At 38.5% G+C, this 243,793-nt stretch overlaps 41 protein-coding genes, 2 long non-coding RNA genes and 5 pseudogenes across 53 annotated transcripts; 19 read left to right on the plus strand and 29 right to left on the minus strand.

The window, feature by feature from the left end:
* Window positions 1-79: 79 nt before the first annotated feature.
* On the plus strand, window positions 80-1,422 carry LOC141831517 (3-oxo-Delta(4,5)-steroid 5-beta-reductase-like). Its single transcript, XM_074718887.1, has one exon. The coding sequence runs from the start codon at window positions 129-131 to the stop codon at window positions 1,338-1,340; it is 1,212 nt and encodes a 403-aa protein (XP_074574988.1). The 5' UTR covers window positions 80-128; the 3' UTR covers window positions 1,341-1,422.
* A 208-nt stretch (window positions 1,423-1,630) lies between these two features.
* On the plus strand, window positions 1,631-11,048 carry LOC141831518 (signal peptide peptidase 2-like). 3 transcript variants are annotated; one of them, XM_074718889.1, is made up of 13 exons: window positions 1,631-1,793; window positions 2,319-2,345; window positions 2,420-2,501; window positions 3,325-3,440; window positions 3,547-3,698; window positions 3,798-3,883; window positions 5,355-5,482; window positions 6,578-6,628; window positions 7,551-7,637; window positions 7,720-7,789; window positions 9,519-9,655; window positions 9,740-9,817; window positions 10,835-11,048. In XM_074718889.1, the coding sequence occupies exons 3-13, from the start codon at window positions 2,462-2,464 to the stop codon at window positions 10,931-10,933; spliced, it is 1,044 nt and encodes a 347-aa protein (XP_074574990.1). In that variant the 5' UTR covers window positions 1,631-1,793; window positions 2,319-2,345; window positions 2,420-2,461; the 3' UTR covers window positions 10,934-11,048. The 3 variants fall into 3 exon arrangements, with proteins under 3 accessions (XP_074574990.1, XP_074574991.1, XP_074574989.1); XM_074718890.1 differs by lacking the exon at window positions 2,319-2,345; XM_074718888.1 differs by having other exon boundaries at window positions 1,632-1,793; window positions 2,319-2,501.
* Window positions 11,049-12,948: 1,900 nt separating this feature from the next.
* Window positions 12,949-16,254, minus strand: LOC141832230 (uncharacterized). The gene is made up of 5 exons (XM_074719723.1): window positions 16,131-16,254; window positions 15,902-16,022; window positions 15,673-15,776; window positions 13,232-13,363; window positions 12,949-13,144 (listed from the first exon to the last, which is right to left on the minus strand). Exons 1-5 carry the CDS (start codon window positions 16,134-16,136, stop codon window positions 13,118-13,120), a joined length of 390 nt encoding a protein of 129 aa, XP_074575824.1. The 5' UTR covers window positions 16,137-16,254; the 3' UTR covers window positions 12,949-13,117.
* Window positions 16,255-19,714: 3,460 nt separating this feature from the next.
* On the minus strand, window positions 19,715-21,325 carry LOC141831588 (cytochrome P450 78A5-like). Its single transcript, XM_074718978.1, has 2 exons — window positions 20,390-21,325; window positions 19,715-20,317 (listed from the first exon to the last, which is right to left on the minus strand). Exons 1-2 carry the CDS (start codon window positions 21,323-21,325, stop codon window positions 19,715-19,717), a joined length of 1,539 nt encoding a protein of 512 aa, XP_074575079.1.
* Window positions 21,326-28,762: 7,437 nt separating this feature from the next.
* On the plus strand, window positions 28,763-34,780 carry LOC141831589 (pantoate--beta-alanine ligase). Its single transcript, XM_074718979.1, has 4 exons — window positions 28,763-29,338; window positions 30,643-30,756; window positions 31,398-31,529; window positions 34,373-34,780. The coding sequence occupies exons 1-4, from the start codon at window positions 28,769-28,771 to the stop codon at window positions 34,487-34,489; spliced, it is 933 nt and encodes a 310-aa protein (XP_074575080.1). The 5' UTR covers window positions 28,763-28,768; the 3' UTR covers window positions 34,490-34,780.
* A 1,793-nt stretch (window positions 34,781-36,573) lies between these two features.
* LOC141831434 (uncharacterized) lies at window positions 36,574-36,999 on the minus strand. Its single transcript, XM_074718788.1, has one exon. It carries the CDS (start codon window positions 36,997-36,999, stop codon window positions 36,574-36,576), a length of 426 nt encoding a protein of 141 aa, XP_074574889.1.
* Window positions 37,000-38,342: 1,343 nt separating this feature from the next.
* Window positions 38,343-44,069, plus strand: LOC141831919 (BTB/POZ and MATH domain-containing protein 4-like). 3 transcript variants are annotated; one of them, XR_012602090.1, is made up of 5 exons: window positions 38,343-38,884; window positions 40,673-41,018; window positions 41,110-41,386; window positions 42,400-42,719; window positions 42,818-44,069. XR_012602090.1 is itself a non-coding variant. In XM_074719341.1 (4 exons), exons 1-4 carry the CDS (start codon window positions 38,484-38,486, stop codon window positions 42,582-42,584), a joined length of 1,209 nt encoding a protein of 402 aa, XP_074575442.1. In that variant the 5' UTR covers window positions 38,343-38,483; the 3' UTR covers window positions 42,585-42,811. The 3 variants fall into 3 exon arrangements, 1 of the variants encoding a protein (XP_074575442.1); XR_012602091.1 differs by having other exon boundaries at window positions 42,823-42,841; XM_074719341.1 differs by lacking the exon at window positions 42,818-44,069 and having other exon boundaries at window positions 42,400-42,811.
* Window positions 42,833-46,741, minus strand: LOC141831918 (subtilisin-like protease SBT3.18). The gene is made up of 7 exons (XM_074719340.1): window positions 46,223-46,741; window positions 45,382-46,055; window positions 44,470-44,537; window positions 44,050-44,295; window positions 43,869-43,983; window positions 43,549-43,765; window positions 42,833-43,470 (listed from the first exon to the last, which is right to left on the minus strand). The coding sequence occupies exons 1-7, from the start codon at window positions 46,662-46,664 to the stop codon at window positions 42,881-42,883; spliced, it is 2,352 nt and encodes a 783-aa protein (XP_074575441.1). The 5' UTR covers window positions 46,665-46,741; the 3' UTR covers window positions 42,833-42,880.
* A 3,089-nt stretch (window positions 46,742-49,830) lies between these two features.
* Window positions 49,831-51,310, minus strand: LOC141831921 (calmodulin-like protein 11). Its single transcript, XM_074719343.1, has 4 exons — window positions 50,800-51,310; window positions 50,542-50,699; window positions 50,344-50,424; window positions 49,831-50,147 (listed from the first exon to the last, which is right to left on the minus strand). The coding sequence occupies exons 1-4, from the start codon at window positions 50,870-50,872 to the stop codon at window positions 50,013-50,015; spliced, it is 447 nt and encodes a 148-aa protein (XP_074575444.1). The 5' UTR covers window positions 50,873-51,310; the 3' UTR covers window positions 49,831-50,012.
* Window positions 51,311-57,065: 5,755 nt separating this feature from the next.
* LOC141831842 (3-ketoacyl-CoA synthase 4-like) lies at window positions 57,066-58,557 on the minus strand. Its single transcript, XM_074719248.1, has 2 exons — window positions 58,069-58,557; window positions 57,066-58,006 (listed from the first exon to the last, which is right to left on the minus strand). Exons 1-2 carry the CDS (start codon window positions 58,552-58,554, stop codon window positions 57,221-57,223), a joined length of 1,272 nt encoding a protein of 423 aa, XP_074575349.1. The 5' UTR covers window positions 58,555-58,557; the 3' UTR covers window positions 57,066-57,220.
* A 1,079-nt stretch (window positions 58,558-59,636) lies between these two features.
* Window positions 59,637-61,137, minus strand: LOC141831920 (uncharacterized; annotated as a pseudogene).
* A 4,186-nt stretch (window positions 61,138-65,323) lies between these two features.
* LOC141832501 (fasciclin-like arabinogalactan protein 6) lies at window positions 65,324-66,082 on the minus strand. The gene has a single exon (XM_074720004.1). The coding sequence runs from the start codon at window positions 66,080-66,082 to the stop codon at window positions 65,324-65,326; it is 759 nt and encodes a 252-aa protein (XP_074576105.1).
* A 2,988-nt stretch (window positions 66,083-69,070) lies between these two features.
* On the minus strand, window positions 69,071-71,388 carry LOC141831827 (trihelix transcription factor ENAP1-like). Its single transcript, XM_074719229.1, has 2 exons — window positions 70,356-71,388; window positions 69,071-69,392 (listed from the first exon to the last, which is right to left on the minus strand). The coding sequence occupies exons 1-2, from the start codon at window positions 71,230-71,232 to the stop codon at window positions 69,379-69,381; spliced, it is 891 nt and encodes a 296-aa protein (XP_074575330.1). The 5' UTR covers window positions 71,233-71,388; the 3' UTR covers window positions 69,071-69,378.
* A 2,265-nt stretch (window positions 71,389-73,653) lies between these two features.
* Window positions 73,654-74,078, plus strand: LOC141831887 (uncharacterized). Its single transcript, XM_074719303.1, has 2 exons — window positions 73,654-73,794; window positions 73,865-74,078. The coding sequence occupies exons 1-2, from the start codon at window positions 73,686-73,688 to the stop codon at window positions 73,987-73,989; spliced, it is 234 nt and encodes a 77-aa protein (XP_074575404.1). The 5' UTR covers window positions 73,654-73,685; the 3' UTR covers window positions 73,990-74,078.
* On the minus strand, window positions 74,017-77,181 carry LOC141831886 (uncharacterized). The gene is made up of 13 exons (XM_074719302.1): window positions 76,935-77,181; window positions 76,698-76,774; window positions 76,535-76,615; window positions 75,920-76,048; window positions 75,754-75,840; window positions 75,598-75,651; window positions 75,328-75,418; window positions 75,174-75,244; window positions 75,005-75,074; window positions 74,801-74,853; window positions 74,492-74,585; window positions 74,323-74,420; window positions 74,017-74,248 (listed from the first exon to the last, which is right to left on the minus strand). The coding sequence occupies exons 1-13, from the start codon at window positions 77,134-77,136 to the stop codon at window positions 74,162-74,164; spliced, it is 1,194 nt and encodes a 397-aa protein (XP_074575403.1). The 5' UTR covers window positions 77,137-77,181; the 3' UTR covers window positions 74,017-74,161.
* A 444-nt stretch (window positions 77,182-77,625) lies between these two features.
* LOC141832154 (golgin candidate 5-like) lies at window positions 77,626-90,487 on the plus strand (annotated as a pseudogene).
* A 4,177-nt stretch (window positions 90,488-94,664) lies between these two features.
* LOC141832669 (uncharacterized) lies at window positions 94,665-97,416 on the minus strand. The gene has a single exon (XM_074720128.1). The coding sequence runs from the start codon at window positions 97,169-97,171 to the stop codon at window positions 94,820-94,822; it is 2,352 nt and encodes a 783-aa protein (XP_074576229.1). The 5' UTR covers window positions 97,172-97,416; the 3' UTR covers window positions 94,665-94,819.
* A 5,053-nt stretch (window positions 97,417-102,469) lies between these two features.
* On the minus strand, window positions 102,470-105,006 carry LOC141832082 (uncharacterized). The gene is made up of 3 exons (XM_074719562.1): window positions 104,938-105,006; window positions 104,580-104,764; window positions 102,470-102,852 (listed from the first exon to the last, which is right to left on the minus strand). Exons 2-3 carry the CDS (start codon window positions 104,759-104,761, stop codon window positions 102,666-102,668), a joined length of 369 nt encoding a protein of 122 aa, XP_074575663.1. The 5' UTR covers window positions 104,762-104,764; window positions 104,938-105,006; the 3' UTR covers window positions 102,470-102,665.
* Window positions 105,007-106,674: 1,668 nt separating this feature from the next.
* LOC141831613 (inactive protein kinase SELMODRAFT_444075-like) lies at window positions 106,675-111,158 on the plus strand. Its single transcript, XM_074719005.1, has 9 exons — window positions 106,675-106,904; window positions 107,628-107,782; window positions 107,860-107,954; window positions 108,112-109,133; window positions 109,700-109,860; window positions 110,106-110,182; window positions 110,253-110,400; window positions 110,528-110,677; window positions 110,773-111,158. Exons 1-9 carry the CDS (start codon window positions 106,718-106,720, stop codon window positions 110,953-110,955), a joined length of 2,178 nt encoding a protein of 725 aa, XP_074575106.1. The 5' UTR covers window positions 106,675-106,717; the 3' UTR covers window positions 110,956-111,158.
* Window positions 111,159-114,354: 3,196 nt separating this feature from the next.
* LOC141832287 (transcription factor MYBS3-like) lies at window positions 114,355-115,490 on the plus strand (annotated as a pseudogene).
* Window positions 115,491-121,362: 5,872 nt separating this feature from the next.
* LOC141831952 (transcription factor RAX2-like) lies at window positions 121,363-122,435 on the plus strand. The gene is made up of 3 exons (XM_074719395.1): window positions 121,363-121,557; window positions 121,631-121,760; window positions 121,827-122,435. The coding sequence occupies exons 1-3, from the start codon at window positions 121,422-121,424 to the stop codon at window positions 122,269-122,271; spliced, it is 711 nt and encodes a 236-aa protein (XP_074575496.1). The 5' UTR covers window positions 121,363-121,421; the 3' UTR covers window positions 122,272-122,435.
* A 7,630-nt stretch (window positions 122,436-130,065) lies between these two features.
* Window positions 130,066-136,602, plus strand: LOC141832077 (clathrin interactor EPSIN 1-like). Of its 2 annotated transcripts, XR_012602092.1 has the most exons (13): window positions 130,066-130,150; window positions 130,238-130,316; window positions 130,427-130,478; window positions 130,941-131,020; window positions 131,112-131,190; window positions 131,265-131,348; window positions 131,426-131,571; window positions 131,653-131,898; window positions 132,563-132,705; window positions 133,442-133,635; window positions 134,994-135,453; window positions 136,074-136,450; window positions 136,509-136,602. XR_012602092.1 is itself a non-coding variant. In XM_074719555.1 (12 exons), exons 2-12 carry the CDS (start codon window positions 130,276-130,278, stop codon window positions 136,295-136,297), a joined length of 1,749 nt encoding a protein of 582 aa, XP_074575656.1. In that variant the 5' UTR covers window positions 130,066-130,150; window positions 130,238-130,275; the 3' UTR covers window positions 136,298-136,540. The 2 variants fall into 2 exon arrangements, 1 of the variants encoding a protein (XP_074575656.1); XM_074719555.1 differs by having other exon boundaries at window positions 136,074-136,540.
* A 433-nt stretch (window positions 136,603-137,035) lies between these two features.
* Window positions 137,036-137,604, minus strand: LOC141832078 (uncharacterized). Its single transcript, XM_074719556.1, has 2 exons — window positions 137,442-137,604; window positions 137,036-137,357 (listed from the first exon to the last, which is right to left on the minus strand). Exons 1-2 carry the CDS (start codon window positions 137,549-137,551, stop codon window positions 137,162-137,164), a joined length of 306 nt encoding a protein of 101 aa, XP_074575657.1. The 5' UTR covers window positions 137,552-137,604; the 3' UTR covers window positions 137,036-137,161.
* A 1,312-nt stretch (window positions 137,605-138,916) lies between these two features.
* LOC141831838 (profilin-like) lies at window positions 138,917-139,532 on the plus strand. The gene is made up of 3 exons (XM_074719241.1): window positions 138,917-139,039; window positions 139,161-139,298; window positions 139,398-139,532. Exons 1-3 carry the CDS (start codon window positions 138,917-138,919, stop codon window positions 139,530-139,532), a joined length of 396 nt encoding a protein of 131 aa, XP_074575342.1.
* A 1,070-nt stretch (window positions 139,533-140,602) lies between these two features.
* Window positions 140,603-142,479, minus strand: LOC141831983 (mannan endo-1,4-beta-mannosidase 2-like). The gene is made up of 5 exons (XM_074719436.1): window positions 142,029-142,479; window positions 141,772-141,969; window positions 141,578-141,700; window positions 141,299-141,513; window positions 140,603-141,209 (listed from the first exon to the last, which is right to left on the minus strand). The coding sequence occupies exons 1-5, from the start codon at window positions 142,404-142,406 to the stop codon at window positions 140,831-140,833; spliced, it is 1,293 nt and encodes a 430-aa protein (XP_074575537.1). The 5' UTR covers window positions 142,407-142,479; the 3' UTR covers window positions 140,603-140,830.
* A 1,785-nt stretch (window positions 142,480-144,264) lies between these two features.
* On the minus strand, window positions 144,265-144,755 carry LOC141832437 (rapid alkalinization factor-like). The gene has a single exon (XM_074719940.1). The coding sequence runs from the start codon at window positions 144,753-144,755 to the stop codon at window positions 144,366-144,368; it is 390 nt and encodes a 129-aa protein (XP_074576041.1). The 3' UTR covers window positions 144,265-144,365.
* A 2,511-nt stretch (window positions 144,756-147,266) lies between these two features.
* LOC141832138 (BURP domain-containing protein 6) lies at window positions 147,267-148,892 on the plus strand. Its single transcript, XM_074719626.1, has 3 exons — window positions 147,267-147,393; window positions 147,464-147,572; window positions 147,661-148,892. Exons 1-3 carry the CDS (start codon window positions 147,349-147,351, stop codon window positions 148,713-148,715), a joined length of 1,209 nt encoding a protein of 402 aa, XP_074575727.1. The 5' UTR covers window positions 147,267-147,348; the 3' UTR covers window positions 148,716-148,892.
* Window positions 148,893-149,782: 890 nt separating this feature from the next.
* Window positions 149,783-153,311, minus strand: LOC141832201 (F-box protein At5g52880). The gene is made up of 6 exons (XM_074719688.1): window positions 153,074-153,311; window positions 152,410-152,561; window positions 152,112-152,199; window positions 151,838-152,028; window positions 150,559-150,710; window positions 149,783-150,251 (listed from the first exon to the last, which is right to left on the minus strand). Exons 1-6 carry the CDS (start codon window positions 153,262-153,264, stop codon window positions 150,126-150,128), a joined length of 900 nt encoding a protein of 299 aa, XP_074575789.1. The 5' UTR covers window positions 153,265-153,311; the 3' UTR covers window positions 149,783-150,125.
* An 820-nt stretch (window positions 153,312-154,131) lies between these two features.
* On the minus strand, window positions 154,132-160,299 carry LOC141832137 (calcium-dependent protein kinase 1-like). The gene is made up of 8 exons (XM_074719625.1): window positions 159,690-160,299; window positions 158,704-158,847; window positions 158,459-158,611; window positions 156,862-156,977; window positions 156,598-156,774; window positions 156,023-156,150; window positions 155,841-155,940; window positions 154,132-154,323 (listed from the first exon to the last, which is right to left on the minus strand). Exons 1-8 carry the CDS (start codon window positions 160,297-160,299, stop codon window positions 154,276-154,278), a joined length of 1,476 nt encoding a protein of 491 aa, XP_074575726.1. The 3' UTR covers window positions 154,132-154,275.
* A 1,149-nt stretch (window positions 160,300-161,448) lies between these two features.
* LOC141832139 (uncharacterized) lies at window positions 161,449-162,044 on the minus strand. The gene is made up of 2 exons (XR_012602095.1): window positions 161,832-162,044; window positions 161,449-161,750 (listed from the first exon to the last, which is right to left on the minus strand). It is a non-coding gene; the product is annotated as an uncharacterized LOC141832139 (long non-coding RNA).
* A 1,580-nt stretch (window positions 162,045-163,624) lies between these two features.
* Window positions 163,625-164,233, plus strand: LOC141831459 (transcription factor UDT1-like). Its single transcript, XM_074718815.1, has 3 exons — window positions 163,625-163,831; window positions 163,900-164,076; window positions 164,147-164,233. The coding sequence occupies exons 1-3, from the start codon at window positions 163,625-163,627 to the stop codon at window positions 164,207-164,209; spliced, it is 447 nt and encodes a 148-aa protein (XP_074574916.1). The 3' UTR covers window positions 164,210-164,233.
* A 793-nt stretch (window positions 164,234-165,026) lies between these two features.
* Window positions 165,027-167,787, plus strand: LOC141832282 (signal recognition particle 19 kDa protein-like). Its single transcript, XM_074719775.1, has 5 exons — window positions 165,027-165,044; window positions 165,151-165,186; window positions 166,086-166,281; window positions 166,386-166,485; window positions 167,466-167,787. The coding sequence occupies exons 3-5, from the start codon at window positions 166,105-166,107 to the stop codon at window positions 167,600-167,602; spliced, it is 414 nt and encodes a 137-aa protein (XP_074575876.1). The 5' UTR covers window positions 165,027-165,044; window positions 165,151-165,186; window positions 166,086-166,104; the 3' UTR covers window positions 167,603-167,787.
* A 6,946-nt stretch (window positions 167,788-174,733) lies between these two features.
* LOC141832377 (ethylene-responsive transcription factor ERF061-like) lies at window positions 174,734-175,817 on the plus strand. The gene has a single exon (XM_074719878.1). It carries the CDS (start codon window positions 174,939-174,941, stop codon window positions 175,743-175,745), a length of 807 nt encoding a protein of 268 aa, XP_074575979.1. The 5' UTR covers window positions 174,734-174,938; the 3' UTR covers window positions 175,746-175,817.
* Window positions 175,818-177,358: 1,541 nt separating this feature from the next.
* Window positions 177,359-179,620, minus strand: LOC141831347 (uncharacterized). 2 transcript variants are annotated; one of them, XR_012602046.1, is made up of 3 exons: window positions 179,440-179,620; window positions 177,697-177,920; window positions 177,359-177,604 (listed from the first exon to the last, which is right to left on the minus strand). It is a non-coding gene; the product is annotated as an uncharacterized LOC141831347 (long non-coding RNA). The 2 variants fall into 2 exon arrangements; XR_012602045.1 differs by lacking the exon at window positions 177,359-177,604 and having other exon boundaries at window positions 177,610-177,920.
* A 237-nt stretch (window positions 179,621-179,857) lies between these two features.
* Window positions 179,858-181,289, minus strand: LOC141832398 (1-aminocyclopropane-1-carboxylate oxidase 1). Its single transcript, XM_074719904.1, has 4 exons — window positions 181,196-181,289; window positions 180,922-181,075; window positions 180,605-180,828; window positions 179,858-180,510 (listed from the first exon to the last, which is right to left on the minus strand). The coding sequence occupies exons 2-4, from the start codon at window positions 181,024-181,026 to the stop codon at window positions 179,946-179,948; spliced, it is 894 nt and encodes a 297-aa protein (XP_074576005.1). The 5' UTR covers window positions 181,027-181,075; window positions 181,196-181,289; the 3' UTR covers window positions 179,858-179,945.
* A 1,314-nt stretch (window positions 181,290-182,603) lies between these two features.
* On the minus strand, window positions 182,604-190,370 carry LOC141831569 (uncharacterized). Its single transcript, XM_074718953.1, is given in 12 exon segments — window positions 182,604-182,998; window positions 183,158-183,277; window positions 183,361-183,480; window positions 184,092-184,649; window positions 184,735-184,794; window positions 186,426-186,491; window positions 186,580-186,690; window positions 186,912-187,002; window positions 187,114-187,214; window positions 187,309-187,416; window positions 187,528-190,045; window positions 190,047-190,370. Coding segments are annotated over 12 exon segments (4,089 nt in total). The 5' UTR covers window positions 190,217-190,370; the 3' UTR covers window positions 182,604-182,932.
* Window positions 190,371-195,018: 4,648 nt separating this feature from the next.
* LOC141832279 (potassium channel KAT4-like) lies at window positions 195,019-197,687 on the plus strand. Its single transcript, XM_074719772.1, has 11 exons — window positions 195,019-195,200; window positions 195,269-195,646; window positions 195,719-196,094; window positions 196,162-196,401; window positions 196,479-196,577; window positions 196,643-196,675; window positions 196,746-196,931; window positions 197,013-197,090; window positions 197,157-197,226; window positions 197,301-197,417; window positions 197,491-197,687. Exons 1-11 carry the CDS (start codon window positions 195,019-195,021, stop codon window positions 197,595-197,597), a joined length of 1,866 nt encoding a protein of 621 aa, XP_074575873.1. The 3' UTR covers window positions 197,598-197,687.
* A 1,726-nt stretch (window positions 197,688-199,413) lies between these two features.
* On the minus strand, window positions 199,414-200,258 carry LOC141832456 (ethylene-responsive transcription factor ERF112-like). The gene has a single exon (XM_074719963.1). It carries the CDS (start codon window positions 200,199-200,201, stop codon window positions 199,620-199,622), a length of 582 nt encoding a protein of 193 aa, XP_074576064.1. The 5' UTR covers window positions 200,202-200,258; the 3' UTR covers window positions 199,414-199,619.
* Window positions 200,259-201,282: 1,024 nt separating this feature from the next.
* On the minus strand, window positions 201,283-202,817 carry LOC141832502 (protein SAR DEFICIENT 1-like). The gene is made up of 6 exons (XM_074720005.1): window positions 202,683-202,817; window positions 202,555-202,610; window positions 201,984-202,486; window positions 201,753-201,913; window positions 201,478-201,678; window positions 201,283-201,411 (listed from the first exon to the last, which is right to left on the minus strand). Exons 1-6 carry the CDS (start codon window positions 202,815-202,817, stop codon window positions 201,283-201,285), a joined length of 1,185 nt encoding a protein of 394 aa, XP_074576106.1.
* A 1,827-nt stretch (window positions 202,818-204,644) lies between these two features.
* LOC141832263 (uncharacterized) lies at window positions 204,645-208,225 on the minus strand (annotated as a pseudogene).
* A 1,680-nt stretch (window positions 208,226-209,905) lies between these two features.
* LOC141832227 (anaphase-promoting complex subunit 11) lies at window positions 209,906-211,893 on the plus strand. Of its 2 annotated transcripts, XM_074719719.1 has the most exons (3): window positions 209,906-209,999; window positions 210,149-210,335; window positions 211,378-211,893. In XM_074719719.1, exon 3 carries the CDS (start codon window positions 211,381-211,383, stop codon window positions 211,633-211,635), a length of 255 nt encoding a protein of 84 aa, XP_074575820.1. In that variant the 5' UTR covers window positions 209,906-209,999; window positions 210,149-210,335; window positions 211,378-211,380; the 3' UTR covers window positions 211,636-211,893. The 2 variants fall into 2 exon arrangements, with proteins under 2 accessions (XP_074575820.1, XP_074575819.1); XM_074719718.1 differs by lacking the exon at window positions 210,149-210,335 and having other exon boundaries at window positions 209,910-209,999.
* Window positions 211,894-213,418: 1,525 nt separating this feature from the next.
* LOC141831835 (V-type proton ATPase subunit G 1-like) lies at window positions 213,419-217,630 on the plus strand. 3 transcript variants are annotated; one of them, XM_074719236.1, is made up of 4 exons: window positions 213,419-213,487; window positions 215,767-215,864; window positions 217,051-217,151; window positions 217,231-217,630. In XM_074719236.1, exons 2-4 carry the CDS (start codon window positions 215,777-215,779, stop codon window positions 217,372-217,374), a joined length of 333 nt encoding a protein of 110 aa, XP_074575337.1. In that variant the 5' UTR covers window positions 213,419-213,487; window positions 215,767-215,776; the 3' UTR covers window positions 217,375-217,630. The 3 variants fall into 3 exon arrangements, with proteins under 3 accessions (XP_074575337.1, XP_074575338.1, XP_074575339.1); XM_074719237.1 differs by having other exon boundaries at window positions 213,423-213,487; window positions 215,770-215,864; XM_074719238.1 differs by lacking the exon at window positions 213,419-213,487 and adding an exon at window positions 213,575-213,728 and having other exon boundaries at window positions 215,770-215,864.
* Window positions 217,631-218,384: 754 nt separating this feature from the next.
* Window positions 218,385-221,421, plus strand: LOC141831999 (small ribosomal subunit protein RACK1-like). The gene is made up of 2 exons (XM_074719454.1): window positions 218,385-219,330; window positions 221,120-221,421. The coding sequence occupies exons 1-2, from the start codon at window positions 218,455-218,457 to the stop codon at window positions 221,216-221,218; spliced, it is 975 nt and encodes a 324-aa protein (XP_074575555.1). The 5' UTR covers window positions 218,385-218,454; the 3' UTR covers window positions 221,219-221,421.
* An 844-nt stretch (window positions 221,422-222,265) lies between these two features.
* LOC141832283 (protein MIZU-KUSSEI 1-like) lies at window positions 222,266-223,122 on the minus strand. The gene has a single exon (XM_074719776.1). The coding sequence runs from the start codon at window positions 223,120-223,122 to the stop codon at window positions 222,313-222,315; it is 810 nt and encodes a 269-aa protein (XP_074575877.1). The 3' UTR covers window positions 222,266-222,312.
* Window positions 223,123-223,869: 747 nt separating this feature from the next.
* On the minus strand, window positions 223,870-226,266 carry LOC141831943 (CBS domain-containing protein CBSX3, mitochondrial-like). Of its 2 annotated transcripts, XM_074719379.1 has the most exons (6): window positions 226,158-226,266; window positions 225,157-225,428; window positions 224,970-225,051; window positions 224,466-224,539; window positions 224,264-224,324; window positions 223,870-224,181 (listed from the first exon to the last, which is right to left on the minus strand). In XM_074719379.1, exons 2-6 carry the CDS (start codon window positions 225,421-225,423, stop codon window positions 224,039-224,041), a joined length of 627 nt encoding a protein of 208 aa, XP_074575480.1. In that variant the 5' UTR covers window positions 225,424-225,428; window positions 226,158-226,266; the 3' UTR covers window positions 223,870-224,038. The 2 variants fall into 2 exon arrangements, with proteins under 2 accessions (XP_074575480.1, XP_074575478.1); XM_074719377.1 differs by lacking the exon at window positions 226,158-226,266 and having other exon boundaries at window positions 225,157-225,435.
* Window positions 226,267-227,665: 1,399 nt separating this feature from the next.
* Window positions 227,666-237,047, minus strand: LOC141832503 (putative inactive shikimate kinase like 2, chloroplastic). Its single transcript, XM_074720006.1, has 9 exons — window positions 237,032-237,047; window positions 234,253-234,761; window positions 231,768-231,958; window positions 231,484-231,678; window positions 230,397-230,458; window positions 229,822-229,888; window positions 229,619-229,737; window positions 228,842-229,018; window positions 227,666-228,421 (listed from the first exon to the last, which is right to left on the minus strand). Exons 1-9 carry the CDS (start codon window positions 237,045-237,047, stop codon window positions 228,321-228,323), a joined length of 1,437 nt encoding a protein of 478 aa, XP_074576107.1. The 3' UTR covers window positions 227,666-228,320.
* Window positions 237,048-238,410: 1,363 nt separating this feature from the next.
* Window positions 238,411-239,844, minus strand: LOC141831410 (1,4-alpha-glucan-branching enzyme 2-2, chloroplastic/amyloplastic-like). The gene is made up of 4 exons (XM_074718766.1): window positions 239,773-239,844; window positions 239,027-239,182; window positions 238,758-238,832; window positions 238,411-238,680 (listed from the first exon to the last, which is right to left on the minus strand). Exons 1-4 carry the CDS (start codon window positions 239,818-239,820, stop codon window positions 238,573-238,575), a joined length of 387 nt encoding a protein of 128 aa, XP_074574867.1. The 5' UTR covers window positions 239,821-239,844; the 3' UTR covers window positions 238,411-238,572.
* A 527-nt stretch (window positions 239,845-240,371) lies between these two features.
* Window positions 240,372-243,570, minus strand: LOC141831917 (receptor-like protein EIX2; annotated as a pseudogene).
* Window positions 243,571-243,793: the final 223 nt, after the last annotated feature.

Raw genomic sequence — 243,793 nt, forward strand, 5'->3', positions numbered from 1 at the left:
AAAACTGCTTTCACTGTGTTAATGTTGAATTATACTCATTTAAATTATTATTTAAATGAGTATAATTCAACCAATTCCCATTTCATTTCGCTACTGTCTTCTTCAGTTGAACGAGAAACTCCGTCGGCATGAGTTGGTGGTGGGCGGGCGCCATCGGCGCGGCGAGGAAGAAGCTGGACGACGACTCCGCCGCCTCCCTCGGCGTCAAGTACGAGAGCGTCGCCCTCGTCATCGGCGCCACCGGAATCGTCGGTTCGTCCCTCGTCGACATCCTCCCGCTCTCCGACACCCCTGGCGGCCCTTGGAAGGTCTACGCTGTCTCCCGCCGCCCGCCCAACCCTACTCTCCTCCCAGCCTCCGACGCCGACGATGCCGCCCTGCCCGTCCACTACGTCCAGTGCGATGTCCTCGACCCCGAAGACGCCTCCGCTAAGCTCTCCCCGCTCGCCGATGTGACTCACATCTTCTACGTCGCCTGGGCCAATCGCACCGTCGAGGCCGAGAACCGCGCCGTCAACGCGGCGATGCTCCGTAACGTCCTCGCCGCCGTTGTCCCCTCCGCCCCCAACCTCCGTCACGTCTGCCTGCAGACGGGGCGCAAGCACTACTTCGGCCCCTTCGAAGCCCAAGGCAAAGTCCCGGTTCATGAGCCGCCCTTCAGCGAGGACCTCCCTCGTCTCCCCGTCCCCAACTTCTACTACGACCAGGAAGACATCCTGTTCGACGAATTGTCCAAGAAGGAGGGCGGCGTGACCTGGTCGATCCACCGCCCCACCACCATCTTCGGCTTCTCCCCCACCAGCCTCATGAACCTAATCGGCACGCTGTGCGTCTACGCGGCGATCTGCCGGAAGGAAGGGGCGCCGCTCCGGTGGCCGGGAAGCCAGATCACATGGGACGGGTTCAGCGACGCGTCGGACGCGGATCTGATCGCGGAGCAGCAGATCTGGGCGGCCGTCGACCCCTACGCGAGGAACGAGGCGTTCAACTGCAGCAACGGGGACGTGTTCAAGTGGAAGCATCTGTGGGCGGCGCTGGCGGAGCAGTTCGGGGTGGAGGCGGTGGGGTACCAGGAGGACGCGGAGCGGTTCACGCTGGCGGAGGCGATGAGGGGCAAAGAAGCAGTGTGGGCGGACATCGTGGCGGAGCACGATCTGGTGCCGACGAAGCTGGACGAGGTGGGTACCTGGTGGTTCGCCGACGCGATGCTGGGCGCCCCGATTCAGCACCTCGACAGCATGAACAAGAGCAAGGAGCACGGCTTCTTAGGGTTCCGCAACACCGTAACTTCCTTCAATTCTTGGATCGAGAAGATGAGGGCCTTCAAGATCGTCCCCTGATTTCCTTTCCTTTTCCGATCTCGATCATCTTCCTGGCGTTGGTGTTCCTGTTTTATCAAATAAATCTCGTTCAAATTCGAAATCCTTGCTGTTCTTGGTCGATCATCGCCAATTTGGGCAAAGCGAAGGATTGATTTCCTTGCTTGTGTGTAAAAAGGCCGGATCTAGAAACTTCGGGTCCAGTCATTTTCCTCAAAATAAAAAACATAAAACTAAATTAAACCAATTATAGACGCACTATTAAAATATTAAAAAATGCTTTTTATTTATATTTAAATAATAAAAGGATTTGACTCGACCCGCTCGGTGCTAACGTTTCGAGACGCGCCGTCGCCGCTCGCAGGTTGCTAAGGAACGCTCGGAAGCGCGGAGAGGAGTTGCGAGAAATTGCAAGCAACTGATCTAGGGTTTCTTTCCAGGAGGCCTTCCGACCTCCCTTGGTTGCAGGAAGAGGTAGAGTGTCTGTACTCTTTGATACCTTACGATTGTCGCCATCGGCCTCTTTCCGCTCTTGTTTGTATCTCCAGAATTGTTTTTCCCCCTTTGCTCGTGTATTAGTGTCATAGTTAGATTAGGGCTGTGTTGGAATCTCCGACTTGTTTTTGTTTGTTTGGTAGTGGACATCGGAGGTGATCACGATGGATCCGCTCACTATCTTTGGATTATCTCTGTTGAATTCTGAGTTTTATGCATTTTGGAGGTTTTTGTTTGTTTGTTCATTCTTGAATGCTAGTTCTTCTTTTTAACTGTTCAGTAAGTAGGTGTTGACTGATACATCTCTCTATCTTTCGTGGAACTAGGTTTTTATGTTGTGGGCTTTGTTGCTAAAGATCTTTCCTTTTCCTGTGTGGAAATTGTAGAATCCTTCAATCTGATTGGGCGTTGGTTGTTGGCCACCTTCAAGTTATTGCCACTGTGAATTTGACTTGTGTGAGATGAAAGTGATTTTTTTTTATGTTTATTTCTTTCCTCATGCAGGTCACAATTTGTGGGAGGATCATAACTGTACTCTGTTGCTTAATTTATTGCTGAATTGTTAACGTTTAGCATTTACAAAAAGATCATATCTTCCTTGCCAGTTTGTATAATCGTCTCTTGCAAGAGAGTTTGAGTTTGCAACAATGAGAAGAAATGAACGACTTGCAAACTTTGCTCTTTTAGGTACGCTGCCTTTGGTTTATTTAGTTTTATTTATTTGTTTATCTTTTTACATAACATGCAATTCAGATAATTTTATTTCTATTTTGTGGATGTAATTTGTATGCTTTCATGTGCTTGGTTTTGTTTTTCTTGGATATGCTGATCATCACAAGCCTTTTCCATGACTTGTGCGGGTACAAGGTTTCAATATCAATCCATTAGCACCATAAGTTGCAAGAGCCCTCATAGACATAAACCAATCCAATATGTTGATTTATGAATCATCTGAGACTAATTGGAAAAAAGAAAAAGACATAGGAAACATGAGGCAAGCAGTTTATATCATCTTTGATGTATTGGATCAGATTGAGGATTTGAGCAATTACACAGAGACGGAAGATATCTTCTTCTCCATCCCTATTGCCCTTCAGTCAAGCAATCATGAATTGCAACTATTTGATGTCCAATTGAACATTTTGAGCGCAAATGGATTTTCCAATAACATTTCCCCCTCATTTTGGGATGGAAAATTCGTAAAGACCCTCCACAAATGTACATAGGTCATTTTTAAAAGCCCATTGCCTTTGAGGGACCCTCCCATTGAAGGATGATCCTATCTTGCTTATGTGCTTATAAAATATTAAAATCTTTGTTTGTGTGTGTGTGTGTGTGTGTTTTGCTCGGTTTAAGCCTTTACATTGAAGCTTGCTACATTTTCATAGTATTTGCAACATTTTACAATTAAGATGTGCTGCAATAGTTTTTTTTAAAACAGTATGTTGTATTTGTAGGCCTCCAATTTCATATTTATGTCATAGTTTTTGTGTTTGTTTTTTGCTTGCAGGGTTGACCTTAGCTCCACTTGTTGTGAAAGTAAATTCCAATGTGAATGTAATTTTGACAGCATGCCTGACTGTTTATGTTGGTTGTTATCGATCAGTCAAGCCAACACCACCCTCAGTGAGTATTTTTTACTCTTCTTTTGAGGCAAGAGTCTGTTGTTGCTTGACATGCTGTTGGTTTAGATTAATATTTGTTACAAAGTTACAACGTGAAATATGTGCAGGAGACAATGTCAAGCGAACATGCCATGCGGTTTCCTTTGGTTGGGAGTGCAATGCTGTTATCACTGTTTCTTCTTTTCAAGTATTTCTCTAAAGATCTGGTCAATGCTGTATTGACATCTTACTTCTTTATTCTGGGAATTGTGGCTTTCTCGTAAGTAATTTTGTTTTATTTGGGAATGAGATGTGTTATTGATGATATCTACTAGAATTATTGATGTAATGCCTCTTTTTACCTATCATTGATACACAGGGCAACACTATTACCATCAATCAAGCATTTTCTCCCAAAACACTGGAATGACAACCTGATCGTTTTGCGTGCTCCTTATTTTCACTGTATGCCATTGTATTTTAAAAAGAATTTTATTTATTTATTTAGTATCAAGTTGAATTAGTGGGTGCATAATTTTTTGGGTGATTAGCATCATAAATCTTGAAAAAATTGACTTTCCTTTTTTTTTTTACTTGAAATTTTGTATCGCTATTGCTTCTTGTAGCCTGTATATCCACAATCTATGGTAACACTACCAGCTAACAAGGTAAACTCTACCATAAACTAATTGTGTTCTTGACATTCAAATAGTCAAATGTTTGTGGTGGCTTTTAAGATACTTCAAATAAATCATTATGATAGAGTTATGTATACCAGAAAATATGCTTCATCAAAATATAAATTTTACGTTTCCATTCTAGTAGTATGTGAGATAGACATGTAGTATCCCTTGGCTGGTAGTTTGGTTGCCGTAAGTAGGGATAGTTTTATGATGGAACAGTATTTTTGAGTCAATAAGGGTAAGCTCAGTAGACTGTGCAAAGTGGGCACACAGTAGTTTAGTTTAGATGGAAAGGATTGAGCCAGTCTAGTGAACTTCATTCAAACATACTTTTACTTTATATTTCCAATGGAAAAACTTAGAAAATAAAAATCCATATTAATAACTTATGCTTGGCTATTGACTTGTCTATGTTCTGTCCCTGTTGAATGCCAGTTATAATGTTAGTTCTTTTGTGCTGGTTAATTGCATTTAGTTTATGGTCAATCTTTCTCATGTCATTAAATTCAGGAGCTTTTGTTACTTAGCTGTCACTTAACAAGCTGTGTGGCAACTGGCAAGCTCTAACTTTTGAAGAACAATGTAGATTTTTTTTAAGACAGTTTCAAAAAACAGTTCAGGTGGTACTTAAGCTGCTACATATGTATTATCCCGAAGGGGGCTAAATGGCTATCTAAACCATATACTCCTGCAAAGATTTACATCCTACCTAGAAGACATGAATTGCTTAGGTTGATCAAATATATTTCAAGACAATAAGGATTGCATAGGTTAAAAAATATGTTAATTACCTGTAAAAATATACATTTTGTGTTAATTGTAGATTGCATAGGTTAATTAATACTCATTGTAGTTCACTTATTTAGTTTTATCAATATAAGTTATTTTGAATGTTTTAATGTGGACCATATATCAAGCAACATACTGCTTATGCATTAGGTTGTGAGTTAACTGCATACTGATTATATACATTGTTTGAAGTACAACTTTGTTCACATTAATTTGCAGAAGTCAGCCGCTGATCGTATATCATAAACTTGTTGAGATTCAAGTTTATGTGATTGTTCCTCTCTAATCATTTACCAGTTTCTTATTACTACTGAATTATTTACATTTTTATTCATTTGCACACACTTTTTTGGCTTTTCGTACCCAACCAGCTTGTGGCAAACTTCTCTGAAGAATCCTATGCTATATGCCCTATTGCTTTTATCTTCTGAGGTAATTTATTTTCTCAACGTTCCTTGTTGCAGCTGCTTCTCTGGAATTCACTAGATCTCAGGTTGTTGCATCAATACCAGGAACTCTTTTCTGTGTTTGGTATGCTCTTAAAAAGCATTGGCTGGCAAACAATATCTTGGGCATTGCATTCTGCATTCAGGTTAGTTCTCTTCCTAAACAACATGGTTATTTCTTTGACTTTTGTGTTACTTGTATGATGTAGTTGGTTGATATGCTTAGTTTCCTGTCCATTTTGTTCGTTGTCTATATCTTTTGCAAAATTAGATTATAGCTTCTACCTGGGAAATAAAGTTCTTGTTATTTCCCTTTTAGTTTTGTATGTTACTTTTTAGCTTGTATTAATAGTGTGATTGTGGGAAGACTTTCATCTTTCCTTGTACCAATTCTGATTCAATTACCAGTTTGTTGTCTTTGTTAATGATCTGATATTTTTGCACACTTCTTCATTCTGGTAAAATTTAGATTTTGTACAAAGCCATTGCATAAAAATATCGATCTCAGAACAGCAAAAGAATTATAATTTTATTTTAAGCATGTAATTCTATCTTAGTACACTTCTTTACTTGCTCCTAGCTGCTGTTTGATACCATCACTTGTGATGTTAAACAACTGCTAATTTGTTGTCTTTTTCCTCTTGTTTTTTGCCTAATCTGTCTGCGTAGCAAAAGAGTCAAGATGTGCAAAAGCATCATAAATATTTATAATAGTTATCAGCAGATACTGTAATAATAACATATTAGAGTTTATAATAGTGTTTTGAGGTATTACAGATTATACTCGTGCTGAGACAAGGGAACTAGCATTACTTGCAGAATTTGGTTTGTTACTAGGAACTTTTTGCTATACCTCAGATAATACTTATAGAGATTGTACAAAAATGCATGTCGTGGACATGCACACACTCAAATAGAGGTTTCTGTGAACTTATTGCCAAAGTACCATAATAAATCTAATTCGATCTTGTGTATCAACAGTTTGACATGTTACTTACTAAACAGAGGTTATTATGAACTCACTAACATAATACTATAATAAGTCTTTTTTATTTTGCCTACAAACAGTGTAACATGTTATTTATCTATTAGTCTCCTCCGTAGTATTTATTTGGTATTTAATTTTGTACTTAAATATCGGAGGGATGTATTTCAAAAATAGGGTATCAACGTGGAACAATTCAACATTTTTGTTTACCATTTTCCCCAGAATGTATTTCAAGCTCTTCTTCTTTGTGCAGGGAATCGAGATGTTGTCATTGGGTTCATTTAAAACTGGTGCAATTCTTTTGGTAAGATCGGATCATTCTTTCTTCTTCCAGTACTAAAATACAACATATCTCTTTTCTGAATTATTTCTTGTTATTTGGTTCTGGTTTAAATGTGGTTCTATGCATTTTCTTACCTGCATACAATATTGCAAAGGTGGCGATGTTATTATATGGAGATGCTCCTAGATAAAGGACTAGGGAAAATATGTCCACATGGATACTTTGAGGCAGATTCCTTAGAAGTTGACTGCATGATATAAACTTTTCACAAGTTTGACAGATTTGTCAAGAAAAATGTGGTCCTATGCATTTTCCTCAAAGCTACACTAGTTTGATATTTCCTGTCATTGGAAATTTTCAACACATCAGGTTATAATTGTAGATCATGTCTTTGATATCATGTATCTCTTCATGCTTTTTTTGAACTTTCAGATTGTCTTCCCATATCAATATAAGATAAAGCAGAAGAAAATTAACATAAAATATTGTGCATAATGTTGGGGAAGAAGTTACTAATAGAGGCTATTATATCACTCATATAAGCTACTTGAGCAGCTTTATTCACTATTATAACAGGATCCATCGTGCGATTATGAAAATAAGATATGCTTTTGGAAAACTTTACTTCCTAGGGAGCCCTACCCAACTTCATGCAGTATACTTGCTCAAAACCCCCAAATTGTGTAGATACTATGCTTGCACCCTAAGCTTTGTAACAGCATTGCTTGCGGTGTTCTGCATTTCATAGGTTGCTGCTTCATTCTATGTTATTGTGATTATGATATCCATATGTATATATGCCATGATTTTATGGTTGTCTTATCAAGGATTTTTTTAGATCTTTGAACCTTATAAGCCCTTAACTCCAGACATATATATATTTTTAAAAAATATTTTTAGCAGCTAATTTTGTGTTTTTTGACTCTCCATATCTTAAATTAAGGTTGGACTGTTTTTCTATGATATATTTTGGGTCTTCTTCACGCCAGTGATGGTTAGTGTTGCTAAGTCTTTTGATGCTCCAATAAAGGTTAGTTATTTGGTGTATTTGGCCGTTTGCTTATAATACTTTTTGTTGCTTTCGTTAATGCAATCTTTTATCTTACCAACAGCTTCTATTTCCAACTTCTGATGCCGAACGACCATTTTCGATGCTTGGTCTTGGGGATATTGTTATTCCTGGTAACTTATCCAACTTTAAGACTCGTAACATTAGGGTATGCAATGAGAAATATGTTAATAATTTTGCTGGTGTTATGAAGTCTGTGAAGCTATTTGACAGTAATTTGACCTTAGTTCCACAAGGGAAAACTTTGTTTTACTGTCACTCACAAATGGGCTAAGTTGACAATTTCTCATAGACTGCAAACAAACTAAATGCTCAATTGCTCATGAACTTGTATAGTACTTGGATTGACAAAAGCTTACTTTTTTTATCTTCATTCAAAATTTTAAGCTAACAATAAAACAAAGTTTAAAGTTTGTTCTGAGCTTGGATATGGATGTGGCCAAAACTAGACATCCTGCTGGTGGACTGATTATTCCATCCTTGTGCTGAACCCTAATAGGAATAGTGGCAAGAACAAGTGACGGGCTTGTGCCTAGTCATAATGTCATTAAAAGAGGAGTAGGAGGAACACATACTGGAGGAGGAAGAAGCCACTTGCCTCATCAGAACCCTCACGGCCTCACCTGCAACTAACCCTCATCTAGACATGAAACCAAATTGTAAATTTTTTATTTTTTTAAAAAATAGTTATATCATGCCTTAATCTCTTTAAAACTCTTCCAAAGTTTTATGGTGACTCATCAACTCTATACCTGTATTATTCTTAGGGCATTTTCTTAATTATCAAAATTATAATGAACAAGCTTATGCAAATTTTGGAACTCATTTTTTTCCAATAAACATCTTCGAATTGAAAATATTTGAACTTGGTTCAGCTTGACTTGTCCACAGGCCTAACTTTTGAGCAGCTAGGTTTCTGATTTTCTATATCAATTTGTCGTGTATCCTTGTTTGCATCAATGCAATTGTTTTTTTTTTTTTTGTGCTACCATGAAGCATACTAAGGTCCTCGGCATTCTGTTTGTTTTACCTTGGTTGAGATTATCTATGTTTTTCATGTTTGGTTTGCTTCAACTATTTTATGAAATTGTCCTGAAGATTGAGTTAAACATGATCTTGCATGTTAGCTTCACCAACTGGATTACGTAATAATGCAATAACTAATTGATATTTTTCTATTGTCAAGTTGAGCTTGTTCTTGTCTAATGAGACCATAGAATGTTTTACCTATATAGCCTTTCTTGATTTTCCCAAGACTAATTCATATCAAGATCTCATGGAGTTCGTAAAAGAGTGAACCATCCGTATATGTGCTTTTAGGGTGTCCCATGTTGTAGAAATTATGCTGTTGCCAACAGAGCTTTTGAAGGATATCTTTCTTGGTTCAGCTTGCTAGTATTCTTGTGTTAAAATAAATAGGTTGGGTTATTTTTGCCTCGTTACATATTATAGATGACTGAGAAAATTGGAAGTATAGACAGGGATAGTGTGGTAGTATTCTGGCGAAATGAAAAGAACTCATTCTTCTTTGTAGAGGATTCTAAAGACTTGCTGTAGGCAGAAATTAGATGCTATAAAGCAATCTGTCTGGGATACAAATGATGACAAAACTTAAAGCGTAACTTTTCTGCTTCTAATTCTTATCTGCTTCCTCATGGATATGATTTTGTTTTCCATGTTTTTACTCATTTATTTTTGTTTATTTATTTATTTATTATTATTATTTTGATTCTGATGCAGTGAGATTTTTCAAAATATCTCCAAGCTTCAGTTTGCATCAGAAAGCTTTATCATAGTTTTCTTTATTGTTTTCTCAAGCCTTGACATGCTTGCTCTGCCCAGGAATTTTTGTTGCATTGGCATTGCGCTTTGATGTGTCAAGGGGAAAGCAAATACACTACTTCAATAGTGCTTTTTTTGGATATACAGTTGGTCTGATCCTTACAATCATAATCATGAATTGGTTCCAAGCTGCACAGGTGAACAACTGAAGCTGTATGGTACTATTATATGTTCAACACTTCTGTCTTCACATTGAAATCTCATGCTTTGGCCACATGCAGCCTGCTCTGCTTTATATAGTACCCGGCGTTATTGGTTTTTTAGCAGCCCATTGCCTATGGAATGGGGAAGTAAAACAGGTTGGTGCCAAACTCATGCATTTATAGCATATTGCTTAATTTCCTATTCCATTAACAAATTTAAATAGCACTGAACTATAACTCCTTCTCAGGGATTTCATTCTATGTTTAATGTGTGATTCAACTGAGTAGAATTGGAATATTTAATTTGACAGGATCTATGAAAGAAAATTTATTGAATCAAAATCTTCTTCAAGGATTTTTTTGAAGATTGATAGGGATTATTATGGTTTTATCCTTTTGAGTTATGTCGAGGAGGATAAGCCTTGAGGTTTTACTTCAATATCATAGAGTTCATGAACATAAGATTTAGGTTTTTTTTGAGCACTGAATTAGGGTTGCTGTTGTTCATGATGAGTTTCATATAAGATAGTAGGAATTGGAACATTAATAACTTGAAGTGCTAGCTTTAGTTGATCGCTAGAGTTGAACTTTGTACTTCCTGGATTTTGAGAAGCAGGAGCGCTGTAAAAGCATTAAAAGGAATGAGAGAAGCACAAATAGGAAATTATTGGAAGAGGAAAAAAATCTGTTCCACACAATAGTTAAGAAATCTTGATGGTATCAACATAATACCTTAGCATGATGCTATGTCCATCTATGCTGATCTTGAATCATACAAAAGGAATGCAGTAGGAATGGGAATGACTTGTGTTAGATATTGATCCTATCGGTCGATGCCGCTTTTTCAAATATTTATCACATAAGCCTCTATGCAATTAGAAATTGAATTTCATGTGGCCCCAATAATCTGTCGAGGTCATTGGGTGATTAAGAGTTGGCATACACTAAAACTAGGCCACCTTCTATCAGTGATAAACAATCTCTAGCTGGTTAATGTAAGTGCATGAGTAGCAAATAAATGACAATATACTGTGATTGTTGACATTGGTTTCCTTTTCGCAATGTTTATAATTGTTGCTATTGTTTTCATAGTTGGAGTTGTGAGTTCGGTTTTATTAAACATGTGTTTGATCATTGGTTCAAAATCTGATATCGACTCTGAAATGTTTACAGCTGTTGGAGTTTGATGAATCAAAATCGTCCACCGAGCAGAGCAGCGACACTTTGGAGCAAGAGGAAGACGACACTAAAACTGATAGAAAAAAGGATTAGTTGCTCATGTTGTGGTTCTCAAAACAATTCTAAGATTTTGTTGTGAATGGCGACGACTAATTTTTCAAGGGCTTTGCTGCCACTTAACTTATGCAATGGACTGGACTTACTCATATATGGTTTGCTATTTATAGATTGTCGAATGTTTTTCCCAGAGGAGATTCCAGTTTGGAGAAAGATGTGATCATAAACATCTCAAGGCAAGGAGTTCCCCTCTCACCGGCGATGTTGCCTTTCAAACAGAGCTCTTGCTTGTCTGTCTCTTTGCTGAATCTGTAACCTAATCATTTTCAATCGTTTTCCTGATCAAACTAGAGGTTACCGAGGAATCGTGCATAACACTTAAGAATGTTGTGTTCAATGCTTTCTTGATTAATAGAATAGATCAAGAAAACAGTTGCTGCTACAACAGGAGCAGCTCAACATGACTATCTAACTTATAGAAGATATCTTCAGCTAAATGATTTGTAAATGAAGTGAATTTTAAAAAAAAATCTTTATTTTTATATCAAAATCTTGTTTACTGGTAACATTTATGAAATCGTATCTCACCCTGTCAACTCTTCTTAGAATGGGAAAAAACACAGAGGATCATTTGTGAAGAACAAGAAGGGTGAATCAAAATAGAGAAAGATTCATCAATCTTTTATTGTTAATCCGTGTCCCATGGTCCCATGCATAACGTACAGAGAACATCTCTCAGCTACGTATGGTCATATCCTCTTTTCACCCCCATCCCTCCTTAATCAAGAAACAACACGCCCTCAACAACTCTCTCACTCCATTTCCATCTCTTGTCAAGCGAAAGGAGCTTTGCCGTGTGGTAGTGGCACTGCTCAGCAGCAGCAGCCACCACCCACCACCACCAGCAGCACCACCCTACTGCCACCCCAACTACAAGTAAGCTAAGTCACCAGCTGTTATCGCAGGCCTCACTTTGAAATTGAGACCCTTTTTTCCTCCAACTGCTGCTGTCCTTTCCCTTTCATCTGGCTCTGCAGTCTGCGTGACTGATTGCCTAGCAAAGCAGGATTTTATGGTTATCAATGCATTCATTTAGCTGCCCAAATAGTACACCTTTGCAGGCTGCCCATCTGCACCAGATGCCACTGCCAATCATCTCTCCAATCTCCTCCTCCTCCTTTTGCTTTGCTCTCTTCTCTTCCAATCTCCTCTGAGAGCAACTATATATATATACACACAATCATATGCATGGACCAGATGTAGGCAATAATGTCTTTCTTCGGCGGCAGCATCAGCACTGCAAGGCATGCTGCTCGTCTCCTCTCCCTGCTCCTCCTCTTCGCCTCCGTCCATTCTGTGCTACGAACACAAGGCAGAGCCCTGCGTGAGCCTCAGGCGGTTGCCAAGGTACGACTTTTGCCGCTGTCGCTTGCTTCCTGCTGTGTCGACTGTGATGGACGACGCTGTGTTTGATCAGGGACAGGGAGAAGAGGGCGGCGGCGGCGGCGTCGCAGCGGCTATGATCGGGTCGAGGCCGCCGCGGTGCGAAGGGAGGTGCCTCAGCTGCGGCCAGTGCGAGGCGGTTCAGGTGCCGGCGATCCCACAGGAGAGGACTCCGGCCAAGCATTTCTCGGCCGCCGCCGCGGTGAGCTTCAGCGGCGACGACAGCAACTCCATCTACAAGCCTCTGAGCTGGAAGTGCAAGTGCGGAGGCATGATCTTAAATCCATGAGCTACCTTCAATTGTTTCAATCTCTTGGTGTATAGATACTCAAGTGAAACTGTGGGAGTTCATGTTTTGCCCTTTCTCAACTGTTGAAAAACTTTGTCCTACTTCGATGCAACTGTTGCACCAAAGTGGAGGACCACAGAATGAGAGGAAACTTGAACAAGCTTTGCATCTGCATGAAAGGTCATGTCCGAGTGATTTGATACGATGGAAGAAGAAAACAAAAGCTACAAGGCAGTAATGATGCATCCACAGCACTCTGTCCAAAACATAGATCTACTAAAAGTAGAATAAGGACAAAAAAAACAAATTTTGGAAACATGATCACAAAAAACCTGAATTTCATTCTGCAACCTTGTTCGAGTTACAATATCTTTCAGCACAAGAGAGTTCAATGTCTTTCAGCAAAACATATAAAAGATGGGGATATGATATATCATCACTCAAGACTTCAGGAAGCCCATCATGCCGAAAGCAAAGCTTATTATTATCTAGATGAGAAGCTTTTCGATTGCATCCTGGAGTAACATCATCAGATGGATAAAAATCAAGGAAATTTCATACAGATAACAGAGAAAATTGAAATATATAGATTAAAAGTTCACCTTGAGCTGCTGGATTTGGGATTTCAACTGGCTGCCTTCGTTGCTGGTCACTGAACAAGCGATCACAGGTCTGGTGACTCCGCAAGCCCGGCCAAGAGCTTGTTTGGAAGGAATAAAGACATATGGCACATTCTACAATCACAAAACTGAATGATTAATCAAAGATGACAGATTAAAAGTGATTGCATGTGCATTGCATCTTAAAATATAACCACGAAAGCAAGGGTCAATTACAGTTGAATAAATCAATGCAACATATTTGGACAGAATTGAGATGATATACTACTGGTTTAATTCTGGATAACTCGGCTAATGCACAGTTTTATTGGTAGAGAATCGATAACTTCTAAGTTTTGACTCATTTCTTTAGTAACTTCTGATATTACTAATATTATCAGCCGGCCTCTATACCAATCACTAAATGGCAACTTAAATCGAAATGATGCAATATCAGTTCTAAGCATTAACACTTTTGCTATCTGTGGCTTCTTAACGAGTCATGGACATGTAAACCAATCAGAAAAAGGCAATGTTCCTTAAGCCAATTGCGACTCAAATGTACTCCAGCACAGAGAATTAATTGTGAACGAACTATAATGATATTTGTTGCAAATCTACCATTTGAGTACCAACTCGACTATATCCGTGAAAACTCCTATAATGATCGTTGCAACAATACATGATCATCGAAGAAAAGAGACTAGTCTGCAGAAAACTGGGAGTAGGATTAACCAAGTAGGCATGAAATAGTGATTTTTTAAATAATAATAATAATAATAATAATAATAATAATAATAAATCCAGGTAAATATCCTCTCAAAGTACAGTAGAACCCTGGATAAGAGTTTTATTTTCTTTTTTTATGGCAAAAGATGAGGATGCAAGTAGATATAAAGGCATGAAAAGGATATTGTACCCGCCTTGTTTATGCAGACTATTTCTAAATAGCCAAAACCTGAAGCAGAAAAAATTGACTCTGCATATGCTTGCTTAAACAAACCTGTTCGTGATTTCAAATATCTTTTGCAATTGTTATGATAAAGTTAAAATGCCTGTTTCAACTAGAACATTTTTGGACATATTACTGCCATCTGATACCACCAAACTTCTATATAGATTTGCAAATAAGCTCTAAAAGATGCATAGCAAAGTTCATTTTATAAACTTTTAATCTTCTACCCAATGGTCAGAAAAAATTTTCAAGATAGAACACAAGTGGATTCATCTTATAAGGTTAACTCTGAATATCATTGACAGTATTTAACCTTTATAAAGTTCTCTAAAAATGTTTTAGTTTTTGTTGTCTGACTAAAACATGGTTTAAAGAAGACTTCTCAAGCAATGTAGGAAAATTGCAGAGAAGGAACACCAAATGATACCCAGAAACACCATAAGACATTGCATGAGAAATAAATTCACTCATCGAAATTGCATATTCACATATATTGTTTGATCCAAAAACAAATCCTCAAACATTTACGTTGGAATTTTCTTTTGATCTACTAAATAACGTTTCTAAAAAATAGCATCTCAATATAATACCAAAATATTGGCAGTAACAAACTAGCAAGCCAATCAAAACATATGTTTGTTAAGCCAAAACACAATAAATCATAACTCATACAAAGGTATCCATGTATTTCTCTAAGATGCTCTAACTCAAATATGTTAAACTAAACTCAATGGTGGCACCTATTTGCCACATCCCTACAAACCTAGAAAGGATCACATAGTAAAACACGAGGAATGCAATAATCATTAATATAAGGCAAATGCAATGCTTTTTTGGACAAAACCCTATACCTCCCCAATAGATATGCTATTAACAAGCATAACTACTCTGAGTACAGATGCATTAATGCAAACACTTACACTATTATACGCTATCCCAACAAAAGGGATATAATATCATAAATCTCTACACGGTACCAAAATTACACTTAAGTTATCTGTATGAATCTCTATGTAGAACGTGGATGAATAAACAAATGAACCCAATAAATGCTCCTTACTTCAAAGGAATGAGCTCAGAAAAACTGTTCCATGAACACTCCTATTATATGAAAAGTAGACAAAACTGAATGACCAGAAAATGTAAGCTTTCAAATATAGGATATATCTTTACAAATCGAGCATAATCATAATGCAGTTCAGAACAAATGGCCAACGTCATTTATTCATCTAAATATTTACAATCTCACCAAAATAGTGAAAAGGTCACAATCAGAAAACAACATTGTTAAGAGTATCTTCCTGCCAATTCTCAAATGGGTCAAAAATATTAGCAATTACTAATTAAAGAATCAAACATACTAGAGATACCAAAGCAAGACAACCACTCACACAATGTTACAGACGGTTTAAATTCAATACCACCAATTCAAAAAGGGGGAGGGGAATAAACTAGCAATGGCATATTGTGTCAAACTGAGAAGGCACACCTTGTCCTCCGCGAGCAAAGGTAGATGGAGAAGGATCTCGAGCGGCTCTGTGTCCGCGGCCATCACGACGAACTCAGATATCCCCCTATTCAACGTCTTGGTGGCTGGAACAAGAAACCCCAGAGTAAAAATTTAACATGTGTAGGGCACGAAAGCCAACAAGACGGCTAGTAGAATAAACAAACAAGAAACAGGAGGGATCTTGAGAGAAACCCAACAAAAAAAAGACCTTCATTTGCGCCTTTCTTGAGTTGCTTGTAGTTGGCGGCCTGTTGGATGAGATCGAGGATGGTGATGGTCAGCTGCGCGTCGGCCAAGGGGTACGCCTTGGGATTCACGGCGACAGAGTCCTGATCGCATTCAAGACAAGCAAGCACAAACCAAACCAATCAGGCGACAGAAAGCATTCCTTCCAAAGGAACAATTCCAAAAAGAGCGAGGGAGGAAAAGCTAACAACCGCCATGTTTCAAGGCAAGAACTGCTCCTGGTCCTAGAGACGATGCACGCGAAACCGAAGCAAGGGGAGACGACGACGAAGCAGCGCCCTTCCTCTAGGCTTAAACCCTAATTCGGCTCCCTGTTGCTTGCTCGGGGTTTATAAGGTTGTTCGCAGATTGCTGGGCCTTTGGTTATGCATATATTTATTTTAATTGGGCTTCGACAATTAATTGGGCTTTGGCCCTGTATGTATATATATATATATATATAATTTATTTTACTAATTCATATAAAAAAATTAGATAGCTTATTTTTAGAATTTAAAGAATTTTTTTAAGGACATGTAATAAAATTTGAATTTCCTTTTACTAATTACATCCATCAAATTTCTCAAAGAAGATTCTAAAATTGAAATTAAATACTACAAACTTTTCATGTATTTTTTTAATAAATGTATTTAAAATTTTTATAATCTTATTAATTCTGAAGATGATCGATTAAGCACTAAAATAATTTCTATTGATTATAAAAGTAAATTAGAAATATGTAGATGAGTAACCTAATTTTTTTTAACTTTCTATGCACCTTTGAAAACTTTGATATTATATTCAATCAAGACATCATCCAAGCGTGGCTAATTGCTATCGGATAAATTAGTAAGTTAAGTTTCATGTTGTTTAAGGTTATTTGATAAAGTTACCACAAGTCAAGTTATATTAAATTTAAAATTAACTAAATAGTCAAAAAGGTTATTCGAGTTTGATTTGATTTTTTTATAATTTTAAATTTGGTTTAAATTTAGTTGATTTATTTAAATATTACTTTATTTTTAATTTAAATGTATTTGATAATTTAAAATTTTTACTTTTTTATTTATTTAATAGATTATTGAATTTGTTTGTTGTGTTAATCATCTCGGTCTTTGACTCGGTCAAAAGAGGGTCTGGAAGGCATGATTCAGACTGGTCAACATAGACCCTTCATGGTGTGTCAATTTCGACTAGCCACACTAAGTCAATCCAACTATGTCGGCCACCTCAACTAGCCACCTACCTCTTTTGAGGAGTTGTTTTTAACAAAGGTCTATCCCCGAGGAATCTTTCCAACAAAGGTCTATATCTCCAAAAGCTTTCCCAACAAAGGTCTACCTTTCCGAGAAATCTTTCTAACAACACGATCAACCTTCCCCGAGGAGTCTTTCCAACAAAGGCCTACCTCCCTCGAGGAGTCTTCCTAACAAAGGCCTCCCTCCCTTGAGAAGTCTTCCCAACAATGACTAACCTCCCCGAGGAGTCTTCCTAACAAAGGTCTACCTCCCTTGAGAATCTTCCCAATAAAATCTACCTATCGAAAACTCTTCTCAATAAAAGCCTACCTCCTCTGTGGAGTCTTACCAACAAAGGCCTTCCTTCCCCGAAGAGTCTTCCCAACAAAGCCTATCTTCCGAGAAGTCATCATAACAAAGACCTACCTCCCGAGGAGCCTTCCCAAAAAAGGTTGACCTCTCCTAAGAAGCCTTCCCAAGAAAGGCCTACCTCCCCCAAGGAATTTTCCCAACAAAGATTGATCTCTCCCGAAGAGTTTTTCCAATAAAGGCTTACCTCCCTTGAGGAGTCTTCTTAACAAAGATCTAGAGGCATACCTCTCCGAGTCAAGGAAAGCCTACCTCAAAGAGTTTTCCCAACAAAGGTCTACTTCCTCAAGAAGTTTTTCCAATAAAGGCTTATCTCTTTTGAAGAGTCTTCCCAATAGAGGCATAGTTTCCAAGTAATTTTCCCAACAAAGGTCTACTTCCTTGACAAAATCTTCCTAACAAAGGACGACCTCTTTGACCCCATTTCTGCTCAATTCTGCCAACCCTTTCAACTTTTTATGTTTGGCTCCGTCGACCTTCTTAGCTCCACAATTTTGCTCATCTCTATCGACCTCATCAACTCTGTTCAACTCTACCGATCTGCTCAACCCTTCAGCTCACTATTTGAGCTCTTCAATTCAACCCTATAAAATTAAATAAAACATCGACACAAATTAATAAGATATTTTAAAAATATCAAATGCATAGAATAAGTTTTTTGGAAGCTGAGATCGACTATGAAATTTTTATAAAATATATTAGCAAGATGAAGTATACAGTGGCAAATAATTGTAAAAATTAAATAAAGATATGACTTAATATAGATATATTATTATAATTTCTATATTTGATGTACTATCTAATATGTAATTTACTTTTTAATTATTAATATCATCTAATATTAATAATTATATAAATTTAATAAATTAGTCATTAAAAAGTAACAGTTACAAATAGCCATTATAAAATAATCATTACAAAAGAATTTATTACTTAATATTGTAATCATTCATTTTTAATTTTATAAAATTTTAATTATATAAACAATATAAAATATAAATATAAAATTAGAAGTTGTTGAGAGATATTTTTGATAATGAAAAAATAAATAATTTTTTTGTTTTGTTTTTGAAGATGCTCTAAGCATCAAGCTCCGTTACGAAAGGATCATGATCTTTTGATCAAAGTAAATGGAGAAATTAATCACACCATTTCATTCTTTGCAACAACATTCTAATATATTCTTTTCTTCTATAAAAAAATAAAATCCACTACCCAACAGTTCTTTTCAACTTCACAACTATTTATGAAGAAGTAAAAAAAATTATAATTAACCACAACAAAAAAAAATTGCTTGACTTGATGAAAATTTAAAATTTTTTTTTTCGTAATTAATTCATTTTAATCTGTTCTTTTCTTCTGTAAAAGGTGAAATCCGACACCTTAACGGTCCCACACGGTCGATCCTACGACCATTTACGAGGAAGTAAATTGAAAAATTATAATTAATAGAGGATATTATCTAATTTCACTAGGATTTAAATTTTTATACTATTTTATAATTTTACTCTGTTGTAATTAATTCAGGTATGTCACGGAGGCCATTTTAACTTCTTGCACTTATGGTTCTTTCACAGTTTAAATTTGATCAGTTCTTCCAGAAAACTCACATAAGTAGCAATAGCCTGAAGGGCATGCAAACTGTACTGACAAATTAATGGACCGGTCAAAACGACACTGTTCGCTTTCCACCGCTGTATGCTCTGCCAGTCTTCCGCCTCCACCAGGACGCCTCCTTTTACCTTTCCAAACCTGCACAGCGATCGAAAGGAGGACAAAGATTGTCCCAGATCTCCACTCGATCTTTGTTCCTGCACAGAAATGACATGATCCACCACCTGCTGTCCTGCATTTGGAAGTATTCTTGTTGTAGCTATCACTATGAACGAACCAGTGACCAGTCCATGGGGGCCTGAACACGTAGAACATGTAGATATATATATATATGTATTTGACTGAGTACGTACACAGGGAGAAAGTATACATGAAGCAGCAGAGATCACCAAAACAGCTTCAACTGAAGCCACTGCTATTTACACTTCACCCATCACACTCGCTAATTAATCAAAACATAATTAAGAGCAAGCACAGCCTAATTATACATGCATCGTCATGTCGCCGTCGCAGGTGCCCTGGAGATATGGACAGCAAAATGTTCTCCGGGCAGGCGGGCACTGAACTTGCATGATTCAGGTCCTGGAGACGGCCGCACAGACGAGCGGCTTCTCCATCTCCAGGGACATCTTCAGGCGTTCGGAGAGATCCACGGCGTGGTCGGCTGAGGGGACGAACTCGAAGTTTTGCAGGAGCAGCGCGAGCCAGAGGTGGACGGAGGCTAGTCCCATGGCCTTGCCGGGGCAGACCCTCCGGCCGGCGCCGAACGGCGCCAGCCGGAGGTCGGAGCCCAGCACGCTCACGTCCTCCTCCGCGAACCGCTCCGGCCGGAACTCGTGAGGGTCCGCCCATATTGACTCGTCGTGCGCGATCGCCCACATGTTTACCATCGCGGTGGTGCCGGCGGGGACGAGGTGCGGCCCGACTCGGACGTCGTGGGTGGCGAGGCGCGCCCAGGAGAGCAGGGGGCCTGGAGGGTGCATTCTGAGGGATTCTTTTATGATGGATTGGAGGTAAGGAAGGCGAGCGATGTCGGCGTCGCCGACGGGGCGGGATTTTCCGACGACGGAGTCTATTTCTCGGTGCGCCTTGGATTGGATGTCGGGATGCAGCACCATTCTGGCCAGTATCCATTCCAAGAGGATGGCCACTGTATCCGTCCCCCTAAAGATCATTTCCTGGTACATATGTCGCCGAAGTGATGATTCCGACAGAATAAGATTTAAGATCAAATCTAATGAACTGCTTACCCAGAGAACAGCAACCATGTCGGCATCGGAAAGCTTCTCCTCTGCTTCTAAACTGAGCAGAACATCGACAAAGTCTCCTGCATCGTCCATCGCTTTCCCGTTAGTTCTGTTGTTTCTGTGCTGCTCTATGAGTTGACCCACGAAGGCATCCACCCTCTTCACCAGACGCCGGCACCTCTTCCTCACACCTTGCAGGTCGAGCCAGCGCAGCAAAGGGAAGTAGTCGGACCAATTGAACACGCTGAGGAGAGCGTAGCCTTCCTTCACCAGCCACTCCAGCTCGAATCCCCCGCCCTCGCTGAAGTCGTCGTAGCTCTTGCCGAACACGCTCATCATCACGTTGTTCAGCGACCCAAAGTGCAGGACTTGCCGCATCTCCACCTCGCCGTGTTTTTTCATGCGGACGTGGATGTCCGCCACCATTTTCTTCCCGATTGCTCTTCTCTGCTCGCCGGAAGAGGCGATCCGCCGAGGGCTGAATAGGTAGGTAGACGAAATGCGGCGGAGGGTCCTCCAGTAGTCGCCGAAGGGGGCGAAGCCCATCGCGCGGTGGAAGAGGAGTTCGTAGGCGGACTCCTTTATGGGGCGGTCGGCGAAGGCGGAGCTGCAGAGGATGTCCTTCGCCGTGTCGGGGTGACTCGACACGACGAAACGAGTGAACCCGACGGAGAAGGCCATCAAGTCGACGGCTTTGAGGGAGCGAGCGAGGGACCGGAGCTCCCTGTGGGCGCACGGGCCGCAGAAAGCGGAGGCGACGACTCCGGGCGGACCGGGGATGGCAGAGCGGCCGTGGGGCCTGGCGAAGGCCCAGGCGAGGCCACCGGGAAACATCAGGAGAACAGAGAATGCAATGAGAGCGACGGCAAGGATGGGAGGGAGGGCGGTCGGGGTGAGGAAGAGGAAGACGGAGGCGGCGTCCATTCCAGGGCTCGTCATCGCGTTCGCACCGGCGAACTGCTTCGATGGGGAAGGAAGGGGCGATGGACAAATGGCGTGAGGGCGGGCAACAATATAAGCGCCAAATGTGTAAATTTCATTTCAGCCCTTGTAGTTTACCATAATTGCAGAAAATCTCTCTCTCTCTCATAACCGCTGGAACTGTCTTTTCGCTGGAAGGTACGGACCGTTAACGATCGACGAAACGGACGCCGTCGCACGCAGACAAACTGTGGCGGTCGTCGTTCGCATAAAAGGTCTTAAGCGATCGACCTTTCGAGACGCCGTTACTGTCGCGTAGGGACGGCGACGATGTACGAGCGCATATAAACCGGAGGGTAGGGACGTACGGCGCGGAGGCGAGCGGGGCTCACCGGGTGAAAGGCTGAAAGCACATGATCGTCGGCGAGGCTCTCATCTCCCAGGAGAGAGCACGTGGCGCATCGGGAGCATGAAGCTGAAGACGGTGATGCCGAATGCATGTGCCGGGGAGCAGGCGGCGGGGCCCGGCCGCCGCAGTGGGGTGCAGTGGTCAAGCGGGCAGGTGTACGGCGCCGCCTGCTGTCAGCTGTGCTGTCCCGACCGACGAGGACGGCGGCGCCCACCTGGACTAGACAGAACGGAGGCGACGGGGAGCGCTGGATCGCATTAGGCTTTAGGTTCGATATACAGTTTGAGAGATATACAGTTTCAAAAATGCCCCCTTAATTTTAATCGCGTAGTTATGATTCACAAATAGTAAGTTATAGTTCACGACGATTTACAATTATTAATTTTAATTTTAAAATCTATTAATTTCTATAATATATATATATAATTATCAAATCTAACTAATAATTCTTTTAATTTATTATCAAAATATTTAAATAAATTTAAATCAATATCTTTGTTAGTTGCTAAAAATTTGAACAAGTACATTTCATCCGGTGTTTTATTTTCAATGATAAATCCCAGTCGGATCCGGCTTCTTCCTCGCCAACGCCGCCGCCTGGGGCTCCGCCATCAACAATCGCTGTCCTGGGATGGCTATACCATCTCCGGTCGTTCGACCACGATCGCGAAAATTTCCCACCGGCCACGCGGTAGGGTAAATCAGGACCGCGCAGTAGATGGAGAAGCGCACGCAATAGGCGGCCAAACGCGGAGGACGGGAAGAGGAATGCCCAGCATCATTTGATTACGTTCCCTATTTGGAGGAAAATTTCTGCAAATACGTTGTAGCTAAAAAACAGAAAATGAAAACGGATCCATACCAAACGCCCCCTTAGCCTTTGTTATTGAGTCATAACCTAGATGTCCTATCGTTGTACCGTTGCCCTGGAGGGACTTGTTCTAATGTATTACTTCAATGATCTATAATTGTCATCTAATTGGAATTTATTGAAGGTTTGTAATACTTATATTTTGTATGTAATTTTTCAAATGGAAAATAAATTTTTTAAAAAATAATAATAAAAATAGATGATTTTAAACATTGAAGTATTCTAAACATTAGAAGTAAATTGAACTACATTCGGAGTAACTATTTTCTTCCCTTCTAAAACCAAGATAAACCTTCATTAGTTAATAAAAATTTGGACAATTAAGTTTGAAAACATTCAACTTTAAATTTCATCATCTGCTTCGTTTCAACATATTACTTCAATTACTCATAATTGTCATCTAATTGAAATTTATAAGAGGTTTTGTAATTCTTACATTTTGCATATAATTTTTCAGATGAAAAAATAATTTTTAAAAAAAACATTAATAAAAATAGATGCTTTTAAAGGTAAAGTATTCTTAAACATTAGAAGTTTGATACTTCCTTCTGTTTTGGCCGTCAAAGTTGTCTTCATTCATCGTCAATAAATTGAACCACATTCGGAGTAACTATTTCATTCCCTTCTAAAATCAAGATGAATCTCCTTTTATTAGAATTGAAGAATTAAAGTTGAAAATTTCTGAATTCAAATATAAGAATAGAGAAAATAGTGTAAAAGTATTATAGGATTTGAAGAATAACGATTAATAAGCCATAGCCATTGATAAAAAATAATCAAATAATCTCAATCGTTAAAAAAAAACTTTCCAACGATCGGAACCATTAGCCAACAGACAATGGAAACAATTGAATTGGCGGCTTGAAATGCATATTCACGATTAATTTTTGGCTTGAACCATAATCTGCTCCCTAGATGGGGTAGTTACGATTCTGGCTCAATTTACCTAGTTAATGACCTACTTGTTGACATAGACATGGATCTGATTCGAACCCCGCTCATGGTTGAGTCTAGATCTCATGAGTGGATACGGAGCATGTTGGCCAACCCAAGGCGATCACTTGATGGTGGTTGAGACTAAATAGGTAGTGCACGTCATTGGGCCCATAGCCCATTCAGTCTGAATTTTCTTTATGATGTATAGGGATGATAATTTTCTCCAAATTTGATCAAAGATTCGATACTTTGACTCAAATAGAGGAGCTATAGCGTTGGATTCAATTGATGTTGGATTTTGAAATCCAACATCGCAGTTGGTGTTGATATTTGAAAATCAGCAACAATTGTGATGCTAGATTTCAAAATCCCATATCACAATGGTATAGTTGACACTCAAAGTTGGTTATCAAATGAGTTGATGAATACGTGGATGGTAATATATATTCGCATCCTTTGATGGGAATAGGGATAAAAGTTGAATATTTAATGGAGGATGAAGATGATGATAGAGATGAATATATAATAAATGGGACAGATGAAGGATATATGCAATTTGATCCAAACTCGACCCATTGTCATCCTTAATATTGCTCTCAGTACCGCTCCAAGTAGATGGTTCTACCTAGCGAGTCGAGTCCCACCGCTCTAAAATATTTAATTAAAAAATGAATAATAACAATATTTTAAAATGGAACAATATAAATTTTGGTTAATTAAAAGATGAAACGAAATTTTTAAGTAATAAGGGTTTAAATATCACCAAAATCATATTACATTTAAGGAGTTTGAAAAACTTACGACGCTGAGCCATCCATCATGACCCATATGCGCTTCTCAATTTATCCTAATGATCGATAGAAAATTTTTATGAGGTCAAACTGCACACCTTCAAAATTAATCGGATTATAAAAATTAGATATATACCAATATACATTACTATAATGATAATAATAATAATAATAATTAAACTACTCCTTAAGTTTTTAACCTAGAGACCTCCCAACTAACTCGAAGACCGATCGACCTAGAGACCTCCCGATTGACTCGAAAACCGACTAATTAACCTAGAGACCTCCCGATTGACTCGAAGACCGAATGACCCAAAGGCCGATCGACCCAAACTGACTTGATCACCCTCCTTGAGACTGGATCCCCGATGGTTCTACCACCTCACCCCAATGCCTGTCCCCTTAGTGAGCACCCTTTGACTTCGGCATGAGTAGGGGCGGCACGTGAGTTCGCATGTTAGGCAGGAGACATATGATATATAGTTCGACATGACGGGGTATTACGATATGCGATTAATACGGTATGACGCTTCACAATGTGGAGGAGGGGACGTTTCTTTTACTCCAGATGCGACATGCCCCACTATCGCACTATATAAGGGGAATCCACTCTCGTAGGTAGAGATACGTGCACACACCATTTTTACATCTACCTATGCTCATCCCCTGTTCTTCTTCTTAACATCCTTCGTCCGACAATCTAACTTGGACATCGGAATGGTTGAGTTAGAGCATCACTAACCTCCATTCTAACTCTCTTTTTTTCTTAAGCTTCACAGGCTCTCCAATCGATCTAGCTATCCCTAAGTCTTCAACAATTTCATCAACATAGAGACCAACTATCCAGAGACTCATCCTTGCGGCAATCGTAGGCAAGAACATTGTTTATACGAAAGAGACCACAAAGATCAATGAGAGGAAGGGAATTTAAAATCTAGTCACCCTCACAGAGTCTTCTTCTCAAAGAAAACTTAATTTTTAATTCTCCAAAAGGCTCTAGCCAGTGATGAAGTTCATTTTCTAATTTTAAGTATCTAGAGAATCTAAAAGTAAGTTCATTCAATCCATTCACCAAATATTATATATGTTTGTTTCGAACTTTGCTATTATATATATATATATGCCTGATTGCCTGAAGCATATATATCTGCAGGATGGTGATCTGACAATCTGAAGAACTGAAGCTGCAGCATGCTCATTTTCACCTAGAATCTCTAGGACTGTTGAAGTGTTAGAGATTTGCCACATGTTTCTTCTCCACTCGAACCATTAAGCTCCCCACAGTCCGAGCTCTGATAATGGTGGCCAGCTCTTTAAAGTGGCCAATGTTGAACAACAGTCTCAGGTCTGGTCAAAGAAAGATAAACTCTCTCCCCTCCATGTTCCTACCATGCACGTACGCCTAGTACTCCTTGCTCGGACTGTTGTGTTGAACAAGTGAATGAAAAATAAATAAAAAATAGATTCCAATGTAAATATATACGAGTTTAGTCTCGTATTAATAGTTAGTTTGTGGTATTAAGGTTGATTTATATTAAATTATAACTTTTGATGTGTTAAAATATTTTACGAGTGCATCGATCTACCCAGAGCTGTAGATTCAAGACTAATTCAATTGACTTGAATACGAGTGTGATCTACGAGAATATCGAATATTGGATTAGTCAGACTAAAAATTATCACATGAATTATTTTTTTTACATGCATAAGTGTGTAAGAAATAGTCAAATGTTAATGGTTGATAATACATAATGATCGACCAATGATGCATGGTGTGTTTTGAGCCTATCAATCAAGGAAAATAATGACTATTAAAAGATATATAAGTATTTGGGTACATGTTCAATTCGTCACGTACTAATATTTGATTGAACATGGATAATGGATAGGATAACAGTCCCAGGTCTTGTCAAAGAAAGCAACTTTCATTAGATAAGCTCTCTCTGTCTTCATATTCGTACGAAAAATAAATAAAATAGATTTCAATGCAAATATGAGTTTAATCTCGTATTAATAGTTTGTGGTACATAGGTTAATTTATATTAAATTATAACTTTTGCTGTGGTAAAATATGTATGAATAAGAGATTTCACCCCGAGGTATATAAGTTGAGTTTGTTATTACACAACAAATTTATAGAAGAAAAAGAATAAAAGATTCTGGACATTTAGCTTTAGCGTTTTTTTCAACGCAGTTCAGATCAGCTCAGCTTTTCGTTTATAATTTTATATTTGATCTCCGGCCATGATCTTAAAAGTAAGATACCCTCCAACAGCTTCTTCCTGTGCTTGCCAATGCAGCCATGCCAACGCACCTCTCCCTCCCTCCTTCCCTCTCTCCCTCGCGTCTTATCTGCCAGTCATGCACGTGGTACGTCCGTCGAGAGCTCCATCAATGAGCAGCGGCAGGCCATCAATGGAAAGCTAGCTAATCGTGCCTCAGCAGTGAATTAAGCATGCGTTCGGCGCAGGCGGTGGCAGAGCGAGGCCGGCGCCATTACTGCACAGACAGAGCAGGCTCGAGAACAGGTGGCGCCGCACATGGTGTGGCTGCAGGGGGCGACGTCGTGCCGTAATGCGGAGCGAAGTGGAGGGAGGGTAGGGTAATTGTGTCTGTCGGTCTGTCTGTCCCTCGGGCGGCCTTCGCGTCGACGGGTGCGCCGTGTGCGTCCTCGTGGCCGCTGTGTGCGTCGCACGAATGATTTGATGGAAGAGAAAGCCACCGCCACGCCTATGCATGACGTTTTTCACATTCAATTCGTGGCGCAGGTGTCGTTCGCTTTCTCGCGATTAATCGATTACATCGGGGCCCTGTTCGCCATTAATAAAACTGACAGGTTTGAAGAAGAGTACGTTGGATATTTAATTTTGACGCAGTCAGAGTGCCCTTTTCTTCTGTTAAAAATAAAATCCATCATTTTAATTATCTCAATTTTATAATCATCTATAAAAAAAAATAAATAAAAAAATATTACTCGACTTTGTTTAGATTTAAATTTTTATCATAACCAACTCAATTATATTCCAGAAGCAGAATAAATAAGTCCGTTCGAGAGTTAGGATGACAATTGATTTATTCACTTCAATAAAAAGATCTTACATGATCGATCTTATAATTAGATAAATTAAAAAATTATAATTAATCACTACGACAGTCGATATAGAAAATATTGTCTCAGTTTCATCGAGATTCGACCTTTGTCAACTTTAATAAATCTGTTTCATAATAATCAATTCAATCATACCTCGACGACGATAGTTACTTTATTTGCGTTCTTCCTATCATAATTTTTAATAGTATGGTTTCATTTGATTTTACTTTTCAATTTGATTGGAAGAGGATTCAATTCTTAAATATTTTACATTTTGAGCACTTTGTTGGTCATATTGGATTGCCGAACACTTTACATCTCGATCACTCCTTTGATCAGACTTGATTCTATATAACTTTACATCCCTCAAGCAATCCATTAGTCATATTTACTTCTAGAACACTTTACGTCCCCGAGCACTTCACCGATTAAACTTCAAATTCTTAAGCACTAATTGACATCTATCTAAGGAACTATCCCGAGTATCAGAAGTTGCCATAGAGCGATTTAAAAAGGATATTCCTAAACACTAGAGGATGGTGTTCTTATACGCCAACTACTGGGAGTTCCTTAGCACCTTTAGACATAAGTGGATAGTTTGTCCTTTTTTTTCAATAAAAAAAAAATTTATCATTTCAATGATCCTACATGTCGATCCTACACTATTTGTGAGGAGATAAATCGGAGAAACTGCAATTGACATTATAGAGCAGAACATTATCTCAACTTCATCGAAATTTGAACCCTTGTCTCTTTGCAACTCTGCTATCGTAATTAACTAGTAATCAAGGGCAGACCATCTTGACGAGTTTATCCTTCTCATTTTATACCACGTTATATCCCAATTAATTCTATCATACACATTTTTACTCCAACAAGATCCAATACCTTTTTCTTAAATAATATTTTTAGATTTTTAAATTAAATTATTTATATTTTAGTTTGATTTTATTAATAGTTAAACTTTAGGTTTAATATTTGATTAATCTTTGTATTTTTAAAAAAAATTAAATACAACTGTATTCGGTGGCGACTACGACACTCTGGCTGGTCCGCCGCCGCCGCCGCCGCCGCCGCCGCCGCCCCGCCACCGCCGCCCACGCCCACGCCCAAAGCACTGCCGATGATGCGATGGATAGACGATGGACCTTATTAAAAAAATATTAAATTATTTCAAAAAATACTTTAAGTAATTAGGGATTTTAAATGGTCATTTGTTGAAGGAGGAACGCAATTATGAAAACAGAAGGGGTCTAATCATTAAAAGCAATGGCCGAAAATGAAATTTTCACAAACTTTTGGAGCGGAATGAACTCAGAGGGCAGCGTAAAAGATGGATGACGAAAGAGGAGAGCGGAGAGAGATGGGCAGCGCACCGGAGGTGATAAGGGATAAGGCGGCGATGCGGTCTTGGTCGCGGTCGCGTCGATCGCAGGGCAAGACGGTGGCTCTCGTGCCTACGATGGGCTTCCTTCATGACGGGCACCTCGCCCTCATCCGCGCCGCCCACCCCCTCGCCGACCTCACCGTCGTATCCATCTACGTCAACCCTGGCCAGTTCGCCCCCTCTGAGGACTTTTCCACCTACCCTTCCGACCTCACTGGCGACCTGAAAAAGCTCGCCGACCTTGGAATCGTCCACGTCGTCTTCTGTCCCTCCAACCTCTACGATTACGAGGGGGGATCTTCGGCGATGCCCACCGCCGATCGTGTCAGCTCTCCCGTTTCGTGCATCGAAGTGGAAGGTGATGGGTCAGGGCACGAGACCTGGATCAGGGTGGAGAAGCTAGAACGGGGATTGTGCGGGAAGAGCAGGCCGGTCTTCTTTCGAGGAGTGGCGACCGTAGTGGCGAAGCTGTTCAACATAGTGGAGCCTGACGTCGCGATCTTTGGCAAGAAGGATTATCAGCAATGGCGCATCATATGTCGAATGGTATGCCTGAGATGTTAATCTCCTGCTCAAGATGTTTCCTTTATTTCTTCTTCTTCTTCTTTTCAATACAACGGATTACCAGAGACCGAAAAACATTAACATCAAATTCGGTAACCCTCTGTGGATCACTGATTAGATATACTGACATTTTCCCTCAGGATTAGATGTGAAATTGATACTTCAATATGACATTTGAGAATCACAGTTGAGATGAATTAATTACTTTGCTTTTGGAGGAAAACTTTTTTGAGGTGAGTAATTAAAGACAAACTCAAAAACAATCTTTTGAATGTTTCAAGAAGTTGAAATCAGTCTCTGACAAGCGTATGTTGTAAGAAATAAATTCTTAAATTAGTTTTCTGGACCTTAATAGAAAGTTAGTAAATTCTTTCATTTCCCATGGAAGAAAAATTGTTTCTCCTGGGTGTTCATAATGACACAACGAGTAGGATTTAATCTTTTATGTACTAATTCCTCAAAGATTTAATTATATAAAAGTTCAAAAAAGTGAAAAACTATGTTTTAAAATGCTAACATACCTAAGATGGCTCTAATATCAGATTAATTGAGATTACATAACATATGTTTTTCTACATGGTCAAAGACCTTCCCTGTTAGGGACTGGGTTAGTCAAAATAAAGGACATTGGATTAATAGTCTTCTAGGTTTTCAATGTGGGATTGTGTAAAAGATTAGATGGTTGAACAAATCCTTTTCATGGCTGTCAACTGTCATATATTACTGTTATTAGTTTTGTTTTAGGCTAATATCGTGACAGTAGAATGCAATCTTTGTTTCTCTTAGTTTATGATTTACTCTCATGTGTCTAACTGAATATGCCATCGTCTTACCCTGGTCATAAAAAGCAAAATTGTATGGACAGATGATATAGTGCATTGAGTGGAATGATAATGATAGTGGGCTTAGTTTAGCATTTAGTTTGCCATAATTTGGTCAGACAAGAGCATTTTGATTCTTTATTTTAGATTCTTAGTTTGTGAAAAGCAGAGTTTGTTTTTCAAATATGTGCGAATGCAACACCTCATGTAGCTACGAGAAATGATCCAAGGAGGATTCTTTTTTATTATTAGTGTTTTTTATCTTTTCTATGTTGTTTGCACCTTTGCATTTGAAAGGTTAAATGAAGATGGATTTGTGCAATATATAGTACTCATGTGTTAGTTATGTTGTTTGCACCCTAATTTTGATGCTATATTTTCCCCTTTGGTTAGTTATGATCATCATTTGGCAACACAAACTGTGTTAGTGACTTTTGGGTGTTTATTGTTTGATGATCATTTTAGGTACGCGATCTTGACTATGCAGTTAAAATAGTTGGATCAGAGATTGTACGTGAATCTGATGGTCTTGCTATGAGCTCTCGCAATGTGCGCCTCTCTCCTGAAGAGCGAGTGAAGGTCATTTTGACAACTATGATCTACTTTATTATTCTTGTTATTATTATTTTGCATTTGTTTGATGGTATACTTAATTACTCCCCGGTACTGCTTTTGAAGTGTTTCAGTATCATACTATGAATGGAATACATATTTGATTCCTTTTTTTTTGTCTCTAATTATTTAGAAATATTTAAATTTTGTTGAAAGTATAAACATCTCTGGAAAACATCTCAATTGAGTGGTTTTGGTCAAATTTTTGGCACTAATGCTTGCACAAAAACATCTCTTTTACTCTTCTATATTACTGAAGTGCTAAAATGATTGCCAAGGACCTTTGGAAGTCTATCTGGGGGTTACCTTTTTACCTATTTATGTGATAATGATCCCTCTAGAGCTTTATTCTGAAGATTCACTGGAAGTTTGGCCATCAATGATTAGGGTAAATTTTTAGCTTTAGATCAATTTTCATTCAACTGTAGTAGTACCAAAATAGGGAGAAATCACTTGGATGGCTGGTAAATTACCTAGTTTTTCATGTGTATATAGTTGTGTATATTTGTGCCAATTTTTAGTGTCACAATCAAAAAATTTGATTGTGAAATAATATAATTTATATTAAAACAATTGAAAAATCTTCTTACATTCTTGTGCTTTAATAGGCCTTGTCCATCTACAACTCCATGTCAAAAGCTAAGTACACTGCATTGCATGAGCAAACCACCTGCCAAGAAATTAAAGATATTGTCATTCAGATGGTAGAAAAGGCTGGTGGAAGAATTGATTATGTTGAGGTAACATGACAAAACACTATCATTTCATTCTTTATGAATTCATATGTGATTTGTCATTGACAGAGCATGAAACTTCTCTACTTATTTTTAAGAAAGCAACTTCCTACTTTAGTGTATACTCAACAAGCCCTATATATGCCGTCTAAGCTTGTTAGAAATAAATTTCACTTTAAAAGGAGATCAACTATTTGATTACTGGAGCTGCTAACCAAGCTAGTAACTCTTTTTCCTAAATGGATTTTTTTTTCCAACAAAATGTTATCTTTATGATTGTAGGCCTCTAGCAATACACGGTATGTGAGAATAGAATCACCCAGGTCTTTGCTGTATAATTGTGTTTTAGTTTGGTTGATTTTTATTCATTCATACGAGATGCCATTTTTTAAGTTTCAAGTAGCCATTGCCATCTCTTTAGATACTTTTGTCACACCCTAAATGAGCCTTTCCCATGTCTAGGAACAGCGAGGCAATTTCAATGTGGATAAGTATAAAGGTGGTAATAAAATTGGGGGAAAAACCTCACAAGATATCAGAACAAAATGGTGGGAAAAAGCAAAATAAAAAAGGGAAATGCAGATGCACAAGAATATACCGAGTCTATTCATTACTATAAGCATGCAAGGTCCAACCCATCATCCATATCTCCATGTTCAATGCAAGCGATTCATCATCATTAGAGAAGGTTGAAACACCCATATCTTCCCAAGGGGGTTTCTCTAGCATAAGGATACCACTAAGGTAACGTGATCCCCCAGTTAAGCATTAGAAGGCTCAATTGTACATGTCTTCCATATTTATTTTTATCCCTAATGTCATATGACAACCCAGATAGGCATTTGTCACTTACTTCATTTAATGACCTACACTAAATGCTAAAACATAGGACTACAAGTCCAAAAGAATGCCATTAGTCCAAACCAACTTAACTTTGTTGTCAAACTATGAAAACCATCCGATGAGACTCAATCACAATGGAGGAACCAATATTCTCCAACAATATATTTTCTTTCTGCTCTTCCATTAATCAAATTACCACTCAAGAGCACATGTTACTGTTTTTTGCTTCAATATCTGATAACCTTGTGAGTGAACTTGATCTTCAGACGGTAGTTCTTTTCTAGGATATCCTTGAATATATATGAGGACATGTATAGTTGCTAAGTGTACATCCTGAGGACAGCACAGAAATTGCTGAACTACATACAGGAAATATGAAGTTTGTTCTAATAGTATGAGGTAGTTTAATATTTCAACTTACAAACTAGGAAAAGTATCAATGTGGATAAAAAATAAGCTACACTTTTTTTTATAGAAGTTGAGGATAGTATGGATCCTGTTGTGCACCATTTTGTACAGAATAGACTCCGTTGTAAAAATACCAGCTTGAGTTGGATTGCCTTCCCTTGCTAACCTGTCTATTAAAAGTTTCTAACACTTTTGTCGCTTATCAATCTTTCCGTGCAAGACTGCATCATCATTGTATGATACAGAATTGATCAGAGGAAGATGACACTTACTGTCCCTAGGCCGAAACCTCCTGCTTTCCAGATTTTTGTGCTCCCTTATTTTCTGATGTTTATTTTTCTGCAATTCTGTATCCCCTCTTATGATTTGTTTGCAGATTCTGGTAAATTTCCTCTTGAATTGTTTCTGGTGAGTGGTTTCAGTTTTCCAGATCAGATTTGATGCCCCTCCAGCATCAATTTTTTCCAGTTCTTCAGTGCAATTCTGCTCTTCTGCTTTTGCAAAGAACAGATCCCAGCACCTCTTTTTCAGTTCTTGGTTTTGTTCGAGCCCACTACGGTTCCACTGATTCTCCAGCATTTGCCCCTTCCAGCATCAGTTTCCCTATTTGGTTTTTTCTCTGATCACTATGAAATTGCAGTTTGAGCAGGAATAATATACTGTTCATTACAAAAATTAGAGTGACTCTTGAGAGATTCCAGTTCATCTGCAGCAGCAGATGCCAGCTTGTCAAGGTGCTTCTAGTTGAAGCCTTGAGAAGTGCTTACTTTATGGATGAGCAACCACTCCCTTTTTCCATTAATTTTCTCTTAAGCTAATTCATTATATTTCTTGATCTACCTATCTTTCTTACTCTTTTACTAGATTATTACATATCCCAATATTTCCTTCTCTATTGCTTCTTCCTCTTTATCTCCTGCAATCCTAATTCTTTTCACAAATTTCCACAACCTTCACTTCTCTCTCATCTCCTCTTTTTATTCTTTTCTTATATCTTCTTTCTCTCCATTTTTCCCCCTTTCTCTTCTTCTCCTTTCTTATTGTTTTCTTCTTCTTTCCTCTGTCTTTGCTTTTTCTTTCTTTTCACAGCATTCTTTTCTTCAAACCCAAACCCTTCTTCTTTTCACAGCACTAATACGCTAATATGACTATGAGAGATTAGCGTATCAGTGCAAAATTAAAGGTTTCGAGGTTTTATCAAGATGCTAAGCATGTCGGGATGGCAGTGTCTTGTCGTAGGTGACTATGTAAGACCAAAGAGCACGGAGGAATGAGAATAGCATTAATAATTCTTATCGGAACGATAATGTCCAACTACTACACACTTGATTACCTTGAATGTTTTGGCTTTAGGTTGGTACAATATGATAGTATGAATTTAAGACAAGATAGCATATGAAGAGTGCAAGAAACCTCCCACAAATTAGCATAAATAACTCTTATGGGAACGAAAATGACCGAGAACAAATAATCGATCATCATAGAGCTCAATGGAGTCAATGGAGTGCATATACATTCAGTCAGCTACATCACTGTTATCTCAATTCCAAGTTTGTATGTACAAGTGGAACTAGCTGTTTGTTGATCTTCAAATGCAGGTAGTTGAACAAGAAAGTCTGGTACCAGTGGAAGACATCCGCAGGCCTCTTGTGATTTGCATTGCAGCTTGGTTCGGCAAAGTCAGATTGATCGACAACATGGAAATCAACCGATGATGCATATAATGATGCAATTGTTGGACTTGAATCTGTGATCAGTAATAGCTTGCTAGTAGTTGTCGTTGTCCTTGAGGCTTCGACCCTCATAAACTGCAGCATCCAGAAGTTGTTGCACACCTTTGCTTTCGAATGCAAGTAGAAAAGATGCTTGTTATGATTGGTTATGTTCCTCGCGATACATGTTTGACATACAAGAGAGTTGGAAAAATCCAGGCCAGAAGTTGCCATTTCTTATATCTGTATAATCTTTTCCCTTCTGAATATCAATTTATTTGATTTTTTTTCTCACTTGAGGGTAGATTTCTATCTGAGGGAGATGATTTTATCGATTTGTTTCGTATGCTCTTGAGATTGATAGATTTTCATCTGAAAATGGAAACTCATCTATGTGCTGGACTACTGTGACTATTAGCAATGATGTTTTCGGAGTATGATTGAGTTGGTTACTACGGGACAGATGTGTTGAAATAGACAAAGATCGAATCTCGACGAAAGTCAAAGTAATGTTCTTTTCCGTAGTGATCAATTATAATTTTTCGAGTTACTTTCTTCACAGATGATGATGAGGCCAATCGTGTGAGACTGTTGGAATGATGATTTTATTTTATTTTTTGAAATTGACTACTAGCAATAACAAATGAATGGGTTTCAAGATAGTTAACTTTAGTGCATTTCTTAGCTTGTCCAATTTTCTAAGAGCATCGATAGATATTAATGTGTCAAGTCAAAATGATGTTATAATCATTGTGAGTGGGTGTTATATATATTTATATTGCTCCCGGGGTATAGTTGTGTTGGTTACGATGGAGCAGAGTTGTTGAAATGGGAAGGATTGAATTTATGAAGTCGAGGTAATATGTTCCTCTGTCATATTAATTATAGTTTCTTGATTTACCTTTTCAGATCATGGAAGTCAATCGTGTGAGAGCCGTTGAAGTAATGGATTTCATACCTTTTTGCTAAAGTAAGTGGATGTTATAATACTCAAATACATGTCAATATTCAATTCTTTGAATACAATTAATGAGTAAAATCTAAAAAAATTCTATTTGAATGTGTATCCCACTAATGATATATGACCTCGATTATATATATTCATTGTTAATTAAATTTTCTTCTGTCTCTCTCTATCAATATGTATACTTTCATATCTCAAATTGAAATATATATATTTATATCACCCATGCAAGATCATTAATTAATAGTATATCTCAAACCTTCACACAGTAGAATTGAATGATCCCATGCATCTTCACCTATCCACGATCGCACCTCACATAGCAACACCCGTAGCGGCCATGGTAAATCAATCAAAAAGGCAAACATTTTCCCTGAAGCACGACAAAAGGACTGCCCTGCCGAGCCTCATCCCTCCCTCTGCATGAACACTGCAGCGGCCTGGACCTCCCCTCCCGTTGCTTTCAGTAAACATGGCCACTGTCGAACGCTGCCAAACTCGTAAAGAATCTAAAAAAGCAAGTCCAGCTCGAGACGATCAATGGCCACTGGATCCACAACCCCCCACAGTGAAACGTACAATCAAACAGGAGCTGCAGCGAGCATCAGTTCCGCGTGCGACCAAATCCGATAAACAGACAACCAGAGCTTTAATTTGTTTGCCTGAAGAATCTCCTGACCGACCTCGACGCATCGCGCCGTGCATGCGAAGCTCTGCGCCACAGCGCACAACTGCAGTAATTGCTGATGATCGCAGTAATTTTTCTTTTTCAGTCAGTCAGGGAAAGTGAGCATATTAAGAACACGTACTGAATTTATGAGTGTGTGTGTTCTTCTTGCTATAGTATTTATTATTTCCTATAGTTCCATTGCTCGATCGCCTTGGATTCAGAAATTATCAGTAACAATGAGTCGCGAGAAGTTAAACTCTACTTTACTGTAAATTTTCCGATGATCAAATCGCTGAAACTGAATAGGAAGAACCATATATACAAGATCGATGTACACTGAACAGAAATCTCAAGTGGATGACAGGAATTCTCCATGAACTTACCAAAAGCTTGGGGAATCCCTTCCAGTTGCACCCTGCTAAATGGCCATGCAGACAGTGCTGAGAGCTCGATCTACTCCCTCTGGGAGAGGCTCCGCCAGAACCCGGCGCCGTAGAAGTTGTCCCGCATCACATTCTCTAACTCGTACATCGCCTCCGATGGAGACCTCGCAGGGAACGCCTCCGCCGGCTTGTCTTCCGACGCGCCGAGTTCCTTCCGCTCGGTCGCTTCTCTGTTCCACGAGCTCCGCGCCCGCGCCCTGCGGTGCCGCAGGGCGCACCGGACGAGCCCCGCGGGGAGCTTCACCGCCACGATCACGAGGAGCTTCGCCACGCAGCAGGGGAAGCAGCAACAGATCGCCGCGCACTCCGCCGCCGTCTCCCCAGCCGCCTCCGCCAGCCTCCGCGCCCGTCTCTCCTCCTCGCCGCGCCTCCTGACCGTCGAGGCAGAATCTGATTCCGGAGTCGCCCTCGTTCCCTTCCTCCCATCGTAGACCATGACAACGTGGAGTATTCTAAAGAAACTTTGAGCTTCTCCTAGCCGTTCCTGATCTCCGGCGGCGCAGAAAACAGCAGCGGAGGAGGAAGTTTTGTCGACGGAGAAAATAAGATGTTCCTCAGGAGCAACTTAGAACCACCTTAATCTCGGTTCCGCTCGCTACACGTGGACATTAATTTTCGTGCATAAAATGATGATTTCCGGAAAAGAAGGAAGAAAATAATAGGAACGTAGATTCTATTGGGTGAGCGAGCTGCCAGCATTTCAATTGGTGCGGCTTCTGGGCCCCGCAGGACGAGATGCGCTGTACACTCGACACGTCATCTCGATGTGACGGGCGCCACGGGCGGTTTTGTCGGGGGGTTACACGTCGTTAAACTTTTGGAAAATCGTGGCCCTTCAGAAAGAAAGTGTTGATTGCATCAATTATCACTTTTTATATATATTCTTAAAAAAGTATTAAATTAGTCTTATTTTTAAAAGTATTTAATGCATTATATTCTCACATTTTAAATTATTATTATTATTATTATGATTTTGATATTCTGCGCGACTGCCTCGTGCGTGCCCGTGCGCGACTCGCGATCCACCGTCCATCACATGATCACGAGCCAGATCTGACCGTCCAAATGTGGGAATGCACAGTGTTCCGTCCACCCGACTCCCGCCGCTTCCGGCTGCCCTCGCCTCGCCGTCCGATCATCGCCGGTAGTCGGACCGGGCCCGATTGACGTGCCACTCCCTGGCGCGTCGGATTCCTATCGGATTTTGATTGGAATCCGATGAAATTTCGCCAGAACGCGGCCGACAGTGGCACGTGATGTTTCCGTCCAAATCGTGATTGTTTCGGCCAAATTGCGGTCGGAGATCGACTGCATGCCGGTCCTTCCTCGGCCAGTCTTTGGTCACGATTTGGTCAGAAACGTCGCGTGCCACTGTCAATCGCGTTCCGACCAAATTTCGTCGAATTCCGACCACAATCCGGTCGGAATCCGACGCCGGCTGACACGCCGGCAAGTGGCTCGTCGATCGGACCCGGTCCGACGGCCAGTAGTGACCGAACGGCATGGTGAAGTCGGCTAGAAGCGACGGGGATCAACTGTGTTGCCCATAGAGTCACGCAGCGTGGATCGAGTAGAATATCAATTCTCATTATTATTAATATCATTTTTATTATTAAATTTGAGCTCCGCACCGAGACTTCCGGGCCCGTCGATATATGGTCCATGGGATGCCACGTCACATGAAAACTGATAGAGGAAGAGAGTAGGTTGGGCCCCACCATGTCATTTAACTAACAGTGTTCGAGCTTCCGTCTCCTAATAATCAACGTTTGGCTTCTCGGTCGTCCCCAATCGAAGCGAAATTGCGGGACAGCGAAACCCTAGATCCCCAATTCGACGACCGGCGAACCATCCGGATTTCCGATCGCATTCTCTTCCTGGATCTCCGATCGTTGCTCCGACGAGAAACCTCATCGACGGATGCCGGACGGCGTCGCCGTGAAGCAGGAGAAGGACCTTGCTTTGTCGCCGACGAGCTCCCGTTCGGTGACAGAGACTGTGAATGGGTCGCACAAATTCGTGATCCAGGGGTACTCCCTCGCCAAGGGCATGGGTGTCGGCAAGCACATCGCCAGCGAAACCTTCACCGTCGGGGGGTTCCAGTGGGCCATCTATTTCTACCCCGACGGGAAGAACCCGGAAGACAACTCCCTCTATGTGTCCGTGTTCATCGCCTTGGCCAGCGAGGGCACCGACGTGAGGGCTCTCTTCGAGCTTACCCTCCTCGATCAGAGCGGCAAAGGGAAGCACAAGGTTCATAGCCACTTCGACCGCTCGCTGGAGAGCGGTCCATATACGCTCAAATACCGTGGAAGCATGTGGTAATCGCAGCAATTTCTCATTGAATTTCCTTCCTATTGATTTGCAATACGTCGTCTACTTTTCGTTATAATTATTCTATTCTGTTCGAGGATGTTTTTACAGCCTAATCTAGTTTTTTTGGCTGAATAATGGCCATTTGATGAGAAATATTGTTGTCATAATCTTCTACAGTTCGATCTTCCTATTTCTCATGGTTTGATAATGTTTTTCAGCGGCAATCTTGTGCTGGATTCTGTGTGCACATGGAACTATTTTGCAACAATACGATGTGTATTGTCCTTTTTTGCAATAATATCATCATCTCAAGTTGTCTTAGTTCTATTTTCGGGTCCATTATATAGCAAGACTAGGTCTTTTTTGTTTACCTTAATTAATTTTTGTTTACAATAGCGAGAGTTTCACAATTATGTGGTTTACTTAAGAAGTTTTCCAGGGTAGCTTGACTCATTCATTGGCCAAGACTACAAATGTAAAGGATTTTATGCTGTTGACAGCTACAGTGAATCTTCCTACTATGGAGAATATTTCATTTCTTAGTTTTGAATTTTATTTATACATTTCTCATGTTGCTATGTTGGTGTCTTGACACCTAGACATTTTTTCTTCTTCTTATTTTGTATGTTGATCTTGTATTTATATATATATATATATATATATATATATATATATATATATATATATATATTTGCCTATGAAAATCATCTAATTCTGCAATCTCTTATTTTTCATGGTATCATAGCCTCCCCTACTCCTTGACACCACCTCACGTCGACCATTAACTAGATCCTCCTCCAACCCTTCCACTACATACCAACCTCTTTTGATGTCGATGCTCTCCATTCAACTTCTGAATGGCCTTATCTTCCTAAGTTCACAGTGGCAAACGACTTTAGCCCCAGACTCTAGATTCATTTGCACTGCTGCCTCCCCAGTCGTTGTCATAGCCACCCTTGCCTCTGCCACCTTCTGCGCTCTGCTTTCCTAGGTGGGTCACTTTGCATGAACTTTTGACCATCAAGTCGGCTCTGTGTATCCTTGATGCCTACGTCAAATAAACTTTACAGAATGCTAATTCCATTGCTGATGGTAGTTGATACCGTCCCAGATGAATGCTTACACAAGTTCCCAACCAATTGCACCAGATCTCAGACCTAGACCTCAGTCTAAACTGCCAGGTTCACCTGATGCTTATGGGGATCTTTGCCATAGTTGGCATCCACCCACAGAAGTCCTTGGTGTCCTCCTAATTTCAAAGCCTCCTAATGCATCGATCCATCTTCAGATTTATCCACAATAGTTGTCCAGATGATGATTGTCCATATGATATAACAAGGACTGAGCACATCTGACTTATTTTGTGTTTATCAATCTTGTGAATTGTCCCCCCTGAGTCACCCTCTTGTCTGCTGGACTCATCTAGCCATTTGTTGCACTCATTTTACTACTGTTGTTCTTCATTGGGTTTCTTAATAAGATATGGGTGTCTCGATATGTCTATCACAATGAGAAAGAGTTACATCATTGATCTCCTCCAACTAAAGGATCTTATTAGCAGTATCAAGTTCTTACTCAGCCAGACCTCCATATCAATCTAGATTGTCAAAATAAAGAAAAAGCAGCTACAGTTTGGAATGGTCCCTAGTTTTATGTGCATTGATCAAAATGAGTTTCAAGTTTCCTTACATGACGGTGTAGATGATTATCACATGTTGTGTACTTTCGAAGAATAGTAGCATGGTTTATCTTGATATCATTTTGTAATCCTTGGTTGTATGCACATTCCTTAGGGGCTATAAGCGCTTTTTCCGGCGAGTCGCTCTTGAAACATCAGACTACTTAAAGGACGACTGTTTGAAAATCAATTGCACTGTCGGTGTTGTGGTGTCTATAGTGGATGCACCACGATTACACTCCATACACGTACCAGATTCTGATATAGGAATTCATTTTGGCGCACTTCTTGATAATCAACAAGGTTCTGATGTTGTCTTTGATGTTTGTGGGGAAAAATTTCATGCACATAAACTGGTATTAGCTGCTCGGTCTCCAGTATTTCGTGCTCAGTTTTTCGATGATCCAGCTGGTCAGAGTGGTGATGTTGTTATTGCAGACATGGAACCTAGGGTTTTCGGGGTAAGGATCGTCAAACAATTTGTTTCACTGTAGCTGATGCCCAAAATTCAACTCCAGTACTCTTCTAATATCCTTCACCATTCATTGCCAGGCAATGCTACATTTTATCTACAGAGATATTTTGATACAGGATGATGCAATGACTACATCGAGTTCACCTGAATATTCTGCATCAAACACACTCTGTTCAAAGTTGATAGCTGCAGCAGATCAGTATGGCTTGGAGAGACTTCGACTATTGTGTGAAGCTCATCTATGCAAGGATATATCTGTGGATTCAGTTGCCAGCATACTGTCATTGGCTGATAGTTATCATGCCAAGGAACTTAAATCAGCTTGTCTTAAATTTGCTGCAGAAAATCTTGGAGGTACTTGATTCTACCATCAAAATTGGGCAACCATTCCTTAGAAAGATGCTGAGTTAATTACTTTTTGTAGGACATATCATTCTATTGCTATGCCTAAGAAATCTTCACATGACTTGCACGCATTCACACTCGTGCATGTATTTGACAACTAGTTCTTCTTCTGTTGAATTCTAGGACATATCATTCTATTGCTATGCCTAGGAAATCTTCACATGACTTGCACGCATTCACACTCGTGCATGTATTTGACAACTAGTTCTTCTTCTGTTGAATTCTCTGACATATCATTCTATTGCTATGCCTAGGAAATCTTCACATGACTTGCACGCATTCACACTTGTGCATGTATTTGACAACTAAATTCCTCACTGTTGAAAAAAAAGTAATGTGGTTCATAAATTCCTACCTAGAATGACCTAATGATACCACATGTGAATAATATGAGCCAAACCAAACAAGTTTTTCGCTTTTTATAATTTATAATCTGATTCATACCTGACTTATGTCTTTGAATTCTGTATTTTCTGTTCAAGAAACTTAGCCTTTGTTATTGTTTCCAGGCCAATATCCAATTTGCAGATTTCTTTGCTAAAACATATGAATAACTCTTTTAAAATTCACATTAGTTGTTTCGTATGCAAATAACATGGAGGTTGATCATTACTTGTTCTGATCATTGTGATTGAAGTGCAATTTTTGTTAATAATTGAAAATGATATAATCATTTTTTTTCCTGTATGGCTGTAATTTTTGAAAAAACATAGCAAGACGTTGATTTGTTTCCTGTACAATGGAGGCTTCCATATGAGAGTAACAACATTTGGTTGATTATAATCTGCTCCCAGAAATAGTATCTTAGAATGTTTTTCAAATTGAGAAGCACACTTCTCTGCTGATCTTGCAGGGATCATCTACCTTGATCAGTGGACCATATTATTCACCCATGCCAATTTGGACAATTGAATACGGTTACATATCATCTTTTAGCTCTTAATGTAGTTACATATGTGCAGCTGTGATGTGCTCAAGTGGATTCGAACATCTCAAAGAAAATTCCCCGTCATTGCAGTCGGAGCTCCTAAAGATGATCGCAGGCTGTGAAGAAGAATGCAGCGGCGGTGGAAAGAGCCGGAGTGTTTGGGCACAGCTCTCCGACGGCGGCGACTCCAATGGTCGGAGAGTCAGGCCTCGCCTATGACACTAGCAAAAACAATATCAAGCAGGCGAAAGATTTGTACAAAATGTAGTGTGACAAGTGCTTGAGAATTGATTTCTACAACCGTGTATCGTCGCAGGCATTCGCACTCTACTACATTTAGCTGCTTGTACAAAGGTAACTTGCCACCTCGAACGTTAGTAATGCTGTCGTTTTTAAGACCTCAATGACTTGCAACACTGTGATTTCGTACTAATATTTGATTTGTCTTCTAGTGAAGCTTTGGATGTTTTTCGTTAAGAACAATTATAGATAATGGCAGTGACTTGCTGTGGAGTTCACATGGAACGAGGGCCTCCGTCCATGGTGTTCGTGACCTGAACAGCCAGCGGCGTCCTCACGCGATGGTAACCGTCCGACCACACGATCTCCCCGAAGTCGTACCTGCCTTGCGATCTCTTCGCCGGCGACATCGTCACGTAGTACGACGCCTCCCTATTCTGCGCCGAGAAGACCAGCAGCGGCGGCCACACCGCCGTGCTGACCCCGTGGGGGCTGACGACGGCCGCGAAGTAGACCGCGTGCCTGTTCTGCCCCACGTTGCGCAGCGTCCGCTTCACCGTCACCGTCGCCCTCAGCTCCGACACGGTGATCGCCGGGTAGTTCAGCTCCAGGTCGGAGTGCCGCCCTCCGGCGGCGCAGCTCGCGTCGACGCTGGGCGACGGGAGAAGCATGCTCTTGATCTGGGCTTCCGAGTAGCCCAAGCTGCAGAGGTAGACGACGTAGTCTCTGGCCTGCATGTCGTAGACGAGACCCGGGTCTACTGCCCTCAGCGGATCCACATGGCCAGCGCCGACGTCGAAGGCGTCGGCAGGCTTCGCCGTTCCGCCGGACAATACTCTGTCGGCGCTCGTATCGCTCGTGTACGCTGCAAGAACAAAGATAGTTAAAACAGAGGAGCCTTCCATGCAAAAGAAGGCTGCTGCTAGTCCTACCCAGACGATACCTGTGGTCATAAGAGCAGACTTGATCATCGCCGGCGACCAGTCCGGGTGGACCGATCTGATGAGGGCCACAACGCCGGAGACGTGGGGGCACGCCATGGAGGTGCCGGAGTTGAAGTTCCAGTTCACAGACCGTCTGTCAAATGGAGCCAAGTACGTCGGGGTGGATTTAGGAGACCACGCTGCCAGTATGTTCACTCCGGGAGCAGCCACATCGGGCTATACGTTTCAGAAATCAAAGCAAAGCAAAGATTCAAACGGAGTTTATCAAAATTAATATTCCGCAGAAGTTCGCCGGCGATCAGCTGATGTTTAAGCAAACCTTGAGAATGTCCGGAGACACAGAGCTGGGCCCTCTCGATGAGAAGTACGCAACGGAAGGAGCCGGCGATCCGCCGATGGAGGTCCTGCTCGGCATGATTTGCACCGTCGGATTCCTGCAGTTGATTCGATAAATTAATCAGACGATGAATTGGGGTCGCGAGGAGCTTCATGGACGTCACCGTGAGGATCGGATGTAGTGGAGGATCTGAGTGCCCCGGCGGAGGTCGACGTGGACGGACGGGAGGAGGTCGTCGGTGGCGGTGGGGGTGCCAGTCGACTCGGCGAAAATGATGGCGGAGGCGTTGGCGGCGAGGAGGACCGACAGGCCGGCGAAGGCGCTGGAGGTGTCGCCGACGGCGGCGAAGCAGAGGACGACGGCCCCGGGGGCCCGCGTGCGCTGGTCCCACCGTTCGATGTTGCAGGACCTTCATGGACCGGAAGAATAACAACCATAAAAAGCGTAATTAAGCTTAAAATTAAGCACTTTAAACAAATCTAAGCCTTCTGTTTCAATTTGATTAGTGTGATATTAGGCAAAAAAACGAATGCATAAATTAATTTTAAGAGATTAAAGAAAGGATACGGGAAAGAGAAATCACCCATCAGTGAATAACTGGATGCTTGCTACTAGTTTTGCCTTTTTCTCCTTTCTAATAAATCCTTCACCCTATCAAAATTCAAGTATTTTGGATTAGTTTTATATGATAGTGAAAGCCCTTTTCATGTTGAATTTGTGCTTATTTATTAAGTGCAATTAAATATATATATATATATATATACACACAGAAATGCTATGCTGTGCGACACTCCCATCCGCGATCCGTGCGCGACACCCCCGACCCCCAGCCACTGTCGCCGCCATCGCCACATCGTCCGGCCACCGGAGACCGCCACCTCGGGCCCGATCGACGACCCACTCGCCGACGCACCATCCGGCACCGGATTTCGGCCGGATAGTGGTCGGAATCCGGCCGAATTCGGTCGGAAACCGTCAAATCGCAGACTCGGCCACTGTGGGCCAAATTGCGATCGGTTTCTGACCAAATCGTGGCCGAGGAAGGACCGCCGGTAATCGGCGTTCCTTCCTCGACCGATCTCCGATCGCGATTTGGCCCACAGTGGCCGGGTCTGCGATTCGGCAGTTTCCGGCCGAATTCGGTCGGATTCCGACCACTATCCGGTGCCGGTCGGTGCGCTGGTGAGTGGCGTGTCGATCGGGCCCGGTCCGGCGGTCGGCGGTCGGCGATGGCCGGACGGCGAGGCGGCAGTGGCAAGAACAGCGGCGGGTGGCGCGAGGGAGCACTGTGCATTCCCACTTTTGGACGGTCAGATCTTGCGATCATGCGTGATGGACGGTGATCTCGTTGTCATGTCGCGCAGCATAGCATTTCTGTGTATATATATATTTGGAAAGAACAATGATTAGAATGTATTTATGGAGATTTGACTTTGAGATACGAGATTAGATTTTCTTCCAAAAATGGAAAATGATCTAAGGGGCAATTTGTGACCGTGAATGAGAGATTGTTGCCGAGCACGATCCGCGTCGGAAAGGTTCGATCGATGGTGGCCGCCGCCACGCAGATGCTCCACGGCGACACGTTCTGCACCAGCGACGGGAGTCGGTCGTCGTTGTTTCCCGCCGAGAACACCACCGGCGTGCCCAGCTGCGCCGCGTGGAACGCCCCGATGTCCGTGCTCGTCCTGAACAGCTCCATCAGCGGCGGCGGCGAGCCCAGCGAGGCCGAGATCACCCCCACCCCGTCCCGCAGCGCCTCGTCGAACGCCGCCAGCACGTCCGCCTCGGTGCACACCCCGTCCAGCTCCCGGAACCAGCACACCTTGTACGCCGCGACGCGCGCCCGCGGCGCGCCGCCTCGGGCCGTGCCGGCGCCGAACCCGAAGTAGCTCGCGCCGGCCGCCGCGGATCCCGCGGCGGTCGACGCCGTGTGGCTGCCGTGCCCGATGCGGTCGCGCGGCGACCGGTACTCTGCCTCGCCGGTGGTGTTCAGGGGACCGTACTCCCGCTCGAACCCTGCGACGTAGTACTTGGCGCCGACGAGCTTGCGGTTGCAGGCCTTCTTGGGGTCGAAGCTCTCCCCTCGCACACATCCCCCGCGCCACGACGCCGGCACCGGCGGCATCAGCGGAGGCTCCTTGAAGCTGTCGGATTCCGGCCAAATGCCTCAAGACCGACAAACAACCGACAAGGTCAGCAATAATAAGCTCAATCATCATCCAAGGACAGGCATCGCCATGAATCATTTATATATATATAATAAAATCCTCAGTTCTATTTATAGTAATCATGCACGCATCCAATAACACGACACTGAGTTGAGAAAATCCAACCAGAATCCAAGACGCCGACAATTATGTCGCCTCCATGGTCCAACTGCAACGAGCTGCTGCTTCTTCTTCTTCCATGGCTCCCTAACCAGCCGAGTCCCATGAAATCCCAGCTCCGAGTCGTGTGCAGCTTCAGCGTCTTGCTCCTGAACACAGAGATCACCTCCTCAAGTCCTGCAAGTGCTTGCACCTGCGTCGAGTTGAGCACTGCTGCGAACCCCGAGAAGCCATGCGTGTAGCTGTACACCATGGCCTCCTCTGCTTCTTCCTGCCTGGAGAAGACATTGCAGAGGAGTCTGACTTGGCGTCTCGTGGTGAGAAGAGGATCTAATCCTCGGCCATGGCCCTGGCCCAGGTAAACTATGTGAACCTGTGAGTGAGCAAAGTGAAGGCCATGGATGAGGAGGAGCACTCCCCAGAGCAGGCGAGCAGTGGCGGCGGCCATGGCAGCTTCTTCTTCTCAGAGTGGCCGACGACTGGGGATTTTATACTTGGCGAAGGCCGGCCATGCAAAGTCTAATCATTCCCGGCCCTGTGCTTTGTTAGAGACTGCTTGAGTCGCAAGCTTCCAAAAAGACAGAATGCCCTGTGACATGCATGATGACTTCTCCCATTCCATGCACGCCCAAACTTCCCTCTCTGATCTTCCTGGTTTTAATGGTCTTAATTAGGGAGGGAATGCTTCATCATTAATCTTTAATGTACTATGAAAACTCTTGTTTAGGGTATTAAAATGGCAAAATTGTATGTGCATGATCTTGTTGAGGGTGGTGACTCTCATGACTGCCACTAGATCGAGTGATAGCCTACAGATGCTAAGCAAAACTTGTTTATTCACCATAACAATTGAGATATATAGCTTGGTGTGCATGATCACTATCTACTTGTTTATATACCTCTTGTAGATGTTCATTGACTACTTAGCAGGCCTGTAGGAGTCATTGAACAGCTCTAATCTTCAAGTTGGATGCCTGTGCCGAATCGTTTCTAACCTTCGGTGAAGCTTAGACGTCGAGTCAGTCGATCAGATTAGATAGACTAGTTGTGTTGAGTCGACCGATGTGAGTTGTAATTGAGTTAATTAGGTTTAAGCTAGTCAGGTTGGGTGCGCTAGTTAGGCCGGGTGCTCCAATCAAACCAATTGAGCAATTGGGTTGGGGGACTAGTTGAGTTAGTCGGGCGGATCAGATGTGCAAATCTTTCCATTTGGTCAAGTGAGCTAGACTAACTTTACAAACCGACAATTACGCTAGTTGGGGTTGGACAAACCTATTGAGTCTGTCAACATAGTTGGTTGGTTAAGCCAAACAAATTGTTTATATAGATACATATATTCTATTCTTCAGGGAAAATGTGTTATACTAAACTATATTATCTGAACCCACAAACATCAAAAACCTTATATCTGAATTCAGAAACACCATACAATCTGAGTTCATTTCCTCCTCTTCAGGCACAGTTCTTGGTGTAGATAATTAAGGACAAGAACAAAACTAAAACTTTGATAGAGTGAATGTGAAAGAGTGAGAGTGAGTACAACTACAAGGGGAGGTGTAGCTTTGCAAACACACTTCACTTTGTGGCATGAGTTCACATCATCATACTTGACTACTTGTTTGTTTGTTAAACCGTAGGATACCTATTAGCACGCTTACAGACATTTCACAATCTTCCTTGAAGCAACATTGTAAGCATGCATCATAATCTACTTGTCTCGTAGTGTATCAAGTGCTATACTTAGCTTGCTCAAAGAAAGTAGCTGCCTAGCATTCGTCTTCCTTGCGGTTTGAATGCGTGTCTCCTTCCCTTCATTACTTAGCCGACCGAATCATTTCAGTCGTCTTGTTCGAAAACATGTCGAACGCGAGAATGTTCCGAAGCATTTGCGTGCCTTGAAATGTTCATGGACTTTGCTATAGCAAGAACTAGTGGCATTGGTCTAAAACATGTTCTTCATTTGAGTGTGTCTAAAACTGTGTTGCTGTGATTTAAAGGCAACAAACACTTAGAATTTTGCATCTTTGGGTTGCTAAGTTAAATCATTTAGATAAACTAAATTAATAATTCTATAGATCAATCGACTGATCACATGGATTAAGGATAATCTAAATTAATCCGAGAATATCATATTTGTTTTATTTATACAACAACATGGCGAGTGAACAACCACCACATGGAAAGAAAGATAATCCACTGAAGCCTATTCAATTAGGCCAATTACTTAGTGTTAATTATGGTTGTTACCAACTAATCTTGAAATATAAGTTCAACCTTGTGAAATTCAAAAGTGTTTGAGCCTAAATAATTAGGTCACTGTGTATATTAGGGCTTAACATGGCATCGGAATAGTAACTTAGCTCGGTCGATCGAGTCAATCATCGATGAGGCCTTCTAAGATGCCTATATATTTTTCGTAGAGTTAAACATTACCGAGCTAGTGATGGAGTATCGAGAGAGCATCCTTACTCCTAATTAGTCTCACATGACAAAAATGAAGGGTATCCAAACCCTTTAAATCTACTTAATACTTCACATTTTTACTAACAAATTAGTTTGAAAGAGAAAGTAGAGAAGATTAAGGAGCAATTTAGTAGTAGCTTAGTAATAGTTTCGGTCGAAAGTGGTGTACAAACACCTAGTCAAGAAGACTAGTGCCTAGAACAGTGGTGGAGCCGGAACTTAATCATCCCCCGGCTGATGAAAACCCTAGGCTGATCGGAAAAAAACCCTCGGGTTAATCTCCTTTCCATCTACCTTCCTCTCTCTCTTTCACACATAAGTTCTTCATCCTCAATGTCGTCGGCCCACCGGACTAAAGCTCGGGTAGACTAACAAGTGGCTCCACCCTTGGCCTCTAAAACTTATTTACAGTTCAACACTAAAATATTAGTGTCTTCCTTTGCCCTCATGAAACCAACCCTTTTGCATTTATTCTTCCCCTCTTCTTCCTTCGGCCCATGGATTAGGAATTAAAAAAAGAAAGTCCGATGCACGAAGTAAAAAATTTCCTAAAAATAGAATCATTTTTTGTACATAAATCCGTAAAGACTAGGAACAATTTTAAATAGAAACTTATCATTGATATATATAGTAATTTAACAAAATGAAAACAACGAATAACTATAAATCAAATTTGAATTCAGAGTCATTGTCATTGTTTTGCTAGAACAATCTGAAGATCAAAATCAAACACCTTTGCGGAAGGATGATCTTCCAAAGAAGAGAGAGCAACAACTGTCGAAATCTTCTTTCCAATAGGGTGAGAAGAAATTCAATTACCTTAACCTTTTGGGGACCCAAATCCTTTCAAATGGAGAAATAAACATCAACACAAGTTCTCATAATTACGAGGTCTTGGAGAAGGATCTATTGCGACCACAAAATACCACCAAGATATGTATCCTTCTCCTACTGTGTAACTATAATGATCACAAAAGACCAATCCTGATGTTTGCAATTTCAGTGTTTGTGAGTTTCTGCCTCAATTGTTCATCTTTCATGAAACCAACAATTGTTTTTCTCTCTGTATATGATGATGCTTCTTAAAGCACCTTTACACCTTTTTAATCTAAAACCACAAGTCCTCAAGCTTATAAGAACCAACATAAATATAAACATGAAATATATATCAATTGATGTTTTCTGAGTAGATGATACAGAAGTATCTGATAAATATTTGGCAACTGATGTGTTGCAAGTATCAAAAAACTAACCAATATTCCAATAGAAGAGATAAGCAAGAAAGCAACATGAAGCTTTGCACTTGCATCAGGGCATAGAGTCTGGATGTTCTTCAGACAGCCATCATCATTCGCGAAAACTCCTCGAAATTCACTTGCCCATCGCCGTCGGTGTCTGCCTCCTTGATCATCTGAAGGACCTCTTCGTCTGTCATCTTCTCTCCCAGATTGATCATCACATTCCTCAGCTGTATACAGCATAGTTTATCATTGGAAAGGTCAATTACAGTCATCTAATTGAGAACATTTCATAACATGAATTATGAATGAATAGTGAGTCTATTGTACGCAATCTTATTTTGTTTCTGCAATTCGAATCCATGATCACAAGGTCACACAATAATAACTTTACCATTGCGCTAAGACTTTCAATTATAAACTTACCTCAGAGGCTGAGATGTATCCATTTTGATCTTTGTCAAAGACCTTAAAGGCTTCACGGAGTTCTTCCTCAGCATCTGTCTCCTTTTGATTGTAGGAGCAAAAACAAAGACAAAACAGGGAGTGTTCAGTTTAATAAGATTTGACATGATTTATAGCCAAACAAGAAACACTTTTGGAACTCAAATTTTGTGTGTTTACCTTCATCTTCCTTGCCATTAAGTTCAAGAACTCAGTGAATTCTATGGTGCCATTTCCATTGATGTCGACCTCCTTGATCATATCTCTTAGCTCTTCTTCAGAAGGGTCCTGACCCAATGACCGAATGACAGTGGCAAGTTCTTCCAGAGTAATACAGCCTATCACAACATCAACCAGAGAGAATCAAAATATATACAAACAAAATTTGCAAGAACACCAATTACTCGACCAGATTTCAAAGAGGGAAGGAGAACAAACCATCTCCATCTTTGTCAAAGAGGCAGAAGGCCTCTTGGAACTCAGAAATCTGCTCATCTGACAATCGCTCCATGCCTGAATGTTTACAGCCTTAAAAGCTAAGAAAGAAACAGCAAGGAAGAAGGACCAAAGAGCTAAGGAAGCAAGGAAGAAGGATCCTCTGGCAATGGCGTGGGGCAAACCCAAAGCCTCTTGTAGCTGCTGCAGCAGCCTTGAAAAAACCTAGTCAAATGTGCCTTTTACCAACAGAGACACCGAGAAGAATACTTCCTTCCTTGCTTCACAATCCAACTTTTGACTGTTTGCTTTTTCTTCTTTTTCTTTTTTTTTTCCTTTTTTCTTTTCACTTTTGCTTTGCTGATCATCTGCAGCGACCTAACAGCGATTTAAGAATCGATATTGGGCGTTATTAAATTCAGGCGTGATTCAGTAGCAGTTGCAGGGAGAGTTTTAAGTATCGATCAAATCTCCAGTTCTTTTCTTTTTCTGGAGATTTTCTGCACTCCAGCCAGGCAAACAGCTGGAGGTGGGATCTCCTAGTCGATGCGTGCATGGTGATGGTGCAGTGTGGTGTTGACTTCCAGATCGCCATGATCTGACCGTATCTCTGTTTCTGTGTTCTTCGCAATTGTTAGAGCATTTTTTATGCAAAATATGAAAGATCTGATCGATCTTACTCTCTGTTTTAGAGAATCTGACACGGTGCAGATTCATTTGGTACCGGTGTTTCTACTGGAAGCAGCCGAGTGGTCAGGTGGGGCCCGATCGACGCGACCTGCCCACGCGGTTTGACTTTGACTTTGACTTTTGCAAACCTTGACTCGTCGGTTTGCCCGCCTTTTACTTTTTTTATTCCTATCACGCGTTTTGGCGGGCAGTTTGACCGGGAATTTATAATCACACGCTTAAATTTTTTAAATATTTAAATCACGTACTGTACTTTTTAAATTATGCATGAATTTTTCAAAGAGCTATTATTTTGAAATATTGGCAATTTAAAGATAATATTATTTTTGGTTTGAGAATTTGAGCATATTTGGAGTCCATTATAAACTTATCGAAAACTATTAGATGGGCTTTCAAAATTCAAATTGAAAAAAAGAAGAAAATATATAAGAGCATAGAGTAACTCCAATACTCGTTCTTTATCGATAAGTCATTGATCGATCAGTAACTTGGTCGTGTCCGACCATAAGAAAGCCATTGTTTCTCGACAAAAATCACCCCAATAATCCAATTGCCCCCTCCTATGATATTGAATAGCTCCGATTATTCGACAATTTCCTTAAGATTGTGTTCTTGCTATCTTTGTCCGCTCTAATTGTTAGATCTTACGTGCTAATTAATATTGGTAACTTGAGCAAGGTGGACTCGTGTGATGAGTTCTCCATCCAAATTAAGACCAGAGCCATTCACAAATGATCGATCGATGGCACGTTTAGAAAGCTATTAGTCGTATCATTTAATCATAGCGTCAGTTATTCAGCTAATATCGACTAATTAGGATTAATTAAGATGATGAGGGACCGTCCTTTAGATCGTGACTGACTTGATAATTCATCGAAGTCGAGACAATATCTTTCTATGTCGTGGCTAATTGCAGTTTCTCGATTTATCTTCTTACATATAGTCGTGGGATCGACCGTGTAAGGCCCTTGATAATTGCTAGGGTCAACAGTTTGATCTAGATAAACGAGTGCAAGTTGACTTGGGATTTTGAATGCTACGAAGACCCCGAGTCATATGGAGAGACTTATGCTCTGTTTATTAGGAGACGTGGATTAAAAGAGAAAGGAATCCACTGTAGAAATATTTCCCCTGAGAAGGGAATGAAAATACGAAGAAAATAAAAGTAAACTCGAAGAAGAAAAAGGAAAGGAGGAATGTTGCAACTTCTGTTGGAAAAATAAAAGAGATTTGTGGAAGAAAGATTTGGAAGAGAAATAATAAAAAAATATTAAATTCCAAATTTTTTGATCTGCATCATTCATAAACAAGTAACATATTTATAGACTAATAACATAACCCATATATGTAAAACCACTAACTCTATTATTTTATTCCTCTACTCCCACTAATATCACATGACCACCACTACTCAGCCACCTCATCAATACACTAACTCCACATACTATATTATTTTAATATCATAAAATTAAATTTAATTTTCAACACCCCCTCTTAAATTTAATTTTGTGACTCCAAGCAAACTTTGCATTTTGATAAAGTCTTCAAATTTGAGTGGCTTGGTAAAGATATCAGCAACTTGATCTTGAGACTTTATGTATTCTACTTGCATTTTTTTTTCTTATGATGCACTCTCTGATATAGTGATAGCACATATCGATATGCTTACTTCTATCATGGAAGATTAGATTCTTTGCTAGTGCTATTGCAGACTTGTTATCAACTCGAATCTTGGTTGCCTCTTCTTGTGGTAAATTTAGCTCCTTTAATAAATTTCTGAGCCAAATAGTATGACAAACACATGAAGTCGCAGTCATGTACTCCGCTTCACAAGTAGAAAGTGTGACAATAGGTTGTTTCTTTGACATCCAAGTGAAATTGTATCTCCCATATAGAACACAAATTCGGTAGTACTTTTTCTATCATCCATATCTCCACCCCAATCACTATCGCTATATCCTTCAAGCTTAAAATTATTAGATGATGAATAAAGCAATCCAAAATTTATCGTACCTTTGATATAGCATAAAATTCTCTTAGCGATTTTAAAATGGGTGGTAGTTGGATCCTCCATATAGCGGCTAACAAGTCCAACGACATAAAGAATATCAGGCCTTGTGCATGTCAAGTATCGTAAGCTTCCAACCAAGCTCTTGAAAAATGTTGGGTCAACTCTTTCTCCTTCATCATGCTTTGATAGTTTGACTCCACATTCTATTGGGGTGTTTATGGGCTTGCTGTTATCCATCTTGAACTTCTTTAATATCTCTCTTGCATAACCTTCTTGTGAGATGAAGATTCCATCTTCCCTTTAATTTACTTCGATGCCCAAATAATATGCCATGAGCCTAATATCAGTCATCTCAAACTCCTTAGTCATTGTTTCTTTAAATTCTTCCAAACATACTTGGATTGCTTCCAGTGAAGATCAAGTCATCGACATATAAGCAGACGATCAGAATATCTTTATCTTTATTCTGAATGTAAAGTGCATGCTCATAAGGACATTTGATGAAGTCTTTCTCTTGCAAGTATTTGTCTATCCGACTATTCCATGCCCTTAGTGCTTGCTTTAGCCCGTAGAGAGTCTTCTTCAATTTTAGAACTTTGTCTTCTTGTCCTTTGACTTCATAACCTGATGGTTGTTGAATATAGATTTCTTCTTCTAGAATTCCATTTAAGAAAGTAGATTTTACATCCATTTGATGTATTCTCCACTTATTTTGAGCTGCTAAAGAGATGATTAGTCTGATAGTTTCTAATCGAGCAACGGGAGCAAATACCTCATTATAGTCAATGTCAACTTTTTGACTATAACCTTTTGCCACCAATCTTGCTTTGTATCTTTCAACTTCTCCTTTGACATTCTTCTTTATTTTGTACACCCACTTCACGTCAATTGTCTTGTGTCCTTCAGGAAGTGAAGTTATCTCTCATGTGTCATTCTTCTCAATCGCCTTGATTTCTTCATCCATTGCATCTTTCCACTTTTTGCTCTTTATAGCTTCTTGAAAATCCATAGGCTCGCAATCGACAAAGAGACAAAATAGAGTAAGATTATCTTGATTCTCAGTTACCTCATAAATGTCTCGTAAGCTCCTGAAGCGTTGTACTCTTTCACTTGAAGTTGATGTAGATGAATTTCCTTCAGTACTTGAAGTTGGTGTTACTGGTGGAGTAATATGCTCCTCTCTTGTTTGCTCCATCCTTGGTTGCTCTTTATCTTCTTCTTCAAAGTATGGGAAGAAGTTGTAGTCTTCATTTTGAGATTCCCAATTTCATTCTTCTTCTTCATCAAATATGACATCACGACTGATGATTGTCTTCCCAGTATCTAGATTGTATAGCTTATACCCTTTTGAGTTGGTGTTGTAGCCAATAAAGATGAACTTCTTGCTCTTATCATCTAACTTGCTTCTTGATTCATCAGGCACATGAACATGGGCTATACTCCCAAAAACTTTTAGATGAGAGATCCCAGGCTTTCCTTTCTGCTCCATGCTTCTTGTGGTGTCTTGCCCCACACACTCTTTGTTGGTGATCGGTTGGCTAAGTATACTGCACATGCAACCACTTCTATCCAAAATTCCTTTGGCAGCCTCTTGCTTTTAAGCATGCTCCTTGCTATGTCAAGGATGGTTCTATTCTTTCTTTCCGCCACTTCATTTTGTTGAGGGGATCTTGGAACTGTTAGAGGTCGTCGTATTCCATTTGCTTCACAGAATTCTTGAAATTCTGTTGAAGTAAATTCTCCTCCTCGATCAGATCGCACGACTTTGATCTCAAGGCCGCTCTCCTTTTCCACCATAGCCTTGAATTTCTTGAATATGTCGAAGACCTCCGATTTTTTGCTTCAAGAAATACACCCAAGTTTTTTGAGAAAAATCATCTATGAAGAGAAGGAAATAGTTACTCTTACCAAGTGAACTTGGCTTTATCGGGCCACAAACATCCGTGTGTATGAGCTCAAGCGGCTTTTGGGCTCTTGAACTTGACTCTTTTGGAAAGCTTTTTCTGAAATGCTTCCCAACTAGACATGCTTCACATAATTGATCAGGATGTTTGATGCAAGGTAGTCCTCTCACCATCTCCTTCTTTGAGAGCAATTCTAGTCCTCCGAAATTGAGATGCCCAAATCGAAGATGTCATAGCCAAGTAGTGTCTTTGTAGCAAGCATTTAGACACTTGGCAATATCATTTTGAATATTAAGCAAGAACATTCTATTTCTTGTCATGGGCACATTAGCAATCAAGCGACCAATATCATCTTTCAAGAAGAGCATGTTATCTTTTAGGTGAATATCATATCCTTTTTCCAAGAGTTGTTCTAAGCTCAAGATATTGCTCTTCATATTTGGCACAAAGTAAACATTCGAAATAAATTGATATTTTCCATTCTTCAAGCGGATGAGAATGTTACCTTTGCCTTTTATGTTGATCTTTGATTCATCTCCGAATGATACATTGCCACCAACTGATTCATCAAGCTCTACGAACATGCTTCTTTTTCCACACATATGATTGCTTGCACCAGTGTCGAGATACCACATTGTATCTTCGCCTCTTTCATTATCTTTGTATGCTAGCAATAGGGTGTCATCTTCTTCTTTTCTTTCTTCCATATAGTTTACTCTTTCATATACTTTCTTCTTAGATGATCTACACTCTCTAGCATAATGACCAAATTTGTCACAATTGTAGCACTTAACTTGAGATTTATCATACCTCGAGTTTGTATGACCTCTTCCACGTCCTCTTGTTGAATTTTCTCCTCTTTCATTGTTGTTATTGGAACCCCATTCTTGTTCACTAGCACACCCTCATCCATATCCACGACCTCTTTCACGTTGGCTTCTATTGTTAGAGAAATTTTCATCCTTCTTAGTTGGTTGAAGAGACGTCTTAAGGAGTTATTGAGTGATCTCTTTATTTATCTTCTTCTTTTCTTCATGAGCTTGTAATGAACCCAAGAGTTGCTCTATCGTCATGGCTTGTAGATCCTTGGTCTCTTCAATAATAGTTGTAATATTATCAAATCTTGAATCCAATGATCGAAGAATTTTCTCAATAATAGTTATTTCTTCTAATTGCTCACTATTTCTCTTTAGTTGATTGGAAATGGATAGAGACTCTAGAAAAATAATTAGATACCAACTCACGTTCCTTCATACGAAGAGCATCAAATTGACTTTTTAATGTCTGATGGCATACTTTTTTCACCTTTTCTTCTTCTTGATATGAGACTTGGAGCTTTTGTCATGCTTACTTGGCAGAAGTAGCATTTAAGATTTTCTTAAAACCATCATCATCTAAGGCTTGATAAACAAGAAAGAGAGCCTTTTTGTCTCTCATTTTTAAATCTTTTAAATTATCTTTTTGAGTTGAAGATAGTACTGACTTATCATTTGTTTTTATCGTAACCTTTCTCCATAACCTCCCAAACATCGTGAGCTGAATGCCTTCATCTACTAATTGTCGTAGTTACTCGTCTTGAGTACTGATTTTAGCTCGACGTTATCTCGTGATCTTACTGTAAAATTCCTGTAAAAGACCAATAGAAGTAGGAGGTTTAGGGTTTAGGCATCTCAGATTTAGAATTACACAGCCATACTCTGTTATTCAGCTGCTGGTGGAGCTTCTTATTAACTTATCATCGAGGAGATAATCGGCGAGCTTGGCCGGAATATTATGAAGAACAGTGTGCTCAGATTACTTTGACTATGTTTATCATCATCTACTGCTGCTGTGATTCTGGAGCGATTTGGTCGTCGAGCGTCGGCACCGGGTAGCGGTGGATGCAGTCCTGCCACGGCCCGTCGGGCGGCGGCGCCACGTCGCGCAGCGCCTGCCACACCGCGCTGTTGCACTTGAAGCCGCTGCCGAAGGCGATCTGCCACACGCGGTGGCCCCTGAGCACCCGCCCCTTCGCCTCGATGTACGCCAGTTCGTACCAGATGGAGCTCGACGAGGTGTTGCCGAACCGGTGCAGCGTCATCCGCGACGCCTCCACGTCGATGGGCCTCAGCCCCAGGCTGGCCTCCAGCTGGCGGATCACCGCCCGTCCGCCGGCGTGGATGCAGAAGTGCTCGAACGCCCTCTTGAAGTCCGGCACCCGCGCCGCCGCCTTCGCCCCTGCCCCCGCCGCCTTGTGCGCCAAGAACCTCAGCTGCTCGCTCAGCGGCAGCACCCGTCGGCCCAGCGCAGCGATGTTGTCGCGGAGCGCGCTGGCCGACACGGGCATCACCTCCTTCGACAGCGCCACGCCCATGTGCCCCTCCTCGTCCTCCTCCTGGAACACGCAGCGGTAGGCCCTGTCGTCGCCGCCGTGGTGCGTGCGCACCACGTGGGTCAACCGATATTTGGCGCGCCCTCTCTCCGCGCGTCGGTTCGACAGCAGTACGGCGGCGCCGCCCACCCGGAAGAGGCAGTTAGGGATCAGCATCGGGCGGCGGCGGCCGACGTACCAGTTCTGCGTGATGTTCTCGGTGCTGACCACCACCGCGTATGCCTCGCGGTATACCTGAATTTTCACATATAAATTCGTCTCTTTCCCAATCTTTTACCTATCAATTTTTAGCCCACCTGGAGGAGGTCGCGCGCGAGGTGGACGGCGATGAGGCTGGCGCTGCAGCCCATGCCGCCGAGGTTGAAGGTGCGGATGTCGGAGCGGAGGCGGTAGTGGTTGACGATCATGGACGAGATGGAGGGGGTGGGGTTGAAGAGGCTGCAATTGACGACGAGCACGTCGACGTCGCGGGGATCGAGGGCGGTGCGGGCGAAGAGGGAGTCGAGGGCGCCGAAGACGACCTGCTGCGTCTCGGCGCGGGCGGAGGCCATGGACGGGCGAGGGGGCACCTGGTGCAGAGCCGGCGGGATGTAGGCCTCGTCGCCCAGGCCGGAGCGCGCGAGAACCTTGAGCTGGAACGCGAGCGTCTCCTTGTCGTACTTCTCGCAGGAGAGCGACCGCTCCTCCAACTCCTTGAAGGAGATCTTGAGCTCCGGCGGAGGCAAGTGGCAGGCGAAGTCCACCAGGTAGACCGCGCGCGGCCACCGCATTGCGAGATGCATCAGCATCACGGAGAACGAGACGAGGAGCAACAGCAGGAAAAGACTGTGGTCGCGGTGAACTCTGTTGCCCCATCGGAAGCAGAGCTCAAGGAGCCACTCGAGCTTCGTCGCCGTCATCGCCACGGCGGCGAAGGAGAGGAGCATGGAGACGATGAAGTAGCCGTACGCCAGATTGGCGTACGACTTCAAGCTCGCCGCTTGCTTCCCCTCCATGGACGATTTGCTTCCACCTCTGTGTTAATCGCTGGAAATGGAATTGGTCGTTTTGACTCGATGATCGGAGAATCACACAGGTCGAATGAATGATTTATGGCGATTTATAGGCGAGGAGAAGAGGGACGAAGACGAATTTGGCAACGGGATCGAGGAACGCGCGCGGTGTGTTTTTGATTCGCAGGGAAAAAAAAAAAAGGGAAAGGAAGAAGCAGAGTCCCAACAGGAAAGGCCAGCATTTTGTTATTCGAGCGACAACAAGAGTGTGATCTTCTAGTGAGATGGCTCACAGACTTGCCTAGTTCGGGTCGAGCTCGGCCTGACCGAGAACGTGTTCGGGCTCGGGCTCGGTCTCGAGCATGAATTTAGTCGCATGATGGATGATCGATAAGATCCTTTCGTTGTCGTTAACCTTCGATTAGAGAAAGGATGAATTACATGAGAATCGAGATAACTTTCTCGGTTTACTGAACCTTTTAAGTAGGGTAGATCATTCTAAACCATCTCTCGCAAAACCTCTAGCGAACGCAAACTCTAAACCAACAAGAAGTAAACTCACACCGACGATAAGTTGCTCCCGTAGCTTGGTGAATTACAATCGCGAGCTTTAGCTTGGCCGCGAATCACGACTAAGTCTTATCTCTCTACTCGTTCCATCCTTAGTTCCCATGCTCACTTGGGGCATTATTTGACCTAAATCATAAATTTTATAAAATAGATCATAATCAAAGCCTTCAAATTTAACCAAAATTTTTAGGCATAATTGATACTAAACTATTTATGTAATATTAATCATTTTAACCATGGAATTTTGGCCTACAAATCATTAACATTTTAGCAACAAAATCTTTTCATCATCCAAACTTAACTGATAATTAATTAACCTCATATTCAACAATATCAAGTTACATATAGACAACAAGTTAGATCACTGTCTAGTATTCATGGAGGTGGTTTGGTGCCACTGGAGGCATTCTCCGGTTATCGAGGTAACCGGGGGCTGGAAATAGTGTCATCGCCGGTGGCATCCTCACGGTGCCGGTTCCGGCTCGGGAAGTAGGAGTAGGACTCGGGTGAGTGTGTCTGCCTTCGTAGGTCGTGATCACAATGGTCGGGTCTTGGTGCGACCTCTCCACCATTTTCTTCACCATGCACTTCTGAGAGGTGCACCGATAGTAGCTTCTGAAATCGAAAATGAAATATATTTTTAAATTTATATATTTTTTATTATTTTTAAAAAATATATAAATATGTACAAAGTGAGCTAAGCAAGCCAAACAAATTGATACCTAAAGTCAGACCAGTTCAACCAGTTAGACGTGCTTATTATATTGAACTCAACATCTCGAAACAAATAACAAAGTTGAGTAATTGAATTTAACGAGTGAGTTAGATGGATCCGAGTAGATCAAATGAATAATAACAATAACAATCAAGTCTTATTGCATAAGATCAATTTACTAGAACATAATGTCTGACCTTGGAAAGGGACTGTTTTTGACTGCTTTCTGGCCATACTTTCTCCATCTGTAGCCATCTTCCAGATGATCCACATCACTTCTGGTGATGAAGGCAACCCTAGCTGCCCTTGGTCTCTTCTCTCCTTTCTTCCTGTAATTAATTATATATTTGTATATATAAACTGTTGTAAATTGCAGTCATCATCGCATCTCTCATGATCAATCAATCCTGAAGCAGTGTTTATGACCAATTGATAGGGATATTGTGGAAACCCTAATCAACAAGTACTTGTTTGTTTTGTTAGGCAAAAGGTGAGGAACCCTAGCAGCAAATTTTCACACATGTACAGACTTGCAGAATCAATGGAAGTCGCAAAGTAGCACGCATGCACTTCCAAAAGTAGCTTCAATCGGACCTTTTTTTTGCTTTAAAAACGAACTTAAAGCTAAAGAAGATCTTACGCATGGATTAGATTTAGGTTAACTACTTACAGTACTACTTTCTTAGGTTTGTCGTCGTCGTCGTTGTTATCAAGATTTGCTGCTGCTTCACCAGCAGCTGCTTTACCCTCTTGTGGGTTCTCACCTGATTCTTTCTCTACCTCGAGGGAGGAAGAGGAAGCGGCTGGAAATTCCTCGACGGTGCCGGAGAGGATGGAGCTGCAACGTCAGCTGCTAACTCAGCGAAGCTGCTGCTCTGCGAACCAAGAGCTTCACAGAAGTAGGCATCGTCGAAGCTCATGAAGTGTGAAAGAGGATCTCTATCATCGCGAAGCCAGGAGTAGTCGCCGGCGTCGGCGCGTCGCCGGCGTCGGAGAAGAAGAGTTCTCTTCCGGATCCAGACATGGAAACTGAGCGCGAGAGAGATATGGTGCAAGTAGAGAGCTTAGCTTGGTGGTGAAGGAAAGAGAGGGAGAGGGGAAGAGTGTAGCTTTTAGGGTTCTTGATTAACACACTTATTTATACTCTAATATTTAGATAGTTTTATAGAATAATAGTTGAGTTTATAAAGGGTTTTTTATATATAAAAATATAATATTTTTAATCAAGTTAAATAAAAAATCAGTTTACTTGGGAGGACAGATTCAAAAATCGAGAAAAAATTTCTTCACGAAAATCTTTCTGTTGTTTATTTCACAAAAAAGGATGAATCATTTATCCTTTGTGTTGTTTACTTATCACAGATGAATCCATAAATTCGTCTGTCAATTACTTTCTAAATAAATTTTTATCTACCTAAAATCGGGCAGAATGATTTTCTTCTCGATTTTGTCTTCAATTACAAGAGTCGTGGGCAACCCTACCTAGTGCGAGCTGCACTGTGTTGTTGTTAACCTAGCTCGGGCGACACTAAGCGACTGCCCACCTGTCCAACCCCGCATGAGTGGTCATGCAGGGTCTCGTCTCGTGCTCATCGTGTCGTGGGTGGTTGTGCAGGGTCACCTCATGCTCGTTGTGAGCAGTGGGGGCGCGGCTTGTACAATCGCCTCACACTCACCAGCTTGAACAATGGGTAGCTTGCGCGGTAGCCTCGAGCTTGCCATGAGCCATGTGGGCGGTCTGCACGATCGCCTCGCATCCATTGGGAGCAACGAGCAACCTTGCACGACCACTAATGACTTCGTCAATTTTTCCTTCCTTTTTTCTATTATTTCACTTCCATATCCCTCTTCCTTTTCTTCCCTTCCCTTGAGATTATTTTATTGTTCGGGAACATTAGTTGGTTACGACAAAGTAGAGTTACTGAAATGGACAAGAGTCGAATCTCAACAAAGCCGAGGCAATGCCCTCCTTCGTCGTAACCAACTGTAATTTTTCAATTTACCTCATCACAGATGATCGTGTGGAACTGCTAGGGTGGCGGATTTCATCTTTTGTTGAAGAGATTTTTTTATTATTATTTTTCTTTTCTCTTCCTGTAGGGATTAAAATTTTTTTTCTTTGTTGATTCTTTCCTTCTTCAATCCACGCCTCCAAGTAAACAGCCGTCTAGTGCCCAGAGTGGAAGGGGAACTGACTTTGACTGGTCCTCCCGCTGACCCACCGCAGCCGCTAGGCTTGTCGGTTTACACGGCGCGTAGAAGGATGGAAGTCCCTGATGGCCGTCGGATCGTAATCAGACCGCAACCAACTCCCCCCCATACAGCTGGAAGACATGAAGCGAGCAGCGGATCGAACGTTGACTTTGACTTTGGCCCAGACCAAACGGCAAACTACGAAGAACATTAATTACAGCCCCGAATCCAAGTCTTTGCGTTGAAATCTTAGACAGAGTCAAACTTGAGAATATGAACAGTCGAAAGAGAAATTGTCGACTGGAATGGAGGAATGCGACTGTGCTAATTCTACAAATGGAGTGGGAACTGCATGTAGGGTTGTCAATTCACTAGAATTGGAAACTCTGTAGAAATTAAATTAAGTTTGTTATAGATGAACTGAGATAAGCATCAATTTTGAAATGATAAATGTATCATTTTCGTCTGTGTGAAACATGCTATTACCGAATACCGATGCAGGGACGGAGCTAAAGTGGAAGTTTAGATCGGATCCGTCGAGTTGATTCATTTTATCAAATAATTTAAACGGATTAAATTGAAATTTTATCAATTCATTTTAAAATTGATGTAGATGGCCGATCCGCCTAGGCTTGCGATCAATATGGGTGTTAAGATTTAGATAAGCGTTTATCCGATTTTTTTGTTTTGTCCGAGTCTTTTATTTTGTCCGAATCTTTTGCGTTGAATGATCACTTTGGATGATTGTGGAGTTGAAATGGTCTATTATAAAAGCCTATTTATATATTTATTTTTATTATTGCAAGGTGGTTTTTCATTTCAATAATAAAAAAATAAAAAACAAAAAATAAAATCAAAAAATTTGGACAAACGCTTATCTAAATCTTAACACTGAATTGGCTCATGATGAACTTGAGTTGAGTTGATTCGTGGATTAAGAAAATTTATTTTAAAAAATTAAATTAAATAGAAAATTCAATGAACTAGTGGATTTGATACATCTAAACGATAATCCAAATTTAAAATTTTCAACTTAATCTATTTAAATTGTAATTCAAATTTAAAATTTTTAATATTTTTTTTTATTTTTTTTTGATAGATTCATCGATTGAACCTAACATACAACCTATATTTGGTTGGGTCGAATTGAAAATTTTTTAATTTGCTAAGTTGATGGGCCAGCCCACTTCATTCTATCATGTGACGGATTGATAAACTCATAGATTGACCTATTAGATATCTCTAATAGAAATGAGAAGTGAATGAGAGAAGAATGCCGAACGTGCCCTTAATTTAAATGCATATTTTCGTTGAAGGAATGAAATTCTTGGATCCGTCGTCCTTGCGTCTTAATAATTTAAAGTAAAGGGAGTTTAAATTTTTTAGAAATTTAAATTGAGAAAAAATAAAAAGTTTTGAAATATGATTTTGTATAGTATCAAAGAAAATTCCTTTGCATGAAACTGTGCTAGAGAACTGCTGGGTGGAAAAATTGATGCTTCAAAGAGAAACTCATGGCTAATCCTTTCTTTTCGGTACATGTCTTTGTTTGGCTTGTTTAGGGGAAGGAAGTTCACGGAAAATGAACTCCAATTACTAAAGAAGTTTGAATATATATGGATGAGAGATTTTCTTTTATGCATGCGATCGCAAGGGTGCTGATCTGGAAGGGTTATTTAGTGCTTGCGTGGGCGTCGAGTATAATGAGGAATAACGAAAAAAAGAGTAAATATAAGTATCGGTTAATTGACAAGAGCCATTCCCTGAATCCTAAGTAAATCTCTGACCTCTTGTTCTGTTCTCGGTATGCTTTCTTAACTATACGCTGAGCTCCTATTTCAGTTTCGGCATGCTTCCTAAAGCATATGCCGATCTCCTGTCCCGGTCTCGACATGCTTCCTTAAATATACACCGACCTCCTGCTTTGGTCTCGGTATGCTTCCTTAAGCATATGCCGACCTCCTGCTCCAGTCTCAGCATGCTTCCTTAAACATATGCAGACCTTCTGCTTCGGTCTCGACATGCTTCCTTAAGCATATGTCGACCTTCTGCCCCGGTCTCGGCATGTTTCCTTAAGCATACGCCGACCTTCTACCCTAGTCTTGGCATGCTTCCTTAAGCATATGCCGACCTCCTGTCCAAGTCTCGGTATGCTTCTTTAAGCATACGCCGATCTCCTGCTCCGGTCTCGACATGCTTCCTTAAGCATATTCCGATCTCCTGCCTAGGTCTCGCTATGTTTTCTTAAGTATATATACGCCGACTTCCTGCTTCGATCTCGGTATGCTTCCTTAAGTATATATGCCGACCTCTTGACTTGGTCTCTGCGCGCCTCCCACACACCGTGTGCTGACCTCATAACTCGGTCTTGACATGCTTCCCGAGTTAACTTTCAATATATTTGAAGACATGGTCGTTCCGTTTAAATCAGGGGGCATAGAGCTGATTCTTCCATGGAAACAGGAACGCACTCCCAAAAATCTAGCAACAAACGGAATCTTTCCGTATTTTGAAGATCAATTGTTCTAAAAAGGTAGCCCACGTCCATGGGTGGAGATACACACACAAACCCTAACTTCCCCAAGCCCTTTAAACCCCTTTATTTTGTCGAATCCTAACTTGAGCGTCGAAGTTGACTTGCCGGGTATTCCATTCTCGGTACCATTCTAATCCTCTTTTGATTGTCTTATAGGCATCTTCTTCTCTTTTTGTAGTATCACAGGAGTGTGCACGTCGACAAAGCCTTGAATCAACGTTTGAGCCATCCATGATGTATCGATTGGAACAGATGCAGATCAAGAACTCGGATCATACTAAATTCAATCAACTCGTGTGCAAGCACACTCTTTCAATCGGATAGATTTGCTCGATAATATTTTGTTTATATTTTTGGTGATAGCATTTAGGTTAAGTTCTGTTCAGTTGCAAACATGATCGAGCCAGTTGTAGCATTTAATTTAGGTAAATTTATTTTAAGAAAATTATTTTTAACACAAATCTCAACATACTCGTTCGATCCAATGCCAGATGTAAAGTCAAACCGGCGCTTAATTATATATATATATATATATATATATATTCTCACAGCCAATTGGCAGCGGCAACAGCTGCCCAGATCCCAACTCCGGCGATCAAACTACTCCGTCCCTTCAAGGAGGAGCCGCCTCCGTGAGGCGGCGTTGGGGCCGACGCCGCCGGCGACGAGGAATTGGCTGAGTCGCCGCTCCCACTTTCTGAGGACGACGGCGGCGGCGCCGGCGACGACTTGGACGGGAAGAGCTCGTACGGGAGCAGCACCTTGTCGAGGGAGTAAACCACGAGCGGGGGCTCGTCGCGCAGCGCGTTCCCCACCTGCGTCTCCACGACGCCGGTGGAGATGTTGACCTGCTGGCTGTTGGCGACGGCGGTGACGTTGACCGTCCACTGCCCCGTGACGCCGGAGGCGTCGGTCAGAATCGGGTTGCTGGCGGTCTGGAACCCGGCGAGGGTGAAGAACTGCGGGACGACGTGGTAGAGGGCGAGCTCGATCTGCTGCTGCTGGGTGAGGCCGTTGAGGCTGCTGGCGGACCGGAAGGCGTTATCGGTGGGGGCGAAGACGGTCATGCCGGTGAAGGAGGTGTTGAGCTGCGCGTCGATCTGCTCGTCCACCCGCGTCGCGTGGAGGAGGTGGATGAAGGAGCTGTACTGCCCGCCTTTCACGAGGATGTCGGTGATGTTGATCGGCCCCGAGGAGCTCGGGGAAGGCGCTGCCGTCGGTTGCTGCGCCTCGGCGGTGGAGGCCGCGGCGGCGGCGGCGATAAGGACGGCGAGGACGAAGGAGGAGGCCGACCTGAGCGCCATCGAGCTAGACTGGAAACAGAGGAGCCATTTCTGTGTCTATATATATACCACGGGAAGGGTAAAATAAAAATAATCGATAAAATATGAGCCAAATTGAAAAGATTATAAAAAAAAGATCAAGTTTTATGTTATTTAAGATTATTTAATAAGGTAAGCAATTGAATTATCTCAAATTTAAAATTAATTAAATGGTTGAAATAGTTGTTCAAACTGTTTTAATTAAATTGATTTGCTTAGGTGAAACTTTTACATTCTAAATATTGCTAATATTACAAATTTATATATATATAAAACAAGTATAAATAAATTTTTACAAGTTTTGATTTGTTTACCACCTTACCTAATTTTTTTAAAAAAATTATCGCTTAAAATTCTAAAAAAATATCTTAATATTAATAAAAATAAAAATATTAAACTTTGAGGAATGTTAAAAATTACTCTTTTCTTATTTAACTGTATAAAGATAATATTAAAAAAATTAGAAATATTTGTGTAAACAAAGGGACAACTGGAGATATCTCTCTTATTATAAATTAGTGAGGACTAATGAGTTGTGTTTAAGTGAAGGTCCAACGAAGAGCTTAATTGGCCCCCACTAATCCATTAATTGTGTTTTTTTTGTTATTCTAATTGAATTAAATAAGTTGAATACTTCAACAAAAAGTCATCCAGCGGTCTCACACGATCGATCACGATCATCTGTAAGGAGGTAAATCGAGAAGTTGCAGTTGACTATAACGGGGAGGATATTGCCTCAGCTTCGTCAAAATTCGACTCTTGCCCACTTATGAGGCTATCCCTGAGGGTAATCGGTCTGGTCCTACGGAAGTTTCCTACCGATCACCAGGATAAATCAGGAAGTGCACACAGCGACCAACCCAGACGCCCAACATCCTTTGATTGCGCTCTCCATTTAGCCATCAGGATAAATCGGAGAGTGCATGCCGCGGCCAACCCAGACGCCCAACATCTTTGATTGCGCTTCCCATTTAGAGGAAAATTCCTACAAATACGTCGTAGTTGGAGATTGAACCGCATGCCTGATAAGATATTGAAAATATTAGATATGACACCATGCCCCAGGGACTATTTGTATTCTTTATAGATTTAAAAGTTAGTTGAGTTTTAAATAATTTTGTTGTTAAATTATTCTCAAATTTTGTTCACATTTAAGCTTGTTTATTACAAGTGTGTTGTGACATGGTAGCTAACCATGCTTGGCGTTGGCTACCAAATAGTCCATTGCAATGTAAAAAGGAAGGTTATAAATTGTATGATCGTAAGTAAAAAATTGATTAAATTTGAATTAATCCGAATTCTAAAGTTTGATTTAGTTAATTCAAAAACTTATTTTTTTATTTTAAAAATATTAATTTTTTTAATTTTAAATTTTACAAATCAAATAAATCAAAATATTATCATGACGACTATATTATAAACAATTGATTGATAGATACTTTGATTGATAAACTATATTATTTGAGAAGGATATAGGACTTTTTAAAATTTAATTAAATAATTAAGTAATTGAGTATAAGAATTTTTGAATTTGAATTAGAAGGTAAGCTTGATAGAATCTACTCATACATTATCAAATACATGATTAAATTATTATATATATTATACATATTTATTTATTTATATATTAAAAAAAATATAATTATGAGTGGTAATGAGATATTTAGGTAGGATAGAAATATCTAATCCTTTGAAGATGAAAATTGAATATAGATGGAGATGATGATAGATATAATAAATGAGAATTGATAGATACAATAAATGAGAATGAAGACTAAAAATATAAAATCCTATACATTATGAAGAACACTTATCAAGTGAAGACAATCTTGTTATTTATTTGTTTGTGACTTTTAGTGAGGCCTCTTGTTCAACCCTCCCCACCATAAGGAATGTCTTGCTTGGTCATGGGAACATGCCAAAACACATCGTTAGGAAAATTCACTAGAATTTTCGACAATATATACATTCTTTGTTATACATTATTATTGACATAAAATCCTTTACCATATAACACAAATGAAAAACCAAATGACCTATAAAATGAAGTATATATTGCTTAAAAATAGTGAAGACATTAGGTAGTCGATAAAGCTAAATAAACATCCATAAGTTGGAGGTTCATTTTCAATAAGTAAAGATTATACATCGTCTTTAGTATGAGAACATGTATGAAAACAATATCAATGGGGGTGTCAATACAATAAACAAATCAAATACAAATTATTAAAGTGCTCAATCAATAAGAATAAAAAGTATCACCTAACACAAGAATGAATTAATGTCAAAAGTATGCCAAAACTAAGAGTCAATGGATCGAAAAACTATTAACACAAAAGTGACTAAACAACTAGAATCTTAAGTAGGCTATAGAGATTGGTGGGTGGTTTTCTTTATATTTTAAGTGCATTTTATCATATCAATATTATATAATTTGAAATTTATATTAATCATATCATTTCTCGGCCAATCAATTTGACCAGTTTAATTAGTCACAACCATATTCATTAGCATTATCACTAGCTCAAGTTTCAAAACATTAGGTGAAGTGTACCTATTCTTAGTTGCCACAACTTGTTCATTTATCTTGAGTTCTGCATTTGTTAAGGCCATAAGATACCTTCACATTCAAGTTATAATAGATTTAATACATAATAAAAATTGCATCTTCAGTAACACAGATGGCAATAATACCAAATAAATCACAAGAAATAAACATGACATGATCCATTTGTGTCATGTCTGACCCAAGCATGAACAACCTAACACAGTGAAAACAAGATCAAGCTCAGATTGTAGTACCATTTATGTTGTGCTCGGCACAATTCATGATCGAAGCATCAACTCAACTAGTGATGGACCAGGCCAAGGCGTATCGATGCGAAAAGGCGTTTTTTCTTTGTGGTGTCACCCACAAACCTTCTGGGAGCTGCTAGTGTGCTCTTCACCTGAGCCATCACAAAGTGTCACTAAAAGGAAAAATAAGTCAAGGACTTCAATCCGGGGGTCGGCAATGCATAGTTTACACAGAAGACCAGTCTATCACTGGATAGGAAATGGAAGAGCAAATAAATGAAAGAAAAGCAAGTACCATCCTCAAATAAACACATATGAAGCAACCTAATCTGGACAGACAATACTGTTTTGCTACGTTCAGTGGAGAGCAAGTTGAGTTGTTCATCTCCTGCTGCTTACTAATGGAGCTAAAGGGCGTCGACAATGCATTAGGATGCCACCATGGTGCACCAACCTTTTATCCTCTTCTCCTCAGTGGAGGATTAAGAGTAACTGTCTGGAGAAAGAAGAATGAAACTAACTAATCAAAAGATTTGATTTGGCATGCATGCATAAATTCTTCAAATGATCTAACTAATGCTTTCCAAAAGCAACAGTTAGAAGCAGTTAACTATATAAATATATATAGGTTTTCGACATTAAAATTTCAGTCTGAGATGAACATACTAAGAATTGATCTGATCCATAAATGTCAAAGAAAGGGGTAAATACATTCATTCAAGGCATACGGAGCCTTAACACTTGAGATTAGAAAAACATTAATCCACCAAACTGTTGCAATTAACATACACTGGCTATTCCTTATGCTAAAGTACAGCAAGTTATAACAAACAGAACTTCTTGAATAAGCTGTTTGAATAACATCATTCATGAGCACCATTGTTTCCAGAAGATATAAAAGCATCTGGCACTGGTCACAATCCTAGACCAGAATGATAAGCTACCAATGCCAAATTGTATGAACTTGTGATCAATGCATTGAACTGTACATCAGTAACAATGGTTTACCCTCAAAAATTGAAGGTATCAAGGAAGAATGAAAAACTTTCTCATGCAAGAAATAATTAGATCGATCTCTTGATGAGACTTTGCAAACTGCTTTCAGCCGTTGTGCTACTGATATTGATCATTGATGGTTTAAAAATGAGGCAAGCTGTACATTTATGCTCCACTAATAGTTTATGAAAGGTTCAGAACAAAAGGTCCCAGAAGAATTCCAAAATGAAAATTGGAGTACCAATGAGACGAGCACAACAAATTGTAGTAATGGCGGTCCTAAAGAAAATAAAAAGAAAAACTTGGATGAGTTCATGACAAGAGTTTAGGATTGAACACCAATTCAGACAAGGAAAAAGATAATTTAGTGCTCCAACGTATGAGATGTTATGAGTATTGACTAAAAACAAAGGATTGGTACAAATGAACTATGGATTAATGGAAGAACAGAACAATCTCTTACCAGTGTCAGATCGCTTGGCACGCTTAATCTTGGCAAGCTGCACCTGCGAATCCACTACGATCTGCATCTTCTGGAACTCCAAGGCCTTAGCAAACTCCATCCGCTGCTTTTCCAATTCAATCATCTGTCTCTGCTTTGACTCCTCCACTCGCTCGTATATCTCCGCAAACTTCATGATTGCCTTAGCCAGTTCTCGAATCCCGCTGCCATCTTCCTCCCTCTCCCTTTTCAGACCTCTTCCAGACCTTGAGGATGACCTCGATAGCGAGCCAGATCGCTCCTGCTCCTCTTCTTCCTCGTCCTCGTCGACATCGTCATCGTCTTCCGTAGCCGCTGCAGCCGCAGCAGCAGCAGCAGCAGCGCGCCTGAAGAAAGGGTTGTCCACAGCAGAGGAGGCGACGGCGGTACGCCTTTTCTTCGTCTCCGCCGGTCGCACGGCGGAGGCGACGGGCAAGGCGGAAGCTTTCCGATGGAAAGGGAGAGCCACAGCAAGAGGCGGCGACACGGATTGCTTCTTCGAGGTCGGCGGCGGGGCAGATCCGACAAGGGCGTCGAGCCGGGAGAAGAACGGCCACTGGCTCTCGCCGCTGCCGGCGACCCGGGACTTCTCGACCTTGTATTTCTTCTTAAGCGTGTCGATCCGGTTCTTGCACTGGACGTCGGTTCGCGCCGGTCTCCGACCGGCTCCACGGCGGGAGTTGACGGCGTCGGCGACCTCCTGCCACTGCTTCTGGCGGAGGTTTCCGCGGTTGAGCTCGATGTAGCGGTCTCCCCAGGCGTCGACAAGCGAAGACGTCTCGCCCTCGCTCCAGCAGTCCTCTCGGTAAGGCATCGCCGGGTTCGGCGGCCTCGTCGCCGAAGCTTCCCTCTTCTCCATCTCCACGATCAGATCCTCCTCCTCCTCCTCCTCTCTCTCTCTCGATGTCGGCGGTGGAATCGAGATCTCTAGGGATTGAATTAAATGGCGGTCGGCGTTAGGGTTAGGTCGACGATGAATGGGAGACCGATAGAGAGGCGGTCGGAAGGCGCGGGCTCAGGGAGAGGGCGCGTGCGGGACACGTGTGGCCGATCGATTGAGATCATATGGCCGTCGGTTCTCCGACGTAAAGCGCGGCGGAGCGCTGGTGTCTGTATGTTAATTAAAATAATTCAAGGGCTTTTTTGCTTAATGAAAACTTATTGTTTTTATTTTCCTTATCTAACATATAAAAATAAAAATATAATAATAAATACAACAATAAAGTCTTTATGTATATTTATTAGTATTTATAAATTGCACAAGTTGCTAGGCATGTCGTTTTCATTAATTAAAGAGATTAATGATGGCAATTAAGAACACTAATGTTCCTATAGATTATTATTATTTTTGGTATTGATGATTTACCCTCACAATTAGTAATCTTAATCTTGCATTTTTGTTTTGATCCACCGTTTAAGTAAATTTGCAATTGTTCAAAAAAAAAAAGAAAAAAAACATAAATCAATGATGACATTTATCTTGTACGTTGAAGCTTCCATAAAAAAATAAACACGTGAGGTGGAAATTCTAAATTTTATTGGAGGAAAATAGTAGAGAATTAAATGAGCATTGAGCATCCACAATCTTCCAAAATAGGTAAATTTTCAATTTACCTCTCACATACCATAAATTTTTGGAAATGTCCTCTAAATTTTGAGAATTGTTAATATTGAAAATTTTAATTTGTTGTGGGTTTATTTAGCCTTAGCCATGTTGTTGTTGTTGTTAGTGACAATATTTTAAGTCTATGATATATTTGACATGATATGTGTTTATCTAATGTTTAATTTTACAAACCAAAGTTACTTCAATAGAAAGCCCTAGACTTTGGTCCATCATTTTAACCCATGATCTTTTCTATGTACTTTAGATGTGAGACTATGTTTGCACCCTTGCAACCCAACAATCTCCCTCTCAAACAAAGGACCATAGGCCCCCCAAGTTTTTGATGTCCGGATTATCAAACCCACAGGGACCCACGATTCGATCCCATTGCAACCCAACAATCCCCCCTCAAACAAAGCTACGATGTTGTTTTTATTTGTAAGAATTTTTTAGGACTTTCAAGCTGCATAGAAAATACTAGGACTTCTCACCTGATGTCTGGTCCTCTTGATTCAGACACGGGAGCACCCACTTCCTTTGTTTAAGGTTCAAATCACATGGTTAGATCTGGATCCGCTCATCCGACGATTAATCCGGTGAAGAGCAATCTCACTCTGATACCACTTGTTAGTACTGATGGAATCAAACTGTCTCTACAATAATATGATATTATCCACTTTGGACTTAAACTCTCATGACTTTGTTCTTGGGCTCTGACCAAAAGGCCCATACCAATGAAGATACTTTCCATCCTTTTAACTCCATGATCTTTTTCATGTACTTTAGATGTGGGACTATATTTGCACCATTGCAATCCAACAATATTTCCATGTGTTTATCTCATGTTTAATTTTACAAACCAAAGTTACTTCAATAGAAAGCTAGAGATTTTGAGGTGGTAAAAAAATATCGACATTCTAATTTGACAAAAATTATACCCAAAGCACATGGCTAACCAATCGCTCTATGATGCTAGCACAAACTCTGCAACAAATGATGGAATCCACCATCCAACGATCCCACAAGGCCATATTAGCACAAACTCTTCTGTAAGTCTGTTCCATCGTAACCAACTCAGTTATGATCCAGGAGTGATATTAGCATAAACTCTTCTGCAAAAAGGTGAATCCGCCACCTTAGCGGCCCCACACAATCGACCCCACGACCATCTATGAGAAGGTAAATCGAAAAACTGCAGTTGATCAAGACGCAGGAGGGTATTGCCTAACTTTGCCAGGATTCGAACCATTACCCTCTTTTGTAAGTCTGCTACGTCGTAACCAACTCAACTACGCCCCAGGGGTAGCATAAACTCACTTTAATACAAGGTTGTGTTGGATTGCAAGAGTGGATTGATCACTGATAAACTCACCTTAATGGTAAAAAAGGGAATGAGTTATTTCGTCAATTTCCCCTACCGACTTTCCTTCCCTGTTGATGTTTTTTTTAATAAAAAGTTAATGGAAAGTTAATGGATCTTTATGAAAAAAAAGAAGAGCTAAAATGGAAATTTCCCCTTAACAAAATAGAAGGTTCCCCTTTGACCGACCTGATAATCCCCTGCAGCCATTAGTCAAATCTCACCCACTTGGAAATCTTTGACCAACACATGGACAGCGATCCATCTCTCCACGCTCATCCCATCCCGAGCTATTAAATCACCGGCAACGCGCAGCCTCAATCCCCGGAGGTGGCGGCGCGCATCGATGTTGAAGGCCAGGAAGGAGGAGGCGGAGGTGCGGTCGGAGAGGGCTCACGGAGCCGCCATCCACGGCGTCTCCGCCGCCGTCGTCGCCGACTTCCTCTCCCGCTCTGGTACTATCCTCTGTTAATTAGTAGTTCAAAAAATACAAAGGCGATGGTGATTGCCTGCGGATCCATGCAGATGAGGCGGCGAGGAAGAGACTGAACCGGATGAGCGAGAAGCTGAAGCAGTTGGAGACGCAAATGGAAGCGCTGGAGGCGGAGGTGAGCAGAGCAGCAGCTAAAGACTTCTCCCAACCGGATTAACTGTAACACTTTCTTGCTCCATGTAAATAAATATAAGACAAAATAAGTGAGTTTAGGCCACTTGGATCATATATTCATATTCCTTCTAATTTCTATCACCCATCACTCAAGAACAAGATGAACAATTTAGGGTCATATTAGATTCAGACCGTAACTGTTACATAAAAAAGAATCATTTAAGGAACCTGTCGAACCAGAAGCTTGCTTCTTTTACCATTGACACGGTCATTTGGTGCCCAATTCCAGCTTCCGCAATGAACTGTTTAATGATGCAGAGAAAAACAAGATTATGGTTCCCAAATTGTTTGATTTCAGTATTTCAGTGTTCCAAACCTTAAATTTTTCTTGGCAGTTAACCTCTTCGTATGTCTCATTTGCCTTTGCAATAGGACCATCTATACCAGAAATAGGGCAGCGAGGATCTTCCATACCTATTTATTCAACATAATTGAGTCTTTGTTTGATCATATTTGAGTAGTGGTTGCTCATGTATGAGGCATACCGTTTAAGATCAGCAGGGGCCTGGGTGCAATAGCAGGAACTGTGTGAGGTGCGTCGAACTGCGAGGATAACCCTGGAGCAATTCTCTCCCACAGCTTCAAACAGAAAATAAACATAAAAATTTAGAAAGGAAAAAAAATGATTTAGTTTTGTCATTACTGGTTCTTTTGTTTTGCAAGAATCAAAAGGATCTACATATTTCTTTTGTTCCCCTAAAGAAGTCATGTTGGTGCCTAACTACCGATATCATGGAGGACATAACAGAGGATCCTTTATATATATGTGAAAAAAATGAATATAGATGACGCACCTTCTCCACGACTTCTTTATCAATTTCATCCTTTCCTAAATCCTTGCATGCCACTGTAAAATTGCACACATTTTTCTAGTCAAAATTTCATGGTATCATCCAACTTTTCGATAATAAGGAGTTTACAGCAATGTTTTCAGCTGGTAATTAAGTAATTCAATATCATTTACATCGGCTTAAGGTGATGTTAGGGGGGCAACTAACCTTCAAAGACATGTTTTATGCTATCAACTCGAGCATGCCACTTATCATTATCTAATGCCCATCTGAATCCCTATCAGAAGAAAAGCATCAGAAGTTAATTTAACATAATAAAGCATAAACAAGATACAGAGTAATCCACTTGTAACTGGAAGATATATAACATGAATACCTGAACCCCAATTATAGGGACAACCACGGAGTAGCGTGTATCAGCTGCTGCTGCAAACCAGGCATGCATTCCTGCACCAACAGCCAAATTGACATAAGCTCCAAAAGCCTAATTAATGCTTTCTTAATTAATATAGCTTGATCCACTAACCAACCTCCGAGTGATTCACCAGTGATTCCAATCCGAACAGGATCAACATCTTCCCTTTGTATCAAATAATCTGCCAGTTTTATCAAGTCCCAGACCTGCAATTTACAATGGTAAATATTGAGTTTGACTTAATGGTTTAAAGTTCTAGGATAATAAATCTAAACACAAAATTGGAACATGTTAATTAGACATGTTTAATTCTGGTTTGCTTTATGTTATTGGATTGGTCATTGAAAGACATATTGCATCAAAGATGACAGAGAAAAGAGCTTACTGTATCAAAGATGAAAGGCATTGTATCACCATTTTTCCACGCTGAAACCAGAGCCTAGTTAAAGGAAAAGAAAAAACAATGAATCCAATGCTTTGTCTGTATTTACTTAGCTTGAAGAAGTGCAAGATTAATGAATTAATAGATAGATTTAATTACATCTTTGTATGCTGTTGGGTTGCTAGCTCTTTCTCCATGATAGCGAGAATCAATGGCAATGGCTACATATCCTCTTGAAGCATAAGCCTGGACAAAACAAAACTCTGTTGTTAGTTAATCATATTCATGTCTTTGGATGTTGTTGTGTCATGAAGATCAATTTTACCTCAAGTAATGGCCGCAACCATTCCTTGCACTTGTAAGAGCTATGTAGAACTACAATAGCTGGCTTTCTTTGAGCTGTATTATCCTTCAAGCTCAGAATCAATATGGGAAGACGACCTTGCTCACCTTCCTGTAGAAGAAATCTTAACATTAAATGTTGATAATTTCACTATAAAACTCCTAACCCCCCAACATTGAACAAGTTTAACCATTACACTTATATTTATCCACAAACAACATCAACTTTCAATTTGACGACACAGTCAGTGTTATTTCCAGAAAGTAGAGACTACTAAATCAGATCATATCACATTTCAAATGAGCTTTAGGTTTTGTTTGGTTTGATTGATTATTGGTTGTCAGATAATCATGAATAATTATGAAATTTGAATCACCAATTTGCTGGATTTGATTTCCCAAACTGTTGGTTCGTGCCCAACATCACACCTAACTTATCATCCAATATTGTGCCAAAGTCAACCAACTTGAAGCACCGATGACCTCCGGTTGGCAAAGCATCACAAAACAATGGATAAACTAAAAAGATGTGGCTTGCACGCCATTGAACATGCTGCTTAACCATTAAAGAAAGACTTTAAAGTGTTTATAAAATTACCTCAACTGTTAGATAAATATTCTCCTCGATCACTCTATCCTTGAAACCCTCGAGATCGTCTCTCGGGCAAGCTTCCATTACCTGCAAGAAATTAAACTAATTAATGAGCTCCCAAAGTTAGTGAAATTAACTATATTAAAATCCCTTGTTTTGGCTTGCTCACCTCCCTAGAACCTGGAAATATCGGCGCCTGATGCACCGGCTCCGTCACCGGTCCCCCAAGCTCAACGGAGAGCGAAACTGAACGGAGATGATTCGGCAGAAAGGTAAACTAATCGTCAAACAGAAGATATTGCAGTATTGTGTACATGTTTCCCAACAATCAAAACCATGGAACAAATTCGCCAGAAATCAATCGAGTTAAATACGAGAAACCCTAGAGAGAGAAAAACACATTTACCATCGGGATTCAGCCTCCGGCTTCGCAGGACGTGGATGAACTCCGCTCGAAGCTGATCGGCAGCTGATGGGGCGGTGGCGGCGTCCATCGTCGTCCGGCAACGGAGGGAACTCCGCCCCCTCGCTCCACAGCGGTACTTATGGAGAGGGGAGGCGACCCGATCACGTGCGCCCACGGCGGGCGCAAGTAGGCGGAGCAGCATCGCCGTGGTGGGCGGCGGGGTCGCAGGAAGGCCGTCTGATCCGGTGCGGTGTGGTCGTCAACGGAGAATATGATTGATGATAGGTAAATAATTTAAAATTTTAATAAATTTATTGGATTATTTAAAATTTTTATATTTATATTGATAGTAAATTTAATATTATAGAATTATTTATTTGATTAGAGATTTTATTTATTTATTTATAAGTTTAATATTTTTTTTGATAAAAATAATGTTCATAAATTTTATTTAAAAATATTAACAAGCGAGACAGTACAAAATTGATAAAAAATAATCAAATAAATTGTTAGAATTTAAAATATGGGAAAATGACCGATTTGCCAAGCTCCGAGTGAATTGCACGAATGGGCCCGTTGCAAGCCTGGGCGCACCGCCTATGACCAATCGCCCCGTCGGTGGCCGTGGGCAGATCGGCGAATCTCAAATCCGGAGACTAGCGAAGGCCATTCTGTGTTTCCGCCGGGCCGACCGCTCCGCCGGATCCTGAGCTCTTCTCCAGATTGAGGTTTGCTTTCCTTCCGCCCCGACTCTTGCCCCTTGTTTGTCTGCTAGATGTTGCACTTTCTCGGTTCAATTGGATCTCGCTTCCTTCTTCCAGTGCATCGTGTATCGCGTGTCAGGATCTGGATCCTCGAGGCAACTTCTCTCACGGAGTCTGGGATCACAATAGGAGAAGGGACTTGGAATTGGATAGCGGAGGATGGCGTGGTTTGGAAATGTGTCTTTGGGTGGCTTCCCGGATTTGGCTGGGGCCGTGTCGAAACTGAGTGAAAGCGTGAAGAATATCGAGAAGAATTTTGATAGTGCTCTCGGATTGGAGGAGAAACATGATGCCAGCGACGATGGTATTAGATTTGTGTTTTACATCATCATCTCTCGTTCTTCATATTTTTTAGTGTGTGTGAATATGATGATTTCTTCATTGCCTGAGGCATATCGCCATATCGGTATCAGTAAAGACAATCTTTCTGCTGTTTTTGTTCCTATTGCCCTTCAACATTATTAGTGAACTTTCTCATTTATGTGCAACTCATAGGAGACGGAAGTGCTGGTATTCCCTAGCATTGTGGTAGGATCTGAATGATGTTTGTATATATATAATATAAAGAACCAAAACATAAGTGATGGGTACTTTCTGACCGTGCTTAATTTGAATTATTTTGTAAATATGCTTATGTCTCTTCCTCTTCTTTCTACTATATAGAAAGTGATTTTTCAAAGTTCCGTAGAGTATAGGCTTGTTTGAGCGATTAGGTGTCCTCAATTAATAAAGAACCTCCTGGCATATGTTGTTCCACAAACTACCTATCATGTACTTCTTCCTGTATAATTTATATTTTTATCCATTAGTTATGAGTTTTGTTTGTATTCGTTTTTCTCGTAATAAGATATTATTGAAGCATGACATATTTGCTTCTTACAAGGTTTTAATCATTTGTTTTGTCCATCAGGTTCTGGAAAATGGACATCAACATCAGGTAGGCAAGGCCTTTTTGAACCTATGATGTCCTTTATGGGGCAAAAAGAAGAGGAAAGTGCTTCTGAACAAACAGTACTTGCTGAATTTTCACAACACCCTTTAACAGCTGAAGATCATGAAATGGCCTCGAGTGTTCCATCATCTTTACCCATCAGTAAACCAACTATTTCTGACAAGGGACATGAAGATTCTATAACTAAAGATACTGACATCATTTCTACTAATGCCAACAAAATGATTGAAGAACCTCAAAGCTTTGATGTGAACAAAGGAGTTGAACCAAACGATTTGGAAGCTGGAACGGGGACTTCATTGCCTAGAAACAAGGAAGAGGAAGATTCATCATCTATTTTCCAACAGAAAACGGATGGTGACATCCAAGCTAGTAATTACTCAAGACCAGAAGATCCTTCACAACCAATTACTGACAGTGTAGAATTAACTGTCAGCAATGTACTCAAAAAACCTGAAGAGGCACATCATGTACTAGATTCACAGGGAACTGATGTCATACAGGAGACTAAAGTTGAGCAGCCTCTAGATAAAGAGTCTTCTGAACATTCTGAAGTACTTTTTGCCCCAGAAAATCTTGGCAAAGAATCCTCAGTTGCACTTCCTGTTAGTGTAGAGAAGTATGATCATGTCAATAAGCCATCATATAACAATGTTCTAGTTGCAATCCATACTGAGCAGGATCATGAAATGACATCTGACTCAGTATCTCATGATACCAATGCATCTCCCAAGTCATTAAAAAACTCCAGGGATACAGATGATGAACATGAGAATGCCAAGCCTTCATTTATTTCGTCAGATAATGCATTAGGTTCAGTGGATCAGCCAGGGGAAATAGAGAAGGTAAAACAGGAAATGCAAATGATGGAATCTGCATTAAAAGGAGCTGCTAAGCAAGCCCAGGTAACAAAAGTTTAGGTAATGCAATATAAGTAATGTGGGATTATGGAAATGCCAACTTATGCAGCATTACCTGCATATTGTCAAGAGGTCCTTTGTACCATGACACAAAGTTTGTCACCCTTGTACTTCCAATAGCAAAACTCTAAGTTTTTGGTCTATAACTGGAGCTTAGTTGGCTATGATCTGTGGCTTTCTGAAATAGTAACATCTTGGATTGTTGATGTTTTTTATAACTGTAACAATCTTCTTCTGGTATTGTAGTATGATATTAGTTTCTTACACCCATTAGTATTGCTTAACATTTTATCTGCATGATTTTGCAGGCTAAAGCTGATGAAATTGCGAAACTGATGAACGAGAATGAACAGTTGAAATCTGTTATTGGGGATCTAAAGGTAGCTAAGAAACTAGTATATGTTGTTTTTACTACTGAACATAGTAGATTTCACAAAGGTACCTTTGTAGTTGATATGGTTTGTTGGAGTTTGCAATATCTTAAAAATTATTATTAAAACAAATGCAATTATACATATGCATTCTTTTGCAATATATAAGATGTTGTGCCTTTGTTTTATTTGTCTCTTGAGCCTATGTTGTAGACTCTTCTTATTCATAGAGTTAATGCTTGCATGTAAATTTAGGAAAGGTCACCAAGAGGTTTCTGCTTTTCCTTTGTCGTTTAGAAATGTAATTAAATGTATGTAAGCTGGGATTTCAATGCTTTTAAATGAGTTGCATGGTAATGGGCTGTCAGTAAGAAACATCCATACTGATAAGCACTAAATGGCTTATCCATAAGTCTGCATGTTTTAAACTTTGAGATCTGTTGACATGGAGAATTCTGTTAGTTTCTGCATATACAGTTTTTTGTGTTTTTGACATGGTTGTTCTCTTCTTTATTTCTTTCTTACTGAGTGATTGTAACTTTGTTCCTTGTTTTGGTTAAAATGCCTTGTCATTTGATTCTAAGATTTTGTTATTTTCACAGAGGAAATCGAAAGAAGATGAAATAGATGCATTACGAGATGAATATCATCAAAAGGTGTCATCTCTTGAAAGAAAGGTGCAAATAACACATTACACTTCCTGCTTTTTTATGTTACTATGTCATCTCTCGGTATCTCACTGGAATATAAAATTCACATTGACTTGATCTGGGTATTTCTACTATTTGTTCCATCACTTGAATGTGTTGCCTCTATTGGTTCATGTAACATTTGGATAGAGGGATTTGGATTTTAACTTCTGTCCTGTGCCCTTATCTTTGGATTGATTACAATGTAAAACCAAAAACCATTTTTATTGTTCTCGTTGGATAAGAATGGCTGTTTGAAACAATTACAGGTTTAGACTGTCCTGTCTTATTGCATGATGTATAAGTCTGGATATAAATTATGGACCTAGGTATGGTGGTTATTGCTGCAATATGACATGTATAGCCATTCAAATATAAGATAGTATTGAGAAAGACAGTAATAAATAATGATGGCAGAAGAAAGCAAAAGGGTACATAGTTGGCAGTGGGAACAATTACTGGAGGATTCTGATCAGCTTAGAAAGCATGACCAATATTTTGAAAAAGATTGTTTTAGCTGATCACATTTACTGTTATGGCATACAATGTTAATTCAACTTGGATATGAGTACCCTTTACACGGGTGTGAATTTTCAGCATGGTTGTTTCCAAGGATTGAAATTTTGAGCCATTTCACTCGATACGCGCGAAATTTCTCGTTCCGCCAGCGGACCGCCACCGACGCTAGCGGTTCCGGCCGGGACTCAGGCGACGCCTCTGGAGATGCCCCGTGGGTTGCGCGTGCCCCAGTCGCGCGGAACAGTGAAGATCTCGGTTTTTTATACTTAAGTTTTAATAATAATTTAGGTTAATAATTTTAATCAACTCCTAACTGTAGTTGGGATAATTTAAATAAAATTAATTAAAGTCTCATAAAATTATCCTATTATTTTTTTAAAAAATATTTTATTTTTTATTTTTAAATATTTTTAGTTAATTAAATAAATACTGAAACTATATTGGCATGGTACTTGTAATAGGATAAGAGAAATATGGTATCAAAACTGTATTGTTCCAGTTCGGGATTGAAACCTCGGCACGGCTCGGTATTTTAAACCTTGATTGTTTCTAAAAATTCTTATATGTGATCAATAGGAGACAAAGATTTCACATGGAGTGTCAGTATCCGACACGGGTATGGAGTCTGTATTAACCATCTTAATGTCCATGAGATGGCTTTGTGGAAGATAGCAATGGCTTGTTCTTTCAGTTTCTGATTCACATATCTGTATTAACCACCTTACTGTCCATGATATGATCTTGTGGAAGGCAACAATGGCTTATTATTCCAGTTTCTGATTATCTTGATGCTATTTCACACCAAAACATATATTTTGACATTGTTAAAATTAGAAAGTGTTTTTCAATGTTTGGTATTACACATTTACAATATCTTCAAATTTTAATTGTATATTTTTTTCATAGAAAGATGACCTTTCCTTGGAAGAAATTTTTCTAGCTGCATCCAGGATAAGATTCTTATGTGTTTGTTCATTATCTTCAAAATTTTTGCTTCTCAGTAAATACCAAGTGTTGTGACTTGTTTAGTTGCCTTCGGGCAATTTACATTGCTTCTATTGGTAGAGATTCCATAATACCAAGCATCTACTTCTAAAAGTTCAGTTAAAAGGTTAATGTAGCAGCTGTGGATTTTGAAGTTACTAGAAAGGATAAACTAATAGAAATTAATATCTAAGAGCAATTAAGTGTGCCTCCAATAGATGATAAAAGGAGATAAAATAGGCTGAGATGGAGGGGACATGTTAAAAGACGACCAGTAGATTTATATTTAGAAGAGTTGAATCAATTTGAGTAGGTGTAAAGGTAAAAGGAGTCCAAGAAAATCTCCTCCGGGCTCTAGGTCTTATCTCTTTTATTACATATTAATGAATTATCTTGGTTCATGTATTCACATATTAATGAACTATCTTGGTTCATGTATTCACATATTAATGAACTAGCATGCTGTCTCTCTTGCCGCTGAAATAAAATAAATCTCCTGTGCACCATAACTTGTTCAATAATGCCAAATTTTTTCTGCAGGTTTATGCACTCACCAGAGAAAGGGATACATTAAGGAGAGAACAAAGCAAAAAAAATGATGCTGCTGCTCTTTTGAAGGAGAAAGATGAGATAATTAGTCAAGTTATGGCTGAAGGTATGTCGTAAATAACTTTTCTTGCTTTTCAGTGGAGTACTGCAATTTCAGTAGCCTTGCAGTTGGGGCTCTAAATGGATTTAGTAAATCATGCTTTCCCTTGCTCAAGCTCACTTGAAGGAATCCTGACAGAGCATGACTTCAACACAACTAAATTTAAGCCCATGCTCAACTTGCTTAACCTATGTTGAGCTTTACAGTTGTTTTGTTTCTGAACTAGCTTAGCTTCAGCTTGGCTTCTTTGTGTTGCAAAATGTGCTCAAGTATGCAAACTGTGCTTAAGTTCTTCTAAACTTAAAATCTCAGTTTTTTTTCCCAACACAATTCAATCATTGAGCAAAAGAAAAATATATCAATATGATTTCTTCTTTTTTGAGAAAATTTAGCCGAAGCTAAATCCATTTCAAAGAATTGAAATGGAACAAATTGTATAAGAGAAAGTTAAAACAAATGATAAAAGAGAAAACCTCTCTATCTATAATGTCTGTCAACTAGTTATAGGAACCACAATTCATTTCAAATGCATGATTTTTTTATTTAGAGGTGCAAATTTTCATTAACATAGCTTAGGTTTATTTATGAATTTGTATGTTTCAATAAAAAATCTTAGAAGGTTTATCTCTATCTATTTGGAAATTACAATTTCTGTTAAACTTATATTTGATCACTATATGTCAGAAATGCTTTTCTTCAGTATTTATTACTTAATGGTAATAATCACTTTATCAGTAAATTAAATGTTTTTTATTTCCTTATCTGAAGTAGAATATGACCATAGGACAGTTAGATTTGTGACCACTCCAAAGAAATAATTTAAGGCATTAACTTGACGAACGGTATGTGTTGGAGACTTCTTTAGTGGAGAAAAGCGATTATAATTGCCAAATTTCCTTGGGATTCTTGCTATCACACTTAGGGTATGGCTTCACAATAAATGATCTTTTCCACCTATGATAGCAGTTATATATATGTGTTTGTGTGTGTGCATTTATATGTTTACATTAGTTGTCCATCTTCTCTCCAAAATTCTAATACTATCTTTTTATTTTTATAGTTCCATTAATTGCAAGAAAATGGAAAATGGAAAATAGAAAACTAAATTCAGAGAATTTTAATTTATTGAATGGACACTTAGTCACCTTAAAAGCATCAAGCCATATATTTAGATCTCTTTTAATTTCGAGTAATATATTCTTTGATTATCCTGAGTGGATATGGTAATTTATGTCTTGGCGGAGAATGCCAAACTCAACTACCTGCCTGGCTGATTAAGAGATATTCTCAGTAGTATGCTTTCTAACTCAGCTAGCTGATTTTTCCAGCATTTGTAATGTGAACAAACCCATAAGTTATCTAGAAGGTTTTTAAACAAACCCATAGGTAAACAAATCCTCGAGACTCGTCATAGCTGATGTTTTGGGTTAACAAATATCATCTTTGCACCTGCAAATATCCACTAATTACTTCATTGCCATGGCTACCTTTTGTTATAGGTGAAGAGCTGTCAAAAAAGCAGGCTGCTCAAGAAGCAACTATAAGGAAACTAAGGGCGCAGGCTAGGACTATATGTTTTGATTATTTTATTCTGCTAATCATTGCTATTTTATCATCTTAAGATATGTTTTCTGTTTGGTGATTCTGTTTTGGTACCAGATTCGGGAGCTTGAAGAAGAAAAACAAAGACTCAATTCAAAGCTCCAGGTAATTTAGTATGGCTTCCCTGTTAACCTAAATTCAAACCAAAATATTCTTTTCTCACATGTTAATCATTTCTTTCTTTTTACTGGAATTTCTAAGTTTTCACACTCCAATATCTGATTGTGTAATCTTGCTATCTTTGACACCCTAGTTTAATTCTACTAAATCTGCACCAAGAGTTGTGGACTAGTAAAAGAGATTTATTGGCTTTGATGAGCTAACCATAGAATACTAAGCTGTGCCCCTGACACACCCAAAAAATATCGGCCGGTGTGAGATTGACACATGAAACTTGTTGGGATGGGGTAAATTATTCTATGTTTCTCTGTGGTTGGTTACTTGTGGTCTTAATCAACACCTGTGCTCTTGGACGGCATGAGACATGATAGAAAGAATCAAATTCAATTTCTTCTTTCAATCGCTATGGAGGGTTAAGGGGGATTACTAGGCAGCAGCAATGAGGGTAAGCAGAGGGCTACCAATAGCAATGTGGAGGCATCAGACATTGGAGCAGCAGTGAATCTGAGGCAGCGCATGGAAGAATTTGGTAAGGACTGGATAAGTCTCTCAGGAAAGAAGTATTCTGGTAGTATATTTGAGGATGTCAACTTAGTTTAACTTAAATGAGAGCTATGTTACTCATTTTAATCACTCAACTATTCTCCTTCAAGTCCTATACATATCACTGCTTAGTTAAGCGGATGAAGGATGAGGATGAAGGATTTTCCGTCTAAAATCACTACATATGGAAATGGGAACATTGCTTTCACAATCTTGGTCCACCCTCATTCTTGCAAAATTATCTAATTAACAAAGTTCCATTTAGTTGTCTAGAACAAGTTTCTGGAATTAATTGCCTGTTATTTTTCCATAAGCTTTCCATCAAGTTGCTGAATGCTGCCACTTATTTCCTTCATTATCTGAAATGTGTGTGTAAAAGCACATGCTATCTCCAAACTTTATTTCATTCCTGACTAATGCCTTCTCTAGGTTGACGAGACGAAAGTAGAAAGTATGAAGAGAGATAAGGCAGCTACTGAGAAGTTGTTGCAGGAAACCATAGAAAGAAATCAAGCAGAACTTGCTGCTCAGAAGGAATTTTATACAAACGCACTTAATGCAGCCAAAGAAGCTGAAGCCTTAGCAGAGGAACGAGCTAACAGTGAGGCCAAGGTCGAACTTGAAAATCGCCTGAAGGAAGCAAGTGAGCGTGAAGCTATGTTGATTCAAACGCTTGAGGAGTTGAGGCAGAGTCTGACTAGAACAGAGCAGCAGGTTATTGTTACCATTCAGCAGCTCGTGAAATCGTTGTATATTACTGTGCTGACCTTTTGATTTCTTTGCCTTTTCTTTTCTTTTCTTTATTTTATTTACTTAATTATTACAGGCAGCATTTAGAGAAGAAATGCTGAGAAGGGATATGGATGATCTTCAAAAACGCTACCATGTATGTCAGGCAATGTTAAATACTCCATGAATGGATTGTTGCCTCTTGCTAGTCAGTTCTATTTCTGAGAATTATTGATTTTATCTTGGTGTATCTCCAGGATAGTGAACTCCGCTACACTGAAATGATCACTCAAGTTCCTGAGTCAACACGACCACTTCTAAGGCAGATTGAAGCTATGCAGGTTTATTTCTATGGAATTCTCCTGCTTGTTTGTTTTTCTTCATGTTTTTCTCTACTACACAATGTGAATCTCTATAGTTGAATTTTTTTTAATGTTTATTAACTTCAACTTTAACAGGAGACAGCTGCTAGAAGAGCTGAAGCCTGGGCTGGTGTGGAAATGGCTCTAACCTCTCGCTTGCAGGTTAACCTCGAACATTTCTAATGCCTTGAACTCTACATGCTTTTTAAGGATCACCTACAATGGGATTGTACTAACAGAATCGGAGAGGATAAGAACATTACATTTTTTATCTGAAATATAAATTTTAAGAACTTTGCAAACATGTAGAAACTCATAAGTGATATTTGTTGGATATCTTACTAGGTCTTGTTTCTCCTTCTAGACATCAAAACCAATTGAAATAGTCAAACCTATATGCCGGTGCTTTTTAGATGCCTTTCAGATTTTTGAAGGGAGTGAAGGTTACTGAGATTATTTGCCTGATAGACTAATACAGCAGTGGAGTTTACTGAGGTTCCTGGTTATAATTCACAGGAGGCAGAAGCCAAAGCTGCTGCCGCAGAAGAAAAGGAACGAACCCTAAATGAACGTCTGTCTCAAAACTTATCTCGGATTACTGTTCTTGAGACTCAGGTTTGGCAACATTTTTATTTTATTATACCTTTTTTGACACTTCTATTCTTTCATTTTTTATCAATAAATAAATTCGAGCAGATTACTAATTATTATGCCAAATGTTCAGATTGCTTGTATCAGAACAGAGCAGACACAACTGAGTAGGTCACTTGAAAAGGAAAGGCAAAGGGCATCTGAAAGCAGACAAGAATATCTAGCAGCAATGGAAGAAGCTGCTACACAAGAGGGTCGTGCCAAGCAGTTTGAAGTAGAACTCAAGGAGATTAGAAGTAAACACAAAAGGGAGTTACAAGATGAGGTGGTTCACAGAGAACTTCTGGAAAAGGTAATTTGTATTGTGGTCTACTATCATAGTTTCCCTTCACTATGAATCAAGTTAGTTGGATGTCAAGATAGACAATTTTTTTAAATGATCATGTATCCAGTGTATTCTCATATGGCTATGCTTAAAATTTTACTGCTGATTTTTAAACACCATCATTGTGATGCCATGCCTCTTCTTTGTGGCTGGTTACATAAATCTTATCCCTCCATTCTATTGAACCCTGTTCCTTGATTTCCCAATAATATTCAAATCAATTAAAACATTTCATGCATTAATGTTATTTGATTTCCATCTACCCCTTGCACATTGCACTCTAACATATATCAACTCCTCTAATCATAGAATCTAGTGATCATCATTGATTATGTTTGTGCTATCTCAATCTATTTTCTCTCATTTTATCATCAAGGTTACTACTGTTTTTAAACAGTAACAAAAGATAATGACACTCTGAATGAACAAATGCAACTTTTTCAGTTGCTGCATTTTCTAACAATTATATAAATTGCCTCTATTTAGTTACATACCTTACATGTGAATGCCAACAATCTGCACAAAAAATTAATTTAGCAAAAATGAAAATGCTAAGATGGACACATAGTTGATTGGATTAGAGGGGAAGGTGGATAGGGTAAAGCGAGACTAGAGGAAGGTTTAAAGTCTTGTTCAAAGGTGGGGTAAAATGAGATCATGTTGGTGTATAGACACAGTGGAGGTAGAACCAAGGAGGAGGAACGAGGATAAGAAATACTGATGAAAAGAAGAGGATCTTATTGTCGTATGCATTCCACCTCGTGCTGGAGGCAGAAGGCACCTTTGCTCATTTTGGACGAACAGCACAAACAAAGAAGACAACTTGGTTCCCATTCTAGTGTCTCAATACATTCCACTGTTTGGTTGGTTGGTCAAATTGTGAGCCAAAGGCAACTTGATTTGAATATTAGCAGTGAAATAGTATTGCAGTAAGTTCAATTGAGGAATAACATCCACTTAACCTACCCCAAATTGTTGGGACTAAATGATGATGATGTGTGGATATGCCCATATATCTGATGGCTTTGATGCTTATATCCATGTGGAGTGGTTTGTGCTTAGTAACTACACTTCCATTGTCTTTTAACTCTTTCAAGTTTTAGCAGAGTTTGTTGAGATGCTCTTCACAGACGTCACCATATCATCTCAACCATATATTTATTTGTAACAGATTTTCCTTATTTGTAGCTTCTTTTTATTGTTATCATTCACCAATATTAAGATTCTATTATTGCTTTCAATTTAAATCATCCTATTTGTCATAGAATATTTTATAAAACTGATTGCCTAAACTTTGACTGGAAGTCTGCACTTGAAGAACAGGCCAGAGAGCTTTCTGGTAATGACTTACTGGTGATCACTTCACCTATATGTTTACTGATTAGCGTGCAGTTTTTTTTTCTGATATTTGGATTTTGACTATTTTTCAGGAGCTTGAAAGGGTAAGAGCTGCCAAAGATGAACTGGAAAGAACTATTTCTCGTGAATCTATTCCAGTTGCAAATCAAAATTCAACCAGTAAATCTACTATTGTCTTTTCTCAATTGTTTTAATTGTTCCCCTAATTAAAGCTTCTTATTTCAATATAACAATTGTTTAAGTCTATTTTATTCTTTTGGTACTTCATGCAGAAAACTTACAGATTAGGAAGCTTTCAACCACTGGTAGTTCCAATAGTATGGAAGAAAGCTTTCTCTTGCAAGCATCCTTGGACTCATCAGATAACCCTTTTTCAGAGAGGAGGCACTCTGGGGAAGCAACAGTTTCTCCATATTTCTGAAGAGCATGACACATAGTACTTATGAAGCATCATTACGTCACAAGGATGGGGAAATTGCATCATATATTTCACGCTTGGTATGACAATTCTCACACTGGTTGGTAAAAGTATACATTCCTTTTGTAAAGAGTTAATTTATATGCCTATTAAATTTTTACTTAAAAGATTTGCAATGTAGTTGCCCTCTGTACTACCTACATGTCTGTCAGCTAAAATATGAATTTCTTTGGCAACCACATTCATGTTATGTTGCTACTTGCTACTTATTGATGCTTAGTTAGATACATTTTTATAGGCTGACAGTGTGCTAGGACGTAAGATTGTGCCATTAGGAAATCATCATGATTATCTGCAATATCATTTAGAAACATAGATATTTGTATGGAACATTGAAACATCAATAATGCATTAAAATTGTATGTTTGAAAAACTCGTCCTAGATTTTAAATTCTCTTGCCTTGTATAGATTCTGCTTGCCTTGTTGTTTTTATCATATTTCTGTTTCCTGCTTTTCATGTTCAACATATCTAAGACTCAACTTCTCAATTCCTGCCTATGACTGACGAAACCCACATAATTCCTATGTGTATTTCTCTTCCTTTATGGACCTATTTAATCTGTCTCGGATCATATTTGTAGGCTTCTTTGGAAGCTATTCGCGATTCTCTTGCTGAAGAACTCGTCAAAATGACAGAGCAGGTTGTCTTTCACAGTACTATTATTTTTAGTCACACAATAACTTTTCTATTGCATGATTCCTGATAACAATTAATCTTGATCGCTGTCATGAGCAGTGTGAAAAGCTGAAAGCAGAAGCAGCAGCTTTACCTGGGTTAAGAGCAGAGTTAGAAGCCTTGCGACGAAGGCATTCGGCGGCACTGGAACTTATGGGTGAACGTGATGAAGAGGTATGAAGCCTCGATCACCTTTGATCAAAATTACAACTTTAAAATTTTCCTAGGTCAAATGGAAAGTGGACAACATTTTTAGTTTATTTACTTTAGCAAGAGTGAGAGTGTTCTATATTCCTTGTTTGGGAAGAACAAGCTTTCTCGAACCAGATAATTCGATTTCAGCATAAATGCTTTTGATCTTGTACCTTTTGCAGTTGGAGGAACTTCGAGCCGATATCATCGACCTGAAGGAGATGTACCGAGAACAAGTGGATTTGCTTGTGAACAGGGTAAATCTAGTTCAGTAGTCTCAATTCTTGCCTGAGAATAAATATTGCGCCATTAATTGTAATTGAACCTACCGTAACAGCTTCAGACAGTAACCTCATCAGCTGGTGTGAATTAGCGAATACGCTGCAAATACGTATTCGTTGCTGAACGTGATTGATCTGTTCGGTAATACAGAATTTTTGACTGCCTTTACAATTGCAATCAACTCTTGGTGGGCCCTTCTTTGTATTTGCAGAAGTGGTATACGATGTAACCAATTCAGAATCGAATGTTAAGTTGAATTGCCGTATATCAGTTCGTATTTTTTTTGTTTATTGTTAGCCAGGCGCTTTTTGTTTATAGCAAAAGAAACGTGAAATAATACTTTTTGTAGTTTTGTTGTTGATGAAACTGAAGAGCAATGTGAAGTTTCTGCAGTGTAAATTGCATGTTTATGGAAAATTCTCATATAAATAAATTTTAAAATGAAAATGATTTAGAATGTGATTGTTATCAAAATGCAAGTTTAAATGGAAATATCTATTCTAAGCGAAATTACTACTACCATTATAAAAATATTATTTCATCAGAAAATTAAATGGAAGTTTGATTTTAAAATTAGTTTATTAATTATTCAGTGTTTATTGCGTTTGATTTTTAATTCAATAGCCGATTTATTTTACTCTGCCCCACTCGACCGATGCCACTACCCCACAGAAGCGCCGGCATGCCGCTCCGCCGAGCACCTTCGCCTCCATTGCCGAGCTCTACTCGCAGGTAAACTTCCGTTCTTCGCCTTCCTACCACGAGCCTCCTATCTGTCCTTGTTCCAGCGGCACTGACGAGTACTAGTGATTCCCGAGGTCTCTTAAGCGCGGTGGAGAAGCGCAGGGCTGCGCCGCCAGGCGCGGTGTGAGCTGTCGTTTGCGAGGCGGTGTCCGAGAAGTAGAACTCTGCCGCCAAGAGGGCTCGTCTGGCTGAGAAGTGCCGCATCTACGACATGAAAAAGGTATTTTTTTCCCCCCTTTGATCTCAATGAAAGCTGAATCCTTTTAGTTTCTATCTTCTTCTGCGACTCTTGGATTATGTCATTCACTTTCTACGCTGTTTTCAACAAAATCCTATTCTCGACGAAAGAACTATGGAAATTAAATCAACTTAACACTTTTTTCATCATTTAGCTCGCATTCTTATGATTGTTTATGCTTAGGGTTTTGGAACACTCATGCATAGCTTATGCTATGCTTAGGCTGTTCTCCTTATATTGCCTTGTGTGGCTCAATAATATTTTGGTGTTACAATGCTGCCTGTTTTTTCAGAAACTAACCTTATTAGTCCCTATTGTGGGGGTTGGTCTACTCTAATTCTCTAGCATTATTTGTTGGTATTCGCACTACCAAATCACAGCCTGTAGGATTAATTCAAATAAGATAGATCCACCTTAATCCTCCCGCTGTTTATCGAAACTTATCCCCCCTAAAATAAGGAATCGCCTTGCTTATGAGCCAAGTAGTGTAATCTTTGTTTGTTGTGGTCCTCCAGCAATGCTAGATGACAAGTGCAAATACACACATAAAAAAGAGGAATTAATGGTGGTTTCACAGGGTGAATCTAAATCTATCTAATATGAGAACAGAGATAAATAGATGTTCCAAATTCGAACTTGCATTGAAAAATCTGGACAATCTTCTTTCCTAGGCTGGTACAAAAGTCATTGCAATCCTTTGTGAACTTCTTTCTTAACATTTGATGGAGAAAACAAGCAAAATTGTACCTCAAGCACCAGAAAGCTCTTCTTTAGAAGAAAATACTCCTCTCCTCATTTGATGCCTTAGTTTAGTGTCACATGGTGAGTTGTGGGCTACTAGAGAAGTATTAGAAATTTAGATAATCGAACCATTATTAGCTGGTGCTTAAATTTTTATGGCTAGTGGTTGTCTGACACCCTAATGGTCATTTCTCTCATCTAAGTAGATTGTGATATTTGTGTCAGAGTGGCCCTAATTGTAGGCATCTTGAGATGTTGGAAAGGGCTATCGTATGATGGTGCAGCCAGTTTGGATCTCACATGTTGCTGATTAGGATTTAGACTATGAGTTGAACTGTGTGTCTTGATAGGAACACCGAGACTTAAGTGGAGGAGATTATGGCACCCTGATTTAGTTTACATGGTGAATTGTGAGTTAATAAAACTTAAGTATTTTGAGCCAATGGTTGAATCTGCAAAGTATGGATTAATTCTTTGATCTAAATAAAGGTCATGACAAAGGTGCATTTCTGTCTCGCCCCAGGGGTATAATTTCGGTATCCCACTTAGTGACAATATATTAAAAGAGACCTAGACACTATATGCACAAGATAATGATGAAATTCATATACTTTATTTATTTATTTATCATTTTCTTTCTATACAACGAAAATTATACAGATAAAACCAACATATGAAACAAAACAAAAAATATAACGAAACAAGAGTAAAACCAAACCAAGAATCGACAGGTCAAGATCTCTGAGCAACTCTATGTACAAGCTGAAACCAACTATAATATTAAAATGATGCCTGTGCCTGCAAAACTAGAAGCCAAAGGAAACAAACAATAAGCCAAATAGCTAAGTGGGTAATCAGAATAAATGTGCATTAATTTAATCTTATTTTTGAGGTCAAGGAAGTATAATTTCTTATTACAATTTTGAGTTCTTCTTTAAGTTCTCAATTTATACATAAATGTATATTTATGATCATTTAGTATTTGTATGTTGGAATTAGAATTTATCTTAATATGTTATAATCACTTAAGATAAATTCTCCAATGTTACTATTTAATCATCAAGTATATAGGTCGTCCATAATATAATATCAACATAGATAAATGTCATAAAACATGTGTATCAACATGTATAAGTACCATTAATGGTCTAAATCAGATACATCAAGTAAAAAGTGAACCACTAGAGCCAATATCCTTAGAGTGTAATGTCGCTTATGTCATCTGACGTAAGAGTGAAAAAACCCTCACCGGTGGAAGACCTAATAAACACTGGCCGTGGACGACTGCGCTACCATAACAACATATGGGCGATCAAGTACTTTGGACCGTAGACGTCCACGCTACTACAACAATATGTGGGCGGCCCAGTACTCTAGTATAAAATTAGGCTTAAAGTTTTCATTTTTAGGATTCCATTTTATCCATTTGTCATAATTATTCGCTTTTCCATATTGAATGATCAATCCAAGTTAACATTTTCATATGACGTCTGTTAATTTATCATCATAGGGATAAAATGCTACAAGTATCAATTATCAACTAGCATAGAAGGTCATGTAAAGATTGCTATCAACGTAGAATAAATCAGAATATTCATTTTAATTTTTAAAACAATCTTTTTGATTTTAATTCCCATATGAACCCACATATGAACAGTAAATAATATCAATTATTTACCCTTCATTGGTTTAATTATTTTAAATCCTCATTTCACTATTTAAACATCATTTTAACTCTTTTTGAAAACATTTATATAAGCATATATAATCCATTTATCTAGTTATTCATGCATAAGGAAACGTAACGAGTCAAAGGTAGAATTTACTCACTTTTAGCTGCAGTAAAAAACGTCAAGTGTCGGCAAATCACCATGCTCCACTCGAACCTGAAGAAGGAGAAGAGGGAGGTTGCTGCGGCTGTTGTGGCTGCTGTGGTTGTGGAGAAAGGGAAGAAATAGAGAAGAGAGGATAATCAGCGAACGACGTGTGAATGTGCTCATGGCAAGGGCGAGCACAAACGGCGGAGAAAACCAAGGAAGGAGGGAGGATATAAGAAAAAAAAGGAAAAAGGGGAGAAGAAAAATCCAACACGTAACAATTTCTATCATAAGATACATCAGAGGAAAATCATTAGGCAATAAATATGCTAAGTGGAAACAATCTTGTCGGTTAGTTTATAACAATTGAGTTTAGTTGATCAATGATATACGTGTTCTGTCTCTAGCTCAATGGTGATGATTTGTTGCTCAAACAAGAAAAGGACAATTGCATGTCTTCTGGAGTAGTAGAATATTTTAAGCATCCTAAACTAGCAAGCAAAGTTATTTGCTTGAGAAGAACACTCACGAACTCATGAAACACAAGTTCAATCAACCATCATTTATTGTGATCATATGACTGCAACTACAATCACCATGAATCTTATATTCCACACAAGGTCTAAGCATATTGTGGTTTGACATCATTTTCCTCTGTGTAAAGAAGAAATCTTAATCAGGCAGAAAATTCAAGATTGTGATCATCAAAATGGGGCAAATGTTCAGAACTCTATTAAAGATTACAAGTTAATGAGTTGTAATATGCAATATTCTGTTTAGGTGGTTTACTCTTTTGCTCAAGCAAGTTTGTGAATCTTAACCTTTTGGATGAAGTTCTTTTGTTTTTCTATGATCTAATACATTTTCTAGAGATACCCCTCATTTGTATATATATGTATGCTTTGATATATATTTAGGATAAGAAAACTGGAATGCAATGTGTTAATCCTCTATTTTGTGACTTTTCAAATTATTTTCATTCCTGGTTCACTACACCTCTACTGCAGAGAAACTGTTACTTTTTTGACTAGTTTGGATTACGGCAAAAAGGCACCTTTTCTTTTACCAACATGCTTTTACAATAGTAGAACAAACAACCAAAGGATCAAGTAGTTGCGATTCTTTTATTATCATTGGTAAAGTATAGGATTGCATAAAGTAGCATTGGTTGGATTTGTTAAACATTGTCAGCGCTATTATGATGAGAACTATAAACACCATGGAGTTCCTCAGTGCCTCTGTCAGATTGATGAATCTTCAGACCCTGTATATCAGAGGAAAAAAATGTTTGTTCCTTCTCATGAACACGGGAGTAATATCCCGATACTTCGTGGATGCCTGCATGATGGAGCAAAGCCCAAATGTGTGTCAAGAACTCACCACCACTGTCCAAAAGTGAGGCATGCCCATTTTTATTTTCGCAAGGAGCCAAGTATATAATCATCTCAGCCCAGAATTCAGCCAACACCTTCCAACGAGTTGCTTCATCCTCTATCATTGTCATCAATGTCCAACCAAGCTTCGCGCCCAGCTTCAAGGTGTCTGTGACTTCCTCTTGGTCTTCCTTCTCCACGACATCCTTGGCCAAGTCCATCATCCTGTCATACATCGCCTGCTCAGAATTACAGCAACTCTCAAAGGTTTCCTGAGCCTGTTTGATTGTTTTCTCGAATATGAACCTCACAACTAAACGATGCTCACGCAGCAGCTGAGGGCTGAAGACAAGCAAGTATGCACAGTATTGTGACATGCTTGAAGCAACAACATAATTTGACTGCAGATCTTCATCAAGGTTCTTCCTGTCATCCTTCTGCACGGATCTGCTCGGTGAAGTGCCCATCCACTTTCTCATACAAATAAGGTATTCACGCATTCTACTAGAAGCCGCATCGACATTGTAACGCCTTAACAACTCCAGTTCACAAAGAGCAGTAGCTATGTGCCATACCAAGATGGTGTGCGCATCTGTTTTGAGCTTGCACGACCATGACAGCAGCTTCTCCACCTGATTACGCTGCAACGCAAGCACACCATTGCTCAACAGCTCACCGTTCCTGATCTTGTCTCTTTGAGCTTGGAGGGACACAAAGATGGCCATCTTGGCTTCCTCAGGCAATGTGATTTTGTGGCCCTCTTTTGCTCCACTCAGTTTCTCGTCCTTCAGACTCAGTCTCATACAATCCAGGAAGTCCATCGTCTTCGGCTCATAGTTAAATGATTTGAGAATGTGGTACTGGCCAATCTTGTTATGCCAATGCTTCACGAGTTTCCGACTGCACAAAAACCTCACCACCTTCTCTGTTGCAGGGCTCCTCTGCCATGAAGGGTACTGCACATACTTGCACAGCAGCAATAACTTGGCCCAGTCGGAGAATAGCAAGCTACTATTCCTGAAAACCTCCTTCACTATGACTATCGCAAAAAGGTAAATGGTAATGATATGGTAAACACAGTTCCTGTTATTCATGTCTCTAGTTATCGACGCAAGAAGCCAACAACATGTGCCAAAGGTGACGAACACGATAAGGCTGATGAAAAGTATGAATCTGGTGACCAAGATCACAGGGAACAAAGTGTGGAAGTAATCATTCAAGAATGCCAGTTCTACCTCGATCACCCGGAACACTCTGCTGTAGTCCTTGTCGGAGAGCAGCCCGTCGAGAACCAACCGATGGGCCTTTTCATGATCGGGCTCCGGCAGCGGGTGCAGGTCGTCAAACTTTCGCCGGATCAACTTGAAGAGCACAAAGGAGAGACACATATCTTTGAGCTTGCTGTCTGGATCGCCGGTCGTGAGCAGGCTTCCCCGGCACTGCCAAACCTTCTCCAGGGTGATCAGCTGCTTCTCATTAGCTACCCGTAGCTCGATCCGGTAGTCGGGCGGTGCAGGCTGCAGCTTGTTCTCCGGTTTGGCCTCGCCGTAGACCAAGTACTTGTAGCCTCTCATGGTGATCGGGTCTGGCTTCTCAGAGCTGCTCAGTTCGTGCTCGTAGCTCATGTAGTCAGCGACCAGTCGCGAGTTCTGGCCGTGCCGGTAAGACTGATCGGCCAGCTGAAACACCCACATCCTGAACAGGAGCTTCACCACGTGCAACAGCAGTATCGTCCAAATGGCCGGCAGAATCTGGCGGTCGCTGGTGGTGTAGAGAATGCCGGTGTAGACGGAGTCCATGATCTTGAGGAGCTCGTACTTCAACCTGGTCACCTTGTTCTGCTCGAAATCGGCATGGCAAACGCTGTCACTGAGGACGAGGAGGAGCACCACCCAGAGCCAGTTGAAATCCTTCTGCGCGAAGGTCATCTGCTGCATCGAGCCGATGGTGTAGGTGACCATGGAGCCGGAGATGGCGTCGAAGGTGTGGAGGGCGTACTTGAGGAAGCTACTCCGGTAGCTCCACCGGTACAGGTTCAGTATGTAGGCCACCAGCAGCAGCAGGGCGATGACGATCACCAGGCTCTCGATGGTCATCATCTCCCTTTCTCTGTGCTTTTGGGCCATGTGGAGCTCGTTCTCCTTCGGCAAATCCATCTCGATTCTCTGATCTCTGATCGGCAGCTCTGTCTTCTCGTCTTATTTAAAATCTGAGCTCCAGTTTCTCCGATCGATTGGCAGCATAAATTCATCGATTTGATGTGTTTGGGCATCGATTCCTCAAGGGACACACTCGCGACAAGGTATTTATGCTCGATCCACTAACAAGGCTATGTTTGTGGAATCATGATCATTGCACTCCGAGCATCTGTGTGTGTGTGTTTTATTTTTAGTCCTTTACCATTTTTAATTTGGGCGAAGCCAATCCGAATCTTTGCCCTGAGCGTTAAATTGTGTCGAAAATGGTATAAAAATTTGACCTTTTTTGTAATATATTTGTATAAGAATTGATATTTTAGATTTAAGTTTTTATTTTATTTAATAGAGATTAAGGGAAATTGACGGTTCACGTGTGAATTAGATAACGGCGTGGATCAACAGGGCACGCGAAGACCAGGGTCAACGTTCAAAGTCATCGGCTCCGCAGTCAGCACGATTCCTCTCTAGACAAAGGAAGAGACAGAAGACGTCACTCGTCATATGTCATTTAAAAAGATATATAAAATTTCTCTCTCTATTTTTTTATATTATATTTTTAATATTTCAAATTAATTAATTTTTGAAATAATCCGTTCGATTGTATAAAAAATTTTTACAATAAATTCTCAATGGGCATTTTTCTAAAAGATGCATCTAAATTTTATTTTCCCCTAAAAGCGTATCTGATTCCCATTTTATCCTTACAATCGATCTACTATCTCTCTATAGATCGATCCCTCCTTAATAGTCGATATTCAATAATAGTCGTAAATAACATCGAATTAATCGATCAGATAGTCGATCAAATAATCTATAATTACTATATAATTTAACTTGTACGTATCAATTTAACTTTTCTATGCAATTTATATTCAAAATTATGAAAAATCTACCTCTTATGGTGAAAATATGCCTATGATCTATAATCTTCCACTCCCTAGTGGTCGATCCCTTCATCCTTCAGCAGTCAGCAATAGTCATGAATGGCGTCAGATTAGTTGGTTAAATAATCATAAATTACGTACTAATTTATATTCAAAACATAGAAAGATCTGTTCCTTATGGTTGAAATACATATATCTATGGTCTATTATCTTCCTATAGGTCGATCCCTTCTTAATAGTCGACCCTCAACAACAGTCGGAAATAGCGTTGGATTAATCGATTAGATAGTTGATCAGGCAATCATAAGTTGCTATGTAATTTCACTCCTTTACTATGCAATTTATATTCAAAACGTAGAAAGATCTATCTCTTATGGTCGAAATATGCCCGTGATCTACTATCTTCCTATAGGTCGATTCCTCCTTAATAGTTGGCTCTCAGCAATAGTCATAAATGACGTCAGATTAATCGATCAAATAGTCGTTCGGATAGTCATAATTTTTTTACTTTCTCTTTTCTTTCTCATTTGAATGTAATATTTAATATCTTATCTTTCTTCTCTCCTTTATACGTAACAATATTCCTTTTTTCTCTTTCCTTTTAAATTAAATTTTAATTGGCATAGATAATCCTCTAAATTTATTTATTTTAATTTTAATTTTAAATTTTAATAATATCTAATTATAAAGAATAAAAAATAAAATTAATAAAATTGTTTTTATTAATAATAATAATAATATAAAATAAAATTACTTTGGTGCGGGTCTTCAGAAACTAATACTACAGCTTAAATACCAACATAACTGTGATATTGATTTTCGAAGATCAATATCATAGTGTTTTGAAAGTTTCAAATCGTTTTGAATATTATTGAGAGAATCTTAAAATAGCAAATGAGGGTTTATTTGGACTTAAATTCACCTAATAAATCTATAGAAGTTAGAATGAGTCCGATTGGAACTCTATAGGTCCATTAATGAATTTTGACCAAAATCCATTAATGAACCTAGACGACATGAAATTTTGATTTTTTACAATTAGATGAAAGAATGGAGGGTGTAGAAAGTAGATATGGTGAGAAATCTTAGTCATGAATCTCCTACATAAAGTTATAGATCCGTGCCAATTAGCACAAAATCTAAAACTTTCTAAACATTTTGAACAATGCTAAGAATTATTTATGATGATAATGGAGGACATCTTTGGACTCCAAGGCATTATAGAAACCTATAGGTGTTGGAATGAACTTGATCAGAGTTATCTAACTCTATCAATGGATTTTGACCGAAACTTATCGATGGACCTAGATGATTTGGATTTCTAAAATTTTACAATGAGATAAAAGAGGTAAGTGTGTAGAAGGTATATATGGTGTCCAATCTTGGTCTTAATATACTAAGGTGAAGTTATGATCGTATGTTAACTAACACAAACTGTGATGTTAGTCTTCATAAACCAACACAACAGTGTTGATTCTGATCACACATTGTGGTGTTAGTTTTCGAAGATCAACGCCATTGTGGTGCTGATCTTTGAAAATAACACCATATTATTGTGAAAGTTTTAAATTATTTTGAGTACTATTGGGAGAGCCTTAAAATAGTAAAAGAGGTTTATTTAAATTCAGGTTCACTTAATAAACTCACAGGAGTTGGAATGAATCCGATCAGAGCTCTCTAAATCTATCAATGAGTTTTGATCAAAACTCATTGATGGACCTAAACGATTTGGATTTCTAAAATTTTATAATGAGATGGAAGTGTAGAGTGTGTAAAAAGTAAATATGGTGAGAAATCTTGATCTTGAATCTCCTACACAGAGTTATAGACCTATGTCAATTACACAAAGTTTGAAACTTTTTAAACATTTTGAGCAATATTGAAAATCCTTTACGATGATAACAAAGGGTACTCTTGAATTTTCGGGCACTATAAAACCTACAGGAGTTGGAATTAATCCATTCAGAGCTTTTTAGGTTAATTAATGAGTTTTGATTGAAACACATTGATGGACCTAAGATATTTGAATTTCTAAAATTTTGTTATGAGATGGAAGATGCGAGTGTGTAGGAGGTATATATAGTATCCATATCTGGTTCTGACATTTCTACAATAAATTATGTGCATGTGTTAAATGTCTACTTCTGAAGACTATAACTTTGACTTGGATAACAAAATGGGACGTTTTACGTGCCAAATCGAAGCTCGTTCAAAGATTTACATTTGTTACGAAGGTGAAACCACCTGTAACGAACCATGTTTTGACTCTAAATAAAAATATCGTTTAAGACTTTTTCGGAGGTTCAAAAGAAATTTTATCTTTTTAAAATTAATTTTTATTCATAATTTATCGTAGGAATGTTAGAATCAATCATGAACACCATAAATACATTCACTGTATTACTCTATTCCATTTTATGATAAATTTTTAAAAATTTAAAACTCCTAGGTCCATTAATTAATTCTGGACAAAATCCATTATGGACCTAGAAAGTTCCAATCAGACTCATTTCAACTACTATGAGTTTATTAGGTAAACTTGAGTCCAAACAAGTTCTTGTTTATTGTTTTGAGACCATCATTCAAAATGATTTGAAACTTTTAAAATACTATGATGTTGAAAATTAACACCATAAGTTAGTATTTAAGTTGTGGTGTCTGAAGACCCGTACAAAAGTAATTTATTATTATTTTTATTAATTTATCAATTTTATTTTTTTTATTTTTTTATAATTAGATATTAAACATGTAAAAAGAGAGGAGTGAGTAAGCGTGCGAGAGATAAAACGAAAAACAGATGTATTTTTGAGAAAAATAAAATTTTAATACATTTTAAAGTATTTTTAAATTTAAAATATATTCTTTAAGAATTTATTAACTTTATTATCCATCATCAAAATAAATTTGTAAGACGGCAACGTAGTTAATTTTATGTTATGATTGAGCGTATACAAATGCTACCTCAAATCAAAGATGACTGATTTAGACGTCTGATATTTTTTTTAAAAAATGAGGGGAAATTTTCTGATATTTTTTTAAGAAAATGAGGGGTCTTTATTCTTAAAAATTATTTTAACAAAATGACAACAAAGGACCTTTACAAATAAATAAAGCTATAGTGGAAGTGCAGCTGGCCATTGGAATTATAATATCAAAAAGAAATGTTAGAAGAAAAAGCTCAATTGAGTTCTTGAGGTGTTTGATAGTGACTACTTTGGACATGGAAAACTATGGAACTGTTGTGACTAAATTTTGACCTGTTCTCTGTGAGCACCTCTTCTTTGCAGCAGTAAAATACTCGATAAATTGATAAAATATTACGGTTTGAAATTCAACTGAGATAAAGATAGATTTTATAATAGAGGGTAGGGAAGCAGTAGAGGAAGGAATAATCAAAAGGAAATAAAAGAATCAGATTTCTCTAAAAGTTAGGCTCTGCTAGTGAAATGAAAGAGATGTGGATTGACATTTAAATTATTCCTCTTACTTGAGTGACTATTGTTATTCTATAAATTTGAACCCCTAATTTTTGGCCGTCAAATTTAGAAGTTCTAGATTGAACAAAACATTGGAATTTATGCTGCATTTACATCAAATTTATGCTGCCCTCTTTATCCTGGTCTTCGGGCCAAACTTTGTCCATGAAATGAACTTTGAGGAAGAGAAGACAATGGCACTTAGATTCTCAGCCATAAGGAATCATGATTTTTGCACTTGTTGAAGGAGAAAGCTAGTGGGCATTGAGGCGCGACAGGGAGAGATTCCATACATCTGTTCTTCCTCCGCGCCAAGAACTGATATCATCTCCCTCTCTAGCAATCCTACTGACCATTTGTGCAACCCAAACAAGTATCATTATTTGCACAAGTAATTCATATACACCATCTTTCAATACGGGCAGACATAGTCATTTAGTTTTAACACTAGTATTCTTAATGCAACCACATATTAATGAAATCTAAGAAAAGTTACCAAGGACAAACATGAAATCTAAGAAAAGTTCCATAGAAACTGCAAGCCACCACAATGTCAATGATCTATTCAGTTTTTTTTCTATTTTGATGGAAACTCCACATTGTTGTCTTAATGAAGTCATAGCAAGAGAAGTTGTTTTTGCATCTACTAGCAAAGCAGCAAAAGAGTTGCACTGGAAGTCTGCATTCTCCATGCTTTAGTTGATTAACTTGCTGTTGTGCCTGTTTTATCACTCTCCAATCTTATAATGAATATGATAGTCATTTTTAGTTGCATTTATCAACTTGTTTAACTTCTAAGTACATGTATAGGGTATCACTGATGTCTCTTTATCTAATGTTTCATAGATGACTTTGTTGTTTCTCAGATTATTCAGTGAGATTTGAAGCACATAACGTTCGAGCAAAAAGTTAAATCACTGATTGACCAGAGCATGTCAACTGATTATTTGATGCAAGCAAACTATGCTTGTCTAGCTGATTGCCAGCTTAAAAATTCTATGGTGAACAAAATTTTGCAAGTAGAGAAAGGTGAGAAGATTGATCAAACCGGGAAGCATGGAAACTAAAGGAATTCAGATGGATGCCGACTCCTTAGACATAGTAGCCAGTGAAAGTCCATCCTCTTCCAACAATCTCGCCGACACAGAACCATGCATATAACTCCAGCCCAAACAGAGCAGCAATGCCAGCATCTTCGACCTTGAGCTCCTTCCTGTTTTGCCATATGTGCTTCACCCCATCAAGCTCTTTCCAAAAGGATTCACAACGACCGGGAATACTGTAGAAAGAAAGGCATCATTATTTTTATGACTGCAGTTTATGGAGTTATAATTAGATGCTTTTGAGACAAAGCCCTGCAAGACATGGTTATGCAAGAGTTCAAAAGCATAGCCTACGAGCCCTTAAGGAGGGAAGCATCTAAAGAAATGTAACTACTTGTTTGCAAAATCAAATACAATTTCTATATAGGGCCCTCCCCTAGACTTAAGATGTAATGTGATTTTGAAAGAAGGGCCCTGCATAGGAATCCCTATGGAGAGTGCCTCTTCAGCCGTTGGTCGTTTAATTAAAGATATAGAGGGCAGTGAATGTTTTGGGCTCGGTAGGACGATTGTATTCCATAGGAATTTTTATGGAGAGGCCCTGCATAGGAATCACGTTTTGCAAAAACAAGCAACCTTTAAAATCCCTATTGCACCTCATTGGTCTACAAGAATTAAGACATGAGAAGATGGTGAAAATGTGAAACATCAGGTGACAGACTAGACAAAAACATCGGGCACACTCCAATAAAGAATACATCAGCATCTAAGGATTAACAGCAGTCATGGTGACAAAGGAGTATCCAAACCCCTTTTGTTTAGTTCAATTATAGATTAACAGTGATCCTCTAGAGAAAACAAATCCACCTGTTTGGTCCTTTTCATAAGGTATCTAGATAGTTTTGACTTAAACCCAGGGACCAATATTCAACATAGGTATGGAGGTGATCAAAATCATTTTCTTGAAAATTTTCACATGGATATCGTTGTTCGACTAGGAGTACTGATACTAGTGTCAAGTGTCAAACATGAGTTGAGAGGGTATATGAAGTGTGTGAGTTCCAACTAACCAGAGGATCTGCTATTGGAGCAGTGCCCTCTTCCTCACGTCAAGGTTTCAAATTTGATTTTGGACAAAAATCATTCTATCAGGTATGATACATGGATCAACAACAGGCATATTTTAGATCATGCTCCTAAGAAACAAGTCTATTGAAGATTTTATATCCATTAAAAATCCAGATAAAAGTAAAACATCTTGAATTAAACTATTATTAAAGCAAAATAAGCCTGAATTTTAATTTGAAACAAAAATTTACCCTTTTTTTTTGGTCAAAATAATGGTTGTACAAGTTACCCATCACTTGTTTGCTATTTTAATAGAATCTACAAATTTGATAGCAAAAAGAAAGAAATAAGAGATGCTTCAGATCCTAGAGCAATCAGCAAACATACAAAATATTCATACTAGAAAAAACATTTATGGAAATTACATATCATGAGAATAATTTCCCTGCACACTGAGATCAGCATTCATGGATGGAGCACCAATTTCTTGAACCAATTTTGTACAAAACCAAAAGACAGAGAGAGAGAAAGAAGTTCCCATTTGGAATAAGAATATCTCTAGTTCTCTCCATTTCTCCCAGTTCTTTCCCTAGTTCTCACATATAGATGAGCAATTCAAATCAACCTCTCAAGAGTTTTCCCATCTTTTCACACAATTTTTTTACCACCCATAGTTTCAAGGAAATGCTTACCTCTTACATAAAGTAAACATTTTGAAATATTTATTCCTGGATGGAAACTTAAATTTTCACTTGAGTGCATGTTCAAACTCAATCTCTCAAGAACTCTCATATTAGCATGCAATCTCACAGGTCAAGGACCAAGTTTAACTAATACGCCCTCAAAATGTAGTGAAATACACAATATAGAACCAAAAGTAAGACTTCTATCTAACCTTGCAAGCCGAGTATAGAACAGCTTCTTCGACAGATCCTGACATGCCTCGATCGTGGGTGGCTGAACGATGTGCTGCTTGTTCTTCTCCAGCAGCTCCTTGTAGTAACCGCCCCCGTGCTTGGCGATGAACTCCGAAGCCTGCCCAGCCTTCGACCGAAGTTGGTGGAGCCTCGACGCCATCACCTGCGGGAAAAACAATCCATGACGTCTCCACCACCGATCAAATCCCACCGGATCAGAAACAATAGGCAGCCCCCGATCCCCGGAAACCCAAATCTTCAACCAATCGAACTCTCGGCGATGACCAAAAAATTCAAATGGATTCAAATTGCCGAAAGGATCTGGGAGAGAAGTACCTTCGGATCTTTCGAACCGACAAGAAAACCGACGATCGATCGGAAGCGCGGTGAAATTCCTGGAAGAGACGGAGAATCGGAAAGAAGATTGGGCGAACGCCCCCTTAATCTCACTCGGTTTCACCGTTTGCTAATTGGGCCGGCCCAAGAGTTTGCTACTTGGGCTTTTGATAGCCCAATTAAACTTATATATAAGCAACTGCATTATTGCAAGTACGACGAGCAGTTGCGACCGGCCATGGCAGAAAGCATTCATTGCTCCTCAGTAACTGATGGAATTCAATGCTCGATGCCCTTCCATGGCGAACTTCTGGCCCGCTCTTAAAACCCACAGCTGACCACTGAATTGGGCCAACAGTCTCGCCCAATCAAAGTTGTCCCCTCGAACTCAATCATGCATGAATGATTTATTGCATTGATGGCGCCTCAGTGCAGTGCAGTGCAGTGGATGCCGAGGCAGCTGTGCCTTTCTTCCACCCTTCTCATGCATCCTTCGCTGCAACTCAATGCTGAAGGAGTTTGTTTGTTCATGAATATTGCAGCTTCGTCTTTCACGTTAGCTGGGGATTGTGTCGTTTGAAAACAGCGAAGTGTTATAATGGTTCTCTGCCGCAGTATCGGCATCGTTTTGCGCGCTCGGTGGTAACGTGTCGGTCCCGCCGATGTCGGTTCCCGATACGTGACGCCGCTGCGGCGCCGTCGGATCCAGATCCTCAACGTGCCAGCGCCCGTCGGGTCCACGAGGAGGGAAGGGGACTATGGTAATTAAATAGGAAAGAGAGGGGTGGTTTGTTGAAACTGTCGGACGGTGGTCTGGTAGACGAACGCGGAGGAAAAGGAAACGTCGGCGGGAGACGATTTGGGAGGGAGCTTTATTGCGTGATCTTTTTACGAGATATTTCTCTTGATTCGGGGGCGGCGTCTCGGATTGAGGATTCAAAGTTCGCGCCTTTTCCTCATTCTTCTCGGATTTGCGTCTCACTTGCTTGGATTTGGGTGTTTTGTGCCTGTTCTATACTGCTCCTGAGCCTTTGGCGGAGAGGAAAGGGAATGTCGTGTTCGAATCTGATTCTTGCATTGCGTTAATGGAGTTCAATGTTGGATCTTTAAAGCTCTCGATGAGTGGAAAGAACAGTTCGAAGCAATTTTTATTTGTTTCTTTAGTTTCCTGCATACCATCGCTCACATGAATCGTCTGGACGGACGTGTGATTTGAAGGCTCGAAGAAGCTCGTCGAGTTTGTCTATCTGATGATTTGAAAGCTCGGGGAGCCTGCTACTGTGCGAGGTAACAGCACTCACTTGCGCACAGTGGTTTCCCTCTCTAGCTAAGCGTGCGCGTCGACAGCCAGCAGTGGTTTTGCAAACTCCTCTCCCTGTCCTAGAAAAGGTCCCATCTTTGAGCAAAAAGTCACGGCAGAGCAGAACTGGAGGCCAAAAGATGTTAAAAAGGGGATCCTGGTAGTCTGGTGCCGCTGAGGTAAAAGATAATGCACAGAGCGATGGATATAAAAAGGGCTAAAACGTTGTCTTTATCTAGCACATTACGGACACAGTGATTACGTTTATCTTGGGAGGTTATTAACGTCTGCCGTTGTTTGTTTGCTTGTGGATGTTTTTAATCTATGATGAAAGGGAAGGGTGGTTCAAATGCTTGTAATATTGGATATGGGAACCACTTGCCTGCCTTCTTGTCCTTCGCCTGTCTTCTTCTATAGTTTGAGCTGGGTTTGAAAGCCATGGTTTGGTTGTGAAGGCCTTTCTAATTCCTTCAGGCGGAGATGAGCACCAGCCAGCAGCCGAAGCGTGGGAAGACCGATGAGGCCCTTGATGATCCCACAAACATAGTCGTCGGCGTCAAGGCGTCGAAAGAAATCCAAAAGACAGCACTAGTGTGGGCTCTGAAGCATGTTGTTCAGCCTGGTGACTGCATCACGCTCATCGTTGTGGTTTCACCACACAATTCTGGTAACATTCTTCTCTCGACGTTTGATCTTCTCTGGTAGTTCTGGTTCCTACTGGTTTATCAAGTAAAGTGCTTATATCTTTGTCTCTAACCTAGAGAGCTGCTTTGTAGTTGGTTCCTTACTGCTCTGCTTAAGATTAGCTCTGAAGAAGGCATTCATTCCATTGGTATGGATGTTATCATCAAGATTAGTTTCATGTTCACTTGAAGAGGAGGAGAAAGAAAATAGTTTAGAGGGAAAAAAAGGGAAGGAATTACATTATCTTATTTGGACTAAAATCTAGAGGCTCAAATTTCCCTCCACTTCTGCCTGATCTATGTGAAGATAAATGAAGTATTTGTAAAGAGCTTAAATTTCTTTTATTTCTTCTCGTTCCGTTCAAGTATATGCAATATTGTTGTTCTTGTCGAGAATTTTCTTCTAAAGGAAGCTTTTTTGTCCAGTAAATTGCTTCACATTTATCTACAAGAAGCTGAGGCTGGGTGCCTTTGGGATGAGAAGATCAACAATGTAGTTAGGCATAGAAGACTATGCCTTTAACAAACTTTTATTCTATTTTCTCATTGATCTGGGTGCTTCTTTGAGTCTTGAAAAGTTCAATTTTCTTTATAAATTTCTGAGACAGAGATACCTTTACCAGACTCCCACTTCCCTGAGTTTCTATTGTAAATAGGAATTGAGGCATTTTCCTGGAGTTAGTTTAAATTCATTTTTCGTTCTTCAGGCAGAAGACTATGGGGGATTCCCAGATTTTCAGGGGATTGTGCTAGTAGTCACAGGAAGCCACAAGCTGGAGCTACGACAGAGCAAAAATGTGATATCACTGATTCTTGTTCTCAGATGATGCTTCAACTTCATGATGTTTATGATTCAAATAAGGTAATTTGCTAAAGCTGCAGCTGCCTCATTCTTCTCGCCTCTTTTCTTACTACAGTTTTGTTTGTTTTCTCTTGTAGATAAACATCAAGATAAAAATTGTCTCTGGATCACCTTGTGGTGCAGTTGCTGTCGAATCCAAGCAAATTCAGGCAAAGTGGGTCGTATTGGACAAGTAATGTTCTGACTTGTAGTTGATCTAAGTGTTAGTTAATACTGATTGTGTTTTCCCTAGCTGATTGGTAATTGTGGATTGGATCAAATCTATATCAATATATAGACATAAATTGTTGTTTTGGTGTTCATTGCCTTCTTTTATATGTATTGCACAGACAACTGAACCATGAAGAGAAACGATGCATGGAGGAACTACAATGTAACATTGTGGCCGTGAGGCATTCCCAACCAATATTTCTCCGATTGAATCTTTTTACATCTCCAAAGGAACAGCCTCAATTGCCTTTGCAAATGCTTGCTAGTGCGTCAGCTGAGAAAACTGCCACAGATACAAAAGATGCTGTCAATTCAGGTCTGGTTGTGACACCCACTAGCAGCCCTGAAATGGCGACATCGTTTACTACTACTGAACCTGGAACATCGTCGGCTTCAAGCTCTGATCCTGGAACTTCTCCTTTTCTTCTCCCCAAAAATTTTAGTAGTCTTGAGAAAGAGGAGATGAAACGAAAAGAAATGCCAAATTTCGATGTTTCAAGCTCCAGTTCGGATAATGAGATTGTGAGCCCTTCAAGGATAGACTTTCAGCTATGGTTGAAGGAGATCGTTGGCGTGAGACAACAGTCTTCTAGAGATATTGAGGAAGTAGCATTCAAGTTCAAAAAAGATGTCCATATAACCTCCAATAAGACATTGTTGAAGAGATTCCCCAAACATAGTAGGGGATCTGCAATTGGCTCATTTTCTGACAAAATGGAGTTTAGTTTCAGTGGCAATGTCAGAGATACCATGCTATTGCCTACTAATGCAGTTCAAGTGCCACCACCCCTGTGTTCAATATGTCAGAAGAAGGCCCCAGTTTTTGGAAAACCGCCAAGGTGGTTCAGTTACTCTGAGCTGGAACTTGCTACTGATGGGTTTTCACAAGCAAACTTCTTGGCAGAAGGTGGGTTCGGATCTGTGCACCGAGGGGTTTTACCTGATGGTCAAGCAATTGCTGTTAAGCAACACAAACCAGCTAGCTCTCAGGGAGATCAAGAATTCTGCTCGGAGGTGGAAGTTCTTAGCTGCGCACAGCATCGCAATGTGGTGATGCTGATTGGATTCTGTGTCGAAGATGGCAGAAGACTGCTTGTTTATGAATTCATCTGCAATGGCTCGTTGGATTCTCATCTTTATGGTAAAGTTTCACATTGCAATTAATGCCTAGGTTATGGTTTCTAATTTTAGTTGCTGTTACAACTATAGAAATGAAGAATTACATCTCATCAAGTCATTTCCTTGAAAAAAAATCCCAGTTAAATTGAACAACAAATCTTGTATGCAAGTAGATCGAACAAACATAATCGAAGTGAGCCTTTGTTTGTACACTGGGGCCTTGATTTGTGTTATTAACAATGACCTGTATAGATTGAAACAGAATTGGCTGAACATCCTAGACAAGGTAATCATAGGACTGCATGTTTTGCTTTTGTAGAAGAATCAGAAATTCTGTTTTATTTAAACATAGAAAGAATATAGTGGAAACTGAGAAATTCTTTGATAGTGAACCAGTATAGAATTGCTGATGGGTGCTCCAATGTTATCACTAGTGACTTTGTCCTTGTTAACTTAGTTTGTACGTAGAGCATATGTTGTTGGGGACAAAGGTTCATAAGTATATTGTCCTTTACAATGCAAATGACTGATTGCCTTATATTCAATCAATGTTGCAGCTACCTTACACTATTGTACTGATTCTTTCAGGTCGTAATAGAGAACCACTTGAATGGACTTCCAGGCAAAAGATTGCTGTCGGAGCTGCTCGTGGTTTAAGATACCTTCATGAAGAGTGCAGAGTTGGTTGCATAGTCCACCGCGACATGAGACCAAACAACATTCTTATTACTCATGAATTTGAACCACTGGTAAAAGAACCATGAACTCGATCTCCCAACCTTCCTTGCTTTAAGTCATGGATCTAACCAAAACTATATCCTAGATTTAATATGATATTGTTTGTCCACATTCAAATCAAGAAAAAGTTACCTCCATTAAATAACTATTCGGAAACATAACATATCACAAGTTAAACATGAAGAAGTCCTTTTGGCAAAACAATCCAAAAGGGTGAAATGTTGTCCATGATCATTTTCATATATTATTCTTGAAGGTTGGAGATTTTGGTTTAGCAAGATGGCAGCCAAATGGCGATCTTGGTGAGGAAACAAGAGTGCTGGGTACCTTTGGGTAAGACTTGTTATACATACCCTTGCTCTTCTAATCCACAACAGTTTGAATAATTTGGTGTTTGTTGCAGGTATTTAGCCCCAGAATATGCCCAGACCGGGCAAATCACAGAAAAAGCTGATGTATATTCTTTTGGAGTGGTGCTGATGGAGCTTGTGACAGGTCGCAAAGCAATCGATATTAACCGACCAAGGGGGCAGCAGTGCCTCATTGAATGGGTTAGTACCCAAGTGCATGTGCATTAAGTCAGTCACTTATTGGTTTGCCTATAGATTGATTTATAGCCAATCCGATGGCTCTATGATCTCGTTCTAGTATCAGTAATTTGCATCACTTTCTGAGCAGGCTCGTCCGCTACTAGCAGTTTGTGAAATGGATGAGCTTATCGATCCCCGCCTAGGTAAGCAATATTGTGAACATGAAGTCCATTCGATGTTGCGGGCAGCATCACTTTGCATTAGGTATGATCCTCGAGCCAGACCTCGCATGTCACAGGTATTCAATTCATTTAAGTAAAATTATTGCGACACAGCAGGATAGCCATGTATTCTTTTCTGATACTTTGACACTTCTCCAATATCATACAAAAGGTTCTTCGGATACTGGAAAGTGACATGGTTATGGAACCAAACTATGCATCATCGCCAGGATACGGTAATGGGAACAGCAGTGCTCGTATGCAATCTGCCCGGCCATGGCAAAAAGCTCCTAACTACGATAATTTAAGATCGTCTTGTGACACAGCAAGGGAGAACAGAATGAGAAGATTTTGACACACCAAACCTCCTGTTTTAGTGCCCTTCATGAGATAATGTAGGCTTCCAGTGTATAGTAGAAGATATCACTGGTATCTACCTATCTTTTTCTCTTTAGTGATCTTGTTGGGATATCAGAAAAGATTTTGTGTTTGGATTCTATGTTTAATTTACCAGATGATATCAGTTTGCCTTCAGTTTATGCATCGACCACATCACTGTTCTTCATTCCAAGTTTTTGGTTTCACTTGTCATTTTCATGTTAGCACATCAATGCACGCTTTCTTTTGTCATTGTCTGGTTGAAGCTGTTTAATTATTGGCATCCATTTCTACAGCATGGTTGACAGATGAACACAGCATTAACTGGAAGGAAGTATCAAAGATAAAGAAAACAAAGAATATGGGGACAAACCACACATCATCTGAGACATAATTACATGTAGCAGAAAAGACTGCAAGATAGTTAAAAATCAAAATGCATATATATAATATATATTTGGAGGGACCATTGCTAGCTCATAATTTGGCACTGGTGAGAAAACCACTAATTACAAGGAAACATAAGTTCATCATGACCTACACAGTACACTTCTGTGTATGGACCAGATGAGCAAAATGCCAGTGGTACAGGGCATCATCACAAGGCACAGACCTTGTCAAACATCAATGGGGCCACAGCAGAGGTAACAAAGGAGCAGCCATTCAATTTTTAATACTTGAGGAGAAAGGCAAAGGCAATGCATATCAGTTTTTTTCTTACTTCAAATCAAAATGATAGATTTACATCAGGTTAAACTTGTAGTTTGTAGATAATATTTTTTTTAAACAAACTCGAGGACTGGAGAAAAGCATTACAAGGAGTTTTTATCTACCTTTCTAAAGTGGATTCTAGCATTGTAGATATGCAAATGCCTCTATTCCAATCTCATCTCTTAGTTAAATCATTATGAAGAAGATACCATAAAACTTTAGGTCTAGAAAGAGTCTTACTATCAATCTTCATATGAGTATTCGTATGGAGATGCTAAAATAAGTTGATGGGGTTAGATATTGGCTAAGTTGATTTATGTGTTGCATTGGGCATGTTCTTATGACATAAACTAAGTTCAGGCCCAATCGACTTGCGCATGGACTTGGTCGTCATGCAGCAACAACAGCTCAATAGATTAGCACATTGAGCCATTGCTATTGTTCCCCCAAAAGAAAGGGATTCATCACTGACATCATTAAAGCAATCAGTTTGTAATGTGATTTATGATCACCTCTGCCTGCATTATTGCATGAATGTGGTCATGCAATGTTTCTGATATGCTCACCTTTTTAATTCAAGTGCTAAACATACTAATATTTTTAGCATAGTTTAGTAGAGCTTAAAAGATACCATGACAACATATTGGAGGCTGTAAAAGACTTGTAAGGAAGATTTTACAAGTGATGATAGAACAATCTCCACCCTAAATCCTCTTAGTACCAACAAAAAAGTTCCTTGTGATGCCTCCAAAATATGATAACTTTGCTTAATTATTAGTGGGGTTTGGCATGCAATTAGCAAAAACATTTCTGAAGACAGTGCATGTGAAAGGGATTGCCTATCCTACATTATCAAGATTGGATTCTCAAATGGGATTCTCAATTTATATCTTAAAGAATAAGCATATCCTTCTTTTCACAGATTGGTGATAGCAAATGGAGCATGATGCCATTTTGTTTGCTTAGTGGTGCAGATTCCTTTAATTGCCATTGACCAACACAATAGGATATGCATTTATTTCTTCTCACACAGTGTCATTGTTGTTCATTTTTATATCTTATCTTTTGTTTTCTGTATCCTTCACAATCAGATGATGCATGGCTATCAACAATGAATAGTTTCATTTTATTTTGTCTCCTGAAGCCAATTATTGCCCTTTTTAAAGATTCAGCCATTACTGATTGAAGCCTAAAGTTAGACTGATAAATAAAACAGACCATCCAAATTTGAAGCTTTTACTGTTTGCAATCATACTTATTTTGATTGCAAACTCACAACAACAACAACAACCTGGGGGAAACTTGTATAAGAGATAACAGCATAATGGTTTCTGATTAAGTGCTAATGGAAGCAATTAATCTGATGGAATAGAAGAATCCATTCAGATAATAAAGCACTTCAGAAAGCTGGTAGAAAAGAAAAGAAGAAGAAGAAAAAAGGCATAGTGTTATGTTTCAGATATAACTTCCTCAGTTGCATCCCAAAATTAAAGATTGAAATAAGATTTGGTTTGAGGAAATCTAAGAAATTATGTTGAAAGGAATGATAAAAAATTGAAAGGAAAAAAGTTCCAAAATTCTTTGGATTGACTGATGTAGGCAACAGTAGTGTCCACTGAGAGTTGAGGATTCTGTGTCAATTGCAAACTATCAGTTTTTATAATTATTAAAGATTTAATTATTTTTTTAAAAAAATGTAATTAAAGGCTTGTGGGTTAAGGAACTTGGTGCCCTGGATTAGGTAGAAGCTCTAGTTATATATCAATTCTAGTTAAAGTGCTTGGTTTTAGTGAATAATAATTTTTGAATTTGGTTTTAAAATAATTTTAAAATATCAATTCTTACCAAACTATTGTTCTCTTACCATACATCATTTTAAATAATCCTTGTTATCTAAGAATCATATTCGAAAGATAGGGCAAAAAAGTGAATTGAGAGGAAGTGATTAGACGAGATTGAGCCATCCAAACGAGATTTAGCCGAGTTTGCAAAACAAATTGATGACTTTGATGATCGTATGGTTTGATGCCTTTTATCGTATTCGAGTTAAATATCTTCGTTAGTGACAACCCAAAAACATTATTGTAGTACTTGTATTGTTTTTGTTGTATTCAGCCATGAAACAGCCATATGCATCACTATCCAAGAGTTGATAGGAAGCCCTGATCACTAAAGCCCCCATAAACAAATGCAACCAAACACATCAAATCCAACATCATGGTGTCTCTTCAACATCCAAAAGTACTTCCTCCTTTTTCAAAGTGTTTTACCTATCTGATATTCCACTTGAGGATGCTCTGTGTTTCTGTAAATTATTGCACAACTTGCTATTGAAAAAGAAAATGCTACTTGAGTCATGCTTGCAAGAATTCAGAACATGATTCATGGAAGAAATATTTTTTTTCATTGTTGAACTCTGAAGCAACTAATGACTGCATCCATCACTGAAGGCATAAGATACTCTTTAAGGGACACTACAAGATACTGGTACTCATGCATAGACGTGCAATTGTGTGTGTCCTTTATGGTGACATAACCCCATGCCAAACTTGTCCACGAAGGAGACCTGAACTTCAATTCCTCCCTCATTGATTGGCCTTTTCAGTCACTAGTATTTAGCTTGTGCTTGTTGTAGCCTTGTGAGTGACAAATCCTTGGACTGAGAAATGGCGAGGAAATGCTCTCATTGTGGTCACTATGGCCACAACTCCAGGACTTGTATCAGCACAAGAGGCATGGCTGGGGGAGTTGCAGTGAGGCTATTTGGGGTACAGCTCGAGAAGAGCTTTAGCATGGAGTGCCTCTCCTACAATTACTCTTGTGCTCCTTCAGCCTCCCCTTCAACGTCGTCGCTTGATGAAGCCTCTGAGAAGATGTCTAACTGCTATCTCTCCGATGGTCTCGGTGGCCACACACACGACAGGAAGAAGGGTGAGTCATTGCTTCATTGTCTTTCATTCAGCTATCTCAATTGCGATGTGATTGCATAAAAAACAAACCAAGCTACAAAAGTTGGAACAACAAAAAGTTGTACTGATCAGGAAGGACAATGTTTATGTGCTAACAATCTTTCCCTCTGTGGTGGGTAGGAGTTTCATGGACTGAGGTAGAACACAGACTATTTCTTGTGGGACTCGAGAAGCTCGGAAAAGGAGATTGGAGAGGCATCTCGAGGAACTTTGTTACCACAAGGACCCCCACACAAGTGGCTAGCCATGCTCAGAAATACTTTCTCAGGCAAAACAGCCTCAACAAAAAGAGGCGCAGATCGAGTCTTTTTGATGTGGTAATTCATACCTGTCTCATTTTCTCTGCTTGTGGTTTTCGATCGAGAATACACTATGTTTGACTCTCACTCATTTGCATTTCAGGTTGCAGCTTGTGAAAATACTTCCTTGCCGAGTGACAAAGCTTCTAAGGCTGCTGCAATAGATCTGAATTCATCAAGCAAAGAGCAAGAAACAATCCATCTGCCTTCATGTCTTCATCAGATATCCAATTCCTATGTCGATTCGATCGAAAATGCTCATGATCAACTTTCACATCTAGATTTGGAGCTCAGAATTTCTAGTTCAAGGTCGAATCTGAGTAACTCATCACCTAGAAATCTATGCATTGGAACCATAAGAGTTAGTTAATGCTACATCCACCAGTGTTGCCAAGGAATCATGTAAATAAAGCTTAACCAGTGTTATCGACAGAAGTTTTTCTTTTCTTCTCTGCCTCTTTCAGATTCATTCATCACTTCCAGATAAGGTGATGATTGTTTAACTTGGCATGCTGAAATTAGTACAGTTTGTGGGAGAAACTATTTACAAATGTATGAAAGTAATGTCTTTGTGCAAATTTAACTACCACAAACAATTTCACAATAATTTGAAACAATTTAACTACTACTTTATGCAAGAAATGATTCCGATGTTTTTTTTTCATTCAAACAAAAAAAGTGCTAATTTTACAAAATATAGCATTCACTGGCAATATGATAGATTTATTTTACAAAATTTATTTAATTGAAAAAAAGCATGGCATGAGATCAGCAAGACATGATTTTATACAATAGCATAATTATAATTTTACCAAAATTTGATCCTATTGCTTTATATATATAATATTCATCTAAAGTTAATATATATGATGAATTTTTATTGAGTAATTTTATCTGCTGCCAAAATTTACTGAAGAAGTCCGTGAAGAGACTTTTTCTGAAAAACAAATGAAAATTTTAATATGCCCATTAAGCTGATCAAGTTGATTTATCCAGTAAGTGAATCAGAGAAGGCCGTCTATTTCAAGAATAGTTGGACAAAGCCCAAACACCTAGATTATCATAAAAAAAATGATTCTCTCTCATCCTTGTCAAATGGGTTGTTGGTGCATGGGACATCCTTACATTCACTTTAATTGGTTGGATTCGCGTGCCTGCACTTGTACAACCATTACAGGCTCCTTACTGCTAGGTACAGGTTTTTGCTGAAACTCAACTATTGAATGACAGTCTAATATAGATCTCAAACTCACAGGCCTGGAAGATTCCTTTGATTTGTCTCCCTCTTAAGTATTTCTCTTGTAATTCGAGTTAATCATACTTCGCTAATATGATCGCCTAGTTATCCTACTTAGTACAACGCATGTCTGAAAGATAATCAGATAATCACTGTTGTCGGGAAAACATCAGAATTACACACCTAAAACAAAACTAGGCTAAAGTGGTTCTAACAATTAGACAGGTAAAACAAAACTAGGCCGCGGATATAAGGATATTGCAAGAGATTTATCAAGGCCACATAAGAAATTGGATGACTTTTTTTTTCCTTAACCATGAAGCAAAACATTTGTCAAGCTGAAAGGAATTCTTGCACACAGGAATTTGATTGGCAAACACTAGGTCAGCCCATCCATCGTGCACATTGTGGAGACCATGCTCCATATTTGCATTGACATTGACAATGACATCGCATCTGCAGTATTGACTTTCAGTTACAACCCAGCAATTCTTCCTATAGTGCCTTAACTGCATAAAATCAGCAACGAGTGAATGAAATCAAGATTTTGATTGTCTTCTTCAAAATCCAAATGGCGGCTATTGGGTGGGTGTGTGACACTGATATGTGAAGACTTTGTAGGATCAACTAGGATGAGTATTAGCAAAAAAAAAATTCAGTTACTTCAACAAAGAGTTATGTTTCATGAATTCATTGATGTGTATGCTCAATAACATGATAAACCATATGTATACCCTTTGATAATGTTGCACTAGAGATTGATCAAAAATCTAATTGGCAACAAAGCTATAAGAAAGAAACATGTACTCTAAATTGAACGCCTTGTGCAACACATTACATACAACTTGATGATGTGCGATATTGATATTGACTAGAAATATTCAATACAAAGAGAGCCCAAATGGTGGCACAGTTGACGAAATTGGCCGGACCTGGCACAATCATCAAAAGCTGATATAGTTTTGGTCAAGAAGACAAACATCTTCAGAAATTCCTCTGAGATACACTATAATAAGTTGTAAAACTAATGTAAAGGCCTTATATCAGGCAGGCAGACTGAAATTAAGTGAGAGACAAATGAATTGGCTGATTTCTTGGAAAAACGGCTAAAATCTCACTACAATCTTGCTCGGTTTGTTGATTCCAACTCAGAAATCATTCTCAACAATTATTTTACTCTCAGTAGAAGAAAATGGAAAAAGGGAAGAAGCCAAATATTAGAAAGCGGAAAAGGAATCAAATATTGATCAAAGATCTGAGTAGTGGAGCAGATGATGAACAATGTAGGAGCAGTATTTACATTTATGCAAGGAGAGACAAACGTTAAGGAGAAAGGCATGTGCTTGGGTTTGTTGCATGAGGCACAAGTGATGGAGGAGCAAGGAGGCAGTGATCTTGCCATATGTTACTTGGTGAGGATCTAAGTATGCAAGACAAGTAATTTAGGAAAAAAAAAATTAGGTGAATTAATAAGAGTATTGCACGCCATCAGAGTGTTGATGTTTAACTGTCGATATCTAACAGGATGACATATTGAACCTAAGCCTACTCAACTCAAACTAAATCCAATAAAGCACATATCAAGTTGTACTAAATCCAAATCTAAATTAACTCGAATCTAAATCTAAGTTAAGCCTAGACTCATGCCACCCACCTAGACTCAAAACAGATTGCCCCATCATGAAATTTTACTATTTTGATACACTCTTTATGTTCCTAGAGTCTCAAGGAAATTGAGTCATCGTAAAATTTCAAAATCTCCTATTTCGTTATTTTATTCATTGTGAAATTTGAAATCTCTAGTCTACCAAAGTTTTGATACATGTCCCCTATCGCACAGTATGTTTCCAAATGGTTGTCCTTTTTTTCATTTTTTTTTAAACGTCTTCAACGTACTGTTAAATGAGACAAGAGGCTTCCCATGTAACGATACTGATTTTGATCCCAAGTTCATTCGAGGGCAAATATTTATTCCAAGAAGTCAAAATCAGTTTTTCTTTCAAAAAAAAACACATTTTAATCTGATCTCACGATTTAAGATTCACAAATTGACCATAACGCATTCACAATACAAACTTCGATTTGATAACCCAGGAATCACCTAATATACCAGACTGAGCGCAGGCCACTAAATGATTACAACTGCAGTATTGTTTGCAGGCTTTCCTACCTCTTCCTATGAGAGGCCAAAAAAGTACCCAAAATGTTGTTTGACGGAAATGCAATCGAAAACACGAAATTTACCAAACGCAATGAATTCACAGAAGGAAAAAAAAAAGAATCAAAGAAATTAAAGGCGTCGGACCTTGTTGACGGACCTCCTCCAACAAATGCGCCTTCGTACGCCGGACATTGACATTCAAAGCTACAACCTCCGCCGCTTCCGCTTTCTGCGCCAAACGATCGCCAAATCACCGCTGGTAATCAAACCGTAGCCAAATGGAAACGGAGGAGAACAATACGCAGAACTAGGAAGACACCTGAAGGGAGGCTTCAACGACGGACTCGACGGAGGCGTCCTTTCCGGAACCATTGCCGGCGTTGAGCTTGTCGACGTCCTACTTCTCGTACTTCTTGCAGATAACATCGACCCGCGTAAATGTATCGATCACACTCATCTTCGATCCTTCTCCGCAGTTAGCTCGATCTCGATCTCTCCATCAGATCCAGATGATCTCCTCCCGCAGACCAATTCCGCCAAATGGAAACGATTTGGGGGGCGGAGACGAAGGTGTTCGAGGTATTTTTTAAAATATAGTTTAATATATATTTTTAAATATCATTAAACTTAATTTAAAATATATATAAATCGAAAAATTACAGTTAAAGTATTATCGAGATTCAAACTCTTATCTTCTTTTCCAACTCTGCTCAATCATAACTAATTCAGTTCTGCCCGAAGGCAATATATTTTCTTTTCATATATTTGGATCGAGAATATTAAGAGACGTTTGGTTTGGAAAATTTTTTCTATTTTTTATTTTTTATTTTCTATTTTTGTTTTTCATTTTCTGATCTAATTTTTAGAAAACAAAAAATGTGTTTGATATGATATACTGTTTTCTATTTTCTAAAAAAAATAAAAAATATGTTTGGGGTGTTAATATGGAAAATGCGCCCTCTCCGCCTCCAACTTCACCCACTCCATCGTCCCCACCCTCATATCCTCCCTCTCTGTTCGCTCTCCGCCACTTCTATCCCCCCCCCCCCCCCCCCGCCAAAAAGATACGCAACTCTGACGCCCACCCTGACGGCTACGAAATTTACTACGCTTATGGCAACTCGGTTCCCTTCATTGTCGTCGAGTACAACGGCGACTTTGATGACGTCTCCAGTGACCATCCTCGACTCCGTCAAGGACATGCTTCCCTTGCTTCCTGAGCTCTCCGAATCCAGCACCGACGACAACGACATTCGGCTTCTGGCTCTACAGGCGATGCTCTTTTCGGAGCGAGGAGTCGCGGTTGGCATCCTCGCTATTTTCGGAGCGAGGAGACGCTCTTTCCGGAGTGAGGAGTGATCGAGGCATTTAAAAAGAATCTTTAAAGACACTGCGCTAGTCAGATTTCTTAACCATCGGCAGATCGTCGATGTTCAAAGTGTATAATTTGGATTTCGGATGGGGGAGGCCGAAGAAGGTGGAGATAAGACACTGCGCTAGTCAGAATTTCTTAACCATCAAGGTTGCAAATCGTCGATGTTCAAAGTGTATAATTTGGATTTCGGATTGGGGAGGCCGTCAAGAAGGTGGAGATAACGTCGATCACAAAGACTTGATGTTGAAACATAAATTTTGCAATGGCAATGGCGAAGAGCAGGAAGGAAATAGAAGGTCAAATATATATTATTTGTGGAGATCGGGCTAGTGAGGCCCAAGGCGGAGATGCAACTATTTGAGAAGCACTTCAATGATGGCGACGTGGCGGATGAGGCCCTCGGTGATGTCCACCCGGGAGTGCAGGTAGTGGACGCACATGTAACATGTTGGCCAGGTTGGGCGACATCACCACCCTACAGATGCAGCATAAAACTGTGCCTATCGTCTGTGCCGGCATGAACATGCCCGATTGCTCCATCAGCGGCTCGACCTAGTTTGTTTGGTATCGAAGAAGAAGAAGCGGAAATATTATGGTGTTACTGTTGTCGCATTTTTGTATTTTCTATTTTCAATGATAATTTCTATTTTCTATGAAAAATAATATTTTATTATTTTTATTTTCTTAAAAAATGACTTTTCATTTTTTTCAGAATGAAATTGAAAAATATAAAGCAAACAACAACTTCTAAAAAAAATAAAAATAAAAATAAAAAATATCAAATCAAACGCCCCATTATTTTCTCTTTATTTTGTTGTCTAATTAGACGACTAATTGTTTATACACAAAGTCAAGATAGTGATTTTTCTCATGATCAATAACATCCATTCATCTTATTTTTTAAAAATTAAATTATTTTAATAATTTTTCAACCGTCAAAATCAATAAAAATATATTATTTGGGCAAAATGATCAATAACATCCATTCATCTTATTTTTAAAAAATTAAATTATTTTAATAATTTTTCAACCGTCAAAATCAATAAGAGTATTTATATTATTTGGGCAAAATTAAAAGAGCCACCTATATTTTCATTCTCATAAAAAAGATATTCCATTTTAAAAAAAATTAAAAAGACACCTCCATATAATAATTTTAATTAAAATCATTTAAAGTATGACAATTTGATTAAACTATTCTAATAATATTTGATTAAACTATACCATTTTTAATTAATATTTAAATGATTTTAATAATTATTAAAATCATTTAAAGTAATCTTTAGCCATTTAAATAAAAGTATTTTAAAATATAAAATAGTTTTTAAATAAGATGTGTTTTAATGATAATGAGGATGATAATAGGCATGATAATAATTTTTTACCATCTTATTTTATTGTTTTAATTGTTTAAAAAATAAGATATATTTCAACTTGCGGTGCACGTATATTGTCTCCATCGCAGCCTTGTCGCCATCATCCATCTGATCGGACGGCCCATGATTCCTCGCTAGAAAACTGAACATGGGAGCTTGCAGCGAATCCCAATCTCCAGGAAAAAACCCATTTAAAAACAAAACCCTCTCGGTCTTCTTATTCGTGTCTTCTTCCTCTTTATAACAGACGCGCAGAGAAGCTTCCTTCTTCGTCTGCTCCACTTCCTCTTCATCGATCTCTTTCTCTCTCGTTCGATGGGAAGATCTCCGTGCTGCGACAAGGCTAACGTCAAGCGGGGGCCGTGGTCTCCGGAGGAGGACGCCGCCCTCAAGAGTTACATCGAGAAGAACGGCGCCGGAGGCAACTGGATCACTTTGCCCCAAAGAGCAGGTCATTTGACACGAAACAGATAAGGCTTTCCATGAATCCTTCGATCGTTTCAGTTGATCCATAAGGAATGCAGGTCTCAAGCGATGCGGCAAGAGCTGCCGGCTGAGATGGCTCAACTACCTCCGCCCCGACATCAAGCACGGCGGATTCACGGAGGAGGAGGACAACATCATTTTCGCTCTCTACGATCGAATCGGAAGCAGGTTTGAATAAATTTACTGGAATTAGGGATCCAGGTTGGTCTTGCCTAATCGGCGATCGTTGATCAGGTGGTCTGCGATTGCTTCCCACTTGGTGGGGCGAACGGACAACGATGTGAAGAACCACTGGAACACCAAGCTCAAGAAGAAGCTGCTCATGGCGAAAACCAACTCTAACACTCTCCGTGCTCGATCACCCGCCTCATCTACTCCCATCCTCGCTTCGCCCATCAAAAACGAAGCTTTCGGTGCAGCGGACTTCAGCTTCGCCAACGCTATGCCTCTTCCACCCAGCCACCCGTTTCCATTCCCTGAGATGAGCCTCGTCGAGCAGGTGGTGTCCCCGTCGGAGGAAGCCTCGGTGGCTTCGTCGTCCGATGAGCTGTTCCTCTCGGCGCTCGGGCTAGGAGACGCCGGCGACTTTTTCCTCGGCGGCTATACCTATGGCTACCAGGAAAGCGTTCCAATTCCAGGGCACCCAGGAGCACTGCACCAGGGCCTCACTTACTCGTAATTAACAAAGCCATGAGACAGCGAGAACGACAGAACCCACTGACAATAGAGTAGAAAACTAGCAGTTGCTGTGATTACTAGTGCCTTTGATTGTTGTTCTAATCCCCTGTTCTTCATCACCAGTTACTCCAAACTTAAATTAAAAATCTGTGTTTTGTGCAATAATGTGGAGACTTGATCTTGGTCAGCAAGGCACACCTCTTTGGTTGCCTGCTGCTGACACAGTGGCCACAGACCATGAGAATTGCATGGGTGGTGGAATGGCAGTTCCTAAGCTGATGCTAGCCGGCCATCAGGTCTTTCTCGCTGCACCAAGATTCCCTCGCCATGCTTACTGTTTCTTTTGTTAATTTCTCAATGAGCCAGGTTTATGCAGCCATCCATTGCTCAGACTGCAGATAAGCCTACCTAAAGCTGCTGCTGTCGATTGTTATAATAAAGTACCAGCTAAAGTTTTCCTCCTTTGGCGGTTCGAATGGGACAGACTATCAGCTCAGAGGAAGGGCTTATCTTTCTTCCATGATGGTGGACTTTGGTGCTCTGTAATTGCATTAAAGTGCCACAACCATTTCGTTTTCAAACATGACTTTAATTATAAGGAAAAGAGTGACGCTGTTGATTGTTGAATTGTCACCTTTTTTCTTTTCTGATCATTGTTCAAAAGTTTTCTTAGGCCAAGCTTCCTTGCTGGGAGGAAAGGGAGAAGAGTGGAGAACAGATCGGAGGAGGCGAAGATGAGGTATTACTTGAACCTCTAAACAGGATTTAGTATCAATGCACGTTTTTGCCATGTTCATTTTGAGGTCTCTAAGCATCCAAAGTCAGAATTGACTGCATGCTTATGATCTGTATGCCCATAAAAAAAAACATATGAATGGCCTTGCAACTTGCAGGAGATCATATTATACTCTCTCTTTTGTACAAAATTTGTGTTGTTTAAAGCAAATCTCAATAGATAACTGATCTTGCTTGTGGCTGTCTTATTGCATTTGTCCATTCTCAAATTCTTGGACAGATTAAGCTCTTCAACTGCTGCATTATTCTCCTTGTCCAGTTCTCCATAACCAATAGTAGCAGCCAATATTCTTCTGGTCTGTGCATTTTATCTAGCAACGCATCATAATAGAAACTGGACTAAGTCAACTTGGGAAGGCACTAACTATTGGAAGTAAAAGAAAAATGGACAAATATTAAAAGGGCACCTTAAATTATATAAATTATAAAATAAACTTTCCTTTAAAAAAAATTCAAAAGAATACCTCATCAACTATTTTATCTCCAAAATATCCCTTATTCAATGTTATTGTAGCACCTATCGATAATTATTATGATATTTTCTTTACTTCCAGAGTTATTGTATTTCTCTATAACTTATTATAATATGTAAAAGCTACTAAGTTGGTGTTATAATTATTTTAAAATAATTTTTTATTATAAATGTAATAGTAAATGGATGCCATTATGCCATTATGTGTAACTCTTGGTGCATTATATTCTAGCATTAATATGAGAAATTTAATTTCATATTAATACTCATTAATTTTTGTTCTTGTATTAGTCCTATAAATAGGACATGTATGAAGCATTGTAGAGATGCACCATTGAGACAAGCAATAAGAATTTCTCTCCTTTGCTCTCTATTAGTCTTTGTCTTGTTCGTTTATAACACGTTATCAGCACGAAGCTCTCGTTTCCGAAGCAAAGGTCAAGGCTCCCTCCTCGTCCGTGATAGCCAAGTTTCATGCCTCATTTGTGAAAGTCAAGTCCATCGAGGTTGACAACGGTATTCTTGAAAACTTTCAATCTTGTTCATTTTTATCTCATCATTTAGTTTCTATTATAGTCATCATGTCGAACCTCACGAAATTGGAGTTCACGGCCCTTGACATCACTGGAAAGAATTACCTTTCATGGATTCTAGATGCTGAAATTCATCTTGCCGCTAATGGTCTTGGAAATACCATCAAAAATCAAAACACCACATCTGACCAAGATAAGGCCAAAGCAATGATTTTCCTTCGTCGTCATCTTCACGAAGGTTTAAAAATTGAATATCTCACCGTGAAAGATCCATTGGTCCTATGGAACAATTTAAAAGAAAGGTATGATCATTTGAAAACGATCATTCTTCCAAAAGCTCAATTTGAATGGCTACATTTGCGCCTTCAAGATTTCAAATCGGTGAGTGAATATAATTCGGCATTATTTCGGATTACTTCTCAACTCAAATTATGTGGAGAAACTATTACTGATGGAGATATGTTAGAGAAAACATTCTCCACTTTTCATGCATCGAATGTGCTCCTGCAGCAGCAGTATCGTGCAAAAGGATTTGAGAAGTATTCTGAATTGATTTCATGTCTATTATTGGCCGAACAAAATAATGAACTTTTGTTGAAGAATCATGAAGCTCGTCCAACCGGATCGACTCCATTCCCTGAAGTGAATGTGACATCATCTAATTATGAAGGACAACATCGTGGTCGTGGCCGTCGTGCCCGTGGAAATGGACGTGGACGTGGGTATGGTCGTGGACGTGGTGGTGGTGGTCGACACTATTTTCGCAACAATTCCCCCCAATATATGGAGAAAGGGAAGAACAACAAAGAGATGTATGATGATAAAAAGGATCAAATCAATAAGACCATAGAGAACAAATGCTATCGTTGCGGCATGAAGGGTCATTGGTCACGTACCTGTCGTACGCCAAAGCATTTTATCGATCTTTATCAAGCATCGTTAAAAGGAAAAGGGACCATCGAGACCAACTTTGTTTCCAATGGCAGAAAAATGATAATGGAGACCAACTCGACTTCGGCTTCCGGTGATGATAAAATAACTTTTGGTATTGATGATTTCTCCCAATTTGATGAAGCCGATTTTCTTGTCGAGCATGAAAATAACAATGATGTCATTTGATATTTATGTTTTCTTTATAATGTTTAATGAAATTCCATGATTACATAGTTCTTATTTATATTTTCGCATATTTTGAGTAATTAATTTTATTAATCAAGTTCATTCAAATACTTAAAATAATTTTAATAATATCATGAACTCCCTCTTGATAAGAAAGATGTACCTTAACCACCAACTCGATATTTAGTTTGATGTTGTGTTTGTATTGTTCATGTTTATTTTTATCTTAATATTTTATTTTATTTTATCTCATGAAGAAAATGGAGGTTCCCGGAAGCGAATACTCGACGAATGAAAAATGTAGTTGTCTCGTAGACAGTGCCTCAACACATACCATTTTGAAAAGCAAGAAATTTTTTACCTTCTTGGTGATGAATGAAACATGCGTGAATACAATATCAGGTAGTTCCAAAATTATTGAAGGCTCCGGAAGAGCAAATATTATATTACCCAGAGGAACAAATATTTATATTGATAATGCATTGTATTCGTCCAAGTCTCAAAGAAATTTATTGAGTTTTAAAGATATCCGCAGAAATGGATATCACATTGAGACTTCAAATGAAGGCAATAAAGAATTTTTATCTATCACAAGTATCATCTTGGGTAAAAAATGTTTCTTAGAAAAATTACCCGCAGTTTCCTCTGGACTATATTTCACAAACATAAGTGTTGGCGAAGTACATGTCGTTACAAACCAGAAGTTTGTCGATCAACATAGTTTTATTACATGGCATGATAGATTGGGACATCCTGGAGCTATTATGATGCGAAGAATAATTAATCATTCATGTGGGCATTCACTGAAAAACCAGAAGATTTTTCTACCCAATGAATTTTCTTGTGCTGCTTGTTCACAAGGGAAGTTAATAATAAGGCCATCACCATCTAAAATCAGGGCTGAACCCTTGAAATTTCTTGAAAGAATACAAGGTGATATATGTGGGCCTATTCATCCACCATGTGGACCATTCAGATATTTTATGGTCTTAATTGACGCATCAACAAGATGGTCACATGTGTGTTTATTATCAACTCGTAATCAAGCATTTGCAAGATTGCTTGCGCAAATTATCAAATTACGAGCTCACTTCCCGGATTATTCAATTAAATCTATTCGTCTTGATAATGCTGGAGAATTTACTTCCCAAGCTTTTAATAATTATTGTATGTCAATTGGGATAAGTGTTGAACATCCAGTAGCACATGTTCACACACAAAATGGTCTTGCAGAGTCATTGATAAAACGTCTTCAACTAATTGCAAGACCGTTGCTTATGAAAACGAAACTTCCGATACAAGCTTGGGGACATGCTATTTTACACGCGGCAGCATTAATTCGTATCAGACCTACACATTATAATGAGGTCTCCCCTTTGGAAATGGTTTATGGTCAGGAACCAAATATTTCCCATCTTAGAATTTTTGGCTGTGCGGTATATGTGCCAATTGCTCCACCACAACGCACAAAGATGGGACCCCAAAGGAGATTGGGGATATATGTTGGATATGAATCACCGTCTATAATTAAATATCTTGAGCCATTGACGGGTGATTTATTCACGGCACGGTTTGCCGATTGTCATTTTGATGAAATGATATTTCCAACATTAAAAGGGGAAAATAAGCAGTTGGAAAAAGAAATAAACTGGCGTGAGTTATCATTAGCTCATTATGATCCTCGTACAAAGCAATCTGAACTCGAAGTTCAGAAAATTATTCACTTGCAAAATTTAGCAAATCAATTGCCAGATGTTTTTACTGACCCTAAGAAAGTTACGAAGTCTTATATTCCAGCTGCAAATGCTCCAATTAGAATTGATGTTCCTGAAGGGCAACCCATTATTGCTAACGAGCCTAATGTGCAAGTGAAGCGTGGTAGACCAGTCGGTTCCAAAGATAAAAATCCTCGAAAAAGAAAGGAAGTAAAGGCTCAAATTGAGGAAACAATTACTCCAGAAGAGCATCCAGTCATTGAGAAAATGATTAAAGAAGAATCACAGGTACCTGAAAATGAAGAGATCTCTATAAACTATGTTTTGACTGGGAAAAGATGGAATCGAGATGAAATCGACGTCGATGAAAATTTTGCATATGCTATAGCATGCGATATTGTTAATGAAGACGAGGATTTTGAACCATATGCTAAGTCGATATTGTAATGAAGACGAGGATCTTGAACCAAAGTCTGTAGAAGAATGCAGACGGAGAAATGATTGGCCAAAATGGAAAGATGCGATTGAAGCTGAATTAAAATCGCTCGCAAAGCATAAAGTTTTTGGACCTGTCGTCCGTACCCCTGAAGGTGTTAAACCGATCGGTTATAAATGGGTATTTGTAAGAAAAAGAAATGAGAAAAATGAAATTGTCAGATATAAGGCACGTCTTGTAGCCCAGGGATTCTCGCAGAGACCTGGTATTGATTATGAGGAGACATATTCTCCTGTGGTGGATGCAACAACATTTAGATTTCTGATAAGTTTATCAATCCACGAGAAATTGCAGATGAGATTGATGGATGTCGTTACGGCATATTTATATGGCTCTCTTGAGAACAACATATACATAAAACTCCCTGAAGGATTTAAAATGCCAGAAGCATGTAATTCAGATCGTCGAGACCTTTACTCGGTTAAATTATGTAGATCTCTATACGGATTGAAACAATCTGGACGTATGTGGTATAAACGTCTCAGTGAATATTTGTTAAAGAATGGATTTCAAAATGATCCAATATGTTCATGTGTGTTTATTAAGAGATCTGGATCACAATTTGTAATAATTGCAATTTATGTAGACGATCTGAATATTATTGGATCAACAGATGAACTATCTGAAACAGTTGATTATCTCAAGAAAGAATTTGAGATGAAAGATCTCGGGAAAACAAAATTATGTCTTGGCTTGCAAATTGAGCATTTAGAGAATGGAATTTTTGTCCACCAATCTGCTTATATATCAAGAGTGTTAAAGAGATTTTTTATGGATAAAGCACATCCCTTGAGTTGTCCAATGATCGTGAGATCGCTTGATGTAAATAAAGATCCATTTCGACCTCGTATGAATGATGAAGAACTACTTGGTCCTGAAGTACCATATCTTAGTGCTATTGGAGCGCTAATGTATCTGGCTAGTCATACTAGACCTGATATATCATTTGCAGTAAATTTATTAGCGAGATATAGTTCTTCACCAACAAAGAGACATTGGAATGGAGTTAAGCATATTTTTCGGTACCTTCAAGGTACTATGGACATGGGATTATATTATCCATATGTACGTGAAGCTAAATTGATTGGATACGCAGATGCAGGATATTTATCTGATCCTCATAATGGTAGATCTCAAACGGGTTATGTATTCACATATGGTGGTACAGCTATATCTTGGAGATCTATGAAACAAACAATTACCGCCACATCTTCAAATCATTCCGAGATCATAGCAATTCATGAAGCAAGTCGAGAATGTGTATGGTTGAGATCAATTATACATCACATTCGAGAGTCATGTGGTTTATCCGTGAATAAGAATTCTCCAACAATTTTATATGAGGATAATGCTGCTTGCATTGCACAATTAAAGGGAGGATATATTAAAGGCGATAGAACGAAACACATATCACCAAAATTCTTTTTCACTCATGATCTCCAGAAAAAAGGTGATATTGATGTTCATCAAATTCGTTCATCAGATAATCTAGCAGATCTATTTACAAAAGCATTGCCTACTACGACCTTTAAAAGGTTAGTGTATAAAATTGGCATGCGGAGACTCGAAAGTTTAAAGTGATGTTACAAAGAGGGGGAGTTTACATACTGCACTCTTTTTTCCTTCACCATGGTTTTTTCCCACTGGGTTTTCCTGGTAAGGTTTTTAATGAGACAGTATATAAATGGCATCCAAGGGGGAGTATTATAAATGTAATAGTAAATGGATGCCATTATGCCATTATGTGTAACTCTTGGTGCATTATATTCTAGCATTAATATGAGAAATTTAATTTCATATTAATACTCATTAATTTTTGTTCTTGTATTAGTCCTATAAATAGGACATGTATGAAGCATTGTAGAGATGCACCATTGAGACAAGCAATAAGAATTTCTCTCCTTTGCTCTCTATTAGTCTTTGTCTTGTTCGTTTATAACAATTGACCCTATCATACAAGATTAATCAATGAAGTTTAACAAGGGCTCTCGGAACATGATTGAATTGGTTACAATGAGATAGACTTGCTAAAGTAGATGTAACTCACCGTATTAGCCAAATGTAATTTTTCGATTTACTTGCTCATATATAATCATGGAACCGACTATGTGAGGCCGTTGGGTAGTGGATTCCACGTTGCTAAAGTGATTGTCACAATCCTATTATTTTTTCATATACATATATATATAAAAGATATTCAATTTATATTAATTAATTCTATATAGATAATATATTTTATATAAAATATACATTTAATATATTATTATTTGGATTTATATATAATTTTTTTTATAAATAATAATTGATAAAAATATAATTGAAAATTTATAAAATTAATATATATATATTAAACAATGAATTCTTACTATCATTCATGAATGATAAATAAATGTATATCATAATTAATAAATTATTTTTTTTATTGATAGTGATAGTAACATACTCAATTAAGTCGCTTCCAATTAAGTCGATTAATTTTTATATTTTATTAATTTAATAATGATTTTTGTATTTTATAAAATACTTTTATTTTTTAAAAAAATAAAAAATAAAGAGGAGGGAGCCGCTTCCAACGTCAGGAAAAGGAACTCCCTCCCGACGACCGTCTGATCTGTGATGATTACACCACCTCGCCTTCTCCATCGTAACAAATAAATAAAAGAATTAATATCTCTCTCTCTCTCTTCCCCGCTGCGTCTCCGGCGAACCTTCACCGCCGATCGCCGGCCTTTCTTCCTTACCTTGAGACGGTAATGCTGAAAGGATTGCCTCTTTTCTCTATTAATCTTGGAGTTACGTTAATCCGTAACTGGAACTTAGCTCTTTTGTAATCGTAGACTCCAGATCGAGATCTCTTTCTTCGTCTTATCCGGCCATGGATTTCATGAAGGTCCTTGATCAAACGGTTCGAGAGATGTGAGCATCGTTGGGATCGCCTTCAATAATCTCTTATCGTTTGAGATCTGTAGCTTGAGATGTCTTTTGTCGTTTTCCGTCTCCTAATGCTCTTGTTGATTTTGTTGCAGAAAAAGAGAGGTCAATCTAAAAGTGCTCAAGGTTCCCGAGATTGAACAGAAGGTGGTCTTCTTCTTCCAGATCTGAATTGTTTGGATCCTGCCCTGTGTTTCTGTCGGGTTCTTTTTAGGGAACAATGGGGGTCTTAGTTTTGTCCGATCTTGATATCCGATGAGAACATTTTATTCACCTGATTAAAAACGGGATTTTTTTTTTTGACAAATTCGATTGGAACAAGCTTGAGTTGGTACCCATGTTCCTTCTGAAGTTTGATATTCTGAAATTGTTATCGATCTTATATTACACCTTGCGTTGGAAAGATAGAGAGCGTGGTTTTCTAGATGTAAGAATTATTATTACCTGCTAGTTGTTTGTCCTAGACATTTTAAGTGAACACTTGCTCGACTGCTAGTTGACTAAGTTATAGTGACTTAAAAATGTTCCATTATATCCTAATCTTCATACTTGTTATCCTACTAGTTTTTATGCTTGCTTGTCTTGGTTTAACAAATGGGCAATGTGTAGGTTCTTGATGCCACCAATGATGAACCTTGGGGTCCTCATGGAACTGCTTTATCAGAGATTGCTCATGCAACAAAAAAATTGTAATTTTCAATCAACTCAGTTCTTTTATTCTTAATTAGTCTAATATTTTAAAAGATCAATTCCACTGATGTTCTTTTAACTTTTCTGCAGCACTGAATGTCAGATGATTATGGGTGTGCTCTGGTCAAGGTTATCTGATACAGGACCAAACTGGCGCCACGTATATAAGGTGGTTCTTCAAAATGTTTATTTAATTGAAACTCCAGTTTCTAACTTATTCTAGTATTTGAGACTTGCTCACAGGCACTTACTGTGATTGAGTACTTGATGGCCAATGGATCAGAACGTGCAGTTGATGATATTCTCGAACATTCTTTTCAAATATCTGTATGTCAATTTCTAAAGTGAAAGTCAGCATTATTTTCTGCCTATATTTCTTCACAATCCATATCATATTTATGAAGGCGCTTTCGAGTTTTGAGTATGTTGAGCCTAATGGGAAGGATGTTGGAATCAATGTAAGAAAGAAAGTTGAGACTATATTAGCTCTATTAAATGACAGGGAAAAAATACAGGCACTAAGAGACAAAGCCGCATCAAATCGAGATAAGTAAGGCTTTGTTTGACTGATTACTTAATTCGGTGGTGTTAAAGCCGATGCCCTTATATTTCACATAAATACAACATTTAGGTATGTTGGCTTGTCATCAAAAGGAATCTCCTATAAATCAAGTTCAGCCGCATATAGCAGTAGCAGCTATGGAAGTGGTTATGGAAGTAGGTCTAGGGAAGTTGACTCCTTTAGTGATAGCTATAAAGAGGGAGAACATGGAAAAGAAAGTAAATGGAAGAATGATAAAAAATATGATCAAAATTCAGAAAATGTTGCTGAAAATGAAGGCATCAAATCGAAGAAGCTGGTGCCACTTCATTCTAGGTACAGAAAAGATAAATTTGTTGTCTCTGTTTCTTCTCAATTTAAAGTAGCAATTTTTTTTCTTTGTTTCAGATAAATTTGTCTAATTGTAGCAATGGTGTGCAAGTATCTTGGTATTTTTGGATTAACTTATTTTTTTTCTATTTATAATGATTTGTTGTACCTGTATTTATTTTATCCTCTCTAGTAAATCCAGACATCTAACTTACGATTATTGTGAATGTTAATTTAACCTTTTATAGGTGTTGGATCCTAATATCTTAATATTCCTATCCATAAGCAATGACGACCATACCACAATATTGTAAAACTTTCCTTCTCCTAAGATAAAATGAAAAATAATAAATCTCGACTTAGCTTATAAACTTAGTCTACCTTTATTATAAAGAATACATATCAAATCTATAAAGTTTATAAATTTTGAAAGCATTTACCTCATTCTCCCCACTGAAAGAAACTCAATTAAAGAGGTCAGCATCTTCATTCTGTCGACGCCATTGCTTGAGTTGATGATATTGAATTGGTAGTCAGTTATTATTTTTTCTAGTTTGGCAAAAAAATGTAGTTGGTTGTTTCATGAGGTTGTTTATACTATGTTTACCATAAATTTTCATTCTTGTATTACTTTCTTTGATTCTTAATTATTTTCTCCCATTTTTTACAGGAACCAAGATTCTTCACCAAGAAGTTCCTTAAAGATATCAAACAAATCAGGTTCCATTCCATCTTCTAAAAGCACCACTGTCAAGTCCAAAAATGAGGATGATGATTTCGATGACTTTGATCCACGTGGATCTTCTTCAGCTGGTAAGTTCTCATGCCAGTATGTAATGCCTATAATAGTGCATTGACATGCTGAAATAGCAAGCTGTATGTTGTTCTACTACATTTTAATGAAAGTTATTAATCATTTTTTCTGGTGCTTCTCACGATGAGGGCATTCCAAAAATACATGTTCCTTTCTGCTGCAACTGATTTTATTTTCATCATAATCTTGCTCCTTAAATTTGTTGACATTTTTTAGATCCTGACAAGTTTGTAGGAGTATGTGTGCAAGGTCTGCTTGACAGATGCAAATTCATAGTTTGTCTAGACCGGAATGTCAATTAAAAGCAAAATTCAGGGACAAAAGCCAGAGTGTTTGACATTTTGATTGTCTAATGTTTTTCTAATGTAAAGGTAGTTTTTGGTATTCTATCTTTGTAATGACTAGTGATGGCTCATTTTCTATAAAAGTACTTCTAGCCTGATGTTAACCTTTTGTCACAAAGAAATTTGAATCACGCAGGCACTTAAATTTTTTTTTCAATAAGTTACACTTCCAATTCTATGCATATAAATTTTCTGATGATTATACTTTGCCCTTTATTAAAATGTATTTTTTGGACTAGTGCAACTTAATATGTGTAAAGGTGTTGATCAAGTAAATATTACTTTTCTACCTTTGAGATAAGTTATGAGAATAATTTTAGGAGCTCTCCTTTTATGAGCATTCATTAAAACTTTTCTGAAGTGTGCTTCTCACAATGGATTTGCTTTACAGGATCGGCTGCTACAGGGTCTAACCAAATGGATTTATTTGGAGAAAGTTTATTGGGTGACCTCATGGATACATCAGCATCTCTCCCACCAACAACTTCAATCGATGATACTGCAAACCATGAGGTTGACCTCTTTGCCGATGCAACTTTTCAATCAGCCCGACGTGCAGAAGCAAAACCATTTTCTCATGTTCAGGTTGGTTACTTGTTCCTTGTTTAAGATGTAATTTTTTTTTCAGTTAGTAAAATCTAGTAGATTTACCTATAAGATGTAATTCGTTTGATAATACATGATTCAAGAAAAAAAATTATTGACAGGTCGTATTGACTGATTGAGGTGACACTGCAATCACATTTATTACTACTTCCATGAGTGTGAATTGTATGTGAATAACATGCAACATTCCACGAAATTTTTATGACTTGGTAGGAGCACCAGAACTGAAAGTAACTACATTTTTGTTGTCTTTAGGAAATTTTATTAAGCCTGAATTTAGGTTGTGATACCATGAGCCCATGACCCAGTATCTGGACCAGGAGCACACTAAGGAGGACCTCTGGCATCATTACCTTCTAGCAAAAGGTCCTGGTTCAGATAGTTGCCTTCAAACCATCTTTTCTAAATATTCAGAATGGATGTTTAGTAACTGCACAAGACTAGTGCCATATCAGAAGCCCTACACTAACATATGTTTTAAACATTTCTACTACTTGGCATGGCGAGTCCTGAGGACATCACATGAGGATGAGTACTCATCTTCAACAAAGTGTCTTCCATCTCTTGTGGTGTTGAGTGACCAGCAGGCCCCGCATTTAGGTGTTTTTAAAATCCTGATTGACTTGTATACCGAAGTCTAGCTGTTAAGGGATGCAAAAATAGATACACATCACCTATGAATCCTCATGGTTCATCAATTAGCATTACTCTAACGTATGTTCTGCTGTAGAAATATCATTCTGTTGGATGGACAAGCATGTGAATCTCATAGCCAATAGACTATAGAATATCATGGACATTAGATTGCGAACCTGGTTTGTTGATCTATGGTCTTGAACATTACTTGATTTTTCAGTATGCACCCTATCAGTATACACCTAGTTTATTAGCAATTAACTAGTAGCCAGTATTTTGGCCATGTTAAGTTGAATTATGGTGATTTTATCTAATCACGTTTTTCCCCCTTTTTGTTTCAGTAATTACACTTAGCATTTTTTTTTTGTTGTTGTTGCTGCAATGTTATGCAATTGAGTGCCTTGCTTTGCTGGGCCAACCAAGTATCTGACCCCTACCTCCTCAGGTATCGCAAGGTCTTGGCACCTTGAAGAAACTAGAATCCCCATTAACACTGAAAAAGAATTGATAATATTGTGATCAAAGAAAATGCTCCATGATAGCAGTTGTTATCTTCATTAGTTGTGTGCACTAGAGAAATAAATATCTTCTTTTTTAAGATTAGCGAGCATATCCTTTGTTTCTTTCCATAGTAAGAGTTTACTTACTAAAGTAAGTTTCTAATTCACAATTTTAATTTCCAAATCCCATTGAAAATGCAGGGAAGTGATCTTTTTGACAGCCAGCAAGCCGTCCCTGTTGCATTTGATCCTACTGCAGACCCTTTTGCCGCACCTGACCCAGCTGTACCTTCAGAAACCAAGTCTCCTGAGCAACCCGATACTAAAAGCTTTGATCCCTTTGCTGCAATTCCAATTAATAATTTCAATGCTTCTGATCCCTTCGGGACTTTTGCTTCTCATGCTGAACCAGTAACTATGCAAAGTTCACAGAGTTCTACGAACAGTGGCAAGAACAATCTGGATGAGGACTCTATCTTTGGTGAATTTACTTCTCACAATGAACAAACAACTAGAGAATCTTCAAAAAGCAACATAAGCAACCTAAAAACTCCTCCAACATCATTGGCATCCACTGCTACGAAAGACAATTTTCAGGTCAAATCTGGTGTGTGGTCTGACTGCTTAAGCCGGGGACTTATTGATCTGAACATATCTGCTCGTAAGTGTCTCTTCCTTGTTTACTTGCTACTCTTGTTGGGAGAAGCATGGTAACGACCTTTGATTCTGATTACTTTATTACTCTTGTTGTGAGGATTGTTCATACTTTATTCTCAAGGCTCCAACTGCTTTGCTTCTCTGAACACACGCATGTCACAGGCGTTCATTTCTGCCAAAACATCTTTCATTAGGATACCAGAACATGCTTAAAATCTTTATTAGAAAGAATTCCTCAGGAAATTGCTAGATAATATAACTTTACTATTCATCAATAATTTTGTCTCTATGGCTAGATGCACATAGAAAAACCGCTATACATGAGTCTTTTTAATCCTTGCTTTGGCCAATGCTTTGTTAGCTATTGATCTCAATGATAAAAGATAGCCAGCCTATGTAGATTAATTTATTCACCTTTATATGCTTTTCATATTGTACGGTTTCCATGTCCCCATTGCTCGCCTGGCTCATCGAACACAACGTGCATGTGAGGTTCATCAACAACAGAGAGTGACCAAACATGTTTTGAAGAAGTGAACAAATTGAATACATAATCGACCATCATATTGGCAGTGTCATCGCCGCAGTTTTTAACTCTTGATCTGGCTTTTGCAATATGTACAGCCAAGAAAGTAAACTTAGCAGACATTGGCATTGTGGGAGGGCTCAATGATGCATCAATGGAAAAAGAAAAGACCCTACCAACAGCAGCATTTATGGGAAGAGCTATGAGTTCAAGTTCAGGTTCAGGGCTCGACTGGTCAGCCTGGTCTGGATTTTCTACGGCAACCGGCGTGGGTGGTATCAACTCAACGTTTGGGCAACACGAATTTGGAGGTTTCAAATGATATATATTTTTTCAACTTATATTGGTTTTCTTCTTGAGTAAATGTTGTTTGTGCTTGGATTGTTGCCACGTTAGAATCCAGATTGTTGCACTGTATTTCCATCTAATAACCATTGAGCCTGACTCTACTATGAGTCGCAAGCTTGACGATCAGGTATGTGATCCCAAACCCACAATAATGTCACAGTAGCTAATGCTGATAATGATTGCAGTGCTGTGGAACACCTTACCCTGTCACTTTGCACGCCACGCGTGGAACATAAATCATGTTAATGCGAGTTTGATCATCAGATAGTGATACCTTTTCATATGTATTTCATTTATTAATCTATCAAGATCACTGAAGAATAATACAGGAAGATCATAAATTTGAGGATCAGTATACTCCCATTCTTTAAGCTGAAATAACTAGTGAAAAACAACAATAACCGTGTGCCCATTTTCTTTAAGTTGACAGGAAACTGACTTCCTATACTTGCTTGGCTTGCTAATAACAATAGCTCAACTAGATTTCACCTATACTGATCGATTGAAAATGGGAAGGGTGCAATCTAGTTGGTTTACAAGAGCTAATTTTTGATGTGCCAAGCAGTCCTAACCAAAGCAAGTTGGCTCCCTACTGCTGGAGAAGACTCAATGCACTCCATTGAGAGGTTCATCAATGGCACCAGCTTCACTCGTCACAAAGTCTGTCCATCTTCTTTCAGATCACTCTTTGCAACCTTTCGAAGACACCGGATAAAGGGAAGAAATTGGCTTAAAAGCTATGATGAACAATACATTTCCGAACACTCGTTACAATCTTCCTCGATCACATTCACGATTAACATCTACACAACACTGATGATCTCTTCCTCTCTTCAGATCAAAGAATGGGTGGCCTGGCGTTATCACTAGCCAAGAACGAAGCACAGGAAGGAGCCCTGCAGGGACCGGGAGGCATCCTCTTGCAGCGACCTCTGACCTCCTTCTTGGGCAGGTCCTCTACGCTCCTCACAGCCGAGAGGCACGTGTACGACTGCGATTTCCCAGGGTAGTACTTGGACAGCCCTGATGATCTCCTGCATCCATAAAATTGGCGATCAGTATGATTGAGGCGTTAGAACGGAGGTGGTGGCCGGTGGTGTCGTGCTCGGTCGTCTCACCTGGCGAGTTTCTGCTGCTGAAGAAGATGTGCGCAGTCTTCGTCGGAGTCAGATTCGAAGAGGTCTTCTTCCTCACGGCGCCGCCTCTGCTCGATGCCTTCTCCGCCCATGGCCCTTCTTCGCGCTCGGCTCGCTCAGCTTGTCTGCCATGGCTTGGGGATGGCACTGGATTTATAGGGAGAGCTGTGATTTTAATGGAGATGGAGATGGGCCATGTTAGCAATAGCTTGGATGGGATCGATGGTCAACTTTGAGATGATAAAGATCGGCAATTTAGTATTTTAAAAAATATATATTAATAATAATATTATTATTAAGAAATCTAGTATGGATCACGCCGACACTGTGAGAATCTCTGACTGCCGACGGTTTCGTTCGGATCGATTCGCACATGGTTTCAGGCTGCCGCGTTAGATGGTCATCACCTGAAGAAATGAACTGACTGAGAAAGAGAAAAAGATTTAATCTTTTTCGAAGTCAAATCGAAGATTTTTTTACTTTTTTTTGCAATTGCTTTATGAGCAAATAAATTAAATATTCTTTTCGACTTGATATTTCTTCAAATAGCCGCTGTAATTGATTACTTATTGTTCTTCTTGCCGGCCATGTCGTTCAAATCCATGCAGCGTGTGATGTGAGGTAGGGCATGAAACGCGGCATCACTGAAAAAGGTGGCGGCTCAAAAGTCAACTTATGAATTTGATTTTTTTTATATAGTTTTTGTTTTTGTTTGTGATTTTTCTATTTGAATTTTATTCTGAATTGATGTACCAAATGAAAATGAAAGTTCCAAAATATCGAAATAAATTTAGGGGCTATCCAAGTCAAATTTGTCGACCAATTCAAATTTTGAACCTTACGAAAGGCTTGCAATGGGTTGTAAGTGGTAAGAGACTACTTAATTGGAACGTGGAATTCTAATCAATTGACTAACAAAAATGATGCACAATCAATTAGAAGGTTTTTCTAGTCGATTAAAGATATAATCATAGGAGTCTAGCATTCACATTTGAGTGATTCAATCATTTAAAGACGTCTAATTAGCTTGGTTAGTGAATATTAGAGAAGTTTTAAGCACTAAGGACTTAGAATACTCGACTCCCTCTAATTTTAGTAATTTATTTTTTTCTTTTTCTTTAATAATTGAAACAGCCTTGCAACTTTATTATGCATTTACATTACACATTTAGATTTTTTTTTCTAGTATTATCTATAAATTGTGAAGTTTTAAGTATTTTAGTTTTAGTTCCTTTTTTTATTTTACTTTGAATTATCTTTTGTTTTAATTTAAATTTTTTTATTTCTAATTAGCATGTAATTTTAAGGCAAATGTTCAATTTTGAGTGGTGGGTTAAAGCTTAAGATCCGCCCTCCCCTCCCTACCTCTCATGCCTCCTCTTCCTTTGCTCCCAAAGGAGTTTAAAAGGCAAACAACAAACAAGAATTGAGATAGTTATCGAGAGCAAAGAGAGACAATGTCGTGGCAAAGTTATGTCGATGAGCACTTGATGTGCGAGACCGAGGGTCACCATCTTACCGCGGCGGCAATCATGGGCTTAGACGGTAGCATTTGGGCTAAGAGTGTATCTTTTCCCGAGGTTTAATATCTTTTTTTTTCATCTCCTTCTTCTTAATAGTTCCCTTCTATTTTGTTCATCTCCTTTATTTATTTAAAAATTATAAACTATTTTAATATAATATTTTAATTATAAATTCTAGTTAAAATCGGAAGAGATTACCAACATAGTAAAAGACTTCGATGAGCCGGGAACACTAGCCCCCATTGGCTTATTCATAGCAGCAACAAAGTACATGGTCATTCAAGGAGAGCCCGGGGTCGTTATTCGTGGGAAGAAGGTACATTTTGTCGAACATAGTCTTTAATTAATTTAGATATGTTACCATATTAATTCTTGTTATTAAGGTTCTAAAGCAATCTTCTTTTCTTTGCGATAGGGAACAGGAGGTATTACTATTAAGAAGACCAATCAAGCACTGATTTTCGGCCTCTACGATGAGCCAATGACTCCGGGGCAATGCAACTTGGTCGTCGAGAGGCTCGGCGATTACCTTTCTGAACAAGGCCTGTAGTTCATGATCAACTCACACTGGCAACCTATATATGCTTTGCACCCCCTACTACAAATCATGAGATTTCCTTCATTAAATTCATTCTGAAATAAATTGTAGAGTACTAATTCGACTGACTAGACAAGAGCCTTGTGTTCGTGTTCTAGTATAGTCGACCTATTATTTTCCAAGTTATCCCCTTGTATCCTTCTTCGTTGTTGCGCAAATTCTTAACGAAGAATGAGATAAATTCTTGATCTCTATCTATTTCAAATTTTCAATGCTAATTACTAATGATGAACATTATTGTAGTAAAGATGGAATCTGCCATCCCTTTATATCCTTCTTCGTTGTTGCGCAAATTTTTAATGAAGAATGTGATGAATTCTCGATCTCTATCTATTTAAAATTTCAATGTTAATTACTAATGATGAATATTATTATAGCAAAGATGGAATTCGTCATCTCAGCAGTCAAGATTTGATCCGTGTCTATTGTAATAATATTTGTCTCACAGCAGTCAACTCAATCCTGCCTCAAGGGCAACGATGAACATTGTTGATCGACAAAAGAATAGTTCGAATAAGCCAAATAATGTTCTTTTTTTTAAAATAATAATGAACATTATTGTAGTAAAGATGAATACTATTGTAGTAAAGATGTAATTCGCCACCCCAATAATCTCATATGGTGGTCCCACGATTATATGTGAGGAAGTAAATTGAAAAGTTGTAGTTGATTATTGTGAAAAAGAGTATTTTTCTCAACTTTATCGAAATTTAATTCTTATCTATTATAATAATATCTATCTCACAGTAGTCAATTTAACTCTACCTTGTGGGCAACGATGAATATTGTTGATCGATAAAAGAATAGTTTGAACAAACTAAATAATATTCTTTTTTTAATATATATATATATATATACAATATTATATCAAATTCTTAAACCCGAAGGACTTGCAAATTAACCATCAATCAAGGAAAGATGTTGACCAGTAACACGCATTGACCGCCGACTGTGGCTTCGCATGGTTAGTGCCGGACAACGAGCCGCCAATCAAGGAGAGACGTTGACCTGTTCATGTGCTCGAGTTCTATGATTGGCCTCCACAATCATTCATTTTCAAAGTCAAACCAGAAGCACAAGTATTATCATATTAATTTGAGACCAAAAATTAAGGATGTGATCGAACAAATAGCAACTGTAATTTGAACGTATTCAACAGAAGATCCAAATAAAATTTTGCAGCTCTTTAGTTCATCTCCTTCTCTTGATTCACAAGAAGAGCTCTTAATTCTATATGCTTGTGTTGGTGCTTATGAACACAGTTTTCCCTTGCCATGACTGAGTTTCACGAGCCTGCACGACTGCTTCTTGATCAGTCTGTACAAGGAAGGTCTCTCCTCGGGGACGATAGCGAAATCATCCTTGTAGTCCTCCATGCCGGCGACCAAAAGCTGCCACACGATGGCTCCGGCGGCGGCCCTTCCTTCCTTGGCAGATCGGTATACGATGTCGAAGATGGACTTGTAGAACACATCGCGGTGGGCGTGATCGAAGTCCTTGTTCTTATCGGACAGGCCGAATTCGGCAAACAACACAGGCTTCTTCAGCTCCTCGTCGCCATCCTCGATGTGAGAGACCAACCACTTCGAGATGTACTTCATTTTCTGTTCTAGCCCTTTACCTACTTTCCTACAAAACAACAACATAACTCTGATTGAAGCATCAACAATGGAGGAAGAGGAATTGGCATGGCACTTGTTTGATGATCTACCACTAACCACTGGTCTGGATAGACATGAACTGAAGCGAAGTCGAGGTGCGATACTCTGGAGTTTCGGAGGAAGTCGGAGCCGAGTGTGCTAAACCATGGCGCAGGATTGACACCCAACTTCGCCGGAGGACTTACGGGGCCGTAAAATCCCTCGAGTCCTACGGTTAAGAGATGGTTTTTGTCGATCGATTTCACATACTCTGCCATTTCTTCAATCCATTCCTGAACATTTCAGATCATCAGTCCAGCCTCAAATCGTCTGCCATCAGTTCAGTCGAGAACTTACCTGAAGTGTGTCTCCAGATGCATCAGTCATGCATCTTGGTTCATTGATTAGCTCCCAAGCAAAAATTGTGGGATCGTCTTTATACTGAATGCCATTTAAGTGGTTCTTCCTTGTCAATACAACCTGAGGATGCATTGAGACAATCTTCTTCATTTCGAGTTATAGAACTAGCTAACTAGAGAAAGTAATCTAACCTTTATGTAAGCCTTGAAGTATCTTCGAATGGATGCATCGAAGAAGAAGGAATCATTTGAAGGACTGAGGCCAATTCCTTCATCCTGTGCCCATTTGACATACTGCGTCTTCCCACCGTAAGCCTCCAAGTTGTTGGCCAAGCAAAGCAGCAGCCGAATGCCGTGTCTTCTTGCCTCCACGATCACTCGATCCAATGCCTGGAATTCGAATTAGTACCGACAATTATGATCATTGATTCTTCAGCGTTAGAAGAAACCTTGAAGACGCGCTCGTTGAATCGACCAGGGGAGAGTTGGAGGGCGTTGTAGGTGCCGTCGTTGAAAGCCCAGGTCCTGCAGACTGTGAGCCCCATGGCGGCACCAGTCTGGAACATGGCTCTCACCCTGCGCCTGCTGAAATCCTCCACTGCCTGATCCATCAGCCAGTAGGAGTTCCAGCCATTGACGTAGAAGGCCTTCTCGTCCACTGCGAACTGCGTCCCATTCCTCCTCACAAAGGACCTCATCGTCTCAGGCTCTTCTACCCTGCCATGGATTCCCAGGTCCCAGTCGAGGTCCCCAAAGGACAAGTAGACGAAGGCAACACAGGAGGCGAGGCCGAGAACTGGGTACAGCACTCCATTGCCCGCCCTCATCCTGATGCCACTGAGCTGCTCCTGAAGATCTGGGACAAAACTATTGAGAGGGGAAAGGAATCTCTGGCTCGCGACTTTTTTAAAGGAGGAAGAAAAAGGAGAAAGTGGAAGGCTTGAACACGCCCAATTCTTCTAGGTGTCCACTCAGAGAAGCTCAAGTTGATGTCCCCCTGTGGTTCATTTGACTTCCGACATGGTCTACTAGTAGCAGTTATATGCTAGATTTGTCTGATTTCTTCATAAAAATCTCTGTTTTCTTCAGTATGATTTCTTCAGATTTGATCTTTGTTTGGTGTGGCTTCTTCTACCTAACCAATAAACCAAACTGCTCTGAATCTGAATAATCTGAATAAAGAACAGAAACTGGTACTTTCACTTGCAATCCAAGAAATGCTAGTTACTACTGCGTTGCTTTACCACATGAGATTCTGCTAGTGCAGGCGAGTAGGCGTGTGACGAATCAGCATCCTTGTCGCATAAAATATGGCAGGGGACCTGGAAAATGAATAGTGTATCAGTAGATTGAGTGCAGGAAAGGCTTTATCACATGCTGAAGAACCTTTCGTAGATGAGGGCTGAACTTTTGATGGATCCAAGATTGCATTCCCAATAAGTTCATATCTCACCGACAAAGAGAGCGACAGGAACATGAACATCTGGACTAATCAGCTGACCGACTTCTCATTTTACAGAGAAGAAATCATTTAGTTTCTTTCTGCCATGTTCTCTCGTTGATGCATGAATTTTGTTCATCCTTGTGGGCTTTTAAGTTGCTCGTTATGTTTCTTCTGGGCCAACCCAAATTGGTGACTTTATTTCTCTCTCTCTCTCTTTTTTATTTTGATTTTCAAATTCTCATCAGATGTTTCTTGATGAATTTTATTAGAAAGTCCAAAGATAAAGTCGATATTTTTTTAAGATGAGATAAAAATAAACTTTTTATATTCTCACCATTTCACTATGTATTATATATTATGCTTGTATTTAACATCAACTTTCCTCCAAATTTGATGGAATATCCAAGGACATCCGAGTTGAATGGAAGAGAATATAGAAAAAAAATTTCAATCTAATTAAATAATTTGATAATCGAGTATGAAGATTTTCTGATTCTGATATGAAAGCGAATCTAATAAAATCCTATATATATATATATATATATATATATAAAAAGTGGTGTTATTTTTTGAAATCTATTTTATGTTGATTTTCAAAATTGAATACTATAATAACATCATAATGATATTGATTTTAAAAAAAATATCACAATGATACACTGATTGACATTTACACTTGATTATCGAATGAAAAATAAATTGATAATTGTAACTTTTTGATTTACTTTCTTATAGATAAAATTAATAGTATAGAATTATATATTAGAGTGACAGATTCTATTTTTTGAAGAAAAATAAATTGATAGTTGAATGAAATAAAAAAATTATTAATATAGAAAATTAAAAATTAAATAGATATAATAAATAAGGATGAAAATTAAGAATATGAAATTGGACCCAAACTAAATCCACTGCTAATCTTTCATACGTCCACTCTAACCGATCAAGTCGACTAAGTCTAATCTAGTCTATGGATCTTACCACAGGGTCGGCCAAGATTCTTATGGGACACGTGGCGCAATGTAATTGGCGGATGATTTTGCTGTAATCTATCATCAATCCCACCAAATCTAAACAAATAACACCACTAAAATAATCGCATAAAGCTAATTAATAAATAAAAATAATCGCATGTGAGTGACTATCAAATCATAATAAAATATTCATCTTCTTCTTCGACACAGAATGAATAAATAATAACACATTATGCTTCGAAATTCAAATTAAATTAAGCAGCAGTATAATTATCGATGTATAAACACAAAAGACAAAAGATGACCCCCATTAATCCCGATCAACCAAAGAATTAATTAGATCGATGTAATTAAGCGTAAGTGCTGGTTTAATGCAGCATCCTAGCGCATCTGGTGATGACGGTGCATCCCCGGCGATAAGGATTGGCCTGCCGCTGGCGGCTGCAGTTGTAGTAGGACTGGCCGCGGCGGTCGCACGGCACGCGGTCTCTCTTCAGCGCGTCGTAGCTTATGTACCTCCCCCGGTTCGCGGCGAGGACTCGTCGGACGGAGTCCGACTCCATCTCTCCCTCCTCCTCCTCGTCGCCGACGCACTCGCCGACGCCGGCCTCGCACGTCGAGAGGCCGCCGTCGCCGGCTCCGCGGCTCCAGTCGCTCACCGAAATGGCGGTGGCTTCCGCGGCCGGCGACGGCGTCGGGTTGGAGAGGAGGAAGAGCGCGAAGAGGAGAGGGAGGGAGGTGATGAGCCGGAGAGCCATTGGGATAGAGAGGAGGAGGGGGATGCTGGTTTTAATTGGTAAGCATTTGAATCGGACGGCTATAAAGCGATCGTTCTTAATTAGCCATTTCTATATATGGACAACCTCTTCGCCGGAATAGGCTTTGTTAGGTATAAGATGGTTTTCCGCATAGAACGGTAATAATTAGTCGTATTAAGAGAGATTTTATTTATTAAAAAGATTATTCCAACTACTTCTATTAGAACGTCTTGAATCAAGTCAAGCCCGAATTCGAATGTCCAATCAAATCGACGTTAAATAAGGTCAGTCCTTATAGAAGACTTCAAGTCAATTCCTTCCTAATTGCATTCAAATATGGTTTGTCGAAATTAACGCTCTAATTCGACTGATAGTTGTTAAAACTTCCGTCACAAACGGATGTTATTATTGAAAGAAAGAGGTGTTCCTTTGAGAATCAAAGTCACCCTTTCACTTTCTATTTAAATGTAATCAATATTGTAACACTTAAACAAGCAATTCATTTTATTTACTATTCTCTAGTCTACTTATTTTCTCCGGTTATTTTAAGTCTCACTTGAATGTCAGAGTGACCTAATTGAATTCCAATTCAGTTGTCCTCCTAACATTTTCTTTAAGTCTTAAACCCATGTTAGAAGATCTCTCCTTACAATCTACTCATTTGAAGATTGACTCGATTAGTATCCAACCAATCAAAAATACTCAATCATGGCTACTTTGTTGAATCATCTCATCTTATGATCTCAGACTGAATAGTAACCCAACACCATTGATGTAAAGATATAAGAAGCTTTGTGATAAGCAAATATTAAATTATGACTATGACAACTCTATATATGCTCGTTAGATAAGGCAGTAGATAGACATACATATATATAATGTGGATGCATTAGACACGAATTAAGAGGACGTTAAATAGGAGATGGCTTGGAGGATTAGAGGATGACAAAGACATGGAGGAGGATAATTAAGTGATTTGTCTTTTAGCTTTATATTGTTTAATTTCATACATCAAAGAAGTCTCTACAATGTGATATATGTTCTTTAATTATCATATAAAAAACTAGTTCTATGTTTTGATTTTAGCATAAATGAAAGGTTAGCAATTAAAGAGTTGTCCCAAGAGTAAATTAACTATTGTATAATCGATATAATTCTACCTCTAACAATATGCGAAGTATGTATTAAACATCATAATGTAGACGGACATAATACGCATGCATAATAGACACACAAGGAGAAAGTTTTAAGTTAGTTCTATATCGTAATTTTAGCATAAATGATGATTAACAGTTAACTTTCTATATTATTTTAATACTAGATTACTCTATAATCTATATAATTCTACCTCTGACTATACGAAGTGTGTATCGAAAGTAAATTTCAACGTATTATAAGTTTAATTAAGGATGACAATGAATCATATTTAATCAGAGTTCATATCCTTTGTCCTCATTTCATCATGTATTCAATTTTCATCTACATCCTTACACACATTACACACATTAGAGGATGGATATTCATCCCTATCCATATACCTATCAGAGTATCAGATATCTTCTATACTAATAATTTTTTTATTTCATCTAATTATCATGATTCAATAAAAACATATTAAAATTAATATTATATTTAAAAAATATAATTCAATAAAAATAGAATAAATATTTGAGCAATGATATGCAACATGAAAAAATACAGTATGAAATCAACATGACACAGCATGCAGTGAGTCCCACATCCATGCAGTGGGACCCACAGACATGTAGTTGAGTGTGTCATGTTGATTTCATGCTGTATTTTTTATCATTTCTCTAAATATTGATAGGCCACCAGGTGATAAATTAGAAGAATAGAAAGAAGATCAAATTTATTTTTTTATTTTTTCTATAATGAAAGAAAATAGTAATATATATATAATTTAGTTGGATATTCAAGTCAGATATGAATAATTTTATTAGACTCGTCCCTCTACAAGGAAATTGTGATCCCTACCGACAACTTAGAAACTAATCATTTTGCATTCTAGTATCATTTAGGAATGAATCCCGGACAGAATTAATCAAGAACGTGATCACCCCAAATAAAAGTGGTGGTAGGGTTGCCAAGTTATTGTGGCAGTTGGCAGCTGAAACCATTCCCTATCAATGTCAGCCTCCATCATTCACCACTGCCACCTTCACCATGCATGATTCTAATTAACAATCAAACGCTGGCTAGCTTGACACTCACCAGAAAGAAAACAAGTGCAACTCCTAACAACAAATTGACTTTGAGGGACCTCTACGTATGGGTTCTAATTTAATGTATGAGCCACCTACAGAGAGAGAGAGAAGAGATCGTACTGTAAGTGTGAAGCTTTGGAGCGACTGTTTGATCTCAGAGTGAATAATGGAGATGGTCTGGAGCAAGTTATTGCAGGGGACAGCTGTGGCGCCTGCTAATTAAGTTTTCACTCTCAACATCTTTTCAGTTGGGAAACAGAGTGAGAGCGACCTCGATCGCATCCTTCAACCTGCTCGATCAGCTCTATAAACTCCTCCTCGAGAGTGCCGGCCGGAATCAGCTGTGCATTCCGATATTGTCTTCTTCGATGGATCGCCTGTTCGTGCTCCTCCCTCTGCTTTCGTTCTTCTTGGTAAAAAGCTCTTTCCTCTTTCTTTGTTTCTTGACGTAGCGCTAATCTTGCAGTTCCTCTGTTTCGGCAGCTTCTTGGCGCCGCGAGTGATGCGGCCGTGTCTCCCCAGGAAGCCTACTGGCGTACTGTCCTCCCTAGCACTCCCATGCCGAGCGCCATCGCTGATCGTCTCTCTCTCGGTCGATCTCGACGTTGCAGTTTTTGAGATTTTGTTGATCGTTGTTTGGTTTGTTCGATTCGTTGATGAGGTAAATCTGTGTTTGGCAGCTGCGACAGTGGGGAGTGAGAAGACGTCTGTGAGTGTTGGTAAAGGGGGCGTCCATGTTAACACCGGGAAGCCCGGCCGCGGCACCACCGTCAACGTTGGCGGCGGTGGCGTACATGTGAATACCAAGAAGCCCGGTGGCGGTACCAGCGTGAACGTCGGTCATGGCGGCGGGGTGCATGTGGGAACAGGAAAGCCTGGTGGGGGAGGCACCACAGTGAACGTCGGCCATGGCGGGGTGCATGTGGGAACAGGAAAGCCCGGTGGGGGAGGCACCACAGTGAACGTCGGCCACGGCGGCGTAGGCCCCTCTAAGGGACAACCGCCGGTAAGGGAATACTCATTTTTCGTATACAGGTACGCGGCGACCGAGACCCAAATCCATGACGACCCCAACGTCGCCCTGTTCTTCCTCGAGAGCAACCTCCGCACCGGCGCCGCCATGACAGTCCACTTCACTCGACCCAGCGCCTTTCGTGCCGCCTTCCTCCCGCGGAGGGAGGCCGACGCCATCCCTTTCTCGTCGGCGCGGCTCCCCGAGATCCTCGACCGGCTCTCCATCAAACCCGGTTCGCCGGAAGCAGAGACGACGCTGAGCACGCTGCAGGAGTGCGAGCGCCCCGCGGCGCCCGGCGAGAGGAAGCTCTGCGCGACTTCGCTGGAGTCGATGGTGGACTTCAGCGTCGCCAACCTCGGGACGCGGCGCGTGGTAGCGGCGTCGACGTCGGTGAGCAAGGCAGGGACGCCGCGGCAGATGTACACGATCGAGGGAGTGAGGAAGGCGGTGGCGGCCGAGGGGAAGCTGGTGGCGTGCCATGCGGAGAAGTACGCGTACGCGGTGTTCTACTGCCACACGTCGGCGGCGGCGAGGGCGTACACGGTGTCGCTGGTGGGGGCGGACGGGGCGAAGGTGGAGGCGGTGGCGGTGTGCCACACCGACACGGCGGGCTGGAACCCCAACCACGTAGCCTTCAAGGCGCTGAAGGTGAGTCCGGGGACGGTGCCAGTGTGCCACTACCTGCCGGAGGACCACCTCGTGTGGAGCCGCAGCAATTAATGGAGGTCCATCGCCGTCAACTGTCGCTCGCCGGAATATGATCGCATATATTAGTGTGGTGGTTGTGAGCGTAATGATAGTAGATTTATGAAATCTAGCAGTGCCACGTAGAGTCGTGCGTTGTAGAAATACTATTTATGGACCTATAATGACATAATAAAGATATATATAAATATATTTCCTTGTGTTTTCTTGTTTCCTTGCCATCCTCTAATGAGTTGGTTGGTAAGTATCAGTCAATTTTTTAAAAGAAAAAATTAAAAGGATTTTTTTTAAAATATATATTATTAAAAGGATCTCTCATTTTAATTATTTTTTATCAAAAAAATCACATCTAATATTAAATAAATTAAATATGTATTATAATACTATATTAAAAATATAATATCTAAGACATCACATTCTCTAATTTTAATTTTTTTTTATCAAAATTATACTTAATTTATCTCGAATGCTATTATAATATGATTATATCTCATCTAAATCTTAAACAATTATGAAATTATAACATTATAATATAAATTTTTATTAATATTAAATAAATTAATAATATACTATTTACATCTTAAACAATTATAAAATTTATAATATAAATTCTTAATAAGATTAAATATGTATTATCATAATTATAAAATGGTAACTGTATATATAACTATTATAATTTTATAATTATTACAATGTCTTTGAACTATTTAAAAATTAAATAAAAGATAATAATATTAAAAGATAATTAGATACATCTTTTAATTAAAAAAAATCAAAATAACTCCTTAATGATTTAGAAAAAAAATATATCTTCTTAATTTTTACCATTTGTTATATATAATTCATATGTGCAAAATTTACCAGACCAATCGTAATCGTAGAAGTAAATAATTACTGAATATATGAGAAACACAACTTATGCATATATAAAAATTAATCTCTAAAATATTCATTCCTATCAAAATTTGAATTTGAATTTTCTTATTATCCTCTAAATGTTTTATCACTACGTTACATCCTGGGACAGGAAATAGCCATCCTTGATAATCAAATGACTAAAATCACATCTAATTGTTGGGATTTTTAATTGATTAAATCACTTTCAAAAAATTGGTGAATGTACTACAATCTTGTGAGCCAGGAACTTCTTTTGCCCTATCCACCAGGCTCAACATGGTGCATATAATATGATCATAGACACTAATTCAATAAACACAATTGAGAGGCTAAGCTTAATCGCCTGGCTGGTGCCTTGCAGTCCAATGGTAAACTGTACAGGAGACGAGTCTGATCCCAGAGGCAAAGGAACATCCTGGAAAATGGAAACTATGCTGTTCTTCACTCACAGTCGCATGATCAACACCATCAATGGCAGTGCTCGTACCAGAGCAAAGCAGGAAGTCGATATCCCATCTGAATTGTTAGCTAGTTGCTACCTGCAAACCTTGGGTAAGCCCACAATTTGTGAAGTTGAGACAGATCTTCGGAATCACTATCATCACTGTCTGAAGAAGCCTCTAACTCAATGTTACCCAACAAATAATCCACAATCTGAGATAGATAGGAAGAATACGTCAAGTTACGCGATATAGAAGTCACTCTATATGGCAAAATATAGCTGAAGCAAAGCATCTGCGGAAATCTCAAATTTAAAGTAGATCTGAAGCATCTTACAAACTTAAATCCAAATGGCATGGTAAAATGCTAACCTATTTCCTCCACTGACTGCGTTTTTCAAATAAAAATAGGATTCTACAAGATTTGGCTACATTGATAATGTACGATATCACGACCACAGACAATTAAATCCCTCGTGGGAAACCTTATAATAATTGAAATAGCAAAAAGAACACAGTACCTTATTAGGCAACATGGGCCTTAAATTTAGTTTCTGGTTTCCGTTCTTTAAACATTTGTGTTCTGCGCGACATGAAATACTACTAAGCCAAATCATTGATTGGCAATGTCCACAGATCACTCTAGTTGGCAATAACTTCCATGATAAACCACCTGTAATAAGATTTTTAACGTACATTAAAAAAACATGCATATAAACATACAAATGGAAGAAATAAGTATTGTAATTAAATTTTTGCCAATGAATACTGAATAATGGCATACTATGATATAATTGCATACATGTGAATACGCCCATACCTCATTAGAGTATATCAAAAGTATGGTTCATATTCCAATATATTTTATAGAGATCTACAGTCGATGTGGAAGAAAAAGCACAAAACTCAGACAGAAGGAAAGAAAAGCGGTGCCTATAGTCAGTCATAAATCAAAAAATGTTGATAGTAAAAAAGTATAATCCGCATTTTTTTGGGTGCCTAAGATTAGGAGACATCTCTAAGAGTGCTGCACAACATTAAATGCATGTTGAGGTAGTATGTTGCCTGTAGCACTCATTGGCGTGGACTCTAGTAAAATAATCATAGAAAATGACGATAGAGCAGTAGAGTAGTCACAGAAGTGAAAACACTAGAGCAATACTCTTCATAGAATGATGGCGTTGAACAGACACAAGAAGTGGAGTTGTCTGATTCAGCACAAAATTTATGTGCTGTGGAAATCTTAGAATCATAGGTTAACCTTGTGCCTCAGTACACAATTTACATATATATCTGGGCATCATTATTTAATGAGTCACATAGGATTCTCAATGAAGATTCTTTTCCTTGTAAATAGACGTAGGGAACATATTCATAAAATGCAATATATTCAGAAACATCTAGAAAATCTAGTGTGGTTTACTGCACTAGAAATATTTTAAGCATAGAAATGATTATCTTCCTTTTATAGAGATGAGTTGAAGCAATGGAAAGTTTCAAAATTTCAATTCAACTAGAACACTAATTGACATTGAATGCACATAGTCAAACATCACAAGTCAATCTCGCCTAAAATAACACTAGAGCATTAAAAAGCAAGGCATATTTAATGCAGAACAGATATGAGATTGAATGGGAGAATTTGAAGACAAATTTTGGTTAAGAGCCATCAACTTTCAAAACTTGTTCCACTCATGATCTCTTTTAAAGCATGTAAAAGTTAAATAAACATTCATAAGGTAGCAATTAGACTCTCTTATTATACCAAAAAAAAGTTATATCAGATATAAGGTGGTTTACCCTTGCATCTTCTTCTGAATGCCTTCAACCAATCAACATTGATCACTGGATTGGTTCTTGCATGTCCATCTTCATTTTCATGGACTAGTTTGTTGTCCTGCTCTTCATCAGGCACCATATTATGGCAATCAAACAGATTACTATACAACATGTACCATAATCCATTATCAGTTGCAGCTGAGTTCCATGGCCTTCTATGAGAAATGAAACATAGGATAAACATCTGATTAAAGCAACATGACCAGAAAAAGAGTTCTCTTGGAAGGAAGGATACCAGCATACTAAACTTGCAGATACTAGGGATCGCACATCTAGAAAACTAAAAATATGGACAAGGACATCATGAGGTAAGTTGATAGAACCTGTGAACAAGTGTATTCAAAAGGTCAGTAATCACAGGAAATCCATTAGCAAAGTTTTGTCAAAGTCAAAAGGTAAAATTGTCTTGCAAATAAAAGGAATGGACTGCGTTTAACTGTTCCACGAGTACCACAAATGTAAAACTCAACATCATTTTATGCACATAAGAGCTCTTTTCATGATATTTTTTATCATCTATGAGGCATTTTCACCTTCATCCTGTTGGGATTTAGAGCGCCTTTTATATGCAACAGCAGCATGTTTGAACTCTGAAACTGCTAGTGCTTTCTTTTGCTTGGGCAATGCAGCTTCTGCTGCTTGGAGGAGGGCATTGGCTGATGAAATCCCATAACCTGTTTGCACTCTGCACAGTTTGGATCAGTAGCTTAATCATGCAACCCCATCAAACAAAACACAGAGGAATAACTAAAGTAGCTTTGATTTTAATAATACAAAAAATAGTTCTTGAAATCTAAGGACGTATTTTGCTTCATGAGAACATTTTTTTCATTGACATATACCAAAAAAGAATTCCAACTCCTTGATTTTTTTTTCTTTTTGAAAATAAAACAGTTTTTCTAACAAAGCAAGGTGAATATACTTCAGCAAAGAACAATCAGCACTACCTGTACGCATTCACGAACCTCGTTTCACTATACCCTAAGCCTTCAACCACGTTTTACTAGGACGCAATCATCATCTCGAAACTAAAAACGACCAATTTATCAACTATTCATCCTCATCTCTTAGGTGTAGAATTCTCAAATCGGATCAATAGACCTAACACGCATAACTATACGTATTCGACGAAGAAATTGTCTACAAAATAAGAGATTTAATTCGGCGATTGCGAAGACCTGGATCATGGAATCTTACTCGGGAAGGAAACGGAAGGCCGAGAGGGTGTCTTGGAAAACGACGGACTGGAGGTTCTTGGGTAGATGAGCGTAGGCGAGACGAAGGATGAGGGCGAGCTCATGGCAGGCCGCCGAGTAATCGTGGGGGCGCGAGATGGCTTCCGCCAAACCTAATTCTTCGTATCGCTTCCCTACTGTCGCTCCTCCCATCCCTCTCTGCCGATTCTTCTCTCGCTCCCTCTCCCTCCTCCCTCTTTACCGACTTCGTTTACCCATTCACCAAGTTAACCATATATATATACAATAATAATATTAAACAATCGAAATGACTTTAAAAAAAAAGAAATAAAAATAAAAACAAAAGTACCATTTTAATTTATATTCAAAATTCAATTAATGTCAATAATAAAAAATTTATATTGCTGATCCCAAATCAAATAGTTAAAATGAAATTAAAGTATTCAACTCTTTCAATTTAATTAATTTTACAAATAGAATAAGTGGCATTGAAATTTTTTATCGACCATTAAAATATAATAAAAAATACAAATAAAAATTGAACACAATCTAATGATGATATAAGAGAATATTAATATTGCCATCAGAACATAATTGAATTAATTACAACAGAACAAAATGATAGAAGAGAATAAGAGTTCAAATCATCACAGTGATTTCTCTAAGCAACTCTAGTGAAGATTTTATCTGATGAACAAATCACAACTTTCATCTTAATAGCAGATTTTCTTAGCTATCAGAAGAGCAGATATAAACTTCAATTGTGGCGTATTTGTTTTTGTTTCACTTGAAAAGATACAATTGACAACCAAAATATTATGTTTTGTGTTTAAGAATAGTAAACTTATACACTAAACCTTCCTTCATGGCATTCCCAATCCATTCAAACAATGAAAAAGAATGAATGCTCTTGTACAGTTGTACATTCTAATCTTGTTCTTCTGGAACAACACACTGGTGCACAAAGAATCTTTAAAAAATTGAAGGAATGATAATTTAAGAAGAAAAACAAAAGAATGGATTGCAAAAGCAGCTTCAGATTTACAAGATAACATTTCAGGTTAAGTTTATGTCATTTTCCTTGTGAGGTCAGTAATTCTTCAGCAGATCAGTGTGACCGAAGCTATATAACATGGCAGTGTTGGTTTACTAAACTCCATTGGAAAAACAAATATTCATTTATGGATATTAATCTCCGCGCCCTTATTCTCTCATCATGGTCACGAACTCCTCGTAATTGATTCTTCCATCCTGAAAAAAAAAGGTTATTCATTAATATATGAATGATTCTCATCAAATTTTGAGATTTGTAAACTACATATACCCTTCTCTATTTCCATGACAAATACATTGTCTGAGAATAATCATAGCCTGCAAGTTTGTTCTTCAAAATTTTTAGCAATGCATGATCTGAAATCAATTAGGTTTGGAAAAATTATGTCAACTATCCAAATAATCCAATTTTTTCACTCCAAACATCAAAAGCTAGTACAGTCTTATATATAAATAGCGACCGATGCTTAGTTCGGTCGCTACATGTAGCGACCGATCAGTATTCGATCGTTATTTGTAGCGACCGAACTCTGGTTCAATCGCTAAAAGTTCAACTTACTAATCTCATATCCTGTACAAATCCAAAATTAGCGACCCAATATAAATTCCGTTGCTCAATTAGTGATCGAATATAAATTCTGTCGCTAAACTAGTGACCGAATAAAATTTCCGTCGCTAAATAAAATATCCGTCACTAAATTAGCGACCGAATAAAAAGTCCGTCTTTAAAATTACGGTTGATTTGTAAATTTAGCAACCGATTTATAATATCAGTCGCTAAATAGCGACCGTGATAAAATCGGTCGCTATTTATGATTATTTTTGTAGTGATATTTGCATGTCTCACTAATTCTTTTGGTAAAGTGCATAATACCTTGCTATTAGTGATATTTATCACATCGCTATTAAAAAGGTTTGCACTTCAAATTATTTGCATGTCTCACTAAGGTAGAAAAGTAAAGTGCATAATACCTTGCCATTAGCAGTTTTTGCACCAAAATATTTTGTATCACATTGCTATTAAAAAGGTTTTGCAAAAGTTAACTTCAAGTTTAAATTTACTGTGAAACAAGATGTTTTACGACAATGACTTCAAAATAGGTTTGTTGAGAAGAATGAAACTGAATGGAGCCAAAATTTAGCTCCATCTCAAGAGGTTTAGTCCACAAACTGGAAAATCAGATTTAACCTTTTAGGTTAGTTAGGCACTGTGCAAAGCTTAATCACTGAGGATTTTTAAATTAGTTTGTCCAAATATCATGTACAAAAGTTGTTGAAATTAGTTCACCTACTTTATGCTTTAAAATCCAAAGAGAATATGCACTTCTGAACTTAAGTGCACATCAAATCACAAACTTTCAGCAACCTTACATTCTACACATATATCAAACCAACCTACAATTAAAATAGCTTATCATACTTCCCTTAAGGATTATTACTTGCAATTTTTACGTATTTTATCACCTCAAGAATCAGACTTGCATAACTAGTCCGAACTAATTTAATTTGTCATGTCTTAAGTCTCAAAGAGCTGCATCTTTGAATAGATTAAGGAGCTTGTTGCAGACAATAGTCATGCTACACTTGCATCTGTGCTCGGTAGGAAAGCAACAATTTTAAGAAAACAAATGCTTACCAACTAATTTCTACCGTGTCAAATCATAAACAACTAAATCTATCTTTACCAAAATTCAGTTATAGAATGGAAGGCTTACATGGTTAATATCAACTTCAGCAATTATCTCCTTAATTGTTTGTTGGTCCCCCATGTTGTAATCCATGAGAGCTTGCTCCAGTTCCTCAACAGTGATGTATCTAGTACAATGGTATGTGAAATATGAGGTGTAACATTCTCTTGAATAATGAATGATTTTCTAACACAAAGACGATAAGTTACCCGCTTTTATCCTTGTCAAAATACTGGAATGCCTTGTAAAGATGATCTTCTTTTTCCATTCGGTTCATATGCATTGTGGCAGTGATAAATTCCATATAGTCGATGCATCCATTTCCATCCACATCTGCCTGTTAAAAAGAAGCAAGTCAAAGATCAAATATTGCAACAATATAAGTGGAATAACACTTCATATAGAAATATTTTTTCCTTTTCCAGGTTGGGTTGTTTTTGTGGCAATGCCTTCTAAAACTGACCCACAGGTCCCAATTTCTGGAATATATCCATTAGTTCACTTGGACCACATTGACCTCCATTTCCTTGGTTAAATGATTGAACCAATGAGTCTGGTCCAGTTTTCAAGACATCAACAGAGCTTAATGCTAGGAAAGGACAAATTTTTTTACCAAAGACTTAATTCAAGACTTTTTATCCTACAACAAGGCATTGCATATTTTAATATAAAGTGAAGATGATACCGAAAACTTGTGGTATGGAAACAAGAATTTAATTTTTTTAATTATAAAAATTTAAATCTTATAAACATGAAGAACCCTGTAAAGATAAGTGTGTCATACTGCTTCCATCAATTGCTGAACTTCATATTCAGTAATCTTGATACCCAGGTTACCCAATCTGGGAATTCCAGCTCTTAGTTCTTCAACAGTCAATGTACCACTGTTGTCGATGTCCATTGATTTGAACATTTCCTTCAAACCTATGATTTCTTCCTCTGATAAGCTTTCAGCTATCACCTGAGCACAAGTGCACCGATGCAAACTTTAGAATGGATACCAAACATATAAAAAGGAAGTGTTAAATCTATCTAGATGTGCTGCTACCTTCAAGGCTACTTTTTTAAGCTTGTTCATGGCCCTGAACTGCTTCATTCTACTTATAACTGTTAAGTCAAGTGGATTATCAGGAGCTTCCCCATCTTCCCTTATCCATGGATGATCTACAGTAATAACATGAAATGTCATACTAAGCTAGTAAATTCTTTGATAAGTAATATAAAAGATTTTTTGACTGCAATGGAAAAAGACTTGCACCAGAATGTTTATGGAAGTGCATAAAGAGAGCAAATTATAGTAGTATTAAACTTAAGTGGTAAGATCATTCAAAGGAAACACTATTAGCTAGAACACATATTAGTTCATCATGAAACACTAGGTTATGATAAAATTTTAATATCAGCCAGGAGGAAATTTAACCAATTAACCCAAGATCCAAATAAAAATTTAAATCAAAGCTATTAAACAGTCAACAAAATCCAACTCTCTTTAGAGAAATTATTGCCTCCCACAAGTGTGGATGTGGTGATTATTCTCCCAAGATATGGCAACCAACAGCTTGACATAGGTATACTCACTTTCCATCAATCATTTTAAAACTCAAGAACTTAGCCATCATATATTTGTCTAAAATGGAATCTTCTGAATTATATTTTTAATTTAAAGTCATCTAAAGTTCTCTAGTTGAAGTTGTTAGGGGTGAGCAAAAATTCGGTTAAACCGAATAAATCGATCGAACCGACCGAATTTAAAAATTCAGTTCAGTTATTTCAGAATTTCGGTTATTTTTTCTAAAAAAATCGGTTAATTCGGTTCGGTTTTAATTTTAAAATTTCTTATTCGGTTAAACCGAATTAACCAAATTAACCAAAATAAATAAAATAATTTATAAATTTATAAATCCTTAACTAATTGATAAATTTTTTATAATATTTAAACAATTCGGTTATTTCAGTTAATTCGGTCAAAAACCGAATTAATAAGTCTTTTATCGGTTCGGTTTGTTTGATTTTTATTTGAAAATTCTGTCGGTTCGGTTAGTTTAAAAAAATTCGGAGTTCGATTTTGGTTAATTCGGTTCGGTTCGGTTCGGTTTTAACCGAATACTCAGTCCTAAAAGTTGTAGATGCATATGCATCATACAACACATTGGAAAATGCAAAGAGAATGTGTCTATAATACAGATAATCCATCAACTTAAAATCTACAAGAATCTTGAAATGTTCAAATCCTTGTTCATCAAAAGGATTTGACAAGGACTCACAGAAAACAACCTTAAAATGTTCAACCAGAACTTCATATGCTCCAGTTATGGACCAAGAACCCTTCAAGTTTAGCATTGGCTTATTTCAAAGACATAATTTAGATTCTGAACATGTTACAAAATTTAATACATTTTTCTAAAAATGTTAGGAACAATTATTTCAAAATTCAGCAAGGATGTTATTTTAACAAATTAAACCAAAATCTAAATAGGAGTGTCTTTGATGTTAGGTAGTAAGATCATTCAAAAGAAACACTATTAGCTAGAACATAAACTAGTTCATCAGGGAACACTACTTCATCACCATGTTTTTGCATGATTCTACTGAACTATAATATTTTGTGGCTTGAAACATATGAATTTAAATGTTGATATTCTTACTGAGAATTTCAGCTGCAGTAAGTCGTTCTTTCGGATTTGCTCTTAGCATTTTCTTCACTAGATCTTTTGCACTGTCCGATATACATGGCCAAGGATCAGCTGAAAAATTCAAATACCCACGTAGTATAGCAGAAAAAATGCCTTGGTCGTTCTCTGAAGAGATGAGAGTAGCAATTCAACTGAAAATCTCCAAAATTTTAGACGATGATTTTGAAAGTAGTTCAACTAATTTGATAAGTGCGCACCAGCCCAAAAAGGAGGAACTCCAGAAAGAAGAATGAAGAGAATCACTCCAGCACTCCAAATATCAGCCTCTGGTCCATAATTCCTTCGCAGTACCTCAGGAGCAATATAGTATGCACTACCAAGAACATCTTTGAATGCTTCTCCTGCAAAAGCAATTCATTATTTGTTTGCAACCAATTTGCAAAAGAAAAGCAAGGATAGTGGAATTATGAAAAACTCGAGTTTCCTCAATCTAACAGAAAAAATGATATGATATATGAATTCCAAATTTGGTAGTTAAAATTTTCATTTCTTAACTTCTGTCACTAAAAAAAGTAATCAACTCTAATACTTGGATTCTTCATTTACCCTCCCGTACCTATCTCAGACACCAATACTCCAAGTCGACATTTGACATCTCCATTGGTCATATGTAAAAACTTCTAGAAACCACCATGTCAAACATAGGTTCCATATATGTGACAAAATCTAATATCTAACTCCAAGTAGCATAGGGAATTAGTGTACATATAGTACGATGCGTATCTATTCTATAACTTTACCACATAAGTATTAACACATTTATAGAGACATCTTTGCATCTAATCGTGAGATTTTGTATGATTTAAATGAAGAATGATGCAAAATTTGAAGGAGATCAAGTTTCTCGACATGCTTCATTCCCATTTTCAAACATTTTTGCTCAAACAGGACACCTAGAGAGACACTTTAAAATCCTTTTCTCTGGTAGACAGATCTTCTGAGATTGAAACGTGAAAATATGAAATTTACTTCTATTTGCAATAAATCTCCCCCCAATAAATTTGAGGAGAAAGGACATATATGGAGATTTGATGCACTTCTTCTATAATTTCTTTTGGATTATGGGAGCTCCAATGTGAGACACAATTGCCAACATAGAATGAACAGATCTTCAAGAGAGACTAACTTATGTGTCCTCTCAAATGCGATTAAAGGCATTTCAATTGATTGATTAGGTTTATACCTGGTTTGAAGAAGGTGGAGAGGCCGAAATCGGTGGCCTTCAGCGGCGAGTCCTCGTTGGTGTTGAGGAAGAGGAAGTTCTCAGGCTTGAGGTCGCGGTGCATTACGCCCATCGAGTGGCAGCAGTGTACCACATTGACGATCTCGCGGCAAAGGGAGGCGGCGGCACGCTCGGAGTAGTGGCCGCGCGAGATGATGCGATCGAAGAGCTCTCCGCCCTCGCACAGCTCCATCACGAGGTAAACGGAGGAGCGGTCCTCGTAGGCGCCTTTGAGCTCGACGATGTTGCGGTGCCCCGTCAGGTGGTGCATGATCTGCACCTCCCGGCGGACGTCCTCTAGATCGTCGCTGTGCGTCAGCTTGCGGGTGGCGATCGATTTGCAGGCCAGCTTCTCGCCGGTGGCCTTGCTGGTCACCAGGGACGTGACTCCGAACTGCCCGCGCCCGAGCTCGCGTCCGAAGGAGTAGAAGCTGTGCACGTTCTCCATGGGGCGGCGGAGGACGCGGCCGAAGCCGCCGGTGCCGCGGAATTGCGAGCGGAGCTTGCGGCGGACGGAGCCCGCCTCGTGACGGCCATCGGCGCGGCGCCGCCGGGAGGGGTTGTTGCCCATCAAAGCGTGGAACCCTCTCGGCTGGGTCGAGATCGGAAGCGACAAGGTCAGCGAGGAAAAGGGGGAAGCGTGCAGGTCATCGACGGAAGAGGAGAAGACACAAGGATCCACGCCCAATTTATAGTTTCGCACTTATATTACTTTTTGGGGGGTGTATTCAAAATTCCAAAGTTTTCTTTGGAGGAAACCATAAAAAATAATTATTATTAAAAAAACACTTTTCTTTTTTTTTATAACAAAATTCAAAACTAATATAATGATCAAATTTGCTTCAACATGATTAAAAATACTTTATTTTATCATTTTAATAAACATTGAATAAAAATATTGCTTAAAAAATAATAATATATTTGATGTTTACTTGGAAAAAGTAAAGACAAAAGAGCAAAAATAATAATAATAATGTAAATGAAGGAAAAGGAAAACTATAAATACTATCCTAATTTAATATTAACCTAAAGAAAATAAATATTATAGTCATCATAACATAATTTCACGAAATAAGAGTCTTTTAATGACTTATATAAATCTCAATAACAACTAAGCCTCAATAAAAAAAATGTTTTATTTTATATCTTTCATTTTCTAAAAATGATGTTCAAATTAAATAACAACAACTAAGTATTTTATCCTATTAAGTGAGATCAACTTATATAGATCTTACTTCATTGGATTCAATTCTCTATTATATTTTTATTTATGTTTAAATAAATATTATTTTGTTTTATAGTTACTAAGTTAGTTTAATTGATCTCAATCTTTTTTATTAATATATATATTTATCATGATTTCATAATATCTAATTGGGACTTTTATTGGTATATAGCTAAAATATATGCCCATTTTATTTTAAATATATGGATCTTTCATAAGATTTCTTTAATAATATTTCCATGAGCTTACCCAATCCATTTTTATGTATCTGTCCATTTTAACATCACTCTCATCCTCTATTGTTCACTTCATAGTTCATAATCTAACATTCAATTTTATATAACAAAGTAAATTTAACTATCATGTTATAAAACTTTTCTTCAATTTTTAGATGTATTTTATGATCCTAACAAATTATAAAACTTTTTTCAACTTTAAAGGTACCAATCATAAAAAAAGAGAAAATTAAGAACATATTAAAATACAAACGTCTCATTTTCCCCTTAAATGATAATTTGATTCAAGCCAGTAGATCTATACGTATATATTGCCAAACTTCTTTGACTGTCAAATCCATACATATCGTAACAGTCCTCATAAAAAAAACAAAATTTATATATATATATATATATATATATAGAACACAAGCTCTATAAGTTTGCTTAGTATTCTATATTTTAATGGTGCTAGGGTTTGCCACCAATCCCTGGCTTCCCTTTCTTGGGGTCGTGGATGGGGTTGGCTTTCCCGTAGTCATAGTCCAGCGTCGTCTCCAGTAATGCTTTTCTGATGTACGTCTGCAAATTATCAGAATCACACATGCAGTGACTGCAGATGAAGGAACCTAGCTCCAACCGGGTAACGCAGTACGTACGTACCTTGCTCATCAAGCGCGAAGGATCCTCGTGGCGATGCAATCTTCCCGGTTTGCCTGCAGAGAGCGTAAGCGTTTGACATGGCGGTGCAGGAACGCACAAACAACGGGATTGGAAGAGAAGGACGACTAGAGCCAAAATGATGAGCAGTTTCTGGTTCTGCAGGTTTCTCGGCATGGTCGCGCGCAGCTGCTGCTCTCCCTGCTCTGACCCGGACTTGCAGGAGCTGTGGAAGGAGCAGGGCTCCTTTTATGGTCGATATATCCATGGCAGATCGATGCAGGGGGCCGGGGCTTTGTGGAATAATGATGATGAAATCCATTAGCAGCAAAGTCAACTATACCGACGAGAACCAAAGTGAGTGAGTCACTGCCTTCAAGAAGAATGAATGAATGAATGAACGTCTTTTGTCAACATTGTAGGGCAGGTCGCTGAGTGGAAGAATAGGATGAGTGTCTTTCAGGATGGAGCACTAACAGAGCCTCAGTTGGTGATAGTGTCAGAATCATTCAAAGCCGTCTTCTTCGCCCCAATTTTATCCTATCAATAGGACCAGCGCCTGCCACAAAGAATGGGCACATGCCTAAAGACGTACAGCAGGAGCATGTGGCTGCAGAAGGTGGCCATCAAAAAGAATCGAGTCAAATTGAGAATCCTTGGGTGCCTGGCACTGTTACAGTTTCCATGCTCGATCGTTGAGGATTTTGTTGGTGACTGTCTTATCAGTGTGTGCTGATATATGAAGTTGACCACTGTTCATGTTCTTTGCTTCGCTGTGACACAATAGCTAGGGAAGTGCATTGTCACTGTTTGTGGCAATGCCACAATGTAATGGGTGGCATTTTCTTGATAGCTATGGAAGATCGGCGTTGTTGTTGATTGAGCAAATCTAATGAGATGAAAGAAGATATGTGATTGGATAGTGATGATGACTCTCATGAGCTTTTGCTGTGTGAAGTATATATATATCACTTAAGCTTGTGATTAGCTTGATTCAGACTCTGAGAGTAGTATCTGAAATCAGTACTTCACATATCAAACCTTGTGCTTATCTTATATCATTATAAATATTGAAATGCTCTACTATTTTATCAAGTTTTTATTTTAAAGCATAATATGAAACAGTTCATGAGATTTTGGCAGGGTGGTCCTCTGATTATAAAGAATGATTGCGGTCAAAAAGCACAAACAATTACACCGGTGCCGATAACATGGCGATCCACTACTGCTCCAGAACAACATAACTAACCTATTCCCCACCTTCAATGGCAGGCCACGTCACCAGGGGTACAGGGGCATCTGGTGAAGGGGGACCTGTTCCTGCGGCACACCAACCACACGCCAACGACCCAACCGTCTCCCGCGCGAAAACACGCGCAAGAGGAGGAACACAAGTACGGCTTCACATAGCAAACGATTAAGCCATGAGATTCCTCACACTGCCCGTCGATCGCTAGCTATAATTGCTAGCTCATGCGGCAGACGGAGAGTTGAGCGCTTAATTTCTCCGATCTCCTGTCTCCGATGCCGCGCCGGCCGAGGGAGGCCGCCGAGGCGGCGATGGACCTGGTCGAGGAGGCGCTGGGGGACTGGTGCAATGAGGTGCGCGGGGTGCCCGTAGAAGCCAAGTACAAGTCGAAGAACCTCGAGGCGGAGCGGCGGCGCCGGACCAAGCTCAACGGGAAGCTACTCGCGCTCAGATCGTTAGTTCCCAGAATCACAAAGGCAAGGCATTCCGTGCCCTTCTTCTTCTTCTTCTTCTTCTTCTTCTGCCTGATCTTCATATTTGGGATTACATGAAGAGTTGGCGGTGTTCACAGATGAGCAAGGAATCGACCCTGATGGACGCGATAAGTTACATCAAAGAACTGGAGCAGAAGCAAGCTGAGCTGCAGATGGAGCTCGCTCAGATTCCAGACGAGGATGGCGAGAAGCAAGGAAGCCTTTCGAGCACCGGGACGACGACGACGACGATGGTTCCTCTCGAAGCAGTCCAACTCCAGGTGCTCATCTTCTCCTCTGTTTCCTGAAAATGTAATGAACTAGCAAGATTAATGTACGCATTATGCAGGGAAAAGCTGAGCTGAGTCCGATTGGCGTCAACAAGTACCATTTAGGGATGATCTTCAAGAACAAGGAGGGTGCATTCGTGAAGCTGTTGGAGAGTTTGAGCAAACTGGGAGCTGAGGTGACTGCTGTCAGCTCTGTGGCCTTCTCTGGTTTTTCAGAGACTGTCCTCTGCATCGAGGTCTGTAACTGTAGTCAGCTGATCGAGCTTAATTTAGTTGATCTTTTCTCAATGCCCATGGTTTTTGTAGGTTAAAGATGAAGAAAGGTTTTCCATGGCCGAGTTGAAGCAGCAGCTTTTATCCATGGTTTGAGCAGCAGAATGATATACGTTTCTATTCAACGACACAATTGTTAGAACATATATAAGAAAATGAAGTTTTAAATTATTTTCATTATTTTGAAAGTATTTTAATGGAGCGGAAAAAGGGATTTGATGTCACTTTGAGGTGTGTTTTGCCCTCGAATATAATTGAGTTGGTTATTATAAAACAGATTTACTATAGTGGATAATAGTCAAATCTTGGTGAAGCCGTAGTAATACTCTTCCCTGTAGTGGTCAATTATAAATTTTTGACTTATCTCTTTACAGATGATTATGGAATCGATCGTGTGTGATCTTACCTCTTTACAGATGATTACGAGGTCAACCGTATGTGACCGCTGAATAGCAGATTCCATCTGTATGTGTTTTTTGGGCAAAAATGGGCCACGAATAGACCCATAAAAGATGGCAACTTGAAGCCCACATGTGAATGATATATCCGTGTGCCCCCACGGGCGGGAGCAGCTGGTCAGGGCATGGGAGCTTGCAGCATGAGGTAGGCGGTTCGAAGGCTCATGGCGCACATGCGATAACATCAAAATGTGTCATGTTTCCAAATCCTTCAACCACTATACCCTGGCCAGTCCCGCATTCACCGTGATTTACCTCCTCACAGATGGTCGGGGGGGGGGCCGATCGTGTGGGGCCGCTAGGTTGGCGGATTCCAACCTTTTGCAGCGTGAATGATATATCCGTGACCGTTCGATCGTATTATTGTTTAATTGCATAGCAAGCCCTCGTGATTGAAGCTAGGGTTTGTCGTAGCCGAGCTATTCGATTGTCTCGGCGGCAACGGTGAAAGGGCGACTAGGAGAGCGCGTCAGGTTCACAATGAAATTATCAACCTGGAATGCTCATCTTCTTCCTGCTTAATCTCTTCCTATGCCATCAGCAATTTGTCGCCTTTTGTGTGTTTGATTCCAATTTCAGGCTCTACGTCAGAGGGAGGATCCTCGGGTGCAAGAGGTGAGTTTGAGATATTCAGGTTCAGCTATTAGTTGTGTTGTTTTACGAGTTTCTTTATTTAAATGAATCTGTGAGGAATGATGGAACAGATCGAAGTCGAACCTGTACGAGAACACATCGCTGGTACAGATCTGAGGGGGTGAACACTAAGAGCATCTACAATAGAAATATTTGGAGAGGATATTTCTTCAAATATCCCCAATCCCTAATCTCCATTGAGATATTAGAAATCATCGGACGAAAAGATTTGCCCGGTGATTTTTATTAAAAAAAAATTAAACTCACACAGCAGCATTATAGCCATCAATTTGGATTGGATTCATTGGATTGTCCCGCCCTGCCAACTAATTTAAGCGGATTGGATTGAAAATTTATCAACTCATCATCTAGCGGGTCTGAGGATCAACCCAAGCGGGCTACTGTGCTTGATGGGGAGAGGGCTGCTGCGTTTTTTTTTTCAGAAGATTCAGTTCATTCCTTTCTTATTATTATTATTATTATTATAATATATTTTATTTAATTTTTTTTAATAATTAACACTTCTACCATTCAAATTAACCAATGTCTCTATGGAATTTGTTACAGTCAAGTGAATTATTTGTTATTCTTTATTGTGTATTTCACAGTTGAAGGAAGTTCTTCCTTTATAACTTAAGGTGTGATTAGCAAGTTTGCTTGTAGAATATTATGATATAATATTCAAGGTAGCTTCTCTTTTATGCTGTCTATTGTTTGTAAAACTATATTTAGATTTTCTAACTGAATATTTGATCTCAATGTGTTGATGTATTTGGTGTATTCTGAATAAATCTGATTTGTTAAGAGAACAAGTTCTGAGTGGATTTTTTTATTATATTTTTCTATTCAAATAATTTCTTAGTGAGTGGAACTGCAAACAGGAAACAAATTTTGTGAAGAATGCAGATTGAACCATCAAATGTAAAGAAATGGAATATAATCTATCCAGTATACATTAACTCAAAGAAGACAGTTGCTGAGGGACGAAGAATCAGTACAGCAAAGGCATGTGAAAACCCCACATGTGTTGAGATTAGTGATTGCTGCAACTATCTCAAGATTCCATGTGTAATTGAGGTGTCAAGCCCCACTGTGACATTTTTACTTGGTTATATTGAGGCTGTCTATTTTTATTTTGTTCTTATTTTGTTTATCCCTGTAAATGCTTCCAATATTTGCAGACAGACAAGGCATATCCTCGGGACTTCATGCAAAGAGGGAGGATTAGATTCCAGCTGAAAAAGGAAGATGGAACTCTTTGGAATGCCGAGATTGGTTCAAGTAAGGATTCATTATCCATAGTTGTACGTTTCTTATAATCCTACATCCAATTAATAGATAAACTAAACATTAATTATATTATTTAAGAGCCAGATAACCACTTGTGCTATATAGTTATGGTGTACTTGAAAGTATTAATCTGATCTATGGTGGGGCATTTGGTGTTATAATAATATTTTGTTTATGGATACTTTTCATCGTAGAGTATCCAACATTTGAACTAATGTTTGTGTGAACTTATGACAAATTCAATATTACAAAATGCTAACTCAAAAAAAAAAATGGTCAAGTTGTTTTTATTTTTTAAAACTTTTGCATTATCGTTTGAACGGCATATTTGCAGAAAATGCTTTGTAATCTGGTTTGAGGCTGGGATATAGTTTTTGGATGTTTGATAATAGTCTAAATTGTACCTGTACGATTTTCTTTCCTTTCCTTTTTGGTAGCTCAACTAATAGTCTAAGTTGTCATGATGCATAAATTTGATCTGAAAGCCTCTTTCTGTACGAGGAGAATTCTATTTTATTTCTGTGTTTAGGTCATAGTTCTATTTAGTTTGAGAAGAACCAAACTATTTATTTTGTTTGGTTAAATTGTGGAAATGGTCTTTTGATTTTGAAATCAGCATCTTATCATTCATAATGGGTACTCCTTTGTGTGAAATAAAACTTGTAAATTATCGTTTCATAAGCGTACAGATGCATTTTTCTGAATGAGATGATTTGATATCCAGTCTTGTTATTGCAGAGAACTTGACAATTTTCTGGGTTGTTGCTATTTTTTTATTGGATCTTTGAAACCTTCAACTTCTGTGGTTTGTTTCTCTTCGATGTACTTACTGAGCTTTGTTGATGCACAGCATTTTTTTTTCGAATGAAATGATTTGGTATCCGGTTTTGTTGCTATAGATAACTTTTCAAGTTGTTGCTATTCATTCTAGAGATTCAGAACATTCATTCAATTTCTGTCATTGCTTTCAGAAAAGCAACTGATGCTGAGGGTTGCAGAGTTAGTTCCAAAGCATCATGGAAGAACAAAGAAGCAGCAGGAGTCTGCAAACACCTCGACTGCCGCTGGATCTTCTAAATCTGGAAAGGGTGGAAAGAAAAAGAAATGATCGATCATCCAATTTGAAAAATCATCTCCAAAACATTGAAAGAGTGATGGTCGAAGAATTTGCTACTTCATCATGAATACTTATATAGTTTCACAATTGTTGAAGTCGATCGTCTATACATTTTGAAGGGAGCAAGTATGACCTTTTTTTTCATTCTTCTTAATTTCCTTCCAAATAAATAGAAGAAGAATTCTCAAGTTTATTTTGATTCTATTATTTCCATATATCCCAATAGCCCACTAAGAAAAATGATAAAGAGAAAGTTAAGTATTGGTTTAATTTCTTAAAACTTATAAGCATATGAAAACTGAAAATATAAATATTTGGGGCTTTAGAAGAGGAATATAACTATTTGAAAGAGAGATATATAACAAATGAAAGGAAGAAGAAGAAGTAAACTCAAACAATTTAATTGGCGTATATATATAGCCATTACATTAATTATTAGAAAAGAAGTTCAAAAGTAATTTAGTTTCTTCTTATATTAATCACACAATTACGATTTAATTAATTATATTGAGCTTCGATGAAAAAGATCAGAAATATAATGAAATTTATAATAAATGGATTGATCAAGTGGATGGAGTGATGAGGATTTGATATGCAATGAGCATGATTCATTTATTTTATATCAATATCAAAAAATTTTATATTAAATTTTGATACGGTATTCTATTGTATATGAGATTTAATATTGTTTAATATTTTAATATATATTAAATTATCAAATAAATTTTCTTATAAATTATTTATTATTTTAATTAAGGTTTGAGTTTTAATCTTTAAACAATTAAACTAACTGGTCTAGGAAAATCATCTTTATAACTTCTCCTTGGTCTTATTTCTCTTCGTTCCTTCATTTATTTTTTAATTATTAGACAATTAGACATACAATTTTTTTCTAATATAATTTTGATATAGACTGTATTGTATTGTATATTCATATGAACGATATGAAATTTATATTATATTAAAAATTTGATATATTAAAATTTTCATATATCAATTTTTTAGATACTATATATTTTTTTTATATTGAAATTTACATATACGATTTCATATGAAAAATTTTATATACCGTCCTGAATTAATCCTTTTTTTACTTCATCACTTTTAAATAAATATTATTTGTCATTTTAAAATTTAATAAGAATCGATCGATTCTCTCGTTAATGTCAACTGATACACCGAATGCAATCACATTCGCGTAGACAATAATGCAAAAGCGACGTGAATGCGACAGCCGCATGCCCCAAGTGTCCGATGCAGAATGGGCAAGACCCATGTGATGTGAGTCCCCGGCCCGGCCCGCCGTATGCGTCCCAAATGCTCCTTTTGGAGCGACCCTAATCGGATGGCGCATCGTAGCTTGGCGGCCCTCTCTCGCGAAAGCCTAACAAGAGGTGTAAACGAGCAGCTGCTCACGAGCTATTCGAGTCTCGGTTCAAAAAAAAAATTCGTTTGAGTTCGTTCGATTAAGTTAACGAGCCAAGCTCTCGAACTTGATTTCGAATTTGAAAATATTATCGAACCAAGCTCGAACTTAACAGTATTTGGTTCATGAGCTCGCGAACATGTTCATTTAAAGGCTCATGAACATGTTCGCGAACATGTTCATTTAAAGACTCATGAACGTGTTTGTTAAGAGATTCGCGAATATATATATATAATGAATTATAAATATTTTATATTAACGAGCCAAGCTCGAACTAAGCTTGTTTAACTTTTAAACGAGCTATTTTTAAACCGAGCTCGAACTAAATTCGTTTAATTTTAAAACGAGCCTTTTTCGAATCGAGCTCGAGCCGTTCACGAACTATTTAATTTCATTACGAGCCGAGCTCGAGCTTAAGAATTAAAACTCGAATCGAACTCGAGCCGAACTCAAGCTTAGGAAAAACGAACCGAACTCGAACTCAAGCCTCTTACTGTTCAGTTTGGCTCGATTCGATTACACCCCTACTAACAAGAGCACGGACCACTGAAAAGACTTTCGAGGAAGAGAGCTGATATAGGGATGGAGCCCACATCCCATTGTCTCCCTTTGGCCCTCTACTCTCTCTCATCCTGCACACCCTTCTTCACTATAAAGTAAAATTCGTCATCCCAATGATTTTACTCAATTGACTTCACAATCATTTATGAAAAAGTAAATTAAGAAGCTGCAGTTGACTACTACGAGGAAGACATTGCCTTCAGCTTCGTCAAGATTCAACCCTTATCCACTTCAATAAATCTGTCTCGCACTAACTAATTCAACTATACCTCAAAGGCCTGTCTCGCACATCCTTGCTTACTGTTGGTTTGGTAGGGAAAAAAAAAGGCATACACTGTATCTATATTTCTTATAGGATTTGAACTTGTCCGTTGAGCTTTGCACCCTCCTCTATACTTTCATTGTCTCTCTATATATGATTGCAGCGGAGGCCATTTTCTGTGAACTCACTTTTGTCAGTGTTCTTTTGAATCTTTAATAAAATACACGAAGAAAACTCCTCCAAAGTCGAGAATTTATTCCTTTTCCTCTCAAAATCATCAGTGTAGACACAGCATAAATGGCGACGAATATTTGCCTCGTTGAATCAGTCTATTTTCTCAAGCTATTTTATTTCATAGAATGAGCAATCCTACTTCTGTCACACCACTACGTGACTTCCGCTGCATTACCGGAGCAAATGCTTTCTCTATCATATGCTGATAATTATGATTAAAATAAAAAAAATAGATAATCTACAAGCTGTTTTCCACGAATAGTCATGACTAAAATGAATATTTAAAAGGTTAGTCCCAAGATTGAAGCTATACAATTGTCAAGTCGATGGCTTAACAAATCGAGTGAGTCAAACTAGCCACTATAAAAGTAGGACATAAATATAGTTAATATTATATGAATTCAGTAAAATTATGATAACTTTATAATTTTTTTGATAAGAACTTAATTAGGGAGGTAAACGAGTCAAACTACTCACGAATTATTCGAGTTTCAATTTGAAAAAAAATTTGTTTGAGTTCGTTCGATTAAGTTAACGAGCTGAACTCGAATCTGATTTCGAGCTCGAAAATATTATCGAGCCGAACTCGATTTTAACAGTATTTAATACATGACCTCACAAACGTGTTCGTTTAAAGGTTTGTGGATATATATATAGCTCGGTTAACTTTTAAACGAACTATATTTGAACCGAGCTTGAGCTATTCACGAACTATTTAATTTCATTACGAGCCGAGCTCAAGCTTAAGAATTAAAGCTCGAATCAAACTCGAGCTTAAGGAAAACAAACCAAGCTCGAGTCTCTTACTGTTCGACTCAGCTCGGTTTGATTACACCCCTAAACTTAATGAAATATCTTTAAAACACAGGAAAAAGAGAAATGGTAGGGCACATCAAAGATATAAATGTAAAATTTATTCTATCATTCAAATGGATAAAGAGAAAATATGCTTACAAACTCCCTACTTCTAGATTCCATCACACTATAGCTTCTTGCGTAGGGCTAGCTGCTGAAGACAAGCGCCCATCAAAAAGATGAGATGAGATTAGTTTGGTCGTTTTCACTTCCTCATTTCAAGCCGAGTTGGACTTTATTTTGAGTTGGACAAAATTAGCATGGAGATCAAGATCTTGAATAATTGTAATCCCACACATGGGAGAGGATGAATCAACCAAACAATTTCGATGAAAATCGTCCTTCCATGTCATTGAATTCCTTCAATTTGAGAAAGGGAATGTGATGTGATATGAACCAGCAAAGCTAGTGGCGTGTTAGATTTTCAACTTGCTAATTTGGTTGGGATTGATTGCCTAATATATCTCATGACATCTTGTTAGATTTTATCGAATTCTTATCTATAGTATAGTTAGAGTGAGCTACAAACTTATGTCGATAAATTTATAAGATGAGCAATAGGAGGCCTCCTAGTAGAACTTGTGGGGCATGTCTGTTGGACCATGTCTTTTGTAAACTAACCAAACTGATTGATTCAATTAATGACCAATTGTCAACTCAGACAATAGTTTGACAAAAACCAACCAAACTCGATAAGAATAAATAGAATTTAATTTTGTCAACTTGTTAGTTAAATGTTAAGAGTTATGAATCACGAGCCAACAACCAATTGACCTGATAACCACCAGTGCTCCGGTAGAATTAAAAAGACGGAATTAGACCAGGTCGAGTGGCAAGTAGAGAGACAAGGATCCTCTCGTGACAAAGCAGTCTCACGGCTTCGATGAGTGTCAACTCAAATAACGGCTGAGAAAGAATGCAGAAATGCTTAAAATCTATCCGTATCTATCGAAAGTCAACGGAGAGGCGCCGCCAAATTGCGGTGTGGTCGACAGCAGGCTGGAGAAAGTCAAGGCCTCTAGCAGATGGACAGGTGGGATTTGGAAGGATACAAAATGAAAGATTTTATGTGGATGAATATTTTTTGCAAAGGGAAAACAATTAATGGGAGATTTGTCATACATCACTAAACTGGCCATCAACATTAAATGAGGAGGTTTTGCTTATCAAGAGAGAAAAGATAAAGAATTAAAGTTGAGAGAGCAGTGAGAACAAGTAAAGATAAAGAATTTGGCACCTAATAATAGGATAGAATTATTTTGATGTTATCAAACTAAATCTTATATACTATATTATAGATACAATAAAATTTTATTATAGGTGCTATTAAAAGAAAAAGACTAACATTGTAAGATTTGTAGAGTTTGATATGATAATGTGTCTATTCTACTTTTTACCCCTTCTATCACTGTTTTGGTTGAGATAGAGTATTAATGGTTAGTAAAGAAATATGCTTTAACTAAGGGATGGGCATCTTTTAACTCTAATTATTTCGGACCATCATGCAATTCTTAACAAAAGACACATCTGGTACAAAATAGATTTCGTTTGAAGTAATGCTTCTGCTTCGAGAAGGAAGCGTACCTGTTCATTGAGATGTGAACATGAAACCACAGAAGCCAATCGGCCAACTTTTGTGAATCTTTGACCGGTTCTTCAATCCTGCAATTTTGTCAAGGACGGTCGATTAGGGTAGAAATTGAAGCTAGAATAGTATTGTGACCGAGTATACAGACTTCATGATCACTTTCAAATTTGTAGTTGATGGATGTTGTAGCAGATGTAGCTTGAATTTGATTATTCTATTTCAGATCATCCAAAACAAATCAAGTAAAAAAAAAAAACTTTATGTTAAAGATCAGTGGTTCATTAAATACTGACTTGAAACTTTTAAGTTCAGCAAGGAGATTACAGCACTATGTTTTTTTATTCCTTCAAGAAAAGAGCAACAGTGCTGTAAATACTGGTTTTGGATTGCCAAAAGAATGAAGGGAACATAATTCTTTGCAAATTTTGCTATCTAATAACATGTTAGGAAAAGCATAGCATATCGATCTACAAGTTTCACACAAATTCATTGTGATGAAGAGATAGGTGAGTCACTAGCATATGAAACAACAGTGGGTGGGACAAAGAGCTCCGTGGCAGATTAACAATAGATGGAAAAAGTATACAAAAACAAATGGTGCTGTTTCTTTCCCTGTGAATCCATCAAAAGTTTCAGTTTATCGATTAGCAAAATTGTATATGATGTAACAAATCAAGTGTCAAAACTCACAAGAAGTTGCAAGCTGTCCAGGAGGCCACGCCATACTTTGACTATTTTAAAATTTCTTTGAAAGCATAAAGGACACTTGTCGCGTCTTAGCAATACGAGTAACCTACCGCATTAAATGCACTCATGTATTCTATCAAGCTCACTTACATGATGAAAGCCAACGCCTGCAATGAGTAATGGCAAAGCTTATATGAAGAAAATTGCATAGAGAACACTATTGCCATGCTTATTTCAAAGTAATGGATATGCTTCCAATACATATGCATATTGATATTCCTCTCGCAGTAATGAATATGTTTCAAATTTTCTGATCAAGGTAAAGAAAATAGGATTCACTTCACTGCATAATACAACTTTAGTAATATAAAATTTACTTTGCTATGCAAATAAAAGTTGAGTTCCAATTATTTGGAGAGAGAAGAGATGTCTTTATAAGAAAATGATTTGAGACTTATCTGGTTTCTACATGTGTCCTCTTCGCATTCATCAGTGCTAATGGGTTATAATACCATGTACTTGTCAGAGCTCAATGCAATTCAAAGACGCCATATATCTGGCATGTGAGTTCTAATAAGATGTTAAAAAGAAAGGAGAAGAAAGTCAATCCAGAATTGACTGGATGGCAGTATGGCTGCTGGCTCTTTTCAAATGGGAAAAAGGAAAAACTTGGATCTCTGTTGCTACTAACAAAAAAGTACAACAATTATTATCATGCTAATTCTGTTGCTTCTTCCATTTGCCTAGAAATAACAAAAAAAATCTATCACAATCTTAAATTAGGAACAAATTAACCTTGTTTACTCTTCAAGCCATGCTATCCTAGTACTTTCTTTGATAAAATTGACACATTTCATTTGTTCACCCTTGATGTGAAAAACACTATTTTCATAACTCTGATGTTATCACTTGTCACAAGGGAGTAATCCTAAGAGGAAACAAAAGCAGGGTCATGTTAGAATGAAGCATCACTAACACCTTCAAAAGTTCATTCAAACAGGATCAAGCAAGAGATCAGAATTCAAATCTCATTAAAGATGAATATTTTGAAGATTGATCTCTAAGTGAGCATAAACACTTCGGATTTATTTGATAGGCAAATCAGACTAAAGACAATCTATTTTCAGAATTAATCAAAAAAAAAAAAAACAGGATCTAGAAGGCAGGGCAAAGCCATACGATTCAGACACGGAGCTTGATGACAAGTGGGCAATGCGCACAGCTGGGAGCCATGAATGCCAAAAGGTTGGTTTTGGACTTCAATGGTTCTTCCCTATGTCAACCAAAGCTTTGAGTGGGTCTTGTGCTCCACAATCCTACCCCACCATGGGACCAGGTGACCCTTCTGCTCCTAAACGCTATCTTTTCCACCCTTAACCTAAATCTCTGTAAAGAAGAAGAGAATTGAGGTCATAATGTGATGGAGAATGAGACAGACCAACACTAGAGAAGTCTCTCAGCTTATAAATATCCCTTTCCTCCACCGTAGCAACATCCACAGCAGCTTTATCTCTCCTGTAATGCTCCTAAATCAACCTTTCTTTGTGGTTTTGGATATCCAGTGCTCCTATTCCCCTGTTCCTCTACTGTGATTCCCCTTGCGTTCCATTTTGTTGCAACTATAATTGCATAAAAATTCCTATTTTCTTGTAAGAGAGAGAGAGAAAAAAAAAAGCTTACTTGAGATTAGCCGAGCAGAAGTATTGCCGGAATCATGGATGGTATGCAAGAAACCCTAACGCCAGGGGAAATTCCCAGCGAGATTAGCGCTGCCTTATCGAAGGTCCTCCTGTCGGGGACGAACGCCCTTGACTCGATATTCTCCCACCTTCCGCCGCCGCTCACGGCGACTAGGTCGCCGGCGGTCCCGCATCTCGGCTCATCCGTATACCTCCAGCAAACAGAGCTTCTGCGGCAGTTCGGCAGCGGATACCACACACGCACCGCCCCGTCGATCTACCACCACGCCGCTATCGCGATGGCTGCTGAGGACAGTGGGAAGAAGAAGCACTACCGGGGGGTGCGGCAACGGCAATGGGGGAAGTGGGTGGCGGAGATCCGTCTGCCGCAGAACCGGATGCGGATCTGGCTCGGCACCTACGACTCCCCCGAGTCGGCGGCGTACGCCTACGACAGGGCCGCCTACAAGCTCCGCGGCGAGTACGCGCGCCTCAACTTCCCGGACCTGCGCGACGCCGGAGACTACCCCGAGCGGTTAAAGGCGCTCCGCTCCGCCGTCGACTCCAAGATCCAGGCCATATGCCAGCGCCTCAGAAGGCGGCGGAAGGCGCGGCGACCGGACGACACAGAAAACAAGAGGGTTGCGGAGAAGCCATCGACGCCGGCCTCGGAGAAGAAGAGCGTCGTCACGGAACCGGCGTCGGCGTCGGCGCCGGCGCCGGCGTCGCAGACGTCGTCTTCGGCGTCGGCTTCCTGGGAGAGCGAAGCGGACGGCGAGTGTTGGCTGGCGAGGATGCCATCGTACGATCCAGAATTAATCTGGGAGGTGCTCGCTAATTGATGTAATCTTCAGAACTAAGTATATCATTACCAATACACAACTATACAAGAAAGTGATTAATTAGAGCTTTTACACAAATAATTAGTACTAATCCATCTTGGATCATTGGCTGAGTGAAAGTTGATGTTAAATCTATCGGCAATTTGATTTTAATTATCAATTAATTAGCAAACACTATAGTATTTAAAAAAATCAAAATATTAAACAGAAAATTATGATTACACAAAAATTAAATTATGACGAAGAAAAATATTAAAAAAATTAATTAATAATAATAAAATAATTTAAATATAAATATAGATATAGTAGAGTATAGAATTTAATTATTATTATTATTATAGTAAACATTAGAGTGTGTCTAAATAATATTTTAAATGATAAAGTTATTATTAGCAATCATAAATTTGGGATGACTTAAGCTACAAAGGAGGTTTAAGGCAACCCCCAACTACATGTCTTAGACAACCACTAAGGGGAAATATAGTACCTACCTAAAGAGGTATGTATATTTACTACCTAAAGTGGTAAGTGACCCAAAAGAATCTTTTACACTCAAAGGGTAAGTTGAAAATTTTAAAGAGACCCCACCATATCAATGAGCCACCGATGAAACAATCAACTCCTTGTGCAGATAAAGAAAAACTACGAATGACTTATCTTAGGCCTATGCCTAGGGTTCTAATTTTATTAGGTTCCTTAATTTTTTTTTATTTTTATATATTATTTATATTTCATTTTTTTTGAAAAAATCACTTTAATTTTAGATCAATTTAAAAAAATATCTATTTTGAATTTTAGATTATTTTAATTTTATTTGTTGTTGATTTTTTAATTACATATATATATAAATTATTTATTTCTTTGATATAAAATAGTATATTAGTTTTTTAACTATCAAATTAATTTTTTTATTATATAAATTAAAAAATATCCACCTCTAATTCCTCTTCATAATTTTAGATAAATTTTTTTTTATAAGTAACATGTTTGAATATAATATGTTATTTGATATTGATGATTTAAATTTATTTTCAAAATTAAATATTTTTAAAAAATAATAAATTCATAATTAAAAATAATATTTGAGATATTAAATCTTATAAAATAAATAAATTGTTTTCTCAATACATAAATAACTTATAACATACTATAATCTTGACAATACCTATTAAAATATATTTTTAACACATTTTTTAAAATTAAAATTAATAATTTTTAATAATGTCTAAAGATTAAATAATTTAATTAATTAAAAAAATTATTATCAAAATTTGAATATAAAATTTTACTACTAATTTTACTTCTCAAAAAGTAAAAACTAAAATACAATTTATTTTTAAAAATTAATATTGATTTTTTAAAAATAAATATTTTTTAAAAAAAATCAGCATCTAAAAGAGTTGAGACAGCCTGTTGACATTGTTAGGCAGACTTTGAACATTAGTCGACTGGTTGACTTTGTTACGATAGCAATCTTATTAAGAAAGAATCTGTTTGACTATTTCCTTAGTCTTTCCTTTCTGCAAAAACAAGTTGGAAGCTCATTGTCGGCATTGACTTCCATTAGTCAACTATTATATTATTTCCAATAGTCAACTATTTATTGTCTCCCTTAGTCAACTACTATAGTTACGTTTCCCCTAAATCTGAAGAACCTATGCAAGCCTTGGTTACACATCTGAGATTGTGTCATTGTGCAAATAACAAATAAAAATCTTATTGACTTAGCAAGCTAATTCAGCAGGCCTTACTAGACTAATCCGAGGACCGAGGGTCCGGTTGGATTGGTCGATTCAGTTGATCAAGTAAGCCAACCGACCGAGCGAAGAAGACAAGCTAGTCAGTCGAGCAAGACAAGCCTATCAAGCCAAAACAAAATACTTTTTAACAGATTTTAACATTACATCTAAATCATTAGGCAAAACCATTCGATCGAGAAGTCATTCCATACCGAAGTGTAGTTTTACAGCCGGGCGGGATCGGTTGGTTCCACTCGGTGGCCTGGCTGATCCAATTGGCACGACGGAGAAATCCAACCATTACTCGGAAAGCCTACTTGAACCGAACTAAAGAAGATGCATTGGTGGAGTCATTCCTTGGATTTGCCTTTCAAGTATTGAAAGTAAGAAGACAAGCACAACACTACGGTATCGATTGCTTCCTGAGCAGTCACCGCTGCGAAAACAGCAAGAAGAAGACTGGTTAATGCAACAATAATACCTTAAAAAGACCTGCTCAAACTTGTCGCTCTTGCGACAAAAACAAAGGAACTTGCATATTTAGATCATCGACATTGTAGATCTTCCAAGTAGCAACAGGAGTTGCAGCCAAACTTTGAGTAACATGTTCCTCAAAGGAGCTCAGTAACCAGAACAAACACATACATCCATTGATAAACTAGTACGAGTCAAGATTTGTGATCGGGTCAGCTAGTTTTCCGATTGAGATATGATCTCAAAATCAAATAGTAGCATAGTAACACTGTCGAATTTACCTTATACAAATAAGAATGAGGTTAAAAACTCAAGGATAGCCTTATAAGCCATGCAATAAAACTACTACCAAGTCTTTATATTTATGTATGAATACTTAATATTAGATGCCACATTTTATTTCTTGATTCTACCTAAGATTTTCATTTAAACAAAAAATAATAGCACTAGATGGTCCTAAATTACTTAACTAATAGATTTATTTACTTATTTTGGTCGAAGTAATAGTTATTGCATGCGATGCTCAGGCAGGAAGAGGAAAAGAAAATTAAGATTTAAGAAATTGTCATTCATGATATATGATGGAGGAGAATAAAAGCAAATCTACTCATTTGCAAGGAATATTCTATAGATCACTTTGCAGACAATAGTATACAACTAAATTCAAACATACAAGAGAAATAGTTTCGATTTGATGAAATTTCTAAACGAGACTATCAGATCAAAATTATAATGGAGTTTTGTGATTGTAATGTGTAATTGCATGTATTGACTGATAAATAACAAGTAATTGCTAGTTCAGGTGGAATTGAAATGGTTGCAAGTAATTTGTACCACCTCTAATGGACAATTTAGACATTGATTATCAAATCTTTATAGAATCAGTTTTCTTTGGTCTTGATCTTCATACAAAATTTCATATTCAATGTGCAAAGCATACAGTGGACAGCTTTAGTGCAGGTAAAGCACCAAAAGTTGAAAAGTTCTTGAATCACAAACCAGAACTCAAGGACAATCTAAATTTGAATGAAACTATCATAATGGAAAAAGAAGCTCAAAACCCCCTGTTTGTTCTTCTTATTGTATGACCAAATGAAGCAGAGAACATCTCACCAATAAAATGCAGAGAACAAACACAATTGACCTTTTAACAATCGATGATAAAAAAAATCAAGAAGGTGACTATAATCAAAAGTTCACTTTATTTCCTTAATCAATAGCAATTGGAAGTTTACAGACATAGGGAAAAGGAAGAATTTTGAAATAAACAGAAAGGAAAGGTGGTAGTCTAATGGTAGTTTTAATGTGTAGACCAGCAGCTATAGAACTAATGGCGAAACCAGAAGATGTTAAAATATAAAGAGAGTAAATTCAAGTTGCAGCCATTTTTTCTATTCTTGGATAACAATCAAAAACCTAAATTGTTCAAACTGGACGAAGAATAGAGCAAAGGTACCACAATAAAGTGCGCAAACCCTCACCAGGCGTAGACGGCTCTGGTGTACCTGTCCTTAAGCCACCGGAAGCTCCGTTGGAGGGATCCCTTGACCTTACCCTCCACGGAGTAGGCCTAGCTCCTGAAATCGTGCAGGCCCTGCGGAGGCGGCGCAGCCGATGCTGACGGGCGGTCGCACGCCTCCATCTGCGTCATCGCATCGTGGAAGGACCTCGATCTAACGTCACTGTGGATGCCCGTTATTTTGTCGGCGTTATATCCCAGTTTATAACGGTTTTCCGACTTGCAGTCAACGGCGCGCCGATGTTAGAGTCGGATTCGACCGGCTCGCACTGGACCGGCTCGATCAGACTATAAGGTCGAACCGGTTTGTCGATTTCGTGATTAGAACAATTAAAAAAATTTAAAATTTTTATCAACTTAATTAACAAGCAAGCCACGGATTAACTTGAAACCTAATCACTCCCACACTCGGACTATTATTATTAATAATAATAAACACCAAATTAACAAACTAAACCACCACTAATCTCACTCGAACAGTTGGTTAACGGCCTTCAACCTGGCGGCTTTGTCCCCAAACTTAGTCCCCAAGTAGTAATCCAGGTACTCCTTGAATCGGTACCCGCCTGGGTACACCAGCTCCGGCGCCGGCCCGATGACGGCGCCGCCGTCGGGGTTGTAGAACGTGGCCACCGACAGCCGGCTGCCCTGCGCGTCGGCGCGGACCCGGTGCCACACGCTCCGGTACGCCCCGTTGCTGACCACCTCCATTTGGTCGCCGAAGTTGACAAAGATCCGGCTCCCCTTCGTCGGCGGCACCGGCACCCACTCCCCGTCCATGAAGAACTCCAGCCCCGGCACGGAGTCGTCCTGCAGCAGCATGATGATGCCGCCGGCGTCGCTGTGGCCTCTCAGGGCCATCACTCTCTCCGGCGCCGGGCACTGCGGGTACATGGCCACCTTCGTCCCCACGAATGCAGGGGCGAAGGTACGCTTCAGGTAGTCCTTCTCCAGTCCCAGGTTCTCGCTGGCCAACTCCGCCAGTTTCTCCGCTAGCTCGATCAACTGTCTACTGTACTCATCCATCACTTCCCTGTAAATGACAACCATAACAATCGACGACGACGACAATACACGAATTCTCGATCGAGATGAAGAAAAAATAATAATAAAAAAAAGATCGTAACTTGAATTCGAGCCCGTGGTGGATGAATTTTTCGGCGTTCGATGATGGTTGATGCTGCACGAAGTAGGTGGTCTCCCAGTCGACCTCGCCGGCGTTCGTTTGGGGTCCGAGTCCTCGTGCCAACTCTGAGCTGTAGAAGCTTTCCTTGAGGTGCTCGTCGTAATGGGAATAGACCAGTCGCTTCACCTTCTCCATCAAAGCCACGTCCACTCCATGGTTCTCAACCTGCACGCAGACTCCCAAGCCAATATGAGATCGAGCAATGTGTCCGCATAGAAGAAGATCTTCTTCTTCTTCTTCATTAATTTAATTAATTACCCAAAAGAAGCCCCAGTTCCTGCAGACTCGGTGAAACCGGGACATGGCCTGGCTCCTCTGCTCACTGATCTCCATTTCTGCGAGGTCGATCACTGGAATCTGCATGGTTATAAAGTTTCCTTCCCTACTCGAGAAGAACGTACCGAGAAACGACCTGAGTTGAATAACAGATCAGGGAAGATCCAGGTCATATTTATAGGGGGTAGCCATAAGCCATGGGCAGGTCAGCGGAAGAAGACGCATAAAAAACTGGAAACGAGAAAGAGAATGGAACCTGCTGCATGCTCTCGCGCCTTGGTTTTGGGGGCAATCTGCGTGCTGAGAACCCTACCAGGCGATCGAGACAGGCGTGGAATTTGACTTGGCCGGCTCCGACTGGTCAGCTTGGCTTTCGCTCGCCTGTCTCTCCTTCCGCTCCCTTCGCACGCATGATCTCCATTTTATTGGGCACCGCTCACCACTTGGCTGCTGTGGCGGACAGATAGCGCGTGGGTTTTTGCCTGGCAGAGCTGGTTTCTGTGGGCAGAGAGACAGCCACTTGATGGCGAAGGCAGTTTGCTGAATCTGCGTGCGTAGGATGGCGTGCATGAATGGTGCAGTGAACCGGTGCGTAGGATAGCGTGCATGAATGATTAAGAGAGGTTGAGGGCTCAGCATTAAGTTAATTCAGTAGTTTATCAAAGTAGTTAAATTGTTCTTAATACACTAATCAATTAATCGAATTTTAAATTTTAAAATCAAGATCAACTTAAATAAATCAAAATAACTGAGATTTTAAATAAAATAAAATAAAATTTTAAATTAACCAAATCGAATTTCTGAATTCGATTTTAATTTAATGGATATTTTACTCACCTCGGGTTGAAGGAACACAGTCAACTGGATCCATTGGGACATGGCACGTGAAAGATTTTATGAGAATCTAACAAATTTAAAGTTAATAGGAGATAGCCATCAAAACATTAATCAAATGAACTTCCCCCTGGCTGTAGTAACCTGTAGATCGTACCCTTATAGTATAGTTGAGTTGATTATAACGAATAATTCTGGAGTAGACTTATAGAAGAGAACAAAGGTTTGAATCTCGACGAAGCAGAGCAATACCTCCTCCGATCGTCAATGGACCAACTCTAATTTTTTGATTTACCTCCTCAAAACATAATCAAATGGGCTTTTTCTTGTGGAGCCGCTGAGGTTGGATTCCACCTTTTATGCAAAAGAATTGACAATAAAACAGAGTTGTTGAAATAAACAAGAGTTGAATTTCAACGAAATCGAAATAATACCATCTTCCGTTGTGACTAATTATAATTTTTTAATTTACCTCCTCATATATGATCATAAAATCGTGTAGAATTGCTAGAGTAGTGAATTTCACCATTTGTTAAAGTAGTAAACTGTGGATCGCAAATTAATTTTAATAATTACTTAACTATCAGCTTTATATCCTTATTGTTGGAACTTTAAAAAATACATAATAGTCCATGATTCCACCAAGCTGTTGATCAGCATGAAAAACCCCCTCGGGTTAATATTTATTAAAAACATTAATCATTCATACGAAAAACTTTAATGAAATAGAATCGATCACATGCAAGATTAATTGACTGAACTCCTAGAATCCTTCTCTTTCACTCGGGACCTCGAAAATACTATATTATTACAAATAAACCAAAATCCTGTGAATTCATGGCCAACTCTTAATAATTTGAAGACGAACAAATAGAAATTGTTTCTGCAATGATTTAGAAACCAAAGCTGGAGAAGTTGCTGCACACCGCCGGCTTGGAAGAGACCCAAGGGCAATACCAGGAAACCCAAGAACAATCTGAAGATATCCAAAAGCTGGGATTATTATTTTTTCCAAGAAATAAATAATTTTGCCAAGACTGACTCAAAATTGTGCTAGCCACTGTACGGTCCATCTCTTTTGTTCGAGAATCTGGATCGTGCACTCTGATCTGACCACCAACTCATATATATCGCCTAAGCAAGCATCATGAGATTTCCTTCAGGGTATCTTGAAAATTGTCTTTAACCTTACCACAAGCTTCCACTCGTCATTTGTCAAATCATCCTACAGCATCAAAAATTCAGTTTGTTAATAAACATATGAACCATTTGCAGAACCATTCCTCCTACCTTACAGGGATGAGATCCAGCCATAACTACAGAAGGTAAACCTTATGTGCTAAAAACACATGAACAAACAAAAATACTCTCATCGTTTTCTTACCCTATAGTCTGCTTTCAATATGTCAATCGATCTCCTTGAGATATGACTGACAAGCTCGTCATCAATTTCAAAATGCCTCCCATACATTTTCTGCTGCTCTTCAGGACTGGTGCCAACTATCTGTTTATACAGAAGAAAAATGAAGAGCCAAAATTAGGAAAAGTCCCTTAGGATAAAGCTAAAATAGTAAATGGCCTACATACCTTGATAGCAACCTTCTGTCCTTTCTTTGCCACATCTACCTGCTTGTGATTTATCTCAATTGATGCGATTCTACCTATGTCTATGAATTCTCTTGAAGGTATACAAATGGGTGTACCTACCTGAAATTGAGTGTGCCATCTTATTATACTGCATGTTGGAAAAACACTTAAAGCTAAAAGAAAGGCACTTTCACAAAAATATTGGCATTATTAAGGATCCACATTGTCAATAAACCTCCAAGCTCTTCATTTAAATCAGGTTTCAGTTTATTAGATTTGTAGCTATTAGGTTACAAATGCAATTGGAGTTCCTAGAATAAAAAGAGCTCCTATTTTTTTTGCATTTTTCTCATTTTCTATAACCAAGGAATTCCTTATCATTTTGTTGATACAGCATATGTGCATTACATAAAATATAAACTAACATTTGACTTCTGCTCATATAGCTTATTTCTTAAAAAGTGCTGATTGAATATATTAATAATATGCCGCCTCATAGGCTCCACTTTTGACTGCATTATGAAAACACATTCAATTGAACATATAGCCCGACCACATAATGGCGCCAAACACGCAATTCAATGTGGTGCATTGATACATAAGCATATGATCATAAGCTGCTTTTCAAACAGAAGATAGGAAAAGAGAAGGGTGATGGCCTTTGGAACATTTAAGAGTGAAAAGCAATCCAATGTAAACATAAATGAGAAAAGAATTTCAAATTATATTACCTTAAGGATTCCTTCAAGAATATCCACACCCAACACAATGGGATCTTTCTTGTTAAAGATGCAGTTTGGCATGATCTTTAGAACACAAGGAAAAACTGCCTCTTCAGCACTTTCCTTTTTCTTTTCTTCTCTTAGATTATCAATATAAGCCTTGAACTGATCAAACAGATGATATATAATGTCTGCAACAAAGATTCTAACACCAGTCTCCTCTGCAAGTTCTCGAGCATCAGCCATGACTTTAACATCAAAAGCTAAAATGGTTGCATATTCTTTCTTCCTTTCAAGCATAACACTAGCCTTCATGACATCCTTCTTGTGTACTGGGCCTATGCTAAAATCACAGAAAGGAATATTCACAGCTGGGCTTCTCAAGAATTCAGTAAGTGCCTCCAATGACCCCAGGGTTGACGCTTGTACATAAACACCTTCCCCACTCTTGTCAATTCGGCCCATTACTTTTTCCACATCTTGCATTACAATTTTCTTCAATTCTTCCAAATCATCTTCAGGTTTTACCACATACAAGGATGTGCCCGCAATGGCATGCTCAAGGTTCTGAGAAAGTCAATTACTTAGACAAAGTAGCTTCAGTAAAGAAAGCAGTTAGAGGGACACAGATTGTAGTGTAATCCAAGTATACCTGTGCAGAAATCTTTACACCTTGGGCTGCTTTGAGCAATTTGTGATGCAAGTACGAGCCCTAACAAAACATAAAATGCTGATGCATTAAACAACAAGTGTAAGGTGAAAGACTGCGTCAGTTTGCAACACTAGAATTCACAGATTTAACTCAATGATTCAAATAACATTTTGAAGTTAACAAAACCAATAACCTTCATCTCCTCCATATAGCAACTCATTGCCAACATTTCTTATGAATAACAATTGTTTAGCAAGGAAAATATAACACCAAAGTATCATCATGGAACTGTCAGTTTGCTTAACCTCCAACTCTTCCATATAGCAACTCATTGCCAACATTTCTTATGAAAAAACATTGTTTAGCAATGAAAATATAACACCAAAGTGTCATCACGGAAATGTCAGTTAGTTTGCTTAAAATGAACTACTTACTGGGGCCATCTGGATCCCCATTCTGCTGGATAAGACTTTTCATGGAAATGGTCAAACAAAGTTAATAGGATCATGAGAACCGTATTCCTATTTTCTTATTAGAAAACAGAAATAACACTACCTTCTCCAACCAAAGTTATTCGAATCCAATCTGGTATACCTAGATCAGGATCAGAAACACATTTGACTAACTTAAGCATCAGGTTGAAGTGATAATTTGCCAGCTCCAAATATTTTGAGTGCCTTTATTTGAAGCAGAATGATAGGAAACTCATGACTTAATATATTTTATTTAAACTATTGTTTAGCTCAATCTTGATACTATTGATGAGTTGGAGCAGGATACACCTATATCCAGTTCTAAATCTAGGCAGTCTCAGAATCCAGTTTTGATCATGTAAGACATCTTTTCAACAATAAGCCCCTTCAAATATGATCCACAATTAAAATGGCAAAAGATTCTCAAATTGGTTTTAAACTAACAGCTTAATATTTAGGGGAAATCCTTAGTCAAAAAATATGGATGCCCAGGTAAAAGACAATGGCTGACAAAAGAGTAACCTACTGACATAGTACAAGTCAACTGAGGAGAAAAAAGGAGAACTTGGTGTACGAAGCTCCAGTTGTAGTTTACTATCCATCACTTATATCCATAAAGCATGGATAAAACACAAATTTTATATTTCTTCCATGGATTTAGACTAAAATTTCTGTTGGAATACCACTGAGAAGAAAATGTACACCCACAAGGTAGTTTGTCATCATGTTGTTAGCAGACAGCATAACAGAATAAATAGATGTATTTACTTTATTTGCCACAGTGAGCATCTGCGGTGTGTTTGTTCTACTTATAGTTATCCAATCCAAATTTATGTATTATAGAAATGGAACAGTTCAAATTGTGTAATTGTACCTTGTATATATTTTCTTTATACTTTACCTTAGTTGCCGTGGAAGAATCATATTCAGTGCCTTGGCATTAGCATCAAATCTACCATATAACATGCAGCTGTGTAACTTTGGACCGTGGCATAATGTGATTAACTTTTTCAGATGTTGACTGTTAGAGACAACACATACAAATGAATCTACAATTTCTTGTTTATGCTATGATATTAGATATTATAGACATGGCCAAGTTATGCTTGTGTGCTTGGGGCATGAGAGACGAACTGTTGAATTTTAGTTATCAAACCATATCCTTAGCTCACATACAATAAACCAACAACAATATCACAATCACTGTCATAAAATCACCTTCACTCGGAGCTCCTTCATGGGATGGGGAGTCAGCAAAGCTCTAATACTGGTCACAATGGGGCCCTGAGTATAAACTTAGCAGCAATCAGAAATTGTGGGAAACAAAAAATGCATAGGAAGAGAACCAAATAGATGGTAAAAACATGAATACCTGCATTCCACAAACAACTATCTGGTCACCCTCGTGAAGAACACCATTCACTAGTACAACATCTATGGTTGTCCCTAAGCCTTCAATCACTTTAACCTCCAACACCGTACACTGAAGTATATATCAAGCGCAAGGTCAAATCAATCTAACTTTTCTTTCTTTGACAAAAAAGTAGAAAGAATCTATACATTCAGAAATTCATGGCTTTGTATATTCTAAAGGCATGAATAGATTAACTGAAAAAAAAATAGTATGCATCTAATATCAAGGAAGAAATAACATTGGATAGTGTGCAAAAAGAATACAATACAGAATAAGTACTCTCAACAAACCTGCACTTCATCAACATAAGTAAGTTTATCTTCCATTGTTTTCTGTGCCCATTGCACCAACAATAAGAGAAGATCTGGTATACCTTCACCACTGATACAATATACACAAAAATCAAGCATTATTTAAGCATCATTAAGTTCTTTCATAAAAATTCCAAACAAAGGCATTTGCAAGAACTTTCTCATGCAATGTAGATGTTACCTGACTGCACTAGTGGGAACTATGTTAAATGTTTCACCCATTTCTCTATTCTTGTAGTACAGGGCAGTGTTCAAGCCCTGCTCCTTGAATTGGGTTATAATCTGGCAAAAGGAGGAAATCGAATATTGAGATTCAATAAATTTTATCAGGAAGATAATACAGTGAAGAATTCATCAAAGTTTCCACAGTATTGACCTGAGTAAGCCTCATATTGAATTCATTCTTCACATCATTAGACTGTTGTTTGAGTGTCTTGACAATGGGTGCATTTGGGCAAGATTTCCAACCATAAAGTCGATCTACCTTGAAGATTGGAAATATATATATATACATACATGTGAGAAATTTACAAGTAAACTTAGTACAGAAAAAATATGTATAATTATCATTGCTTGTAAAACCGTAACTATTCACCTTATTTAGTGCAACAATAAACTCTGTATTCCTGCTTTTTAAAAGGTTAAGTGATTCAATAGTTTGTTGCTCAAGTCCATGCATAATATCCACGACCACTATAGCAATATCACACAGGCTTGAACCTCTAGACCGTAGATTGGCGAAGGACTCGTGCCCAGGGGTATCAATGACAAGCAAACCTGGAACCTTCAGTGTTGCATCAGCCTTTAGCTCTTTTGTTCTTTCCCTTATATTTTCTGTTGGAAAATATGTAGCCCCAATCTGCTGGGTGATACCACCCGCTTCTCCCTCTTGTACATTGGTGCGTCGGATGCAATCTAAGAGCTTGGTCTTCCCAGTATCTACATGGCCAAGAATGCAACAGATTGGTGAGCGGAGATCAGGGCCACTTTTTTTGGACTTGCCCTCCACATCAGTCGACTCTTGCTTATTAAAAGCTTCTTTTGCCTTTTTAACATTCTTAACAGATTCACTTTCTCTTTCAACCCCTTGGTTAGCCTCAATAGTCTCTGTCGATTTCTGGGGCGGCACAACATTTTTTACAGTAAGCTTTGCAGGTGCCTCAGGATTTGCTTGGAGTTCCAAAGAAGAGTTTCCTTCCCGTTTGGTATTTCCTTTAACCACAGGTTTTCTTGTGGCTTCCTTATCCTCTTCAGAAAAAGGGCTTGTAGCAGGCAATGTAACATCAAGATCATCCCAACTCTTTGCATCCCATTCTTCATCATCTTCATCCTCATCTAAAGCATTAACATCTTCTGTTACCTGATCTCCTTCAACTTTATCCTCAGTTTCCCCAGCTTGAGATTGTGATTCCTCTTCAATTATAGCATCTTCCACAACTTGCGGCGTGCCAGGTTCATCAACTTCATTCTCGTTCTCCACCGCTTTGTCTGTTTCAGCAGCCTTAGGTTGAACCTGCTTAGGCTTCTTTGTATCATACCTAGGTCTTTTTTTTATCTCTGTAACTGCATCACCTCCCAGAATTTCACTCTGAGAAAGGAATTGTTTCCTCATTGCCTCTAACCTTCTCTGCTCATCTTTCTGCTTAGCCGTCAAAAGTTTGCCCTCCTGTTTCTTCTTCAGCAATTTCTCCTTTTCCCTTTCCTTCTTTCTCCTTTTTGCCTCCTCCGCTTGTCTCTCCAATTCCTCTAGCCGCTTTCTTTCTTCCTCCTCCTTTCTCAGCTTCTCCTCCTCTTCCCTCTTCTTCCTCTCTTCCGCTTCCTTCCTCCTCACCAGCGCTTCCTGCATCTCCCTCACATGCTTGGGCAACTTCTTGTCTGGAACCTTTCCCTTTGCTTCATCCTTCTTCTCATCCTTAACGGCAGGAACAGATGGAGTTGCAGCAGCTGCAGCCTTCTTCTCTTTCTTCTTCTTCTTCTTCTTAGCAGCTGCTGACTCACCCTCAATCTCACCATCTTTATCCTCTACCTCTGGCTGTTCTACAGGAGCTGGAACTGATTCCTCCACCACCTGAGAAGACGGTGCTGGAGCTTCCACACTCGGTGGCGGAGGTGGTTGACCCTCCCCAAGTTCAGCAAGAATCTTATCCAAGTCTTCCTCCTCCTGGGCAGTTCTTCCACTCTTCTTTTTCTTTTTCTTCTGCTGCTTCTTCGAGGCAAATTCCTCAGCTCCATTCCCTGGCTTTTGGGAGTCAAGTTCTGGATCATTGATCTCCTCTCCATCATCCACAACTAACGCAGGAGGCAATGTTTGGGTTGGAGCAGCAGCAGGGGCTTCCCCTAGCTCAAGCAGGAGTTTTTCTAAATCCTCCTCCTCTTGGGCACTCCGTCCACCCTTTTTCTTTTTCTTCTTCTGTTGCTTCTTTGAATCAACAATCTCACTGACTACCTGTTCACTTAATTCCTCATCAGCTGCTGTGCTTTCGTCCACCTCATGTGATACAGAATTGCCTGCTGCGGGGGCTTCCCCTAGCTCAAGCAGGAGTTTTTCTAAATCCTCCTCCTCTTGCGCATTCCGTCCACCCTTTTTCTTTTTCTTCTTCTGTTGCTTCTTTGAATCAGCGACCTCACTGATTATTGCCTGTTCGCTTAGTTCTGCGCCAGGAACATTGCCTTCGTCCACCTTTTGCGATTCAGAAGGGCCTGGTGCGGGAGCTTCACCCAGCTCGGCAAGGAGTTTATCCAAGTCCTCCTCCTCCTCCCGAGCAGTCCGTCCTCCCTTCTTTTTCTTCTTCTGTTGCTTCCTTGAATCTGCATCCTCCAAAACTACCTGGCGACTTGATTCCACGTCAAAATCCCCGCTTTCATCCACCTCAACATCCGCATAGCGACCAGCCTCAGGTTTGACCTCCGATCTCGATTTCTCTTCCGGCTCCTGATCGTCCGCCTCGTCCCCAAATGCAGTAAGGGCGGCGAACCCACCCTCGACAGTGTTGCTCTTCTTAGACTTAGAGGATTTCTTCTTACCGGAGAAGACTAGGGGGGCGGCATCACCTTCGTCCTCTCGAGAAGGATCGGCGCCCGACGCCCCGGAAAGCACATCCGGGGTCTCATCATGCGACGGAGTCGTTACGCTGGTTCTTTCCGCCCTTCTTACTCTTCTTCGAGCCTGCGGCAGGGACTCTTTCCGCCTCTGCTTCATGATTCGCCGGCGACGGCTGCTGCCGCTGCTCCTCCGGCAACGAGTACTCGTCGTCGTTGATGGTAACGTTCTTCTTCCGACCCATCGCTCCTCAATGGAATCAAATTGCTCAGGCAAAAAATCACAAGCGATTCGTTCCGATTCATACGACGAACGATGAGTGAGAAGGAGAGATCGGCTCCAGGAACCCTAACGCCAAAATCGCATTCAGTTTATAAACAGGGGAAGTTTCTATTCATCCCCCGCTGTCGATTTTCTTTTTCAAAACGCCCTCTCTAGAATTAGATTTAGGGCGTGTTTGCTTTATGATTTTTTTTTTTTTTTCTTTTTTCTTTAAAAATAATAAATAAAAACGTATCTAATCAACTTATTGACATACAATTTCAAGTACAATATACTTCAATCCATATTAATCCTAATAATAATTAGTAAATAATAATGTTATGTTTTTCTAATATTAGGATAATTAGTAGGCATTAACATGGCTACTAATTTGATAATATATTATTTAGTAGGTGAGCAATGGTCTATATTTAAAATTTGTGTTATTTTAATTAAATTATAATATATTTCAATCATTACATGAATTACATACAATTTGTTAAAGATGATGACCAAAATATTTGTAATCAGTCATTTCGTTTGGGAGGTTACGGACGTGTGCACAGATCATGTTCGTATACGAGTCAACTTGAGTTGGTGTAATCCAAGCCTTAGATTTGCACTTCTTACAAATCCACGTGTAAGAGAAAATCTCTCTTCATGCATATGTTTACAATATCAACATATGTGATACACTGTAAACTAAGAATAAAAGTATGAGACTCTTATATATGGAACTAAAACTCATACACAATGGAATTTGGAGTCTATGATAGCTTGTGATCACCCCGTGATCATATCGATTATCGATGTCTATTAGCTTGACACTACTCGAGCTGTCTCACTTCATCCTGAAATACGAGAGGTTAGATGTCTCGTTAGACAGTTGTCTTCAAATCGAAGGCTTGGTGATGAATCTATCTGAGCTGCAATATAGATACATGAATTTAAAGATGAGATCACTTAGGGTTGTGTTTCAGCGAGCTCAAACTGCAACAACATCAGCAAAATTCCATCCATAAATATAATTATAGATACATGAAGAATAAATTGAGAAAATTAAACTTTACATGTTCAACCTTCTTCTACTTAAGAACTCTCATCTGAAACTGGGAAATTATATATTCTTCATCTCTTTGTGAATAAAAACTCAAATAAGTTGAGAATAGTATGAACATTTTTCCCTGAAATTGAGTTCAGGGATTGCAGTACTCTATGAAATTGAAAAGGACAAAAGGTCAACAGAATGGAGGGCCAAGTAAACGCTTTGCTCTTGATTATTAAAATAGTCAAACTTCTCATTATGAACAGCCATCAAAATAGTATGATCGTTGACTACATTAAATATTTGATTCTTTTTCATAGTGACCAACCTCATTATGTATAATTAACTGAGAGCAAGGTTGAAAATTAAAGCGATCCATCGTTAAAAGATATACAGATTAATTAATAATGAGATCATGATGATCAGGAAGGAAGAGGAATTAGGTGGTGAGTCCATATTGCAGTCATAATTTCCCACATTAAATATTTGATTCTGAATCTTTGCATGTGGTATTGAAGGTGCATCAATAAGTTTTTCAGATGATTGTGAGTTCCAATTAGAATTCACGGGGAAGGAAGATATAAAGTATATTTCTATACAGAAAATTAAACAAAGTTTCCAATGCATGAGAAGATCGATCAGATGCAATCACTTAATTATATCAGAAGAGTCTTCAGATAGGATGACTGCATGCCTCTCTTCATTCAACACAGCACTTTGAGCAGTTGCTCAATAGTTTGTGAAGCTGATCATTGAATGCTTTTCTAACTAAATATATACGACGATCGAGTTGCATGCAAAATTTGAACAAAAATAAAATAAAAATAAAAATAAAAGTCTGGCCAACCGACAAATCATGAAGTCTCCAAACAGTGACAAAACCACATGTTGGAACATGCATTACGATTCAATATTAATGAAGTAGCTAGCTAGGCTTGTAGTTGTAGAGATAGTGCACAAAGTCAGTGCTCACACTTGCAAAGTTAATTCTTGAACGATTTTGCTTCCTAAAAGTCATGCATGCACGTAGAATATTTTTGATATAACAGTCCATCGATCCACTCTTGTTGAAATTTACGATTAGAATTCATTTCATCATGCACCTTTTATCTATATATGTATCTAAATTACTTCTCTGTGAGATGAGGTCGTTGAGATGATAGATCTATATTTTTTATATGTTAATAGATCATGCAGATTCATTGGATTCAGTTGTTATCGATAATTATAATATTTATAGCTCACCTACACACTAATTATTAAGTCCACACCATGGCTAGGGAAAACAACTTTTTTCTATCTCTATTGGCTTCCTTATATAATGTTTGTATATGTAAATTCATGCTGAAGTATATGTAAATTCAAAGTCTGAATATGATCTATATGCATCAAATGTCGAATTAGTGAGATAAAATTAAATTTATCCAAACGAATCAATCAATGTTTTATCATTTGAATTATTATTTTATTTGCTATTAAGTGTAACAGATGCATTAATGTGTGATTAATAGAGAATCTATAATCGTTATTGTGAAACAATCAACCATTGATGGTCGACGTTTTAAATCAGACAATTAATAGCAGTAAATGACTTTTATTTTGATGTTTAAATGTTACAAGGATCTGACCTAGCTATATGTAATGAGAGGATGTGACTAAGAGCAAAAGATAGACGCAATAGCAAAGAGATCCTTACACTTTCGTTCCCTTCATCTTTTCTCTGTTGTGCGCTTCTGCTCAATGGATTTATCTGTGACAGTGTTTGGGTATTACTTAGTTCACCACAAACAATTAATGTTTGATTGTCAATGTGTGATTGTTTCTATTGTATCTTGAAAAATAGATGTCCAAACATAGCCTCTAAGCACAGTCGGAGAGGATGAATTTGTTTGATAAAGATTGCATCAAACGAAGACCTAGACATCTCTCTCTTGCTCAATAGCTCGACCAACTCAACAACTCAACCGATTTAGCAGTTCGACAACTCAACATACTCTACAACTTGACTAACTCAGTGGCTCAAGTCATCCTTTCCTATTTAGTAGCTTGAGAGCTCAAGTTATATTATCTCAATAGATAAATCTGATTTGTATTGTAATTTCAATTCAGATTATTTTCTTATGAAAAAAATATCTTCAATAAAATTGTAGAATATTATAATAAAAAGAAAAGCATATAAAATTCCTTAGATTTTGTCGAGCTATAAATAAGAGAAGCCAAAATAGAGTAAATACACCATATAATTAATTATGCTGGGGACCAAAATTAATTAATCCAAGAACACTAAATGCACTGAAATAAAGTAGTATACATACGTTACGTTCTTCAAAGTGGTTGTAAATTTTAAAATATTATTCTTTATTTAATCTTAAAATACTAATATATATAATATTATAAAAGTTTCTAAATTATATTATTTTTTGATGACTTAACGACTTCAAATTTCCAACTTGTATAATTTACTATATGTTATGTTATCTACATATCTATCATTGCAGTCTTTAATTAATCAACTAATCGTGTTCCCCACTAAAAAAATCTTTAATTAATCTCTAATTTTCACGGCCTTTATCTTGTTCTTGAATTTTATATTAAATAATTTTTTTAAATTTTGTAGAATAAATTGATCTCCCACCCTCCTTTATTCATCAAGGCATTGGAACTCTCATAAATGTTTTAAATAGAATCATTAATTTGAGTTAGATTTGTTGAATTAATAGTATTAAATTATTTAAGTGGATTGAGTTCATATTTTATCAATTTATTTTAGATAAATACAAGTGCATTGAGATTTTTTTCTTTTAAAATTTAAAATGAAAGTGAAAATTTTAATGAATTTGTAGACTTAACCGATCTAATCTGCAATCAAGGTTAGTCCGTTGAACCCGCAATCCATTTTGAATTAGATTGAGTTGAAGATTTTCTAGTTCGCTAAAATAACATACCGGCGAATGATAATTTAATTTACAAGTATTTTGTTGAGAAAAAATAATTTAATTTGTGCTAATTTTACCGGAACCAACATAACAAGTAGGAGAAAGCATAGCTGAGTTGGTTACGATGTAACAGATTTGTAGAAGAGGATAAGAGTTCGAATTCTGGTAAAGTTAGGCAATACCCTCCTGCGTCGTAATCAACTGTAGTTTTTCGATTTACCTTCTCACGGATGGTCGTGGGACCGCTAAGATAGTGGATTCCATTTTTTTTTACTGAAGAGGAGATATATATATTAAAAAAAGAAAATATTTATTTCAAAAAAAAATGATGGTAGCCACATCTCTGGGGAAGAAGGGTAAATATATATATTCCCATTTGGAGGATAATTCCTGCAAGAAAAAGAAAATATTTATTTCAAGAGTCCCGGGGACAAAATATTTATTTCAAGAGTAAGACAAAAAGTTAGCTTATGCGGGGCATAGAAGTTGACTTTTTCTTCAATAAATCACATAAAACACCGCAACTTGCGCACGCATGCATACAATCTCTATGTACATCATTTTCTCCATCAGATTTCTTTAATTGGATCGAACAGCCGACAATTTTGTCTGAGAAAAATGATCCAATTCCAAGAACAAAAATATATTCAAAATGCAAGGCCAGGCGGGGCACCCATGCACATGTCTTGACTCTTCTTGCAATAATTCACTATAAAAATCTTTAATTCTTTTTTTTTCTTGCTTTTAATCAACTATATATGGAGAGCGATTGCACCGAGAAGATCGCCAAGATCATTGATTGCGATGAGCCGCAGAGTCGAAGCAGTGACGGAGTCGCCATGGCTGGCGAGGCGAGCTTCGAGCGGGCAGATCAAGAGCCTCGCCGGACTCTCCAGCAGCCTCCTGCCGGCGTTCGGAGCTGGCCTCGACGGCAACTACCCCGGCCTCAAGAAATACGTCATTGCACCTTATGATCCTCGATACAGGTCCGTAATTTCTATCGATCGATCGAAGTGCTTGGGATGATTGCTTGATCTCGCTAGCTGTTTGGCAGGTGGTGGCAGATGTTCTTGATGGTGCTGGTTTTCTACTCCGCGTGGGCGTCGCCGTTCGAGCTGGCGTTCCAGCAGGTGGGCTCGGGGTCGCTCCTCGTCTTCGACCTCGTCGTCGACGTCTTCTTCGGGATCGACATCGCGGTCTCCTTCTCCGTCGCCTACTTCGACAGTTCCACCTGCCTGCTGGTGGACGACCGGCGGAAGATCGCGAGGAGGTACCTCATGTCGCCGGGGCTGGTCATGGACCTGGCCTCCACCGTGCCGTTCCAGATCATATACCGGATCCTCACCGGGAAAAAGAACGGTGGATCCGTCTTCGGCTTCGTCAGCCTGCTGCGCCTCTGGCGGCTCCGGCGAGCCAGCAAGCTGTTTGCCAGGTTTACCTTCATACAAAAAGATATTATCCAAGAATTTCCAGAACTTGCAACAATTTTGATGAAATTATGCAGATTGGAGAAAGATATCAGGTTCAGCTACTTCTGGACGAGATATGTGAAGCTCATCTGTGTGACTCTGTTCGCGGTGCACTCGGCGGCCTGCGTCTACTTCTGGATGGCAACTCACCACCACGACAAGGAGTTCACGTGGATCGGCAAATTGACTCCGGACTTCGAGGAACGGAGCATTTGGATGGGCTACATCTACGCCGTCTACTGGTCCATCACCACCCTCACCACCGTCGGCTACGGCGACCTCCACGCCTGGAACACCGGCGAGAAGATCTTCACCATCTTCCTCATGCTCTTCAACATCGGCCTCACCGCCTACCTCATCGGGAACATGACCAACCTCATCGTCCACTCCGCCACCCGCACCTTCATCATGGTAATCATCAACGAGCTTCGATCGATTATAACTCGCAGATGGACTGAACTGACCGGTCTTTGTTCAGAGAGACACCATACATCAAATTTCACGATTCGCGAGCAAGCACCGGCTGCCGGACGGCATACGAGAGCAGATGATGGCGCACCTGCAGCTCAAGTTCAAGACCATGGAACTGCAGCAGGAAGAGGTGATCGCGGACCTGCCCAAAGCCATCAGATCCACCATCGCGCAGCACCTCTTCCAGCGCACAGTCGAAGCAACGTACCTCTTCAAAGGAGTCTCCAAAGAGTTCATAGTTCAGCTGGTGATCATCCAACTACTATTTCAGATCTTAATAAGTCGAACGAGCTCAGTGTGATATTTATAATCATGTTCTTGCAGGTTTCTGAGATGAAAGCAGAGTACTTTCCTCCAAAAATGGACATCATCCTAGAAAATGAGATTCCGACAGACTTATACATCATCGTCTCTGGTGCAGTGGTATGTCTGAAACACCCTCACTGTTGTTCTAAACTCCTTCCTCTAACTTTCCTCTGGTATTGCAGGATGTCTTGACATCAAAGAACGGAACTGAAAAGGTAAGAACAGAATAAGAATAATTTATACATAGGGCATTGAGTTGTGGTGCTGACATGAGGTGAATTCTAGTTTCTGACGGCGCTAGGTCCTGCTGATGTTCTTGGAGAGATTGGGGTGATCTTCAACGTTCCGCAGCCGTTTACGGTTCGAAGCAAGAGGCTCTGCCAAGTCGTTCGGATAAGCCATCGGCACTTGATGCAGATCGCACAGCCATACACTGCTGATGGGAAAATGGTGTTCTCCAATTTTATTCAGGTTCAGAAGCTGCAAAACCCTGTAATTCTTCAAGGACACGCTTCACTTTTCCCTCCCCTCTGAGCTTGGTTTGGGTTTCAGTTCCTCAAGGAACTCGACAAAGACTTCGTTGAAGAAGTGCCATTCGTGCCGGACGTGTTGAGCCAAGTGAACGCAGAGGTAAGATCTGTTTGTTTTACAGTGACTGAAGCTTTATGATGATCATTTTCATGAAACTTTGGGCAGAATGAAGAAGAACACCTGGAAGAAATCGAAGAAGTTGAACAGACAATCTCCAATGACATGGATGCTCAAGGTATTTTGCTTCCATTTGGTCAAATTATACACAAATAGGTTCTCACAGACTTGTCTCTGAACTCGTAGTTGTAGCCAAGAGAGTGACAATTCATGGGCATCATCCTGATACGAGCAAGAGAGAAGAGACAGTTTGTGCAGGGAAACTCATTTTTCTTCCTGATTCAATCAGAAAGCTTCTGGAAGTGGCAGGTATGTGTATATATATATGAGAAAACTGAGATTCAAGAAGGTAAATGAGTAACTGCAAAATTTGTGTGTGCAGAGAGATCATTTGGGATGCAGGCGAGCAAAGTTTTGTCAGCTGATGGTGCTGAAATCGATGAGATATGCACCATCAGGGACGATGATCACTTGTTCATATGCCGATGAGGAGACGAGAACAAACACAAGCAGCAGCATCGAAGTGATCTGCAATACTGAATGTTGTTTTGTGCTGTGATTTGTGTCTGTGAAATGACAAAAATGAATGCATAACAATCTTGCCATCCATGGACTGTAAAATATATAGTTCCTGTTTCAGAATCAAACTGTAATCCGCCTTGTGGCAGTTACTAACCACCTGTCATAACCGACCTCTTGGTCACGATTGTACGATCACTCGCATATAGGATTTTGCGAAGACCGTGACTGACGGTCACGATTTTGTAGCCGTTGGTCGCAATTTTGTGGCAGCCTTGCTAGCTAAGCTGAGCTGCCAAATTGGCGACAAAATTGAGCTAATAAGGAGTTATGAGGGTTTTTTAAAAATTATTTTATATATTTTTATTTTTTTTATAAAGAAAAGAGTATTTTGCAAAAAATATAAAATTTAAATGCGTTTTTAAAATATTTTTGAAAATTGAGTGTGTGAAATGATAAATTACCCTTCTAAATTACACAAGAAGTGATTAAGAATGTTGAAGAGAGTAAAGGGAAGCAAGAGTGTATTTGGAGTTATTGTGGATAATCTTAATTATTTATCTAAGATTATCAATGAAAATTTTTTTGATTTAAGTATTGAATCATCCATGAGTTATCTTGGATTCTCGCCGCATCACGAAACATCAGCAATTCAGGAAATCGAACTCGAAATGCGATTAATTAAAATTTTGGAGGTTTTTCTTGATTCCAAGTTATCGTCGAAATGCTCGACAAGAGATGTTCTGTGAGCGAGCGTTTTAACAGGAGAGTGACGGGCGATAAATGACATTCTAGGAGCAAGCATTCGACGAAGGTGGATGGCATTCCATGGACAAGCGACGTGCACAAAAGCTCTCCGTTGCCTTCGTGATATTTTTTTAAGTTAGGTTTTTTAATTAAAAAAAAATGGGTGGCATGGTTGAGGGTGGTCGGTGGACGGAAATTTCCCACCGACCACCAGGGTAAATCGGGAAGCGTACGACACCAAGAGCAACATCCTTTGATTGCGCCATTTGGAGAAAAATTCCGCAAATATTTTTTTCACAAATGTTAGGTTTTTTTAATTAAACCTTATGGTGATTGAATCAATAACTCATTATAATTGAGACAATCTAAATAGATCTAATTTAAAATTTAATAAAATTATCCTAAATAAATTCTAAAATAATAAAAAAATTTAAAATATTATTTAGAGTGTTTCATGAACAATAAAATTCTAATATATATATATATATAATCATTAAAAATAAGAGTGTTTCATGAGAAATAAATTAAAAGGGATAATTTTTTAAAAAAATTGTTCTTAAATTTTAATATTAAACAAATGACTCATCATCCTAAATAAAAGTTTTCGATAAAAGCTGCTTCACCGTATAGTTTTAATAAATAAATGTTTTATTAAAAATATATAAAAATAATCATATAATAAGAGTTTGGTTACCTAAGACATAAACTAATCTTATCTCTAACCCTGATTAACAAGGGCATTAAGTTACTCACTATCAGTTACTTACGGACCAGAGATCTCTAACCTGAAACGGAAACCCTTTGTAACCGTCTCAGTTACTGCGACGCCCCCCGTTTGCATCGCCGCCTTCTCTTCCACCGTCCGCCGGCTCCCCGTCGCCGTCGGACACAATGCAAATCAATGGTTAACTTCTTGTAATTGTATCGGAAATCATGATCTAGAGCCTTTTTTAAGGATCTGGAACACACATATCAATGATTTCAGGGTAAATAAAGCATAAAAGTGGGGCTTTTTTCTTCTTTCCGACGAACTTTTTTTTTTCTGTTGTATTTTTCTTCAAAGAAGAATGTCGGTCACTAGGTATCCGACGGCTTATGCTAAATTTGTTAATATTTCGTAATTATGCCTGCTAATTAGCTATTAATTAACGCTTATATTAACTTTACACGGTCGCCGTCGATCTCACGGTCACAGATGCGGAAACGATACCATTGTCTTTGGGCGAGCGATCTGAGCCGTCCGTTCTAAATCAAATGGCAGGGAGGTGGGAAGTTGAGATCGAAGGCGAAGGGTTTCTTTTTCTTATTCTTCTTCGCCGCCGCCGCCTGCTCTTCCTCCGCCGCCGTCATCTTCCGCCTCTCTTGCTCGCCCCTCACGACCATCTTCACCGCCTCAAATCTGTACCCGGAGAACTCCGGCCCGCGCGGCGCCTCGGTCTCCCACGGCGGTCGGAGGACCAGATCCGGCCCGATCGGCGGCGGCGCCGCCCTCGGCCGCCACGGCGGCGCGAAGCCCCAGCTCACCTGGCCGAGACCCGGCGCCACGCGCTGGTCGGCGGCGGAGAACCCGAAGTTGGTCTTGGCCTTCGGCCCCCGGAGGCTGCGCGCGGCCTCGTCGTACGCCCGGGCAGCCTCCTCCGCCGTGTCGAACGTCCCCAGCCACTTCCGCGTCTTCTTCCACGGGTCGCGGATCTCCGCCGCGAACCTGCCCCACGGCCGCTTCCGCACCCCGCGGAACCGTGCCTGCTTCCCATCCGCATCCTTCGCCGCCGCCGCCACCGGCGGAGAGAACCCCTCCTTGCTCAGCCACAGCGTCTCCACCGCCATCTCGAGGCGATGGCTGTAGGTCTCCGCGAGGGCGGTATTTATACCGCGAAGGATTGATCTCGCTTCCCCCGACAGGTTTTGCCTGCCTTCTTCTTTTTTTTTTCACCTCCATTTTTTATTTAATAATAATAATTAGCATTATTAATATTCCCGAGGCGGTGGGGCGCAGTTTTAATTGGACGGCGGTGATTCCGGTGCGCCAACAGCCCATCCGACGGCTGATACGGTTCACGTGCAACTCCACCTTCCCCGCTCCCCACGCGAGAATTCCCGGCCCCTTTTCCCGCAACTCGCATTCTCACCATCGGACACATCAGCAGGGTGTCCCGCCACTCTTCCACTCACAGCGCAGGTACGAATCGGACCAGAAACGGCTTTCCATTTCTCTTCAGTAATTAATACAAAGCAGTGTGCATTAATATCAGAGCGTTTGAAAATGGAAGATGGCACCGATGCAATCGCATGATGGTAATCGATAAACGAGGAATCAGGGGTGGAGTTTCGTGCGAGGGGAAGCAAACGAGAGATGGGGGGTCTGCGTATGGTGTCAGCCGCCATTAATGACGCCCGTCTCTGCTTGTCCTGTTGCCCTGGCTGGGATTCCAGCGCAGGGCGTGTTGGGCGCAGAGGAAAGGTTGCTGTTTGGGTATAAGTTCGCAGAGAAAGGCTGGTGCCGGTGGAGTCTTGTTGGCGCTGGGGAATGTGGCGGGCCAGCGCATTGAATGCGCCGGTTACTGGGCGTTATCACACATTAATGTATCCGCCGCTCTGGCTAAGGAAAGGGCGATTTGGCAGGGCAAAGGGAGGAGGATGGCCGGAAGAGGAAGGCGAAGAAGGCGAGGGACGCCAATTGTTGCATGCGTCGCTGTCGCAGCCCCAAGGAAGTCATTATTATTGTTCATCAGTGGGCAGGGAAGGGAAGGCGCTGGCAGCAAGGAAGTCATTATTATTGTTCATCAGTGGGCAGGGAAGGGAAGGGGAAGGAGCAATGATGGATCGTTCCTGGGAGTGATGATGACGCGTGCATATCGTCTGCTTGCTTAATCAGAATTATGATCATCAATAAACCATTTACACACGATTAGTTGATAAATCTAGAGTTTATATTCATTTGTTGTGCTTCAATGGCGTTAGCGAGTGACATCCCATCCACTTTCTCCAGCTGGTCCCAATGACTGTGTGCCTCCTGGACCAGTCTCTCCGCAATTAACTGCATGATTAATTAAATTATATTAATTACGATTCAACAGTTTAGTTAAATAGTTAATTAGTTTACCAGATACTGAGGAGAGAGCTGTTGGAGAGGGTAAGCACAGCCGTTGACTATGACTCCGTTGACTTGGCCAATTGGGCTCAAAACTAGCGTCAGGAGTTGACCGTGGTACAAGTACACCTCCTTCCCCATTTCGCAGCTCCTCGCATGGCTTATCGTTGCTTCCCACGTACTGTCCGACATTGCATGCCCACCTTCCATGATCTGTTTAATTGTAATTAATACGATTAATTCTTAGTTAAACATTATAATTAAACATGCATGGATTTGTAGAGTACCTCTCGAAGTCGTTGCATATTGAGCAGGGATAGCTTCAGCAAGTCTTGCACTGTTCTGATTCCTGCATCAGCAAGCCTTCTGTCGAGTATCCCGTTCTTCCCGATGTTCTTTAATCTCCACACTCTGTCGTCCAAACTCGGAGGATGATGCTTCTTGTTCACTGCACTCGCACAATTTTAGTTACGATCGATCGATGAGATTGAGTATAATGTGTTCTTAATTATTCTTACATTCCCCTCGGTGATCTAACACTGTGAACCTTTCGGTGATAGCTTCTTTGATCCTAATCGGCCCTCGGTGGCTCTCCGGACTCAGTACTCTTGCTCCGAGCCGAAAGCGTCGAGAACGAACCCAGCTCGAGTTATCGGTGAACTCGAGCTTCTGGACCGACGCCGGCGAGCCTTGCAGGATTGTGACCTTGCAGTCGCCCACGAGTAGCGGTCTCTTCCCCTTACGCTCTTTCACAATGTGACTTTCAAAATCTTCGGAGGTCCAATCGTCGTCGGGGAAGTCGCCGTCGAGGACGACGATTTCTACCTCGAGACGGGGCATGATGTTTATCGCCGACGACGACGACGCAAGTAATTGGATTTGTAGGGTGTTGTCGTCCCTGTCTTTGATGTTGGCTTTGGTGAAGATGGAGAGGGAGAGTGGCTTTGTGAAGGAGAGCTGCATGCATGCTGTCATCGGCGATGGCATATTCCGATCACCAATAGTTCTAATTCGTGGGGACCTGAATTAATTAATTAATTAATTAGCCCTTAATTAACTACTTAATTCCCTAAAATCCACTTAAATTACCTGTGTAGTTCCTTCTTCATCGAGTCAATGAGCCGGCGTTCAACCTCTTCACGCACCTATACAATTAATTAGTCGAGAAAATTACAAGAGAATATAATTAATTAGAACTTAATTAATTAATTAATTACCACTCGGCGAAGCATTGGTTCCAACGCAGAGCTCACGTAGTTGTGCATGGAGCTCGTTAAAAGAACTGCTGCAGGCTCCTCCAAGTTATCGTCTAGATCTGGATGATCAGTAATATTAGTGCTGTTCTTCTGCATGAGTGATTGGGAATTAAGCAGGCAGGGCTCCTGGCGACGATCATGGAGGTGCTTAAATGCTGTGGAAGATGACAGGAAACTGGCAAGGTTTCAGGAAATTTCACATGCATGGAATCTGATGACGCAATGGATGAGATCAGTCAGTGATGGCCTGCCTGCGTTTTCAACTTAGTTGACTTTGTTGATTAGTTCGATCGATCGTGTTCTTGCATTTCTTGGTCGATTTAGGATGCGTTGACCTGACCAGATGGAATTCGAGCCTGGGAGGTGAAGGTCGTTGGCAGTTTCTTATTGACTCGAGCGTTATATGAGATAGGGCGTCTGTCATACAGCGTGTACTTGACAGGACCTCTACGTGCATGGAAAGCGCGGTTGTGATCTCAGGTTTGACTTCTGTGCAAGATTCTTTCCGGTTGTGGGGGAGTTGAAGTCAAAAGTCATGCAGTTGATGCGTGAATGGGTGGCGCTGACACGGCATTGAATATTTGGAGTGTAAATAATGCCCAAATATCTTGTCGGCTAGGGTTGAAATTACTAGATTTTGTTTCGACATGCACGTAGTTTAGATTCTGTTTGTCGGTTTGGGGCGTCTTGATTTGGTCCGAGAATAAGAGATGAGATTTAATAAAGTAATCGCGATTGAGTATTTTTTGATTTGATATCAGGTTGGATTTTTTTTATATAGGACTTAAATGAGGTCAGCCTTCTTGAAGTCGAGCTTCAGGGAAATTGATCAAACTTCAAATGAGGTCGGTTCCTTTAATAATCAGCCTTTGTTAGTCCTTCATGTGAACAATAAAGAGAATAGAAAATATCAAATTATAGAGAGTAAAACAGATCTTAATTTTCCAATGACATAGATGATAGTTGGTGCAACTCGAAGGAACTTGACTTAAGGTCTTTTTTCTAGGAGAGCCGGCTTGACCACAAACTCAATTTTACCAGACTCAAGCTTAGTTTGATTTGTTCCGAGCTCGTCTTGATTTGACTCAAACTCATTTTGACTTTACTATATCACGTGGTGTTGACTTTCTCCACCGTATCAATAGTCGAGGTTCTCTTTATTTGTTTCCTAGCGTGTGCTTGTGTGTATCAGTTGGCTTGTTGTGATAAGAAATGAAGGGAAGAATCTCTAATAAGACAATAAAAATGTTAGCACTTAATTGCTACGAAAATAGTTAAGATATAGTCAAAAGGGTACGTGTATAACAAATTGTGGTCGATATCTACTTGGAATCGTATTGTTTACTACCAACTAAACGATCCTTTGGTTTGATGCATTGCTCCAATTGACTCAATTATCTAACTTGTCCATAGAGTGAAATTTTTATAGAATCAAATCGATCACCTTCGCGATTAAGTAATATTCTCAAATAGCATACGTTCTTCTTCTTGAGGGAAGGAATGCCTTTGAATTGGTCCTTGCTTGGCACAATTGCTTTGAAGGAGCATTTCTCTTTCCTGCTCATTTCATCAACATTCATAAGAAGATTAAGTTCTCATGAAACGTTTTGTTGAGATGGACAAATAATAAGCAGAGGGAAAACTACAATGAGATGAACATAATAAACACAAAATTAAAACAAGATAAACACAAGTGACTAGATAAAGTTTCACCAACATCTTGACAAAATTGTGGCAGCTTTCAACTTTTACCACTAGAACAAAGTAAAAAATGGAACACAACTTGTTTAAGTTGAGTGCCATCTTATTCATGTGATTATACAAATCCAGGGAAGCGAAATTCACCAAGTAGAAAGCATTGTCACAAGTAATAAATTTAGAATTTTGTACTAAAAGACTTGTTTGCGTTGCTAGTTTAGCCACTTCACAAAACTCAAATAGCAGCTTCCATATATGCTGTGAGCAAGGCAAAAGAGGGTTAGACTTCTGCCATGCTCTGCTATCTGACAGAGGGATAAGCATTTACAGGATCCAATTTCTTTTTGTAAAGCACTATTTAGAAACCAAACAAGATTTCACTGCCGCAGCGGACTAACTGTAACATTTGAGGGTGAAGAAAGGAGGGCATGAACTTTGAGATGGGAACGACCAAGGCTACGCGAGCATGGGTTTAGTCGTCATCGACTTTGTAAGCCTCTACTGTGATGTCAGACAGCCACAGCCCAGGGAAGAGCGACTACAAGAAGCATGGAAATTGAGACTGAGATGCTTAGTAAATAAAGCCATTCAACTTATACATGACAAGAAAAAAAATACTATATGGTTGTAGCCAAGCGAAAAACAAGAGAAGCATACCAAGTTCTTTATCATCCCCTGTGCAAACCAGGCCTATTTAAGCTGAAAATCACTATTGCTCAAAGGCTGTACAAGTGCTACGAGGTACTGAAGGGGCAGTTTCAGCCACTAATGAATTAAGTTATTTGACGACATGCGATAGTAATTGAACACCTTGTGGCAGAATTAAACTAACTTGATCAAAGTTCATTTGATGTAGTTTCTCCTTCATTGTAGGACTCTGATTTTCATACAACAATTACAATCTTATGATAGTATTCACTGAGTTAATGGCCTTAATCTATGGTGCCATAGGCACTTCACAAACTAACTGTACAAAAAGAATTGACTCAAATCACAACAACTTCAATACTCATTTTTGCTAAATACATTGCTCAAACAAGTTTATTTGAAAACAATTTGCCATAGGAAATTAAAGGTTACCCAAGGACAATATTAAATACAATTTACATTCGATAGGATCATTTAACGTTACACAAGGAAACTCAATCATGTGTTTTTATTTTGAAAATCGTAAGAGAGTTTTCTACCCAAAGTTCAATTAGCATGCAAAGTCATCTAGTTATTTATCCTCCCACTTAAAACCCTACTTACATACAATGCAACTTACACCAACCATCTCTCTATAGTCACTAATACTCCCAGCCCTATGGTAGAATACTCAGTGTTTTGAAAAGTGGTTCACATGCGACCGTTGTGCATATGTGATAGGAGGTAATATTCCATAAACCATATGTAATCTTACATAAGTGGTCAACTTCATAGATAGGATCTGGCAGTATACGGTCTGCATAGGCAGAAACTCAACATTAAAATCTGTGCTCTTTTTGAACTTGTTTGACTTGAACCAAATCAAATAAAAATCTTAACTATTACTTTCACTGGTTCTCCTCAAATAAAAAGGGTGCTTATTGTGTTTTTCTCTTCCTATAGAAGAAATACTTTCATAAATTAAGGTTTTGTCGTGTTAACTTGTAAGTGTTAATAATTAATAATATAAAATCTCAAGTCATTTTTATTATTATGTTCCATTATACTTTTGTAATTCTCTCATTCTCAAAATAATAATAATAATTCTCAGTATTGATAAATTATTCAAACAACAATTCTCACTTCCATTGGAAGATAGATCTACTTGAAAGTATTTTGCACATCTCAAAGAAAAACGGGATGAATTGAATATCTTTCATCTTGTTACTACAATATTGACAATTGTAAACAACATAGAACTTCTGATTGCCAAGTTTTCTTTCTAGGTTTGAGAACTATTATGATACTACTTGCAAGCACCTTGATATATTTTGTTTCTCAATTGGAGAACACTCAATTTCAAGTACCTTGAATGATGGATAGTACCCTTACTAATGCTCCTCCAGTGAGGTGGATTCTTCTACCCTTACAACCACAGGTAAGTTTGGGCAGTTGGGACTGCAGTCCTGGACAAGACCGAATGAAGTTGTCTACACAATGTACTTATTATGGTTAAATTAATCATCAACTTGTGCATTATTGCCGAAAGCATAGTTCCTCCCTTCATTACTAGCCATTGCTCCTATTATTTTTCTTGCCTTGCTGATCAATTCTCTAGATCCACTCACACCATCACTACACCTATTTGGGTTTTAGCCATAGCTTCACTCCCTTGACATCTATGTTCACATGTCTTTGTACCAAGTACCAACATCTTGATTCCTAGGCTCAAGAGTCTCTTCGCATACGATGTACTCGTATATACTTTATCCATTTAATGTGGTTTTGGTACATGTTAAGAGGATTGAATGAGTGTGGGTAAGAAAATAGGAGCACGTTGGCGATATAGGGGTGAGCTTGGTTGTAAAACTCAAGAGGGGTATGATCAATGGGTTGAGTGGTTCTTCTCATAATTGTGTGATACATAAAACTTGACCGACATTGAAATATGCAAACATCATGTAACAATCGACCAATCAATCAAGTAACAAAACGACCCCTTCTAAGCTTCGGCATGTTATCTTATGCAAAGTGCAAGCATAATAGGTGGATAAGTAAAAAGATAAAGATGTTTTATAATTGATTTTCAAATGCCATTGTCTAGTACGAGAACATTTTAGCAATCTTGATTCCTCCTAATGTAGCGGATAATTATCTGTTAACAACTATCTTTCCGGATTGCTCATCTCTCAAGAAGGAAATTTGGTATAACTGAGAAAACTCCCAAAGGATGAACAGCTTGATGATGCTAAAAGAATTCTTCATTAACTGTGAAAGGAAAAAAAAGACGTGCAGTGTGTGATATCGACGAGGTGTATTCATTTTCCAGGTATACATTTCCAGTAATAAATTCTGGATTATGCGCATGCACACGCAAAACGTGATAGCGGAGAGACTGTAAGGTGGCAAGTATGTAACTATGACAATGTATAGGGGCATATCGGTAATCTACTTAATTTCCTGAAGGGAAAATAATTGCATAAATAATATACTTTTATTTTTTTTTAAAAAAGAAAAGGAGTGGAGGCGACTGCTTACGTCAATCTGGCGTTGTACAACCCTCGGCCGCTTTTTTGGCCGCCGGCGAGGCCGTGATCCCGTCACGGCGTAGATGTCCTCCTCGATCTCCTCCGCCGTAAGCGGCACCGACAGGCCTATCTTCCTCTCCTCCTCCGCCGCGGATCCCGCAGCCGGGGGGCGGCGGCGGCGGCGATCGCCCCGGCGATCGCGCACCCTGTGTTCCCGTTTGGGGTCTTCCTGGCCCTCAGGTTCCACGGCCTCGAGACCTCTGGGGCCGCCTCCGGCGTCGCAATCTTCATCCGGTCGGCAGCCACCCGGAGATGGCCCATCAGCTTCGCCCTCAGCTCTTCCAGCCCTCCGTCCTCGCCCCCGCCGACTCCGTCCTGCGCCAGAGGGAATCTCCCGCATCCGAGCTGCCCCATGGTCGCGGTTCCGTCTCCGCCGCTTCGTTCGGAGGGGGTGCGGCGGGGCGTTCGCCGGTCGCCCCATCTCGGGAGGGGGAGGCGGTGGCGGAGATTGGGCTCGAGCTCGCCGCGCGGTGGGTCCTGAGCCGTCGCCATCTGTCAACAAGACCAGCGCCCGACCGGATGGTGACGGGATCCGATCCCCCAAGGGAGAAATAGAAGGTGAGGAAGGCGGAGATGAGAAGACGGCGACGGTTGGAGTCACCGCCGGTGGAAAAACATAAATAATAACAAAATGAGATAGAAAGAGACGATGCGAGGGCTTTATTGGGAATTTCCAGGAACCTTTAAACACGCTCCTCAATTATATAACCCAAAATCATACATGAGGCTGAAACAGGACCACGTCGGATTGATCTCATCTATCAGGTGGGTAAAAAATGGTAGAAACTTGGGTTCATGACTGGAATAATAAAGAAGTACTGCCAGCAGTGAGTCGTTGGATGACACGTAGGCTTTCCGGAGGCGCCGAAGGCAAGAGCAGCATAGCACTCTTTCATCACGTGAGAGTCACGCGCAAGGTACAATTTTTAAGCATGGATTAAACTTTTCTTTAGAGTGTATAAAAAATAATGAAATCAATATCTTCGTTCTCATCATCGAATTTGTCCCAACTATATAAATGAATAAAATAATCTTACACAAACTTTATCTTTTATGAAATATAGAATATATTAAAAGAAAATAAGATATTTAATCAAAAATATAATCTTTCATTAACATCTAACACCCCAAATCACATGTTCTAGTAGAGAGATATTCGTAATAATCAATTATAATTTTTTAATTTTTCTTTTCAGAGATAATCATGAGACAACGTATGAGGCTGCTGATATGGTGAATTCCACTTTTTATTACAGCAGTAAAGAGATATCCCTAGTTGAATCCATGATATTGATAGACCATGGAGTAGTTTAATAATTTGTTAACATACGATGAAATTGTATAGAGACATAATAAATTATCAAATGTAAGACTTTTTTTATTTAATTAGATAATATTAATTCAAAATATACATAATACTTTAACCTCAACTAAATAAATATTTAAATAATCTAGCATTCTAAAAAATAAATTTAATTAAAAAAAAAATTTAAAAATTTTAAAAAACTTTAAATGATATATATTTTTTTAAATTTAAGACATCTTGTAACAAATATAAATCTTTAAGTTTCAATTTGATATATTATAGACTTAATTAATTTGGTCATTTTGTCTTCAAGGACTTAGATTTTTAAACTCCATCAGTTTGATTCACTTAACTCCTAAGAATTCAAACTCTTCAATCCTATTAGTTCGATCATTTTGACTCTAGAAGATCTAAATTCCTTGACTCCATCAACCTACATCCCATGAATACCCCACTAACAACTACTCCAAATATTCCCAAACGCAGTACCATGATTGAATAGAGGAACAATTATGTGATCATCTAAATTTTTAAACGTGACATCATAATGGTTGTCAAATCTGATTTTCCATTATTGTTGAGGTAAATCAAGAAATTATAATTAATCACATTATTTAATTTGAGATCGAAATGACTAAGGATATCCACTTTATTGTCTCGGCATTCCATTCCAACATTTGTGAGTGCTTGGCTGAGATTCGAACTTCTTATGTGTCTTCTTTGCAAAACATGTAAATCTGTTCTGTCCCACAAGGTAATCAACTCAGCTATATATAAATATGTGGCTATATAGCCGTAGGGCACCATTCCAAGCTCCATATGTATCGGGTCTATTGAGCCATGTAAACTGAGCCAACTAACTTGTTGTAAGGAGAAGGGGCAAAATCAAAATGAAAATTTTAAAGGGATATTATTAAACTTTTGGATGTTCTAGGGGTCAGACTGCGAATATCCCGAGCGCCGAATCAGGCAAAGGATACTTCGTCGGGTGGAACCTGAAAAACTAGGTCACGCAGTTCGGCATCGCCTTCGCCCAGTCCCCTCTTTTCTACGAGGAAGGTAGATCCGTCTCTTTCTCTTACTTTTTTCATCTATTAATCGTCGCCTTTCATGGATATCGTGATCTGTCATTGATTTGCTTATCTTGTTCGTTTTCTTCTTTTTTTTTTTCTTTTTTCCATTGAATTTTTCGTCCTGAATATTTCTAGGTTGGATTTACAAGTTCGGAAGCTCGACTGGTTTTTCTTTCCCATTTTTTTCTGCACGCAGACTATTTACACGATTCGCTATGCGCAATGAGGAATAGATGATTCCGATACACACTTTACTCAGCGCCATTATTTAATATCTAACTTTGTGTGTGTTTACAAGTCGTGCTAGCTCTGGAAACACAAGGTAGCATCAAAATACAATCCAAAGTTGCATTTTTTTCTGTCTACATTACTTTTAATGCAATCCTTTTCTTAGAATGTGCTGCCAATCTATCTTGGTTATATCTTATTAATCTGATATCATATTTTTTGTACATTTAAATTGTTCTTACTTTTCTTAGGATATACATGCAGTAAAGTATTATTCTTTTAAAACCTGTAAACTAAACCTCTTCGAAGTTATGAATTTGTGCAAAAAAAAGTATTAAAGCTTCCAAGATTTTATCACAAGCAAGTTATAATTATTAGACATTTATTTTAAACTCTTAGTTCAACATTACTAATTCTCATTGGCAAACATTTTTGTTGTGTGTAGATTATCACAAGCAATTTATCGTTATTGGACATTCATTTTAAATCATTAGTTCAATATTACTAATTCCTTCTGTCAACCATTTTTGAGACGTGTTGATTCTTACTCATATTTTCGAGACATTTTATATTCGTATACTGATTCCCTAAGCCCATTAGTTGCAGTCCATCTATTTCCTCTCTGTTTTGAGATGTGTTGATTCTTACTCATATTTTAGACATTTCATATTCATACTGATACCCTGAGCTCATTAGTTGCAGCCCATCTATTTCCTCTGTCTTTCATAGTTTATGCTTGCCTTTCAATGTATTGCCAACGCAATATGAGATTTCTTCCTCTTTTTATGGCAAGTATGGAACTTCAATAGACTATCTCACATTTTTATGTTGTTGATTAGTGCAAGGGTTTTGTCTCCTCATTCATCCTTAATCTTGTGCATTCGTCCTGTAGAGAAACGGATATGTTTTTGATATGCTAATGTGGTTGATTCATCCTCAATCTTGTGCATTCTTTTGTCTCTCTGTTTGATGTGCTATTCAGATACAACAATGGCAATTGATCCTTCACTTTGTTTATCTCATTGTTACAAATCATTTTAGATTTTTTAGTTGTGTGTGTGTGTGTGAATTACCTTATTTCGCGCATTAGCTGTTTAAGTCACTGCCCATTGACCAGGTTTTATTTCTCTGTGAAGACCATGAAGATAAAAATTCTGAAGTGGCATGCTGTGGCTTCATGGACCTGGGATGCTCAGGATGAAACGTGTGGGATCTGTAGAATGGCTTTTGACGGCTGTTGTCCGGACTGCAAATTTCCCGGTGATGACTGCCCGCTGATTTGGGGTGCCTGTAACCATGCTTTCCATCTCCATTGCATACTCAAATGGGTTAACTCGCAGACACCTCAACCACACTGTCCAATGTGCCGCAGAGAATGGCAGTTTAAAGCTTAAACTTCTTACAAGTTTGCCATATCTGTTGTTTGGTTTACTAAATCTAGAGAGCCTGAAGAACTCTAACATTTTGATGTGTTCTTGAGTTGAAAAGTTCTTGTGCCATTCCCAAATCTCCATTTCTTTTGTCTAGGTATTGTATTCACTAGGGTGAGCCACTGCCCTTGATGGATAGTGTTCAATATTTTGTTGATGCCCTAACTTCAAAATTTAGGGATACTTGCTTCAGTGTGTAACATTTTACAGCATTCTTGGGTATGGTTGAAGAGAGTTGGAGCTATTGTTGCGGCCATGTTCCTCAGATTATTCAAGTTACAATATCAATTCAAACATATTAATTTTCTGAATTGTGTCATTTATATTAATATAAAATTATACAAATGATATAATATTTATGATTTTTGTTTTAGAAAATAATTTTATGTAATATAAAAAGTTATAAAATTATCCTGATCGATTTGCATGTTTGGAAAAGTGACTGCAAGAAAGATTAGGCAGCGTTTGGTTTGAGCGTTTTCCAGCGTTTTCCATTTTCCTTTTCCAAAGAAAATGGAAAACGCTGAATGGTTTGTGGTTTCCTTTTCATTTTCTAGAGAATGAAAATCCGTTTTCCAGAAAAACAGAAAACGCTAAATCATCGTTTTCTCACAACTCAGTTGGGAATGGAAAATGTGAAAACGCGGCGTTTTCCCTTCGATTCCACGACGAGCACAGCGAGCGAGCACATCTCTTCCGGGTTTTTTTTCCTTCGATTCCGCATTTTTTCCGGGTTTTCTTCTGCGGATTTCTTCCCCGAGCCGACGCCCTGATCCTCTTCTCCTCCCGCTGTGCGTCGTGGCTGGATTGGAATCGCTGGAAAAGCTTCAAATCCGGCGATGTCTGGGCCGGCGACGCCATCGGAGGCGCCGCTCGGGCCCGATGACGCCACCGGAGGCGCCGCTCGGCGACGCCACCGGAGGTGCCGCTCGGCGACGCCACCGGAGGTGCCGCGCAGGCCCGGTGAAGCCTTCCGGGCACGGCCCTCGCGACTTTGATCCGCCCTTCAGCCGCCTGCCGCCTGCCGCCTGCCGCCTGCCGCCTGCCGCCTGCCTGCGCTCAAGACGCCGCCCACCAACGCCGGAGTCGCCGCCGCCTGTCGACGCCGCCTTTGCCGTCGGTACAAGCTACGCGAGAAGTTGCCGATGAAATCGGTAAAGGAAACTTTACCGATTAGTTTTAATTAATTGAGTTAATTAATTATTAGATTAATTAGTTAATTAAATCATTAGTTAGTTAATTAGTTTAATAACTATTAGATTGTTAATTAATTGAGGATTAATATGTGTAATTAGGTAATTTGATAAAAGATTAATTGATGAATTGGATTAAGGTTAGTTAATTAATTAAAACTCGTGGGATTAGACAAAGGCTGTTGGATTAATTAAGATAATTAATTAAAACTCTAGATTTTTATTTTAATAAAAAAATAAAAAATATAGAAAATAATTATCAAACCAAACGCGTTTTCTAATTTTCTATTCTAGAAAATAGAAAATAGCATATCATACTAAACATATTTTCTGTTTTTTGAAAACTAGATCAGAAAATAGAAAACTAGAAATAGAAAATGGAAAACAGAAAATAGAAAATATTTTCCAAACCAAACGCCCCCTAGTCTTTTCTTGGATTGGCCTACTCAGCAGAACTGGAATATTATAAAAATTTGAGAAACTCTAGGACCAAACTGAAAATTTGCAAGACAGCGATGTGAATAAGCGTTCTTCGTTTATTGGACTTCACTTCGCGATACGTAACGCGCGTGGAACCCCAGAAATTAGGGCCGCGCAACTCGGCGTCGCATTCGCCATCGGAGGTAGATCGTAATCCCTTCTCGTATTTTTTTTCCGTCGGCTAATTGTTACTTGCTTGTTCATGGATTAGTTCGGCTAATTTTCTTTTGATTTTACCGAATTTTTTCGTGCCTATACTGCTTTGGTGGATCTGCGAGATTGAAAGCACGACTGGCGTTTTTTTAGCATCTCGAACAAAGAATTTCATGGAGGGGCACCTGTCACCAAAGGGCTTTGCGTTTTTTCGTTCTTTTCCTTGCAAAGGTTGACCTTTTGCTAGATCTGGGTTGTCCCTACTTGTATCTATTTTGCAAGGAAGCTTTCCAAGAAGTGTTGAGGGGTTGAATATGCATGCCAAATGTAGGTCTGGCAAAGGATCACGTTAGCTCATATGCTAAAATTATGCCTTTTTGCCAATTTGTCAGCTCTCGAAGATTGAGGCCTTATTTTCTCAGAGGGATGATAAATTGAAAGGTGGATGTATAGGATAAATGAAAAAGGTGGAGAGAAATGGGAAAAATTATGTATCCTTCAAATTGTCTCCTCGAACTGATGTAAAAGAAGAGGACATTAAGTGTTAATTTGTTTTCAATCTGATTTTGGGCTGATGAGCAATGAAGGTTGGATGTCAATATTTATCACTTCAAATATCCTGTCTCCCTTCTTTATTTGTCAACGGAATAAGAACCCTCTTTATTTGTTAAAGGAATAAGACATAGAGGATCCATCAATGATAACTAAGCAAACAAATCAATCAATCTTATTAGTTTGTTTTGCATCTCTCCGTGCTGTATGAAACACTAACTTATTCTGATATCCACTTGGATGCATGAATGGTCAAAGTAAGCTACTGCTTTGTGCTTATTGTATTTACAATAACAGTTGCATTTTCAGTTGAACTTGGTCATATAAATTCTAAACTAATCTGAACCTTATGAATGAGCTGAAGCCGGTTGGATCATGATTCACAATCTATCAGTCTCATTTGATGTCACAAGTTTTGACAGACTTGGACTGGGTATCTGCTATAAATACATCTGTTCCATGGTTCACTTCATAGTGGTTTTTTGTTCCATTTTGTTAATTTTTTTGAAAAGATGGTTCAAGAAAACTGGAATCAGATGGTTAATTTCAAGGCCTTTATTAATATTGTTCTTTCCTCTCTTTTTTTTTTTTCTGTAGGATAGGCTACTTTCCCAATTTAGTATACACAAATGATAAATAGAACAATCTTTTTTCACGTGTTACTGAGCACCATTATTGCATTTACCTTTTTATTGGTAATTTTCTTATCTTGTTTTATGCCTTTTCAAATTATGGTAACTCTAGAAACACAATCTAATACACTAATGAGTACAATCCAAAGAGAAATTTTAGTGTTAACATACTTGTAATGTTAATCCTTTATCAGAATGTGGTGGCCAAGCTATCTTGGTTATACTTGATTGGTTTGTGATGTGTTAGCTAATCTATCTTGGTTATACTTTACTGGTTTGTGATCATATTTGTATATGATTGCAGGCATTTATATTGTTCTTAGGATCTATTATTGAGCCGATTGTTATGCATTTGGAAACTTGTAAAATAAACCCATTCAGGAATCTGAAATTATGTAAAAAAGAAGTGTTGATAAAGCTTTCAAATTAACTGTTAAGACATTATATAGTTTATCACAGCAATTTATGGTTGTTAAACATTTATTATAAATTATCAATTCAATTTTTCTGATTTTCATTGTCAAATGTTTTTGCGAACTGTTGATTCTCACTCAGGCTTTTTGAATCAGAGTGTTGGGATGTTATGGAGCAATACGTACAAAAAGTTTGTATAACACAGATGAGACTAGTTAGATGGATGTGTGGAGGAAATAAAAATGATAATTAAAAACTATATATGAGAGCAATTAGGTTTTGCTTAATAGATGGTAAACTGAGATAAAATAGATTGAGATGGTATGAACATGTTTAAAGATGACCATTGGATTGTATACTTAGAAGAGTTGAATCTAGTGGAAGGAGTAAGAGTTAGATGAAGACTAAGGAAAATATTAGTCTATGTAATTGACAATAATTTAATTAATTTGAACATTACAAGCAATACACACTTGCATAGAGTTCATTGGAGACACACAATTCATGCGGATCCAGCATGGTTGGGATAAACATGACTTCAGGATGATTTTCTGTAATAGCGATCAGGCGTTATCTTTTGAGCTTTATTTTCATTGACTTTGCATTTTCTTCCCTTTATATACCTCTATCAAATACAGATGAAGTTCATCCTTGTTTTCTTTTCTTCACAGAAGATTGAAGATGGATTCTAGCAGGCGTCAAAGTGGAATTCAACAATTGTTGGCTGCAGAGCAGGAAGCACAACACATTGTCAATGAGGCTAGAAATGGTTAGTTCCTTATTTTATGCTTTTCCGTTTCAGATGCATAAAAAGTATGTCTGGAGTTTATTTCATATGTTCCTTGAATTTTTGTATAAGGAATTTTTATCATTTAGTGGAAACATAAATCTCAACATTTTTGGTGTCATTTACATGGATCTTATCCCATTTAGTTCTGTGAAAGGTCAATCACTTAAATCTCTTAGTTATCTTCCTGAACTCTTCTAGACTTCCAAGCTATTCTGGTCTGCGTCATTAATTTTATACGCTTGAGTTGGTAGTTCTATATGTAACTATTTAGCACTAATATCTCAGTCATTTAGATTTCTTTGAACTCTTTCAAATACCCTAACTAGTTAGAGTCAGCTACAATATGTAGAATTTATCTTGATCACTATGCAAGGTCATATTATGAGTAGTTAATATATCTTGATAATTTAGAATGATTTGATTATAATACTAAGGTCTTCCAAAGATTTATTTTATGAACAATAGATAAGAATTCACATATATAAACATGGAAAGAAGGTTAGGAGGGTAGCCAGGAGGCAATGATACACCAAATATAATCTGAAAAAGGAATTTGGACTATTTAGATTTAATGTTTAAGATGCAACTAAAGAACACATCTGCTCATTAAAGGATCCTTGTTTGCAATAGCCTACCCTCTTGTCAGTAAAGTTGCAACATTGGCAGAATCCAATGTGAATGCAAATGGAACTAAGAACAAATTTAGAATGCTGCTTACCTTTACTCACCTATTCAGACGTGGGAGAGGCAAAGGAAGGCCAATAAAAACTTTGATCTAATTATGTGGTATTATTAATAATATTTCTTAACATAGAGCTCAGTTGCAGGTTAAGACCACATAGACAAATTAAAATGGTTGGGGCATATGGTTGTTATATTGTTTTTCTTATTCGCATATATTTTGTTTTATCTTCTTGAAAAAAGAAATAAAATTGCTCTATTTTTTTGTCTAGCTGCAAACTCAATGCTAGTACAATGAAGTGCACAGATCATCTTTATGTCTCATTTTCATACAAGAAACGTTAAAGAAATATCTAGAAGGCCTTGATCACCCAGATCTACTACAAGCTATCCATCTGACTGGATCTACTATGATTCTGAAGTTTTGATGTCATGATCAACATCTAATGTTTAGCATAATAGATTTATGTTTTCTTGTACACAGCTAAACTCGCCAGGCTGAAGCAGGCTAAAGAAGAGGCAGAGAAGGAGGTCGCTGCATATCGTGCACAAATGGAAGCTGAATTCCAGAGGAAGCTTGCTCAGGTATGTGTTCAAATGGCCGAGTATATATTATTACTCATCACACACCTTATTTGACAACATGCTAGTTGTAATAAAACAGAGCAGTGGAGATTCCGGAGCTAATGTTAAGCGCCTCGAACAAGAAACTGATGAGAAGATCCAGCACCTCAACTCACAAGCAGAAAATATTTCTCATGATGTGGCTCAAATGCTTCTGAAGCACGTCACCACCGTGAAGAACTAGGCATTTTTGAGATCGACTGGTTTAGGAGTTATTTGAACAGTAAGTCGTGGGATTTATTGAGGCAGCAGGATGCTTGTTTTTACACCTGACGGTGTGTTCCTTCTTCCCTTGAATAAACAAAGAGGTCATTAAACTTTGCTACATTGAGCTATTGGCAAGATTATCCTCATATAAGTAAATGCAAAAGTCAATTGTTATTGTTAAGCTTTGTAAAGGAGTGTGTTTTAGTAAAGTGGCTTTTGTTTTTTTATTTTAATTATATTTAGAAAGATTTGTTTCTTGATTTATCTTAATAATCGATGAAAATTTTTTATGGGATTGAATTGGTGATCTTTAAAATTAATTGTTCGAAGAATTAGATATTTAAATTATTAAAAAAGAAAATAATTTTTGAAAGTATTTTATAAGTGTTTTTTGCAAGAATTAAAATATAAGGTATCAGAATAAATAAGTGAAGTTTAGTCAAATATTATATTATGATGTTTAAATTTATTTAATAAGATAATTAAGTTTAAAATAAATTAAAATTTTAAAGTGATTATTTAAGTTTGATTTAATTTTTTTTTTATCATTTGAGTTTGATATAAGTTTGGCGTGAACATAATTTATTTAGATATTATTAAATTTTAAATTTAAATTTTTTTATATTATGTGATTGATTATTAAATTTGATAATATAAATTTATTTATTTATTTTAATTTTTTATTTAATATATTGATAAAAATTTTATTAATGAATATGATTTATAATATTATTTATAAATATTATTTATGAATATTAATAAATTTAATATATTTAAATTTATTTATTTAATTTAATAAATTATAAATTTATTTATTTAAATGATCATATATATTAATTAAACGAAAATAAATAAATTTTTTTTAAAAAATCGAATATCAAATTTATCTGACGAACCGGAGCCGACCTGATCTGTGCCTGGATCTGAAGGAAACCCTAATCCCTAGTCGAGTCGCTCGCCCCTCCTTCCTATAAAAGCCTCATCGCATCTTCCCTCTCTGCCAGCGCCACCGACTGCCTCCGCCACCGAGCCGTCGCCATTCTCTTCTCACAGCAAGATGGCCGACACCCTGGTCTTGCGCGGCACGATGCGCGGCCACTTCGATGTGGTCACGGCCATCGCCGCCCCCATCGATAACTCCGACATGTTAGTCTCCTCGTCCCGGGACAAATCCGTCCTCGTCTGGCAGCTCACCAAGGACGCCGCTGCCGCCGTGGTCGATGGCTCCGGAGGGGGATCTTCCTACGGAGTGCCCCGCCGTCGCCTCACCGGTCACTCCCACTTTGTGGAGGACGTGGTTCTTTCCTCCGATGGACAGTTCGCGCTCTCCGGCTCCTGGGATGGTGATCTCCGGCTCTGGGACCTCTCCACTGGACTCACCACCCGCCGCTTCACTGGCCACACCAAGGACGTCCTTTCCGTCGCTTTTTCGGTCGACAACCGACAGATCGTGTCGGCATCCCGCGATCGCACAATCAAGCTCTGGAATACCCTCGGCGAATGCAAGTACACCATTCAGGATGCCGATGCGCACACCAACTGGGTTAGCTGCGTTCGGTTCAGTCCTAACGCTTTCTCACCCAACATCATTTCTGGCTCCTGGGATCGCACTGTCAAAGTCTGGAACTTGACCAACTGCAAGCTGCGATCCACTCTTGCTGGACATTCTGGCTACGTTAACACGGTTGCTGTTAGCCCTGATGGATCCCTCTGTGCTAGCGGTGGCAAGGATGGAGTCACGTTGCTCTGGGACCTTGCTGAAGGGAAGCGCCTTTATTCCCTTGACGCAGGGGCCATCATTCACGCCCTCTGCTTCAGCCCCAGTCGGTACTGGCTTTGCGCTGCCACACAGGAGAGCGTCAAGATCTGGGACCTCGAGAGCAAGTCCGTTGTGCAGGATCTTAAACCTGAGGCAACTGCCACCAAGAACCAGGTACTTGCTTCTTATTCCATATCTCTTTATTTATACTTTAATATATATATTTTAGATTGCATATTCTAATCATGCAACTTGCATCTTTACTGTTTACTAAATCAATTTGTAAAAATAGGCTCGTATATATTCCTATTGTAGATAGGATCAAGAAATTTTAAATTTTTATGACTTTAATTGTTGCAAGAATAGAAGATTGAATTATGCTCAGTTTTTGTTGCTATTGTAGAACATCCTTATCAAGTATTTATATTGCATTTAATTATGTCAGCTCATGCCAGATTCACCAGATCTGGCCTATTCTTCGAATATCAGCTGTATCATTGGAAAGAACCCATCTATCCTTGCTGAACCGATCATGGTTGATGATATCTCATAAAGTATGTTGGTGTTCAGAAAATAAATGATAGAGGGATAGAAATGATTGCTAAACAAATGTTGGAGGGGCATGCCTAGGAACGGATTGAAAGAGAAGTTAAGTGACTAGATTGCCACCCATCAGACCCTAATCAGATAGTGATAGCTGCCTAAACTTAACTATGAATGACAGACGAATGAAGTTAGGTGATTAGTGTAACTCCCTGTAGCTATCCATCAACCTGAGGAGATTGTGGAATCCTTGTATGATAAACCTCCATCCTAATAACTCCTTTTGACATTACAATAGGATGAATCCAACATAAGTACCCAAAATTTGACTTTTCAACATACCCTCACAAGATCGAAGAAGACCCATTTTTGACAAAAGTCAAATTAATTGGTTCAGTTCTAGTTTTGCCTCTTTGAACAACTTTTTCCTTGACTTCAAGTGGAATGATTCTAATATCTTGGAAAACAATTTAAGATTTTCCCTTTAGGGGTTGGGTTATAGTATTGAACACTAAAAAAATTTTAAAACGAAAATTATTTTTTATTTATTTTTTTGGTTTACGATTAATCCGTTTAAGATTTTCCCTTTAGGGTTTAAGGGTTGGGTTATAGTATTAAACACGGAAAAATAAACAAAAAATATAAAATGATACTATTTACTGTTTTAGATGCTCGGAATTCTTCTGGGCACCCCGATTCTGGTGTCGCGCACAGTCACGTATTTTAAGGCACGCAGGATATCACTCATATATATATATATATATATATTCCACTTTTACCTTTTTTGACTTCAAGTGGAATGATTCTAATATCTTGGAGATATCATTAAATTTATTGTCGATTTTTTCTGATTCCTATACACATTTGTTCCACCAACACTAAATATAGCTTGATAGTAATAAGTATATAATAGCATCCATATAGGTATTTTAGTTGAAGTAGATTGGGTATGCTGTCTCTTGATTGTGGTCAATTTCTTAAATTTTACATGCAAAAGGCTCTGGAAAAACAACTGGATCAAGAATTTCAAATGCCATATTCTGTTCTTGATAATATACTATTTGTTTTTCTTGTTGGATTCTTCATCAATGTGAAATTGTCATCACACAGTTTGTTCAGATAGAAGCTTAACATCAGAATTCAGAACCGTGCCTAGATTTGTGATTAGTTCAGCATGATAAAATCAGTGCTAGGTCTAGTTCAATTATTGTTTCTGCTCGCCTTGAACAAGTGTTCGACTTCGATATCATTTGTTTTAACACTTAGAATTGCAAATTCTCATTGTATGCTTTTTGAACTAGAATTGTTCCTTCCCACACTGATAATCCAGCCGAAACGAATCATTATATCAATACTTGCATTGCGTTCCAACTTTTCGATTAGTTTGATCCAAATGGTTTTTCCTTGATCGTCTCTTCAGATGCTCTACTGCACGAGCTTGACTTGGAGCGCCGACGGCAGCACACTATTCACCGGATACACCGATGGAGCCATCAGAGTGTGGGAGGTACGCTACTAGACTCGACAAAGAGCTTATCTTCTTCTTATTCACTGCCCAAAATTATGAGGAGCACATCTTGTTATGTTATTCCTTGTTGGAATTCTCCAGCTTCTTTTTGAAACACTTTCAGGTGAAATGTATTGGGAATTTTACTTTCACTGTCAGTTTAGTTCATATGAATAACTATTTTATTCATTATAAAATTTTAATAATTATTTTTATTGTTTGGTAGCAAAAATTAAGGTGTAAAAAATGAACATGATCTGCCAATTTAGATTCAAAAAATATTGAGTTGGGATTTTTGAATTTGGATTGGGAGTTTTTGGGTTGGATGATTTTAAGATTTGGAAATTTTTTAAGATTAAATTAAATTTTATTTTAAAAATTAAGATATTTTATGTGTAGTTTTTAGTTAGTGAATATTATTATGATAATGATAAAATATTTAAAAAAATAAATAATTATCATGAAAATAATAATTGATTTAGTTGGATTTGGATTTTTGAATTAAATTTAGGTTGGAGAAGTAAAAATGATCTTGAATACTCTATTCTCACAAAATATACTAATATTAAAAATATTTATTTTAATTAAGAAATAGAGTGAAAATTATACTATAAAGAATTTAATTAAGGAAATACTAAACATAATTGTAAAAATATGCTTTAATAATCTTTAATTATAAAGTATGTGTTTTAGTAAATTGGCCGATAAATTAGTGTGTTATGTTATCAACTATCATGCTCTAAAAAAATAATAATAAATTTCAGTTAGTCTCATACTCAATCTTTCTTGATGCTCCGGTCCCACAGAAGTTTCCCACCGACCACCATATCAACTACTATGCTCTAATTGGTACCACTTGATGCTTGACATGTATTTTTTCGATCCATTAATTTTTAAATCGAGTATTAAATAAATTTGATCATGTTTATTGTTAATTTATTAATTTCTAAATGGTATCGATTTGTTGAGATCTATACAATTTATATTTCAGTGGAAACCACTTAATTATGATTAAAGAAAGTTGATGAAGCCATTAATAAGGATATTATGAGTAGAGAATGCACTTAATGAGCCAACACAAAGCAATAATTAATCGAAGACACGTGTCAGAGTCTGAGGAAGTAGATGCTCAGCTCCGGACCGCCGTCGTTGTCGGGATTCATCATGTAGAAGGCTTCCGAGTCCCTGGACCCCACCACCCGCTCGAACTTGGCCCTCAGGTACATCGTCTCCCCTGCTTCGCCGGCGGAGCTGGACGCCGGGAGGACGCCGGCCCCCGTCGACACCGGCTCCACCGCCCGCAGCACCCGCCAGTCGGCTGGGCCGCACTCGCGCCGCACCGCGTACCCGCACCTCTTCCCGTTGCAGTAGGCGCGCCACAGCGGCTCCTCCACCAGCTGCTGCTGCTTCTTGCCTCCTCCGCCGCCTCTTGGCCGCCGGCGGCGGTCGCACTCGAGCGCGATGCGCACCATCCCCGACGCCATCTCGCGCACCAGCGTGCTCGTCGGCGTCGCCAGCTCGATGAGCACCGCGGGGCAGGCGCGGGGGTCGGCCTGGAAGGCGACGTGCACGTGGCCGCCGCCGCGCCGGCGCCCGAAGAGCGTCCCGGTCACGCGGGGGCCCAAGCCCGCCGGGCGGAGCCAGCCGGCCACCGCGGCGCGGAACCTCGACGAGACGGAGGAGGAGGAAGACCCGGCAGCCGCCTTCTTCTCTCGCTGCCCGGCTTCCTCCGCCCCCTCACGGTCCCCGCCGTCGCAGGCGCTCGAGACGGCGAATACCACGTCGTCGTAGTCGGCCGGCGCGACCCTGCCTTCCTCTTTCCTCTTCCCGTCCCCTCCGGCCTTCACCAACGCCCACCGAAAGCGTCTCACAGAGGAGGAGGAGGAGGACAAGGATCCATGGCGGATTCTCTCCATGACGCTCCCCAGAGCAAGATTTGCCGAAACAATCAAAGACGGTGGATTGGATCGGTGTTCTCTCTGTTGTGGTCGGGCGCATTTATGCTGCAAAATGGTTGGAACCGCCAACCTAGCGGCCCCCCCACTCCGGCCCCACAAGTATGAGGGGGAGTAAATCACGGTGAATGCGGGACTGATCAGGACGTGGTAGCCGAGGAATTTGAAACATGGCACAGATTGATGTTATCGCAAATGCAACCATGAGACCTCGTACCGTCCATCTCATGCTGCAAGCATCCATGCCCTGATCAGCTGACTCCACCCGTGAGGGCTTGGTCGGGCGCATTTATGCATTTATTCTGCGTGGCTTTTGTCAGCCATGGCCACTGCAGCACTGTGGGCTTGGGATGATCGTCCGTCCAGCTGCTGCAAAAGACAAGATCAATTCACACCCGGCGGTCCATCATGGACGAGATGCCCTGCACTGCACTGCTTTTGATGCACATGCTTCAGAATCATCCTGTTATTGACTATGGCCGTACTGGTCACCATCCCCATTCAACCAGAGAGAACAAGCCGTTCTGAGTCGAAGAGGAGCCAGGCATTGCCCACCTTCGCACAGACAGTGACGCAAGCATGATAGGAAAAGAGAAGGCATGAAGCAGGGGGGGGGGGGGGGGGGGCATGTTTTTGTTCTTGAGAGAGACAGTTCGTTTAATATTTTTTAAAAAATTAAAAAAAAAAAAGCTTGAATTTTGGATAATATTTTCTGAATCAACCACAACGAGAATTATTCATAAACTTTTGCGAGTAGCCAGAAACAAGGATCGTTTGGTTGGGGAAAACTCACACCCACACGACCTCTAGTTACATGGTTGTGGTCGATCTGCTCAAAGCAAACTTAGGTTTTCGCCATCATCGATTAGTACTGGTTCTAATACCCCCCTTGTATGTAAGCGTTCAGGCGGTCCAGCTCCTCGCGATAATCGCTCACGACAGCACGAACGACATCGCCGATCGAGACCATGCCCACCATTCCTTTCTCATCTACCACCGGGATGTGCCTAACGCGATTCTCTACGATACAGAAGATATCGATGCAATGTCTCAGGCAACCCACCCCGTTAACAAAATCTTGCTCGAAGAAGATATACCAAACCTGTCATCAGCTGCATCGCCAGCAGAACCTTCGTATTCGGATTCACTGTGATCAGTTTATTCTGTGGATGGATATAAGAAAAAGAGCTGGCATGAGATGGAAGTAGAAGCACAAAATCTCAACACAATACTACTTCCACCTATACAAAAGTAACCTTCACTAAGCAAGATGCTTAATCCGAAATACTTGCTCTAACTTTTACCTCTTCAGTCATGATGTCACCAACTTTAGTTGACTTGGAGGATCTTCCTTGAACGATGATCTTCCGAAGATAATCTAAAGAACAACGAAAGAAACGCATGTATAACAGAATAAAAAGAATCATTATCAAAATTTGTTCTTGGTTTTCTAAAAGATGTTCACAAGTGAAGAACTGTATCTGCTTATTTCTATAACATATATGTGCGTTGATGAAATTTTAAAATTGTGCATTTACAGGACAATGATACTTTTAATTGCCAGAGAAACTAAAGTTATCCATACATATTCTTGAGTAAACTGATTTGTACTAGAACTATATTAATTACCCTCTGAGAATCATCTGCCTCTTTGTATCTACCTTTAAGATATTGATTTCACTGATGCCATAGAACTGAAACATTTTTATCAATAAATTTGTAAACATCTTATAGTTTAATCCATGCAACCATGAGCTCGATTAACCGCATGAGCATATTTAAAACCATTTTACAGCCAGCCATTTTACCTCTCTCAGTAACAATTCCAGCAATTGCCTTCTCCTCTCCAGGTCTCACCACCACTAAAGCTCCAACATTGTGATGTGTCATCTGGAAAAAATAGAGCATAGCCATCAATTTTTATAAGATCATTCCCCAGATTATATGCTGTTCCAGAAAATTAACAAGTATTAGCACATAAAAATATCAGCATACAGATTTCACAGCATCATAAACACTGTCATCAGTTGTGCACCACAGCCAGGAACCATCAGCACTCTTCCCTTTAGCTTTAAGAATATCCAGGATAGTTGTGCTTTCAAATCCATGCTCTTCCAACAGCGAAGACGACGACGACGACGAAACTGACTCAAAGCGTGCAAACACAGTAGGAAGCATCGCTGCGTTCACCCGCATGTGCTGGAGAACAGCTCGCTTAAGAACATTCCCGTGCAAACGAAGTGCCTGCATTGCTCCCTGCATGATTCCTGTCATAAAACACGCAGTCATTAGACTATTTGTTTGTTGAAAACAAAAATTCTCAATCGCTAAAAAACTGACATAATATCAATATGTGATTCTCAACTTTTTTTAAAAAAAGAAAACAAGGCTCTTGGATCATCACATCCTCTTGTAGATATCTGCTTTGTGTGGAAACCTAAACCTATGAGCGCTCTACGATTTCGATCTCAATAGCTAGTTTCTTTCAGATATCTGATGCAAGATTTTACAGAACAAAAAAAGGAATCAACTCTCCAAACACAATATTAATACTATGAACTAATAAAGCAGGATAGATCAGTTGAGTGATTCTTATTCTTTCCTTTAGCATAAGAACAGAATGGAATCATAAACACAACGAAAAAAAGCATAAGATCAATGCTCTTTCCCCTACCTCAAACATTCCCTCAACCTGACCCAGCTCACAAACACGCACTCAAAACTACATATACTTTTCCCATCAACATGCTTTATTAAAAAAAAAAAACGTAACACCAAAAACACCAAAGTGAAATCAAAGTCGACGAAAGAAAAGCGCGAGTAGTTCCGAGTCCCAGTGTCGATTAAAGATCAAATCAACCTCAGAAGGCCAGCTCGCCAGATCTCATCAGGCCTCCTCCACGCTCAAGAAAGGGAGATCGAAAGAGAGGCCTCGAGCACAAGATCCATCACGATCAACTGACCAACAGACAAGGAGAGATCGGAAGAGAGCTCACCTTCGCCGCCTGGAGGAAGACGCTTCTGACAGTGAGAGAAGGAGAGCGAAAAGATCTGGCGATCGAAGCACTAGTTGCTGTCCACCTTCTTAACAAGCGTTGCTTTAACCGATCCCCATCAAGCAACAACAAACGGGGAGCAAATATTATTCAGAATATTACATTTCGCACCCTATAATTCACGCTTTTTCAAAATAACCTTCATACTTTTAACCTCATTATTTTATTTAATTTAAAGAATATTTTATTTATTTATTTTTGTCTTGTTCTTATAATTTAGAATGTACCATATTTTATTTTTCGAATTTATCAAATAAAAAAAATACACGTGCCGAGAAGTTTGAAGGAGTATTTGAAAATTTTAATTTAAATAGTTAGATTAATTGGATAGAATAATTAACTAACTAATCTAATTAATTAGTGCACATCCTTATCTTCATCTGACATCATTTCTCGGACGCACTCGCCTGATTTGCTGTCTTCTCCAGGACAGGATTCAGCGTTTTTTTCTTCCACTTGCTGACGTGGGCATTGATTCTCTTTCATTTTTGTTATTAATTACCTTTGTAAAAAGTAGGGAAATTAATTGCAAAATAATTAATTTATTCTTTTTTAATATAAAAATATGATAATTTTAATAATCTTTTTGAGTTATTTTAATCTATCTTATAACTTTTTTGTACGTGTCTTTAGTGGTGTCAATTGGATGAAAATTAAAGCAAAGATATTATAAAAAAAGTAATTCGAATTTGATTTAAAAATTTTAAATTTAAATTCGAATAATGCAATCGACTAAATTAAAAAATATTTTTAATTATTTTTAATAATTTTTTATTTTTATCTTAATACTTCATCTCTATCATATTACTACATAAAATATTTTAATTTTTACAATAAAATTTAATTTCAACTCTAAAAAAAAATTTAAATTTATAAACTTATCAATCTAGATTAACTTAATTAATTCGAATCTAATTCAAAAAATTTCAGTTTTAACTTGATATCTTTGATATCGAATCGAATTGATTTGCGACACGCGTCTTCAAGACTTATCTAGAATCATAGAGAATAAATAAATAAATGCTCAACACCGTAGAAAATCCACTATGGATTAACCACTTGCCATTAATAATTATAATAATAATAAAATAATAATAAAGAAGACAAATATGATGGTCGATTCTCATCGATATGATATTTCATCATCTGTCTTCGTGTGCAAGCACAAACAAAACTTGAGATTGGGATTAGATTTGATAAAGCAAATATATAAATCATTAATATATATATATATATTTATTTATTTATTTATTTTCATTAAATTAACCGGAAAATTCAATATTATTATTGTTTTTATTAATAAAATGCAAAATAGAACATAAGTTTGTCATGGGAACGCAAGATTATTATTGTTTTATGCATAAAATTAATCTTAAAAATGTGTTTTATGCATAAAATTAATCTAAAAACATAATAAAAAGTTAATTTATACAAGAAAAATCATCATGAATAACACTGAAAAATAGAAAATAATTATAATCAAACAAGTTTAAGCAACATGTGGATCCACATGAACACCAACTTACAACTCTTTTCAAAGTTTGTAGGCTAAAGTTGCCACTGATGAAGCTTGGCAGGAATACTATTCCAATGATCAAAGACACTTGAGAGTTGTGCTATTCGCATAAGAGACACCGCGTTACATCGATCGAGCAAGTTATGACGGTTACGATATGTGCAAGTTGCTAAATATCTGAAGATCTTTGCGAGAATTCGGTTATGAAAAGAAATCCAAAATGCAATAGACATGGTGTTTTAGCAACCGCGAAACTAGTCATTCTTGTCTCACCCATCTGTCTCACTGGTAGATCCATCTGAACTCATGTTTGATGTCAGAGTTCTTATCATAACTCCAAATCCAGAGTGTGGTCTGCTTGCGAATTGTGATACGTTTGAAACGAACATTCTGAAGAAAATATATGTAACTTTTTCGCACGCAATGGCCTAATGCTTAATCATAAGATCCAGAATGAAGAAAAAGATATCAAACATGAGTATGCTCAAGTTGAGTAAATTCGAAGAACAACAATGTACCTTCTCTACCCAATTGACCTTCATCAACCTCTTTCAGTAAAATAGTCAAAAATTGCTTTGGAATCTTCATTAGGAGTTGGGGTTTACTGCACTTGATGGATCCCATCCAGGAGGCGCAATGTTAGGCCAATCGCCACGACAACCTAATCTGACATAGAGAGACTTTTTGCCTGCAAAATGATTCCAGTTATAGTAATAAAATGCATAGCAATAGGACTATGAAACCGTAAAATTGGAAATCAATAAGCATGCTTTTGGAAGCCTTAGATGAACCATTATGTTGTATCTCGGCCGTATAGTATCACGCGGTAATTGCCCGACCATTTAAACACTCCAGCAGAAAAGAAGAAATGCTCAGATCAGAAACTTACAGCAGTTTCTTCAGTTTACACTTTAGATACAGTTATTTTTCATCAAGTGTTACAGCTTTAATTAACTTATACCACTAACATAATAACAATCTTGTATTATGACCATAAGAAGAACAATCTTTGAAGAACATCATTTACACGAAATCTATGTGGTTTAGGGCAAGTATCAAACTACATGAGATTTGTTGCATTTTAGAACTAAAGTGGATATAAACACACCTGTAAGTTGTTTGTCGGACGAGGTTAGTTGTTTTAGAGCACTTAAACAAGCCTGTGCAACAACTCGAGCTCGATCTGAGTCCCATCCACCAAGTTTCATGACTACATCGGCATTTGAGTAAGCCAAACTTCCATCGTGTATGTGCCTCCTGGTCTCCTCCTTAGCAGAAGCTTCATCTGCATCGTTAAAATCATATCTACCATCGTGCAAAATAAAACATACACGCAAACATCTGCCTTTAACTGTTCGAATACAGGAAAGAAAAAATTCCCTTAGAATCCAACAAAAGTTGGACTTACAATTTCAAGATCAAGGAAGGAATTCTATTTAAAATGATGTACAAAAAAGAGCAGCAAAGATATTTAATCATAGAGAAGCTAAAAACATTTTTTTTCCCTATAGTCCACAGAGGGGTCACAGATAGTGAGGCAAACTAAAGTGAAATATTAGATTCTATATCTTGATCAAGGAACATTAAATTGCAATCTATTTGTTCATTTATTTACCAAAACTATAAGATCTCTGAATATCATAGTGTTTTATTTGATCCTCTCATACTCTTAATAACAAAAGAAGCATCAGAAGAACAATTATATGGAAAGTAGCAACTAGGCACTAGCCATCACAGAGGAAGATCTCAATGATTGGTAGGACAATATGACTATTGTATGTGCATGACCGTAAATAGAAAGGATTTCCATATATTAACCTTATGAAGAGAATTAAGGTAAAAATGATAAGACAATAGCAATTATAATAGTGAAAAAAGACCTTACCTTGTGCTTCAGATATCGACAACCATACAGTGAATCCTGCATGTAGATGCCTCCATTTATCATGTCTTCTAGCAGCTCCATGTTGCCCTCCTAGTGTTGCAACAACAGATCGAGCATGACTGGAATATTTGAAATTTTGATTGCTCTGTCACACTTCAACATGTATTGCAAGAACACTAGAAGGGATGAATTGCCAACTTTACCGACTAAGACTTTCAATCACAGCACCTTCAGCTTCAGCAACAGAATCTGCTCCTTCTGAAATAACCCCTACAATGCATACCATCAAATAAATATAATAATGACAATAATAAGAACCAAAGTGACTCAAATCTTAGCATGTAATTGATCAAAGACCAAAAATATATATTTGAGATAAATCCTATAAACTATAGGATAACTAATTACTAATCGAACAATTAAATTTTAACATAACACCTCCATTAGGAATAATCATGCACTCCCTTCAATCTTTGGCTGTGTATGTTTTGTTGAAAAAGAATTTTCTGGGATATCAGATTTTGAGGTGTTTGGTTGACAAAAAGACTTTATCTAGTGAAAATTTTTTTTTTAGTTAAGATTGAAAAGATAGAGAAAACAAAGCCACTATCTTGGCTTATTTTTCACTCAATATGTGCACTTCTACAGTGATAGCAAAAAAGGATGGCATGGTAAACAACTAGAAAACACGACATAATGATGAATCTTATTGTTTCTTCTAATTACTTAAGCATCGACGAATACTAGATTTTTGTTATTGATATTAGTGAATACTTACATGACTGAATGGGTTGTTGAACATATCTCTCCAGCAAATCACTTGTATAAAGAGGAATATATCTGCAAATCATCCTAGGGTTTTAGTCTAGGAGTTGGGAGCATACATAAAAGAAATGATTGCTATGAACAACCTTTGTTTCATAAGGAGCAAAATGATAGCATATGCATTTTAAATAGCACTATTAATCAAAAGAAATTAGGAAAAAGGGAAATGAAATATTGTGTTACTTTATGAATATTCAACAATGATAATAATAATAACTCATCAATTATCAGAAAGAAATTAGGCTATAAGACCGCTTGATCACCATGGCAAGATTTGTGTACCTTAGCCAACGATCTTACAACACTTGAAGCAGGACAAGGATGAATTTGTGCATCTTAGTCAACAATCTCAAAGATTTGTGTGCCTATCTCAGGCATGAAAAAGAAATCTCCATAGTATAATTGTTATATTGTTGATTGAATTAATGAACCAATGGAGTGAGGACCTTTAAATAAGCTTCTACAACACCTCAGTCTCATTAAGACCAGAGCAAATTAGACTCTCAGTGCAGAAGTACGAAGCATAAAATAAAACTTTAGATCTTTAAGAAAAACAATAGGATTGGGACCTGGGACCAATTTCTTTAAGTAGACTTATTTTATTTGAAATGGGCCTATTTCATCTGCATCATAATGTTCTTGTAGTTCATTATCATTTTCATTCATATCTTTTGGAAAGAACCTAAAATGAGTTTCCAAGTGCAATTTGCAAACAAGGCTGCCATGACTATGATAGCATTTGTGAAATAAGATGACAATTACAAGGTATCATTAGCAAAGAGAGACTCCTTGCATCTAATTGTTTTTATTAAAGCAAGTAAAAATTACTTATTTGCATAATATTATGTATACAGCCAGTTATAGGATGAGGCAAGAACAGTTATTTGAGTCAGTGTAGCATCTGTTGCTGTGCATTCAGCATCAAACACATTAAACATTTCAGTGAAAACAAAAAATGATTGCCATAAGATATATTTGTATACGGCTAACCAAACTTTGGAAAAAAAAAGTGAAAAAGAACAAAAGAAAATGAAGCATACCCAATGCCAGTTGCAAGTACATCAGCAACTGTTTCGTTTATCTCTGTAGAATCTCCAACAATGAAGATTGAAGTTCCTTTGAGCAATTGCAGTATTCCTTTTGTAAGAGATTCCCATGATTCCGCCAAATCAGGCCATTTCAATTCAGTATCATATTTTTTCAGACTAATAACCAGTTGGTCCTCATCTATATACCTGATAAGAAAATATTTCGGTGTAATGATACATAAGGTGTTTATTAAAAAGGATATTCTAGACTTTCAGCAGCTGCACAGTCTACCAACCATATAGTCTCAGAAGGCTTTATCCTCTCAAACAAACAGTTCGTCTCCATAAGAGTTATGAGAGTCCCAGAAGCTTTTACTCTAACTAATAGTGACGATTCATCAACATCCACAAAAATATCACTGGACTTTGTGACATCTAATTTTCCAATATCAAGTTTCAGTTCTACCTCCACAGAGTTATCATAAAACTGCAGAAAGTAAAATAGATGCAATTACATGACAGTGTTCCGGACCAAAGGAGACCGTTAAAAAAAATATGACATCTTAACTTTTTTTATTTTCTTATTATATTTAATTATATTTAATTTACGGTTTTAGATTATAATTACGTAATTACAAACAATATCAAGGGGATGAATAAGTAGTCCTTAGGCACAGCTTGAGTGGCAATATATATGACACAAATAAAAACATGTAGGATATTAATTTTCAGTCAGAATACTTGTTAAGTATGATTGATTTTTAAAAAATTTGATTATAACTGTGGAACCGCTTTGTACTTTTTAAATTTATCCTAATGATTGATAAAAAATTTTTATAAAATTAGATTGATCATCTTCAAGATTAATCGATTCGAATGAATATACGTATGAAAATGTTTTATGGTAATTTATCAAACTGAGAACTGAGCTTTAAAATCATTTGAATATCTATATTATATTTTAAATTTTATCAAGTGATACCCCTATTCCTAAAATAGTTTATTCCAATAACCATTCGATTATTAATTGAAAATATTAAAATAAATATAATATACTATAATATAATATAAACATTCCATTTTTTTAAAAGATAGACAAACATTCAATTTTTCTTACAGATGAAGCAAAGGGCAATGGCGATGGTCGTCTTCATTTTAATTTTTTAATATAACAAATATAGAGGTATAGAATAATAGAAATAAAAAGCAAATGAGAATAATGACACGATTGTTTCTCTTAACGTAAAAATACATCTTTTATCCCTAATATAAAATTTCAAATAAAATATTCATTGAAAGTCAATGTTTGAAAAATTAAAAAATAAAATAAAATCAAACGTATAAAAATCATTGGACTTATACTGCTTTATTTTTTTTAATTTTTTATTATAAAAAAATTAAAAATTATAGAGCACAAATTTATATTCATGATTTTTAATCATCGGTAAGATATTTATTCACGAGGATATTCTTTTATTCACGACGATATTCCTTTAAATCATTTGGAATGTCCTTAGCGTTGTTAGTTTTGTAGTTTTGTTGCCGTTGTTTAATAGACTGATAGAATAGGACTGCTGTCTCGGTGCGTAAACGGATTTGACCGGTACTTGTACGAATCTTGTTCGTTGTTACAAAATAACAAAATAATAAAAAGAAAGATATCAAGAAAAAAAAAGCAAGAAAATTTTTGATGAGTAGTCTCTAAGTTTTATCCTCTCTGTCTCTCTCACTTAAGGTTAATAAAGTTTTCTAGTTGAATTAGAGTGATAACTAATAAAGTCAATTAAATTTTATGATATTTAAATTTATTTGATAAGATAATCGAGTCATGCTAAATTAGATCAAAATAAAGTAAATCATTGAAATAATTATTAAATTTAATTTAATTTATTTTTATAAAATTAAATTTGATTCATTTAGATGTTATCGAATTCTTAGTACAAGTTTATTGATTGTTTGAAAATTTTATACTAATCTCACATCCAATGTGAAAAAAAAGAAAACAACATACGAAAACCTAATAAAGAAACAACAAGATTTTTTGAAAATAAAATAGAATTAAAAATAAACTCTCAAATCCTTTGATTTTTTTTTTATAATTAAAGTATTCGATTCTTATGATCGGACTGATCTCGAAGGTGATCGATCTTATCTTATAAAATTTTTTTATAGTCTATCAAGATATAAGGGGAAGGACAAATGGAGCTTGAGGACCATCATTATAATAAAATTTTCAAACTCCTCAAGTGTAATGTGTACTGGGTCCTGAGGAACCCTCATTGTCTAAGGAGTCTGTCCCACCTTTTATCAACGTACTATAGCCCCTGGGCAGGGGTAGGTGCGGGTTGAATTTTTTCGAATTTGAATAGTTATAATTGGGTATTTGACATATCGTGTAAGAAAAAAAAAATATTTGATCACCATTCGTTGGGATCCGAGTACCCATAAGTCACTATTTGAGGAACTTTGTACCCCTAATAAAAGTTAAAATAAGAAAAATGACAAAACAAGTTGAAAGATATACAATTATAAAATTTATATTTGATTATTTTTATCAAAATTCTCACTCATTTTTCTTGCAAAATTAACATCGAAAATTTATACATTTTCTAAGCTGATAATATTAAATAATAATAATAAAAAGATAAATAAAACTGTCACCGTGTGTTTTTTTTAGGGGGCGCTTGGTATACATTCGGTAATGGGAATGTGTATTATTTCCATTGAGGAGTTAATGGCAATGGGAATGATTACCGAATTTTTTGTGCTTGGTATAGATACTGGAATGGGAATGAGAATCAGTCCAACGAGTTCCCCGTCGATGCTGTTGTACTTGAAGTCGTCGAGCACGGTGACGCGACAGTCGTGGGAGGAGAGGAGGCGGAGGTGGAGGGGATGGGCAAGGAGAAGCAGGTCGCCCCATCCCTTTTTCTCCCACCTGTACTCCACAGAGAAGGGTCGGGTGAAGGAGGCTTCGTCGGAGATCGAATAGTAGGCGTTGAACCGATTGAGGACTGGCTCATAGGCGGGATCAGGGAGAGCTGCGAGGCGCACGACGCCGGTGAAGCCCGGGGCGAAGAGCAGCGAGTTGCCCTGCTGCGCGAGGAGTAGCAGAGGAAGGTCTGGCCGTTGTTGAGGCGGAGAGTGTGCTTGGTGAAGGAGGCGTTGGCGGAGACGTCGATGAAGGCGTTGACAGAGGAGATGGAGATCGCGGTGGCGGCGATAGTAGTGGAGAAGGTGATGAAGGGGCTTCCGCGGACGAGAAAGAAGCGAAGCGAAAGGGGAAAAAGCTACGCAGATGGGAATGAGTTTGATAACCAGGGGAGGGGTAGGTTATGAAATCAGGGATATCAAATCCTTATTTTGATTTCCATTCCCGTCTACCAAGCATTAAGAATGGGAATGAAGTAGATTTCATTCCCATTCCCCTCTCCTAAACCCGCCTACCAAGCGCCTCCTTAGATGATAAAGAAAAAAAATACATATATGAATATCTTTGAAAATCATATATGTTGCCGTTAATGAACAATATTTATTTCTTATGAAATAAGAAAAATAACACATGAATAAATATTTAGGTTTAATTCATATATAATACTGGGCGAATACTTAATCAAGTTTTGGATAGGAAAAATCCTATCCGAGCTTAACTCGACAATAATAAAATCTCAATCTGATCGATAGGAATAATAATTTTCTCTGAACCCAATATAGGATCTGATACTTTATCTAAAATGGACGAGGATATAAAGGAATTTTTTAACCTGATTAAATAATTTTATATATTTATATATATATCCACTAATTATTTTTTCCATTCATTTCATTAGCAACCAACTCTTTCTCTTTCTCAATTATATTTCTCCCCTCATATAAATATTTATTCTATTTTTATTGAATTATATTTTATATATGATATTAATTTTAATATACTTTTCTTGAATGATATATGATAATTTGATGGAATGAAGAAAAATATTAGTATAAAGGATATTTGATCATCTAATGAGTATGAGATGAGGATAAATATCCATCATCATATGGTTATGAGGATGGTGATGAAAGTTGAATACAAGATGAGGACGAGAATGAGATAAATATAATAAATGATGATGGAGGACAAAGGATATGGACTTCGACTCAAACTTGATCCATTGCAATCCCTACCAATCGAATATTACCCGATAGGGTCTAATTGAATTTTATATACCTGAATTTGAATTTCCACCCTAGCCGCGGAGGCTTTGATTCACTTGTCATGTTCTATAAAAAAAAAGAAATAGAAACTTATTTAGAGGTTAAGACTGAAAATTATTAGAATTTAGGGATTGAGGGAGCAACGATGATATAAATTATCAAAAAACATGAGTTTAAAGTATACCAAATTGATATAGAGACAATGAGTATGAGTTGGCATATCGATGGTCAATAGGCCATGCCCTATCAGCACGCGTAAAATCTAAAGCTAAATTCTATCAATTCAACATGCAAACATTTGAGTATCCATAGTAGTTAATTATAATTTTTTGATTTACTTTCTTATAGATGATTATGAATCAACTGTGTGAAGTCGCTAAGGTAGTAGATTCCATCATTTTACTGAATAATTGAAATGGACCCGATGCACGACACGTCACGAGGACCAACTGTTATATGACACATACCCAGAATTGCAAAGGGACCCACGGATCTTGCAGCCGTGGTGGGCAGCCGGTCAACGACGGGGTATGACGGTGAACGCTGTAATGGACCGTGGAGGACTTTATTTGCTTATTTCTACACTTTAATTCATTTTCATAGAAACTTCAATTTATCATAATATAAAATTAACTTGATTCTAATATCAAATTAATAAAAAAAAACTGTATTTTTATATCATAGAAAATCAAAGAAAAAAAACTGGAATAGAATGACGATATGGACCTCTAATAATCAATAAAATTAATTAATTAAAATAAATTTCTCTTATATCAATTAATGTATCATATTTTTTTAAAAAATTATGAATATAAAATTTAAATATAAAATCTTGACAATAACTTTTTTTAAAAAATTGGGTATGATTACAAATAAATTTTAAAAAAATATGATGGCATTAGATATTCTACATGAAAATTAAATTCTAAATATTAAAAAAAATAATTTATTTTTTACCATCCTATCAGAGCTGATAATAACTTTCTAAGCACCTATCAACTGTGCTAACACTTTATATTAAATGACTAGTTAACATAAATACTATAAAATAAAGTTCATCATAGTGCACATAAATACAGTATATTTTTAATTTCATTAATACTTTTAAAAAATTAATTGATGTATAAAAAATAACATTTATTAAAACTGTCATTATAGATATTATTTTTTAATTTTAAAAGTAATATTTTTTTATTAAATATCAATATAAAATACTTATAATTAAATATTTTTAAAAAATATCTATAAGAAAACATCGTAGAAAGTTGATTTCTTATATAGTAAAAAATAATAAATCTCAGTCAAAAAATATCTACGAAAGAAAATTTTTGCAAATACGCCGTAGCTGGGGATAGTAGATCACAATCCGAAAGCACCATTGCCCCAGAGACCGATTTCTTATATAGTAGATCATTATTTGCATGACCCACTATGGATCATTATTTGTATGACCCGCTACATCCATTTTTAATGTATGAAAATTTATTATAGAATCTTCGGTTACCATAAAAGTGTTGTTATCAATCGCGTTAGAATCAATTGAGATACAGAATTCCCCATTTATACACATTCTGAAGGAGCCATCAAAATAACAATTTCATCCAGAACTAAATATTCGATTAAAATCAAAGTAAATCAAATATTTTTAAAATAATTGAATCGATTGAATTTTTAAATAAAAATTGAATCGATAAAATATCAATTAATTTAATTTTTAACCAAATTAATAAAAATAATTAAAATTTTTAAATTTTATAAAAATTTTATTTATTAATTAAGAATTTATAAATGTACTTATTTACACATTTATAAATTATTTTTTTATTTTAAATAATTTTATTTATTCAATTTAATCAAATAAAAAATTTTAAAATAAAAAATGAATTAAATTAACCAAATCAATCAATTTTTTAAAAAATAATTAACATTTTAAAATAATTCAATTGAATTTTTAAATTCGATCAATTCAATCGATTTATTCAATTTAATCAAATTTTTGCACACTCCTAATTTCACCTTAACACTACTAATGAAGTTGATTATAGAGCATTGGGTTATTGAAAAAAATAGTAAAATTCATAAAATTAGACTAGAATAAACAAATAATCACTAACATCGTAAATACGCCTGTGAAACATAGTACAAGCACTGGATTAGTAAAAGTTAAATGAAAAAGGGTTGTAATTTTCAATTTTTTTGGTACACAAACCTTTTAAAAGGGATATGATTAGGAATTGATCCTAATAATGGTGAAGAAAATTTTGTCCTTGTTTCAAGTCAGTGGCTCTGTTTTGTTTGTTTTTTATTTTCTTTTTTACATGTTATAAAAAAGATAAAATGTTGGAACATATTAAAAATATTGAAAATACATGATTTTTTTTTTAAAATTATAAGATGAAGATATCTATTTTGGTATGAGATCTTTTTGATAAAATTTAAAAACAAAATCATAAAAATGTGGATCGAAAGTGGACAATTTCGATTCAATCGGATCTAATAATGGTATCAGAATAGGTCCATATGGTGGGAGCTCCTAGTAAGGAGTCCGTTGGAACCTAATAGAACGGATCCGTTGGGATCCAAACTAATAAAGGGTCCATTGTAACTATTAAGGAGGGCTCAATACATGAAAAAAAATTATCAAATTATAAAATGAAAATATCTATATTAGTATGAGATCTTTTGGATAAAGTGAACAATATCATTATAGTTCAATCATATTAACACAAAAGTCATAAATATACTTGAAAAAAGTTTAAAAGGAAAGAGAATAGATTCCAAGACAAGCAAATAACTACAATGAGAACAAGAGGTTCCTATTAAATATCATCCAACTTAGTAGATGCCCTTTTATGTACACAGGGAGGTGTAGGTGATGCAGGTATCCCACTTTGTGAAGTAACTTCATTGCCTAGCAATCTTCAATGAGTCCTCAAAAAGAGCATAAACTACTACGGTTCTACTTGGTGCATAGACTGAGAAGGAACAAGGCCTGTTGTCATATGTACCTTCCTGCATATTCACAATGATAAGGTCATTTCAGAGATAAATACTAGAATCAAGAAGATATCCAATAAGCAAAGTCTTACATTAGCGAAGTGTTCTACTGTGTGATCAATTCGGTTGAATCCGCCAAATAGTTTATCATCAGAATCCAAAACTACCTGAAACGAGTGTATACCAATACCAATGTGGCATTAAATCTATATGTTTGTGCAAATTAGGACAGATTGAAAAGATAATTGCTAAACTATTGAGGATTTAAACTCATATCATAAAGTGAATTTATTCGAGTTGCTCGGCAGTTTGAATGTCATTCATATGTTAAATAAGTTAACAGCTGGTCGATTAAATTTACCTTGTATTTTCCAGGTTTTAAGCAACCAATGCGGTAGTTGAAATAGCTATTGGCCCAATGAAAATTGAAAACAAATACCAAATCTCCTCGTTCAAAAACAATCATCTTGTCTCCCTCATCTTTTCGGGAAATATATTGGTGCTCTGATGTCATGAACTGCAAAAACCATCCAATTAAAACTGAGATTCCAATATAGAAAAAACATTGACACAATGATGAAAAAAGACCTTATGCAACAATTTGTTGGTTAATAAAACGTCTTTAATGTTTTTGGACCCTTATACGCCAAGGAACTATATACCTAGAGTTATTAGTCCCTTAATTTTGCCAATCATCTTTTGGAAATATATTCTGCCCTAGCTTCGATAAGATCTCAGTAGCCTCTAAGTCCATCAATTCGTCAAATAAAAAATCATTGTTAAAATATTCAGTTATCTTCTTCATTATACTCTTACTATCCATAGTACTTGTAGGACTTTCTCTGTTAATGTCAGATATTGAACTATCAAACTCCTTTCCCTCTTTGTTTTATTTGCAACATTTTTTTCATTTTAAGTAGCACAAATTTAAAATACAATATCTTTACTTTTTTGTCATTAAGAACATGAAAAAGCATTTAGAAAAGTTGTATATCCCTTGCTATCCAAAAAATTACAAAATAAGCATATAGACATGCTCAAGATTTTATGCAACTGCTATCCAAACAATATCAAAAACTCGCTATGCTGATGAGCAAGAGTAAATACCCCATATTTCTCCTCAAGATGTTGCATTGCTTGATCAAATTCTTGCATTCCAAGATACCTGAGATATTCTGCATCACCCTGACATTACGAAAAATAGTTTGCTAAGTATTTATATGCAAATATCCTAAGATAACTTTCTATTACATGCTTGACCAAACATACAAAATCAACCTTAACAGTTCATGTATATAAAATATGCATTAATAGTAGGAAATTAACACCATGTACATAGATATTATTAGAGGTATTAGATAAATAGAGTTATCGACCTAGTAAATTTTGTTCCATATTAATAGAAATAATTTTGGTATCATCATGAGATATTGTATTTTTCCACCATAAATTCTTCAAGGTATCTGAGCCCCCTTTCTATGGTTAAGAGTATTTTTTCCCACAACTGTTCAGGTTTTACAATGAGTCTATATGTACTCATGTAATGACTATCTCATGAATATAGAAGCAATACAATAATTACTTTCCATCAAAATTTTCAGATATTAGGATACACTATTTAAATTAAGGAGTAGTCCGCAGCCTGATGTTACAGAAGATCAAATATCTAAAAGTTACATTGATATCAACTTTGATTTTGTCCCACAGTTTGTCTGAAACATTATTTAGCTACCCTATCTTCTCCAGTATAATGGTACATGAACTTTGTCAAAGACTCTGTCGATCAAATAAAAATACACATTCCTCCAATTTTGTTTGGATAATAGGATTATAAACACACTCCATAATCCAATCACATATCCTAGTGAGGTACCAAAGTAAATTGATAGAAATATTTGTGATTTACTGTTTTGCAACTCTTCCTTTGTCACATTATTGCCGACATCATTAGAGCAACTCTTGTTAATCAAAGCCCCACAAAGATAAACATTGCCCATATAAATGGAAGCATCTTGAAGTGTTTGAAGTTGATACCCGGAAGGAATATTCCCTGACAAATTATTGTAAGAAAGGTTTAAATGGTTCAAAGCCATCAATCTTGACAAATCTTGAGGAATAACACCTGATAAGTTGTTGAAGGACAAATCCAAAGTTTCCAATGACTTCATTCCACCAATAGTATATGGAATCCTGCCTCTTAAAAAATTCCTTGACAGATTCAAAGTTTGAAGTCCTACAAGAGATCCTAATGTCGTAGGAAACTCACCTGTAAGACTATTGTTTGAAAGATCTATAAGCTTCACCAAATAGAGAATAGATGAAAAGACATATTCATATCCCTTTGTAACTATTGATACACTATCACTTTCTCCATATTCAATATATGAAATTCCTACTCCAATTGAAATTGGGTCATCCATTGCTCTTGATGTTGATCTTATTGCACTGAAATTGCCAAAGGAATATGGTATAGACCCTCTTAAATTGTTATTGGCAAGGTCAAGAATTTGAAGATTGCTCAGTTCTCCAAGATTTGAAGGAATAATGCCAAAAAACATATTTGACCGTAATATGAGAACAGTCAATCGTTGCAAACTTTGTCCAATCCACGTAGGTATACTTCCTAAAAATTTGTTGCCTGCGAGATCAATGACTTGTAGTTCAGTGCAATTTTGCAATGACAATGGAAGTTGTCCGCTGAGATCATTGTTGTCCAAATGCAAAGACACCAATCGAATCAAGTTTCCAATGGAGCTAGGAATTTCACCAGTGAGCTTATTGTTTCCCAAGTGAATAAAGTAAAGACTAGTATTTGCTTCTTGCCAACACTTGGGTATCTCTCCAGATAATTTGTTGTAGGATAAATCCAAACCGCTCAATTGCTCCCATTTGCAAATGAAAGATGGTATGCTCCCATTGATGTGATTATTCGAAAGGAGTAAGAATTCAACATTAGGCATGAAGTTACTATCTATTTGTGGTGAAATTTTTGATGGTATAGGCCCTGAAAAATCATTAAAAGATAGGTCTAGGACCAGATTTGAGGTGGCCAACGAGGAACAAGTCCTTCCAGTTTATTAGAACGTAGAATCAAAGTTTCAAGTCTTGACATGCTCTCTAAGGATGACGGCAGAGTGCCCCTAAGGTTATTATGAGAGAGATCAATAGCCCAAAAGGTGGAAGAAGATGAATTCCAAAACCAATGAGGTAGGATGTCATTAATGCTTGTATTGGACAAACTCAACAAAGACATGGATTTCTGTGAGCGAAGCCATTGTGGAAACCTAGGACCCACTATACAAGAGGCCAAGTCAATGGTTTCTAGTTGAAAAGAAGGGACCCAGTCATAGTCTAATGAAATGGTAATTCGAGAGTTTTCCCCTAAGGCTAAACTCTTTAAGTTGGTTAGGTTTGCAAGATGGGGTTCTGAGAGGACACTCACTAAAGAGTTATGAGAGAGATCTAGATCCTGTAACTTGGAAAGTTTCCAAATCTCAGTAGGTATGGGACCCGAAAGTGAATTACCAAGAAAGGTAGAGTGTTGTTAGACTACTCAAGTTCCCAATTTCAGAAGGTATTTGACCAGAAAGTGAACAATCAAAAAGAAGTAATGATTGTAGACTACTTAAATTTGCAATTTCTGCGGGTATAGGACCCGTTAGCATTTCATTGAAGCTAAGGTCAAGTCGTATTAGATGATTCAGACTCCAGATTTCAACAGGTAGGGGACTAGATATGTTACTGTTGCCAGAAATATCAAGTTGAATTAGTCTAGTTAGGTTACTGATTCCAGCAGGTATCAGTCCTGAAGCATCAATTGTAAGGGATGAGAGATTAGTGAGTCGCCACAGCCAGTTGGGCAAGGAGGAGGAGGAGAAGCTATTATCATGGAGGTCAAGAATTTCGAGAGAAGTGAGATTGAGATGAGAATTAAACGAAGAGAGCCTTGAGAGCCAATCCAAACTATAGACAATTGCAGTCGCATCCCATCCAGAAATATGAAGTTGAATTAGTCTAGTTAGGTTACTGATTCCAGCAGGTATCAGTCCTGAAGCATCAATCGTAAGGGATGAAAGATTAGTGAGTTGCCACAGCCAGTTGGGCAGGAGGAGGAGGAGAAGGGATTGAATTCGAGGTTAAGAATTTCGAGAGAAGTGAGATTGAGATGAGAATTAAATGAAGAGGGGATGTGATTAAGATCACAATCGACCAAATAGAGTTCTTGCAGGGAAGGGAGCATGTTGACCTCCGACAACCAATTTTGAGAGACAGCACTGAGATTCACATAGGAAAGGTCGAGGTACCTCAAAGAAGAGAGCCCTGAGAGCCAATCCAAACGATGGGCTATTGCACCCGCATGCCATGTTGAGTGCAGTCCAAGATGATAAAGGCTCGACAGATTGCCAAGTTGAGAAGGAATAACTCCAGTAAAGTTGGACCAATAAAGCTCAAGATACTTGAGCTTCTGAAAAGAACCAATAAAATGTGGGATTGGAGCGCCTTCGAAGTCATTCCCACTTAGATCCAACCGCTCCAACCGAGTCAAGTTCAACAAAGAAGGACTCAGTATCTCACCTCGCAGAGCCGCAGTTTCCTCATCATAATCAACGTATGGATTTTGAAGGTTGAGCTCCACAACATGCTGGCCTCCGAACAAACTTGCGTTGTCGGTCTTGCATACGACGCCACTCCATTTGCAGCAGTCTATTTGTGGAGACCAGGAGGCCAAACGGTGGGAAGGATCTTTGACGTTGGCTTTGAAGGCGAGCAGGGCGTCCCGTTCCACTTCCGAGCAGCCTCTTGTAGGTGTTGCTAGTGCTGCTTCTTTGAAAGAAAAAGGCCAAGGCTCATAAGCCCACAAAGGATCAAAGAGAAGTAGAACGAGTGCAGAGGCATAGCTTTCATCGAATCTGGTAAACTACTAGCTGTTTTCCTTGATGAGGGATTGCAATAGCTTATTGTTAAATATATAGGGCTCATCTCAACCCATCTTTTCCTTCAATTAACAGATTATTGTAGTAAAAAGGTGCATTTGATTCAATGTTTTGTATTGATTACTACTTTTCCAAGTCTTCCCATGTGGTCGTCTCTGTTGAAATCTGCAACCCCGTCGGTGTCTTTTGAAATC

This window comes from Curcuma longa, chromosome 7 (genome assembly GCF_044706935.1).
Source record: "Curcuma longa cultivar G26 ecotype Majalengka, Jawa Barat chromosome 7, ITB_CL_G26_1.1, whole genome shotgun sequence".
NCBI lineage: Eukaryota > Viridiplantae > Streptophyta > Magnoliopsida > Zingiberales > Zingiberaceae > Curcuma > Curcuma longa.

Excerpts from the sequence above, each read along its gene's own strand:
- LOC141831517 (XM_074718887.1), top strand. The coding sequence starts at position 129 with ATGAGTTGGTGGTGGGCGGGCGCCATCGGCGCGGCGAGGAAGAAGCTG.
- LOC141831518 (XM_074718889.1), top strand. The coding sequence starts at position 2,462 with ATGAGAAGAAATGAACGACTTGCAAACTTTGCTCTTTTAG. Across the intron at positions 3,884-5,354 it reads GCGTGCTCCTTATTTTCACT|CTGCTTCTCTGGAATTCACT; the intron begins GTATGCCATTGT and ends TCCTTGTTGCAG. Across the intron at positions 9,818-10,834 it reads GGAATGGGGAAGTAAAACAG|CTGTTGGAGTTTGATGAATC; the intron begins GTTGGTGCCAAA and ends AAATGTTTACAG.
- LOC141832230 (XM_074719723.1), bottom strand. Across the intron at positions 15,777-15,901 it reads CAAGAAAGGCGCAAATGAAG|CCACCAAGACGTTGAATAGG; the intron begins GTCTTTTTTTTG and ends TTCTTGTTCCAG. Across the intron at positions 13,364-15,672 it reads CTTTGCTCGCGGAGGACAAG|AATGTGCCATATGTCTTTAT; the intron begins GTGTGCCTTCTC and ends TTGTGATTGTAG.
- LOC141831588 (XM_074718978.1), bottom strand. The coding sequence starts at position 21,325 with ATGACGAGCCCTGGAATGGACGCCGCCTCCGTCTTCCTCTTCCTCACC. Across the intron at positions 20,318-20,389 it reads ACATGGTTGCTGTTCTCTGG|GAAATGATCTTTAGGGGGAC; the intron begins GTAAGCAGTTCA and ends CATATGTACCAG.
- LOC141831589 (XM_074718979.1), top strand. The coding sequence starts at position 28,769 with ATGGGCAGCGCACCGGAGGTGATAAGGGATAAGGCGGCGATGCGGTCT. Across the intron at positions 30,757-31,397 it reads CTCCTGAAGAGCGAGTGAAG|GCCTTGTCCATCTACAACTC; the intron begins GTCATTTTGACA and ends GTGCTTTAATAG. Across the intron at positions 31,530-34,372 it reads GAAGAATTGATTATGTTGAG|GTAGTTGAACAAGAAAGTCT; the intron begins GTAACATGACAA and ends CTTCAAATGCAG.
- LOC141831434 (XM_074718788.1), bottom strand. The coding sequence starts at position 36,999 with ATGGTCTACGATGGGAGGAAGGGAACGAGGGCGACTCCGGAATCAGAT.
- LOC141831919 (XM_074719341.1), top strand. The coding sequence starts at position 38,484 with ATGCCGGACGGCGTCGCCGTGAAGCAGGAGAAGGACCTTGCTTTGTCG. Across the intron at positions 41,019-41,109 it reads TGGAACCTAGGGTTTTCGGG|GCAATGCTACATTTTATCTA; the intron begins GTAAGGATCGTC and ends ATTCATTGCCAG. Across the intron at positions 41,387-42,399 it reads TGCTGCAGAAAATCTTGGAG|CTGTGATGTGCTCAAGTGGA; the intron begins GTACTTGATTCT and ends ACATATGTGCAG.
- LOC141831918 (XM_074719340.1), bottom strand. The coding sequence starts at position 46,664 with ATGGCCGCCGCCACTGCTCGCCTGCTCTGGGGAGTGCTCCTCCTCATC. Across the intron at positions 44,296-44,469 it reads ATCCAGTTATTCACTGATGG|GTCCTGCAACATCGAACGGT; the intron begins GTGATTTCTCTT and ends CGGTCCATGAAG. Across the intron at positions 43,984-44,049 it reads CACTACATCCGATCCTCACG|GAATCCGACGGTGCAAATCA; the intron begins GTGACGTCCATG and ends AATCAACTGCAG.
- LOC141831921 (XM_074719343.1), bottom strand. The coding sequence starts at position 50,872 with ATGGAGCGATTGTCAGATGAGCAGATTTCTGAGTTCCAAGAGGCCTTC. Across the intron at positions 50,425-50,541 it reads TAATGGCAAGGAAGATGAAG|GAGACAGATGCTGAGGAAGA; the intron begins GTAAACACACAA and ends TACAATCAAAAG. Across the intron at positions 50,148-50,343 it reads GATACATCTCAGCCTCTGAG|CTGAGGAATGTGATGATCAA; the intron begins GTAAGTTTATAA and ends TGCTGTATACAG.
- LOC141831842 (XM_074719248.1), bottom strand. The coding sequence starts at position 58,554 with ATGCATCTCGCAATGCGGTGGCCGCGCGCGGTCTACCTGGTGGACTTC. Across the intron at positions 58,007-58,068 it reads TCGCGCGCGACCTCCTCCAG|GTATACCGCGAGGCATACGC; the intron begins GTGGGCTAAAAA and ends GTGAAAATTCAG.
- LOC141832501 (XM_074720004.1), bottom strand. The coding sequence starts at position 66,082 with ATGGCGCTCAGGTCGGCCTCCTCCTTCGTCCTCGCCGTCCTTATCGCC.
- LOC141831827 (XM_074719229.1), bottom strand. The coding sequence starts at position 71,232 with ATGGAGAAGAGGGAAGCTTCGGCGACGAGGCCGCCGAACCCGGCGATG.
- LOC141831887 (XM_074719303.1), top strand. The coding sequence starts at position 73,686 with ATGTTGAAGGCCAGGAAGGAGGAGGCGGAGGTGCGGTCGGAGAGGGCT. Across the intron at positions 73,795-73,864 it reads CGACTTCCTCTCCCGCTCTG|ATGAGGCGGCGAGGAAGAGA; the intron begins GTACTATCCTCT and ends GGATCCATGCAG.
- LOC141831886 (XM_074719302.1), bottom strand. The coding sequence starts at position 77,136 with ATGCTGCTCCGCCTACTTGCGCCCGCCGTGGGCGCACGTGATCGGGTC. Across the intron at positions 75,652-75,753 it reads ACCCAACAGCATACAAAGAT|GCTCTGGTTTCAGCGTGGAA; the intron begins GTAATTAAATCT and ends TCCTTTAACTAG. Across the intron at positions 74,249-74,322 it reads ACTGCCAAGAAAAATTTAAG|TTCATTGCGGAAGCTGGAAT; the intron begins GTTTGGAACACT and ends ATCATTAAACAG.
- LOC141832669 (XM_074720128.1), bottom strand. The coding sequence starts at position 97,171 with ATGGATTTGCCGAAGGAGAACGAGCTCCACATGGCCCAAAAGCACAGA.
- LOC141832082 (XM_074719562.1), bottom strand. The coding sequence starts at position 104,761 with ATGGCGTCGAGGCTCCACCAACTTCGGTCGAAGGCTGGGCAGGCTTCG. Across the intron at positions 102,853-104,579 it reads TTCTATACTCGGCTTGCAAG|TATTCCCGGTCGTTGTGAAT; the intron begins GTTAGATAGAAG and ends TTCTTTCTACAG.
- LOC141831613 (XM_074719005.1), top strand. The coding sequence starts at position 106,718 with ATGAGCACCAGCCAGCAGCCGAAGCGTGGGAAGACCGATGAGGCCCTT. Across the intron at positions 109,861-110,105 it reads CTCATGAATTTGAACCACTG|GTTGGAGATTTTGGTTTAGC; the intron begins GTAAAAGAACCA and ends TTATTCTTGAAG. Across the intron at positions 110,401-110,527 it reads AGCAGTGCCTCATTGAATGG|GCTCGTCCGCTACTAGCAGT; the intron begins GTTAGTACCCAA and ends CTTTCTGAGCAG.
- LOC141831952 (XM_074719395.1), top strand. The coding sequence starts at position 121,422 with ATGGGAAGATCTCCGTGCTGCGACAAGGCTAACGTCAAGCGGGGGCCG. Across the intron at positions 121,558-121,630 it reads CACTTTGCCCCAAAGAGCAG|GTCTCAAGCGATGCGGCAAG; the intron begins GTCATTTGACAC and ends TAAGGAATGCAG. Across the intron at positions 121,761-121,826 it reads TACGATCGAATCGGAAGCAG|GTGGTCTGCGATTGCTTCCC; the intron begins GTTTGAATAAAT and ends ATCGTTGATCAG.
- LOC141832077 (XM_074719555.1), top strand. The coding sequence starts at position 130,276 with ATGGATTTCATGAAGGTCCTTGATCAAACGGTTCGAGAGAT. Across the intron at positions 130,479-130,940 it reads TTCCCGAGATTGAACAGAAG|GTTCTTGATGCCACCAATGA; the intron begins GTGGTCTTCTTC and ends GGCAATGTGTAG. Across the intron at positions 135,454-136,073 it reads TGATCTGAACATATCTGCTC|CCAAGAAAGTAAACTTAGCA; the intron begins GTAAGTGTCTCT and ends CAATATGTACAG.
- LOC141832078 (XM_074719556.1), bottom strand. The coding sequence starts at position 137,551 with ATGGGCGGAGAAGGCATCGAGCAGAGGCGGCGCCGTGAGGAAGAAGAC. Across the intron at positions 137,358-137,441 it reads CAGCAGCAGAAACTCGCCAG|GAGATCATCAGGGCTGTCCA; the intron begins GTGAGACGACCG and ends TTATGGATGCAG.
- LOC141831838 (XM_074719241.1), top strand. The coding sequence starts at position 138,917 with ATGTCGTGGCAAAGTTATGTCGATGAGCACTTGATGTGCGAGACCGAG. Across the intron at positions 139,040-139,160 it reads AGAGTGTATCTTTTCCCGAG|TTAAAATCGGAAGAGATTAC; the intron begins GTTTAATATCTT and ends TATAAATTCTAG. Across the intron at positions 139,299-139,397 it reads TCGTTATTCGTGGGAAGAAG|GGAACAGGAGGTATTACTAT; the intron begins GTACATTTTGTC and ends TCTTTGCGATAG.
- LOC141831983 (XM_074719436.1), bottom strand. The coding sequence starts at position 142,406 with ATGAGGGCGGGCAATGGAGTGCTGTACCCAGTTCTCGGCCTCGCCTCC. Across the intron at positions 141,970-142,028 it reads TCAACGAGCGCGTCTTCAAG|GCATTGGATCGAGTGATCGT; the intron begins GTTTCTTCTAAC and ends TTCGAATTCCAG. Across the intron at positions 141,210-141,298 it reads CATGTCTATCCAGACCAGTG|GAAAGTAGGTAAAGGGCTAG; the intron begins GTTAGTGGTAGA and ends GTTGTTTTGTAG.
- LOC141832437 (XM_074719940.1), bottom strand. The coding sequence starts at position 144,755 with ATGGCTCTCCGGCTCATCACCTCCCTCCCTCTCCTCTTCGCGCTCTTC.
- LOC141832138 (XM_074719626.1), top strand. The coding sequence starts at position 147,349 with ATGGATCGCCTGTTCGTGCTCCTCCCTCTGCTTTCGTTCTTCTTG. Across the intron at positions 147,394-147,463 it reads CTCTGCTTTCGTTCTTCTTG|CTTCTTGGCGCCGCGAGTGA; the intron begins GTAAAAAGCTCT and ends CTGTTTCGGCAG. Across the intron at positions 147,573-147,660 it reads CGCTGATCGTCTCTCTCTCG|CTGCGACAGTGGGGAGTGAG; the intron begins GTCGATCTCGAC and ends TGTGTTTGGCAG.
- LOC141832201 (XM_074719688.1), bottom strand. The coding sequence starts at position 153,264 with ATGGGAGGAGCGACAGTAGGGAAGCGATACGAAGAATTAGGTTTGGCG. Across the intron at positions 152,562-153,073 it reads GCCTTCCGTTTCCTTCCCGA|AGTGCAAACAGGTTATGGGA; the intron begins GTAAGATTCCAT and ends CAAACTGTGCAG. Across the intron at positions 152,029-152,111 it reads TCTGCAAGTTTAGTATGCTG|GCCATGGAACTCAGCTGCAA; the intron begins GTATCCTTCCTT and ends TTCTCATAGAAG.
- LOC141832137 (XM_074719625.1), bottom strand. The coding sequence starts at position 160,299 with ATGGGCAACAACCCCTCCCGGCGGCGCCGCGCCGATGGCCGTCACGAG. Across the intron at positions 156,978-158,458 it reads TACTGCAGCTGAAATTCTCA|ATCATCCATGGATAAGGGAA; the intron begins GTAAGAATATCA and ends TTATTACTGTAG. Across the intron at positions 156,775-156,861 it reads TTAAAAAAGTAGCCTTGAAG|GTGATAGCTGAAAGCTTATC; the intron begins GTAGCAGCACAT and ends ACTTGTGCTCAG.
- LOC141831459 (XM_074718815.1), top strand. The coding sequence starts at position 163,625 with ATGAAGAGTTGGCGGTGTTCACAGATGAGCAAGGAATCGACCCTGATG. Across the intron at positions 163,832-163,899 it reads TCGAAGCAGTCCAACTCCAG|GGAAAAGCTGAGCTGAGTCC; the intron begins GTGCTCATCTTC and ends CGCATTATGCAG. Across the intron at positions 164,077-164,146 it reads AGACTGTCCTCTGCATCGAG|GTTAAAGATGAAGAAAGGTT; the intron begins GTCTGTAACTGT and ends TGGTTTTTGTAG.
- LOC141832282 (XM_074719775.1), top strand. The coding sequence starts at position 166,105 with ATGCAGATTGAACCATCAAATGTAAAGAAATGGAATATAATCTATCCA. Across the intron at positions 166,282-166,385 it reads AGATTCCATGTGTAATTGAG|ACAGACAAGGCATATCCTCG; the intron begins GTGTCAAGCCCC and ends CAATATTTGCAG. Across the intron at positions 166,486-167,465 it reads GAATGCCGAGATTGGTTCAA|AAAAGCAACTGATGCTGAGG; the intron begins GTAAGGATTCAT and ends CATTGCTTTCAG.
- LOC141832377 (XM_074719878.1), top strand. The coding sequence starts at position 174,939 with ATGGATGGTATGCAAGAAACCCTAACGCCAGGGGAAATTCCCAGCGAG.
- LOC141832398 (XM_074719904.1), bottom strand. The coding sequence starts at position 181,026 with ATGCAGATTCCAGTGATCGACCTCGCAGAAATGGAGATCAGTGAGCAG. Across the intron at positions 180,829-180,921 it reads GGAACTGGGGCTTCTTTTGG|GTTGAGAACCATGGAGTGGA; the intron begins GTAATTAATTAA and ends GTCTGCGTGCAG. Across the intron at positions 180,511-180,604 it reads CACCACGGGCTCGAATTCAA|GGAAGTGATGGATGAGTACA; the intron begins GTTACGATCTTT and ends TGTCATTTACAG.
- LOC141832279 (XM_074719772.1), top strand. The coding sequence starts at position 195,019 with ATGAGCCGCAGAGTCGAAGCAGTGACGGAGTCGCCATGGCTGGCGAGG. Across the intron at positions 196,578-196,642 it reads TCATCGTCTCTGGTGCAGTG|GATGTCTTGACATCAAAGAA; the intron begins GTATGTCTGAAA and ends CTGGTATTGCAG. Across the intron at positions 196,932-197,012 it reads TGTTCTCCAATTTTATTCAG|TTCCTCAAGGAACTCGACAA; the intron begins GTTCAGAAGCTG and ends TTTGGGTTTCAG.
- LOC141832456 (XM_074719963.1), bottom strand. The coding sequence starts at position 200,201 with ATGGCGGTGGAGACGCTGTGGCTGAGCAAGGAGGGGTTCTCTCCGCCG.
- LOC141832502 (XM_074720005.1), bottom strand. The coding sequence starts at position 202,817 with ATGCAGAAGAACAGCACTAATATTACTGATCATCCAGATCTAGACGAT. Across the intron at positions 202,611-202,682 it reads AACCAATGCTTCGCCGAGTG|GTGCGTGAAGAGGTTGAACG; the intron begins GTAATTAATTAA and ends TTAATTGTATAG. Across the intron at positions 202,487-202,554 it reads ATGAAGAAGGAACTACACAG|GTCCCCACGAATTAGAACTA; the intron begins GTAATTTAAGTG and ends TAATTAATTCAG.
- LOC141832227 (XM_074719719.1), top strand. The coding sequence starts at position 211,381 with ATGAAGATAAAAATTCTGAAGTGGCATGCTGTGGCTTCATGGACCTGG.
- LOC141831835 (XM_074719236.1), top strand. The coding sequence starts at position 215,777 with ATGGATTCTAGCAGGCGTCAAAGTGGAATTCAACAATTGTTGGCTGCA. Across the intron at positions 215,865-217,050 it reads TGTCAATGAGGCTAGAAATG|CTAAACTCGCCAGGCTGAAG; the intron begins GTTAGTTCCTTA and ends TCTTGTACACAG. Across the intron at positions 217,152-217,230 it reads TCCAGAGGAAGCTTGCTCAG|AGCAGTGGAGATTCCGGAGC; the intron begins GTATGTGTTCAA and ends GTAATAAAACAG.
- LOC141831999 (XM_074719454.1), top strand. The coding sequence starts at position 218,455 with ATGGCCGACACCCTGGTCTTGCGCGGCACGATGCGCGGCCACTTCGAT. Across the intron at positions 219,331-221,119 it reads CAACTGCCACCAAGAACCAG|ATGCTCTACTGCACGAGCTT; the intron begins GTACTTGCTTCT and ends TCGTCTCTTCAG.
- LOC141832283 (XM_074719776.1), bottom strand. The coding sequence starts at position 223,122 with ATGGAGAGAATCCGCCATGGATCCTTGTCCTCCTCCTCCTCCTCTGTG.
- LOC141831943 (XM_074719377.1), bottom strand. The coding sequence starts at position 225,435 with ATGACAGGAATCATGCAGGGAGCAATGCAGGCACTTCGTTTGCACGGG. Across the intron at positions 225,052-225,156 it reads TTTATGATGCTGTGAAATCT|ATGACACATCACAATGTTGG; the intron begins GTATGCTGATAT and ends TATTTTTTCCAG. Across the intron at positions 224,182-224,263 it reads GGCGATGCAGCTGATGACAG|AGAATCGCGTTAGGCACATC; the intron begins GTTTGGTATATC and ends TCTGTATCGTAG.
- LOC141832503 (XM_074720006.1), bottom strand. Across the intron at positions 231,959-234,252 it reads TGATTCTCATTCCCATTCCA|TTTTATGATAACTCTGTGGA; the intron begins GTATCTATACCA and ends TACTTTCTGCAG. Across the intron at positions 230,459-231,483 it reads GTACTTGCAACTGGCATTGG|ATATATTCCTCTTTATACAA; the intron begins GTATGCTTCATT and ends GATGATTTGCAG.
- LOC141831410 (XM_074718766.1), bottom strand. The coding sequence starts at position 239,820 with ATGCAAGAATTTGATCAAGCAATGCAACATCTTGAGGAGAAATATGGG. Across the intron at positions 239,183-239,772 it reads ATCTTGAGGAGAAATATGGG|TTCATGACATCAGAGCACCA; the intron begins GTATTTACTCTT and ends TGGTTTTTGCAG. Across the intron at positions 238,833-239,026 it reads TAAAACCTGGAAAATACAAG|GTAGTTTTGGATTCTGATGA; the intron begins GTAAATTTAATC and ends CACTCGTTTCAG.